General features: G+C 38.7%; 2 protein-coding genes across 2 annotated transcripts; both read right to left on the bottom strand.

Annotated features, from left to right (window-relative positions):
• Positions 1–4,555: 4,555 nt before the first annotated feature.
• On the bottom strand, positions 4,556–10,601 carry Use1 (Vesicle transport protein Use1). Its single transcript, XM_089241749.1, has 6 exons — positions 10,323–10,601; positions 8,922–8,974; positions 7,289–7,367; positions 6,515–6,665; positions 6,074–6,258; positions 4,556–4,776 (listed from the first exon to the last, which is right to left on the bottom strand). The coding sequence occupies exons 1-6, from the start codon at positions 10,434–10,436 to the stop codon at positions 4,597–4,599; spliced, it is 762 nt and encodes a 253-aa protein (XP_089097875.1). The 5' UTR covers positions 10,437–10,601; the 3' UTR covers positions 4,556–4,596.
• A 27,927-nt stretch (positions 10,602–38,528) lies between these two features.
• On the bottom strand, positions 38,529–229,036 carry LOC149078160 (small conductance calcium-activated potassium channel protein-like). Its single transcript, XM_089241748.1, has 8 exons — positions 228,391–229,036; positions 140,918–141,013; positions 112,257–112,678; positions 58,216–58,351; positions 53,172–53,282; positions 46,422–46,549; positions 44,145–44,214; positions 38,529–39,715 (listed from the first exon to the last, which is right to left on the bottom strand). The coding sequence occupies exons 1-8, from the start codon at positions 228,712–228,714 to the stop codon at positions 39,326–39,328; spliced, it is 1,677 nt and encodes a 558-aa protein (XP_089097874.1). The 5' UTR covers positions 228,715–229,036; the 3' UTR covers positions 38,529–39,325.
• Positions 229,037–257,856: the final 28,820 nt, after the last annotated feature.

Raw genomic sequence — 257,856 nt, 5'->3', positions numbered from 1 at the left:
CATATTCTATTGACAAGATTATTTCTTGTGCAACTCATGCACACACATGGGAATAAATATATTTACTATTTTGTATACACATAATAAATTCATCATGCATTTATTACGCGTTTCCAACTTCCATGATACAGGGCTCCTACTTTTCGATAAAACGTCCTAAGTTTTAATCCTGTTTCTAAGTTTTGTCCTTACACAATTTTCCTACTTTTTTTTACCAAATCTTGTCAATAAAATTTGTGTCACTCTTTTTAAATCAAAAGGGAATCATTGAATAAATAATGCAAATGTAGTAGATTGCAATTAATGCTTCTACCAAAGCAGAAGTTGCATAATATTTTTAGGGTGTGTGTGTGGGCCATTTGGTTTAATTTATTTTTCTTTTGCTCAATTTGAGGGTCCAAAAACTAGTTTTGTGTCAATGTTTTGAGTATTCTATCTGAATAGAAAAATAATTTTGTATTTACTACTTCATTGGTCTTGGATTATTCATTGTATAATTACATTCATCATTCAAAATTATGGTGCACATTTTGTGTACAGGTAAAACAAAAGTTTGTATAATAAAGCAGTTGGATACATAGACCTATTCTAGGGTTTATGATTCTGATGCTACGAAATAGCATTCAATTGTCTTTTGTATTTTTAGGACATGCAGAGGCATATAAATGATGTTTACAGAGATCTGCAAAGAGCTAGAAATGAAACCGCTTCATTTGCCAAAAACGATCTCGCTGGCATTGAACAGTAGAATATAAATAAATCCTTTTAAAAAAGATGGACAACGCATATTTACATTGGACCTTGTAATTTAAAAATTTTGCACTATGCTATTGAAAGTCACTCCCCAACCACTGGAATGCAGCTTGGCAGCCCATTGGTTAGGGAGGTAACCACTGACTGTGCAGGTCTGGGTTTGAGCATGGATGTCTACTAACAAATTCCCTGGACGGATCCTACTGACCCATTGGGAATATGTGAGGATCACATTTAAAAAAAGTCGGCTCAAAGTAGTATCATTCTTAAAAAACGTCTTCATAATTTGCAGTGCATTCAGGAAAAGAGTTGACAGACTGGATTTAAGAAGACTCCTTGAAAAAAAAAGTACTATACAGGCTGCCTGTAAGTGCTAATGCAGCCTTTATCTCATTAACCATCTGTCATAGAGATATAGTTTCAATTGAAAAAATTCTCAAAAAGCGTTCAAAAACTACCCTGCACCAGTTTTGAGAGTGAAAATACAGTGTGTAACAAAAATAAAAATCTAAATTTTTATACAGTCCCCTTGTCATCTAACTTCCAATTAGAAAGTTGTTGCCCTATAGCTCCTGAGGCCAACATAAAAAAAATTCCATGTTTCTAAGTGCAATATCCACTAAGATATTTGAATTCAAAAATCAGAGAAAGTTATGAGGGAACAGCAAAAACTAATGGTCACACACACACATCTTTCTCTCATTTACGCTGTCCTTTCCCAAACTTGGAAATTTTTTTTGTTGGCCTTGGGAGAGACAAGAAAACAACTTTCTAATTGGAAGTTAAAGGACATAGGGCAACGCATAAAAATTTAGATTTTTTTTGTTTTGCTACACGCAGTATTTTCACTCTCAAAACTCACACAGGGTAATTTGTGAACAAATTTTCAGCATTTTTTAAATTGAAACTATACTTCTACAACAAACGGTTGATGAGATAAAGGCATCTACACCTATGCATTAGCACCTACAGGACACCCTAAATATTATGAAGAGAGACAGGAAACAATTACAGTCAATCCCGGTTATAACATTCCCACTTATAACATTTTCCCGCTTGGTGCAACTTATTTTCTGGGTCTGAACTCTAGGTAATTCTCATTAAGATTTCCAGTTCAAAGTATTTTCCCACATACAATGTTTCTTTATGACAGTTTTTTGAAAAACGTTATATAAATGGGATCATCTATATTTCTAGTTGCTGGTATGCTATTTTGGCCTGAAATTGTTTGTTACCAAGTCATTTCTGTCATTTTTCTTCGGCTCAAGTCAATCACATAGGATACTGAAATAGTGTTATGATTTTTTTCAAAAAAAATTTAATCTTAAAATTTTTATAAAAATTGAAAAAGTTAAATTTTTGAGCTGTCTTTGAAACCCCCCCTACCCTACTTTATCTAATTTTTTTGAGTGTGATCACTGATATGTTGCTTAATAATTTATACATTTTTATTCTTTCTCATATTTAATGTTTAACTTTATCGTGCATATACAGTTTTTTTATAATTGGATTGCTGTTTTTTTAGAAATATATGACATCCATATTTGTTATGGGCATACTTTTTTTCAGTTACCTGATTGGGCATTTTGCCTGTTGTGGGATTTGTATCTGTATAATGAGTTTTGGTGAAAATTGAGCAAACTTTTTTATCAGGGGACCCTAGTGCCGCATTTTGATACATTAAAAATACTTAATGCAGTTATACCAAAGTTCAGCTCCCTATAATTTTTCTGCAATTTATTCCAAAAACTAGAAACAAAATCTATAAATAATATAACAGCTATCTGCATTGTATCAAGGGATTATAGGTGTGAGCCCATATTAACCAGATCTTCTAAATTTCTTTTAATCAAGAACTTTACCACATTTTAATAACATTTATTTAATACTAGGTTACTTTTACTTCAATATCATTAAAGTTAAATAAAGGAAAAATGACACTTAAATTCCTTGATTAAAAAAACAAGTGATTTGAATTATGATTTCAATCAGTGTATCCTGAAAAACTGATAAAAATTAATCTCAACAGACAATAGGCTAAGTTGTGGTCAAACTGGAAAGAAAAGCTTTTCAAATACTTCATAAGGATTCCATAGCCATTGTCAATCAGAAAAGTTCTCTGGGCAAAAAAGCTGTCATTAGCAGGGTAAAACCCCTCTTAATAGACACCCCTCAGATGCAGTCACCCCTCTTTTATGACTAAATAATTTACCCTTGTATAATAAAATCCCCCCCCCCATTAATGGTCACCCCTCTTTTACGGAAGAAGTTTTTGTTCCGCAGGTGTCTGCAAAAGAGAGGTTCTACTATAATTAGGATTCTTCTCTCAAGGGTGAGAAAATCCTCTTGATGATAAAAGTTATGATTTTATAATGGTATTCTTTGCTTCCCCCTGAAATTTGCTGCCCACAGCAACTTTCAATGTTGTGCCGCCCCTCCCCCCCCACCTCTAGTTCTAACCCTGGTTGTCTGTACAAGTTAATTTTACTAAACATTTTCCCAACAACAGCGGGTTCAATCATGGCTGTAGCAAGAGGAACCCCCCAAAATGTTAGAAAATGACTGTTTTTTTATTGAATCACATGGTTGAATCTATTGCTCTATCATTTTTGTCCCCCTCCCCAAAATTGTTGTTTCCCGTTTGTTTGTTCTTCTCTCTGAAATAAATTTCAGGCTACAGCCCCGAGTGGTTGATATCATAAAATTTTGTGGGAGTGTTCGCAGGATCGACCTTTGGGGGCGCACAAAAAGGGGAGGGGGGCAACAAAAATTTTCTTCCAGTGAAATTTTGAGTTACTGACTTTCAAAACATTTAAATTAGCAGAAAATGATTGAAATTGCAATTCCAATTGACAACAGCTATGGAAACCCCATCAAGTACTCACATAGGTAAAATGCTTCAAATTTGTTGTGGACAGACCTTTCATGTGCTGAACAAGGATTTTGTTCAATTGTACAGTGGTACCTTGACTTACGTCATTAGTCTTGGGAACGAATTATTGATGCAAGTAAAAAAAATAGAAGTTGAGGTAAATTATTCCGCTGTTAATGCTGATTCCCCCTCAGGATAAAGCAGGAAGTTAATGCATAGTTTCTTTATTCAACTTATCTATTCATATTTTCAATGCAACTTTCACAAGGGAAACACTTCCATAGTAAGAATGCAGCATCAAAAGCCTTCAAGATCTGCTCAAAGTGCGTCTAGTTGAAAAAAAAAATATTCAGGACGAAATCACATAAACGCTGGATACTATTATATACTAGGGGTTCTTAAAGTTTTTACCCTTGCACCCCAAAATCAACACGATCAGCTTTGAGACCTGACTTTGAGGCTGTTTGTTTTTTTAACTTAATGAAACCAATGACCCACATGCATTTATAACAGGACTGTAATTGGATTTGCATGACTCGTCTCTGAAGTCCTGCAAATCAAGTTTGGGTCCTGACCATAGCTCAAGAGCCCCTGGCTGTTACTGGATTCGTACGACCCATCTTGGAAATCGCTGCAAATCAAGTTTGGGTCAGGACCCATAGCTGTTAGTGAATTTGTATACAACCCATCTCTAAAGCCCTTGCAAATTACATTTTGGTTGAGACCCATAGCTCAAGAGGCTGTTCTTGGATTTGTAGGACCTTTCCCAGAAGCTCCTGCGACCCATAGGTTAAGAACCCTATTGTATACAATGTTGTGTTATTTATTAGCACAAGGAATTGAGTTGATGGTGGTGTTCATACTGAAACATTGTAACATTGCCGACACCGGTACCGAAGCTTGAAATCATGAAATACTAAATAAGTTTTTAAAAAAACATAACTGGAATTTTATTAAATTTAAAACTATCATCACCGTTTAGGAAACAACCTTATAAAAACTATCATCCACAAGAAAATCATACTTAATACTATGAGCATGATCCACATGCACCAATTGCAAGGCCTATTGGCAAAAACTTCCAAACGATCGCTCTCTACTTTCAAAGCGCTATGCCTGTGGTCTGCCATTGAAGTCGCATTCTGCAGCGCCTGAAAGGAAAAGAATGCAATTGAAAGAAGAAAATAATAACAGAGATGGTGTAAAACTGCTTTTGACATTGTCAAAGACAACATTCAAGGCGATAAAACTTTTTATAAACAATAAAATACAATATATTTTGTATCTTGTGCATGAGTTGTAAGCAATAAATGCAATGGAAAAATAAACATAGGAAAGTCTTGGTGTAAGCTCAGAAGCAGATTTATGGTTTTGCTGCCTAAGATCTATGCAAATTTTGCTGCCTTTTTTCCAGTTTAGTGTAATTTTCTACTACTCCTCCCTCAAATTTGCAGATCTGGGCTATGGCCCAGGTCCATCTTAAGAGCACCATGGGCCCTCGGGCCTTGATTCACAAGGGCTTTCGAGATGAGTCATACAAATCCACTAGCAGCTACAGGTCCTAACCCAAACTTGCTTCAGAGGCTTCCGGGAAGTGCCATACAAATCCACTAACAGCCAGGGCTCCTGAGCTATGGTTATGACTATTTTTAAAGTGTGTGTGACCAGCATATATTCCCAAGAGATCTTTATGATCTGTCCAGGGAATTTTTTAGTGTTAGTAGACATCCATGTCCGAACCGGGATTCGAACCCAGACCTGCACAGTCAGAAGCTAGCTCCCTAACCACTGGACTGCCAAGTGGCAAACTGTGACTCAAACTTTATTTTTAGAGATTCGAGATGAGTCGTACAAATTTATTAACAGCTATGGGTCCTGGCCCAAACTTGTTTAACAGGGGCTTCCGAAATGAGTCGTACAAATCCACTAACAGCCAGGTGGTCTTGAGCAATGGGTCCTGACCCAACCTTCTCTTGGGAACCCCCCCCCCCACCAGGTACGCCTATGTGGGCCCATACCTTAAGACTGCATTGACTCCTGCCCAGATACATGACTGTCTCTAAGTCACTCATGTGGTCGCTTGCATGATTTCACTTTCTTTAGGTCACTCTTTTGATTGCTGGAATGCTTTTACACTCTTTTTGGTCACTTACTGACCTGGTCCCTTACTTTCTGGGTCACCCTTTTAGTTTTCATTGACTTGTTTCTTCTTTTGGTATTATCTGCAGCAATGGGTCATGCTTGCACGCTCAACTAAGTAAGATTTTTTGGCTACTCACATGCTTGCATTCCATGTTCATTCTTTTGATTGCTCATATGCTTGCAGACATCCTTTTCATCTTGGCATTAATTGAATGTACAAACTATACTTCTGAGAGTGAGCGACCGACCAGAAAACTATCTCGGGCTGATCAACAAAATCATACAGCAAAATCTAATTTTTCATACCTCTGTATCTTTCCGTATGATGTGACCAGCCAGAATACTGTTCTGCTTGAGGCTCTGGACTAACGACACCATCTCTTCAGCCACTTTTTCCTGCATCGAGTTGTGGTATTTGAGAACAGCATCAAGGTCATCTTGCTGCACACCACTACCCTTTGACAATAACCTCTGCCTCAAATCTACACCAGCTGTGAAAATAAGTAAATAAAATGTAAATAAGCAACAACAAATCTCGTACGGTTTCATTAAACATGCTCCTGTTGGCTGTTTGTGATGTTTTATCCCAGGCCACCTGTTTGCTCGTTAGGAAATCATTATTGTTATGCATAATAGCGAGATTCTTGTTACAACTTGTAGCCTACTGGTTATAGTGGACTTCTACCGTAGATTGTCATTAACGGGACTAATACTGTTTGTCTAACTTCTGTACTACTTAGAACTTACCAGAGCTCTGCTCATCTTTAGTCCCGAGAAGTTCCTGTCTCATTTCTTGGAAGTACTTTGCTTTTGTCTGCTGATAGATTTTAGTGCTGGCATTCGTCGGTGTTCCCGGAGAAAGCAGTTGTGTTGCCATAACTTTTTCTTGAACGGTTGGCTACAACCGAATTGCAAACCAAAATTAAGTTCAGACAATTCTGATTAGCACAAAAGAAAAACAAAGGTGAAAACAACTAGATAATGGCATAACACTGCTCTAGATAACAAAAAATAAATAAAAAAAGTGATGCATTTATTTGATACACAAGGCCAGGGCCCATTCCTCATAAGTTTGGGCCCTGGGAAAATAAGAATTTTTGGGGTCCCTTATTTTTATTGCTCTTTGAATCAGAGGCATATGCAGAAGGGGGTATAGGCTTGGGCATAGAATATAGTAGACAGCCAATTTAGATGGTTCTGAAAATTTGTGGGCTCTGGGCATGCACCCTGTTCACCTATGCAAGAAACAGGTCCTGCCTAAAGGCTAGGCCTATGTCAGGCAAACACAACAAGCTTTAACATGCAGATTAAGCGGGCATAAAAGTTACACCCGGAATCAAGACAATAAATCTGTCATAACTTATTATTGCTGTAATGAAGATAACAAATAATCATCAATGGCAATTTTTTAGTCACTATGACAACCTGGAGCCTGGGATTTGTCGAACTTTGTTCAAGAATATTTATACATATCTAAAGAGTATCAACTTTTAATTTACAGATATATAAGATGATGTTTACCATTCTCGATGCTTCAATGATGCCTTTTAGAAATTCTATTCTATGAGAATAGGACAGCAAAGTGTCATTACTTGGTTGACTGAAAGATAAGACAATACCAGAAATCGATATTACGATCATGAACATCTTGTTATGTTGATGCCAAGTTTAATACACATGATTAAAATCAATGGACTGAATTCATATCTATTGATCGTGAAAAATCAAGGTTTCCCATTGCTATTCAGTTATTGCCAAATATTAACATTCCAATGACACATATTCATATACCAGTAAGCAAAAAAATGCCACAAAATATTTTAATATGATTATTACAGTGGAACTTCAGTTAGTGAGCATGATTTGTTAAAACTGCACATGCTCGATATATATAAATCACTTGTATATTGAATCAAACTTTCTCATAGGAAATAATAGAAAAGAAACTCGGATGATTCTTTCCACGATTATTCACACTAATGAAAATGACATTTATCAATAATTACTTGTTATTTGCTGGCTCAATATAATCTTTTTCTTTTTATGGACTCCTTGCTTGGGGATGACTTTCCATCATATAACATTTGAATCCCTCATAATCCTCCTTGGGAGTTGAATTTTCAGAAATCCCCTCTTAGTGAGCCTCTATATTATAAAATATAATACTGACCAAATTTCATATTTATAGCTTCAGCAGTTCGGGCTCAGATTTGATTTCCATATATACATTTTGAACATCCCCATGATTTCCTTAAAAGTTGAATTTTGAAAAATTCCTATACATATATTTAGTGAATCTCTTCATTACAATATAAAAATACTGACTAAATATCATTTATAGCTTCAGAGGTTAAGACTTGGCATGATTTTTCTACATGTTCTGCGTGGCAAATCATGTTTCTCTGGCCGGGGTTAAGTATCTTATATAACCTTTGAACCCCGTTAGGGGCCAAATTTTGGAAACCCCTTCTTACAGAGTCTTTATATGTAAAATGAAACTAATGACCAAATTTCATATTTAGGCCTATAGTTTTAGCGGTTTTGGCTCAGCAATGACTGTCTAACATAACTTTTGGACAAGGATGCATTTCGGAAAAACTCTTTATCATGAAATGAAACTACTGGCCAAATTTCATATAGCTTCAGCGGTTTCGGCTCAGCATAATTTTGCATAAAATCTTTGGACCCCCCTTATGTGCTGAATTTTGAAAAAAACCTTCTTAGTGAGTCTTTATACCACGAAATGAAACTACTGAACACATTTCAAATTTAGAGCTTCAGCGGTTGTGGCTCGGCGATGATGAATCAGCCAGGACATGTTATTTTATATATATAGATAAAATACACTAATAACTATTAATTATTCATTAAATAAATATTAAACTTTATTTGTACATTAAAAACTCTACATATTATCATTAATACAAAAAAGGCTGTTGTAAAGTTGCATTTACCAGGTGTTTACTGATAAATACCCAACCCTCTGGCCAGGCTACTATCAAAAGTGCACTAAATCAGGCCAATGATCGTCCTGATAGCCCCACATAGTACCCAAAATATTTCATCTTCTCTTCAAATTTAAAAAACAATACACAACTTCTAAATAAAGACACGAAGTGTCATTTAATAAAACAATTCAGAAGGATTAGTTTACCAGGTATTCATCTTCTTCAGTTCTGCTAATCTTTCCTCCAAATCTTTCACATACTGATTAAAAAAGGAAAGAATTGTAATGAATTTATGTGCGAGAATAATTTCATACAGCGAGCATATTGCTTCGCATTTGAATCTTACAAAGTAGAAATATCTATATCATGACCCTGTGACAGGGGGAAGATTGACAGGGCCTCGCCCTGAGATCGGCGATAATATATTTTGGTATATAGTTTGCATTTCGCTTAATGTGATCACATCAGGGCTCAAGGTTTCTGATAACACTTGCCTTTGGAAATTTTTTTTTGCATGTCGATGACCACTTTACTCGAAATTTGACAACTTTACTTGTTCTTGGCTGTGATTGACAAGTTTACTTTCCTGAGAGAATTTTTTGCGATAATTGGTTATGTCACATATGGATCTCTATTTCACGTAGGCCTATTTTTATAAAGAAAATATGGTCGTGCTGGGTATTCATCAGGATTTTGTGTATTGATACTTTTCAATAGATGGAGATAAAATTTTACACGGATAGTTTTTTTTTTTGCTGATTGGAACAGGACTAGAAATGGGTGGGGGAGGGGGCTGAACTTTTAAAAAGTTGAAAAATAAGGGCCATCCTCCCATACACTACCACAATCCTGAAAGAAACCTGTAAAAAACCAGGGCAGGAATCTATAACACTTTTGACACAGAGTAAGCCATATTTGATGTAATAGGCTATTGAGTCTCATGGGCTGCTAAGATGCACTACACGCTACACACATTTTAATTCCAAAGAGCTCGACGGGCCATGTGTTGAAGACTCCCTGACTTAGAAGTAGGCTGTTTCAACAGCAACATGGTTTATTCAGGCAAAGCGATACACTGGAACCTTCTCCCCACAACACTATAAGCACCAGTCTACCAATCATTATTAAGTACTTCATACACATTCGTCAACGGAATTTATTATGAATTGGTACATTCCAAATCATGCTGTGTGCATGTGAATGTACACCGCTTGGTCCTAACGTATTAATACTGTCCAATTTGTGCTCGTTCCATGCAATTGCTGGTACCGACCAGCCTATCAATCACTGCAATGGCCTTCCCTCTACTACTGAGAGGCTCCTCTGGGGAATTCGCACATTTAGATGGCCCTGCTGAGGGGTCCAGCTCCAGGACGTCAAGGGGGGGGGGGGGGAGGGAATGGGGGATTATTATGCCAAATCACGACTGATAGCGAGCGTGATGTGCTACCACTATTCTGTGAGTATCCACTACGAAAGAAATATATTTCTCTTTCCATGGCGCTGTGTAAAGTCTAAAAGCTTTATTTAGCATTTAAAAGCTCAACAATTTTTGTGATGTACTCATATATAAGAATTAGTATTTATATAATGAATAGACTTTTCACCTGCTCGAACCGCCAGTCGTTGGCTTCGGGAGTGTTGACTAACGATTCGCATTTGGCCACTAATCTGATGAAGTTCTTCTCTTGTCGCGATACTGGATGGCTATTCATTATCATTAATATTATAATTACTGCTATTATTAATACGAAGCTCTCCTCTCTCTGTGATTAATAAAAATTAATTAATTCTTTCATCTAACGTCTAACAAGAATCCCCAGCTGCAGTAATAAGGGAAGTGGGAAGTAGTGATTTTGTGTGATTCATATAATTGTGTTGATGTCAACAAACTATCGGCCTGCCTGGATTCCTGATGACTTTGCTACTGCGGGCTCACTAGATTATGTTTTCATACCAGCTGTTGTGATTGGTCGTCTGCCAGACGTCCTGTAGTTTTTATCTGACCATATTCAACAATAGCGCGTTTAGAGCTGCTGCTGCCATCTAAGAAATATAAAATCAACTATACATTTTGATACGTAGTCATATTTTCCCCTCAACTAGTGTTACCGACCGTCCTCCTTTTTTATTGTCATTCAAGCGTCCTCCTACGTATTAGAAAATTCGTCCTTTTGTCCTCCTTTTTACAGGTTTTTACCGAATCATTCTATTTTTTTTTCAGGGGAGTTTTTTTATTTCACAAGATATATATAGTGATACTTCGTTTTTCGTCGATAATTCGTCCGAAAATAATCAGCGAAATCCTAAACCGACGAAAACGAGGGTCCCCCGGGTGGATCCTGGCCCGTAAAAAGACTGGGGCAACAAGAGTCCTGCCTTGAGCAAATGGGGGGGGGGGGGCGCTTACAAAAAAAAATATATACACTTATTTTGCATGATAATAAATCTTTTCAAGAGGCCCCAAGAAAGTCTGCCCCGGGGCCCCGAGAAGGCACGATACGTCCCTGGGCACGACCTCCTATATAACCTAAGGTATCTAGGTGGTCGTGTTTATATGGTCGATCGTCAATTTGAGATCATATAACAGATAATTAAAATCGAAACACAACAGGCGCCGATCGGCAATCAAAATCTTAAACAAGATTATACGATGATGGCTTAGTATTCTCATAAAGAATCTGGTAATCGTCGGTTAATCGAATGATTGTCAATAATCTAAATCTATGGGGCGTGCCCCATACAGCCGAGCAGGTCGCACGGTTAAAGAACCGTTTCCTAGTTAAGAACACCGATTATGGTTTTTTTTCTGAATTGTTTCAAACTCTGCTTCATTAATTAGAAGAGGGTGCCAAAATGTTTGCTTGACACAGCTGACTAAACCTCTAGTTGTGGCCCCGGGTCTACAATGGTCTTAGGGGGGCCTTGATGTACAAATGGGTAGGGGCAAAAAAGAGAATGGAATTTCTGCCCGTGCGGGATCTATTTTCGGTGCCCCCGATGACGTTTCTCAGTTCAATAACTTTTTTTTACCTTCCAACTCAGATTTGGCACCCTTTCCTAGAGAGGTGCTCCATGTGGTTGCACAGGTCGCACGGTCTCTGTGGGGGCTGAAAGGCTTCAGCCTAGTTTCTTATAATTTATGTTTTTTTTCACACTATAAAGTCTTTATCGAGGGACCAGTGAAAAATCTGGCCTCTAAGGCCCCAACAAAGATCCCAGCCTAGCGGCCCCTGCTGCAGGACGTGGATGCGAGAAATGCATCCAGTCTTCCCTTCAGGCCAGTACGTCCTATAGATATAGTATGTAATGAGTCCCGTATATACCGAGTGACTCGAAACGTTACGCCATCTGCCAATAGCAGTTTTGTTTTTGCCTTGTAGCATTTGTGGCGAACTCACAATGTCACTAACAATTTTAAGTAAATTAGAATTAAAATTTAGTACTCTAGAATACTTTAAGACATTCATTTTTAAAAATATTGTTCGTGCTGCTATCTACTTTCAAAATCATAAATGCCTTATGTGGTGCTGACGAAGCTCAATTATAAAAAACTAAATTCTTCATTCAGCTTTACTCCTTATAAACAAAGCTTATAAACTGACCTGACAGATCAAACTTCCAGTTCAGTAATTTTTTCAAGACCCAAGGAGACATCCCAAAAGATTTCCAAACAAGCAGACGACAGGTTAAGATCGTAAAAAGTGAATTTTTCCACACTCCACTTTATAGTAATGTGCTGCCATCTAATCTCAAATTTAAAAGTGACTCATGTAGTGATGAGGAAGTTTAAAGTAAAAAAACTATATTCCTCATTCCGCTCAGTTCCTTATAAACAAAGCTCATAAATTGAACTGGACATTCAAACTGAAAGTTCGGTTATTTTATTTGAGCATAAGGAGACGTCCAAAACAAATCACCTCTTAATGAGCAGACGACAGACGGTTTGTTCGGTTCCCTGCAAGCTCAGCTCACAAACAGAACTGGAAGTTTGAATTGTCAGTTCAGTAATTTTTTCAGGACACAAGGAGACGTTCGAAATAAGTAACTTGGAGAGAAGCAGACGACAGAGATTCTCCTGCATCGAACTATATTAGTGGACGGAGCTTCCAGCCGCCGCGACTGCAGCGACATCAAATGTGAGGCGTGACTCGGCGAAAACAAAGTTCCCGCCTGGCAGTTTGCACATAGAAATGTACAGTTCGGTCTCTAAATATTGTGTTTTAAAGATTTAAAAAAAAGATAGAGAACTTATACAAAGGTGAAAAAAGATTAAATTATTTATTTCATTAATACTGGAATAATTTCTTTCATCAATTCTTGAATTTTCCTTCATCAATTCTGGATTTTCCCTCATTAATTCTGAAATTTTCCTTCATTATTTCTTGAATTTTCTTTCATTGATTCTGGAATTATTGTTTTCATCAATTCTGGATTTGTTACTTTCATTAATGATGAAATTATTTCTTTCATTAATGCTGAAATTATTTCCTTTATTAATGCTGGAATTGTCTCTTTCATTAATTTTGAATTATATCTTTTTTTATTAATTTTGGAATTATCTCTTTCCTTCATTTTGGATTTATCTTTCATTAATTTCATTATTATCTCTTTCACTAATGCTGAAATTATCTCTTACATTAATTCTAGAATATTTTTTTCCATTATGTAATTATAGAATATTTTCTTTCATTATATAATTATAGAATATTTTCTTTCATTAATTCTAGAATATTTTCTTTCATTATATAATTTTAGAATATTTTCTTTCATTATATAATTATAGAATATTTTCTTTCATTAATTCTAGAATATTTTCTTTCATTAATTCTAGAATATTTTCTTTCATTATATAATTTTAGAATATTTTCTTTCATTAATTCTAGAATATTTTCATTCATTAATTCTAGAATATTTTCTTTCATTATATAATTTTAGAATATTTTCTTTCATTATATAATTTTAGAATATTTTCTTTCATTAATTCTAGAATATTTTCTTTCATTAATTCTAGAATATTTTCTTTCATTATATAATTTTAGAATATTTTCTTTCATTATATAATTATAGAATATTTCTTTCATTAATTCTAGAATATTTTCTTTCATTATATAATTTTAGAATATTTTCTTTCATTAATTCTAGAATATTTTCTTTCATTAATTCTAGAATATTTTCTTTCATTAATTCTAGAATATTTTCTTTCATTAATTCTGGAATTATCTCTTTCATTAATTCTGGAATTATCTCTTTCATTAATTCTGGAATGATCTCTTTCATTAATCCTGGAATTATCTCTTTCATTAATGCTGGTAATCTCAGTGAATATTGCACTTACGAACATGGAAATTGTTTTTTGTCGGCATCAGGAGAGACAGGGCAAGAATTTTCCAATTCGGTATTTAAGCACACGGGGACTGTATAACAGGTTAGTTTTTTTTTCTTCATGTATACGACCCCTAAAACAAATTTTGAGGTTTTAAGTAACTACATGCCATTTGAGAACTTTTTGTGATTAAAAGTATCTCTTTCGAAAGGCGACGGTTATGTAGACATCCGCTGTGCAAACAGTTTGGAACAGCCTGAACATTTAGGACTCTGGTTCGCAAGCGTGAGAAATACTGCATATCTGGCTAAAAAGGTTGCGCAATCCCTGATATAAAGGGCTACTAGATTTTAAAACTACAAAATGAGGACGCACGCTCCAGCCTTTCCGCAACGACTCAGTTACCTCTGTTGACAACAGATGGCCTACCAGACTGGAAAAGAAAACCCCAACAAAACGCAGTGATAGCTCTCTAACTAGAAAATGCGTACCGTATTTCCTAGACCCCCTATCCCGTTTTTTCATGTAATTTTGGTCACAGGTCATTTAAGTGATTTATAAATTTGTGAAGGGTCACTCAAGTGATAAGCTATTGCAGGAGTTCTTAATGTATGGGCTGCGAATCAAACTTCGGTCGCGGGCCTTCCGAGATGGGTCGTTGAAATCCACTGACAACCAGAGATTTTTCGAATGTACTGTTTACGGTCCTAATTAATTTTAAAACATCCTAAACTATATGAATTTATGCAGTTGAATAGTAAAAGGCAATACGGAGACATTAATTTTCATGCGTGAGAAGATATAAATAAAAAGTTGAAATCAATGTTATTGCATGGATATCTAACTCAAAAGTAGGTCCGGCTAATTACTTCATATTTAATCTCCTGGGCTTCGTATATGTCTAAGCGAACTCAGTATTTCGAAAATCGAGAATTCAATACAGTTTTTAAAATTATTCATGTGACAGAAAACACCACCAAATTTCCGCATTTCTACAGTAAAATCGGTAATTTTAACACTGATTTCTATGAGGATCACCCTTTTCCTGATCCTCAAAGCGATTCTGATGATGATTATGACGTCTATTCAAAAAGCCTCATTACTGAGAGTATTGAAAATGTGGCAAACTATTATAAAGGCATAAACTATTATCCATATACACATATGCTAACAGGATTAGAGAAGTGACAAACCCTTGTAAAGGCATAAACACGTCTGAAACGCATTGCTAGGGAACCACGGTAACCAAAGTAAACGTTCCTAAAGTGATTGTTGAGGCTCAAAAACCATTGTTGCACGACAGTTTTTTTGCCCATATGGGGCATTTTCCCTGCTCTGACGAAATTTTAAAGTAGCCTATCGTCCAAGTCGGGTTCCATTTTGTATATATGCAAAATTTGGCGACGATCGATCTAAAATTGTAGATTTGTATAGAGAACATATACACACACAGACAGAAAATCAATTATATATACATATAGATTATGTAATTTTTCGCCTGTAAATAGCCATTATAACGTATTTCTCGTTCGTATTCTTCGTAAATTGAAGATTTGTATAGAGAACACACACACACACACACACACACACACACACACACACACACACACACACACACACACACACACACACACAGAAAATCAAATTTATATATATATATATATACTAGGGGGGTTTTCCCCCCCTGCCGCCTTTGGCGGCCAACCCCCCCCCCTCCCCACTTCTCTCCCGGACATATCTTGTTTATTTCGTCCCACTTCATCAGCGTGCTATGGAAAAGCGGAAAGGGACGTGTGAAAGCACCAGCCTACTGAAGAAGCGAATTTTAATGAAAATAATAATAAAGCAACAAAAAAACAAATGAGATTCATCAAGTATCCCCAGAAAACTTCCCCATGGGGGTCCCCAGATTCAATTCGCTGAATTTCAGTGGGGCCTCACACTGGATATATCTTGGGCTACCGATGTGTTGCAAATTTTACAATGTTAAACCACAAAAATCAATGAGATACATTCAGGGGCACCGAATTACAACCTGCCAACATTTCCATGAAGCCCTGACCTGCAAGCTTGTCGGACACCCCCCTGTGAGAATTTTTCATTTTTATCAATTTTACAACGAATAAAATCCAGGGCCCCACATCCAGTAGCGGGGACACAATACGCAGATTTTTAGTGGGGCCCCAGACTGGCTATATCTCGGGTTTCGGCTGTGGCAAATTCTACAACAGAAAAGAATGAGATTCATCCAGGGCCCCAAAATCAAACCTGTAAACATGGGGCCCCCCGACTTGGAAGCTTGTCGGTCATCCCCCGGTGCGAGTGCCATGAAAAATTTTCATTTGTATTCGTTTTACCAACGAATAAAATCCAGGGTCCCCAAACAATTACCCGGGACACCAATTCACATACTTTTGGTGGGGCCCCAGATTGGCTTTATCTCGGGCTTCCGCTGTTGCAAATTCTACAACAGAAAAGAATGAGATTCATCCAGGGCCCCCAAAATGAAACCTGTAAACATAGGGCCCCCGACTTGGAAGCTTGTCGGTCATCCCCCGGAGCGAGTGCCATGAAAAATTTCCATTTGTATTTCGTTTTACCAACGAATAAAATCCAGGGCCCCCAACCAATTACCCGGGACACCAATTCGCATACTTTTGGTGGGGCCCCAGACTGGCTTTATCTCGGGCTTCGGCTGTTGCAAATTCTACAACAGAAAAGAATGAGATTCATCCAGGGCAACCAAAATGAAACCTGTAAACATGGGGCCCCCGACTTGGAAGCTTGTCGGTCATCCCCCGGAGCGAGTGCCATGAAAAATTTCCATTTGTATTCGTTTTACCAACGAATAAAATCCAGGGCCCCCAACCAATTACCCGGGACACCAATTCGCATACTTTTGGTGGGGCCCCAGACTGGCTTTATCTCGGGCTTCGGCTGTTGCAAATTCTACAACAGAAAAGAATGAGATTCATCCAGGGCAACCAAAATGAAACCTGTAAACATGGGGCCCCCGACTTGGAAGCTTGTCGGTCATCCCCCGGAGCGAGTGCCATGAAAAATTTCCATTTGTATTCGTTTTACCAACGAATAAAATCCAGGGCCCCCAACCAATTACCCGGGACACCAATTCTCATACTTTTGGTGGGGCCCCAGACTGGCTTTATCTCGGGCTTCGGCTGTTGCAAATTCTACAACAGAAAAGAATGAGATTCATCCAGGGCCCCCAAGATGAAACCTGTAAACATAGGGCCCCCGACTTGGAAGCTTGTCGGTCATCCCCCTGAGCGAGTGCCATGAAAAGTTTTCATTTGTATTCGTTTTACCAACGAATAAAATCCAGGGCCCCCAAAATGAAACCTGTAAACATAGGGCCCCCGACTTGGAAGCTTGTCGGTCATCCCCCGGAGCGAGTGCTATGAAAAATTTTCATTTGTATTCGTTTTACCAACGAATAAAATCCAGGGCCCCCAAAATGAAACCTGTAAACATGGGGTCCCCGACTTGGAAGATTGTCGGTCATCCCCCGGAGCGAGTGCCATGAAAAATTTCCATTTGTATTCGTTTTACCAACGAATAAAATCCAGGGCCCCCAACCAATTACCCGGGACACCAATTCGCATACTTTTGGTGGGGCCCCAGACTGGCTTTATCTCGGGCTTCCGCTGTTGCGAATTCTACAACAGAAAAGAATGAGATTCGTCCAGGGCCCCAAAATGAAACCTGTAAACATGGGGCCCCCGACTTGGAAGCTTGTCGGTCATCCCCCGGTGCGAGTGCTATGAAAAATTTTCATTTGTATTCGTTTTACCAACAAAAAAATCCAGGGCACCCAAAATGAAACCTGTAAACATGGGCCCCGACTTGGAAGCTTGTCGGCCATCCCACGGAGCGAGTACCATGAAAAATTTTCATTTGTATTCGTTTTACCAACGAATAAAATCCAGGACCCCCCAACCAATTACCCGGGACACCAATTCACATACTTTTGGTGGGGCCCCAGACTGGATATATCTTTTGCTTCCGCTATCGAAATTTTTCAACGTTAAAGCAGCGAGAAAACAATGAGATCCATCAAGGGCCCCTGGAAATGAAAACTTTTTACTTATACGTGAAATCTTCCCCGGGTACCCCGACCCTGTGTTGGGAGCACTGCTGTTGTGTGTGTATATTATACATATATATACCTCTCGGCATGGACCTCCCCCCCCCACAAAGGAAGGGCTGACAGGGGCCACAACGATTCTTATCACTTTTTGATTTTTCACACTATAAATTAATCACAGAGGGGCCCCTGAAAAGCTGGTTTGGGGGCTCGAAATCTAAATTCCAGCCTAAGGGCTCTGCTGTAGGATGTAGGAGCCTCTTGGTACATGCACATAACATGGTCCTGATGGGTCAAATGGGTCCCGATATGTGAATATCGACCCAATATCGATATATGATATATGATATATGATATCATATCGATATATGAATATATGAATATGAATGTACGATATATGAATGTGAATATCGATATATGAATCGAACCCACTTCCGTAACAGATTTCCGTCACTCAAAAATTTCACCCACTTCCGTCACTCGGTTGCTTAGCAACAGGCCCTTTTCGAGTTTGTTTGTGATTTTATATTATAGAATAGATAGATATTATTTTCTAGGTATTTTCTAAGGTTTCGAAGTGCTGATGTAAATGCATTTGATGCGTTACTACATAGTTTCACCAATTTTGAAAAATGGACAGCCCCATGGGTCGCTCAAGTGATCTGCGAATGCGCCGCGGTAACCTGTACATGTTCCACGGTAGTCACTCATGTGACCCGTAAATGTGATCTGTAAGTGTGTCGAGGGTCACAAGTGATGACCTGCACTGTACTGTAATTTCATTTCGTCCGAAAATACGAATTTTCTCTCAAGAAACTATTTTTTTTCTAACTTTGGATGTAACGACATCTCAATACAACGTCTATTTTCCGTGGAACTAGGGGGGGGGGGTCTCCTGTTATAAGGAACGTCGACTGTACAGTGGTTTGAGAATCATTCTAAAAAAAAAAAGAAGCAAATTTACTATATTGAACTCTATTTGGCAGCATGTGCCTAGCATAGAAATTGTTGAAGTATGAGCAGCAGCAAGAACTGGAAATTTATTGACCCGGAAGGTCCAAGTGAAAACAAGAATACGGTTTCCTTCTGCTCTCCTCCCTCAAGATATATATAATATACATGTAAAAAGTCGCCAATAATTTCGATTTTCAATTTCCCAGAGAGAGAGAAATGGAATTTTATCAGAATATATCTCGTCGTCCTTGGAGCTATGGTGGAGAAACTTTCCAACAGAAGCAAAAAAATTCTTGTTAACGCATCGAGATTTCGTGACTCTCGGCTATTTATTTTAGTTTTTCTCTCAATTATTATTTTTTGTTTCTTCATAAAAAATTAAATATATTTTGAGGTCGAGGATAAACACGAGAAGAATATTTTCTAAAACTTATTTTTCGGTTGGGAGATTCATTACTCAAATCGAATCAAACGGAAAAATGGATTTTTTGTTTTTAGCTGAAGTGACTCGGATTTAACGGGGTATTTTTTCCCGTATATTTTGGCGGCCATACCAACTTCTTTAGCCAGAGAAGTGAATTTCTGTGAGGGAAAGGAAATTCATCACAAAAAGTGGAACGCTTTGTTTTTCCTTAAAACCCGTTCCGTAGAATAACTGATTGTAGGATGAAGTTCCGAGAAGCAGATAGATGGGTTGTGCGTGAGTGTGTGGTGGGGGGATGTCAATAGACATCCGTATAAGATAATAAAGATAGGTGGTGGATTTTTTTGGACGCTTTATGTCAGGCAAACACAATTTGTCACCTTTCCCTACTCCCCCGTGACGCCTCATCCTCCGGACACACGAGAGTATATTTCTCGCATCACCATAAGATCAATCTTATTTAAAATCAAATTTAAAATTTCTGAATTCAATTTTAAATAGTTAACATTAAATTTAATTGAGGGGAATCTGATCATCTCTCAAACCTAGAAGTTTCACTTCTATCGCGTGAGATTCTTACGCAGATTTTTAAGTCCCTTTTTTTTCCAGTTTTTCGTCACAAGGAGGTATTGATTTGATGTCACCAACCTGTAGAAGGGGATCCAGGACTGTGTCGGAGAAGGCGAATCCGTGGTAGGAGTATATCGTGAACAACGGACTCTGAACATTCGTGGACACGATGCGGCTGGATTCCAGTACGCAATTCATGCTGACCTCTTGACATGTGACTCCTTGCAGGGGGCGCAATGCATAAATGATATTGACTATGCTGTAGCTTTTTACCTCATATATTGTGCTATCCCTCCCCTCCACCACGTTGCTGATATCATTTTGGACTAAGCCTCGCAGGACTCAGTGATGTTATTGTAGTTTAATATATATTGTTACCTTCTTTATCATTTTCACATGATGTTGTTATCACATACATTTAAATAAATAAATTATATATATATATATATTTTTTTTTTCTTTCTTTCTCTTTTTTCTTCTCAATCTTTTCTTTTTTTCCCTGTTCCTTGCTTACTCAGACCGACTAACGACTGGGGCTTTTTGTGGCACCATCATGCTCTCCGGGGCACTGAGCTTACATCGCTAGTGCGACTTAACCTGGGGGTGTACCACCTATTGATTCTTAATGAGAATCTGATTCTTACCTACGAATTTGATCTTTAGTTAAGAATGGTCGTGCTCGGTTTTTTCAGTTCAGTGGTGGCCATCTCTACACTTGGCTTCCCGGCTTTAGAGGGCACTGCACTAAAGCGAATCACAGAATTCCTTCACAGAAACTTTTTTCAATTTCTTCCGTGTCCTTAACGTTCGTAGAGCTTCAGCTGGTGATTCGCGGCTGTGGTGAAACCACTTCACCAATAGTGCTCTATCCACCAATGGGGGAAAAAAAAATCACGATGATAAACCTCATGTGAGAACGTTAGAAAAAAAAAAAATCACAAATGAGCTAATAATCGTACACTCTGCATTTTATAGTACAATAATTTGCATATTTCTAGTGATCTGCTGTGGTGTAGCGCCCCCGAAGTCAAAAATTTGAACCAGCGTTTTTTTCTATGAAAAAAAAAAAAAAAACACTATTTCCCGAGAATAACTTTTTCGCAAACCTAATACAAATATCCATATTCTTTCACTTTCTATGAATTTTTAAACTATTTACAAATTTATGGGCCACTCTGTATGTGGAAGCTTTTGTATAGGAAAAATTCTGATTTTGATGATTTAGTTATTGCTTCAAAGTTCTCATGAACGGAAATAAATTCGCAATGGATCAACTTTATCGAACAAAATTAAGATGGGAACCAGAAAGAGAAGAATCGTTTAGAGGGAAACATTCTTTTGTGAACAACCATTTTTCTATACGAAAAATTTAAATCGACGTTTTTGTAAATGAGACACTATTTCGAACCGTTCGGGTAATTTAGGAAACGATCTACAGTCGTTAAAAAGGAATCGAATTATATTCTTCGGACTCGATTTATTGGTACACTCTTTCCTCCAGAAGCATGTGCTTCTGTAGGAGAAAGTGGGAAATAAAATGAAGGTGCTATTCATCAAACTGCTCTTGCTGCACGTGAGAAAGAGGAATCCCTGGAGTGACATGGAACATAAAGAATTGTTTCTAATAGAATTAAACTTGGGAGAAAAAGAGTGAATATTTTTCTGCATTTTTCCGCACACTTTAAATTTTCACAAATGATAAATCCATAGAAGTTTTTGTTTTTTCTTCACAAACTTTCATTTTCTCTCTCTCTCTCACACGAACAAACAAACAAAGAACCCATCTGAATAGGAAAATTGGTATAAATTTTGTGTGACTTTACACCGATCACCATCTTTAAACTAGAACCCACCTGCTGCCATCTATCAAACAAAAAATTAAAGTATTTGTTATAATTCTTCAAGTGAAATTAGTTGGTGGTTTTATACCGGTGGGAAGCATGAAAATGCATATAATATACGGTATTATATCATATACTTTTTAATTTCGTGATGGCTATTAGTGTGAATTTTGTGTCATAATAGTGGTTACTATGTTTTCATACAAACATTTTAGACAACACATAGCAAAGATTAATTGTGCAGGTTCTCCTGTCACCACTTATCAAATAAACATTATTTGTTAATAACTAATTGTTATAAATCTTCAACTAAAATTGGTTATTGGTTTTAAACTAGTGTGCAGCTTGGAGTAGCCGCAGAATTATCTGATAAGTAAATGATAATGTGGTACCGTATCATACGATTAGTAAATGGTTACCACATATTTTTTTATTTTCATGCTACATATGGGTGTAAAACTTTATGCACCATACAGTACGGGTTACTATGTTCTTATAGTTTGTCACAAAAAAAAAATTGCGGTAAACATAAATATATGGTAATCGGTATTATGATGCATAATATTTACATCGTATGCAGCATGAGAATAAACAATACATGGTGTCATACCACGTACTATTTATTTTCAAACTGCACATCAGTGTAAAACCAACAGTCAATTTCACTTGAAGAACTTATAACACATGATTTTGTCCGGATTTATTAGGTGGCAGCAGTAGTCCCAGCGCAAATACAAATACAACGCCACAACAGGCAAAATGCCCAACGAGGTGGCTGAGAAAAAGATGCCCATAAAAATATGTCATATATTTCAAAAAAAAAATATAGCAACCCAATTAAAAATGCAATTAACAAAGTTGATGCCTTTCACTCATTATGCGCATTTCACTTTTATGCAAAAATATCGGAACGGGAAAATGGATAGAATTCGAATACATTCATAATTGTTTTGGGAAACAGAATTCTTATATATTCTCAAATTAGAATTTTATTCACGTAGCATCAATGCCATGATCCCTCCCCCGAGCCTGAAGAACGGCCCTTGTGTAGTGAATTTATAGTGTAGAAAGGAAAAAAAATTATAAGAATCGTCTCGGGGCCCCAGGGCCCTTTCTCCGATGCTCCGACGATTTGTATTTGCCATTATTTTATCCACCCGTCAGCAACTTTTAGCAATAGTTAGTAAATTTGTAGAAAAACATTTTTGGCTACAATTAGAGATAATTACAGTCCGCCGTATTTTTCATCTACAAAATATGGTTTAATGTGAAAGTCTTATTTTTTTATTTTATTTTAGACGAATAAAAATGATAATATGAGACTACGTATTATCAATTTAAACAATTGAATAATTTTTTTTATCCAATTAGAATTAAGGTAAGAAGTCTGCGTGTAGACCATAACTCTCGAGAAACGCTGATTTGAAGACGTTTGTTGCTTATGGCAGTGTTCCCCAATCTTTTGGAAGTGAAACTTCTTTAGCCAGGGGGGAGTGAATTTTTGTGAGGAAAAGGATATTTATCACAAAAAGTGAAATGCTTTCTTTTTGTTCAAAACCTGTTTCGTAGAATAACTGATTGTGTGACGAAGTTCCGAGAAGCTGATGGGTTGTTTTGGTGGTGGGGAGGGGTGGTGGTCAACAGACATTCAGCCTTGTGAGAAAATCAAGTTGGGTGTGGGGTTGGTTTTGACAGTTTGTGTCGGGCAAAGACAGTTTATTACATTTCCCCCCCACCCCCGTGACGCCGCACCACCCGAATTACACGAGAGTATATATAGTATATATTCATAAAGTGTTAGGATAGTTTACAAATGGAGGAAAGTTGGGAAAAAATAGCGTTAAATGCGGATAAAACGGGTTTTCTCGCATTTAGAAAGTTTTTAAGATTTGAATATCTCAGTGAATAGTGCACTTAGAAACATGAAATTTTTTCGTTGGCATCAGTAGAGACAGAGCAACTCTTTAACTGGGTCCTGGGGCACGCGGGGACTGTATAGAAAGTTAATTTTTTTAATTTTAATAACTATACATTGAATATTGAAGGACCGGACACATCCCGCTTCCCATCTCAAGGAGATATCGAAGCGTTCCCGAAAGATGGGTGCATCCGGAATTTTATTAAATATGTATATGTATATATATATATAAATTTGTATAACAGAATAACAAGTAAAATTACAGGAGTATCAAGGAGTCCAATTAACGGAATAATTATGATTCCCCTTGCAACGTGAATGACATATCTGAGTACTACACGTTATTTGGAAACTTTTTCTACTTGGAAGTATGTCGCGAAGCCTCATCCTAACCATATCGTGGCCCGCCGCTGTGTATCAACGAAGTGATTTTTAGCAGGTGGTCAAAGAAGATCTGGGCCACGCTGGAAGCTGTGCATGTATGTGTTGTGAATCGAGCGTGGAGTCTGTTTCTGTGTATTGCTTGCTATGTGTAGTGCTGTGTCTTGAAGCCTGGATGATCATAACTCCTGATTATCATATTGACGAAATTGTTATCTGTGTGGGACGGAATGCTATATATTTTTTTCAGTTTAAAGCGTTTTTTTCATTTCCGTTGCAGTCAGCGCTTAGAAAATGGCCAAGTTTAAAACAATGAAAATGCTAATTCATTGCAAAGCTGCTGAAATGAATCTACTGATTTATGGATGTCCTCATTTTCAGACTTGAGTGCCAGGTGATTTTTTGACCTTATATAACTAAAGAAAAAAACTCATTAGGGGAACATTGAATTTCCTCATTAAAAATCTCAATAACCATTACATACGCATCTTTATAACATGGGAAATATTCACTCAAAAATCATTATCATACAAAAATTTCCATCTTTTAACGATTTAAGAAACTCAAAGTTACTAATTTTTGAAATATATTAGTTTTTGAATCACCAAAAATGAGAAAGAGGAGAGAGAGAGTTTTTTTAGTGAATATTTCATGATACCAATAATGAGTTTACCGCAAAAAATATGTCATAACCATGAATAGATATATCGCGACGCACCCATTAAAAAATGGAATAACCTTTTAATGTTAATAAACCCCATTAAATTTGAATATTTCCGTGGAAAAAAATGCCATCCATCGCGTGATGCTTCTCTGACATTAACATATAATTTTCATTACCATTAACATGAATGTTTGCACTCCACTTCATCCGGATATTATTATTGTTTTTTTTTCAATATTTCAATGAAGCCATAATGTTGAAAATATCGTGTCTGTTTTCCTGTTCCTCAAGGTCACAAACGTACATTGGAAACCGAGGAGGAAAAACCCGATAATGATTCCAGAATATCTTTTGCCATTAGAGATATTCATTTTTTTTGGATGTCGTGCGGACATTTCTATAGGATATATATATATATATCTATATCATATATAGGATATATTTTTTTTAGCTAATACAAATGGGCTTTTCTTCCTCTCCTATGCTAACTATTGATTTTATCGGAGAAGCAATCATAGTATGGTTTTCAATACCTACGCGAAATGTTGGACGGCATCACTTAGCAATGCTTGTTTGTTTTGTCTGAATGAGCTTGTGTGTATATATGGATCTTATGACAGCAATTACAACTTGGCTGTGTTTGTCTTAGTGTGGAATTGGATAGATACAGTAGCCACCGCTTATAAGAATCACGCTTAGTTCAGTTAATTTGATTCTTATATCCGGAGATTTTTTTCTTCTGTTGCTACGACTGGAGTAAGCAAGGAGGGGGGGGGTGGCCTACGTAAAGATTTTGATTTCTTTTTTTATGCACAATGACAGCATCTGTATTTGTCTCAATGTGTAATTGGCTAGATATACTTGGATATACAAGGGTATTTGTACAAGTTGTAATTGATCAGCCGGAGCAACTGGTATGCAAGGATTATTGCTGTTAGATCAGTGATTATTAAAATACGGGGTGAGGGAAAGCATATTTAGGGTTGCGAGATACAAAGAAAATTGTGACATTTCGATGGATTATTCAGCGGACTGAAATGATGAGAAAAATCGAATGCTTATTAATTCTTTAAAAAGTTTGAGTTGTAATTTTTTAAAGAATTTATAACATTTTGAAATGTCACGTGAAATTCGACCCAGTTTGAAAGAATTGAGATGACACAGAGTGATTATCGCTTATACAAAGTGTCCCGAAAGGCCTAATTCAGCCTTTATCTCATCCAATTTTCCGTCGGAGAGGTACGGTTTTAATTTAAAAAATGCTTAAAACATGTTTAACAATCTCTTTGTACCAGTTTTGAGAGTGAAAATATAGTGTGTAATATATAAAAAATCTGAATTTTTATACGAAGAAAGTTTTGCCCTGCCTCTCCTGAGGCCAACAAAGAAAAAATTCGACGTTAACTAGTGCAATATTTGCTGAGATACTTGAATTCAAATCCCGTGAAATTGAGGGAAAGAACAGCCGTAAGGAGGGGGAAAAGAGTTTTACGTTTGTTGTTAGTTCCCAACTTAGTTCCAAACAACCCAAAATCCCATTTTTAGTTTGTCTTTACGTTTTGAAATAAAACTTCTAACCAAATTTCATGACTAAAGATTCAGCGGTTATGGCTCGGCTTGATTCCTCTATGCTACCTCTGAACCCCATTGTGACTCCTTTAGGGGTCGAATTTCGAAAAACTCTTCTTAGTGAGTCCTGACGGCATAGATCAAAACTATTGATCAAATATTCATAGGTTGAATTGTTTCGGCTGGGCGACGATGAATATGCTATTTTATATATAGATTATTATGCATGAAACGAAAAAAGAGGGAGCTGCTGACATCTATCGAATGAACTTAAAACTACCTGCCATAATTTTCTCTTTGTAAGTAAAACTGGTTATTCATTTAAAACCGGTGTGTAGCATAAAAGTAACACCATATGGTTATCATACCGAAAATCGTTCGTTTTCACGCTGCATGACGGTGTAGGTTCAAATGCCATAATACCTCCTTCTCCTAACCAGATCACGTCCCGTCGCTCTGTCTCAACGAAAAGATATAAGCAGGTAATGCCATAATACCGGTTACTATGTGTTTTTATGCTTGCTGTAGAAAAAATTTCTATTTATTTCTGTGTATTGAATCTGAATATATGTAGGTATAAACTGATGGCCAACAGTATATTTGGAAGTCGAAAACCGACTACGGTTCATGGATGTTTTGATTTCATTGATTCCTAAAACCTGGATATCACACCGAGAGTTTCCTAGAAAACGCTGATATTATTTCAGAAATACATGCTATATATGGCACGTGGGTAGTATTTGAAAGTTCATTGATACTTTTCAGGTGATTTCTAGAATCCGCATATAACTTCAAGGGATTCAAATAACTTCTGTGCGTGGAGGCTCTTAGCATGTCACCAACTTTTTTCAAGGGTGTCGCGGTGAGCTGTTTACGGTGGTTATTACCGATTCAGTGCTTTGGGTATTGGCTCTCTTTTCAGACTGTTCTGGAGAGCCGCGTAGAAACATTATCATGGCAAGGAAGCTGCGATTGGCAAAAGTTTGAGAAGTGCCGAATCATTTCACAGGTTTCTCGGAACATGAAAATTATTTCAAGGGTTTCGTGAAAGCAAAAAAGGGTAGAGAAACGCTTGTTGAAACTGTGACCCGTTTTCACGATGGTGCACATTGAGTATGTACACGATGGGATGGTAGCACAGTGAGTCTTATACTGAAACTTAAGGGCGAATGTTTAAGGGTTGAGAACCGTTAAATTTTTTTCCGGACGCGACCCATCCTTAGACATCATAAAGTTTCGTTTGCGTCGTGTACTTTCTGAGACATCGTCTCCCCCTGTACAGTATTAAGGAACTTTCATTTTTTATCAGCCGATTGACCCCTTATTCTGGTATCTAAACTTTGCCAGAAACGCGATTGTGTATCCCTATTGAAACACAGGTTACAAACCATTTTAGGATAATAACCTCAATAGAGTAGAATGGGTGGGACATTAAACATTCAAACGTCATTTCCGAAGTCCCTCCCCTCCCCCTCCAACAATCGGCACATGCCATAAGGGGGCGATATAAAAGTTTGAAGTGCAAGTAATTTTAAAGACTTATCCCCATCGGAAAAAGAAACAGAAGCAATAACAAATGATAAAAACAATACGAATTGAAGTGAAATACAAAAGATGAAAGCATCAACCACCCCCAATGCAAAGAAGAACCACTTAAAACGGGATTTCATAGAAAGCTGATCCGAAAAACCGATGGAAAATTGTTCACCTAATGCTTCTCCAGTCATATGCCAAGCCCTTTACTTGAAAGGTTCTTTCTTCTTAATACAAATAGCTGCCCCCCCCCCCACTATATCCGAATGCCTGTGAAGTTTCCCACGACTAGCCTCAAGAGTAAGGATTATCATCGGATCGATGCCGCGCATCCCCTTTTTTTGACGTGGAATTCCTACGAAGGACGTCATGGAAAATATCCCCCTCTCATACTCACCACCATCTTGAACACATAACGTCAAATAATCTTCATCAACGGGTAGAAATATTTTGATGGTTGATTCTTCCAAGATGGGGACCGATAGAGGAGAGGAAATTTTCCTGGAATATCTTTTGAGTGAAATACTCGAGGGATAAAATACTTCGGAAAATATAAGAATCGAGTAGAATATTCCAGAATTCGAAAACTATGGACATGACATCCACATCAATGAGTGAGGCCCAGAAGTAGGTTTGTTGGTCGTGGTGGGGGGGGGGGGAGAGTCTCAGACAATCACCTTTGGCAGGGAGGGGGGGGGGCACTTCCATTGATTTTCCAATAAATTTATTGTCATGATGTTGGTTTTCAACTTCGTGGTACGAATACGTAGAGTCTCCCCATAGAGACTTGTCAGGTCAGCAACATTTAAAATTCACGCCTAAAGGTAAGAACACACAGTGAAAGCTGATTCGACCAATCAGCAACGACGCCGACTAGCAGAATCGGAAACCAGCGTGCACTATGTTCGTATCTTTAAACGTGAATTTTAACCGTTCGCTCACAAACGATTGGCAAGAAATTCGGATGATCTCTGTTTGACGAATCGGCGATAAATGTGATACAAGTTTTGATAACCTTGCTCTAACGTAAGGGCATGTCAGAAAAAGTAGAAAAATAATAATAATAAAAAAAACAAATGAAAGGAAAACAGTATACTTACAGATAATACTTACAGATAAGAGAGAGTGGGTATGAAGTATATTTGAAAAAATTGGTGTTTGGACGCAATATTGCGTCCTTGATCGTAAAGAGGCTAAATATGTCTCTGTGGAGAGAGACACTTTTTTTTTTTTAATGAGGGACCGGCTCTTATTTGCGATATGAAGTTGAAAATCAACTTCACAGGTTAAAAACCTCAATTTCAGGTCTTTAAAACAAATCATCAATGACGTTGACTTTCAGAATCGGAAATTAGCGTGCACTATGTTTGTACCCTAATCCCGCTTGCGTATAAACAAACCTTACATTCCTAGGTACATTATGACGAATATAGCGCATCGTGATTGGTCGCAATGAGTGAGGAACCATTACGTCACTCACAGTGAAATACTTGGCGAAATTTACATTTGGCGAAGTTGAGTAGTGTTTTTCTTTCCCCCTATCGTTTTATTTTCTCACGTGGTTGCAGGTGGTTTTTTTTCGATTCTTGTTTGAAATTTCATTGATTTCATTAATTTCGAAAAGCTATTTCAAGGGCCAAAAGCTATGCAAGGGAAAAATTATTTTTTTTCAATGGAGTTGTGTGTGCCATCATGTTTTGTGAATAAGATCGTGGAAGAGGAGATAAAACTTTCGTAATTCGAAGTAATATGAAAAATATTCGCTTAGCGAGTTATTTGGCGAAATTCAGTTTCGCCAGAAGCTCCGCTCCTCGTCACGTCTTGCTATCGTTCTCGCTCGTAGTAACCAATCACCTGCGTGCTAAAGCCTCTTGTGTTTCAAAGTTGTGTTAATTATCCTTGAGAATGTAAGGTTTGCAATTACGCGGCCGGGTTCACACTCAGTCCCTGTATGACAAGCGATACGACCGCGACATCGTTTCGCTCCAGCGCACACCTAGCCTAATACGCACAGACATGGCATTTAATCGATATGATTGGATATATGAATTTTGAAGACAGACTCTTTCCACGGTTTATAAATTTCACTGATCCGCATTAGGCCTATAACTGGTACAGTGGAAAACAGTGGAAATGAAAAAAATGTAAAACGCCTCATGTTTTTTCAGAAGACTTTTTTTCCAGATTTTATGCAGGTGATATAGTACTTTTCTTCCACCTCTCCGAGAAACCATTAACCGACGAAGGGAAATATTCTAGCCTTTTCTATGTTATTTACATACTGTACGCATATTTCTATACTACCCGAAGTTGAAAGGGAAGAAAGGCATATTTTTCAAACACCGGCTTTCTTCTGTTGTCAAAATTCGAACAGAAGCTGCCTCCGCCCACTGGCAGTTCATTTGACAGGATGTGGGGGAGGGGGAATCGAAAATATATTCGGGTGTGAAAAAAATCTTTGCCACATCTCTGGGCTCTTCATTGCCGTAATAAGCGGGTTTTAACCTTCAGAATGTATAATCCAGAGATGATCACGATCAGCGTAGTAGCCTGCTCAATCACGCTGTGATCTGGACTTTTCCCTCCTTCACATGAAGTTTTTGAAATGACGTATAGATGGCGTACATATGTACGTTCGTTTTTGTTTTTTATTATTTCTCTATTATCTAACAGATTTGCTTTTACTATATAGAGTCGGTGTGCATTGTTGAGCAATGGTAGGGTGCTTTCCAACCCCACAATCACTATTTTGTTTGTGATTGTGGGTTTCGATTCCGGATTTTGTTTGCTTCACACTTTTTTTTTCCATTTTAGACAGGTTTCCGTTTTATAAAGGTGCATATTAAAGCAGTAATCAACGAAGGGACTACGTATTGATTCTGTCAAAGACAGGTTTCCGTCTCTATTATGTCCGTCGTAGATAGGTTTCACTGCATTTGCAATGTTAGAGTGCCATCTATCTTTCACAGAAGACAACTGAAAAAAAGGGAATTTTTTTTTCCCCACTGCCTTTTTGAGAGAAGTCTTTTCCCGACTTTTCCCGCAGCCTAAGGATTAAGGAGGTGAGCTATCTCGCGATCGCCAAAATACAAAGCATCAAGTTAAGAGAGATATCCCTTAATTGTCGCTTAGAAGGTTAATAATTGCGAGAGCGCATGTGCGTCACCAGACAGGGATCTCTGGCGGGTAGTCTCTTAAGTGAATTTATAATGTGGAGAAACAAAAACTTAGAAGAATTGTCCCGGGCCCGTAGGTTGGAGCCTTGTCAGCCCCTTGTGGGGGCCATGTGAAACATGTAAATGTTACGGTAAAAGCTCGAAAATTGGTAAAACCTAGGTCTAACGGGTAATTCCTAGGTTTTAACAAAGCGAGTTAGTAAAAGCCCGAAATATGCTTGTAAACGTTTTCATTTCGGACTTTTACCAAGTCAGAGTCCGTTTTTAATGAATGAATCAATCAACCATTATGAACTTTAGTTCCTTACTCTCATTAATTATTTAATCATTGTAGTTTAATAATTATAATAACTTTATTAAGTATTGAATAAATCAACCGCCTAGAACTTCCTGAAGCTAACGAAATAATAACGAATTATCATTAAATAATTAATCGATTTAAACTTCATTGTTCGGAGAAAATTAATTAATTTAAACAGTTGCAAACCCGTTTTCAATGAACCAATTGATCATTGATGGTCATGATGATTATTGATGGTCAGAGTAGATTAATGAAGCAATGAATGATAATTAATAACTGATTAATCATCGTCAAGAGTAAATAATTTCAACAGTTGTTCAATTAGTGTCAGTTAAGCTTCATGGTAGTAAATTAATTAATTTATTACTAAATAATTATAATTATTAAACAGTAAGGAACTAATAACTTCAGGAACTAATGAGTTCATGATGGTTCATTTATTCATTAAAAACGGGCTTCGACTTGTAAATGTCTGAAATGAAAACGTTTACAAGCGTATTTCGGGCTTTTACTAACTCTTCGGGCATTTACCGTAACATAGTCATTCCAAGGATTTCCGAATGTACGGCGCATTCGTGATGTAAGCGCGTGAATAAAAAATTTTACGTATGAATGAATGCAAGCAACACAATAATCAATAAATAATCGATATCATCTTTATAGAGCAGGCGTTTATTTTTAATGGACGAAATGAAATGCATAATCTTACAATATACAGTTTTTATATATGCTTTTATGTGCACAGGGTGAATGGAAAAGTCCCTTCATCCCGTAACAACTCGCGAACCGTGGATTCTAGGGGCGTACTAGGGGCAATTGGAGAAAATATCAAAATAACTCATTCATTCAATATGTCATTAATGTTTGAAAGGGTTGTATGCTTATCAAAATAAAAAAAAAAATTGACTTCTCATTTGCCTACCCTGTCCTAAAAGACACAAATAGAAAAGGACAAGATGACCGAATGAAAGGCTAATTTTATTTAATAACTATACAATCCTTTGCAATATTCTATTTCAGATCGCTCCTCCATGTCATGAGCAAATTGCTCCTCCACGTCGTGAACAAATTGCATGTCATGACCAAATTGCTCCTCTATGTCATGAGGAAATTGCTCCTCTATGTCATGAGGAAATTGCTCCTCTATGTCATGAGGAAATTGCTCCTCCACGTCATGAGCAAATTGCTCCTCCACGTCATGAGCAAATTGCTCCTCCACGTCATGAGCAAATTGCTCCTCCACGTCATGAGCAAATTGCTCCTCCACGTCATGAGCAAATTGCTCCTCCACGTCATGAGCAAATTGCTCCTCCACGTCATGAGCAAATTGCTCCTCCACGTCATGAGCAAATTGCATGTCATGACCAAATTGCTCCTCTATGTCATGACCAAATTGTTCCTCCATGTTATGACCAAATTGTTCCTCCATGTTATGACCAAATTGCTCCTCCATGTCATGACCAAATTGCTCCTCCATGTCATGACCAAATTGCGCAATTTCTTTATACAATGTGTATGGTAACTGGTTACTTAAATAAGATATTTGAGAAGTTGAAAAAAAAATTGGACATTAATGTAGCATAATGTTAAAAGAAAAACTATAGTTTTTTTTCTATTCAAAAAATATATTTCTCTTAATGGTCATGGGGAAAAATTTCCAGATCGAAAATTTCATTATTGAAATATGTCATGGAAAATTAAACTTCTTTATACACAAATTTTAGAAAATGCTATGCCACTTTTATTAGACATTTCAGTTCCAAAAATTAAATTTCGTACAAAAAATTGTATGAAAATTAATTTTTAAAAGTTAAATATAGCGTTGCACAAATTGGACATGAATGGACGCATATTTGAGGTCTACACGTTATTTGGATACGTTTTCCCAATGCCGCCCCGACAAGACGCAGGTGGGGGCCAGGTGCGGAAATAATTGCGGGGGCTCCCTTACCGATTTTTTTTTCTTCGATTTCCTATCTGGAATTTTTTTCCTCCCCCCATGACCATGAACAGAAATAAAAATTTTTTAAAAATAGTAAAAAGTTCCATAACTGATGAAAATTCAAAATAAATAGTAGGAATAATTATTGTGAAGAACTGGAAAATTTTTCAAAAAATAAATGAAAGAAATACATTTAGAATATTGATGAAAATTTTCAGAATGAATGAAAAATAGCTTCAGAATAAACAAAAGAAATAGTTCCAGAAAGGATTAATTCTGAATTTATCAAAAAAAAAAAAAAATTCCATACATGGTGGGAATTTAGAATTTATGAGAGAAATGATTTCAGAATCGTTTCTTTCCAGATGAAAATGAAAAATTCCAGAACGATTTCTTTCCAGATAACAATGCAAAATTGTTGAACCATTTCTTTCGTGTTGAAAATGCAAAATTACAGAATCATTTCTTTCCAGATGAAAATGCAGAATCTCCGAATTATTTCCTTTCAGATAAAAATATAGAATTCCAGAATTATTTTTCCTATATGAAAACTTAAATTTTCAGAATTGATGCAAATTTAAATGAACTAAAAAAATAATTCCTGAATTAATGAAAATTCAGAATTTGTTGAAAAAACAATCCCAGATATGGTGGAATTTTAGAATTTATGATAGAAATAATTAAAGAATCATTTGTTTCCAGATGGAAATGAAAAATTCCAGAAATATTTCTATGTATATAAAAATGCAGAGAGATTTCAGAGTTATTTCTTTCTAGAAAAAAGTGCAGAGTGATCCGGAATCACTTCTATCTAGATAAAAATGCAGAATTCCAGAACTATTTCCATCTTGATGAAGATGTAAAATTCGAGAATAATTTCTATGTAGATAAGAATTGCAGAGAGATTCAAATCGAAATTCCAGAATCATTTCTTTGTAGATGAAAATGCAAAATTCCAGAATTATATATTTCTACGTATATAAAAATGCATAGAGATTTCAGAATTATTTCTTTCTAGAAGAAAGTGCAGAGTGATCCAGAATTATTTCTACCTAGACGAAAATGAAGAACTCCAGAATCACTTCCTTCTTGATGAAAATGTAAAATTCCAGAATCACTTGTATGTAGATAAAATTTCAGAGAGATTCAAAGCAAAATTCCAGAATCATTTCTTTTTAGATGAGAATGCAAAATTCCAGAATCATTTCTTTTTAGATGAGAATGCAAAATTCCAGAATCATTTCTTTTTAGATGAGAATGCAAAATTCCAGAATCATTTCTTTTTAGATGAGAATGCAAAATTCCAGAATCATTTCTTTTTAGATGAGAATGCAAAATTCCAGAATAATTTCTTTTTAGATGAGAATGCAAAATTCCAGAATCATTTCTTTTTAGATGAGAATGCAAAATTCCAGAATAATTTCTTTTTAGATGAGAATGCAAAATTCCAGAATAATTTCTTTTTAGATGAGAATGCAAAATTCCAGAATCATTTCTTTTTAGATGAGAATGCAAAATTCCAGAATCATTTCCCTTTAGATGAGAATGCAAAATTCCAGAATCATTTCCCTTTAGATGAGAATGCAAAATTCCAGAATCATTTCCCTTTAGATGAGAATGCAAAATTCCAGAATCATTTCTTTTTAGATGAGAATGCAAATCCAGAATCATTTCCCTTCAGATGAGAATACAAAATTCCAGAATCATTTCTTTTTAGATGAGAATGCAAAATTCCAGAATCATTTCCCTTCAGATGAGAATGCAAAATTCCAGAATCATTTCCCTTCAGATGAGAATGCAAAACTCCAGAATCATTTCCCTTTAGATGAGAATACAAAATTCCAGAATCATTTCTTTTTAGATGAGAATGCAAAATTCCAGAATCATTTCCCTTTAGATGAGAATGCAAAACTCCAGAATCATTTCTTTTTAGATGAAAATGCAAAATTCCAGAATCATTTCCTCTTCTAGATGAAAATTAAAATTTCCATAATTGATGAAAGAAATTATTGTTACCGTAAATGCGGGGCCCGGTAGTACCGCAACTGACGCACTCCCCTAAGAGCTGCTCTGACTTTTTCCAATTGGAAGCATGCCTCTAGGATAAACGGTTCGCTACTTACTCCAGGATGAAGGGACTTTCCTACGCATCCTGTATATATAACAAATAATTGCGGCAATATCCTGACGCATACTGAAACCAAACGTATCTCTTTATGTATCTCTATACAGCAATATATATATGTATATTTATAAAAGTTTGGCTTCACCATGCACATGAGCATCACCCGAGAGATCGAACATTTATAATACATATTATACACCACATAATATATTTTGTATATATGTACACGTATTGCGATATTTGTGAGACAATATTAGGCGGCGTTAATGTTAGAGGGGGGAAAATGTTGTTTACATGAGAACATTTATCCACATTGAAGCTTGCAGAGAATTGCGCTACACTGCCAAACGCTGGACCTCAATCCGTCGAAGGTTCTAGAAACGCTCTTTTTATTGAGACGGACGTCGCTGTTTCTTTTTTTTTTTTGAATGAAATGGCAGCTATGACGTCTACGGTTACTTTAAATTTAATTTAAAACCTAAATCGAAGAAGCTACTGGATGGACATCCCTGCTTTTGATTAAGGGGGAAGCCATGTGTGTTTTTTAAGGGTTACCGTAAACACGGGCTACTTTGGTCCATTTTTAAAAAAATTTCAAAACTCACTTTCCACTAAAAACCAAATGATGTTATTATTAATTTAAGGTCTGGTAGCCTATATTTTTATATTGATGGGATATTTTACATTGTGTATATCTAAATACATGGTACGGTAAATGTGATGAAAATGGGATTACTACACATATTAATCGGTTATTATGCATAATTACAAAGTCTGATAAATTTCTCTAAATTTATTACTTTTACCGGCGATTATGCACAATGCCCATAGATATAAGATGGTAATATTACGTCTATGAGAATAACCAAGCATCGTGCCGTTGGTAAACATGATAAATCGTACTATATGATATACTGTACATGATACTTCATACATGTATTGTATCGTTATATAGGGGGTGCGAGCATGAAATTTGTTATTATATTATATCGGAGGTGGAATCGTAAAATTTGTTATCATTACATCGGGACGACTAGACCTACATCACACATACTAAACTCATTTGTAATTTTTTTCATATTTATCAAATTCATCAATTACACCAGGGTATTATGCATAATCACAGATAAAGGCGATAAATTTCAAATATTCATCAAATTCAGAAACGACACAGGGTTAGTATGCGTAACCTCCGGTAAAAAAAAGTGGCAATTTTTTTTAGTATTTACCAACGACGCTTGGATATCATGCATATTCGCCGGTAAACATGATAAATTTATCAAACTTACCAAGGCTATTGGTAAGTCTGCATAATTCCGTAATATATATATAGTCCTATCTAGGAAAATGTACAAGATGTTGCGAAATTAATAAATTTTTGTTGAAACTCACCAATACCAGCGCCATAGGCAGCTGAAATATATGCAGCATAGTGTTATAAAAATTGAAAAATATTCATTGTTGATATCAAAATTTGTTATTAATTGGCATCATTATTGATGATGAGAGGATAAGGGAATTTGAAAGCAGTATTTGAAAATTGAAATTATTCAAAATTAGTGTCTAGGGCTTTTATCGGGAGGTGGGGAGCATTCTGACATTGGCTTAAAGCAGAACGTTTTTCTGAGAGCATTTTGACCCTCAATGGCCTTAATAAATGCTCGATTCCCCCCGACGTTCTGCTATTGTACCATTAAAATCAACAATTATATAGAAATAAAAAGAATATAAAATATTAAAAACAGCCAAAATATGTTGTCTATTTCTAAGTTTGTTTCTAATGGTGCTTTGGAGTATTTTAAAGTGATGTACTGATAGTCTTTGGACATCCAATTGCATCTAAACAGTTTTGAAGGTGGTCATAGCTGTAGTCTGCATAATTCCATAGTTAGAAAAATCGATGGCAGATGGCAGCATTACACATAACAAGCACTAAACAGAAACAAACTTTACGTTTCAACATGTATACGCACATCCCAACACGTAGCAATTCGTTAGAGATTCCGTAGAGGAATGTGTACGAGGTGCATGTGCGGTTAAGTAGTAGTCTGTATAACTTTGACTCCCAGGCTGCTGCTGGTCCTTATACTGCAGGTCTAGTCTGGAAACAAAAACTTGAAAAAGGAAAGACATCTAAAAAATAAACTTAATTATACAATGCACAATTTTTTTTAACGTGTACCTACGAAGGTTTTTAACAACTGGCTGATGCGGAGATATATTTTGGAAAGAGAGGAAATTCAACTGCCCTTGCAGGGAATGGAACTCACGTCCTTTCACTTTCGGGGTGAACGCCCCAGCCCTCTAATGTGCACCTCACAAAAAAGTTACCAAGGGTTGCAAAAGTGCTACGTACTTTGGCCCATCGAAATATTAAGCCAAAGTAGGTCGTATTTTTGAGATTACCAGAGCTTAAACTTTTAATAAATGTTTTCGAAAAAGAAAACCGAAAGAATAAACGATATGTTAATCGTACCACAGTTGAGAGCACTTAATTGTGTCGCTAATTACGCGTCTACCCAACTTGACAAAGCTGGATTGCATCCCCCCGCAGTTGAATAAAACCATCACACTGTTGCTGCCTGGTCGGCCATTCGTGAACTACCCGATACACTCAAAAGAAAAGGGTCCCAAGGCGGTGTCATCCTCCAAAAGTTTCGAAGAAAATACCATTAATTCTACTCATTTAAATAAGCACAAAAATATAAAAATATCCGGCAGAATTATGGGTAAAAAAATGAAATAAATGCAAATATTAATATTTTGAACGCCAATAGAGGCCAAGAATTAAATTAAAAATCCCGCAACCCTAAAGTCTTAGAGCAGTGGTTTTCAATCTTTTTTGAACGAGGAGTCCTTGTTTTGTATAAAAGTTTTATGGCGAACCCTGTATCATGGGCTGGAGATCCGGGGGGGGGGGTGCTTCGGGGCAAAGGTGGAGTCGACTGATCTAATGTATATATGTATATATGAATTGACATCATCATCATCGTGCCCCCAGCAAAAATGAACGTTCCCCCTATAGACTTCCAAGTCTATCTCCGCCTATGCCTTGTATATAGGTAGGTATCTTTTTTTTTTATCTATCAAATTTACTGATTTATTTTATTTTCCTCTAGTCACCGCGGAGCCCCTGGGAATGGTCTATGGGCTCCACGAAGCACCGATTGACAACCACTGTCTTAGAGCGACGTCATTCAAACAACACAAGATTATATACTGCAGTGGCTGGGAAAGAGAGGGGGAAAAAAGAGGGACAACTATAGAGTTTCTAGGAAAAGAAAGAGGTGGAGAAAAGAGGGAAAAGAAGTTCTTTTATAGACATCGCCAAGAAGCGCGAGAGATGATGAGTAGCCAACTGTTGCAATTTTTTCAGAAGCTTTAATAATTGCATTCCGCGGGTAGTATTTTGTTTTTATGTATTTCTGTGTGAGATGAATAAACTTAAATTTAATCATAATTTTTTGAGGTGACAACTTCGGACCCTTTCCTTGCTCAGTATCGCTACCTAGCAGAAATTACAGAAACTAGCTCCAAAAATGGTTTTCCTACAGTAGAGTACGGGTTTTTTTTTCCGTCTTACCGTTTTGGGCCAAAGAAGGACCCCTGGGCCAAAGTATCCCGTGTTTACAGTACCCGAATTTACTCCTTATGATATGATAGATATCGTCTAACAGCGATCGATTGTTTAAGAAGAGGTTCCAGCGAATGCGTTTAAATAATTAATGCAAAGATATATGCGCTGTTTGAAAGCTGAAATTCATTCTTTTTTCCACATTCGTCAATTGTTAGCCGATCCTGACCTCGGTACGATAGTCACGGAAGGTCCAGCAATAACAGTCAAGGTGTTCTGTGCTGCTGCCGACGCCACCGCGACGTTGGAGGTGGAAGATTGCGCGATACCACAGTTGTTAATCGGTCTTTGGCAAGTGTTGGTTGGGATGTTAATGGAAGACACGCTCGTCCATGGTGGAGAATAAGCCTTTTGCTGCAGTGGCTGGTGATATGCTGCGGCTCTTTGCGGGTGCAAACGGCAAAGCAGTTGTTCTGGTAGCGATTCCAGCTGCTCGCTCATGGCCGAGAGCCTGTCGGACATCGTGAGCAGGCGATCCTCCAGAGAGACTTGACGCTGACTCAGTTCCGTGACAACTTCATATATGCTGTTCTGAGTCTAAGATGAGAAAGATTTACGAGTAATTACAATATTGCATACTTACGAAAATTTTTTGCAGACAGTGGAATTTCAATGACTTACTAAGAAAAACAATTTGTTGCGTATATTTGATTTGAATAGAAAAAAATTGGCAAAAAGTCAATTAGGACAGTCCCTTCTGGCTTCGCTTCTCGGCCTTTTGGCTAAGATCAAAAGTGTTGTCCTTTCTGAAACACCCTGCTTCACACAACTTACAGGAAAGACTCCCTGACTTAGAAATGACATAACTTGCAAGCAGTGATAGATATGAACGAGATTCTAGACAAAATTTTGATTTTTAAATGAGACTTTTGACAATAACTTTTTGAATGAGACAACGAAACAATAGCTTGTAACAGGCAAGCTGTTAACAAGGATGTAAAGTAATATTTTTATTCACGAGACACGTGAGATTTAAGTTGTATCGAGAGAGAACACATTCTCGAGAGTTCGATTTTAACCTTCATCACGAAGGGTTGTGTGTTTCGCAGGTTAATGCAGAATAAAGGAATGTTTCATGTTCGTCGCTTCGTATACACCTCACCAATCGTCACATTGGCGCCCAACGTTTAAAATAGACGCGTGAGTGTTTTTAGCTAAGCGGACATCCTAATTAGGTACCAAGTGAGTGAAAATGGCATACTTGGCGAAATATCGAAAAGACGAACTCCGTCGCCTTGCCGAAGAGATGGGCGAACCTACCGAACCCGAGATGAAAGTGATAGAGCTGAAGAAGCTGATTACGTCCAGTAAAGAATACGATGAGGTCTTCACAAAAGGAGTGCTACAGACCCTCGTAGAAGAGAGAATTCGACAAGAAGAAGCAGAAGAAAGAATTCGACGAGAAGAAACGGAGGAGAGGATTCGACGGGAAGATGCCGAAGAGAAAGAAAGAATTCGACGAGAAGAAGCAGAAGAAAGAATTCGACGAGAAGAAACAGAGGAGAGGATTCGACGGGAAGATGCCGAAGAGAAAGAAAGAATTCGACGAGAAGAAGCAGAAGAAAGAATTCGACGAGAAGAAACAGAGGAGAGGATTCGACGGGAAGATGCCGAAGAGAGGAACCGGCGAGCAGAAATGCAGTTCGAACTCGAGAGACTGAGGATAGAATCGGAGAAGTGCCAAGCTTCCGTTCGACCGGCTGTGACAAATCGGGACTTTCAAGTGTCGGTTCCGCGTTTTGAATCATCAGATGACATTTCACTGTTCCTGGTCCTGTTCGAACGACACATGGCATTACACCAGATTCCGGAAGAATTGTGGATTACGTATCTCATCAATAGCTTACCGAAGGAGGTGGCTAGGATCTGTGCCAGGGAGCCTGACGAGAAGTTCAAGGACTATCGGTATGTCAAGGAAATGCTGTTAAAGCGATTTAAGCTACATGCGGACAGATTTCGACAGCTTTTTGTAGAGCATCGGAAGAACTCGGAGAGTTCATGGCGTGATTTTTATTTTGAGTTGAAAACGTATCTTGAAGGGTGGTTAACAGAAGTTAAGGTCACAACATTCGAGGACTTGATTAATCTAGTCATAGCTGATCAGATGAAGAAGAAGTGCCCTCCACAAGTGAAAGAACATTTCATCGATGTATGGGCCATGTTGATCTCCCCATCGGAACTAGCGGAGAAACTCGACGCGTATGAAGATGCCAGGAGTACTTTCCCAAAGAAATTCAACCAGCAGTACGATGTCGAGGGTCGTCGAAAGCAAACACCGAGGAAATATGCATGGACGTCATCAAAACCAGTGATTCGTGCAGATGAACAGACACTTCCCATGATCAGCCTGGATGAACAGCGACCTGTGAGCTGCTATGGATGTGGATATCCGGGGGTAATTAGAGTGCAGTGTCCGACCTGTAATCCCGAAATGACAGCGACAACCGCTCAGTTTGGTCAGTTGGAACTGAATCTATGCTCTTCTGTAACAAAACCCGTAGCATTGTTAAAAATTCATGTAAATGGCAAAGTGGGAACTGCCTGTGCCGACAGCGGTGCTACGCACTGTATCGCAAGTGATACTCTGCATCGTATTTTGAAAGAGCAAAACGCCAAATTCCATCAGGAAACTATCGAGATGCGTCTTGCAAACGGACAGCAATCAACGGTGAATGTGTGGACCACAACGGTATTGGTCAACATCCAATGGAAGCGACTAAGGACGAAATTTATAGTTCTTCCTGGAATCGTCGGTAACAGAACTCTTTTGGGAATCGACTTTCTAGAGAAAGCTGGTATCGTGTTGGATCTCAAGCGAAGGCAATGGTTCTTCGGGGAAAATACTCGGAAGCGATTCCACTTTGTGAACGACTCTACGATTAAAACTGTTCAACATGTAGTAGAGCATGTTAACTTGAATTCTTGCCAACTACGACAAGTTGAAGGACAGCAACGGAAACAAGTGCTGAACAGGTCGTGGAAAAAGAATGAAAATTTTTTCAGTCCAGGGGGAGGAGACACTCCCGAAGGCGAAGTTCACCATGGTGATATGGCATCGGAACCTCAGCGGTGGGATCGGTTTAGACGTCTCAGGAACCAAACAGGTCACGTCCGTGACTATCCACATCATGTTTCTGGCTATCCACGTCCTGCTGTCCATAGCGAAATCCACCGATCCGCAAGAAGCTTTCATCACCAATCGGTGCAAAGGCAACCACGAGTTACTCCGACAGGCAGGCAAGTACTAGACTTACGTTTCCGCAGGAACGAACGAGTCGAACTTTCCGGTGCCAGGCGACGCAGTCCAGGATCACCAGGATATTATCACATACTGCATCGTTGTAAAATGCCAAGCCAAACAATAACGTCTAGCCATAGCTTCCATGAGTCAAGGACCCAAACAAGTATAAGCAGTGCTAGAGAAGGGAACGATAAATGCAGGGGGAGCGGCATTAAATATTCTGATCAAAACCCTAACGCGCGTCGATCAGAAGGTCGCAGCCATGCCCAAAGAAGCCGTGAAAACAGGTTGACTCCCATGCAAAGCCTTACAAGAGGTTCTGTGAAGCAGAAGGTGGAACAAAAACGGGATGAACGCAAAAGTTATGCTGACAACGGTTCCAAACAGAGTTCTCGAAGGAAGAACTGGTCGACAAAGTTCACGCCACAACGAGATGGACCGTACCCTGTGCTAGCCCAGAGATCGCCTACGAGGTACATAGTCGCTGATCCGGCCAAATCGGGTGTCTCTGTCAGCGTATATCGTACTTCTGCTCTCACACCATGTGCGAAACCGGATGCTGTATCCGTAGTGTCATCACGAAAGAAGGGACGACCACTCAAAGTTGGAACTAACAAGAACACTGAACAACTTCCCATAACGCCTATTGCTGGTTCCTTGCCGGGACGTCCGCGAAACCAGAGGGGGAGTATGTAACAGGCAAGCTGTTAACAAGGATGTAAAGTAATATTTTTATTCACGAGACACGTGAGATTTAAGTTGTATCGAGAGAGAACACATTCTCGAGAGTTCGATTTTAACCTTCATCACGAAGGGTTGTGTGTTTCGCAGGTTAATGCAGAATAAAGGAATGTTTCATGTTCGTCGCTTCGTATACACCTCACCAATCGTCACAAGCTTTATTTTAAATATAGCAAACTATAATTTGGACAATAATAGCTTTATTAACTGAATGAGGTGCTATATATAGAGTCAACAATAACTTTTTGAATGAAATTTGATGAAACAATAGCTTCCTTTTAACGATATTTTACGCAACAATAGCTTTAATTTAGCGATGTTTTGGGCAACAGCAGCTTTATTGAACGAGACTCCAGGTAAAATAGCTTTTGAATGGGACTCTATCCAAAACAGCTTTTGGAAGGTTTCAACAACAATAACTTTTTGAACGATACTTGAGGAAACGATAGCTTTATCTTAACGATATTTTGGGCAACAACAGCTTTATCTTAACGATATTTTGGGCAACAACAGCTTTATCTTAACGATATTTTGGGCAACAACAGCTTTATCTTAACGATATTTTGGGCAACAACAGCTTTATCTTAACGATATTTTGGGCAACAACAGCTTCATTGAATGATACTATAGGCAAAATAGATTTTGAATGAGAATCTAAGCAACAATGATTTCAACAAAAATACATTTTTCGAAGATATTCTGAACGAGATTTTTAACGGTAATTTCAACATTCCCGTTGATTCAACAATCAGCACAATGACCTGAACGTAAGCATATTTTTTGGTATCGTAAAACACACCTAATTCAACAATGTTTTCCCTCCTTTAAAATAACGGGGAAGGTAGTACCGAATACGGATATACAGTAATTGACCTTTCCATCAACCACTTTACATCAATGAAATAATATTTTGATGGAAATGAAAACATTATAAGGGCTCCCATGTGACATTTCAAACCCACGAATGTTGTTTATGATACTTACCTTGGCCATGTCTGATATGGTATTAGCGTTATCGGTGAGTTTTCGTTGTTCCAGTTTAACTTTTCGCAACCTATATTGATAGAAAATCCAAGAAAAATAGAAATTACTTCACAGAAAAATATTATTGCATAATTAGGAACACACATGAATAATCATTCATTCAAATAATGATAATAATAGTGGTCATTTCTCCGGCTAACCGTTTCCTCAACCAGTAAATGCTGCAAAAATACAGCCTCCGTTTTTTTTTTTTTGCGTTTTTTGTTTTATGAGCCATTGTCTCTGGTAGATGGCCGCCATTATCTTATTTTCCGTCTCATTTCTATCTCTCCCGGGATTTCTGATTCGTCTCGTTCCGATCCAGAGGATGCCCGAGTGTGTTCCAACCCTCATCTATTAAAGGCAGAAGAATGATCATCGTAGTGGTAGCCGTAATGGGACGTTGGAAAATATTTTACTTTAATGACGGATATGAATTCGTAACGATCATGACGTAAAAAAAAAAAAAAAATTGGATTTTGAAATTAGTTTTCCCTCTGAGATATAACCTAACTTTTTTTTTCCACTGTAAAATTTCATTCAAGAATTAATGAATCAATTTCCTGTAAATTTTCTCGCCTGCAAATACTTTTGCCTCATTATTTTAAATTAAAATTTACGTACACTAAGTGCACGGGGAGCTTCCTTTAGCTGGCATAGCTTGCAAGGGAGAAAGCTACGGCAATAGAACTTGGACACCTGACTACACCCGATCAGATGCAACAAACGGTGAGAGCTACAACTATGTAACTTAGATAACAGTATTGTTTTCTAAAATGACTATACACATGATCAGAGGCAACAAAAGGTGAGAGTTACAGCTATGTAACATAGATAACGGTATTGTTGTATTGTTTTGTAAAATGACTATGCATGATCAGAGGCAACAAAAGGTGAGAGCTACAGCTATGTAACTTAGATAACGGTATTGTTTATTGACATGACTACGAATTATTTAGGTGAAGCAGAGAAAAAGAGACAGCTACGTAGTTTATATAACCGTATTGTTTTGTAAAATTTTATATGCCCGGTTTTAGGGACAGACGTAGAGATTTACTAAAAAACGGTTAATCAAGTGTAAAATATATACAGTTTGACTTAATTTTAATGATCTTTAAAAAGCAGATAAAATTTCTCTTGGCAAAGTTGAATAGCTTTCTCCTTGAATTTTATTTTCAACCTTCTTCAGTTTTGTGTGAATTTATGAATCTGAACACGTAGAATTTCAGCAGATCTCAAAAAATGGCACGAAGAAGGAATCAATTCTTTTTAGGTAGAATGTCTCGCTTTTTCCCCTATTTTTAACAATTTACTTGAGAGTTTTGTCTGGAATTGAGAATATTTTTATTACTTATAAGTTATATATTATGATAATTATGGCTATATCGTAATTAATTATAGTCATATAAATATATATATATATATCACGTATTTGTCAAACATAATTATACATGTTTTTGGTAAATTACATTTTGATTTACAGTCCCCCCATCATCTTCCGCGACTAGCGATTTTTCATCAATTTTAGCGATAGTTTGCAACTTTACTTGCCTTTAACAATTTGTTTTAGCCTTAACTTTCAACTTTGACAAATTTTTGGGCTGCAAATTGCAAATCAACTTGCTTTTGACAATTTTCTTTTCTAAATGACAACATTACATGCCTTTGACAAATTTTCCGGGTGTAATTGGCAACTTCATTTGCCTCTGACGAATTTTTCGGTTGTAAATACCTTTACTCGCCTTGACAAATATTTTGGCGAAATCCCGTATTTTTACGAAATAAATATGGTCAGCCTGGGTAATTATCCTGTTGTGTTTATTGATACTTTTCTACCGGAACAACTGGGAACCCTTGGCGGGCCGAATTCGGCCAACGGGACGGAGGTCGTGTAACTGTGCCACATAGAGGGCTAAAACAACATACTGTGATTTCCTCAGGAAAATGTATATATTAATTTTTTAAATTTTACCATAAGTCCAATATGAACTGCAGACGGAAAGACCGAAGTAAATAGTGAAAACACAAAGTAAAAAAAAAAAACAACGATAATAAATAAAGCCGAGGAGAGGAGTTGGTTATTTTTGAGTTTTTCGGGGCGGAACCGTGAGAAAACATGACACAGTTTATATATATATATATATATGCGTACACATATGGTTGTGGGAAGCTTATGCGAATGTTTGAAATTTTGCCAGCGACTGTATAAAAATTTAGTAAAAAATAAAAATATCTTACGTGTATATGGCGAAGAGGAACTTTCGCTGGTGTAGTCTAACTCTACTGGGCGAAACACGCTTCGCTAGTTTTGTGTGTTTATAGATGAGCCAGGTCTCCCTTAGCACAGTCGCTGCTGCGTTTTTCAGCTGCGAATGAAAGTATTAAAAATGAGAAAATTTAAAATTATATATATATAGTTGGAAATTTTATTTCATTTTTTTCCCCCAAAAGAACATTCGCAATTAAGAAAAGAATTCTTTGTGAAGTTTCAAAACGGCGGTGGCAAGAGAGTCTGAGAAATTACATAAATTCAGCTATTTTTCTTTCTTGGGGGGGTTCTAAAACTTTCTGTGGTATTCTTTCCTGTTCGGAAAAATATCTGAGAATTTCTTAGATTCTGTAAAAATGTTTTTGATAGTTCTGAACAAATTTCTTAAATTTGTTAAATTTTGAAGAATATTCAAATTCGGTGAATTTTGAATATTTATAGGTAAGTAAAAACAAAAAGAGAATAAAACTGATAATTTCACAAAAACGTCAGAAAAATTCTGAAGGAATCGATCGAAATTTTCAAAAATATAATTCCACACATTCGAAGGAAAAACAAATAAATTATGTTTTTTCTGAATATAAGGTGAAATTGTATGAGAAAAACTGCGATACTTTCTAAAATGTTTTGTAAATTTCTTAAGGGGATTGGTGCACGCAAATTTTGCAAAAAACATATTTTCCAATTTTTAAATACAGTGCAACTTCAGTTAACGAGCTTAATTCGTTCCGCGAACGTGCTCGTTATTCGAATCAAACGCCCCCATAGGAAATAATGGAAACATGGATAATTCGTTCCACAATTATGCATTCTCATAAAAATGACTAATAATAACGGAATTTAATCAATAATACAATGCAATATAATAATGATAATAATGATAATAAATAAATAAAAAATAAATAAATATAAATATATACATAACACAATAAAATACATATATTGAACGAGCCAATGAAATTTCAGAGATTTACCTTGACCCGCGCCTATCCTGGGCTAGAAATCAGTGAACTTCCCTCAGGGAAAGCGTCTCAACATCATGGGTCCTCAGGAAAAGTACAGGGTCGTCTTAAGAGCCCCATCGGCTTCCCCCACCTCGGATACAGTAATTTTTCTAAGGTCCCGTACTTGGGTAGAAATGCGTGTCTAGTATGCTATTCACATATTGGGTTCTCGAAAAATTTGACCAAATACCGTTATCATGAGCACTCCTTTCAAACTTGAGGACCCCGGGCCGTTCCAGGGTGGGCCAACGTATTAAGACGGCACTGACAAAGTGTTCTGGGGTCAATCGTACTTGGCTGAAGAGAAGTAATAGCTTACATATTAATTACATCCAGAAATTGCAGTACCAGATCTCATCATGTGCCCTCCCCTTATGGATATGAGAGCCCGGGCTCTGCCCATATGGGCCCGCGGATTTAGATGGTCCTGGATCCATGCTGTGCGGGATTCAGAAAGTATTAACATTTTCTCCCACCACACACATAATTCACTTGAAATCGATCACTTCTCTCTCTCTGAGGGAGGTCCATCAGTTCGTCTACTGTCAACTCCTGGCCAAGCAGAATTTATATAAAAAACAAGCGCACATACGCGCGATTACAATGCGACAGCTAGTTTCGTATAATAGTGACACTCAATTTTTTCCAGTGAGGCACGCTGACCGGACACTGCAGGGGAGAATATTACTTATACCTACAATTCCACAGTACGTGTGCGCACGAAAGCGAAAAATCATCGGCTTAGTTGGGAAAACGTGACAATAAATAAACAAAGCACAAAATTTTTGCTCGTAATGGCGAATCGTCGCTCGTTAATCGAATCAATTTTTTTTTTCAAAAATTTTTCTCGTTATGCGAATTGCTCGCTAACCGAATCGCTCGTTAACTGAAGTTCCACTGTACTGTGAAATTTTCTGCATCTGTGTTCAAGTTTTTGCTCCGCCAAACTTCTGGCAGGCATTGCATATGCTGATGTTTTTATTCTAAAATGTGTGTTTAGTTATTAAAATGTTCCTTATCTAACAAAAAACTTGTTCCTTATCTACACTCATGTCCATAAATTAAGGATAATTCAGAATCACACGGAAATCGAAATCTAAAGTAAAAATTTCACATGTAGAATTATCACACACATCTGCAAGAATGATATGAAAATTTCAGGAAGCCACCAGATGATGCCGATAGTACGTCACAATGACGAGAGTGTAAATGGGGGGTATATAAGGAATGGTGACAAAGAAGTGAAATTGTTCACAAGAGTTCTGTAAGGCGCTCAGTGCCATAAGCGAATAGTTATGACACAGAGGACGCACGTGGATGATTTTTTACGTGGTAGAATTATCGGCCGCCTGGAATGTGAGCGTACTCAGATGGAAGTATCCGAGGAACTTGGAATTGCCCACGGGTACCACAGTTTCAAGGCAAACCGTGTACAGACGTTTGGGAGATATTGGTTTATATGCTCGCAGGCCTGTCAGATGTGTTCCGCTCACGGCAACTCACTGTCGGCAGCGATTAGCCTGGAGTAGAGAACATGCAATGTGGGCATCGTCACAGTGGGCTTGTGTGATGTTTTCTGACGAGTCCAGGTTTAGCTTGCAGTCTGATTCACGTCGGACTTTCATATGGAGAACGCCAGGTACACGTTACCACCAAGACAACATCATTGAACGACACCGTTACGGTGGTGCAGCATTGCTCGTTTGGGGTGGAATTATACTGGGTTCCAGAACAGATCTGCATGTTCAAACCGGAACCATGAAAGCCCAAATTTATCGGGGCATCATTCTGGAACAACATGTACGTTTGTTTAGGGGTGCCATGGGCGCAGAATTTGTGTTTATGGATGACAACGCCCGTCCTCACCGAGCAAACATCGTAAACGAATGCCTTGAATCTGAGGATACAACCCGTATGGAATGGCCAGCATTCTCACCTGACTTGAATCCGATAGAGCATGTGTGGGACATGCTTGGCCGACGAGTTGCAGCCCGTCAACCACCTCCTACATGTGTACCGGAACTTCTGAGAGCATTGCTTGCTGAGTGGAGTGATCTTCCCCAAGATCAGATCGATAATTTGATACTCAGGATGCCCAGGCGTTGTACGGACGGTATTTCATCGCATGGGAGACATACAATGTATTAACCATCATACCAACCATGTAATAGTAAGTTTTTGTAAAGGAGATATTTTTTACAATTGCTCCAGGCAGGAAAAATCGTAGTTTTTATGAATGGTATCATACATACACCATCGTTTTTGTTCTTTATCTTTTGTTTAATAAATGGGCTTTATGAATACTAAGTAACGTTTGTTTTGTTTCTGAACCTTTATTTGCCGGAGATGGCATTATCCTTAATTTATGGACATGAGTGTAATAAAGAACATTTTTTCGAACACCACTCATTCAAATGTCTTGAAACTTTGTGTGTCTCTCTCAACAGTATGGTGTTATATACTTTAACAAGAGATTTTAGGATTTTAATTGTTGTGGTTATTTTTTTATCGAACTTTTTCAAAAATCATCAAAATTTGCCCATATTTTGTGCCATAAACATTTTCTAAATAATTTTAATAAAAAACCCTCGTGTTAAAATATGTAACACCATAGTGTTGAGAGACACACAAAGTTTCAAGACATTTGAATGAGGGGTGTTCGAAAAGATGTTCCTTACTCAACAAAAAACTTAGTTTTATTTTAGTGAAAAACATTAGCATGTGTAATGTCTGCCAGCAGTTTATATTAAAATATTTTAAGAATATTTTTAGCGCAGCCAGAACAAAAACTTGAACACCGACGCAGAAAATTTCATAGTATTTCAAAAATTGAATAATTGGAAAATATGCTTCTTTTGAAAAATTTGCGTGCATCAACCCCCTTAAGAAATAAAAGTAAATTATAAAAAAAAAAAAAAACATTTCTGAAGTCCTGTAGAGAAATTAGTGAATTTTGAAAAAATCGGTAAATATTCCAGAAAAAAATGGGAAATTTTTGTGGGGAAAGTGAGCGAAAAGTTCGTATTAATCCTAAGAAAACTTGAAAAGTTTTTTTAATATTACAGTAAATTTTGAATATCATTGAACTTTGAAAAATAAATTGGTGAATTTTAACAAACTTCTAAAGTTCAGAAATAATTTGTATATTCTGGAGAAATCGAATAAATTGCAGAAAATATTCGATGAATTCTGAAAACCTTATAAACTAAAATAAATTGTAAATTAATGAAAACCTCCCAAATTTCGGAAAAAAATTAGGTGAATTCTAAAAAAAAACTAAAAAAAAAAAAACCAATATATTTCTAATGAAATTCCTTAAATTCTGAAAATCTAGCAAATTTTTGATGAAGTTCAGTAAATTCTAAAAAATTTAGTAAATTTCTGAGGAATTCGGTTAATTCTAAATTTATAAAAATCTAGTAAATTGTTGAAAAAATCTGGTAAATTCTGAAAGCCTAGTAAAATTCTGAAAGCCTAGTAAAATTCTGAAAAAATCTGATCTAGTAAATTCTAAAAATCTAGTAAATTTTTGAAAATTCTCTGTAAATTCTAAAAACCTAGTAAATTTTTGGAAAGCCTCGGAAAATTCTAAAAATTTAGCAAATTTCTAAAAAAGATTTCAAACATGATGGATTAGATTTTTCCTGAATAAAGGGTAAATTCTAACAAATCCGTTAAAATTCAAATTGAATTAAATTTATTCATTTCATAGACAAAAAAAAAATTACATTTCCCTAAATGATTGGAGGAATTTTCAAAAAGTAACTAAAAACCTTCCTTCAATAAATTAGCGAATTTTGAAAAATTTCGAAATGTTCTGAAAAAAAACCCCATTTTGAATGGGTAAATTAAAAAAACATCAATTATTAAGCATTTCTCTATTGATATCATCGAAGCGTGTAAATAGAGCAATCGGGTATCATGATGATATACGTGGATATAAAAACTTATTGATAGTTTATAAATCCCATTTGACATTATATTAAGACGTGATAAGAAAAATTTAACAAAAAAAAAAACTGAAAAATTTTCAAAAAATAGTGAATCCTTAAAATGTGTTCAACATTCGTTCTCATTTCAAGGGAAAACGTTCTGAAAGATGCCATCCTTGATGGATAGTTTTGTAAGCTTCTTTGCGTGAAGAGAGAAGAGAGCGAGATTTTTATCATCTTCTAGTTGGCAACGGTCCCAGTCTAAACATGGTTCGAAAGAATGGATCGTGGAGATAAGGTTGTTCCAGTTTCCTCATTCTGTGCTACACGAAGATCACTTTAAGGCAATCCTATCAAAAAGTGGCTCAAATCTGCATCCCAGAAGATGGACACTGGTGTAATAGCAGGTCGTCTATTAGTAGTCATTATAAATTTCATTGTACAGACTCGCCAATTTATTACGACCACCGAAGAAGTGGGCGGCTCCGTATATCTCATGCGTTGCAGTGTGCGGCGGAAATTGCGTTCGGACACCATTCGAGAGGATCCTTTAATAACCCTCTATGCGCAAAATGTTTCACTGATTCGCATTAGAAATTTTTTAATACGTAGAAATTATTTAACCCCTACCTCCGCCCATGAAATGAAATATATTTTTCATGAAGTAGGTTTTTTTTTATTTTTAGCTGCTGCTAATGTAAGTAAATCCCCCTTATGAAGAAAATGTTAAGTCAAAGAAGTCAACCTTACAAAATCTTAAGGCTGGGGTTATTGCTGAAATAAAAACCTTAAAAAGAGAGAGGCGAGATATCTCGTCACCACCGAAATACAAAGCGTTTGGCGAGATGTCTCGTCAATGACGAAATACAATGAAAAGCGTCCGGTTTGGCGAGATGTTTGTCAACGCCGATACACTGGACAAAACATCTGATTTGACGAAATATCGAGTCAATGTCGAAATACAATGAAAAGCTTCCGGTTTGGTGAAATATCTCTCTCTTTCAACGCCGAAATACTCTACACAACTTTTTAGCTTAATAAAGGATCTTCTCTGAGGTATCTTATCAATGCCGAAATATATGGCGGCAGGTTTCGCGAGCTATTTTGTCAATGACGGAATACAAAGCGTCTAGTTTGTCGAGATACCTCGTCAATTCCGAAATACGAAGCGTCTGGTTTAGGGAGACATATCGTCAATTACGAAATACAAGGCGTCTGGTTCGGCGAGATATCTCGTCAATTCAGAAACACAAAGCGTCCGGTTTGGAGAGATATCTCGTCCATGCCGAAATACAAAACATCTGGTTTGCGGCGATATTTCGTCAGTACTGGAGAGAAGGTCGAGGTGACCAGTAATTTGCTGCTCTTTTGCCCTTGTGCCATCTATCACAAGTCTAGGCACTCCAGCGCTAAATAGTGTAGAAAAACACTATTCTCGCTCTGTTGTGACAAGAGCGTGCCACTAATTTCCTAAAACTGTCAGGCGGTCACAATGAATTGGCTACTGAGTATTTAAAAACTGCCCATGACCACACTTTTCCAAAAAAAATATATATATTTAGTGCTGTAGACAATGTATTGACCAGCCATTTGGCATCACAGTATGAAGGGGAACGCTTCACAGATAGGCAATGTTCAACTACGTTTCGTGAACCACTTCCGCAGAGTACTTGAAATTTCATCAATTTTTCATTCTGAGAAGTCTTTCAGAGTTTTTATCACTGAATGAATTGATTCGATTACTAATCTAATAGTTATTGTCATGAATTTTTGTTCAACTTACACGCTTTGAGAGTTGAGTATCCATCATGAAATTATGGACGTGTTTCTCGGCCCTTGTAAGTTCGAGTTTCCTTGCTATTACTGCCACGACGAGTGCCGTACAACCAGCGCCCTATAATAAAAAAAACAAAACGCATCATACTAGGTATTGTGAAAGATAGTAAGTGGGGCCCCTGCCCCCTACGGATGATTGCCGATAGTCCGTGGCCTAAATTTAGAAAATTCATAACAGATAAAAAATTCGAACACCAATTCATGTTACAGTATATGATATTTTGATATTTTTGAGGTACTTTAAATGACACTGCAGACAGTCAGTTCTATCAGAGAGAAACAGCTTTTATTCTGAAGGAGTCATTTTTTATGCCTACGCAACTTTTCGCTATATTATGACGTTGCACGTTGCAGGATGGACTCTCTGTACCTTAAGTGTATAATATCAGAGAAGGAGGGAATCAATCCGATCCTTAAATGAGTGGTCATGGGTTGTCGATTCCTTAAATGTGTGATTGCAAAGAGTCCCCCGTTTTCTTAAATGTATGGGTCACGGGAGTTTTCCCATCTCTCAAATGTAGAGTCACGTGAGTGTAGTTTAATGGTGCAGGCCGGTGTTAGACAGTTCAGCGGGAGACAATTCAGCGCAGTGATTGTGTTTTGTATAAATATCGATTCCCTTCCCCCTTTTTCCAGACTTGGGACTACTTCACCGCACACCAACTCCGGTCATATATCGCCATATGGCAATTTCCAACCAATGGAGCTGGGTCGAAAATGCAGGCTCCATCCATCGGCGGTTCTCCCCAGGTAAAAAACTTGCGTCTTACGTTCAATGCCCGGATCCCATGGAACCCGTCGAACCCATGGACCTTGATGATAACCTTCATAGTGGAAGACGAGCATCTTACCACTGCGCCATTCGGACCCCAGACTTAGGACTGGCATACGTACTTTCAAAACACTTTGAAATGATTTTGAAGAGCTTCTTCTCTTTCTTCAGAGCGGTTATGAATTTCGAAACATTGGGATGATGGACTTCAATAGTGTTACTGAAGGAAACACTATGTCAGCCCTCAATATTATTATTTGTCTCTGCAAAACCGTCAATAGGGGCGTCGAACTGATTCCATAGTACTATGACGAATTTTGAATATCTCCTACGATTTCTTCATGTTCGCTTTCCAATCCAGGTAATGTAACAAACATATAAATCTTCTTGATTGTCTCTGTAGTACTCTTTAGTATCCTTCGTGAACTTTTCGATATCTCTACGAGATAGGGAGCGGGGGGTATCTGGTCCTTCAATGTTCAATGTCTCTGTAGTACTCGCTATCTAGCAAATATTCAAACTCTACGTGTCTGGTTGGTACGAATGCTAAATTCAGCTAATTTTCTAATATCCAATACAAAATCACTGTCTGTCGGATACTTAACTTGCAATCAACTTGTCTGCGCTCGACGCGATAAATACTGAAGAATGGAAAAAGCAGCCGTTTGTTTGCATTGTGGAAACGCTTGCATCATAGCAGATAGAGACGCATGTTTCTATTTTATAAATTATGTTATTAATCAAATTATTATTTTTTCATTTATATCTTTATTATGATTATTTTTGAGTAAATGGACATGTGATAGCATTGAACTGTCCGCGGTGAAGTGCCGTGGCACTAAATTCCGGATAATTTCTCTCACAAGCACTTCAGATGGCAAACCATGAAGAAGCAATTTCACGGACAACACAAATTTAATCTACAGCTATGTACACTTATTCACAAGAAGTGATTTCGACCGATAAGTAAGACAACTTGCAAACACGCACGCACGCTACGCACTCACGCAAACTGCTACAAATTGTTCTTAGTTATCTCCTACTGGCGCCACTATATAACTGAAACGATATCTTCTAGAATAATCTCGAGGATTCTCGTGATATCTTTACAATTCTTTTTGGCGCTATGACATCGGCAATTCGCTAGACCTGGCAATTTCACGTCAATTTGGCGAGATTTACAGAGTGATGAATTAATGGTCATTTACAGGCGAAAAATTACATAACACATGAAAAATAATGACTATTTAGATATAATTTCCGTAACAATATTGCTATTTTTTCATTTATATATTTATTATAATCATTTTCTGGGTGATAGCACTGAACTGTCCGTGCTAAATTGTCTCGCGCTGAATTGTTGTAGATTCGTGTGGGTCTAATCACTCACTTGAAACAAAATCGGCTCGCATCCTCTTAACCATAATAATGGAGTCCTAAAAAAAAATAATAGTAAGTTTTTACGCCTTATAAAATCATTATTTCCGAAAAACAACATGTTGCCATCGTAGGAATGCAATAAATTGGAATTTCTTGCAGTGGAGTGGAATTAATTCAATTTCTCCTTCGAGTAAGTTTTCCACGTGAATTGATATTTATATGGAAAAAATTCAACTAAAACTACGAAATAAAAGTAGTTTTGAAGAAAATTTCAATATTTTAAACAAAGAAGTAGATTATGTGAAGAAACAAACAAAAATCACAAAACACAGAACATTAAATTTTTCTGCCGTTTTGGTCTCATAATGGATGGATGACTTCAGCGATTTTGATGGCTGATTGAATTTGATTTGATTCAATAAAATCCTCTTTTTAATTTGAAAAAGCCCCAATTTTTAATTTTCTTCCTCTAAGGAAGAATATTACTAGCGTATCATTTGATGCCTTGACGAATTTAAATACCACTTTTGTTTTCTCGGGAAATTCAATTTTGACATGAAATTTATATTGGAAAAATTTAATTCTGACATGAGAATATTGGGTTAAAAATGAGAGGGTTTTGATGATAGTTTTTATAACAATACTATACTACTCTGCTAACGTAAATTATTCAATTATTTTTTCCGAGTCGAGAGCATCGTTCCGTGCTCATAATCAGAAGAGCACCTACATATGAACAATTTTGACATATTCCCTGACTCAAATTAGTGGAGCTTTAAATGTTGAATGTGTTATTAAATTGAGGGATCGATAAATTAATTACTTGTGAGACATGGAAATAGACCCCCCACCCCACCACCATGGAAATATCCAGCTCTTTTGGGTGTTTAAGGTTGAAGATTTGTCTTCGCTTTACAAAGAGAACCATGCCTGCTCAGGCGCAAAACGGATGCCAACAGTATGCATCACGAAGACACTGGCCTGTGCTCATCATCATCAGAATACACTCGTATTTTTCTTATCTTACTTCTGTTACTAGTAATATCCTGCTAACGCAGATGACTGAAGATCCTCGAGTACTCGTCCACATATTCGGCATTATCACCACCATCAGAGCGCCCACGTGGAAACTTTGACGCATGCTAAGAATGAGATCAGCAGAATTCTGAACCAGGGAAGCAACTCGCATAGGAATTTTCAATTTTAGGATGAAATTTCCAGAACGAAATCCGTCATTGTATCGAGTCTACTTGGGTACTTTCATACTTAGGTACCGACTGGTTTTACTTGGCGTTATCTATGTCCAACAACAAGACTGGTCATGGCTCCCGCTCTGCCTCCACAGGTCATCTATATGTTCGAGAGGACACGAAATAGTTGGATTTCAACAAATACACCTAACTAGTTAGGAGTTTTTATGGCCCAGACTGGCCATTACACATCCCATCTCAACAAGTGATCGATTCATACGGAATGTAATAATAATAAATAAGATCGATATCTCGGGTGATGTTGGAAACAAGCGATCGATGCCAGTAAATTGCTATAAAATTACGGTGTCTTTGGAGACGGGTAAAGGGAAGACATGAACCTTTATCGTAGGTGGCACCGACGACAACATGCAGGGTCATCATCATCACGTGCGACAAGACGGGAAAAGACCATCTAACGTTTAATGAGATTTTGATGATTTTTTCCTCTCTATGGGTGCTCACACAACAGACAATGTCGTGTCGACGATCCTTGGGCTTAAACGAGTAAATCCCGTCGTGGAAAAAATCCTAGACGCTAGAGACTCCATTGATGTCGTTCACTGTTCAATTCATGATCCCGTTGGACACCTCCCGAGAAAGTACTTTTGGCAGGCCTCCAGGCAAAGAAATTTAGCAGGGCTTCTGATTTTCTAGTGAAGTTATCATTTCAGGGCCCCCCCCCCTCCAGGCTAGAGCACTGTAAATTTCAAGCTATAGAGTTGGGGGGAATCGCTCTGTAGGCTATATTTTGATGCATGTCACTAGAGTGGAACCTCCCTTAACGGACATTTTTTTTCGAATCCCGTGAGATATACCTTCTATTCATAATTGTATCCATCACGAAGAGGAGTCACCCGTTTTTTTAAATGTGTGGTCATGTAGTAGTCTTCGATTTCTGAAATGAGTGGTCACTAAGAGTCCCGTTTTCTTAAATGAGCGGTCACGGGAATCCGATTCCTTAAACGTGTGAGGGAAAACCGTTTTACCCGCATTTAACACTGTTCCCCCCCCCCCCCAAATTTCCTTAGCACTTAGAAACGTGGTATTTCTTTTGTTGGCATCAGAAGATACAGGACAACAACTTATGAAGTGGGTTTCGGGGCACACGGGGGGCTGTATAAAAAAGCTATTTTTTCTATTTTAATAGCTGTACAACCCCTTGAAGCATGAATGACATATGAGTACTACACGCTATTTGGAAACTTTTTCTAATTGGAAGTATACTTCTAGGATCAATTGTTCGGCAGTAAAATGCCATACCCCCTGTTTGCTATGCACCCTGTATTAGATTAGTTCCATGTAATGAGAGAAATTTGAGAGAAAAAACTATTGAAATACGCTAAAACCCTCTTTTAACGACACTACTCAGATGTGGTCACCCCTATTTTACTGCCAAATAAGAATTTCCTGTATGCATTTCAAATCCCTGATTAACGATCACCCCTCTTTTACGGACAAATTTTTTTGGTCCCGCCGGTGGTCGCAAAAGAGAGGTTTCACTGTATACACAATGACAGGAGGGATCCTTTTTCTATTGATTTATATCTGGGCGTTTTAAATAAGGGTGAAAGAAGTTTGTAACTCACCATCAATCCAGTGCTGACTGAAATGCCCCGGCCACAGTAGGTATTGGGAACAATATCTCCGTAGCCGACGGATAGGAACGTTATGGCAGTCAACCACATAGTGTTTAATAAGTTCGCATGCTCTGGATCGTGATACCTGAAAGAAAAAAACCATAACCATTACTAATAAACTCATAAATTTGACTTTTCAAAAAAATTTCAATGAAAAAAATTTCACGCACAGAAAAAAAAATCTGAATTTGAATTTTTTTAAAAATTACGATGTAGAAATTACAAAAACATGTTTTGTTGAAAAAAAAATCGAAATATTTTTGTTAAATAAATTGAAATCAAATTTCAAGGAAATTTGGAAAAAAAAAATAATCTATAAAAATTAAGAAAATTAAAAAAATTATGACACTTTTGAAAACGATTTCGAAAAATTTCAGAAGTTGAAACAAATTTATGAAATTCGAAAACAATTTAAAATTTTTTTTTATGAATTTTAAGAATTATTAAATTTAAAATACAGGGTGTCTCATCACCAGGTTTAAAAACTTCTAGCAGAGGTAGGGCACGGATAGACGACTAGGAATCGCCTAGCAATTGCATAGTTGGAAATGCTTCCCTGATGCGGTAGAGTAAACACAGAAGACACCAGAAAGGAAAAGACACCAAGTAAGTTTTAATATACGCGTTTCAATAATAAATGCGCGTCGCGGATGTCAAAGGTGCTCATAGTGTCATCCACGAGCTTTAATGCACCTCTCAAGCGTCTCAGGCGCATTGAATTTCGAACATTCCGGGAATGTGTAGGACCGCCCTGCAGTGCAGGCAGTAAGTTCCTCAGTTCGAGGATGATGGCGTCTATCGCTTTCCACTACCCACTATACCACTAGACATGGTCTAGGGTGCTCGTCCGGCAAGTGAGAGGACATGGGTTCGGTTTCCTGCAAGGGCAGTTGAAAATACTCTTATTCCTAAATATATCTTCGCATCAGCCAGCTGTTAAAAACCTTTGTAAGTTCCTCAGTGCTGGCAATAGGTGTGTCATACACCAATGCTATGATATGCCTCCAGTCTAGGGACTCCGGAAGAAGTAATCAGAGCATGATAGATCCGGCGATCGAGCAGGCCAATGCACCAAACTCCCGGAGCCATCTAATGCCATCCCGTATGACACGCACATAGTGCGGCGACGAAGAGGTACGGGAGTGTATGATAGAGACTAGCGACGAAATCGATTGTATTGTTTTGTAATACACTGGATATACTCAAGAAGAGAGGCGAAGAAGAGAAAGAGGACACTCAACGAGGTGCGCGACTTGAACAAACCTGCTTGTTTCCACCTCGATCTGCTGATTTTCGCTTTCTGCTTGTGATTGGCCCGTTTCTTTTTTTCTTTCCTTCTTCTGCGGAGGGATCATCATCATCATCACATCCTTACATTTCAGAACCGCTCCGGTCATTTTCTTTATCTTCCTCCTCATACTATGTGCGGACATCTCTTGCAACTCCCCCTATGCATTTTCTTTCTGGTCGCAATTCTTGTAACTCATACCTCTTCTGTCCACTGTGAGCGCATCCTAAACGCGTCAGGAAAGAATTTCCGATCCTGCATTACACGTGATTTCGGGTCGTCTGGATGCACTCTACCCATCTCAGAAGTTTGTGAACCTGGTGCTGAGACACCCTGTATTTTTTTCTTTTTTAAAAGTTAAAAAAAAATATACACAGTACACAGGTTGTCCCATCGAGAGATCACCCGAACTCTGCACAGCCAGATTCCTCGCTTGGAATACATAAAAAATGCCCGAAGAACCGTATCTGTACGACCTATAGTTTTCGAGAAAAATGCGAAAGAAAACTTCGACGTCATATCCGGTGCTACATCAAACGACGGCTTGACGTCATTCCACGGCGCGCGCACGCATGCCTCGATATGCGCGGTGGGCATTTTGATAAAGGTTCCCCCTTTTGCACTGGATATGACGTCACATACTTCTCTTTCGAAAAGTATAATGCGGAAAAAAAGGAAAATGCGAAAGAAAAGAAGGACGTCATATCCAGTGCAAAGGGGGGGGGGGGAACCTTTATTGGAAACATGAACATCGATATTTACATATGTTTACATAGGAAAATGTTCAAAATGCCCACCGCACATATCGAGGCATGCATGCGCGCGCCGTGGAATGACGTCAAGCCGTCGTTTGATGTAGCACCGGATATGACGTCAAAGTTTTCTTTCGCATTTTTCTCAAAAACTATAGGTCGTACAGGTACGGTTCTTCGGGCATTTTTTATGTATTCCAAGCGAGGAATCTGGCTGTGCAGAGTTTGGGTGATCTTGATGGGACAGCCTGTACATGAAAGCATAGTTTGGGATAAAAAATGGTTTTTTAAAGCAAAAAAATATTAGTTTTTAATACTTTATGTTTAACTACAACATTAGTTCTAACTAAAAACTAATATTTATTTAAATAAAAAATAATTATTTTAAAACTTCAGGAAAAATTTGAAAAACCCTTTAATCTTTTTTAAATAATTCGTGAAATTTTGAAACAATTTTAAATAATTCGTGAAATTTTGATACAATAATTTTAAATAACTCGTGAAATTTTGATACAATAATTTTAAATAACTCGTGAAATTGTGAAACAATTTTAAATAACTCGTGAAATTTCGAAACAATAATTTTAAATAATTCGTGAAATTTTGATACAATAATTTTAAATAACTCGTGAAATTTTGATACAATAATTTTAAATAACTCGTGAAATTGTGAAACAATTTTAAATAACTCGTGAAATTTCGAAACAATAATTTTAAATAATTCGTGAAATTTTGAAACAATAATTTTAAATAACTCGTGAAATTGTGAAACAATTTTAAATAACTCGTGAAATTTCGAAACAATAATTTTAAATAATTCGTGAAATTTTGATACAATAATTTTAAATAACTCGTGAAATTTTGATACAATAATTTTAAATAACTCGTGAAATTGTGAAACAATTTTAAATAACTCGTGAAATTTCGAAACAATAATTTTAAATAACTCGTGAAATTTTGAAACAATAATTTTAAATAACTCGTGAAATTTTGAAACAATAATTTTAAATAACTCGTGAAATTTTGAAACAATAATTTTAAATAACTCGTGAAATTTTGAAACAATTTTAAATAACTCGTGAAATTTCGAAACAATAATTTTAAATAATTCGTGAAATTTTGATACAATAATTTTAAATAACTCGTGAAATTTTGATACAATAATTTTAAATAACTCGTGAAATTTTGATACAATAATTTTAAATAACTCGTGAAATTTTGATACAATAATTTTAAATAACTCGTGAAATTGTGAAACAATTTTAAATAACTCGTGAAATTTCGAAACAATAATTTTAAATAACTCGTGAAATTTCGAAACAATAATTTTAAATAACTCGTGAAATTTTGAAACAATAATTTTAAATAACTCGTGAAATTTTGAAACAATAATTTTAAATAACTCGTGAAATTTTGAAACAATAATTTTAAATAACTCGTGAAATTTTGAAACAATAATTTTAAATAACTCGTGAAATTTTGAAACAATTTTAAATAACTCGTGAAATTTTGAAACAATTTTAAATAACTCGTGAAATTTTGAAACAATTTTAAATAACTCGTGAAATTTTGATACAATAATTTTAAATAACTCGTGAAATTGTGAAACAATTTTAAATAACTCGTGAAATTTCGAAACAATAATTTTAAATAATTCGTGAAATTTTGATACAATAATTTTAAATAACTCGTGAAATTTTGATACAATAATTTTAAATAACTCGTGAAATTGTGAAACAATTTTAAATAACTCGTGAAATTTCGAAACAATAATTTTAAATAATTCGTGAAATTTTGAAACAATAATTTTAAATAACTCGTGAAATTTTGAAACAATAATTTTAAATAACTCGTGAAATTTTGAAACAATAATTTTAAATAACTCGTGAAATTTTGAAACAATAATTTTAAATAACTCGTGAAATTTCGAAACAATAATTTTAAATAATTCGTGAAATTTTGATACAATAATTTTAAATAACTCGTGAAATTTTGATACAATAATTTTAAATAACTCGTGAAATTGTGAAACAATTTTAAATAACTCGTGAAATTTCGAAACAATAATTTTAAATAATTCGTGAAATTTCGAAACAATAATTTTAAATAACTCGTGAAATTTTGAAACAATAATTTTAAATAACTCGTGAAATTTTGAAACAATTTTAAATAACTCGTGAAATTTTGAAACAATTTTAAATAACTCGTGAAATTTCGAAACAATAATTTTAAATAATTCGTGAAATTTCGAAACAATAATTTTAAATAATTCGTGAAATTTTGAAACAATAATTTTAAATAACTCGTGAAATTTTGAAACAATAATTTTAAATAACTCGTGAAATTTTGAAACAATAATTTTAAATAACTCGTGAAATTTTGAAACAATAATTTTAAATAATTCGTGAAATTTCGAAACAACAATTTTAAATAACTCGTGAAATTTTGAAACAATAATTTTAAATAACTCGTGAAATTTTGAAACAATAATTTTAAATAATTCGTGAAATTTCGAAACAACAATTTTAAATAACTCGTGAAATTTTGAAACAATAATTTTAAATAATTCGTGAAATTTTGAAACAATTTTAAATAACTCGTGAAATTTTGAAACAATAATTTTAAATAACTCGTGAAATTTTGAAACAATAATTTTAAATAACGTAAAAATTGTTTCAAAAATTTTGGAAATTAAAAAACAATGTAAATTCGATCAAATTTGCTAAAGTTGAGAATTTTTTCAAAACATCACACACACTTTTATTCATAATGCAAGAGTTCAAAACATTCATGTTTTATCATCCTTGATATAAATGCATGATCAGAGTTCCTGAAACGGTTAACAACTCCATGAATGGTGATCAATGATTGTCGTTGATCTGTTACGACTTGACATGTCATCCGAGTGGAAACGGTGCGATAGGCACCGGATTTGTCCGGGATCGAATCATCATACCGCAGCTATTCGTGCCGTAATATTCTCCTGCGTTATCGGGATTTTGCTAGAATTTCCTAACGGCAAGGGCTGAATTGTATGCAATCGGTCTGGCAGCTATAATCAGCTGACACAGTTGATTGTGCCGACTGTGAACTAACTCTACCCGTTCTTTGTAATCTCTGCCTGCCTCGCGTATTCACGCATTGTAAGCAAGAATACATTCATGTCTAAACATTTAGAGTTTGTCCGTCTGGATCGGTGTTCGGTCTGAACTTTCTGCAAAGGAGAAGGTCTGTCTGAGGTTTGGGGCGAGGGACTGATCCAGGGAGAGGGGGCGGTAGAGCTGTGGGTTGGGTGGTCTTTACTAGGCGCTGTGCCTGGTGCGAAAATAATAAATAATGTCAGAGCTTCTGAACGATTTCAGGAAGTGGGGGGGGGGGGGTCTGCCCTTTCTTTCCTACAAACAATTTTGGGTCCCTTGAACCCAGTCCTCCTCTTAACCAGATCGTGGCCCTGTCTCAATGGTGAGATTTTAGCAGGTAGTCGATGGCACCTGGGCCGTGCTGGAAGATATGCGTGTATGTTATTGATGTTGTGAACCTAACGTGGAGTTTGTGTCTGCGTAATGCTTGTTATGTGTTGTGCTGCCATCTGCCTGCAAATTTCCTGACTATGAGTGAAGTGTAATGATTGAGCCGTTGTAGGCCTGTTGTTTCTGTGGCGAGACTTTTTAACGGGGAGATCGGCTTGCCCTGCGCCTCGAAATTGTGAGCTACAGAAAACCCAACATCAGCCGACCACCACTGTGGAACTGGTGAGGTTAGAACCCTTTAGGCACCGTCCGGTGATACAAAAGTCAGTTAATATTTGAAAGTTAAATAATTCACAGAATTATGTACGTAGAGAGATAAAAATTGACAGGCATGCTACTTCACCAAACACCAACTCTGGCCATATCGCTATTTTACAATTTACTGCCATTAGTGAGATGGGTTGGAAGTGAAGGCGCTGTCTGTCGGTGGTTGCCTCGAGTTCGTTAGGGATGACAGGCAAGCTGGCAACGACACTGGGTTATATTGAAACCCTAAAAAAATAATTACGAAAATGACCAACAGATGGCTCTCCACCGGTTAAAAAAAGTGAGATTTAGCATTAAAGTGCATCAGTTAGCTAAAATTAATTAATGTATTAGAGATAAAAAATCTGTCCAGTGTCATCTGTTGGCCATATTCAATCAAAAATTTTAGTGGCAACACTCAACACAAATAAAATAATTATTAAAAAAAACTTTTTTTTAACCACTTCACACACAAGGTTTCGACAAGAAATTTGCATTATCTCTATTTAACGAATAGGCGATAAATATGGTAACCTCATCCTAATCTACGCACACGTTAGAAAAAGGAAATGAGGGAAAGAAAAAAAATATGTATAAAGGAAAAAGTACAGGGTCTGTAAATAAAGTTCCCCTTTGAAATGGCCATAAAAGGAAAACTACTGAACAAAATGTTATCAAACTTGGTAACAGTTTACAGGAGATCACGGGATTCAATTTTCTGCAAAAAAAGTTCAAAAACTCACCACCAGTGGAGAATGGCGCTTGGATTGTATGGATATAGACATCGTCGACTCGTAACAATGAGAGCTCCGACGATGAGGCTAAATTTTATAGCTAAAAAATGATGTGTAAAGCGCATTTGCATAATTCTAATTTGCATTCCTCCTGCCGTAAGCCAAGTAACATTGCGATTTTGCATAACCCCACAAAGTTTCGTTTTAGAAACGATTAAAACGTTTTAAACCGATCTTCATGTCTTATTTCGTTTAACAATATTGCATGCAGCGCCATTCCCCACTGGTGGGGGGTTTTGGAACTACTTTTTTGCGGCAAAATGAATTCCATTACCTCCTGCAGATTATTACCAACTTTGATAATATTTTGCACAATAATTATCCTTTTATGGCCATTTCAAAGTGGAATTTTAATTATAATGACCCTGTATAATAGATAATACAGGTAAGAGAGTTTTTTTTAGAATTCTCTTTTCACCTTTACCCTACGTGTTCTCTTTCACTCTTACACATGTACAACATGAGAAAGATACATCGTAAAGAAAGGAGGGAAAGAAAAGGCAACTTCCGTAGATAATAGGGTTGCTGTAAAGCTTCGCGAAGAAAACACAGATAACTTGTTCGAACTTACTCCACTGGTGTTTGGACGTAATGTTACATCCCTGATCGTAAATAGGTTAATCTTTACTTTCATTCTATCCAGCACTCATGTAACAAATTACATGGCACGAAATACTATACAGACTATTATGCGAGGATCCGGGTTCGAACCCCACAGTGGTGGTCGGCTGAAGTTGGTTTTCTGTGGTTCCCAACTTAAAGGCGCAAATGCGAGCCGATCTCCCCGTTAAAAAGTCTCGCCACAGAGAGCAACAGTCCTACAACGAAAAATCATTCAATCATAACACTTCACTCATAGTTTGAAAAACTGGTGGCAGATGGCAGCACTACACATAACAAGCATTACAGAAAAACAAAAAAAACTTCACGTCAGGTTTCACTACACGCACATTCCCGCATGTACCGATTCGTTGGGGGTTCCGCGGGGGGTTGTGGGCGGGGTGCATGTGTGGTGTAGCAGTAGTAGGTAGGGTAAAAAAGGGTTCGGGGATCCATGATGTTCTTAAGTCAGCCGCCTAGTTGGTGCCCGAGTGGCATGGTGGTAAGATACTCGTCTACCATCGTGAAGGTTGTTGTCTGGGTCCCGGGTTCGAACCCAAGGGAGGATATAGATAAGATATTTTCCCTAACGAACTCGAGGCGACCACCGATAGACAGCGCCTTCACTTCCAACCCGTCTCACTAATGGCAGTAAATTGCAATATAGCGATATGGCCAGAGTTGGTGTTTGGTGAAGTAGCCACCTAGTTGGGCAATTTGCCTGTTGTGGCGTTGTATTTGTATTTAACATGTTCCGCGTCCGTCACTAAATGTGTGGGTGTAGAAATTTTGTAGTGAATAAAAAAATCTTTGAAACTTTCTCTTTCGAAATCTTCAAGCCGTTTGTCTCTATCTTTGATAGCTTCTTTTTATAACATTTTCTTTTTCAAAACAGGCCAAGACTTCTGCAGCGACCTCAAAAGTCCTTGCTGATTCCTCCTACTAAAATGCAACTTGAAACATTTCAAAATAGCAATGTATATATATTTTTTGGGAACGTCAATCTCGCCCTACTGATCTACATGTGATAAATTGACCACTACACTCTGAGAAAAATCGCGGACCAAACAAATCCCACATCCTGTACGAAAAATTTGCGGATCTAGCAAAATGAAAGTTTTTTATCCCCCGCGAAATTTCCGTTTCAATGCATTGATACCCGGATATAGGAACAACGTAACAAAATTCTTGAAAGGTTTCCGAAAGTGGAGGGGAAAACAAAAACAAAACAAAACCAAATACTACATTCCGAGAACAAATGGGAGAAAACAACGGCTTCGACCGTGAGAAAAAAATGCCCACCGGCCAATGTCCATTCCGTCCCAGAAGCGATATCGATAGCTTTCCTCCGCCAATTGTTTCACCAATGTTATTTTATTCCCTAGAAAATTGCACCATTAAACCTTTAACCCGTGGTAATGGGAGAAATCTTTCTCCTTCTCGGCTTCTTATACGAGAAAAGGGTCATTATTATTAGTGGTACTAGTAAGCCGCTGATACATTAGGCTTCGTTACAAGGTATGAGTATTTCATTAGTTTCTTTTCTGAGAGCTGTTACTTCCAGATACGGTTTCCCCACTTTCTATTTTAGGAAACAGTCTTAGTTCGTTGGGATATCCATTGTTTGCGGGGGAAAAAAAGACTGTAAGAGTTTCTGTATCGGTGATGGGGGGTCATAATGTTGCCATTAGTCACTGGTTTGAAAATACAGAGTTACTAAACCAGTGACTAATGGCAACACTACTAAAGTCATTGGTTTGGGAATCGAAGGAGTTACTCGGTGATAGGATGGCTACATGACCCACATTATAAGGGACTTTCCGGTATTTTTGGCCATTCCGAATTATAAAAATGCCAAATTTTTTCCGTATTTTCAAAAAAAGCTTAGTCTACTTGAAATTTATTTTTTTTAATGAAATCATAAAGATCAAAGACTATTTCAGAATTTTTTTTAGATAAAAATGACTATACAGGGTGCATAGCAAACGAGGGAAGGGGTGGCATTTTACCGGAAAACCGTTGAATCTAGAGGCATACTTCCTGTTAGAAAAGTTTCCAAATAACGTGTAGTGCTCAGATATGCCATACATGTTTCAAAGGGTTGTACAGTTATTAAAATAAAATAAAAATAATAACTTTTTATACAGTCCCCGTGTGTAAGATAGAAGATGAGATGGTATGGGCCAGCCCCCAATCGCTTCTAAAATATACCTTTATCCTAATATGTGTACATTCATCCTTAACGAAACCCCGGAACTTTTCTCCAACTCCAAACCCCCATCTCGTCTGTAATCGCCACAAAATTTGTTAATCGCGACAGTACCCAATTGTAATGGGAAAATACGTTGTAAAAAGTTTGTATGTTTGTTATTTTTTGTCTTTTTTGACTCGAAGTGTTCTGGACTCTGTCCCGCACCTCCTAGAGATAGAAGATCTCCGCACGGGCTGCCACGAACGTCATTCAGACTACCTAGCAAGTTTGTCACATTTTGAAACACAGCATCCCATTTCGTTTCTTCTTATTTTGACGTAGAATCTTCCTGATTGGCTCACAAATACCGCATGGTGATTGGATGTGGGACATAGAAATCACCAATTCTGAGCCCATAATTTCTTTTCCTCACATCGATGATCTGGCACGAGCAGGAAGTTTTTCCCCTGAATATTCTTAGGGAAAATGGACTTCTTACTGACGTCACAAGTAGCATGCGAAGGCATTCTACCTCTAGGAGGTGCTGCTCTGCCACGAAGCTGGGCTGGAAGAGATCTCGGCAATGGGATAAGTCCAATGGCAAAGTTCTGGCGTCCATTTATTCAGTCCCCGTGTGCCCCAAAACCCAATGAAAACGTTGTTGCTCTGTCTTACCTACAATTATCTATTACACTTTTTTTCCTGTCATCTTTTCTAACGGGGGGTTTGGTCAGGACGAAGTTACCGGATTTATCGTCGAATAGAGATAATCAAAATTTGTTGCCGAAAAGCTTGTACGTGAAATGGTTAATACACTCTGATCTAAAGTAGCGCTTCCTTTCCTGCAACGTATCCTACTTTTGGAAACTTTTGGCGATATTTGGCTTATGCAATATTTTTATCGTATATACTCTATATATTTTGGATTCCTATTTCTCTTACTTTTCTTCAGGAAATATGGTCATCCCAGAGGTAGCAAATAGAAACGTTTTCTAGTCTGGCGTATCTCACCAATCTGGTCGACTAAGCTGCCTGTAAAGGAAATCGGACTTGTCCATCTTCTAGCAATGAACAGCGTTTCCACTTGATGAGATGTCTCGGCAGTCGTTGAAGAAAAAAAACCTGGATAGTGTACTATGATTGGATGACGTATCTCACCAATCTGTTCAACCTAAGGTGCCTGTAAAGGAAACCGGACTTGTCCATCTTCGATTAATGAACAGCTTTTCCGCTTGCAGGGATGTCTCGGCAGTTGTTGAAAAAAAAAAAAATAGCTGGATAGTGAACAATGACTGGCTATAATGATTATACTGACGTCACACGTTTGCTTAAAGATAGCGGATGAGTCAGTCTAATGTTTACAGAAGCTCTAGTTCAACCAGTTTTCCTTTCAATTTCAACGATACCCAAACGTCGTGCAACCACATATTGTGAGGAAAAATCATGTTGAACGTTTAATAGTGATAGAATGCCAAGAGTTTGCCAAAACTAGGGTACCTTCAAGGTGCTTCGATAATTTTCTGTGATTCCCAACTTCGAGGCGCGAATGCGAGCCGATCTCCCCGTTAAAAAGTCTCGTCGCAGAGGGCAACAGGCCAACAACCTTACAATTATTCATTCATTACACTTAACTCACTACGAGTAGAGAAAAACTCATAGTTTAAAAAATTGATTGCAGATGGCAGCACTAAGCATAACTAGCATTACCCAGAAACAAACTTCACGGAAGGTTCCCTATACATACCTACACACACACATTTCAACATGTATCGATTCGTAAGAAGTTCCGCAGAGGAATATGGACGAGGTGCATGTGTGGTTCAGTAGTAGTAGGTGCTTCGATATAGGACGGGTACACAGAAAAAGTATTCAAAACTCAACGTTTCCGCAAACGTGAAAAGTTTGGAAATACATGCATACGTTCCGCCTACGTGATTGTTGGTGCCGCATCCGATTTTTAGAGTAAAATTGCTCAAACGTCCCAATTGATGCCCGAGTCTAACAATTTCCTATTCGATTTTTTTATTGCAATTTTTCTTTCTTGTTCGTTGCTACAGTTAAAGGAAGTCGCTAAATTGAATATAGCAAGAGAAAATGCTGCCAGTTCAATACATCAAATGCGGAAATGGAATGGTCTAGAATAGAATAAGTTTTCCCCCACCATAAGGTTTCGACCCATGTGCGCATATACTACTACTTGGCCGTACAGGCACTTTTATGGAATTTCTAACGAATCAGCACGTGCAGGAATGTGTGTTCTGAGCGTGTGTGTGTGGCCCCCAACGTATTTATGTTGTCGAGTTGCGCTTGTTTCGTGTTCATGCTGCCACATCTTTTCCATTTGCCGAAGTAAAAATGGAAATGCTTGAATTTTCATGTTGTGTGAGTATCGTGTTGTTGGTGTGCCTGCTCATGCGCATATACAGGTAGATCAAAAACCGAAATTTCATTCCAGAAGGGTAGGGTGCTGGTGGGCGGCCCAGATGACTGGATGTTTGCAGGTTTTACTTCATCTGTCAGTATTCAGCAACTGCCGCTGTGCGGTCATGTAGGCATCGTGCTGGAGGTTGAGGTTAATTTTCTGTGGTTTTCCAACTTCGAGGAGAGAATGCGAGCAGGCCCTCATTTGAAGAAGTCTCCCCACAGAGAGCAGACAGACCTTCAACATGATACTCATATAACATGATAATTCAAGTATTGACCATCTTCACTTCAAGACTGGAAGACAGATAATAGCATCAGCAACGCGAAACAAGCATTCTGACAGCATAAATACGGTAGGGCTACGCATATAACATTCACATACGGCATGTACCGATTCATTAGAAATTCTGGAGAGGAATGTGTGCGAGGTGCACGCGCGGCTAAGTAGTAGTACTCAGCAAATCAAAGCTGTGCTCAGTAGCACAATGAGTGAGAAAGAAAGACATCAGTTGCGCAACGCGTTATTATAAACATTCCTGCCTAAGAAAAGGCTTAAAACCATCTGAAATTATGAGGAGGCTTTTACGCACAGTTTAGAAAAGGAACTTTCTCCATAACTCAAATGTGTGATTTGCATAAAAATTTTTCAGCTACTTTTGAGGTCGAAAATTAGCCCTCACTACGAACGAGCATCACTGCAGTGAACACATTCGTGCTCCTCACGAAGTTATTGAAATACATAGAGCAGCATGAAGATACCAGAGCATCAACAGTTGGTATAATATTAGCTATGGGAGAGCTTAATCCATGATTGAAGATAGCATGTGTGTGTGTAAGTGTGCACCAGCATTTCCCAGGGAAGAGGTGCTCTATCTCTAGAAGGCGCTGCCTACTTCACCAAACACCAACTCTGGCCATATCGCTATATTGCAATTTACTGCCATTAATGAGATCGGTTGGAAATGAAGGTGCTGTCTATTGGTGGTCACCACAAGTTCGTTAGGGAATTAGTTATCTATATAGGTTATCTATAGGTTATCTATATACTTCCCCGGATCGAACCTGGGACCTAACGGCAACCTTCACGGTGGTAGATGAGCATCTCACCACCCCGCCACTCGGACGTTAAATCACCAACTGAAAAGATAAAGGCGGTTCACTGGTCAGCTCTGGAACACCCTCCCTACAGTCCGGATCACTCAGCGGCTACCACTTGTTTGAGTCGCTTGAAGAGGCATTTTCAGGTCAGCGATTTGACGATGATGTGGGAGTGGAGGAGTTTCTGCGCAACTGCTAGCAAACCTATCCCCCTCTCTTTCTTCGTGGAATGGATCAATAAACTGCAAATTCATTGGGGGAAAACCCGTATTTCAAAATCTGGAGATAATGTAAAAAAGTAATGTGTTGTGCGTTTTTGTGTCTTTTAACTACTTTGAAAAATTGTTTCCTAATACAGTCGACACTGCTTATCACATTCCCGTTTAGAACGTTTTTGAGCTTATTACGACTTATTTTCTTGGTCCTAACTCTAATTCTTATTAAGATTTCCCGTTTAAAGCGTTTTTCCGCTTACAAAATTTTTTAAGACGGCATTTTGAAAAACATTATAACCTGGAATCTACTGCAATTACGATTTTCCCTTGAATTATTCAAGTTAACAACTCACCAAAAATTCGTCTCCCATAATTTTAATCTTTGGAATAACGTGACCTCAAAGTAGCACCTGTATTCAAATACAAATACAACGCAACAACAGGCAAAATGCCCAACGAGGTGGCGGAGAAAAAGATGCCCATAAAAATATGTATGTCATATACGTATTTCAAAAATACAGCAACCCAATTAAAAATGCAATTGCAAACAATATATACACATGATAAAATATTATACAACGCCCATACAGAATACTTGTGGTTGTCTTATTCTAAGTATGGATAGCTTCTCGATTTACCCCAACATGTTGATCGTATTTCTTTTTAAACGTCAATTGTGTTACAATTTACTACCTCCGGTGGTAAGCTAGGGGTGTTCAAGGTCATCTTAAGAACATTATGGAGCCCCACGGCAAAAGTGATTTTTCCGAGGCTCCCTGCACCTGAGTACAACAAGAGCAAAACGACCATGACTTCCCATAGAGAATATAGGCTTTTTTTTTTTCAAACCGAGCACAACTCAGGTCTATTGCCATAGGCATTTTACTACCTAGTGAGTTGTGCCGGAAGTGTAAGTGCGTGTAACTAACAGTCTGAGTGCGTATCTAGTGTTGTGTATGATTTTTCAGTGCTGCCATCTATATCTCAGAAGTGAAGTGAGTGATGTGTAGTGACTGAATATTTGTACTGTTTGTAGGACTGTTGCTCTCTGTGGCGAGACTTTTTAACGGGGAGATCGGCTCGCATTTGCGCCTCGAAGTTGGGAACCACAAGAGAATATAGGCTGGCTACCCACTACTACTAAACCAGACACACACATGCACCTCGTCCATATTCCTCAGAAAACAAACCTCAGCCGACCACCACTGCGGCGACAGTGGGGGGTTTGAACCCGGATCCTCGCGATGCGAGTCCGTCACCAAGACCATTCGACCACCACAGCTGCCACTGGCCACCTACTACCTGACTACAAATGCCTGTTTGCAAATTTACATGCATAATTCCAAAAATTTTACCCAGATCTCACCATCACGAGACCTTCCCTGTCTCTGTACTTAAAGAGCCCAGGCTATTCACGAGTGGGCCCGTGCGTTAAAACGAAACTGCCGGCTATAGTATTTCCTGTACCGAGATATACATTTCCTTTTAACTTCTAAAATAGAAAATTAATTCTCTGAAAAAACAATTTTTTTGCAAAATACGAACAAATATCAGAATTTTTAGAACAGAAATATAGAAAAGAGTTAGGGGTGGGGGGGGGGGGCCCACCGTTCGACTCATTGAGATCAAAGAAAGTATTTGCTCAGACGAGTGTACTTACAGCACTTTTTATAACCCTAAAATATAAAATTACTTTCCGTCGACAATGTTTATACGTTGCTCAAAAGAAGTAATCGCAAGAAAAATTTGGGGGAAAAAATTGCGATATGAGAGAGAGAGAGATCGTCTTTTTCCCTAAAACCCCCTAAAATAAATTCTCTAAAGGTTCGTGTAAAGCTTCAATGAAAACCCAGTAACTGTACAAAAACTAACAAAAGCCGTGTAATAATATCACAATTGCGTTTCTTTTCTTCAGCAATAAATAAATATTTGCTGACTCGAAAAGAAAAATTTAATGTTTTCCTTTCGGTGAAAATTTTGAGGGAAAAAACGAGGACGAAATTTATTTAGTTTTTTTAGAGAATACGGAAATAATACTATTATTTTTGAAATTTATTTGTATTTTTTGTGGAAATATTTGTATAGTTTATTAATCAAGTTATTGTTATATTTATTTAAGATTTCAGAAACTCGTGTGTGTGTTTTATAGCATACATGCTCAACCCCTGAGGCCTTCGGAGTCATCCGATGTGGCCCGTGGCCTCAGAGCTAATTTTGTAAGAGTGAACTAAGGTGCAGTTTTGCAGACCACTTGAGTGACGATCCGCGACACATTTAACGATCACTTGAGTGACGATCCGTGACACATTTAACGATCACTTGAGTGACACACCACCAGACCAATCTCGACCCCGCCGTTCTGTTTCCCCATTGGGAGATATAAGCTGGTTTGCAACAAGGGCATTGGTTAAGGTGGAAAAACACTAGCCGTAACCGACGAGGAGAAATCGAACCACCGTACACAAAATGGTGGAAATACGTAAGGCAGGTGCACAACCTTGAGTAACCCGCAGCAAAATTCCACAGCGTTTAAGCGGCCAGTGGTGCAGTTTCACATCGCCTAAATCACCCGCGGCACATTTCCAGATCACCTGAGTGACCCGCGGCATAGTTCCAGATGAGCAGCCCGCGACAAAGTTCTGACGTTCATTAATTCAGCAGCCTGCGACATGTTTTCAAACCAATGAAGTGTTGTCCTGCACGGGCAGGGGCGGATCTAGAGCTCGCTGGTGGAAGAGGTGATTTTAAAAATCACAAAAAAAAAAAAGAAAAATAATCTAAGTATGGGGTGACCATATGTCCCGTTTTTCTGGTTTTTTTCCATCGCGACTTTTTTTGGGGGGGGGGGGGTGTTAAAGCCCGTGCGTATCCATGTATTTGTGATTCGCCGTAGGGAGGCGCTTTGGGAGAGAGTAGGGGGATCGACCTCTCCGGGGAGGGTCGGTCTTTTCTTCTCTCTCTCTTACAGCGCGCTCCTCAATAAGTTTAAGTTTGGGTTCTCTACTTGAGAGACACGCACGTACTTTACGGGGCCTCCGTTCGCCCATCTTAATGATTGTTTCTAAGCTGTTTTTAAGCAATTAAATTAGTTATTATTGTTACTCCATAGTGTTGCGAACTTATGTGACTCGATTCTCTGTCTCTGGTGAGAACTAGTTAGCTACTGAAAACAAACATACAGTCCACGAAAAAACATTGGTCCGTCGGAGCACCGGAGGTAGTGGAAAGACGTCATATTAACCACTATGGAGCGCATCACCGTCCTAAATAGGAAAAGAGGGACTATCAAGGCGAAAGTCTCACGTCTTGAAACACAGCTAACTGATGATGCTGAACTGATGGACATCGTTCAAATTCGCAACAAATTGAGCAGTGTCGTTGAAATCGCGGCTGACACCAGAAATCTACGAAACGACTTCTTTGAAGTGCTCAAGGACGAGGATATAGAAAAAGAGGAAGAAGAACTCCTTTGTCTTGAGGACAGGATAGAAGGAATCAAGGTTCGACTAGATAGACTTCTCTTAGATGAAGTGAGCATAGGCTCAGAAACAGAATCATCTGGGAAGGCTCAAGGCAGGCGAGGGCTACAAATGAAACTCCCTGAGCTGCAGTTAGCCAAATTTGCTGGTTCATTCGAAGAGTGGAACACATTCAAGTGCCACTTTACTGCGGTCATCGGCAACAACGGTGGACTTTCGGATGGACAGAAACTGCTTTACCTACGATCATCGCTAGAAGGAGAGGCAAAACATGTGGAAACGCCAGATGATACCTACTCATCACTGATGAAGGCCTTGGAAATGAGATATGAAAACAAGCGATTCATAGTGAACAGCCACATCAATGCCATTATATGTTTCCAGAGGCTAGAAAGAGAATCCTCGAGGGATCTCAGAAAGCTAGTGGATGAACTTTGCAAACATCTTAGAGCACTGAAGCACGTCGGATTGGGGACCGACAAGCTCTCAGAGTCGCTTCTGATAAACATCGTGCTTCAAAGGGTTGACAAGGAAACAAGAAAGAGTTACGAAATGTCCTTATCTTCCAATGAAGTGCCTGAGTGGAAGGACTTTCTAGAATTTCTCCAAAAACGTTGCGCTGTGCTAGAGAACATCGAAAGATCAAACGTCGATTCTTCTTCGGTAAGAGTGAAAGCACCAAAATATGCCGGAGGAGTAAAAAATTTGGTGTTGGAGACAAAAGAGCGCGAATCTTGCCCAGTTTGCTCCGGAAAGCATGCAATTTACAAATGCCGGAAATTTCTGAACATGCCAACGGGGGAACGCTTTCATTTAGTGAGAGGGAAAGGTCTATGTTTCAATTGCCTCTCGAATTCACATCGCATAGCCGGTTGCCAAGCAAGAAGTTGCAGCCGGTGTGACAGAAAACATCACACCCTTCTCCATAGGCAAGAAGTAAGCGACAATACGTCAAAAGGGAAAAAAGAAAGTGAAAGAGGTCGGGAGGAGAAACAGGACAGCGAAGAGAAAAAGATGACCCCTTCAGCTGAGCTCGACCCTCCAAGTTCAACATCGGGGTGTTTTGTTTCGGATAGCTCCAAGCAAACGCTATTGTCCACGGTGGTGATAAGCATCATGGATATCAACGGGGAAAGGAGACCCTGCAGAGCACTTCTCGATTCTGCTTCACAATCGAATTTTATTACCATCTCATGTGCAAGATCGCTGGGGCTGAAAGAAGAAAGAACACATATATCTGTGTCCGGGTTGAACGGAGCAACAAACATCATCAGCAGAAAAATACGAGCTACGATTGTTAACGAGGAGAGAACCATTGCTAAGGAGATGGAGCTTCTCTTGGTTCCAAAGATCACTGGTTTAACTCCAATGAAGCCCGTCAACGTTGCCTCCCTCCGTCTTCCAAACCACATCAAGTATGCGGATGCCAATTTTCACTCTCCTGGCAAGATTGATGTATTGCTCGGAGCGGAAAACTTCTTCCAATGGCTAAGGGAGGGAAGAATAAATTTAAATTCCGGGCTTTTACTTCAAGAGACGGTTTTCGGCTGGATCGCCACTGGCAGAGTCCCACAAGATGGGAATCATATTTCTACGTGTCACTTACTGACAGAATCCTTAGAGGAAAACTTAAAGAAATTCTGGGAAATAGAAGAGGTAAATGACCTCTCCCCTCGCCTTAGTCCCGAAGCCATCCAATGCGAGGAAGATTTCTTGCATTTCTGCGCCCGCAACGACGATGGTGGAAGCATTGTCAAGATGCCGCTGAAGGTAGACCAGCATCCACATCTTGGCCATTCAAAGATGACAGTAGAGAGAAGTCTAGACTCCCGTTGGAGACGCTTGGAAAAAGTTCCAAATCTAAAAAGATTACAATCGGAGCTGATAGAACTACCCCAGTGTGCACAAATGAACTTGCGCAAGTGGTGTATGAATGTGAAAGACTTGATGCCGGCATCATCAAAACCCACTGCCCAGGTTTATCCAGTGCCAGATGGAGCCGCGTCTACTGTGAAGACCTTGGGACTCTGTTGGAACACCACCGAGGACTACTTCTCATTCAAGGTAACCCCTAAATCTTCTCAGTACACAAGGCGGGCTGTATTATCAGGAATAGCTACTATAATTGACCCACTTGGCCTTATCGGCCCGGTCGTTGCTAAGGGAAAAATATTCATGCAAAAACTATGGCTACTTAAACTTGATTGGAATGAGCATTTGCCTCGCCCCCATGCTAGAGAGTGGCATAAATTCGTTTCGAAGTTGCACGAAATAGAGACCTCTCGAATTTCCAGATTCGTTGGCATAAATCCTGAAAATACGGTTGAGTGGCATGGGATCGCAGATGCATCTCAAAACGCTTATGGCGCAGCTGTTTACATCAGATGCATTTCTCGTTCAGGTGACATAACCGTCAGGCTGTTGTGTAGTAAGTCTAGGGTTGCACCCCTGAAATCGCTTACAATACCAAGATTAGAGCTATGCGCAGCACTGCGATTGTCCCAATTGATTCGTAAATCTACAGTAGCATTACGAACGTCCTTCGGAAGAGTTATGTTGTGGTCAGATTCCACTATTGCTTTGGCCTGGATCGGCACTTCCGCACACCAGCTGAAGAACTTCGTTGCGAATCGAGTATCCAGCATACAGGAGCTGACCAAGGAATATCATTGGGGTCATGTCTCTTCGTCTCAGAATCCTGCAGATCTTGTATCTCGAGGCACCAGCCCTAAAGAATTGCTTGATAATTCACTGTGGTGGAATGGACCCGAATTTTTGATGCAATACATTGATGTTCCTCTCCAAGATTGTGAAGACACTGTTACAGATGCTTCGTACTTGAAGGAACTAAAACCGATTACGGGCACCACACTGACCATTGTCAACAAGGAAAAATTGTTAGACAGTGACCAATTGGAATTACTTGCGTACATATTGCAAACAATTTATTTACTCTATTGTGTACTTCACATTGATTCGTATTTACCTTTAACCCTTTACCGATTCTTGAAGGATACTGGGAGGTTCGTGAAAATAACCTATTTTTGCTTTCTGAAATGGACTCGTCCAAACTTTCACCTCTCACCTAATCCCCCGTCCTTCCTTCCATTCAGTTCCTATTCATGCCGGCCACAGCGTTGCTGTTCATTTTTTCGTTTCAAGGTACCCTGTGGAGACAAATTGTAAACTGAAATCACCCTTCTTCATAGAGCATTTTTCTTTTATGTAAAGGAGTAGGCACCCAACTCTTTTTTTCTTCATGAAAGACATGTATATATGCATACGAGTTAATTTTATCCCTGTACGCGTATACGGGTCCAGCTGAAGGTCCGGTTAGTTATTTATTCGTGAGCGGCGGTATATCGCCCTTTCTCTTCAAGATATTCTCGCCAACTTTGCCAACTATTTTTTCCTTTTCTCGATTTTTTTTATTTTGTAGAAGTGAACTATTAATATATGAATTTTTAATTCAAAAGACATCTTCAAAAATTAGAAAAGACAAGTGCTTCCAGATATAAACTTTCGTGTACCTCGATATGAAAACAAATAAGCTTTACCAAAAAAAATTCAGGCCCCATTCCAATTTTACGTTAGTATCAGGAGGGGGGAGGGGGTGTATTCGTTGATTTTTGATTACGAGAAGGGCGACAGTACGAAGCTTGTAAAAACATGAAATTGGGTTCAGGCTGGTGTCATTTTTTTGTGTGGAGTGTCTGTGCTATGCCGACTTTTGACAAAGACAGAGGAGTACAAATATTGGCAAAATTCTGCCGACAAAAGAGGAATCTAATTTATTTTTGGTTCTGTCAGAGAAATTACGAATAACTGACGTTCTCCCCAGGGCCGCAACGAGATGCGTGGTCACCTAGGGCAAGTGCGCATTTTGGCACCCCTTTGTAATGTTGAAGGTAAAGTTTGAGAATGAAATTTGCGCCCCCTCTGGTCCAGCGCGCGGGGCACGAGATCCGCCTGCTCCCTCCCAAGTTACAGCTCTGGTTCGCCTCCTCCATTAGAAAAGAAAAAGTGAAGATGTAACGAAATATTTTCGCACACTTGTTGCTGGTGATACGTTGAAACTTACAGGCGTACAACTAGGAACATGATCGCAACGTATTGGAGGTGAGGGGATAAACTTAATTTTTCCGCTTTCAAAGTTGCAAAAAGTGCTTATGCACAGTATATCTCCTTGAAAAACTTCGCCCTGCTACTGTGCCTCTAGTTCCAGCCATATTGAACTTCCTCCAACTCTTCTTATGATTGGGGGGGGGGGTGATATGGAAGGGCATTATGTTTACCCATGCATACAAAAGCGACATGATATTCACAAATATACGGATAACCCTTCAATCGTAATTCAACTTCCCTCCTCCCAACTGTGGCCCTCTAGCATTTTCAGTGTATCTCCGTCATAGGCGTCTGCAGAATTTTCTCGAGGGGGTAGGGGTTTAAAATTTTTTCCTTCTAGGGGGGAGGTTACGTTTTTTCCTGCAAAATAACACTATAATCTCGGTTTGAGGGGAGGGATTAGAACCTCAATATCCCCCCCCCCCCCGTACGCCAATGATCTTTGTCCACGCTTATGCTTGTGATAAAAAGTAATCAGAGAGGGAATCCCCTTCTTATTGGTTAACATAGCATATAAAAGGTATTTAGTTTCGATATAGCATTTTTTTTACCGAAATAATTTTTTTCTAATTTTTGGTTGACTTGGAGGAGGGAATACGGACCCTCTATGCACCTCCCTGCTTACGCCTCTGCTTATGACGATATATTATCCACTATCCTATCTCCTTATAGCTATGATATACGTGTACTTGTGGTCTCTTGTTCGTGACTATATACTCGCTGTCGGAACTTTCAATTGGAGAATCGGAATCACCTGAATCCTCATCAAACAAAATACGACGAATTTCTTCATACACGAGACTTTCTTTAGGCATTTTCCAAATCGAAAGTGATGCTTCAAATCGATAATTGATAACTTAAACATAGGAATGATAAATATTTAAAATTCTCAAGAGTAAGGAAAAAGGTCAACCTATTCACGTTTGGATAGAAATGGAATGTGAGTTTTGAAGAAAAATATCTATTAGTAAAACCAACGTTGACCTTTGGATAAGATCGTATCTGTGGGGAAGAAAGGGGCTAGCCATTTTCTGAATGCACTACCTAGAAGCGATAGAAAACTCGATTTGGGAGCCATACGAAAACTTTACAATCAATTTTGTTGTATGTATTCACGTACTAATCCGGTGCCAGTGTACTTTATTTGGAACACTCCCATAAAAACAGCCCACTTATAAGGTATTATCTGCTTCGTAAGAAAAAGAGAGGTAAAATCACTATGTGGAAGTGTCCCTTTTGCGAAAATGAGTTTTTCAAACTTGACAATGAAAGGACATAAATCCCCTGAACAAATTACAGCCGTGCCTTTTTTGCTCACGTTGACTGTCTTCTTATCAATAATCCTAACCCCAGTTGGTAGTAACCGCAGATGTTTATCAAAACGCTAGATCCGTAGAAAATGAGGAAGTCTCGTGCTCAGATACTACTACAATCGGGCAACAATCAGAGGCGTATTTACTGTTTTGCCTCCCTTCTTCCATTCTATTCTAATATTCTTGACCACTTATTCCTAGAATTCACCACCCTGGGAAATACCCGTCTTGGACTCCCGCTCCTGTGAAAACGCCTGTGTCTGTAAATCAGTAAATCACGCTTTGGGCCACTCGCATGCTGGCATACTGCTTTGGTCATTCACGTGCTCACACAATCTCTACGTTCCCCCCTTTTGGTCACTCACAAGATAGCACGCTCTATGCCACGATTTTGATCGCTCACTGACCTGGCATAGCCGCTCTTTAGGTTACGTTTTGGTCATCCACATGCTTGCACCCCATCAAGGTCACGATTTTGATCGCTCATTAACCAGGTCCCTCGCTCTGTAGTTCTTTGCTTGGTCATTAACACGCTTGCAACAATTCTAGGTCACGCTTTTGATCGCTCACCGACCTGGGGTCACTCGCTTTCTCTTTTGGTCATCCACGTACTTGCACCCGCTCTAAGTCAGGATTTCACAATTCCCAGGCACCAGGTCACTATGACGAATATAGAAATTTGGCGTTGGTGATTAAAATATTATATGTTTGATTGCTAAATTGAAGTGTTAGGATAACAAAGTTTTTGGTAATTATGTCAGTGTGTCTACCAACATGGAGAAGGGTTGCTGAGTCCTAGATAAGCTGAAAAAAGCATTATTTTCAAAATAAAGCCATTATTTTAAAAAAAATGCTTGGCTCCTATGAAATTTGGTTGGTGCTTAAATTATTTTTTGATTTGTCAAGCCCTGCTCTAGGTCACTCACTCTCTAGGCAGAAACTGATTTATGATTTTGCCACTCTTTTCACATTCTACTAATTTTCTCGGCCACTCATTCCTCAAACCTGCCGCCCTTTGCTATAGCTCGCTAGGCTCACCCTGTAACAATGTGTTTCCCCCCCCCCCACATTCTTTATTTAGGTGGGTTCTTTTATCATTGCACGGCCATTTTATGCACGAAAATGGGCATAATTGAGCCTGTGCAGTCTGGTGCCAAATCCTAAAGGCAGCCGTCCCAGAAGGAAGTCAAATCGTATTGCTACAGGTTTGTGTACTAACCTCTCAACTAACAATCAAAAACCTTAGTAATACGCTAAAGAAATAAAACAACACTTGCAAAATTGTGCACAAAATGAAATATACTACTTGGTATTATACTACTATCACGGGCTCAGTTCGTGTGCATGTTAATGTCCCTTTGCAACATGCCCTTATGTTTTTTTACACAAAAAAACGTACCGTAATGTTTTTGCTTTTTACAAATTTTTCTTCATTGCTTTTACAGTTCTAGTAAATAATATCGGTCGGCGATTAGTCATGTTTATCCAAACATAGAGGGTTTTCTTTGTGTGAACTGAAAATATGCGTATTGATGACCAGGGCCGCAACTAGGGGGGGGGGGGGGACAGGCGGACATGGTGCCCCGGAGGAGTGGGCGCTAATTTTTGCGGCTTGATTTTCCAACTCCCAGAATCACAACAAAGTGTTTTTATACATTTTTGTCACTTAAATTGCCACCCCCTCAAATTTTCCGTCCGGGGCAGCTGTCCCTCCCTAACGCATGATCCAAATATATAACCATTAGAGAAAGAAAGTAACAGAACTTGCGAAGCATATGGCCGTTAGGAAGGTTGTGAACGTTTTCAAGCAGGACCGTTCCCAGTTTCATAGTAAAAATTCATTTCAGCTTATGTAGAGAATCTTTTCATGTTTTTCATTCGATACGAGGGGGCATCATCCCCATAACAATAATTGTTACAATAGTACATTAAAATTCATTTTCACTTCTAAAAATCTTATTAGGAGTAAAATACTTCTCCGAATTTTGGGTAAAGGAAAGTTCTTTTCATGAGAGTATCGCCATAATTGTAATAAAAAAGAATAAAACATTTTATGAAAATTTCAGAAGATGGAAGCTTTCAGAAGTTCAGTACGGATAACATTACACAAATGACACCGAACTTTCGGAAATCTAGCAATGTTCCAATTAATAAATTGCCAGGATTTTGTTCAGATAAAACACCTGTTATGACAGGCTCAATAAATTGTGTTGGTACGCAACTAATAAAACAAAATTATTTGATGCTGCGTGTCCTTTTTTTTTGCACATAAGCTGGCTCTAATTGTAAGTCAAGTTCCAGGAAAACGCAACAATTGCAGAAATACAAGATACCATAAATTCTAAATATCTAAATAATATAATCTATTATAAGCAATAAAATTTAACACATCTTGATAATTTTAAAATTATTTTCCCAAAATTATTTCGCCAACGTCGTGGGTAACAACATGATAGTGTAACCTCTCGTTTTGTTGTATTGTTGCAAACAACAGTCAGCTTTATCGAAGTGGAGCTTCCGGAATCCAACTGATGGGGCGTATACGCTTGTCTTTCTCGTTCCCGCCTCTGACGACAGCTGTCAATCATCCCTCCCTGCCCTTTCACAAAACTGTCTTATATACCCATACCCCCCATCTCGGCCGGCTACGAGCGGTTTGGCTGTTTGCATGTAGAGCCGTCTACGGCCGGATTGGTTTTTATAGAGTTAAATTGCACATGTCATATGTTTACATAATTTGAATTCATCTGCAACTTATGTCGTTTGTAAATCGTTAGTATGTATGGAGTGCAAATCATTAGTATGTATAGAGTGCAAATCATTATGTTAGTATTTTAGTATGATAAATCATTAGTTTGTTTAGTAGGATAAATCGTTAGTATGTTGTACAATTCAAGTGTAGAGTAATGTGATACGTAATTTGAATGTGTTGAAATATAAATATTTCAAGGCCGGGCGGTATGTTAAAGCCCGTGCGTATCCATGTATTTGTGATTCGCCGTAGGGAGGCGCTTTGGGAGAGAGTAGGGGGATCGACCTCTCCGGGGAGGGTCGGTCTTTTCTTCTCTCTCTCTTACAGCGCGCTCCTCAATAAGTTTAAGTTTGGGTTCTCTACTTGAGAGACACGCACGTACTTTACGGGGCCTCCGTTCGCCCATCTTAATGATTGTTTCTAAGCTGTTTTTAAGCAATTAAATTAGTTATTATTGTTACTCCATAGTGTTGCGAACTTATGTGACTCGATTCTCTGTCTCTGGTGAGAACTAGTTAGCTACTGAAAACAAACATACAGTCCACGAAAAAACAGGGGGGATGATCGGGGTGATCACTTCCCCGCCGCATAGATCCGCCCCTGTGCAAAGGCCGTCTTAAGAATATCATTTGCCTTCGAGTCAAGTGATTTTCCAGAGGCGTACGTGCTTACTCTCGAAAACTTCCAGATCTAATTTTTGTGAGGCTCCTCTCTTCCTTTGAGGTCCCCAGGGCAAGCCCGGGTGGGCCCCATGCGTTAAGACTACTGGGTGTGCACTCTTCTAAAGGTTGAGCATCCTTGTTTTATATGAAATACATGTATTTATTATAATATAGGGCAACAAGTTTCAAAAACGCTAAACACCAATATTTAATTTTTGAGGAAAAATTTCACTGATAATTTCACATCAGATAAAAACATTTGCTCGAGACTAATTTTACATGAACATCGAATTGTAGGTTTTATTAATTATTAATTAGGAAAAAAACATAATACTTTTTTTATAGGTATTTTTTTTCTATCTTGTTTCCTTTCCGATACGAGATGAAAACTTATTGAAATCATCACCAGAGGAGCGTTCGGAACCTATGGGCATCTCATTGGCCGAAATCTATGGGGGTACGCGTAATGGGGAGTGCATGTGGATATTTTTAAGGCCACGCTCATAGTGAGGCGACCAAGAAGTACGATAATGTAGAATAGAGATCAGCGGGGAAAGCAGTTTTATTGTTTTGTCATGCACTGCACATACTCAAGGAGAAAGACAATTCTACACGAGGTGCGCGACTTCAACAAACAAGTTTGTTTTCGCTTCTAACATCTATCTGCTGATTGGTCCCTTCTCTGTTTCTCCATTTTTCTCCCCTCTCTCTTTAAAAAAAGAGCAATTGCGGAGGGCTATGCTCCACCTCCTGAATGTGTGCGGACATCTCTTTCTCCACCCCCTACGCGATTTTTCCTTCTTAGTCGAAATTCTCGTACCCCGTATGTGTCTTAGTCCTCTTCATTCCCTTCCTTCACTGTCAGTCCTCTTCGTCCCAGTATGTGCGCAGCCTAGTAGATCAGCAGAGTAATATGCAGACTTCAGCTCAGGAATACAGCATGCAGAGTTTGAGAACCCTGCGATAGGATCTGTGTATATTTTGTAAATATAGGCGTGTATATTTTGAGAGTTCAGGGAAGAGGAGTGCAGATTTCGGAAGCTAAGCATGGGCGGAGATATGGGGACATTGCCCAACACCTCATAAAGAGGAAGGCCTCCACACGAAGCTCGTGGCGTTACTGGAGAAGGCCATTCTCCCTATAACCATTGGATGCACTATAAAAAAGTATAAAAGCGCATGCGTCGGCCTCCTATATCCAATGGCTACTACTATTACTGCACCACACATGCACCTCGTCCATATTCCTCTGCGGAATTTCTAGCGAATTGGTACATGTACCATAGCGGCTATTTCCAATGGCTATAGGAGGAATGGAATCCTTCAGTGAAGCCACGAGCTTCGTGCGGAGGCCTTCTTCTATAGGTGGAGTTGCATTGCCCCACGGGCCAGCGTTAAATTTCTAGTCAACTGATCTAATGTATATGTATATATGAAGTGACATCATCATAGTCGTGCCCCCCCCCCCATCAGACTTTCAAGTCTATCTCCGTCTATAAAGCTCAGAGAAGGAGTACGCAGATGTTAGCTCAAGGATAGCGCGCGTGTAAATTTTTCTCCTAGCGAAAACATACTCAGATTTTGCCTGGGGGAAGAAGCTTGTGGATTCTCGATCAGGGATGGATTAAGCAGATTTTGGCTCATGGTAGGAGCGTGAAGACATTGGTAATTTAATGTAACCTCATGGGGATTTCGGCTCTACAGAGGCTCGTGAAGATTTTTGGAACTCAAGGTAGGAACATGCAGTTTTTCAAGTTCGGGAAAGAAGCGCATAGATTTCAAATACTCAGGAAGAACATTTGCAGATTTTGAGGGGGCTCATTGCAGGAACGTGCAGCTTTTCATGTTCCGGGAAGAATCGCGTAGACATCGGAAGCTCAGGGAGAGAATTTACAGATTTCAGGAGCCCAGATTCCGGAAGCCTCTACTGAAAAAAAGTTCCCTTACTTCTCCTAATTCGTTCCTATAAGACGACATTCATGTGATTCATGAAAAAAAAAAATCCAGAATAAGAATATGAAGTATAAAAACTTTAAATGTATGAAGAAATTAATAATATGCTGAAACTAACTTTCACAATTTCAAATTCATCTTCTCATTTTCGCATGGTAGATATTATTTTTCAAAAAAGAGTGAAAAAACAGCATTGACACTCCATTTCACTCCATGGATTAAGAAAAGCTCAGACACTCACTCAAGAACTTTTCTACCAATATTTAAAAAAGAACGAATTTCAAATCATTTGCTTTTGAACATAGTTAAGCCGAAATTTATGGAATTTTTCTTCCTTTTCTTATTCTAAAAAAAGGTTCGAAAACATTTTTAGAATAATTTCGAGCTCAAAATTCTCCGATGCTTATAAATGAAAAGTTTTTGCGACATCTCCACAAATAAAAGAATCTTCTAACCAGAAGGCAAAAGTGTGAATTTCTTGGTAACTTTTGTTAAAATTTTTTTTAAGGAGTCAGAAAAAGAAAATTCACCATGTAATTTCGATAAGAGGAGGGAAAGATAAAAAAGAAAAGAGGAATTGGATTCGAGAAAGTCAATCTCAAAATGGCGGATTTCGACAATTTCGAAATTCACCATTTTGAGATATGCGATGAGAAAAAGCTGGGAAAGGAATAAAAGTTGAAGACTTTTCTAGTTATTTCTTCCCAAGAAATCGGAAGAGTGTCACAATTCGAGATGAAAGAAATTTCTTGCAGTTTGAGCCGTAAATAAATAATAAAAAAAATCCAAAATCCTTAATTAAAATTTTTTTTCACGTATTTGAAATTTTATTGCCAAATATTTTTTAATAACTAAAATATTCCGCATATTTGATATTTAAATTTTTTTTCACGCGCAAATGCTTCTTTCAATTAAAGATTGAAAGTTCGAGAATTTATGAGTTTCATAAATCACTAAATTCATTTTTGAAATTCTTGATATCGAGTAATATTTTATAAAACTTCCACTTTACTTTGAATTTCGGTTTTCTTTAATTCGATGGATTTTCTGAAATTTTTTTCTGATCTTGAAACGCATAGTTTTGCATCTGCTCAAAGGGTGTTTTAAACTTCTATTACTGCAGAGCTTTTAGTTTGAAGGAAAAAAAAAGTCAGAATCACCTTTGAACAAACGTTGAGATCACATTTTTGAATTTGCTAGCAGATGCCCTAATTAACGGCAACAACTGTTTGCAGGGCATGTGTGGCTGTGATTTCGCTAATTTGTTAAAATGTTTTGTTTGCATTTCTATTCTTTGATCTAAAAAAGCTCGCAACAAGATTTTTTTTTCTCCTTACGACGTACTGCAGCTTGAATCACAAAGAAGGTTGTTATATAAAGGGGGAACTTCGGTTAATGAGAATAATTCGCGTGATCCTAAATTATTCATTCACGCAAAAATGACTGATTAAAAAGCGTCATTCAATCAATAATGCAATAAAATAATAATACATATAGAAATGTCCTCTCCACTTGTTAATACAAGATTACACAAGTTAATACACAATGAAACACTGGTTATTGATGGAGATGAAGATTACAAGGAAGAAAATTCGTCTCTGCCCCCACGGGGACTCGAACCAGCACCTCCTAGAGATAGAAGGCCTCTGCACTGTTTGCCATAAACGTCATTCAGACTACCTAGCACGTTTGCCACATTTTGAAACACAGCATCCTATTTCGTTTCTTTTTATTTTGGCGTTGAATCTTCCCGATTGGCTCACAAATACTGCATAGTGATTGGATGTGGGGGGCATAGAAATCGCCAATTCCGAACCCGATCATTTCTTTTCCTCACAACGATGATACTGGCATGAGCAGGGAATGTTTTTCCCCTGAATATATTCTGAGGGAAAATGGACAATTTACTGACCTCACAAGCAGAGTGCGGAGGCCTTCTACCTCTAGGAGATGCTGCTCGAACCCCGGTCTCTCGTTTGCTGACGAGTGCTCTACCTTCTAAGCTATGGAAGCTTATAGAATATCTCAACCTTGGAGCACACATATATATAGGGGCGCGGTAGCCCGGTCGATAAGATGCTCGCCTAAAGTACCAAAGGATGTTTAGAGGTGTCGCGAGTTCGATACCCAGTTCGTCCTTGTCAGAAAACTTTCCTGACACAGGGGTACAACAAAAAACGGTGACTTGACCGCAGCAAAAATTGCTACCGCAGGGAGTTCCCCCATCGAGGGGTTAGCGCACCAACCTCTCGATGAGTATGAAAAACAAGCCTGCCGTTCGGAATCGGCAATAAATTGTAGGTCCCGGTCTAATTAGCCCTCGTGTGCAGGAAATGACCGTGGTGCGACAAAAATGATCAAATGATCATATATATATATATATATATATATATATATATATATGCTGAAAGGCTCTGTACATAGACGGCAGCAGCAATTAAATAACAGCTCGTGAATCACATAGGCCAACAGATGGCCACATAGCTTATATGGTACTCCTCCGGTAAGTGAGAGACCGGGGTTCGAGTCCCCGTGGTGGAAAGACGAATTTTCTTCCTTGTAATCTTCATCTCTCTCCATAAATAACGAGTCTTTCAATAAATCTTGTGAAATAATAATATAATAAATATATAATACAATAAAATATATACAGGGTGATTCACAAAACTCAACGTACAAACTTTCAGGGGAGGTAGTAAACATAAAAACCTAACAGAATCGCATAGGAATGTATGACCGGAAACCCCAACCTGATCAGCTGGAGGATAAACGAAGATCCAGAAATGACACGCCAATAATGGGGTGGAAAAATGTTTCATTTAGCGGTGCTTTATAGACACGCGGGGGGTCTACGCGTTAAGGTTTGAGAGTAGGCCGTTGACTCTGTCATTGACCTTGTCAAAAAAATCTCCGTGGCAGCTGCAAATATCCGCGAAATTCCGGGTAGCCTTGAAAGGGTTCAACGATCAATGCGTTGCCGTTGTGAAGCGTGCATAACTGTGGATGGTAATGACTTTGAGCACTCGTTGTGGAACTTAACGTGCACACGAACTGTCCTCGTGTAAAGTATCGCTAAATAAAGTGGTTTTCCCACCCATTATTGGCTTGTCGTTTCTGCATTTCCGTTTATCCTCCAGCTTTTCAGGTCGGGGTTTCCGGTCATGCATTCCTATGTGATTCGGTTTTGTGTGTGTTATTGTGTTTTCTACTTTTCCTAAAAGTTTGTACGTTGAGGTTTGAATCACCCTGTATAATATAATAACGCAAACGAACACACAATTACGATGATGTTTACAAATTAAATCACTCTAAACGACGAGAGAGAGGAGGACTATCGTTTAAGACAGAGGTCTTCAACATTTTTCTAGTCACGAGCACTGCCTATAACCATCATCAAAAGAAGAGCACCCGTACAGCAAGTTTGAGATGAAAAATCAGGATGATTTTCACTCTCGAATGCAATTTGTACAAGGTGTTTAATGAGAACCTTGGTTAAGTGCTCGCGAGCACGAAATCGGACGCGGGCGTAGAGCACTACGGGTGCATCAGAGAGCACTGTGATGTTCGCGAGCAACAGGTTGAAGATGCCTGGTTTAAGACGATTCACGGACCCTGTTGTTTGGAAAATTATCCTTTTCGTCTGACTTTTGGAAACGAACCTATCCAATGACATTTGCTTTTGCCTCGTTCTAAGGATTTCTCGGAAATGAGGAAATTGCATCGTCGTTGACAGATTCATTGCTCGCTTTGCTACAGCTTTGTTTGATTGGTTATTTTCTACAAAATTTTGCACGATTCCCACATTCTATACATCTCTTTAATCTCATTTGAAGTGAGAAACTCCTCTTAGTTTCCCTCTCCCTCAGACGAGATACCGCCCATAAACTCTTGCTGCTGCGTGCAAAGGAGATCCATCGGTTCATCTACGGTCAGCGCTCCGGGCCATGTTCTACCACTGTAGTGCCAGACATGAAAGTTTTTACACCACTGTAGTGCCAGGCTCTGCCCCATGGGGGATATAAGCGCATTACCCCGAGCGGTTGGGATGTTCTACCACTGGTTCTTGAATGCATCCTCATGCACCTCAAGTCCCATGGTCTTCCCCAACGGTTGGTCCTCTGTTTATGTGCGAGATAGCCCAGCACCTCCTAGAGATAGAAGCCCTCTGCACTGTTTGCCATAAACGTCATTCAGACAACCTAGCAAGTTTGCCACATTTTGAAACACAGCATCCTATTTCCGTTTCTACTTATTTTGGCGGAGAATCTTCTTGATTGGCTCACAAATACTGCATATCGATTGGATTTGGGGCAGAGAAATCGCCAATTCTGAACCCGATCATTTCTTTTCCTCACAACCATGATACTGTGGAACGAGCAGGGAATTCAGGCACCCCTGAATATTCTGAGGGAAAATGGACTACTTACTGACGATCTGCAACGAGGAAACTACAACAAGTCTTGGGCAATCTGATAAATAATAAAGAAACTATTTTGATAATAACTGGGAGCAGTGAACAATCCACTAGTGATTCGGAAGTAGAATCTGAAACAGATGCAGATTCAATATAGAGGGGCGCACTTAGGCTGCTAAACCATAATATTTAAGTAATACACCCTGTGTAATTTATGGATGTTTTTGAACATACACTTTCATAGTATGATGGTGGTTTTGTAACCTTGAATATTTGTATGAGCTCATTATGACATTTGTTTAGAATATAAGTGAAGTACATAGTAATGTTTATGTGTATCTGCAGTTATATAGGGGGAGAAATTTATATTATGTAAATAGCGTATATTTTATAAATATATTATGTAAATATGTGTCGGTAATTCAAATGTGATCCTGACACCCAGCACTGTAAACGGAGGCTGTGTTTGATTATTCCCGCCGCACTTTTATAGTATGATAGCAATTTTGTAACCTTGAATATATATTTGTATGAGCTCATGGTGATATTTGCACCCAATACTGCCTTCATAGTAATGTTTATGGGCATTCCCAATAGTATAAAAAGGGAAGTTTTTGTAATGTAAATAATATGTATACGCGTGTAAATTCAAATGTGAATGTCCAGCACTGTCAACGGAGGCTCTGTGTGATTATTCCCGTCGCAGTGCAGGATCTGTGTGTTTTCTGTGTGTGAATTTTGTATATTCTGTAAAAGGAAAGGGAAACAGGACTGCTCGGCGCTGTGGACGGAGGCTTTGTTTCTTCGTTTCCCGTCACAGTCGAGGCGCTGTATATATATATATAAAATGTGTATTTAGACCATTCTAAAATCTCTCCCACTTCAACATGCCAGCTTCTTCTTCTTTCTTGCCCACAAGTCTTTTCCAAACTTCTTTCGAAATCCGAGGCTGCGGTTTCCGGCCCTTATGTGCCACTGGGCGCACGTGCGATGTTTCTCCCTAGACATTGGATTCAGTCACCCATTTTTGTCAAATGGCTTGTACGTTGCATCGAGTTTATGGCTGGCGAGTTTATGGTTCGATACTTGCGAGCAAGAGGCAAGGGGAGCCACCACTATAAATCTTTGCTAACTTTTCCGACACAACTCTGCCTCTTTTGAGGTAACGGAAGTAAGGTGCTTGTGAGCGGTTCTATCTATCTATCTATTTAATGAAGTAACAGGCAGACTGCGGGGCCTTCTATCTCTAGGAGGTGCTGGCTAGAACCCTCAAAGTCACGCTCAATGATGCAATCAGCCCGTTTTCTTTCTCCCCAAGCAGAATTTAAAAAAATTCAAGCGCACATTCGCGTGGTGGCAATGCTAGGGTGCTACCATAGTGCACGCTGGTTTCCGAGTCTGCATATCCGTGCCGTAATGGATTGGTTAAAAACTTGAATTGCAGGTTTTTTAACCAATCTGTAACGGCGCGGACTTGCAAAATCGAAAACTAGCATGTGGCATGTTCGCACCCTTACATCTAGTTTCGTATCGTAAATAGTAGCGCTCGCATGTATGTTCATTTTCGAGTGAGGCACGCTGACCGGAGGCTGTAGAGGACACTGTTATCTACAATTCCACAGTGCGTGTGTGGACGAGAGTGAAAAACCATCAAAGTGAAAATAAATAAACAAAGTGAAATTTTTTGATCGTTAACCGAAGTTCCATAGTATTTGGAAACTAATCCCACCGTTGCTACAGTGGTGGTTTTCTGATATTTGTTTTCTGTGGTTCCCAACTTCGAGGCGCGAATGCCAGCCGATCTCCCAGTTAAAAAGTCTCCCCACATAGAGCAACGAGCCTACAAACGGTACCAATAATCGATCATTGCACTTCACTTGTGAAATATAGATGGCGGCAGTGAAAAATCAGACATGGCATTAGATACGCATTCAGACTGTTACGTACACAAATACACTTCCCGCACAACTCACTAGGTCAGGAGTTTTCAAACGTTTCCCACCGGCGGCACCCCTTTCTCCCTAATCAACCTTTATACGCGGCTCCCCTGAGCATTGAAACAAAGAATTTCTTCGGAAAAACCATTGTCCAGGCCCCTACTCCGCGACGCCCCCCCCCGGACAAAGGATGGAGGTGCACCGGGGAGCCCAGTTTGAGAACCCCTGCACTTGGTAGTAAATTGCGCATGTGACGAAGACCATACGAATAAATGCAAAACACATCAAATGAAGTAAAGGCACATATATTATTAAACATTTTATAATAAAAAAATTAACTTTAGCATAAAGTGTACTATATTTTACCTACACGAATAGTTTGGCAATTTATAAATATTAACAAATTAGGTATATTTGAATGTAGTTTGCGCAATAGTTTTTTTTACGAAAAGGGATTTGTTTTAGATACAGAAAAAAAATTGTTTGAAAACATTTTCATTGATAGAGAGCGCAGATTTAAATATGCAAATCAGAGTCCTATAAAATGCAGGGTGTATGATTAACAGCACATTTCTAAATTTTCCTGTTACTGGCACTCAAATAAGGTTTTCAGTGTGATGCCGGCGTTGGTGGGTTATTGGTGAAGTTGTTTTAACTTAGCCGCGATTATATCCGGCTGAAGCATTACGAACGTGTCAGAGACCGAAGAAAATTTCAGGTACAATCATTACTACCGGACTATGTGCAGCGCATAGTCCATTGAGTGATGCGTGGCACAGTTCCAGAGCACTTAAGCGGCCCGGACACATTTCCACATTACTTGGATCTGCGAAAAATGTAGAGATCACTAAAGTGGCTCTGTAGGGCACTTATCAATAGGGGGGCGAAGGTGTCACTTCAAGTGCCCACAAACTATTGAAAGGTTGTTCTCGTTTTTGGCGCACCGAATACATTATTTCATATTTTCATAAATCAATTTAAATTGGATAATAATAATACAGTTATTATAAACTCTATAATTGAAACCGTAGACGGATTAGTTCAGCAACTTCTAGAGATAGAAGGCCTCCTGCTTATGACGTCAGTAAGTACAGAGTCATCAGGGGAAAAAATTCCCTGCTCGTGCCAGTATCATCGTTGTGAGGAAAAGAAATGATCGGGCTCAGAATTGGCGATTTCTCTGCCCCAAATCCAATCGCTATGCGGTATTTGTGAGCCAATCAGGAAGATTCTACGCCAAAATAAGAAGAAACGAAATAGGATGCCGTGTTTCAAAATGTGGCAAACTTGCTAGATAGTTTGAACGACGTTTATGGCAAACAGTGCAGAGGACTTCTATCTCTAGGAGGTGCTGTGTGATCGCATAAAGTGTCGTGCACTGTACTAAAAAAACAAAAAACAACGAATCCTTCGCTTGCGCTTTGAGAGACGACTTAAATTTTTGAAGCGGTAAAAATTGAATAAAAAACCTCGTATTTTATTCCCGCATGAATTATCATAAGTGAATAAATACGATACTTACGAATTCATGGGACACCCTGTATAATGATTGTAAGTTCAATATTTCTCTCTCCGTTGGACCTAATTGCTCCTGAGGAAAAATCTGAATAAATTGATGAGGGTCACGTGTCGCACCGGCGGTACCAGAGCTTGTAAAACGCGCGTGGGTACAAGAATTTTGAACACAGTGCGGAACGAAGGCCATCGCATTACATCATTGACACAATATCGCTTTCATGAACACGAGATCCCGAAACGCTGTCACTGCTAATTACATTTTATTAGCTCTACGTTATATATAAATCCCCGTTCAGCAGCTTGTCCGGCTCTCTAGAAAACATGGCCGTACACATATATATAAGTATTTCAGAACATGTGTTTATATTTCGCGTAATGCATTAAAGCTACTCCGGATCTCACATAATTACGTGGCACCGAGCCAGGTTGTAGATTTGTGGTCTCGGTTGGAAATGTTCTCACCCCACCCCTCCGCCCGCGGTAGTAAATTATCGAGTTTGTCATCACCTTCGAGTTTTATACGACTTCGTTAATATTAGATCGAACTCGGTCAACTCGACTGGAACTGACCGAATGGTTAATGGAGTCCTTGTTACTGTGATGACATCAGTGGTGGAAGCCATTGATGTCTCATTGGTTTCTCTGAATGATGCTTATTTTGGCTGATTTGATTCTCATTGGTTCTCCGATAAGAAAAGTCTCGATAACACTGTATAACAAGTTTTTCTATTCCTGAACAGAAGTTGTGAATTCTGTGTTTAGCAGAGGTTTGAAGACGCACTATGAAAAGTTCAATAACATTAAAATGCTAGAGAAGGAAATCAGATTTTCTATAAACTGATCCGATAAGCAGAGTGACGCGTTATCCGGGTGACCTGCTAACGACGATAATCGGAAAGAAAAGTGACATTCCTCTGTGGGGAATCAAACCACTACAGAGGACAGACATTTTCTTTCCCAACAACACTGGTGTTCCTTTGGGCTGAATGTGATGCGCCTCCTAACTCAGCAGCAGCTCGTAACGAAATTAGTCTCCAGATGGCGACATAGAAAGAAACGAAGAACCTCTCCGCTGATTTTTACGCGATAAATCGCGTAAAGAGAATCTGTCAGTGCGGAAGAAAAAAATCATCGCTGAATCATCATAACCGGTTTGTAGAAAACGCTGGCTGCGTCGATAAAAAATACGCGTAAATAGAGTAATATAATTTCCCGCGTAGAAATTTCTTATTTGGAAGTTTCTACTTTGGAGAACCTTTCGCCATCCCCGCTCATTGACGCTATCCCCTATGGCAGGCATCTTCAACCCGTTGCTCGCGAGCACCACGGTGCTCCCTGAAGCACCCAGAGTGCTCGATGCTCGTGTCCGATTTCGTGCTCGCCAGCACTCTTGATCAAGTTTATAATTAAACACCTTGTACAAATTTCATTCAAGGACTGAAATCGCCCTGATTTCATGCATTCGTATGTCAAACTTGCCGTTACGGTGCTCTAATTTTTATGATGGGCACAAACAGTGCTCGCGAGTACAAAAAAGACTGAAGACCCTCTGCCCTAGGGTCTCGCGACGCACGGTTTGCGCAGAGCTTATACAGGGGATGTACCACCTTCTGATTCTTAATAAGAATCCGCTTCTTAACTATGGATTTGATCTTTAGTTAAGAATCGAGAGAGAACTTTGCTACCACATTCCTAACTAAGAATCGTTTTTGTTCCATAGTTAAGAATCGAGTTAAGAACCAAGGCTACCCACTTCTTAGCTTGATTCTTAGTAAACATTTTTTTTCTTCTATGCGAGATAACTTAAATTCTTTCTTTAATAGAAGTTTTCTATGATTCATATTTTAAAAAATGGAAAAAAAAAATTAACAATGCATTTTTATTTCAAAATAAGGAATTTTTAAGTTATCGAAAAGTTATCTGAAGGTTGTGTGGGAGAGTTGAAAACAGTGTTAGAGTCTATATACAGCACATATATGTTGATAATAGTGATAAAATATCGGATTATTTCAATAAAGTTTGATAAATTTTGCTACATTTATCACATTTACCAGTGATTATGCATAATTCTCAAATTTTCAATCCATAAATATCATGATCGATGAGTCGTAAACACAATTTTTTTTCATATTATGGGAACCTGTAGATTTGAAATTTTTTATTAGTTTAAAACTTGAGAGAAAATTGAATTTCGCCCACAAAATATGTGAGATAAAGCTTCAATCGGCCGAAATATAATTGTACATAAATTAAAAATCATTATTAACCTGCTGCTGCGTTTGTTTTTTTCACATACTTCGGTGTACGTGAAAAAGCCAACATTACAGAAGCGATAACCATTTCTAATATTGGTCTGATCACTATATATTATTTTTATTTGGCCACGAAGCAGCTATGCAATACATGTACAGTACCACGTTCATTTCGCCATGACAATTAATTTAAAGAAACATGAAGCATATTATAAAAATTATTGTTAGTCTTGTAATGCTAGCTTCACTTACATACATAATGTAAACACAACGATGATTCATTTATCGCATTGACCATGGTTTGACAATTATGCATAATGACCTACAAATGTGATAGATTCGCGGTATATGAGCAAAATTTATCAAACTTACCGAAATACAAATACAAATACAACGCCACAACAGGCAAAATGCCCAACGAGGTGGCTGATAAAAAGATGCCCATAAAAATATGGATGTCATATGTTTCAAAAATACAGCAACCCAATTAAAAATGCAATTAACACAAATTACAAACAATGTATACACATGATAAAATATTATACAATGCCCATAAAGAATACTTATGGTTGTCTTATTCTAAGAATGGATAGCTTCTCGATTTACCCCAACATGTTTATCGTATTTCTTTTTAAATGTGTCAATTGTGTTACAGTTTACTACCTCCGGGGGTAAGCTATTCCATTTATTAACAACCCTATTAGGGGAAAATTCCCTGCGACACCATAACCTTGCATTGTCCCTCACCAATAGATACTGGTGTCCCCTTGTAAAAGCAGTCGATTGGCGGTGTACTAAAAGTTCATGGTCCATCCTATCCATCCCATTGAAAATTTTGAACACTTCGATCATATCTCCTCGACACCTGCACAAATGGCCGGTGATTATTTATATAATAACCGGAGCTCTTTATCACTTTCACCATAACATATATAGCATAGCCCCTCTTCATAGAGGGTGGCAGGGATCCATCCCAGTGAACGTGGGATGAATCTTTGATTCGAATCATATCGGATGATTAAGTATGGATATGTTTGTTTTTTACTGTAACATGTTAAAAAAATATTGTCATTTCTTCAAAACCGTATTCACATTTGCTGAAATAATCTTTTCCTCCTTATCTTGTCAACAACAAGCTGTTGTTAATTTTTAGCTGGGCGCTGATTGGTCAATGGCGAAATTCCCCAAAAGGGAAATTTATCCGCCTGTCTATCGTCACGTGCCCTTAAGAATAACTTTTAACAATCACACCGTGGTTGCATTCGGAGCTCGATTCTTAAGAACCGATTCTTACGCATGGATGATTGGTTATTAAGAATCAGAAGGTGGTACACCCCCAGGACTCATCAATACGGAGAAGTTTAGTTCATGCGCCCACAAACAAGCGGAAGGTTTTTTTTCCCTCGCATGGCACACTCAGTAAAGATGCCCTTAAGAATATTTCTTATTTTTATAAAGGGTGGTTGATGACGCAAGTACCATTCAACCCACCCCCGTCATCAAAAGTCCTCAAACCCGAACCCCCCTTCCTATCGATGCTGATGCACTACTTGAATGAGACCCCCAAGTATTACGTCATCATCGATGGGAGGAAGGGGTTTCTGATTTGCTGACTTTTGATGACAAGGGGGGAGGGGGTTTGGATAATGCTTACGTCATCAACTACCCTTTATGAAAATATGAAATATTTTTAATAGAATCTTACTCGGTGCGCCAAAAACGAGAAAAACCTTTCGATAGTTTGTGGACACTTGGAGTAACTCCCCCCCCCCCCCCCCCATTGGCAAGTGCCCTACAGAGCCGCTTTAGTGATCTCTAAATGTTTCGCGAATCCAAGTGATCTGGAATTGTGTCCGAGCCGCTTAAGGGCTCTGGAACTGTGCCACGCATCACTCAAGTGATCCGTAATTATATGCCGCGGATCACTTAAATAAACTGAGAATGTGCCGCGGGTAACTTGAGTGATGTAGAATCGTACTGGGGGCCAGTTAAGTGCTCTAAAACTACGTCACATGTCACTCGAGGGATCTCTAAATGTGTCACGGATCGCTTGAGTGTTCTGGAACTGTGTCCCGGGTCATTTAAGTGATCTGCAAATGTACCACGGGTCGCTTAAATGGTCTGGAATTGTACCACGGGATACTTAAGCGATCTGTAGATGTGCCGCTTAGTTAATTTTTTTACAAAATTAGGTTTGAAGAAGGCAGGCCGCTTCAGATAATTCCCGGAGCCATATTTGGTCAGCGGGCCAAGGGCCTTTATGCGATTTATCCTTATATGGCTTAGAGGGTGGGGAGCAATAAATTTGTTAAAGTTAAATTTTGAGTTCATAGACATAAATTAACAGAAATTGATTATAATAACATATAAAGGTATTTTCTTCCAAAATTTTGATTGAAAAATAATTTTTTTGCATTAAAAAATAAATCTTTGATCGTCGGGGGGAGGGGAGGGGAGGGGGGGGGGCACGAGGCCCCTCTATGCCCCCCCCCCCCATGTACGTCTCTGATCCTACCAATACGCGTTAGGATTCAGAGGAGCAGAGCTGATGACGAAATTTTGCTGACAAGGGGGGGGGGGGGTCAAAAATGGCTAAAAATTTGCTTACGTAATACTTGAACGGCCCCTATGTAGGGATATTTCTCATTTTAATCATAGAGAACCACACTCTCCTTCCTTCTCTTTCACATAATCATCTGTTGCTTACTTTTTCATATACGTGATGCGCCATGACTTTCGTGTACACTGATGGCACCCAGACATTAAAACGGCTGCTGTGGTTGGTGGTCGAGTGGTCATAATGACGGACTCGCATCGCGGGGATCCGGGTTCGAACCCCACCGTCACCGCAGTGGTGGTCGGCTGAAGTTGGTTTCCTGTGGTTCCCAACTTCGAGGCGCAAATGCGAGCCGATCTCTCCATTAAAAAGTCTCGCCACAGAGAGCAACACGCCTACAACGATAAATTATTCAATCATTACACTTCACTCACAGTTAGAAAAACTGGTGGCAGATGGCAGCACGACACATAACAAGCATTACACAGAAACAAACTTCACGTCAGGTTTCACTACACGTACACACACATTCCCGCATGTACCAATTCGTTAGAGGTTCCGCAGAGGAATATGGATGAGGTGCATGTGTGGTTTAGTAGTAGTAGTAGACATTAAAACATAAATGAAGATATCATTCCATTTTTTCCCACGCTTCTATTAACCAATCAAATTAGAGTTTTTTTTTTTTCATAACGCGTAGAAGTAACTCTCAGTTACACTCACTTTCTTTGCGACCATTTTGTGTTAGGGTTCGGGTATAGCTAGTTCCCTGAGGTGCTCGTTATTCTTCAGCAAAGGGACCCGTTTAAAACATCGAAAATGTAGTACAGAATTAACAGGGCTTTGACCGTCCCTTGGCAGCAAGGGAGCCAGTGGAGATGAGCTGTACCTTGGTAAGTCCCGTTTATTTTTGTGTGTGGCATTTAACACTCCACATTACGATAATCTATTCTTTTATACTTGTTAATTAATTCATTCAGTTGCGCAAAGACGCAATTGAATCTAATGTTTAATTGTAGTTTGATTCAGTGATTCTAAATACATTCGGAATAAGAAATGAAATAGAATCTATATTGAGAAATGATCTTAAGTTTTACTTTGATCGGAAACTTTACGAGGCCACTCATTTTGAAACAGAAGAAATATGGAAACATTCCTATATAACGCTATCACAGATTTTATTTATTTCTTCCGTTCACTGTATATTGGTCAATATTCCTCTTCATAGAAGAACAACAACCCTTCTTCTTCCGCAACAGTTCATTCAGTAAGCTGATTGATTCCCTGGAACCGATTTCATGGGATGATTTTTGGAGCGCACTGTACTACTTAGTTTTTGAATTTGTTGTAACGGGATTTTTCTTTTCGTAATATCGGAATTCGCAATATACATGGTTCCTATGTAAGCTCATTGCAACGATCAAAAAATGTTTTCGAATCAACGGTATTCGACTGTATTTAGTTGGGAGACTTTTTTTCAAATGGTAGAGACCGACTCGCATTCGCGCCGAACTGTTGAAAACTGTTGAGAATTACTACGCATGGGTGAGATGCAGCGCTACCTTTCGACGAAATTTTAAACTAAATCAAAAATACAGTATGCGTCAATGAATGTGTATGTCTCTGAATAAAAAAAATTATTAGCGGATTCTACCGCTAAAAGCGTTCCCGTTATCCACCATGCAAGCTGAACAGTCATTTTCCGGTCACCCTGCCCATAATTTTGCGTCCCATAAATTCGTAAATAGTTTGAAAATTCACAAAAAGGAAAGGAATTCAAAAAAAAAAATTGAATGCGGTTTGCGAAAAAGTTTTTCCCACGAAAGAGAAAAAAAATTTTTTTGGAAAAAAAAAATTCAGTTCCAAATTTTGTCGATAGATGGCATTGTATGAAAAAAATCACAGAGTTGTGGACCCGAGCCTTTCTTCAATCTTTTTGTTATCCCAGCAATTCGTGGCTGAGAAAACAACTTTACCAACAGTGCTTTATCCACCAATGTCAAACATCACAATGGAAACCTTATGTATGAGCCAACTAGGACCAGGCTTGGTCACTTTTAGCGGCCCAGAACGAGAACCGTTTTGCGTCCCTCTCTAATACTTTATTTACATGCATGCTCCCTTCGGGGAACCCCGTATGGCGAACTATGTTTGTCGGGCCGGGGGTTAGTATCTCTTACATGCATGCGGCTCACCCCCACGAGAGATATAATAGGTATTAGGCCCAGAGCTATTAACTCATTTTCTGCACTGTACATTCGACGAAAATACATTTATGAAGCCCTCCCTCTAAAAGACTTGAAATTCAGGTCCGTCAAAGAACCTTTATGAGGAGTTTGCAAGTTATGGACATAGGACCTATGGGAAAGACTGACAGGGTCTTAGGTATTGGTCTCACATTTTTCAAATACTTAGAACGGCAACTTTTCTTGAAAATCAATAGAAGGAACCAGCTAAAAATCTTAGTCTGGGGTCCTATCGAAGATTGAAGGACCCATTCAAGGATAATGTGTGGGGCACTGATACGTTTACTGATTTGGCCACTGATACAGTCACTCATGCGGTAACTCTACCACTCACTCGGTCACTCTATCCCTCACTCGGTCACTCTATCCCTCACTCTGTCACTCATACCAGCATTTCCACCATGGGTCATAACCCTTGGGGTAACCAGCTTATATCCTCCATCGGGACAGAGTAGGTGGCCATGGTTGGCTTTATGGTTTGGTCACTCATACAGTCACTCTACCACTCACTTTGTCACTCATACAGTCACTCTACCACTCACTTGGTCACTCATTCCTACGGCCAGTCTTCCACTCCTTTGGCCTGAGGGCAAACGACGGGGGCGAAATGTCGATGGTGAATTTTCCGGATCCTTCTGATCACAACATTCGGATCCAGACAAAATAAAAAGGAGAAAAAATTCCTGAAAATTTTTCTCCGGAGAAAATGCTTTTATCTGAAGATACGCTCTCTGTCAAAATGAACGAGGGGAAGAAGAAGAAGAAGATGGCTGGAGGGAGGGAGAAAGAAAAATGGCTGGTGAAATATGATTTCCCAAAAGATGGCCGCAAGGTTCGGTTTTTCTTTGTAATAGATTTGCTCCTCTCTTGTGTATTCAGTATTGTGAGAAGTGACAGTCGAATTCTGGAGAAATTTCTCATTTTTTTCTCTCGAATTGTCTGCAGAATGGTGGCGTCTGGAACGGACTGGGAAAAGGGTTGGGTGATTTCGTACACGATTCCAGGGCCGCAGTTGTATATGCTTGGTTAGCCGGTGGCAAGCACGCATTTCGACGCGCTGCCTTGTATGTTGAAGGAGAGATTGAAGCTTCCAAGCTCAATCCATGGCCCGCGGAACAAATATTACCCTCGAAGTGATCTGATATGGCTTGTGCCATTATTCAAATGGCTCGCGGCGCATTTCTTGGTCATTAAAGCTGTCAACGGCACATATCCACATAACTCAAGTGACCCCAAACATATTTCCAAATCACATGAATGATCCGTGGCACACCTCCTGTTCCCTTAAGTGTTTCGTGGTATATTTGAAAACCACTTGAGCGGCTCGTGACACACATTTACAGTTAACTTAAGTTGCTCCGTGGCACACATTTACAGTTAACTTAAGTGGCTCCGTGGCACATTTACAGTTAACTTAAGTGGCTCCGTGGCACATTTACAGATCACTCAAGCGGCGCTCTTTCAAATCACCTGAGTGACTCGCGGAACATTTCCAGGTGACTCAAGGGGCCCGCGGCATACTCTCAGATGAAATCATTACATTGAAACACAATCGCAATCACCTGAGTGACTCGCGACTCATTCCAAATCACTTAGGCCGTCCGCGACCCCCTTTGCAGGTCATTTAAATTGTCCGCGACCCATTTCCAGATAAATCAAGCTGCCCACTGCACACTTCCATATCACCCGAGTGGCCCGCAACGGGTAGGGAGAGATCCCCACTTTTATATCAGAGGCGAATGTTGAGAAGTGGGGGCGGGGGTCATAGCGGGGTCCGTTTCCCCCAACCTCCAAGGCAAGAGAAATTGAAAATATTATTAAATATTTTTTTGTGAAAAATTAAATTATCGAAGGAAAACAGATGCATATGCTATTTTAACCAATATTTGTTTTTTTGAGGTTGGCAACTCAAAAAAAGACTCCTTGTTCTCCCAACCCCGCAAACCCATTATACCCTCTCCAAAGATCGATTCTGTGTACTCACTCGAAGAGTATTTACGCTTGTTGAGCGTATGAAGCGATACGAATCTGCGCATTTTAGTTTTGCACACCTAGGAATACGACGCTTCCGGGGCGCATTTCAAGGAGCGCGCAAGCTTTCCACGCATTCCTAGAATTACTCAAACCTTGCAGCATAACTAGGGCATCTTTTATGCATGGCAAGGTCTCGTTAATTAAAATTCCGGACACACCCGTCTTTCAAGAACGCCTCGATATATCACGGAGATGGGAAGTGGGGTGTTTTCAGTCCTTCTTTCTCAATGTTCAATGTGCATGCGAAGAGGTGCGAGCATTTTCTGTAGTACGTGAAGCATAACAGGTTAGGAACCATTACCACAAGGGACTTCAGGTAAGAGAATCACATGTGGAAAGCTTATGGATCGGCCCACCAAGAGGAATTATACTCAACAACAAAATCCTCCCTCAGTCAACACTTATATTCTTTGTAAACATCTTCATATAATCTGGAATGTACGTAGGGCCTGCAATAGGCTGTTTCCACAGCTCTCGCAGTTGGTGCCCATTTTTGTATGTACCGATTTTGAATTCATTAAACAGTCCTGGAAGGCCGCGGTCCGCGTCGAGAGGTGAGCAGAGGGATACCCACTGGGTTGCCCTGATGGAATGGTCTGGGGAATCAGATGCCTGGAGGGGCGTTGCCCATGCAGGTGTCTGAGGCTCCGGAGTGTGACGGAAGCCTTCTTCCGCTTCAACCCACCCCCTCGGCAGTAAGTCATCCTTTGACAGGCCTGGGTTGAAGTCGGATGTACCATGTAGAAAGCTTAACATATTGACATAATGAGGCTTTTCGGAACACGTGATATCGCCCCCCCCCTTTGAGGGACACACAAACTGTATCTAAGGCAACCAATATGGCGACTTCCTGCGCGACTCATGAAAGAAACAAATCTAGATTTAAAGAAATGAATCTTTTTTCTTCTTTTTGATGGGTGCTAGATTTCCTTGAAGTTCAAGTTATCGATCTGCGTGTAATTTCTTCAACGTAATTTATAGGCTCATAATCAATTTTAAAACTTCCTGAACTATATGGATTGATGCAGTTGGATATTAAAAGACAACATGAAGATATTAATTTTCATTTTTGTGCAGGAGAAGATATACAGTAAAACCTCTGTTTTGCGGACACCGACGGGGCAAAAAATTCGTCCGTAAAAGAAGTGCGACCGTTAATCAGGGGTTTGAAATACATACTTTTATTACACAACTGGAAATTATTATTTAACCGCATCTGGGGGGTATCCGTTAAGAAGGGTTTTACTGTAAATAAAAAGTTGAAATCAATGTTATTGCATGAATATCAAACTCAAAAATAGGTCAAGCTAATTAATTTATGTTTATGAAGAGAAAGGCCTCAAACCATTATTAATAGAACTTTAGCAGCTTTTCCCTAAGCTTCAAAAACCAGCAAACTTTTCACCCTTCCTTCTCTATTTATGGAGAGAAGGAAGGTTTTGTCTGAACAAAAACTTTTTCACAGAGTTTTCCCAATTTGAAAATTTGGAAGTTCCTCCCGCCAAGAAACTCCCCAGGGAGTCACGCCTCACAGTTCGACAATTACTAGAGAGCATGGAATTTTGTAAGCAATTCATCTCTGGAGCTCGTGCAGTAATTTACACCGCTCATTATACATCCTGTTTTTTTTTTTTGCTACTGTAATGCCAAGTATTATAGACCTTGCGAAAATTTCGCCAGTCTTGGAATCTCTGCAGCATTGATATATGAATGGCTCCGCCGGAGCTTATTTATTCAAGGAAATCCTTTAACTAAACCTAATAACTCTGAAACCTGAGGCAGTAGAAGCTACTTGTTAATCAATTATTTACTAATGTAACCACTCGCTTTCAGTGGAAAAAGGCAGCGAGCTTGGTTCTGCTTTGCTAGAAGACATAAAGATAATAGAAATGTTGCTCTAGGGCTAAGTTCATAAATTCATTATCTTTACGTCCGGGCGGTGGGAGAGAAGAAAAAGGTGTGTGTACCCTGCGGTAAAATTATGAATTCCAAGACTAGGACTTACAGCGAATTCAGATTACGAGTCATTTGACCTCAGTTACGGTTTTTTTTTTTTCTTTTCACTCTTGTAAAGAACTCATTAAGATACTTCACTGCTTTTACAGAATTTTTTGGATTCAGGGATATACAACCTGGAAATGCTATTTAAATTTCATAATATCTCGTATGTAGAGTGCCCCATAAATTCTTAAATAGCTTAAAAGTTGATAAAAATTGAAGGAATCAGTGTATTTAAAGCAGTTTCCGCAAAGTGTTTTTTATACAGAAAAATAGTTCAAATTTTTGTTGGTAGAGGACGCTGCGCAAAAGCAAATCACTGTAAATATTCAAACCAGAGTTCTAAAAAAAAACGCAGGGTTGTACGATTAACAGGTCATTTCTCTGAATTTTTCTGTTACTGACGCTTACACGAGGTTTTAACCCGGGAGCACGCGTTCTACAGAGAAGAACACATTGGCAGATGTGCAAGAGCATCGGCAGTGAATGGTTTTTGCTTGTGATATAGTCAAATCCCGTTATAACGAACTCCAAGAGACCGGAGAAATCACTCCGTTATAACGAAATTTCGTAATAAAGGAATTCCTTGTTTTCAGCATTGTTCCAATATAAACATACCTGGGGGGGGGGGGGATAAGAAAATCTTAAACCGAGATTTCCGCTATAGCGGTATTCGTTAAAATGGGATTCGACTGAATTTTCTGCTGACACTGGCCTCTTATCAGAAGTTGTTGAGTTATTCCTACTAACACAGGACTTCTTAACCTTTTTCAGCTGTGACCCAAAATCACCAAAAATATCAGCATCGCGACGTATAGGACTTTTTTCCCCCCTTCTAAATTAGTGAAATCAGTGACGCAATAAATGCATTTACAACAGGACTGTAAACCCCCTTTGTATGGGAAGTGAAAAAAACCCGGTTTCCTTCACTACGCAGTAGGGAAAAATAGCGAAGAATTATGGGAAAGGGGGCATATTCACCGTAAAAATCCTCATAGAGAAGGTTTAGAAATTTCCCCTTTTTTCCCCTACGAGGGAAAAAAGTCGTCAAGTAGCTATCACAACTCCCGATGCTACAGCAATATCGCACATGTAAACGGGGTTTAAATGGATTTCTACGACATATCTGGAAAGCACCGCGAATCAAGTTTGGGTCGGAACAAATAGCACTAAAATTTCTGGTTGTATTTGCTCAATTCGTCTAGGAAGCTCAGCGAATAAGGTTTTGATCCTGACGCATAGCTCAAGAATCCCTGGCTGTTAATCAAGTTTGGGATGTGATCCAAAGTTCCAGCGATCAAAGTTTGGGCGTGACTAATAGGTGAAAAACCCTCTGTAAAAAAATATCATGATGAGATATAATTATGTAAGCATTTCAGTTGTATTATCTCCATTAAACGACACCCATATTTCGCAACGCATTAAGAATTTATTGTGTTAATTCTGAGTTTGACCATATTGGGCAGTTTTGAAATGATTTCGAACAAGAATTGAGGCCCAGATTAACGGTTTTTGAGTATAGCAACACAACTCACATTAGTGCTATGATTGGCCGCTTATGTCTGCATCTGTTTGACATCGAGAAAAGTAAGGCAAGAACAAATCCTTCGGTGCACCATTACTTTCGCACTGGGTTGGAAATCTCCTGTGAAACGTGAACTGAGAGAAAGGCGAGTTCGGTTAATTAGTAAGTTAGCTAGCTTACTTCTCAATGGTTATTTGGTTGCTCTCATGCTTATCAAACGAGATCAGTTCAAGCTGCATCACCTTGTGGCGCTGCGATCGTCACGAGAAAGCGCGCGCGTCCGTGGAGAAAGAAAAGAATTATTGCTCCTTCTTCCGGCGCTCGACAAGGTTGTAACACCTCTGTGTGAATAAATTTCTCTTTATCTATTTTGTCGTTTTGTGAACCACAGTTTGGTGACCCGGCATCGAACGATAACGATGTCCAATCCATCGGAGCAACCAACGATGCCCAATTCATCAGAGCAACCACCTGCAATGTTCCGTTTTGGGCCAAACAACCTCATCTATGGTTCAAGCAATTGGATTCTCAGTTCCTGGCGAGTGGAATTACCTCCGATGCCACTAAATACCACACAGCCGTTGCAGCCATGGATACGAGTGTTTTGGCACATGTGAGTGACCTCATCATGAATCCACCGGCGGCAAACATGTACGACGCACTAAAAAGACGCCTCCAAGCTGAATTTGCTGAACCAGATGAGCGACGCTTACAACGTTTGATGTATGAAGTCGAGCTGGGCGATCGTCGACCTTCGGCGTTACTCCGAGAAATGCGGGATCTGTCCAGTGGCCGTCTCAGCGATGAAATACTTCGAAGTCTATGGATACAACGGTTACCATATCAAGTTCAAGCAATCCTCTCCACAAGTTCAGAAACGTTGGAAAAGTTATCGGAGATGGCAGACAAGATCATCAGCGTCAGCGGCAAAGCAGAAGTACAGAATATTTCACCAAATCTCGATCACCCACAACAACTTGACGTGCAGCAGCTGACTGAAAAAATAGAGACATTGACATTGCAAGTTGACGCGCTACGTCGATCTCGAGAACAACGTGGAAACCCTCAACGTCCTCCCAATCGAAACCGCCACGAAGGTGCAAAATCCATGAGGTTTCGAAACGATCTCTGCTGGTATCACCGTGAATTCGGACCCAACGCCCGTAAGTGTGTGCAACCATGTAGTTTCTATTCGGGAAACGACCAAACCGACAACTAATGGCGACGAGGGAGTCGGTTTCATTCAGCAGTCGCCTTTTCATCGCAGACCCACTAAGCAAGCTTTCGTTTCTCATCGACACTGGTGCGGATATTTCCGTAATACCCCCTTCTGCAGCTGATAGAAACAAACCACAGTCACTACTCACGCTTACCGCGGCAAACGGTTCTACAATAAAAACATACGGAAAGAAAATGATAAAACTAAGTCTCGGATTAGCAAAAACTTTTTCATGGGTGTTTACCATTGCTGATGTATCCCGACCAATAATCGGCGCCGATTTTCTGAAAAGATTCCGACTCACGGTGGATTTGGGAAACCGAGTTTTGGTCAACAACGGGGGTGAACGGTCTACAACCGGAACAACTGTTTCTCCAACTGTTTCCCCTGCAGTAACTGTGACATGTGGACATGAGATTTTCCACAATCTATTACAAGAATATAAAGAGCTCATGGAAGAAACATCAAGTCCAGTGCAAGCAACACACGAAACGGTGCATCACATCGAAACTACAGGAGTACCGGTTTACGCGAGAGCCCGTCGATTAGGCCCGGAGATGCTGCGAGCTGCCAAAGCTGAGTTCGATAAAATGATTACCATGGGTATATGTCGCCCTTCAAATAGTCAGTGGTCCAGTCCCCTCCACATGGTGAAAAAATCCGACGGTTCGTGGAGATGCTGTGGCGATTATAGAGCTCTCAACGCGAAGACGGTTCCTGACAGATATAGCATTCGGAATATTATGGATTTCACTATGGATCTGCACGGTAAATGCATCTTCTCTACCATAGACTTGAAACGCGCTTATCATCAAATACAATTGTCTGCTTCCGATGTACCAAAAACTGCTATTGTCACCCCTTTCGGACTCTTTGAATTTAACGTCCTCAGTTTCGGGTTGCGAAACGCTGCGCAAACGTTTCAGCGCTATATAGACGAAATATTGCGAGGACTTCCATTCTGTTTCCCTTATCTAGACGACGTGTTAATTGCATCTTCAAACCTTGAAGAGCACGTCGGTCATGTGCGTGAGGTCTTGAAACGTCTGTGTACACACGGATTAAAAATAAATATCGACAAATGCGTGTTCGCATGCAGCTCAATCAAGTTTCTAGGACATTTAGTCAACTCTCAGGGCATTAAACCGCTACCAGCCAAAGTCGATACCATTGACTCTTACCCAAGACCCAAAAACAAGGCAGAACTTCGCCGATTTGTCGGTATGGTTAATTTTTACCGTCGCTTTTTACCGAAAGCGGCTGCGATACAATTGCCACTGCATCTAGTACTTCGAAATTGTACGCGTCATGACAAAACACTTATTACCTGGACACCAGAGCTCATTAAAGCTTTCGATGACACAAAACTCGCTGTTAGAGAAGCAGTTCTTTTGACACATCCGAGGCCCTATTCCCCAATTGCACTCGTGACAGATGCCAGCAACATAGCTATCGGCTCAGTGGTACAACAACGAGTCAATGATAGCTGGCAGCCGCTCGGGTTTTTTTCCCGCAAACTGAGTGATACTGAAAAGCGATACAGTGCTTATGACCGCGAACTTTTGGCAATTTTCGCATCGATCATTCACTTCCGATATTTACTGGAAGGTAAACCTTTCACGGTTTTCACAGATCATAGGCCGTTAGTGTTCGTTTTCAATCAGAAAGCCGACAAGCTTTCTCCTCGACAAATTAATCAATTAAATCTAATTTCTCAGTTTACAACTGATATTCGTCATATCGAGGGAAAAAGCAATGTGGTAGCGGATGCTCTCTCGCGAGCAGGAGTTGACCTACTTTTTCCTTCTTCCATGAATTACGACCTCATCGCTGAAGCACAGAAGAATGACCTTGAACTGAAGCAGTTGCTTGACGGAAATATACCATCTTCACTCGCTCTTCAACAGCTCTCTTCCCCATCTGGAAAAACACAACTTTTTTTCGATACCTCGACATCTAAACCACGGCCTTATATTCCTAAACAATACCGTTGGGAAGTGTTCAAAATTATTCATCAACCTGCGCATCCGGGTGTTAAATCCACTGTTAAAATGATCATCGACAGATATGTATGGCCGAACATGAAGAAAGACATCCGACATTGGGCTCAAGCGTGCATCGCCTGTCAGAGGTCAAAAATTCATCGTCATACCAGCCCTCATATTGGACAGTTCGTATCTCCATCTCGACGATTTAGTCACGTGCACATCGACATAGTGGGCCCGCTTCCATTATCAGAAGGTTATCGCTACTGCCTCACTTGCGTAGATCGCTTTTCAAGATGGCCCGAAGCCATTCCTATAGCAGATATTACTGCTGAGACTGTTGCTAAGGCTTTCATACATACTTGGGTTGCACGGTTTGGAGTACCAGAAGTGATCGTTACTGATCAAGGTCGACAATTTCAGAGTGATCTATTCCGATCTCTCGGCAAACTACTGGGGATCAAACAAAATCGTACCACTCCATACCATCCGGAAGCGAATGGTGCCGTTGAAAGGTGGCATCGCGTCCTTAAAGCAGCGATCAAGTGCCATTCATCAACAGATTGGGTGGCAGTATTGCCAATCGTCCTTCTAGGACTAAGAGCGGCATACAAGCCGGAACTGGAATGCTCCACATCTGAACTGGTATATGGTGAACCTATCAAACTCCCTGGCGAGTTCTTCTCAGCTTCCACCACAGACGTCAATGAAAAACAGTTGCTCACTGAATTACGACAACACTTTTCGAAAATTCGACCTGTCCCAGCGTCTCACCATAATAAATCCAAAACATTCATCCATAAAGAACTTGATCATTCCACTCATGTTTTCCTTCGCAATGACGCTGTCAAGAAGCCATTGCAGTGCCCATATGATGGCCCCTATGAAGTGGTCGCAAGGCGCAATAACACTATCACCATCAAATGCAAAGGAAGAAACGTATGTGTGAACATTGCACGAGTGAAACCAGCGCACATTGCCACTAACAGTGACAGTACAAACAGTGAACCCATTGTGACCCGTTACGGCAGAGTAAGTCGTCCCCCGAATCGTCTCATTGTATAAGTGCATTCATAATCCCGTCCTTATATGTGTATATATATTTTTTTCTTTCTTTTGTTGTCAATAATTAGTTCGTGCGATCCGCACTGGAGGGGGGGGGGGGGGTACTGTGGCGCTGCGATCGTCACGAGAAAGCGCGCGCGTCCGTGGAGAAAGAAAAGAATTATTGCTTCTTCTTCCGGCGCTCGACAAGGTTGTAACACCTCTGTGTGAATAAATTTCTCTTTATCTATTTTGTCGTTTTGTGAACCACAACCTATTGAGAATATCAATCGTTGATCTTATGCAGGGGCTAGACTAATTGCCTAAATCAGGGGTCTTCCACCTCAGATGTGGCCCTCAGAGCTTTTTTGCTGTGGCCTGTCGACCATTTTTGGAAAATAGCTACTTTACATAGCAAAAAGATTAATTAAAAAAACACACACACACACACAAAGGGGCCACCAACATCTGTACTGTTGTATTTAGAAATGTAAGGTGTTTTCCAGACTCGATAGTAATGCTGTGTATTTGAAGCATTTAAAAGGGCTGTCGTAAACTTAGGAGGAGTTATAGGGTCTTTTACACCTCCTCTAAGATCATCCCGAATTCGGGAGACCCTGAGTCAAGACAGTATTTGAAGTATATGATTTCATATAAGGTACATCGTCGAGAGGCTAAATTCGGCATCCAAAAGGTATACGCGATTATAGTAATTTACAGAATTGCTAAAAACAACCTCAATGAAAGAAGTAATTTTAGAATTATTGAAATTTTTCTTTTTGAAGTTATTGAAAAAATAATTTCATAAATGACTAAAATTTGTAATTAATGAAAAAATAGTTACAGAATTACGGAAAGAAATAATTTCAGAACTACTGATAGAAATAATTTCAGAATTGTTAAAAGTAATAATTTATGAAAAAATAAAGAAATGATTTGATAATTGAAAGAAATGATTTGATAATTGAAAGAAATGATTTGATAATTGAAAGAAATGATTTGATAATTGAAAGAAATGATTTGATAATTGAAAGAAATGATTTGATAATTGAAAGAAATGATTTGATAATTGAAAGAAATGATTTGATAATTGAAAGAAATGATTTGATAATTGAAAGAAATGATTTGATAATTGAAAGAAATGATTTGATAATTGAAAGAAATGATTTGATAATTGAAAGAAATGATTTGATAATTGAAAGAAATGATTTGATAATTGAAAGAAATGATTTGATAATTGAAAGAAATGATTTGATAATTGAAAGAAATGATTTGATAATTGAAAGAAATGATTTGATAATTGAAAGAAATGATTTCATAGTTAATGAAAATTTATAATTAATGAAAAAATAATTTTAGAATTATCGGGACAAATTTCAGATTTAATAAAAGAAGTAAAGTAGTAATGAAAGTAGTTTAATTAATTAATGAAGTCATTTAAAAATGAATAAAAATTTAAAGTTAATGAAAGAAATAAGTTCAGAGTAAATAAAAGTGTTCAATAAATTTGGAGGTGGGGGGGGGGGGGAGAACCCTGTTTAATAACCGAGAATATATACTACGGAGCATGACTTGGTGGCCCGCGGGCTGCTTGGAAAGTTTAATTTGGCCCTCAGTCTCCGACAGGTTGAAGACCCCTGGTCTAAATTGTCTAAAGAGAATGGGCGGTATTCATATCTGACATGGTTGTGGGGGTAAAACTCATTTTTCGAAACTGTACCGGCAGCAAACACCCGCAACCGAAACTAGACTCACTGCCGATACACATAGGGGAAGCAACAGTAATTGACTAGGTAGTTATACGAGATGATCACTGGTGATAAGGTAAAGAACACTTACCTCTCACACAATCTTAGCGTCCAGCTTGCGATAATCCAAAGGGAGACCATAAACACCAACAACACAGTCCCCGGACATATGGTCATAAGAGTCTTGAGCACGAACCTCGTGTTGAAGTCGATTCTGTTCAGCGCCCCGATGGACCTCGACGAGGCGTCCGTGAAAAGTTTGCTTCTCAGAAGCATAACCCTACATATAAGATACAGCCGGAAGAACATCGGCAGCGACAACATGACGTCTACGGGAACTTGTCGAGCCGCGATCCTGTTTGCGTGATTTGGAAGCTTCGTGACCCACATGAAGTAGAATTCTCCCGGCGGTGGATGGATTGAACACACTAAGACTTCCAGGAGAATATTCGAGATCCGGTGCCAAGTCATCGCTATGCGCCAGTCTTCGGCTCCCGTGTCGATCATGAACAACTGCAATAATGAAAAATTGTAAGAAAAACATCATACGTGTTGTGCAAAGAAAAGTAAGCATTTCTACAACAGTGCTCTACAGGGTGGTTAATAGACAACACCATAATGAAACTTATTCACATTTGAAACCATGACCGCTAACGTCAATTCACAGTCACAGCTCGTGGCAAGAATCGCCATCACCTCTGCTGATATCCGTGGGCTTCAAGGTGATATTCGCGAAACACCAACGTATACGAAAACGTTGTTCAGTCTGAAATCGATCATGGCAGGCCTCGCCATCACCGCTGCTGATATTCGCGAACCCCAAGGTATACGAAACAGTTGGTACGTCTGAAATCCATCGTGGCAGGAATCGCCATCGGCGGAGATACGGGGGGCGTGGCCCCCCCCCCCGACAGACCAGACACGACCCAGGCTCTGTCCCTCCCGGGATATAAGCCTTTTACCCGTGCGGGTTGGGTCGCACTGGGGCGTCCCCCCCCCCCCCAGCGTCAAAAGTGGAATGGGCAGATCTAATGTATATGTGTATATATGAATTGACATCAACATCATCATCGTACCCCCCCCCCCCACCCCCCAGACTTCCTAGTCTATCTCCGCCTATGGCCATCGTAGATTATTTATTTCGTATACAAATCTGTTGAAGGCCAAAAGGCTCTGACTTCACAAGGTGCACAATACAAACAATCAATGAAATTGCAAAGAAAAATTAGGGATATCAGAGTAAAAGCAATAAATTAATCAGACACAAACATATGTAGGGGGAAAATGCATAAAATATGACACTAATAAAATATCCCCGAATACATGACAAACAATAAAATATACATGTATAATACAAATAAAATTCAATACACGATAAAATAAACATTAAAAAAATGAAAATACATTGCATGTAATTTCAAATTAAAATAATATCACTCGTGAGGAAAAGCAGCAATATCGGCAAAAATAATAAAACGATTACACTCAAGAAACGCAAACAAAACAAGGGAGAAAATATATAAGTTTTAATTTGTATGATGGATGTCTTCTCAGTGATGGTCTGGCAATGATTTCAAAGAATGGAGATGACTGACCCGTATAGACTGAGTTGTGTACAAGTTTGAAGCCCAGCTTCAAGTCGGCCTCCAGGTGACGCCGTTCCAATGAGTGGACCTCAAACTTCTCAGTCTTTATTCATATGGACGGTGTCGCAGAGCTGCTTGGTGAATGATTTCTGGAGCTTTCCGATGAATTATATGTCTCACTTTGTACGGACACCATATTTGAGAACAATATTCCAGGACAGGTCGTATAAAAACTGTAAATCAATGCATCAGTGTACTAGTGTCACATTTTTGATAGGCCTTTCGTAGATCATAAGAATCGCGTCTCGCTTTACACACTATATTTGAATACCGTAGCTCGAAATTTCCGGTGTTGCAAATGATGATTCCCAAGTCGGTGTAGGAAGTGGATTTCTGGAGCTCTTCACCAGCCATCATATAGCTTGAATTCATTCGGTGTTCCCCCATGTGCATAACACCAATTTTTTAACTGATATTGGAAGACGATTGACTACAGTCCAGTTATACAGACATTGGCAGGTGAAATTTAGTTCTGTGTGTTCAGACGTGGGGGAAAAACAGTTTATCATCAGCAAATTCTACTAGTGGAATTGGATGAATGTGAAAAAGTAATATCATGCGTATCACGCATGATATTAGTTGACCCAATACCGAGCCCTGCACCACCCCACTGCACACGCACTTTTTCCCAGAAAGACAATCTTACACATGAACCTGAGAAAGTTCTTGAGTGTAGATATGACTATACAGTATACGACAAACTTTTTTTGGCACACCCAAGTTAAAAAGCTTTCTGATCAGGAGAGGACGGTCTATTTTATCGAATGCTTTGTGTAAATCGATGAGCAAAATATCAATTTCGGTTTTTTCTTCCTGGGCGTTCGTCCATATACAGGGTATCCCATCAAGACCACCCAAACCCTGCATAGCCAGATTCTTCGCTTGGAATATATAAAAAATGCCCAAAGAACTGCACCTGTACGACCCATAGTTTTCGAGTAAAATGCGAAAGAAAAGTGTGACGTCATATTCGGTGCAAGAAAAGAAAAACTTTATTGAAAAGATGAACATTGGTATTTGCATATGTTTACATAGGAAGATGTTCAAAATGTCCACCGCACATAACGAGACATGCATGCGCATGATGTGGAATGACGCCAAGCCGTCATTCAATAAAGCACCGGACATGACGTCATAATTTTCTTTCGAATTTTTCTCGTAAGCTATGGGTAATACAGGTGCAGTTCTTTGGGCATTTATTATATGTATTCCAAGTGAGGAATCTGGCTGTGCAGAGTTTGGGTGGTCTTGAAGGGACACCGTGTATATTATAATGATATAATACTTGTTGAGTTAATAGTGGTCGACCATGAATAAAACCAAAATGAATTAGGATGTACATACCCTGGATTTGATAGCAAATGTAAGAGGTCTTTGAATCAGACATCGTTCGAATATCTTAGAAGAAATATTACAGATTCCGATATTCGTGAACCTCAAGGCATACGAAATGATCGTAGCGTCCGAAACCGATCATATCAAGAATCGCAATCACCGCTGCTAATATTCACTAACTTTTAGGTGCACAGAACAGTTGTTGCTTCTGAAAGCGATCGTGGCAAGAATTGCCATTCCCGCTGCTGTGTACGAAAAACTTGTTGGTTCTCATACCGAGGTTGTGGAAAGAACCATCACCGCAGCTGCTGATATCCACTCAATGCATCGTCTTTGTTTACACTTTCATCACTGCTGGCAGGAGCGACGGCTATCTCAAAACAATAAGAACCTGGTACAACACAGCTTAAAAATCAAAATACACTAGAAGATCTGGTAAACAGCTCCTCCTATTATCTTCATGTGAAGCTTTCTGCTCATTACGCTGTTCTATATGTTCATCCAGTTATTCCCTGGGGTTTTGAATTACCTCACATATTACATAATTTTCCGGTTTTCGGGGACCAAATGGATCTATACACAGTCCAGCTAAGGTTAATGAATGTCTCGACCGTAATTATCATCCTATCCTTTTCGTTCATTTCCTATAGGATTGGTTAATCCTTTGCCCCCAACCATCCGAGAGTCTATTTCAGAAGCAGTAATTGGCTGATAAGAAGAACTAAACTCATTATGTTCCGACAAAAAGGACGGCCTCCGTCTAATCAGTTTGTCCACTAAAGTCAGGTTGATTGGTAGCGACTGCTTGGGAATAAAAAAGTAAAAGACAATCCTCATCGATCATGGAATGAGACATCATTTTCTAGTTGGAATTCTTCTCTCTGCATCAGTCGACGATGCCCATTATCATTCCTCTGGTCTTTATCGAGACCGTGTCTAGACTACGCTTATGTAGAGATGCCGGATTCTTGATGCATCCATCAACATGTAGACTATTTTCTCTAAATTTATCGGCTGTCAGGAATTCCGGCAATATAACAATGTCTCGGGTAGTAGAATGCCAATAATTAACGTCGTATTAAAGCAGAATCATTGGATGTCAAATCAGATTTTTATTCTGTAATATATCGGTAAAGATGTATCATATGAATATGTCTATGCCATATATCAGTTCGGAAATTTTCTTAATCAATATATTATGGCCGGAGTAAGGCCTTATCTACGACCTACAGTCGTTTCGCAATATACTAATAATTGATAAATGATGGTATATGAGCCTGAATCGGGTCTTAAATCATTGCCGTTTGAAACAGATGTCGTTAGTATGTGCTGCCGTGTTTTTGAATGATTATCTCATCATTGCCGAATGCATCAGAAGAAAAATATAGCTGGTATCGAGCGGTTTCGTGGGCCAAACGGTGTAAATGATTCTATCTGGACAAGCAAGATGGTGACTTCTCATGTCACAAGTATTAAAACTAAGAAAATAAATCCCGTAAAAAATTCCATGCTTCTATTGACACCACTTATCCCGTTTGACCTTGGGTTACTCGAAATTAGGTGACATTGTAAGACATTAGGGGTAAAAGACTTGAAGACTTGAAAAATCCTTGTGAGACATTAGGATTAAAAACTCAAGGAGGTCAATTAAGGGTCCTTGTGAGCTATTGAAAGTAAAAGACAGGGAGATGAAGAGAACCTTGTGAGACATTCGGGTAAGGAATGTCTCTCTCAAAACTCAGGGACATTACGAGTCTTTGTGAGACATTACAGTAAGAAAATCGGGGATATTGTAAGACATTGAAACATTAAGGAACCTTGTATGGCATTGGAGTAGTTAGAGAGATTAAATAGTTATTGGGGAAGTTAGGGACATTAAGACAGTAGGGTAAGTGACTTAAGGACATATTGGAGGTCCTTGTAAAACATTGAGTCAATACCTCAACGAAAAGAACTTCGAGTAAAAGATTTATGGGTAAGGAAATCGGGTAAAATTTTCTTTTTAAGTTTTATGAGATTTGAAAAAATATTGGTAACCAACCTTTCATGCTTCATATAAGGTCCACCCTCCTCCATCTTTGAGCAAGAAAAAAAATAGTTTTGCCTCTGAATGTGACGTCTAGTCGTTAGAAAGCAGTATAGGAAACAGTGATCTACTATAGAGTAATTTATACAAAAATTGCCACGTTTTCAACACAAATAAATTCAATTGGTCGAATGGTCGACGCGTTTCGGCTCTTCAATGGAGAGCCGTCATCAGGACCTCGTGGTCAGAATTCACACGAATGAGTCGTGGAGGGGTGATGTTTACGTCTGGTCGTCCGAAGAGTTCGCCTTTGTACTTGCTGCGTCCGAGTGGTCTTTGGATGCGAATTGGGGTGCCGTCTGTTGCAAAGTGTTGAAAGTTTTTTCACGACTGAGGTTAATAAAGCCTGTCCAAGCTGACGAAATGGGTGGTGTGTTTCTTCCATCATTAACGAGGAAATTCTGGCATGTTCTGATGAAGTATCTCTCGAGAAAATTCAATTCAGAATTGGGTGTTGCTTTTTTAAAAACAAACGCTTTATCAAAATCAAAATAATGTGAATGTTGCCAACAGTGTTGGGCAATAGCCGAATTATCCGTCCGTCCCTTCTCAACATGCTTTCGGTGTTCGAGAACTCGAATATTTAGATTTCTTCTAGTTTGGCCAATATATCCATTTTCGCAATTCTTGCATGGGATGAAGTAGATACCAGATTCTTTGGAGGGTGAGATAGGATCTTTCAGATGGGAAAAGGTGAGTATATTTGTTGGCTGGAATATTGTATGGAAGTCAAATTTCTTGAAGATAGAAGAGATCATGAAACTTGAAAAATCGAATGGAAGAACAACGGTATTAGAAAACTGTTTTGAGTCAGCTGGGAGCAGGTTCGTGGTGCATGTCTGGGTCATTTTTCTGAGGATCTTGTCGATGATAAAAGGTGAAAAACCCCGATTAGAATTCTTCACTTTGCAACAGATGGCTCCCCAATTCGCATCCAAAGACCATCCGGACGCCGCAAATACAAAGGCGAACTCTTCGGACGACCAGACGCGTAAACATCACCCCTCCACGACTCATTCGCGTGAATTCTGACCACGAGGTCCTGATGACGGCTCTCCATTGAAGAGCCGAAACGCGTCGACCATTCGACCAATTTAATTTATTTGTCTTGAAAACGTGGCAATTTTTGTATAAATTAAAACCAGGCAAAGTTTCTCATTTTTGTGATAATATAGAGTAATTCTTACGTCACACTTGCTCTCAAGGATGGGGGTTTATGAGCCAGTCAGGAGTTTGAACCCCCGATAGATGCTTAAGAGGAGTGCATTCCGCTGTAAATACAAACTGTCTCTGTAACCCCGGAAATGCGTATGGAGCATGATAAATGCGTCGGAAGCTTCAGTAGCCCCTCGTAGTGTACTGCCATAACTAATGTTTTTTTTTTTCCATTTTTTATTACTATCTTATTCTTATTTTTCTGCCATTGCCTTTTCGTGACCTCTGAATGGCCCATCACAACCTCTTTCCCTGGATGAACGCGTAACACAAGTTGGCAACCATTGTCTTAGTGTGAGACATTTGATTAAGATTTTAGAGCAAAATTCTCATGTGAGGTATTGTCTTGAAGTGAAGAAAAATAAGATCATGTGCTGATGTGAATATTAATGAATAAGATCTTGCTTTGAGAAGGGAAAAACAATAAATCAGATCTTGCTTTGAGAAGGGAAAAACAATAAATCAGATCTTGTTTTGAAGTTATGAATAGGGATAAAGATCTTGCTTTGAAGTTAAGAATAGGGATAAAGATCTTGTTTTGGGTGAAGAATAGGGGAATAAGATCTTGCTTTGAATTGAAGAATAGCGGATAAGATCTTGTTTCAAAGTGCTAATGAATGAGATCTTGCTTTTTAAGTAAATGCTAATGAATAAGATTATGTTTTGAAGTAAATGCTGACGAATAAGATCTTGTTTTGAAGTAAATGCTAATGCAAAAGATCTTGGTTGAAGTAAAGAATAATGAATAAGATGTTGTTTAAAGTTAATTGGATAGGGGTCGAGATAGAAACTCTGATATCATATAATGGTGTATCATTTACTGTGGCTAAGTTATCTTGCATTTACATAAAAACGTGTCAAAATCGCATTTAGTCGAGAAAAATGAAGAAGCCATTTGGAGCAAACTCTTCACGGACAGAAGCTAGCTCAGAGTCATATATGTAAATAGGTATGATTGATGTAAAATCATTAAAAACCACGGAGAGTCCTTCTGCCAGTTTCCGGGTTCTAGCGCCATTAAATTTATGAAGTATGGCACGTATTCGGAAAAAAGAGAAGCGCTCCATTAATTTAATGGGACATCCACGGGGAGTAGAAAGATTAACATAAAAAAGAGTAATTAATGGGAGGGTGAATGGGAAATGTTCAGCTTAAGTTTCAGAAATTAATTTTCTTATATTGAGATGAATTTTTGTAATTAGGGTTCCCCCATAAACATCCAAAGAAAATTCATACATCATCGAGATGTATCGATTTCATGTTATTGCTACGTCATGCGCTGGAATCATTAGGATCGATGGACGTTTACTTTAGAAAAGATTACATACATCCAACCATAAACAAGATACAACAAAAGTCCACGACACATTTTAAAAACTGATAAAAATTCAACAGTATGTTTTTGCACTAAAATTTTACTCCCAGACCACGTAGTCGGGAATGCGGGTTAGTTAATGATAATCACAACAGTACTGACGGGGAATTACCCACCTCTGACTTGGATGGCTTCTCGATTGACAACAAACCACCGGGCAAATTAAAATGTGTGTTAATAAATGCCAGGAGCTTGGGTAACAAGAAAGATTTTTTAGAAACTATGATAGTTGTGGAGGACTTGGATCTTATAGCCATTACAGAATCTTGGGCAAACGATGGGGATAAATCTTTCTTACACATCTCCGGATACGATACTTTTTTGAGAAATAGATCTGATAGGAAAGGGGGTGGAGTGTTGATATACGTGAAATCATGTTTGAAGGCTAGAGAGTGTAACGTGCAGAGAAGTGATATTGAAACCATATGGGTTGAACTTGACAACAAAAGACGTCATAAGCTTATTGTTGGGGTTTGTTACAATCCACCGAATAGGGATCAAAACTATATCGCCAAAATGCATGATGAAATTTCCTACATGTGTAAGCGAAAGAGGGTTCTCATACTAGGGGATTTCAATTACCCGGGTATTGATTGGGAGAACCTTTCATCTGGAAATCAGTATGAAAGAGACTTTCTTAAGTTGGTGCTCGAAAATTTTTTGTATCAGCATGTATCAGAATCCACTAGGGGTACTGCTATTTTGGATTTAGTTCTTACTAGTTCTGAGGATCTTGTTGAACATGTTTCGGTGGGGGAAGAGTTTTCTTCCAGTGATCATCGTATCGTCAGATTTCACTGTAACTTTTCCTCGGGTAAGGTTGATAACAAAAGATTGGTTCCTTGTTTTCGGAGAACTAACTTTGATGTTTTGCGAAGAAGGTTAGCGGAAGTTTTCAAAGACCGGTTGGAATCAGTAGGGGTGGTAAGTCAATGGGAAGAATTTAGTACGAAGCTGTCCTCTGTTTTGCACGACGTCATACCCTTTGTTCGAAAAAAGCGTGTTTGTACATCACACCCTCTATGGTTCACGGATAGCGTGCGGAACCTTTATCTTGAAAAGAAAAGAGCATTCAGAGAGTATAAAAGTGGACGAGGTGACCTATCATTGTTTACTGATAAAAGAAGACTGTTGAAGAAAGCGATAAGGGATAGTAAAAGGCAAGTTGAATCTAGGTTGGCAGATAACATTGGCTCTGACCCAAAATCATTTTTTCGATACGTCAATAATGGATGTAAGGGGACAGTTGGCCCCCTCTCGATAGGAGGCTCAAAAGTAGAGAGCAATGTAGGCATGTGTAGTGCTTTCAATGACTTTTTCGCGTCGGTTTTTAATGGAGATAATGATATTCGATATACGGGTGTTGCATGGGGTAATAAAACGCTCAACGATATTCAAGTGGAAGACGTGGAGGTCCTAAATCTTCTAAGAAATGTATGTGCAAGCAAAGCACCAGGACCAGATGATATCTATCCCAGGGTTCTCAGGGAAGGTGCTAATGAATTGTTGGGGCCAGTCGCACAGATATACAGGAGTAGTGTTGCTGAGGGTATCGTCCCGAGAGATTGGAAACTGGCTAACGTTGTTCCGATATTTAAGAAGGGTAGTAGAGAAGTGGTGTCTAATTATCGTCCAGTGAGTTTGACGAGCTCCCTCTCGAAAATTTTGGAAATTATCATCAAAAGGCAGTTTGTGAAGTGGATAGACGAGAATAATGTATTGTCGGATAATCAGCATGGGTTCAGGAAGGGGAAGTCATGTGTAACTAACCTCCTTTGCTTCTATGATTACGTGACTAAGGCTTTGGGTAAGAGCAAAAATGTCGACGTTGTTTACCTTGATTTCCAGAAGGCATTCGATCGGGTCCAACATGGCAAACTCTTGAAGCGTTTACACGAGATTGGAATAGGGGGCAACTTGCTGAATTGGATAGAATCGTGGTTAAGAGATAGGTCGCAACGAGTTATGGTGAACGGGGAATTCTCTGGTTGGACAGACGTCACAAGTGGAGTTCCTCAGGGAAGTGTCCTTGGCCCCATACTTTTTTCACTTTTTATCGACAAACTCGATCAGGGTATCGATGGAATTACTAGCAAATTCGCAGATGATGTGAAGCTAATGGGGGTAATCGGAAATGAAAGCGATAGGGAGTTGCTCCAGACCAACTTAAACAAGATTGCAGCATGGGCAAATGAATGGAGCATGACGTTTAGCGTAGATAAGTGCATGGTCGCTCATTTTGGTTCGAACAACCCACGGTTCTCTTACGAGTTGAATGGTGTCACTATCCCGGATGCAACTAGAGTCACCGATTTGGGAATTCTCATTGACGAGCGACTTAAGTTTTCTGAACATTGTTCAGCGGTTGTCAAAAAATCGAATAGAATGCTTGGTCTCATTTTCAAAAAGGTCTCTTCGCGTTCTCCTAAAGTCATTCTTCCGCTTTTTCGAGGCTTAGTTCGTCCTGGACTGGAGTATGCTGTAAGGTTTTGGAGACCATACCTACAGAGGGACATAGACTTGGTTGAAGGGGTGCAGAGAAGAGCTACGCGTGTCCTTATTGGCACACAGGGCTTGAGTTATGAAGAAAGACTTCATTTTTTGAATATGTTTACATTGGATGAACGCAGGTGTCGAGGAGATATGATCGAAGTGTTCAAAATTTTCAATGGGATGGATAGGATGGACCATGAACTTTTAGTACACCGCCAATCGACTGCTTTTACAAGGGGACACCAGTATCGATTGGTGAGGGACAATGCAAGGTTATGGTGTCGCAGGGAATTTTTCTCCAATAGGGTTGTTAATAAATGGAATAGCTTACCCCCGGAGGTAGTAAATTGTAACACAATTGACACGTTTAAAAAGAAATACGATAAACATGTTGGGATAAATCGAGAAGCTATCCATTCTTAGAATAAGACAACCATAAGTATTCTTTATGGGCATTGTATAATATTTTATCATGTGTATATATTGTTTGTAATTTGTGTTAATTGCATTTTTAATTGGGTTGCTGTATTTTTGAAACGTATGACAACCATATTTTTATGGGCATCTTTTTATCAGCCACCTCGTTGGGCATTTTGCCTGTTGTGGCGTTGTATTTGTATTTGTATTTGTATAAAATACTTATGATGGCGTAGGGATATTTTTTTCCTCAAAATTAAAAAAAAAAAGTTAAAAATGACATTTACAGATGGCGCTGTATCAAGAAAAACCTGGTAAATGGAAATTGGTTGTTAAAGTGATTCAAATGTCCTGTAATATCAATTAAGAATGCTAGATATGTCGCTCGCACCTTGTCATCATGAGATGAAACATCTTAATATTTCATTTCTAGGGACAGATTTATGTATACTGACCTGTACCAAATGGTCACAAAATATGAACAGGTTATATTTGCTGATATTACTTCCAACTGGTCTCTCACATTATCACCTATTGCTGTTATTCTCTCGACCACGATACGTTTCGGTATAAAAAAAATATTATGAAATTCTCGCAGATATTTAAGACAGACATTTTCTCTTCAGCATTTATCATCCATTTCTCTACCAAGGAATCGTGGTCGCTATAAAAAGCTTGGAATTCTCCGCGAGTATGTAGTTAATTTCCTTATATGTAGCAACTCCCCTTGCAGATTCGTCCGGGGATTCGCCTCCGGAAGGCGTCGATAAACGAGACTCTACTGTATATATTTTCTTGAATATGAGCTTTCATTGAATCCATAACTAGGAGAGCACGTGGCTTAAAAATGCTGCCCTTTCTTTTATGCCATACGTACACTATCTTGCCACGAAATCATTCTTTCCTCACTCATCCGCACTTTTAGATTGCACTGAACTTCTTATCCTTTCGGTATTGTTTTTCATTTGAATATATAACCACAGTTGGTCTCGAAAGTCTTTCTGATTGGGTGGGATATAGAGCAGCGGCAAATAAAAAATCTTTGTCAATCGACTGATTGCGCCATCTATTTCCGGCTGATAGCATCATTTTCTGCAGATTGTCCACAGCGGTAAATAATCCGCAATTTTTAATGTTTAACTACTTTTTTTTATCAGATAATCCGTGGATTATACGAAGGAAAATATGATAAATTGTTTTTTTTGAAGCAATAAAACTAATGAATAAATATTTTTCATTGATTTGGACAATCCGTTTAAATATAACCGCTACTGACTCTCCTGTTCAGAACTAAACGACTGAGTGGGATTTTAATTTGATTTATTGGTGGAGAGAAGCCGAAGAAGGAGAAAGTTTAGACGCAACATATAATGGATTTTACTAGATCAAATCATTCATTGGCAAGTGATTTTTCTATTGACCGAATGACGAATCTGTATCCAATTCTCTCCAGAAATTCCGATCAGAAAAAAATTCTTGGGAAACAAAATTTGTTCGAATTCATTGCAGCAGCAGTTCTTTGACGCACGTCACCCATAATACGAGGTACCTATACAAATTGACAAGGACGATTGCAAACACGAGGCTTGTCAGGTTAGTTAGATCGCACTTCATGTCCGATAACGTCTTCTAACACCTAGTGGAAAAACCCGATGGATACGGTAAGGATAAAAACAACGTCAGTCAGAAATTCGTAGGAGTCGCAACTGAAGACAGGTCTGCCGTTATCAGACGCGGGGCCCGGTACGAAAATAAATAATAAATATAATAAAAATAATTTTAGGGCTCCTTGTGGCCCCGATTTTACATTTCTTTTTGTGGTGGGGAGGAGAATTGGCACTCCAGAGAGATTCACGCATTTTCACAGAATATACAGGATTGCTGAAAAATATCTATTCATCAATGAAAATTCAGAATTCCCCAGAGGTGATAGAAATTAAGAATTAATGAGGAATATAATTCCAGAATTTATGAAAATTCCATCGTCAGATCTGTTGAAGCTCAGACACCTTGTTTACTACAATGTTATGATAACGCAATGATAAGTATTTTAACGCACTTTTTTTATGGCAATATTGGTCGATTTCTTTATAATCATAATTTTCAAAATGTGTCCAGAACTTTCCACCGACTCTGTATATTTATTATAGAACGACCCTCTTCCGACTCGACAATGACGTTGCACTGAGAATGACATTGGGAATATCACACTATATTTGAAAATAAACTTCCTTCTACCTAGATTTAGGTAAGATTTCACGGCGACATCGCAGCTCAGGGCAGTGATTCTCAACCTGTGGAGCGCGACGTTGAGAGGTATCGATTCCTTAATAAATATGTTTGAAACTCGCCAGAGATAAGACCATACGTAACTCTTTTTCCTTAAATAATGAAATCCATATCATTAAACTGTAAAACAAAGATGTACATTTTTGCGAAGTTTTAAATGGTGTTGGGCCATCCCTTTTCCAAGCCGGTTCACGATCAATATTATTTTCCAATGAGCGTGCCACTCTACGAATTTCAACACGAAGACCATACGTTAAGGTTTTTAACAGCTGGGTGATGCGAAGATATATTCGCATCAGCCAGCTGTTAAAACCTTTGTACGGATAGCGGAGAGTGATCATTCTCGGATTAGACCATACGTACCGTTTTCACGGTACATGAGCTTCTCTCCGTTCCTGCAAAATATTGCTCGGCGGTCCTGTCATTTTAGTAAAAAAATTAAGTTTCCTCACTCTTTTGAGTTTTAAATTGTTTTTATTTTTGAGTCATAAATTCGATTATCGCAATGCAGATTGTGTATGTACGTATGTTCGTCTTAGATACAACATGTTGGGCATCGGTATCGGAACCTACGGATTTTCGGTGCTCGGGGGCGTCCCTCCGAATAAACTTTGTAAGAGAGCTTAGCTCCCCACTCCTCCCAAAAAATAATCTCGCACTAGAGCGATTCGTAAGGGATTCGGCCGGGTAAGCGTTCTAAAACTGTGCCACATGTCACTCAAGGGATCTGTAAATGTGCCACGGATCGCTAAAGTGTTCTGGAACTGTGTCGCGATTCACTTAAGTGATCTGTGAATGTGCCACGGGCCTACTTGAGCGATATCAAAATGTGCCGCGGGCCACTTAAATGCACTGTAATTGTGTCACGGGTCACTTAAGATATTTGTAAATGTGCCGCGCAGTTGATATTTACAAAATTAGGTTTGAGCTGGTGGGCCACATCAGATAACCCCGATGGCCTCATTTGGTCCGCGGGCCATTGAGCTTACCATATATATGGCATAGAGGATAGGTCACACTGAATTTCTTAAAAAGAAATTTTGAGTTCTTAGCATTCCAATAGAATAACATTGAAATTAACAGAAATCGATTATAATATATAAAGGTTTTTTTTTCGAAATTTTGCGTTAAAAAATAAATTTTTTATCTTCGGGGGCGGGGGGCGCACGAGACCTCCTATCCTCCGCTTACGTCTCTGATCCCACCAATATGCGTTAGGAGGTGGGGGCAGAGCTGACGAAAATTTGCTGATAAGGGGTTCAGAGTTTTTATGATTTCTGCTGACAGGGGTGGGGGGGGGGTTCAAAAATGGCTAAAAATTTGCTGACGTAATACTTAACGGCCCCAAAGCGTTCGCGTGACACTCCTGATACCACGGCTTGCCACTTGTGGTGCGCGTGCCACGGGTGGGCCCCCCCCCCCCCCGGGTTAACATTCATTCAGAGGAAAATGTCTATTCGTACTAGGAATAGATAAGAAAATCCCAGAAATTCGTTTTCGGTCCATGTGTTTTATAGCTCCTCTCATTAGACGTTAAAACTTTTCAGGTTTCTCGTAAAGGCTACTTGAGCACGTTATCGGCATGAAGTGATAATCTTCAGAATTTTCTCGAAAGCAACCACTTCTTCCATCAGTGAAATACAGTCTCCCGGAGGATTCTCGTCTGTGCTGTTTGCCCTTCGCACGAGACATCACTTTCGCTGTGTATTTGCTTCTCTCGAGACCTTGTCTTCATTTCCCTAATGAACCGGCCATCGATTCGCTTCCTCTTAAACTCCAGGAATCTTTGGAAACGGAGGCTGTTTTAAAAGTAGCTTGCCGGAAAGTACATTAAACCTGATTAAGATAAGTCTCGAATGGTGTGCGACGAGCGTGTCTCGAGTATATCCTTCCTCGTACTGCAACTTATATACTCACGTATAAATATAGTAATAGTTAAACACACACACAGAGCTAGATTTACTCCGGTTTCCGATAAGTGGACGAATACTCGAGTTTCACCTTATTGACCATAGAGAATATACTTGAGAATATTTTGGAAACCGAATTTAGATGTTGAACATTCATGGGGAATATTGTAATATCTAGAAGGACTCACGTGAAATTCACTACCACGCAATTCACTGACAACAGTTCGTTACCAGTGACCGAGCGATTGAGTAAGTGAGGGAAAGTGGGAGCGAGTTGGATTTGTGGGAATGAGCTAGTGGATTAGTTGGTGAGAGAGAGTGTGAGATAGTTACCATATGAGTGACTAGATCATTCATTTGCTCACTCGCTCATTTCCTCTCCTGTTCACTCACAAGCTCATTTCCTCACCTGCTCACTCACAAGCTTATTTCCTCACCTGCTCACTCACAAGCTTATTTCCTCACCTGCTCACTCACAAGCTAATTTTCTTATATGTAACGCTAATTTGCTCATCTTCTCACTCACTCATTTGCTTACTCACTTAGCCATTTGCTCATCTTCTCACTCACTCATTTGCTTACTCACTTGGTCATTTGCTCAGCTATCCAGTCACTCACTCGATCATTTGCTCATTTTCTCATTCAATTAGCTACTCACCTGCTTTCTCATTAATTCTCTCACTTACTGCGTCGTTTCCTCACCAGATCACTCGCTCAATAATTTGTTCACCTGCTCGTGTATTTAGTGTTTTTTTTCTCACTTTCTCACTCATTAATTCCCTCACCCACTTGCTTATTTTCTCACCTGCTCACTTACTGAATCATTCGCTAACCTGCTCACTTACTGAATCATTCGCTAACCTTCTCACTTGCTCATTCCCCTACTCACTTGCTTCCTCACTCACTGGATCGTTTTCTCACATTCTCACTCCTTAATTCCCTCACCCACTCTCGCTTATTTTCTCACCTGCTCACTTGCTTCCTCACTGATTCTCTCACTCACTGGGTCGTTTTCTCACCTGCTCATTCATTAATACCCTCATCCACTCGCTTATTTTCTCACCTGCTCACTTACTCAATCATTCGCTCATCTTCTCACTAACTCGTTCCTTTCTCACGTGCTCATTCACTACTCACTTGCTAGCTACCTAACTCTCTTACTCACTCGCTCATTTGTTCACCTGCCCAATCTGTAACTCCCTGACTAACTTGATCGATCACTCATTTGCTCACACATTGGCTCACTTATCTGCTCGTAAACTCTCTCACTATGTCAATTTTTCTATGAATTGTTTGTCGGTGAAATTTCCTAGCGGCGAATTGCGTGGCGGTAAAATAATTTCGGTGAATTTTTTGCCGTTGAATTGTCATGTCGGTGTATTTCGTGGAGGTGAAATGTTATCGGTGAATTGCGTTGAGGTGAAATGTCGGTGAACTGCGGGGTGGTGTAATGTTGTCGGTGAAATTTCCAAGCGATGAATTTCGTTATGGTGAAATGTTATCAGTGAATTACGTAGTGGTGAAATGCTGTCAGTGAATTGCGCGACAGTGAAATGTTGTCGGTGAATTTTCCGGCGATGAATTTTTTCACACACGAGAGAGATGTGGGTGAGAATACGAACCCTGTCGATGATTCGTGTGATTGTTTGAATTCCCCTCCCCTCCTCCTTATAATTTACCATCGTAATGCACTTTGTGAAGAATGGTTCGAATGGCTGAATCACTCGATGGTTGAAAGTAGTAGTAATAGTAGTAGAGTTAAGTTATTATATTAAATGTCAAAAAAAGTTGCAAGCAGTGTACACATTCTAAGTAAACTTTATGAAATTATCATCTCATTAAATATAATTTCACAAATTTAAGCATTAATTTTATTCGAAGCCCATTGATTTGTCAAGACAAGATAAAAAATTTAAAGAATTTTCCCCCACCAGGTGACATTTTGGTTAGCATTATCGTATAGCGCATGCGCGATTTAGTATACTTAGACACTTCTTCCATGGTTCTATCTTCATACATTCAGAAGTTATGACCACTTGAAAATCTTGTATACAGTGACACGAGCAGCCTCTTACCGTCATTTTCAACCTCTAAGAATCATTTTGGGATGCCCGGGAGCGGAACCCCCGATCAACATTTGAGAGAAATGTGATGAACATTAAAAATTTCACATAATCTTGAATAACTCCTGAAATATGGTAAATTGAATCATGGAATCAGTGTAGTGGTATAGCAATACGAGTATGCCCTAAATGATGAGAACGTTTAGAACGCTACCTGGTGGAAAATTTAAGAACTTTTTTTGTGTCAGCTTGAGAACCGAGCAAGATAGACAAAAATTTCAATAACCAAAGCTGTAGAAAATCATTTAGTTAATGAAATTAACCTTGTTTGGGAATTATATACAGCCTGCCCCACAAAAATTCGTAAATAATTTAAAAACTCATAAAAATTGAAGGAATTGCTATATTTGAATTCGGTTTACGAAAAAAGTCAGTCACTAAGAGTTTTTTTTCCTTGGTACGAAATAAAAATTTAGTTCAGATTTTTGTCGATATGAGGCGTTGCAAACGAATCGAAATATTCAAATCCGTGCTATAAAGTACAGGCTTTACGACTAATATCCAGCCCATTTCTGAATTTTTCTGTTACTGGCTCTTGCATGCGTTTTTATTATTATTATTGTTGTGATTTAACTAATGGTTAGGTTGCTGATGAAGTTGTTTTACTTCAGGCATGAATCACCGGCTGAAGCTTTACGAACGTTTCGGACACAGAAAAAATTGAAGAAAGGTTTAGGTCTACGATTCCATGATTTGCTTTCTTGCAGTGACAAATTTCAGATTTTATCAAAGAAGTAATTGGTCAAAAATAATTAATTAAATATTTAGTTAATTAATGAAAGGAAGTTATTGGAAAATAAATAAAAATTCAAATTCGACGAAAGCAATAAATTTAGAGATAAAAATTTGGGGAACCCTGTTTAATAATAGAGAGTACCACGGTATGGCTTAGCGGTCCGCTGGCTTTGTGGATAGTTCAATTTGGCCCGCAATGTCTGAAATAATGAAGACCCCTGACTTGAGGTAACCGCGACACACATACAAATAAGTTCTGTTCCAGAGCACTCAAGTGGCCCGTTGTGAAGTTCAAGATCACTCAAGCTACACGCGGCACAGTTTCAAATCATATAAGTTACACGTGGCATAACTCCAAATCACTCATGTGGCCCTCGGCATTGTTTCAGATCGGCGAATTTTCCGTCACCATAGATGGCAATATTCGGTGAATTTTCCTAGCGGTGAACTTTCCGTAAATCCTTGTGCCCTGGACGCAGACCAATAAATTAGACCACAGTTTCCCAAACTTTACATTCCATCTCCCCCCTTCATCAGCAATTTTTTCCTCTCATCGCCCCCCAACTCAAGTGAACCCATAGGATCCCATGTTGAGTCTGTAGCTTCTATCGCCTCCCCGGACCATTCCATCGCCCACCAGGGGGAGATATTGCCCACTTTGGGAAACACTGCATTAGACGAATGCGCGAAAGTAATGGTGGCTCAAGAATAATCAAACAGAGCCAACAAAAATCCAGGGGAAATGACCCTTTGTCCAAAGTAATAAGGCATACAGACAATCCAGACTGAAAACGGGAAATCATTTTGAGCTAACGAACATGGAAAAAAAAAATGAATTCATTCCTGAACGGATTCTAGTATGAAGCAAAAAAAGTTGAACGGATTCAGAACGTAATAATCAAGATGGCTGACGCTTTAAAAATCGAGTTCTCGCTTCCTATATATATATGTGTTCTCCTTGGTTCTTTGAAGATCGAGCTCCGCCATTTTCCTATTTTTCTTGATGTTCACAAAAAGAAGACGATGAATCGAGAGAAGTTTTTCCTCCAGAGAGATAAGAACAAGAAGGAAACTCCTTCGTTGATCTGTTCTACCAAGAAATAAAAAGTCAATTTAAAGTACTTTCTGAATTCCTGCTTTAAACAAGAAAAGAATCTTCTTTTCTCCTTCTTTTTTGTCCGCCATATTGGAATTTCTTTAGAAGAATCACGTTTTTCGAGTCGTTAGAAATTTCTTCCACGATGTGTAATTGGAATCTCCTCTAGAGAAATGAACTGAAAATTTATCTCGATGTGGCTGGTTAATGGTCGTTTTATATATGAAGAATGGTCTAGGTCAGAACTTGTACCGATGGTTAGGTTCATCAGGGCTATGTATTAGGGGCTGTGTCTCGTGAGGCTCTGGCGTCGGTACCAGCTGACTGACGTCACTGCTCTGACGTAAAAGCCGGTGCAGGGGCGGCTTAAGCGAGGGTGCACCCGGGTGGCAGGTTGTAAGGGGCAGCAGCGTAGACTTTAGTTAAGACTCCAAAATTTTTAAAATTTTCACACGGTGAAAACGCATATAGGACATCACGCTTTTGAGTCATACCTCGAAAACGGAGATGTTGAATGAATAAAAATAGACAGGGCCTAAGACCGTAATACCAAAAACAAGAATATAAGCTATCAGGGGCGGCTCGAGACAAAATCTCTATTTGGGAGTCTCGAATTTTTGTGCCTCCTGTCTATTCCCCCATAGCCCTATATCCTGCGTCAGGGGCCCCAGATTGGAATCTTTCGCGGGGCCCAAGCCAGATTTTAAATGCGGGGAACCCTTCTACAATTAATTTATAGTGGGGGAAAAAATAATGGAGTCCAGGGCCCCCGGGCTCTGGAGCTCTGTCAGCCCTAACTCTTGTGGATCATGCATCTCCCTAATAACTTATCCCAACAATTCCTAGCAAAAACTTTTTTCTTTTCAAAAAAAAATTTTTCTTTTTGCCCTTTCATCTCGGATTTGGCACCTCTCCAGAACGGACAGAAATAATTTTCTTTCACCTATTCACCATGTGAAGTTAGCACCCTTCTATTGGCGCCGCGTGCGGCCGTAATGGGTCGCATCGCCCAAGAGCCGTCTTGCAGGCTTACTCTATAAAAAGGGCAGGTGTGTATTTTGGTTCCCCCTCACCTAGTATATTTTCCAGAATGGTTCGGAAGCGAAGGAAAACTTCGCTATCACTTGTCCGGTCCCTGGAGTACCAGAAACACATTTGAAATAAATTTCGTAATAAAAAATAACCTCGTTATACGTCATCTTTACAGGATAAGTGATGATGCTATGCTATCCAAATTAAACGCGATTTTAAGGATTAAATTACCTGTTATCTGGCATTATTAAAACTGATAACATAATTCTAGATCAAAAAACAGAAAAATCTACTTAAAAAGCCGGACGCATGGTCACGACCCTTTTTCTCGGTAAACACAATCGGCTCTCTCCTGAAAAAGAAAATGTAGGTTCATCTAGAGGTCCTCTTGACTAAAGCCCTGCTAGCCTTCCATCAGGGTCACCTTTCGGGGCGGCATATGAGGCTCCGCACCCGGGCGAAGGGTAAGCTTGAGCCGCCCCTACTGTGACGTGACGTGGGACCACATATTAATGCTTGTGATATAAAATTCCACCTATGAGTCTTCTGTAGTTTTTCTGTTCACATTGTGCTGCCCTGACGTGGTAAAGTCTGTGGGGGATGTAGTCTGATGTATCACTCAAAAATCCGTGCACTCTACTCTGACGTGACGTGGGACCAACTAAAAATGTGTGCGATATAAATTCCACCTATAAGTAAGTCTTCTGTAGGTATGTTCACACTGTACTGAATGGCCCCCACACCCTGTAGTGGGGCCCCTAGGCTGGGAGCTTTTGCGGGCCCCTCGGTCAGGCTTTTAACGGGCCCCTTCTGCAGTTAATTTATAGCGTGAGAAAGTAAAGAAATGATGATAACCGTCCCGGACCCCAGGGCTAGAGCCCTGTCAGCCCCCTCCCCCTATGTGGGGGGGGGCATGCTGTGCTGACGTGACGTGGGAATGTGTCGCGTTATGAAATCTAACGTAACACGCCTTATTATGTATGACAGGAAAAAGACCAATTCTTTCAGATTTTCGTCAGTCGTGTGATGGCGCCATATTTGTTTTTCTCGTTCTTTATGTTTCGTTCGCGTGTTGATCAATTTTGTTTTTTGTTCGTGTTTTTTGATTCATTTGGGGTTTTTTTTTCGTGTTTGCTTTTATTTTGTTTTCTGTTGGAGTTTCGACGATGAAAGGGGAACTAATCGAACACGCTCGGTCAAATTCTCTGCTATGTGACCCCATCGACACTGTCTATAGCAGAAAGTCTTCACGCGAAGTTCGTGACGTCACTAAAGTCATCCATTTCACCTTTAGCCATTGGATATTGCAGTGCGACGTATGCGAAATTTTTACCTTTTTTTCTGCAGTATATCCAATGACTATAGGTGAAATAGACGACTTCAGCCCGCGTCGATTAGATACTGGCCTAAAGTACCAAAGCATGTTTAGAGATGTCGCCAGTTGGATACCCGGTTCGTCCTTGTCAGAAACTTTCCTGACACTGGAGTACAACAGAAACGGTGACATAACCGCAGAAAAAAAAATTGCTACCGCAGGAAGTCCCACTCCGAGGGGTTAGCGCACCAACCCTTCGATGAGCATAAAGACAGGCCTGCCATTCGGAATCGGCAATAAGTTGTAGGTCCCGGTAGTGGTAGGCCCCTCGTGTGCGGAAAATGACCGTGGTGCGACAAAAATGTTCAAAAAACTATTAACACCCTGCCACTACTCACGTCTAATATCGTGTGGGACCTCCTCTGGCTATGATGACAGCGGATATTCTTCTAGGCACGGAGCTCTACAAGATTTAAGAGCTTGAAAAGTTGCTGAAACCGTTGTGGAGGACTATCAGCCCCATGCTAACGGAATGGCAGCTCTTAATTGCCCTAGATTAGACGATGGTGTTTCGAAGCTTTTTCGTTACCTCGCCTCACAAATACTCAATTAGGTTGAGATCAGGTTACTAGGGGGGCATTGAAGGAAATTGAAATTCTGAATCATGTTCCTCAAACCAATCTGAGATAATTCCAGCCCCGTGGAAGAAAGAGTGCATTGTTCTGCTGGAAATATAGCCATCATCATCAGGAAACATTATGGCGATGAACGGGCCCATGCGATCAGCGGCGATGTGGAGGTAGGTGCTGGCATGATGTTTCCAATGATGTTTCCAATGGAAATAAGGGACCAAGAGTACATCAATAATGCTTCCCAGACCGTGATTCCACCGACACCCGCTTGAACAGTTGTCATGCTGGATGCCATGTGCTGCTTGCGCCATCCATACACGGATCCTGCCATCAACGTCATAAAGAAGAAGTCTTGACTCGTCAGACCAAACAAATCTGCTTCCACTCATCAAGTGTCCAATCTCGGCGTTCTCCAGCTCACAAAAGCCAAGAAGGCTAGCGGCTTCGGAGAAACTAGAACTGCCCCTTCTGGACCTTTTGCGATCAGCGGCGATGTGGAGGTAGGTGCTGGCATGATGTTTCCAATGATGTTTCCAATGGAAATAAGGGACCAAGAGTACATCAATAATGCTTCCCAGACCGTGATTCCACCGACACCCGCTTGAACAGTTGTCATGCTGGATGCCATGTGCTGCTTGCGCCATCCATACACGGATCCTGCCATCAACGTCATAAAGAAGAAGTCTTGACTCGTCAGACCAAACAAATCTGCTTCCACTCATCAAGTGTCCAATCTCGGCGTTCTCCAGCTCACAAAAGCCAAGAAGGCTAGCGGCTTCGGAGAAACTAGAACTGCCCCTTCTGGACCTTTTAGAGCGCATACTACATTTGTATTTTGGACATGAGGTTGGGCTGGATTTTTATTCACACAAACACACTCATGCTTTACACATACATGTACAAACTTGTCTTTCTCTTTCACAATGCCTCAGAAAGACTATTTGTAAGTCGTCAGACAGCCTCGTCTGGCTGGGAAACGACGAAATAAATTAAATTCTGTTCTGTAATTATTCGTGAAAATCACGATTCACCTAATAAAACAGTGATGCTAGGCCGGTAGAAGGGTTTCGAACATAGTTTTCCAAACTTTTTTGTTCCATCGCCCCTTTCTTCAGAAATTTTTCTCTCTCATCGCCCCTCCAACTTAAACAAGCCCATAGAATCCAATGGTATAACCGTTGCTTCCACCCCCCCCCCCCGGACTATTCCATCGCCCTCTTTGGGAAACACTGGTTTTGAATAATGCAGGGTGATTCATACGTATATCACCTCTTACAGTTTGCTCCATGAATTTAGAATCACCCTATATAATGTGGTAGGCCAGCATTTCTCAAACTATGATCCACAGGCAGACTTGATAATTCGATTCTAACTGAATGAAATAATATTCAATTGATAATTGCTAAATAAAAATCCGTATCTGCAAAAATGGGTAAAGGTTGGGGAAATAAACGGCTGCTACAAATCGCGGTAAACAAAAAATATGTTTGACGAAAAAAGAAATGGAAATAAGTAGATAACCATATTTCATTCAGAAAAATAAGGTTGAACGGGATCTTAATACAAATACAACGCCACTACAGGCAAAATGTCCAAAGAGGTGGCTGAATCGGTAAAATACGGGACGTCGACAACAGTCATACAAAACGTTGCCATAATTCAGCGAAATCCCCGATTGTAGTTAAAGTCACTGAAAAATTGAAGGGGAAGAAAAAGTTGAACTTGATTCAAATACGTATGATGAATATATTTGTAGAATTTATAGTCATAACTATATCATAATAATTATGAAAACACTGTTTATTCACGATTTCAGTAAACAGTGCAAATCTAAATACGAATCGTTGAAAAAACTTGACAAATGTATAAAACAATTCGTATGCCTCTGCACGCTGCTCGTGACGTCACGCAAGCAGTCCATCCTCACTGAGAATATTTAGGAAAAAAATATTTCGCTGCATGTGCTAAGTATCATCATTATGTGGAAAAGAAATGATCGGGAACAGATTTTGGCGATTTCTGTGCCTCACATCGAATCTCCGTGAGGTATTTGCGAGCGAAAACCCGGAAGATTACGAAATAATAAGAAACGAAATAGGTTTAAAATGTGGCAAACTTTCTAGGGCTACTCTCATGACGTTCAGGTGAACTCAACAACCCGTGCGGAGGCCTTCTATCTCTAGGACAGATATCTTCAAGCTGTTGCTCGCGAGCACCCAATGTGCTCGACGTCCATGTCCGATTTTGTGCTCGCGAGCACTTGATCAACGTTCCAATTGAACACCTTGAATTAATTGCATTCGAGGATTGAAATCATCCAGATTTTTCATACATTCGGATGTCAAACTTGTCGTAAGGGTGCTCTTCTTTTGATGATGATGGGTACAGGCAGTGCTCGAGGCTGGAAAAAAGGTTGAAGAACTCTGCTCTAGGAGGTGCTGGTACTTCCGGTAAGTACCTAGTATAGAGTGTATTTCTAGGAGCTCTATCTATGATAATGTTCTTGTAATGTGAATCATTCGTATTTCTTTCAGTGTTCAATCACGGGGTGTTTTATCTTAATTGACAGTTATACTCTATTGACACAAATGGGAGGAAGGGGCAAGAATATATCGGATGTAACGCGACTGATTTTAGGATGAATCGGGAAAGGACGAAAAAGGTACTTAGCCAACGAGACGCACGGTAATCGCGATGCATAAACGTTCCCGAGACGTTTAGAAATCTTCAAAAAACAAACTAGACAGACGTCTAGGATGACTACAGTCAGTCATTATTTTGCGTTAAATGGGGATATTACATCCCTACTTAACGTACTTACTCTAACGTGGATACTTACATCTCTTAAACTTTCCGTAAGCTAATTGAGATAAGGAGAGGAATTTCTTGGATGGCATCAATTGTCTTGTGCCATTAGGGGGAAAACGGCGAGACACCGTTTGCGACACGAAAGACTCGGAGAAGTTTTAGAGGTAATGCACGAAAAGGGCTAGTCATTGGTCATTTTTAATTTCGAAATGTTTAGTTGAGTCGTTTTCTTCCAGCTAGAATCTGAGCATAATCTTTTGCGTACGTACTTTTCCCGAAGGATGTACTAAAACTCTTTGAATAGTACTGATATGAACGGTTTTGGATTAGTTCTTGACTCTAATGGGTGTTTCTGAAATGCATGTGCAAACTTCCAGGAGAGATAAGATGCACAAAGACAAATCGGAATCATATGCAATTCAGGATTGTAAATGCCTTCATTCATTGTTGTTGATGGCAGCACTCTTCTAGGCGCGAATGCGAGCCGATCTCCCTCCGTTAAAATGTCCCTTCATAGAGAGTGACAGACGTGCAAAAACGGTACAGATTTTCACAATTTACTAGGGCTACGATTTCTATGACTGTATAATTTTATGCATTTTGCATATTCCGCTATTTCTACGCGATAGAGCATTTTTTTCATAATTTTCAGCAAATTTTAGGGTATTTTTTCATGATCTTCAGAATTTAAGGCATGTTATCATATTTTGGAGAATTATTTTGCATATTTTAGCATAACAATGAAGACGGGTTCCCCCCCCTCTCCTAAGCACCCAGAGTATTTTGTGACCCACAGAGCACCCAGAGTATTTTTAACAACATTCTAATCACTCCCAACCCCCAGACTTCATTTAGGAAATCCCCTATACAATAACATCCCGATCAGTGTTCACCAATACGCATCTAGATGCATGCACGAAAAGCCAATTTTACTCTTTCAAATTTTGGGTAATTTTTTCTGAATAGAGTTATTTATTTGTTTTCCATTAAAAACAATACCCCTTCTTTATACAAAACTACCCCCTTAAAATTTTGGGGAGGAGGGAAATCAATCTTCAAAATTATTTTTTCGGATAACATTGAGACCCCCGACTTACGTCACCATGCACTTCCGTCGTCTCACCCTAAAAAGTTTATGGTATTATCTCTGCGAGAAAACGAAATGAAGAGTTTAATTCATAAATCTAATTTAGACTTTAATTTGCTCTCTAAAACCATACCTCCTGCTATATGCGAGATCGTTCTACATGCGAGTAAATAGAGTAAGCTGTTGGTTGGGCATCAGAACCGACTACTACTACTTAACCGTATAATACACACGCCTATACGTGTTGCGTGTGGCCCTAACGATTTATGTTGTCAGATTTATGCTTGTTTCGTGTTATACTGGTGCTCCCACATTTTGAAATAAAAATAGCAAATGATTGAACTCTCATGTTATGTAAGTATCGTGTATAAATTTGCCTGTTCTCTGCGGAATTAGAAACTAACTTCAGTTACCATCGTCACTACTACTACTACTTAACCGTACACGTAAGGGCCTCACACGGGGGGCGGGAACTGAAGTCTGGCAACAACTGATAGGGGGACACCGTATCCAGCGGATCAGCACCTACATTTCTACAGAGCTCCTCACACGAGGATATTGGCATATTGGCGACGAAATATCCTAAGCAACGGAGTCACTTGGCGACTCGTATGCTAGTCGAACTCTAATTCGGCAACCGTCTAGTATTTCTTCACATTTTCGTCGGTCCAGATTGTAGGAGAGGTGCCCGACGCTGAATTTTGTATAACAAGATAAACAGTTATATCATCATCAACAACAACCATTTTCAATCCACTGCTGGATGAAGGTCTCTAAATTTTTCCATTCTGCTCTGTCTGATGCTTTAGCCATCCAGTTGACTCCAGCCACTTTCCTGATCTCGTCAATCCATCTTGCATGGGGACGTCTTCTCGGACGTTTGACACCACGGAGGTACCAATCTAGAATACTTTTGATCCATCTGTTGCCCCGTCTTCTTGTAATATGGTCCAGCCCATTTCCATTTTTAACGTTTAATTCTTTCCATATGTAACTTTTATTTTCTACATAAATGTCTGATGCAAACCTAACCCAAAACACCTATATTTTTCTCTCTCCGTACGGCAGCAGCATAGTCAGCTCTTTAAAGGAAATAAAGCACCTTCATGTTAAAATTCCCTCTAAATATTGGATATTTACAACGTGAATTTCACTTACCTTAATTAAGGATTATTAGCAGTCAGTCATCAGGGCTGATCACAGGCAATAAGCTGATTTATTAATTCCAGTTAAGTCTCTTCTCTAATTCCATATAATACAAGGAATCCGATTCCCGTTGGCCGTATCGAATAGTGTACGATGAATGTTATTTTCGATGTACGGATATACCCATAGTTTTCGTCTATATTTATCCTTTTTTCTGCGGAAATAATAGTGTAGGATGTGATAATTATTTATAATTATAATACAATATCAACTTCATCGCTGATAAGAACGCTAAAAATTTGTTTTTTTTTCCTCTTATCCCGGTTCATGATCTACAGCAGAGGTCTTCAACCTTTTTCTAGTCACGAGCACTGCCTTTAATCCATCGTCGAAAGAAGAGCACCCTTACAGCAAGTTTGACATACGAATGTATGAAATCAGGAGGATTTCAATCCTTGAATGCAATGTGTACAAGGTGTGTAATTGGAATTGTTGATCAACACGGAATCGGATGCGAGCATCGATCACTCTGGATGGTTCAGGGAACACCGTGGTACTCGCGGGCAACGGGTTGAAGATGCCTGATGTACAGAGAGATAAGGAGGTGAACTGAATACTGTGGCATTTTTACTCATTTTCCCGGGTTTTGAAATAATTTCTTTTTAGTAGCGCCGTGTGAGGGAGAATGGGCAACTCGACTCGTTCAAATCAACTCAACTCTGAAGTTGGGGCTACTCGCGAGTTCAATCCGAATATTCCCGTGTGAGGAGGCCCTAACTCGTACTCATTCCTCTGCGAAATTTGTAATGAGTTGGTCACATGCGCGAGCGTGTTGTGTGTGTATACACGTGGTCCTAACGCATTTATGCTGTCGTAATTATTGCTTCAGCCCGTATGTCGCCGTTGTTTCCGAACCCCTGTGCGGCTCAGCCGACCACCATTGTGCTGCAAGAGATCCGGAACATTCGCCTCTGACATATGCCCCCCCCCCCCGACGTTTCGTCCGCAGTACATTTCGTCCCTGAGAATTCGCCCTCTGAAATTTCGCCTGCCCTAATAGTGAGTGGCGAAGTGAGAGGGTAAGAGACCAAGCAGGTGGCTGAGTGACCATATAAGTGACCAAGTGAGTGAGTGGGTGCGTGACTGAATGAGTGACCAATAGATGGGGTGAGGGACCGTGTGAGTCAACAAGTGGGTGAAGTGCATTATCGTATGAGTGAACAAGTGCGTGTGGTGTGTTACCGTGTGAGAGACCAAGTGAGTGAAGTCACTCATACAGTGACTCACTTACTCATACGGACATTCCATCGGTTACTCATACGATTACTCACTCGGTCACTCATACGATTACTCAATCGGTCACTCATACGATTACTCACTCGGTAACTCATACGATTACTCACTCGGTCACTCATACATTAACTCACAAACTCATACAGTAACTCACAAACTCACTTGGTCACTTATATGGCCACTCACTCACCCATATAGTCACTCACACTCATTTACTCATACGGTCCCTCAAAAACTCACTTGGCCACTCACTCGATCACTCATATGGTCACTCACTTGATATATGGTCATTCACTAACCCTTATAGTCACTCACACTCACTTGGTTATGCACTCGGTCACCCATACTCGGTCATCAGGGCAGGGTAAATGCCGGGGGGGGGGCGAAATTCTTGGATCCCTCCAGCAATGGGGGTCCGAACCTCGATCCTCTCGATGCGATATCCACACGACAGCACAGCGGCGAAGAATCAATCATCTTGCCAGCCTGTTGTCCCGAATCTGTGCACCTTACCGATCAGAGCCAGGACAGTTAGATGCGACCCAATGGTGACCCAATCAAATCATATGCACATCCTTAGATCTGCCCCGTAGAGCTCAGAATCAGTTGGGAAGTACAGAGCGAGTATCACGGCAGAGATATTGATCCTGTACATGTATGTGCGAAACCTGTGAGTAATCCAATTACTACTATGGGAATATATCCTAATGTACACTCACCTGAACTTCAAGAGCATGATACGTGAGCACCAGAGCCAGTAGTAACGCTGTCGACACGGATATGACCGTCTTTAGAGCCACTGAGTATACGGAAGCCTGAAAAGTAATTGTTTTTAGTAATTATTGGTGAGATTAAATACATTATTGGCTGGAATAATGAGAAGAGATTCACAATTTGCAAAGAAGACATAATTTACATAAATACTAATTGAATCGTTAGTTTAAAGAAGTGAATGAACACATAATTTTTCAATTAACCACTTCGCTCTAGAGCAGTGTTTCCCAAAGTGGGCAATACCACCCCCCCCCTGGGGGCGATGGAAGTTTCCAGGGGTGGGGCGGTAGAAGCTTTAGGTTTAGTATAGGGTCCTATGGGTTGGATTGATTTGGGGACAATGAGGAGAAATTTTTTTTTTTCAAGAGGGCTCGAGATAGTTTCCCAAATTTTTTGCTCCATGTTCTAGAGCAGTGATTTCCAACGTGGGCGTTAACGGCCCCTTGGGGACGATGGGAATTTTCAGGGGGCGGTAGAAGCTACGGATATAACATAGAATCCTATGGGTTAGATTGCGTTGGGGGCGATGGGAAAATAAGTTCTGAAGAATTGGGCGATGGGACAAAAATTCCCATCGCCCCCAACGCAATCCAACCAATAGGATCCTATGTTATACCCGTAGCTTCTACCGCCCCCTGGAACATTCCATCGCCCCCCAGGGGGCGTTAACGCCCACATTGGGAATCACTGCTCTAGAGGTACACACATATATGAACCTCAGTTTTAACGGTTTTGAATGGGTTTTTCAATGATTCTTTTTTAAAGTTGAGACCTGAGGTATATGCATACCTAAGGCAGGCATTACACTATCAAAGTTTTATAGAACTTGAAAATGCAACCAATAAGCGTATCGGTTACATTCGAGAAAATGTAACCACAATGGCTTATTGGTTGTTTTATTCAAGTTTTGTAAAAGATCTTTTATCAAACTTTTATAGTGCAATGACAGCCTAACTGAAATGGTCCAAGTGAAGATATCGAACAAAACTGATTGATTAAATAAATCAATTAATTAACTATTTTTCTTTTTAAAGGGCATTTTGACACAAACAAACACATATCGATTAAAATGAAAAACAAAAATTTCAATAGTCAGTTTTGGCTCAAGTGCGAAGATGTTCTGTAAGTTGATCTTTATACGGAAAGCAAATTATGCATAAATTTGTCAAATTAGTAATGAACGATATCGCATCTATGTTTGCATGTCATTAGTAAGCCGACTCGTTATCGGTTACATTCTAACAAATGCAACCGATAAGGGGACATTCAAGTATTACGTAAGCAGACTTTAAGCCATTTTTGACCCCCTTGTCAGCAAAATTTCGTCAGCAGCTTAGAATATTTCATATCTTCAAAAAGGGAGGTTGATGACGTAAGCAACCTTCAAACCCCTCCCCCCTTGTCATCAAAAGTCAGCAAATCCGAAACCCCCTCGATGTTGACGTAATACTTGAATGACCCCCAACCTGATTGGTTGTATTTTTCAAGTTTTATAAATGAACGTTTATGAAAAGTTTATGGTGTAATCCTGGCGTAAGACAAAGAAAAAAAAATATGGATGGTCGTGTTAAGGAAGACCACCTTTGAATGGAATTAATCATTGCATATAGGAAATTAACACTGCTCACTATGCTCAAACTTCAAGGCGTAGCAGTTGTCCGATTGAGCTAAAATTTTGCACAGACAATTTTGTAGATTGAAACAAGATGGGGGGAAGGGAAAGGGAGCTAAACTTTTGAAAAGTTGAAAAATAAGGGCTACCGTACTGACCATATGGCCGGTTTTCATTATTTTTTATTTTATTTTTTACATTGAGAAAACAAATGTTCCCCCCGGGGAACCCCCTTATGGCGAATATGATTTACCGGGTAGGGGCGACTTTACATGACCTGTATTTGGCAACTTTACTTATCTTTCGCAATTATTTTGATCGTAATTGACAGCTTTACTTGCTTATGAAAAAAAAAAAAAAATCGTTGTAACTGGCAACATAACATATACATTAGACAATTTTTTTTTGATGTAATTGGCAAATTGACTTGCCATTGGCAATTTTTTGGACTGTTAATGACCACTTTTCTTGCCTTTGACAACCTCATTTGTTTTTGGCAGCTTCTGGCGACATTACTTGTTTTTAGCTGTAACTGACAAGTTTACTTTCCCGAGAGAATAATTGGTGATATCACAGATGGATCTCGATTTCCCGTACTTGTTATGAAAGAAATGTGGCCATACACTAAATATTTATCGGGCTTTGTGTAGTGACACTTTTCTATCGGAACATCTTTCGCTGGCCGGATAGAACCCTCTTGGCAGGCCGCATTTGTCCCGCGAGCCAAAAGATTGTGCACCCGTACCTTAATGGGATTAAATTTGCATATTATTAGAAAAAAAAAACTATGCAGCGCTACGTATCGATAGAAATTTTAACTAAATTTTTTCTTTAGCGAATAACAAATCCGACCCTGACGAGTCCAAGAGAACAAACCGAACCTCATCAAAAATTTTTAAACTTTTTTTAAAAAATTTTTTAAAGTCCGTCCAAGTTTATGGGAACAGTCTATATTTATTTTAATTAATTTTTAATGAGAATAAAACCATTAAATTAAATATTAAATCTCAAGCAATAAAGAAAGCTACACGAGTATGGCGGGCAAACCAACTTGTCCGCGTTTAAACTGACGTGTTTGGAAAATGTCTCTGACGCGGATAGTCGTTCTGAATATTTACGTTATATATATTACTTGTGTAATATGTTACGTTATATATATTACTCGTATTTTGTTTGTCGTAAGAGTCTTTACTCGCTCCGATTTATGTCTCGTCAAAAACTCACCTCCATTAGAATCGTTTGTGGCCATTAAGGATATTGCTTTTTCGTCCTCCTTTTATCCCTTGAGAAATATTTATTCGTTATTTATGTAACTTTTTCTCTCTTTTGATTGCCCAAAACAGTGATATCTCCAGAGTTTTTTGACAAAAAGTAACCATTATGCGGTAATAGAGGCGTAATTATGCGATTTGTTTGTAAATGCGATTTTTTTTTTCAATATTTATGTTTAAAATCTGAGATTCAGAAAAAAAAATACTTCATTAATTTTATATTGTTTAGGTTTATTTTAAAATTCTATATTAGATGTGCACAATATTCGCCCCGCGGACCAAATCTGTTGTAATTTTATATATAAGCCGTCACGTGCGCAGCTCATTGTAAGTATAACGGTTTATCTCATTATAACGGTAATTATAACGGCAGATCTCATTCGTACGTCTGTATGAGGATGCACCATGTGCTATTCTCAGGTGCCACGGGACGCTATATCATAAGTAGGAATAACCTGCAAATGATTAAAGAATGCTGTTGTTGTAAGCCGCTAAATGCGGAGCCAATAGTCGGCAAGGTCTGTTAGATCGCCAATATTACGTCAACGCACCATGTGTTATTCGAAGGAACCCCCATGGGACGCTTTTTAATTCGTGGATATGAACCTAGTGATACAACTGTTGCGTAAGTCGCCGTTATGCGCAGTCATTTAATTATTGGCATATAATATAGGTTCAATTGTTTAGACCGTAGCCTGAATCGCCCATTGGCATAATACATAAATAAGTGCGGTTGTCAAGTATACGATAGCCGTTTGGCGCCGCCCTCATGCAAGCAGTAAGCGTTTTGGTTCAACATTGTACCCAGTTGGCGTCACTTTTAGCTAAGCAGTGCAGCGTACAAGCTCTATACACTACAAGCTCTACACAGTCACTGTAGGCGCAGCTTTCAGTTAAGCCGTGCAGTGTACAAGCTTTACACGGTCACAGTAGGCGCAGCATTCAGCTAAGCCGTGCAGCGTACAAGCTCTACACGGTAGCATGTACGCAGCGCTTTTAGCTAAACAGCGTATTCTACACGATACTACAATATCTACTCGGTAGCCTGTAGGCGCAGCTATATATCTAGTCTTAAAGAGCCAAATCCAGTCCACCAAGGGGGTTGGTTTCATCTGGCTGGCGAAAGGTGTTCTGATAGAAAAGAATCAACACATTCCATAGGAAATCAGTAGCCATGCGAGGCATCGTATGGTGAGTAAAATGCGAGTAAAGTTGCAAACTGTAGATAAAAAAATTGTCAAAAGCAAGTAAAATTTCCAGTTACAGCATAAGAAGCATGAGCTGCGATGAGAGACTTGATTTCTTGAATATGTTTACATTGGAAGAACGCGAATGCCGGAGGGCGGACATGATCGAAGTGTTCAAAATTTTCAACGGGAGGATAGGATGAACCATGAATTATTATGTCTAATTGTCCGAATTTCGGACATTGGCTGAGCCAATATATAACGAAATTCGTCAATTCGCGAAATGGCCGGCCCCGTCACGAATTGGCCAATTTCGGGCTTTGACAATAACATATATACTTTACTGCCAAAGCCACTTCGTGAAGTAGCCAGCCCAGTTGACCAGACCAATGTACGAAACTCGGGCTTTCGCCGGGCTTTAACAAGCCCCTGTATATCGATCCCTATGATTCGGGGTCATCGCCGCGTTGACGTATTATTTGTGTGATAATTATGAACATTTATAATTAGCCATAGCTAACCATAGTTATTATAGTTAGCTATGGCTACCCTAACAATCAAAGAGAAATCTGAACATCGATATCTTAGTAATATGTATATATACTAAATATATAGGAATGTGTAGGGATCGACACATGGGGGTCTTCCAAAGCCCGCCGAAAGCCCGAATTTTAGACATTGACTTTGTCAACTTCGCTAAGTGGCCAACTTCGGGCTTTGGCAGTAACATGTGTATATATTCTTTGTTTTTTTATAGCAACTTTTTTTTTTCAGCCACCTCGTTGGGCATTTTACCTGTTGTGACCTAGTATAAAAAATTGTCAGTAAAGTTGTCAATTATAGCCAAATAAATTCTTAAAAATTTGTGAAGTTGCCTACTATCACTGAGTTGGAGTACAAATAAGCTCCAGAAAACGCTCCAGATCGTATCAACTTCAGTGCACTTGAGTTACATTTTGAGTCATTCAACGGTCCTTTTCTAACGAGTAGTGGATCCCAAGGTCTCGAGAACTCATAAAATATCTAAATAATCTTGAGATTACCCCTCAAATGTCAGAATACTCCTGAAAGAGTACTCCAAAAATAGTGGATAATTAACGGGACAAATCCAGCGTGTTCTTACATGGATTAACATGGATGAAGAGATTTTTTGAATTATTATCGTTCTCCACATTTTATTTTGCATTAATGACACCCAATTATGTGTGCATGAAAAATTATAAGCTTCACATTTTCATTTCATTTCATACCGTGCACCGCCCAGGCTCTATCGGCCATTGTCAATTTTAGCCATTGCCTCGGATGAGGGGGCTGGGCGGTGTCGGGGGCTTCATTATGCATATAAATTACATGAATATATAACCACATTGTTTAAAAAAAATGGTATATACAGATTTAAATATTTCTATTATACAATTTATTACTATGAGTGCTTATGACGTCTTTGTAGCTGTATTGAGCTTGAACCTTTGTTGTTCTCTGCGGCCAAGCACCAGGTCCGGGACACGCCTTCCCTCGTTGGCTTGTTAGCTCGGGTGAGCTCTCCGTCGTGGCCAGGCCAGGTCCGGGACCACGTCCTCCCTCGTTGGCTTGTTAGCTCGGGTGAGCTCTCCGTCGTGGCTAGGCCAGGTCCTGGACCACGCCTTCCCTCGTTGGCTTGTTAGCTCGGGTGAGCTCTCCGTCGTGGCCAGGCCAGGTCCTGGACCACGCCTTCCCTCGTTGGCTCCACGTCTTCCCTACTTGGCTTGTTGGTTCCGGTGGCGCTCTTTCAGATATTTTAAGCATACCGCGGAAATTTCTATGTTTTCCACGTGACCTCTGGTACATTTACAGAGAACTTGAGTAAACGAAATCTTAGTATCAAAGTACTTGAGTGACCCGTAGCACATTTAATGATAAATTAAGTGACCGACGGCACAGTTCCAAAGCATTTGAGTGACCGCGGCACAGTTCCAAAGCAGTTGAGTGACAGTGGCACAGTTCCAAAGCATTTGAGTGACCGCGGCACAGTTCCAAAGCAGTTGAGTGACAGTGGCACAGTACCAAATCACTCAAGCCGCCCGCGGCACATTTACAGGTCATTTAAGTCACCCACGGCAGAGTTCGGAAGTATTTGAGTGACCCTCCGCACATGTAGAGATCCCTTTAGTGACTCGCATCCTTAAATGACCGTTGGTGCTCTTTCAAATCATTCAAGCGTATCGCGTCACATGACTTCCAAGTGACTCGTGATACATTTACAGAGCGCTTGAGTGAAGTGTTCCAAAGTATTTGAGTGATCCGCGGCACATTCAGAAATCACGTTGGTGATCCGCGGTGCAGTGCCAAATCACTCAAGCTGCTCACGGCAAATTTCCAGAACATTTACGTGAGCCGAAGTGCTGTTCCAGAACAGTTAATTAAGTGGCCCGCGACACGTTTTCAAAACAATTTCATGCCCGCACTCTCGTAAAGGGTGAAAACACCCCTTCAAATATTTCATCTAAGACGCATGAATGGACATCCGGTCACTACCATTATCATTAATCTCAATGCATTTCTACAATAATTCTAATATACGTAAGGGCCGACTATATAAGAGCCATAAAATAAGATTTATGTAGGACTTAGAGTGCCAGAGCAGATGCGTGTGTCCGTCCGCCGGTATGCCCGTAGCGACTGATGACGACGACGGTTCCCATTAAACCAGTGATGGATTCCAAGATACTACGTGCATGTGACAGGAGTGATTCACGGCAATTGCATCATCATATTTACGCCGACACTAATCATAATCGCTGTCCTCTTAAAAGGTATGAATTGCCACCATTTGTATTATTAATCTCAATACTGACAGAATTGTCTCATCTAAATTGCGTTTAATCTCTGAACCCATTCCAAGGTACAGGATGTATCAAAACTAATGTCACAAACTATAAAGTGGGATAGCAAATGTCTTGGAAAACGTTTTTCGTGATAGAATTCGTGGTCGGATGTGAAGCGTTGAGGGGGGAAATACAGTAATGAGATATTCAAGACACTGGTTTTTTGTTTAAATGGACGATGCCCTTGCGATTGCCCTATAACAGAGGTGTTTAACCTTTTTTTTTAAGTCGCGAGCACTGCCTGCAAAAGAAGAGGACCCTTACGGCAAGTTTAACATATGAATGCATGAAATCAGGATGATTTCAATCCTTGAATGCAATTTGTACAAGGTGGGTTGGGACGTTGAGTGATCGCGAGCACGAAATCGGGCACGAGCATCGAGCGTTCTGGGTACTTCAGGAAGCACCGTGGTGCTCGCGAGCAACGGGTTGAATCAACACCAGTTATAGAAGATCTTCTATAGGTGGTGCTTACTGAATATGCCTGCCTACAGCATACATGCTCAACCCATGGCTCTCGAAGTCATATGATGAGTCGCTGACCTCGAACCTAATTTTGTAAAAATTTACCTAAGTGGCACAGTGTTTCCCAGGTCACTTAAGTGTCACCACTACTACTAAACCATACATGTACCTCGTCCATATTCCTCTGCGGAACCTCTAACGAATGTTGAATGTGTGTGTAGTGAAACCTGACGTGCAATATGTTTCTGTGTAATATAATGCTTGTCACGTGTAGTGCTGCCATCTGCCACCAGTTTTTTCTAACTATGATTGAAGTGTAATGATTGAATAATTGTATCGTTGTGTAGGCCTGTTGCTCTCTGTCACTAAAGTTTCCAATGGGGAGATCGGCTTGCATTTTCGCCTCGAAGTTGGGAACCAACTTAAGTGTCATCGCGGGACATTACCAGTCACTTGAGAGACCAGCGACATAGTTCCAGAACATTTAAGTCACCCGCGCACATTTTCAGTTTGTGTCCTGCGGTAATGTTTACAGATCACTTGAGCGACCGGTGGAGCTCTTTGAGTTCATTTAACCGCACAGCGGTGAATTTCTGTGTGTTTCGAGTGACATGTGGTATATTTACAGAGCAATTTGAACCGCGGCGCAGTTCCGAAGTACTTGAGTGACCGCGGCACATTTAGAAATCACTCCAGTGACCCGTGACACATTTAGGGATCACGTCATATTAACTGATATCGGACCGAAAAGATACGTTATATGTCATATCCAGCGACATCAAACCGAAGGATACGTGATATCAAGTGATATCGAACCAAAGGGGTACGTCATATTGAGTGATATCGGACGGAAGGATAACTCATGCGAGCGATATCAGGCAAAAGAAGCAAATGGTATCAGATCAAAGGATACACCATATCGAGCGACATCAGACCAAAGGAAGCATTACATCAAGTGATGCTGGAATGAAGAATACCTGTTATCAGCTGATATCGGACTGTCATATGTATCAAGGGTACGTCATATGTCATATCGAGTGACATCAGACCAAACGATACATCGTATCAATCAATATTGGACTGCGGGAACGTCATACCGAAGGATACCTCTCATCAAGCTATATCAGACCTAAAGATAAGCCATATCATTTGATATCGGACAGAAGGGTACGTGATACGTTATATCAAGCGACATCGGGCCAAAGCGTTATCGCACACACATACATCATATATACAGTCGAATCCCGTTTTAACGAATACCGTTTTATAGCAAAATTCTCGTTTTAACGAACACTTTTCTAATCCTTCAGCTAAGTTTAGATAAGAACAATGCCCAAAACATGGAATTCCTTTATAACGAAATTTCAGTTTAACGAAGTGATTTCTCCGGTCTCTTGGAGTTCGTTATAACGGGATTCGACTGTACAATATATCAATCTATTGTATATCGGACCTAAGGAAGCGTCATCTCGAGCGGTATTGGACCGAAATGCGTCTAAAATATTCTTCCTACAAGAGTTCTTTGCTTTCATAATTCAACCAAACATTATAGGACGAAAAATGCTCTTTTACCATCATGTTTTCTGTCACCTCGAACACACAAAAAGGCATGAAAGCTCATTTTCAAGGAGCAAAATCATTTCATCACGATCGATGATCCAAATAAAAACGTGAATTTTCAATCTAAATACAAGATTTAAAAAAAACCAGTCGTTAATCTTTATTAATGGCATCATGAATATTAATGAAGTGAATAAATTGCCTATAATTAACGAGTTTTCATATCTTCCGCTGATTAAACTTGTCACAAAAACCGAAAAAAAGTACTGAAAAATTAAATTTTTTGGCAAAATCCGAAAGAAATTGATGCTATCTAACTTGAAAGTCTCAAGTACAGAATGTTCTAGAAAAGATATCCGAATTTTATTATCTATCTTTAAATAATTTAAATAATGGGAAGAGAACAGACCATTTTCTCGAATAGTTTTTAATTGCACGAGAACCAATCAACAACAGCTGTTACATTGCCGCTGAAGAATTAATTGAGTCTTTGTAATCACTCGACTCTCAGAAAAAAATCGGATTGTTTTCATGAATATGGCGTCATTCCTGTATTTCCTCCTTTAATAATCGAATTATGCCTGATTGTAGAGCAATTGAATTCAATACTTTCTCGTTAAAAGCAAATATAATTAATGAAACGGTTTCCTCTTATAACGTAATTGGACACGAAAATACATTGAATGTTCCGAAAGGGAGGAAAATTAATTTCGTACATTGTTATATGTACTGCATACCGCAAGTGTGATGCGCATACGTTGAGTCACATGCTTTCTGTGCTTATATTCGCAAGTATGGAGTCCTTACAAAATTAAGGACATAAAAAAAGCTCCTCGAACAGTCCGAGAAATCCTTTACCAAACGAATAGCTGGCATGAGCGGCTGGTCTTATTGCGAGAGGCAGTGCCGTCTTAAGGCACGGCCCGGGGGGCCTCAAGAGAACAGGGGGGGGGGGTCTCACAAAAATCAGATCTAGTTGAAATTTTCGAGAATTTGCCAAGTAGGGCCTCAGAAAAATGACTTGGCTGGGGGGGGGGGCATGATGCTCTTAAGACGGTCCTGGCGAGAGGCTTCAATTTCTGGGTTTGCACTGACTGGAATGGCGTAGAATCACTGCAGATCTGAAGATGTGCTACAAACTAGTCCACCAAATGGTTTATCTATGGACGAGGTTCATGTCTGGTTTAATATCAGTGGTACTATTGAACCAGACATGAACCTCGTTCATATTCCTTACCTTAGCTGAGGAACTTCTAACGAATTGGTACATGTTGGAGTGTGTGTGTGTGAGCTTGTAGTTAACTTTGCGTGAAATTTGTTTTGGTGTTTGTTACGTACAGAGCTGCTAATGGTTAGATCCTGGTAATCCTGATCATTGATAATTTTTGTCGCACCACGGTCATTTTCTGCACACGAGGGCTAATTAGACCGGGACCTACAATTTATTGCCGATTCCGAACGGCGGGCTTGTTTTTTTATACTTATCGACAGGTTGGTGCGCTAACCCCTCGATGGGGGACTCCCTGCGGTAGCAATTTTTTGCTGTGGTCAAGTCGCCGTTTTTTGTTGTACCCTGTGTCAGGAAAGTTTTCTGACAAGGACAAACCGGGTATCGAACTCGCGACACCTCCGAACATCCTTTGGTACTTTAGGCGAGTATCTTATCGACCGGGCTACCGCGCCCCGATCCTGGTGATCCATCCCCAAATATCATAGTTTCTTCAATGCTGTAGCTTCTTGGTTTGTTCAGTGTGTAATAACACAACCACAGCATAACCAATATCATAGTCTTTCTTTCTTTGTTTACTATGATCGATATCATAGCCTTCCCTTGTTTGTGATGACCGATGTCATAACCACTCCTTATTTGTCATGCCAATATCATAACCTCTTCTTGTTTCGTACGACTGTTGTATGACCGACATTCTCTAAGATGTATATTCTCCGTCTCTTAGCTGCAATAAGACATCCATTATTCCTTCAACAGAAATAAATAAGTAAAAAATCCAATGCATGGTTCAATTATCGATCGATTATCTGGTTTTCTGTGCCATCTCAAACTTTTACTTTTTTCCCCCTTATAATACTTTCATTCAGAAGGTATGAGACTATGAAGCAATTGATGATATAAAAAAAAATCAAACTATATCGTACTGGAAGATATGTCATATCAAGCGATATAAATCCGAGGAATGTGTCACATGTCATATCGAGCGATATCGGACCCAACGATCTTCGTATCGAGTGATATTCACCTAAATCCGTCCAGATAATTCTCTCTATAAGACTCCTTTACTATTATGGTTCAACCAAGCATTTCATGACAAAAAAAAATGTACCATCATGAAGAATTCCAACATGTTTTCTGCACGCCGTTTGTTGTATCAATTTTGAAATACCGTGGAATCTCCCAATATAGACCGGAAAGGTATTTATTCTTCAAACTCAGCGCAGAAAAAAACAAAAGTTCAGGCAACTCTGGTTATAGAGGCTTTAGAATCTCATTTCAGTGTTTGATAAAATGCTATTCCTGTCTCTCCATGTGAGTTTTGTGTTTTTCTCCGTCTCCTTCGTGCAGTACGTCATCTATTGTTCCTTCAACAAAAAGAAATAAGTAAAAAATACAATGCTTGATGCCATTATCGACAGATTATCTGGTCCCATTTCAAACTTTTACTGATTTTTCCCCCTTTATAATGGGAAGGTATGAGACGATATATCAACTAAAGATATAAAAAAGAATCAAATGATATATATCAGACCGAAGAATACGTCATATCGAGTGATATCAGACCGAAGGACACGTCATATCGAGTGATATCAGACCGAAGGATACGTCATATCGAGTGATATCAGACCGAAGGATACGTCATATCGAGTGATAGACCGAAGGATACGTCGTATCGAGCGATATTTGACCAAAGGATACGTCGTATCGAGCGATATTTGACCAAAGGATACGTCGTATCGAGCGATATTTGACCAAAGGATACGTCGTATCGAGCGATATTTGACCAAAGGATACGCCATACCGAGCGTTATCGGATCCAAGGATACGCCATAGCGAGCATTTTCGGGTCGAATGATACGTCATACCGAGCGTTATCGGATCCAAGGATACGCCATAGCGAGCATTTTCGGGTCGAATGATACGTCATACCGAGCGTTATCGGATCCAAGGAAACATAATATCGAGCGATATTCCCGAAATCCATCGAGAAAATATTTCCCATTCTTCTTTACTAATATGATTCGAACAAGCATTTTATTGCGAAAGAATATGCTCCTTTTCCATCACGTTTTCTGTACGCCGTTTGTTACATCAATTTTGAAACATCCTGACAGCTCCCAATATGGTCCGAAAAGGCATTTATTCTTGAAACGCGGCCCACGACAAAAAAAAAAAAACCAAAAAAAAGTTCTTACAGGCCCTGGTTATACAGGCTTTGTGGAATCTCTTCTCAGTGTTTGATAAAGTGTTACTCTTATTTTTCCATGAATTCCGTGTTTTTCCTCTGTATCTCTTCGGTGCAATACGACATCCATTATTCCTTCAACAAAAATAAGTAAAAATAATACAATGCATGTGACGCCATTATCGATCGATTATCTGGTTCTTCTGTCCCATCTCAACCTTTTACTGTTTTTCTCCCTTATAATACTTCCATTTCGAAGGTATGAGACGATATATCGACTCGAGATAAGATATAAAAAAGGGATAGAAACCATGATATTAAAGTTAATATCGAACGGAGTCGGACCATAAAAATGGATGCAATCAGTCCTTCCTTTCCCTTTGACTAATGTATTTTTCTGCTGGTCACAGATGCACTGTATGAACGAGAAAAGTTAGATTTAGAAAAAGACAGAAGAACGTATTTTTTACGATATTGTTCTTTTTATGGGAAAACTTAATTACTTTTTCCTTTCATTAGCTTCTAATCCATATGTTTATGTTCGGAAGTTTTATGCCAGTATCGATGTTTTGACAGTATATCGGACAAAAATCATTTTTTGATTTGATTTTTAATTGTAGGAAGGGGGGGGGCGGCGGCTAAGAAATAATACATGAGATCGTTAAATAGTTCAAAACTCCTAAGATTTGAAGGAATCGGTATATTTTTGAATGTAGTTTGCGGAAAAAGTTATTCTCTCACGAAAGGGGTTTTTTTGGTATAGAAAAAAAAAAAATTACTTCGAATTTTATCGGTAGAGGACGCTGCACAAAAGAAAATAGGTGGAAATATGCGCATCGAAGTCCTATAAAATGCAGGGTATAGATCAGTGATTCCCAACGTGGGCGTTAACGGCCCCTTGGGGGCGATGGAAAGTTCCAGAGGTGCGGTTAAAGCTATGGGTATAACATAGGATCCTATGGGTTAGATTGCGTTGGGGGGCGATGGGAGGAAAAAAGGTTGGGAAACTATGGTATAGATCAGTGATTCGCAACGTGGGCGTTAACGCCCCCTTGGGGGATGGAATGGATCTATAGGCCCATAGGATCTATGGGTTAGATTGCGTTGGGGGCGATAGGGACAAAAGACTCTGAACAATGGGCGAGATGGGACAAAAAAGGTTGGGAAACTGATCTATAGTATAGTTTCCCAACCTTTTCTGTCCCATCGCCCCCTTCTTCAGAATTTTTTTCTCTCCCATTGCCCCCCAACTCAATCTAACCCATAGGATCCTATGTTATACCCGTAGCTTCTACCGGAACATTCAATCCCCCAAGGGGGCGTTAACGCCCACGTTGGGAATCACTGATCTATACCATAGTTTCCCAACCTTTTTTCTCCCATCGCCCCCCCCCCAACGCAATCTAACCCATAGGATCCTATGTTATTAGTTTTAACCGCCGCCCCCCTGGAACTTTTCATCGCCCCCAAGGGGGCATTAACGCCCACGTTGGGAATCACTAGTATAGATTAACCGCTCATTTGTATGAATTTTCCTGTTGCTGGTGCTCACGTAACGGAAGATAGGGGAGATGGAAGAAAGGACCAATCACTCCTGCCCGATTGGTTTACGACGCCATCTATCGACAAAAAGTGTGCGTGTGTGATTTTAAAATTATAAAATCCCCTTCGCGAGAATAACTTTTTTGCAAAATCGCATTAAAATGTAACAATTCCTATTTATTTACGAGTTTACGAGACACCCTGCATATTTGTTATGAAGCAATATACAAAAAAGATGCGTAAGTTTCGACGCATTTCTCTCAATAGGTACGCACATATACCACGTATTTCCAGGAAGTACGCAAATCTCCTTCGCATTCCGGAATAGAAAGGCAACGAATACCCTCTACGCATTTCTAAGAAGACTCAATGCACGTTCTTCACAAATTTTTTGGGGTATGCAAGCCTCTCATTGCATAAGAGGCTGACTGTTTGAAATACATTGTATTCAAGGGGTACGCACGTGTCTTCAATGAAATCTGGGGGAGGGGGTTCGCAAGCCTCTGCGCATTTCGAAACGAAGAATACACGATTTCTACGCATTTCTATCAATAGTACGCATTTCACGCCTCCTTTGAGTTTCTAGGGATATGCGAGCCTTTTACGCATTTCTAAGGAGGGATACGCAAGCCTCCTGCGCCTTTTGAACAAGGGGGAACCCATGACTTCTTTGTGTAGCGACCTCTACTTGAACTTTCACCGATTGCGGAAAAATTATGACGTCGCACTTCGCAATTTTCTGATGCGAATATTTTGTTACCTAGCAACGCAAGTTGCGATAAAAAATCGAATGTTTTTCTTCGCAGTCGGCAAGTAACCATTGTCATGTGATGTCTTTCTTTTTTATGTGTCCGTACCAAATTAAACATGTATTATATAAAACCTTCTGATTGTTATTATATTTAATAATGGAGCTCAACAACCGGTCCTACAGATAGGTGCCTACACACCGGTGCCGTGCATCGGTCCCTAAACGGGGTGCCCAAATATGCATTTCTAGCAACACGAATTGCACGCTTCTTTCGAATTTCTTGGAACACGCAAGCCACTTACGCATTTCAAGGAGTACGCATGGCTTCAAACTTCATGCGCCCCTGCATTCTGGATTCGGGTGGGTCTCCGGGCTGAAATCCTTTCTTTGGTGAGACTTAGACCAGAATTTTTCATGGGAAGTTTCCTGGGACTTGCATTTACTTCACAGGAGAAGTAAATTCAAGTTCCAGAACTGGAGCCCCACTTTCTCTAAGGGTACGTAAGCAATCACCTACAGAAGTCTTGAAACAATGCGAGAAATCGCGCCTGTGGGCAACATTTCTTCTTGTGCAAGCAATCGAAACTATGAGATTCCTCAGTTATTTTCAATAGTCTTACGTCCCGAATAAAAAAAAACTTATATTCTGAGCTACGCCACTGAAAAAAAAATGGCTTCGGCTACAGTGTAAAAACTCCATTCGAGACGCAAGAAGACTTCGCTATATACAAAAATGTTTCTTCTGGAAGAAGAGAAGAAAAACGTGCACCCCGGATTTATGACTTCAGAGACTATGAGTCTGCGTAGGTTTCAAGAGTTAGCAACTGTTTCACCGGCTCCTTACTCTACTGCTTTTTTAACCAGAGTTGTGATTAATGGCCCAACGAAATAAATATTTCACCAGTGAGAAGCATTCGGTGAATAACATCACACCCCCCCTCCTTTTTTCGTCCTAGATAAAGGAAAAGGAGGGGAAACAGACCATATAAATTTTCAGGTAACGGGTTAGCGCAGGCGAATGGAGGTGTATACTAGTTTATGGTTCCCAAGCACTGGACTTTGTTATTGTATTCAATCGATCGCTGGCCTCAAGGTCAATTCAAGTCAGTTATAGCGTGTGCCAGCTGGAGTTTTATGAACTTTTCGTCCTAAAACTCCCTGTCAGACCAATATAATAACAAGAGTACCACGAATGCATTGCGGATTCCATTTGGAGGTTTGCTTTAGACATTGGGATAGCTTTAGCAAGAAAAAAAAAAATAAACCAGGACCTGTTCTGAGGCTATATATTCCCTTACATGGGGGGAAATAACTAGCGGGTTTCCGACTTGTGTAATGGATCACGTTAAAGCTGATGAAGCGTTTGAGGTTTCTTGTTGTAAACTAGTGGTTCTCAAACTTTTGTCACTCACGGCTTCCTTTGCCTTCTGCGGTTGATCCGCGGCTTCCCAGAATACTTCTGTAGATATTTTCCCTTATAAAAGAACCACTTTAAAGATAAATAAGTACACTTCGAGAAACATTGCTCATGGCCCCCACATCCTGTAGCGGGGCCCCTAGGCTGGGATCTTTTGCGGGCCCCTCGGTCAGACTTTTAACGGGCCCCTTCTGCAGTTAATTTGTAGCATGAAAAAGTAAAAATATGATGATAACCATCCCGGGCCCCAGGGCTAGAGCCCTGTAAGGCCCCCCCCCCCTATGTGGGGGCCATGACACTGCTGTAAACAAATAGGCAAAGCGCAAATTGAGCCGCGTGCAGCGTTCGCGACACGAAGCAGGGCAGCACTCTATTTTGCGGCCAACGAAAATCAGAAGGACAGCACAAATTGACACACGAGGTGACACTACGCTAAGCGCTTGTACGCGTGCACTCGTTGGCGCTGCTGTTGAGGCGCAGATTTTCCTGTCCCGCGCGCACGATTCTTCGTATTCGGTAGGGGTTTTTAAAAATTAAACGGCCATTTTGATATGTCTTCGTTTGCCGATGCACTCTTCGCGAACTCCAACTCTTCCACTAAAAAAACGAATAACACCACGTTGCTTTTGTTTACTCGTAAACATTTCGCAGACGAAAAACAACCTATTGTCTCTTTTACGATACTGTCGGCCAACCGCCAGCACGTATCACGTGATTCCACGCGACTAGGCAAGTCCATTCCGCAGAAGGGGTTGCCTTCCTTACCTCCCGCTCTACCTCTACACAAAGTTTCTCCACACTCATACAATAACCAAACCAAATTACAACAGCTGTTCCGTTCGTATTTGATTCGCCTTTATATTTAAAATTCCAGGACTGCCTATCCAATGAGCCGCTTGTTTCATTTTTCTATGTATCACAGTTTCTAAGTTATGTCATTTTAAAGTTGGGAAGTCTTTTCTGAACCCCACCTAAGTTAAACTTTTGGTGAACGAATGCAAAACAACCATGTCAACAATCATCTAAATCGTTTAATTGATTGCAGCTTCATGTTTTCTTCAAACCCGAGATCATTTCTTTGAATTGGTTCAAAACTCGAACAGTTTCGAATACTTCGGTTATTCTTCACGCATCGAAAACGGCTAAAAAAACAAAGGCTCGTCACCGAATCACGGAAACTTGTCAAACGGAAACTGTTTCCAATGAATTTCTCATGATTGGTTTGAAACGAAAAAAAATTACGGAGAAAAGGATTACTCTCCGTCCATTTCCACGGTGAACCATTTAACATTCTCGAAGAAACAGTGGCGTAATAAAGAGCTCCAGACATCATTCTGTCAGGTTCCCTTTTAACTAAAGCTCCCCCCCCCCCCAAGTCTTTTTACTTCTTTTATTTTTCTTGCAATTACTTTTATCCTTTTTTGGAATATTGCCAAATGAGCTTCTTCTTTATATATATATAGTTTCCAATCGAAATTCGCGAACCAGGATTTTCATTCCCGTTACGCCACTGTTGAATCGGCACGTACGGAAACTCTATTTTCTTAATGTGCGTGTGCGATTCTCTGAATATATTTTTCGATGGATCTGAATATCGAAGACATGTGCGGAAAAGAAATGGTGTCATGTCCGAACAAAGTGTATTGATGAATCGCTTCGATCACGTAATTGTGGTATGACCGTGCTTGTCATGCGTGCGTGAATAATAAATCGGGAAGGAAAAAAAATAAAATGATTCTCGTAATAAAGTTACACATGTTCCGATGATGGAATCGATTCCGTACAAATTTTTGGTAACGGACTATGGTTTTAGGAAATTGGTACCTGTCACGTTAAGTGAGAAAAAAAAAAAAATCATTTAGGAAGAAGAACTTCATTAGAATCACTATATCATATCACCGAATTTATTTATTTTTAACAGTGAAAATTTCAGAAATAAGTTTTCAGAGAACAGTTCTCTTATCCAAAAAAATTGTATACCGATGAAGATAGATAGGTCAATATAAAAATTCCCTTGTCAAAAGTCTTCACTGTGATCTTCCTTATATAGAAGCTTTTACTGAAAACTCACCTGAAAACACTTACTTGTTATCGTCTTCACTCTAAACTTCCGACGCTTACACTTTCAACTTTTTTATTGACTCGTAACTTCCTTATCTCTACGCTTACACTTCATTCTTTCTAATCTGGACGCTCTTTCACTCTAAACCTCTTTATCTAGACTCTTATACTCCGATTTATTTCGTTCATCCATAATTTCCTTATCTGGAAGCTTACACTCCAGTCTTTCTCATCTAGACGCTTTCAGTCTACACTTCTTTATCTAGGCGCTTATACTCAGATTTATTTTGTTCATCCACGATCTTCTTATACTGAAACTTCGCTCCAATGTTTCTCTTATCTAGACGCTTTCACTCTAAACCTCTTTATCTAGACGCTTTCACTCTAAACCTCTTTATCTAGACGCTTTCACTCTAAACCTCTTTATCTAGACGCTTTCACTCTAAACCTCTTTATCTAGACGCTTTCACTCTAAACCTCTTTATCTAGACGCTTTCACTCTAAACCTCTTTATCTAGACGCTTTCACTCTAAACCTCTTTATCTAGACGCTTTCACTCTAAACCTCTTTATCTAGACGCTTTCACTCTAAACCTCTTTATCTAGACGCTTATACTCCGATTATTTTGTTCATCCATAATTTCCTTATCTGGAAGCTTACACCCCAGTCTTTCTTATCTAGACCCTTTCACTCTACACTTTTTTTTATCTAGGCGCTTGTATTCCGATTTATTTTGTTCATCCACGATCTTCTTATATGGAAGCTTCGCTCCAATCTTTCTTATTTAGACGCTTTCACTCTAAACTTCTTTATACACTTGCTTGCATTCCAATCTTCATGTTTAGACCCCGTTTAGCTTTGAACCTTCTTATCTAGACTTATACTTTTCTTACATTCCAATCTTGTTATCTAGATGCTTTCACTACAAACTTTCTAAACAAGACGCTTTCACTTCGAATGCCCTTATGTGAACGCTTGGGCTCCAAATTTTTTAATCCAGACGCTTTCACTCCAAAAAACTAGAAGCCTATACTCCAGACTTCCTCATCTGGCCACTTTCGCTCCAAACATTTTTATTGAGATGCATTCACTCTTTTCTTTCTTATCTTTATGCATCAACTACAAACTTCTTATCCGGGCGATTTCACCGCAGATTTTCTTATCTTTTAACGCTTGACGCTTTTACTCCAAACTTCTTCATCTGGACACTTACAATCCGGTCTTTTTTGTTTAGGCGTTATAACTGAAAATTTCTTCATCCAGATGCTCTTTCATTCTAATCTCTTTTATCCAGACGCTTTCATTCAGAACTTCTACCTATATAAAAGCTTTTCATGCAGAAGTTTTCACTCTAAACTTCTATATCTCAACAAATCGTAATTAAATCTTCTTTATAAAGAAAATTTTATTTCAAAAAGTTTTACCTGGGAACTTTACTATAAACTTCTTTGATGGATAATTTTTATTCAAAAATTTTTTCAAGACGATTTTACTCAGAAATTGTTTACCCAGATGTTTATTCGAAACTTGTCTATCCTGAAGCTCTTATTCCAACTTTTCCGTACATAACTGATTTTACTCTAAACGTCTTCATCCGGACTCGTTTACTTCGAGCTTCGTTATCAGTATAATTTTAATCAGAACTGCTTTATCTGCAAGGTATAACTCCGAAATTCCTTACTTACAAATTTTTTCTCTAAATTTAGTCATCTACAGTTTCAAGTACAATGAGTACAATGTTCATCTATTCACCGGAAAAACTAGAAGTTTTTCATCTTTTTTTTTTCTCTCTCTAAATACTGTATGATCTTTCTTATCTGAAAGATTTCGATATTCAACCACTAAAGATACGACTAAGCAATATTGGTGGTGAGAGTCTTGAAAAGTTCAAATTATACGAGTTATCAATGTTTCGAATATTCACGATTTGTAGGAATGTGAGAATATAAATCGAAGTTGGGGCATGATTATAACGCTAAGAACCACTACTCAAAAATTTCTCTTATAAATATTTCTTCATTAATGAATAATTCAAGAGTGCCATGACCACCAAAGAAGTCGATTTTTCAAAAATGGTTTCAAAAAATATTTCATTTCGTGCCAATTTATTCTTTGAAAATAAAAAGGAAGCAATAAATTATAGTGTAACTGTATGCAAGAGAAAACACTTCAAACGCGATTTTCTCAGATTGCAGTTTTTGAGTTCATTCGTAAGATAAAAAAAAAAAAAACTTCACCAAAAGTTCTGCAATTTTACAGAAGTGTGTATTCAACAAGTATTAGTGATATAGATCTTGAACTTGAATATATGACTATTCATTAGAATTTGAGGAATTTTTAAAGTGAAAAATATAAATAAATGTTAAGTTTTTCACACGCACACACAGAAAAATATGAGTTCAGTATTTTTTTACAAATCCTCCCCATTGTTCAATGGCGAATTCAGAAAAGGTCATTTTACCAACATTTAGTCGAATAAACATTCTGAATAAAGATTCAAAACTGAAATCTGAGAAAACCGCGTCTGAACCGATTTCTCTTGCATACAATTATAATTCTTGTATTATATGGCTTTTTCAAGTTCAATAAATGGTTAGGTTCCTCGGAGGTGCCGAGTCCCCAGGGACAATGTACTAACATCACCGTGATAGAGCCTGGACGTCTCTCGGTCCCTATCGCTATCACATCACCAGCGCCCGTATGTCGCAGTGGCATGACGCTCGTCTTCCACTGTGAAGGCTACCGTCAAGGTCCACGGGTTCGAATCCGGACAAGGAACATCAGAAACAATTTTTTCACCTACCGAGCATGGAGCGACTACCGATAGATGGCGCTTTCATTCCCCACCCATTCGTTCCACTGGTTGGAAATTGCCGTATGGCGATATATAACCGGAGTTGGTGTGCCGTTAAGAGTAGTATCACCATCATTCGATTTACACTGTAATTCATTACTGCTTTCTTTACTTTTGAAAGGACCAACTGACACGAAATTATTTGCAATTGAATGAAATATTTTTAAAGTCATTTTTGAAAAATCGACTTCTAGGGCCCTGACGTAACCCCCCTTAAGTAACTCATAAGTTAATTTCGTAAAATTAATTAATTCATAATTTCTTGCCCATATTTCCAAACTATAAAATAAGCAATCCTACATGTCTTTAAGGCTTCAGTAGAAAATGATTTGATGCCCTAGACCTAGACATCTTCATTCGAAAAGGCAAGTACTCCTCAGATATTCTTATCAATAAATATTTACACATTCCACACACTTTCTTCCTCACCTAGGAAACACCTCTATCAAAGAGATATTCCTCTCTCTCCCTCTAAATTTCTTTACAAAGAAATCTTCAATCAAGACTTTGTTATACAAACGTTTACAAATAAAAAATCGTTGTAATCCATAATTCTATAAGAATTTCGAAGGTAAGTACACACCAGACATATAAGGTAGAAAGATGAATGAGTTCTCGATGAAGAATAAAAGCAAGAAAAAATACTTAAAAAAATAACATGATCAGATCCCAAAGTAAAGACACACAGGATGGGATCAGGCAAGAAAATAAATAAATCACCAATGGCGGCGAACACGAGAAAGAATAGAGAGGACATCGATTGAACTTTTAGTATTTTTTCGATATCAATACTACTTTGTTATCTCGTCTCAGATGTGGTGGAAGAACTGCTCTTTCTTTCGCTTTCCTTAATAATATTTTTTATCTCTATATATTTCAAAGAGATAGAAACCGTTTCTTTGATTTTTTTTCCCCGTAACTTTCTCTTCTTCCTTTATCTTATTCTTTGGAAAGTCACTTCAAATACTTATTACGATTATTATCCATTAAAAAATAACTCAAAGGATAGAGGAAAAAAAACCGCTTCCTTGACGGCCGTGACTTCCTCAATTATTTTTACGTCTGCAGACATGTTTTCTTCATTACTTTCTTGGCTTCCTTTTGTGTTAAAAAAACACTGTAAAAATTTCTACCAAGTAAGCTTCGATTCGGACACCGCAAAAACCGCTAAATTTTACTGACAGAAAGCAACGAAGGATACCACATAGCGAATTCATTCATCCTGAAATGACTTGTGAACAGATGGAGAGAGAGAGAGTTACGGTTATGGAACTTAGATAGCAATTGTAATAAAGTGAGTACGTCTGATGAGATATGCAATAAAAAGAAATTGTAGGTAAATGATTAAGGTAAGTGAACACACCACACGTGTGAGATAGTAAGATAAATGAGATTAATGGAGGATAAAAGCAGGGGAAGAAATCCTAAAAAATAACATGATCAGATCCCAAAGTAAAGACAGGGGACCAGGTAAGAAAATAAATCACTGATGTCTGCGAACAAGAGAAAAAATACACATCGATTCAACTTTTAGTATTCTTTCGATATCAATACCACGTTATCTCGTCTCAGGTAAGGTGGAACACCTGATCTCTCTTTCGCTCTCTTCAGTAGTTCTTTTTCTCTATAGAGTATATATATTTCAAGAGATAGAAAACGTTTCTTTGATTTTCTTTGTAACTGTCTCTTCTTCTTTTATCTTATTCTTTGGAAAGTCACTTCAAATACTTGTTACGATTATTATCAAGTAAAAAGAATTCAAAGGATTGAAAAAAAATGTTTCTTGACGGCTGTGACTTTCTCAATTATTTTCACGTCTGTAGATACCGTTTTCATTATTTCCTTGCCTCCCTTTTACGTCAAAAAATACTGTAAATTTTGAACTGAAGATCTTAAGTTTCTTTTGAACGGAACTCATTATTTAGAGCAGATTTCGTTTAGCGGACCAGTAGGTTCTCGTATTCACTGGTCCGTAGGAACCCAGGGACTTTCATTTTTCAATTCTAACGCTGCATGTTGTGGAAGTTAATGAAACTTTCTTTATCGGCACGATCGGTGATTAGGCCGGTATATCATTTTTACAGATTGCGACTGATAAAGAAAAAAGTCGTATCAACGAGGTTCCATATCGTACCTCCCCATAACGGACGCTCCCCGTTAGCGGACAAAATCTGTGGTCCCATGGGTGTCCGTCATCAAGAAGACTTATCTCCTTCCAGATGTGGTAGAAAAGAACTGCTCTCTTTAATAGTTGTTTTTCTCTGTAAATATGTACAGTATATTTCAAAATATTGAAATTGTTTTTCTTTGATTTTTTTCTACCGTAACTGTAAAATACTTGTCACGATTATTGTCCAGTAAAATGAATTCAAAGGATGAAAAAAAAAAATCACTTTTTTGACGGCTGTGACTTCCTTCATTATTTTTCACGCCTGCAGATATTTCTTTTTTCATTATTTTCTTGCCTCCCCTTTATGACAAAAAATAATGTGAAAATTTCGAAACAAATAAGCTTCAATTGGAACGCTGCAAAGTAAAAGGGGCATTGCAAATCCTTCTAGACTGAATCTACTTTCAAACATAGAGACAGAGATTGTTACGGTTATGTAATTTAGATAGCAACGTGCAGTGAAGCGGGTACGTCCGATCGGATACGCGATGAAAAATTAGGCAAAAATCCAAATACGCGTATCGGTACGCACAAATCGGTTTGGAATGCAACCAGTGAAACTTCTCACATGCTGGTATTCACATTCATTCTGACCAAAGCGTTCGACATGTACGCGAATGCACTTTTTTTCCCCATCAGTAACCAAGATCAAAGATACGGTTACAACCAACCAGCATCTCCTAGAACCTAGAGGTAGAAAGGCCTCCGTACTGGTTGCTAAATTCGTCTGTGACGTCATGAGAGTAGTCCCCAGAACTACCTAACATGCTTGCCACGTTTTGAATGACAGCATTCTGTTTTGCCGCTGTGGTGGTCGAGTGGTCATAGTGACGGACTCGCATCGTGGAGATCCGGGTTCGAGCCCCACCATCGCCACAGTGGTTGTCGGCTGAAGTTGGTTTTCTGTGGTTCCCAACTTCGAGGCGCAAATGCGAGCCGATCTCCACGTTAAAAAGTCTCGCCATAGAGAGCAACAGGCCTATAAACAGTATAAATATTCAGTCACTTCTGAGATATAGATGGCAGCACTGAAACATCATACACAACACTAGATACGCACTCAGACTGTTAGGTACACACATAATTCCGGCACAACTCACTAGGTAGTAAATTGCCTATGGCAATAGACCTGAGTTGTGCTCGGTTTGAAAAAAAAACAAAACATTCTGTTTTGTTTATTCTCGTATCTTGGCGTAGAATCTCGGGTTGGCTCGCAAGTACAGCACGGTGATTGGATGTGGGGAAGGTGCTATCTGCATGAGGTGCTGAACCAATCCACAAGTGGGGGTGCCTGATCAGCGTGACCATTATTTTATCGTTTTCCTTTGTTATTTGTGTTTACCCTTGGTTTCTTCTTTACTGTGTTGGTGGTAGAATTTTATTCAACAAAACGAAAACAAATACATTTTAAAAGGAAAAGGGCTCATAGTCCGAATATTTACAGCTTTAGCAGCGTCATCTGTTAGCTTTTAGTAGTATCAAACATGTTTTGATTTTCGGAAATTACTGTATGTTGACTATTTAGATGAAATTATTAAATATATTGTTTTTGTTTAATTTTTAAACATAATATTAAAATTTGTTGAAAGTGTACTATAATTCAATTTTTCATTACAATAATAAATAATATATAAAATTTTCTTATTAACATTTAGCGTGATATTCCCCTTTTATTTAAAACATTATAGTACTTTGAGACCCCACGGATCAGTCTGTAGAACCACGTTCCGCCCGTACCTTCCCGTAAAATTCAAAATGTATTGTTTTTTTTTATAATTTGCATATCGCAAAAAAATTAAGTAATAAATTACAATTTCACAGCACAGAATGTGTTTGTCTTCCATGCAATAAATACTGTAATCATGCATGCCACTAACAAGGTACGCACGGAACACAGGTTAGAAGAACTTTACCCGAGTGTATATTGCATGGGTGGCCACAGCGTTTCTGAAAGAAGTGCCACTTCTCAAACTCCAACACGCGGGACATATGCCCGTTTTTAAGGAATAGCCACCCTTCTATCCACCCTTGCTCAGGCCCGGCAGAACGATAGCGTGACACCTCCTGTACAATATTGGAACTGACGCATATATCTACACATCAGCCACAAAACGAAAAACACTAGTCGCATGTGTCTAAACCAGAGGTGCACAACCTTTTCAGTCCGCGGGCCAGTAGCTTATATATTTGGGGTGACCATAATACCCGTACAGTATGGGACATTTTTTAATTGATATAAATTCATTTACTTAATTTAATTGAAATAAGTAGTAATTATGATTTCAGGAAACCTCATGTTCCATGTGGCAACACCCTTACCATTTCGCCGGTTTGGCGCAGTGGTAAGATGCTTTTCTACCACCGTGAAGGTTGCCGTCAGTATCACGGTCCCGCGTTCAAACCCGAGGAAGTATATAGATAGAGGGTATTTTCCCTTGAATGAACCTGAGGCCACCACCGATAAACAACGCCTTCGTTTTCGACCCATCTCATCAACGGTAGTAAGCTGCAATATAGCGATATGGCTAGGTTTGGTAGTGAAGTAGCAGCTCCCTTACCAGACGTGGGACCCGATTGTTTTTTTTTTCTTTGTGAGAAAGGGAAACCAAAAATTCAGAATAAATGCAAGAAATAATTTCTAGAAGTTTCTAATAGATTTCAGAGAGAACTGGGGTGAAAACTTAAAATAACTAAAAGAAATGGTTCGAGAATCGATGAAAATTCAGAACAGACGGAAGAAATAATTATAGAACTGATGAAAATTTTTTTCAGAATGAATGAAAGAAATACTTTTTAAAATTGATAAAAATTCAGGATAAAAAGGAAAGAAATAATTCCAGAATTGATGAAAGTTCAGAATTTATTTTAAGAAAGCAATCCCAGATATGGTGGAAATTTACAGAAATACAAGATCAAAACAGGTAAAATCCCCAAACGTGGAGGTGGCTGAGAAAAAGATGCCCATAACAAATATGGATGCCAAATATTTCTAAAATACAGCAACCCTCCCCTAATTAAAAAATTCAATTATGAAAAACTAAATATACATGATAAAATGTGATACAATGCCCATAAAAGTATATTCATGGTTGTCTAAGTATTTAGATAGCTCCTCGATTTACCCCAAAATATTAATCGCATTTCTTTTCATTGTGTTAGAATTTACTACACCATACTGACAGTATCGTGTAGTAAATCGTGTACACTGTCGTAACATGAAAATTCAAGCATTTCCATCTTTACTTCAGAAAATGTAAGGAAGATGGCAGCATATGAACACGGAACAAGCGTAACTCGGCAATATAAATACGTTACGGCCACACATACACCCGGAACACACATTCCGGCATGTGCCGATTCGTTAGAAATTCCGTAGAGGAATGTGTACACGAGGTGCATGTATGGTTAAGTAGTAGTAGTAGTAGTGTTAGAATTTACTACCCCCCCCCAGGGGGGGTAAGCTATTCTATTTATTTACAACCCTTTAGGGAAAAACTCCCTGCAACGCCACAATCTGGAGTTGTCTCTTAACAATCGATACTGGTGTCCCCTTCCCGGAACAGTCGACTGACGGTGTATTAATAATTCTTGATGCTTACCATCCATCCAGTTTAAAATTATGAACACGTCAACCATATTTCCCCGACACCTGCGTACATCCAATGCAAATATATTCAAAAAATGAAGTCTCTCTTCATAACTCGTGTTTGTAGTCCTTTGCGTGGGTCGGAGGTCTGGCCCGTGGTCTTAGTGGCTAGCGGGACTTTTTCTTTTTTCCAGCATGACCCAGCCGCAAGGTAGCCTGCTTATATCCCATAAGGGACAGAGCGGGGAGGGGCCATGTTTGGTGTTTGCATAACTCAAGCCAACAAGGACACGCATAGCTCTTCTCTGCTGCATCCCTTCAACCAATTCCATGCCCCTCTGTAGCTATGGTTTCCAAAACCTTACAGTATGCTCCAGTCCAGGACGAACTAAGGAACAGCCGAAGAATGACTCTTTAGGACTTTCTTGAAAATAAAACCGAGCATTCTTTTCAATTTTTTGAACTACCGCTGAACGATGTTCAAAACACCTAAGCCGCTCGTCAATAATAATACCCAAATCGGTGATCCTAGTTACATCCGAGATACAGTTGAATCCCGTTATATCGAACTCCAAGAGACCAGAGAAATCACTTCGTTATAATGAAATTTCGTTATAAAAGAATTCCAGGCTTTTACATTGTTCTTAAATAAATTTATTTGGGGGGGGATTAGAAAAGGGTTCGATAAAACGAGAATAAAACGAGATTTTTGCTATAACGGTATTCGTTTAAACGGGATTTGACTGTATCCAAACCGTAAGTGAAACGTGGGTTGAACCAAAATGCGCGGCCATGCACTTGACAATGCTAAAGGTGATGCTCTATTCATTAGCTCATGCTGCAATGATTTTCCAAGTTCGTTTGGAGCATCTGCCTATAGTTTTGATTCGCGACTATCCCCATTGGTTCCACGCCATCTGCGAATTCGCTAATGATTTCGTCAATACCCTGATCCAGTTTATCGATAAAAAGTGGGAAAAGTATGAACTCAGGGACACTTCCTTGAGGGACTCCACTTATGACACCGTTGTGATCTATCTCCCAACCACGTTTTTATCCTGTTCAACATGTTTGCTCCCGATCCTAATCTAGCATAGTAAGTTCTTTACCCACCGAGCCTGATGCGACCACCGATAGATGGCGACATCATTTCCGATTCAACTTGATCGGTAACAAATTGCTGTAGGGAGATATTGACAGGAGTTGGAGTGTGGCAAAGTAGCAGTAGTGGACAATGGATAAGACGGGGGAAGGGGAGGGGGCGCGAGAAAAGAATTTGTTCCAAAGGGGGGCTATACGCTAAAAAAATGAAGAAATACTGATATAGCCTAGTACTATTATTCCTCGAAGAAACAAATTCTTTCCTTGACCGATAAATCATTACTTCATAGCGTCTATATGGATTCTGAAAATATATTCTTCCACATTTGAATCAATACCGGGACTTGGTATAGATCCACGATCCTCTACTATGAAATATGGAGATCTTCGAGGGCTATTCCTCAATGTGCTTTGAGAAATGCTCAGGTGTGTTTCTGAATCATTTTTTTTTTTTGTGTGAATCTTTTTCTGTTTTACTTCTTTCCTCATATTTTCATGTGTCAAAATATATTTTTGGTTTTTGTGGGAGTCTTTTCATATATATTGGTATTTTTGTCTCGATTTACGGAGTCTGAAGTTTTGTCATTCCGGAAAGGAAGAGATGGAGATATGATTCTTTATGGTTTTTACGTATGAGGTACTTTCCGGTTGGTTGAATGATATTGGTTACCACAATTCCAATCGTAGACTGTCGAAAATTATGCCTATAATGTTATATTGCTAAAATCTATGCCTATAACCTCATATTGTCAAAATAAATTTTTGTACTTACACATTGTCAAAATTTGGTTTATTCCTTCTGACGTTGTCAAAATTTTTCATTCACTCTCACGCAGTCAAAATTTGTTTTATCCACTCTGGCATGGTCAAAATCCAGTTTTTTAATCTCACATTGTCAAAAATGCATTTTTGTAATCTCACATTGTCAAAAAGGAATTTTTGTAATCTCACATTGTCAAAAAGGAATTTTTGTAATCTCACATTGTCAAAAAGGAATTTTTGAAAACTCACATTGTCAAAAAGGAATTTTTGTAATCTCACATTGCCAAAACGTATTCTTGTAATCTCATGCTGTCATAATTTATGATTTTAGTCTTACATTGTCAAAATTAATTTTTAATGCACTTTGCATTATTCATTTTTAACGCACTTTGCATAATTCATTTTTAACGTACATTGTCAAAATTCAGTTTTAAAACGTACATTGTCAAAATTCAGTTTTAAAACCCACATTTTCAAAAATTGTGTTTTTAACCTGACATAGTCAAAATGTATATTGGCATAGTCAATGTATGCTTCTCAAATGTCAAAACTCATTTTTTAAAATATCAAATTGTTAGATATTAGAGTCACCCTCGCTGAAATTTGTCCTTTTTTATCACGGTTTTTGTACCTCATATTGTTCAAACCCTGTCTAATAGTGTTACAATTCATGCTTATAAGCTCGGATTGTCAAAACATTTGTACTTCTAATCCCCCATTGTATAGAAATGCATGTTTCTAATCTGACATTTTATAAAACTTATATAATATCCGCCTGTGTAACCACATGTCCTTAAAATCAATTTTTGTACCTTCACATTGTCGAAATTTATTTTTGAAATCTCACACTATAAAAATGACTATGTGAAGTCTCAAGCTGTTATATTTAATGTGTGTGATCTTATATTTAATTCGTGAAGTCGAAATATATTTTTTGTGGGTGTCTTTTCATGTTTTGTCTCGATTTATGGACGGAGTCTGAAGTTCTGTCATTCGGAAAGGAAGAGATGGAGATATGATTCTTTATGGTTTTTCCGTTGAGGAACGTGTATAAGATAATGTCTGGTTGGTTGGATGTGATTGGTTTCCAGGCAGTCGAGCGTCTGGACTTTTTACGATGAATTCAGTAGATAATATTACGATTTTTTTCATATTTATTTCTCCCGGAATAACTGAACATAGAGAGCTAAATTTAGTACGGCTTCGTTATTATATGGTTCGTTTTTATTTATTGGTTCATAACGTCGGTACAATTTATGTTCATGCTCTGGTTATTTTTGGAAGTTTTCTACCACATTATTGAAATTTTGAAAAACTCTGAGTGGTCTTTCGTAGTTGAGAGCTTGACGTAGCTTGTACCGGTTATCTCTCTCGTGTTGTTCGAAATTGTTCCAGTTATTTTAATTTTTTTACGTCCGAGTGGTGTGGTGGTAAGATGCTCGTCTTCCACCATGAAGGTTATCGTCAACCACCGATAGATGACACTTTCATTTCTCACTCAACTCCATCGGTTAGAAGTTGCCACGAAACTCTTTGAATCTTCTATTTTTTTAAACGCTTCGTATCTTCCTATTGTTCAAATTCTTTGAAGAGGAAAGACTTGGAATTTTTTTTTATGATTACTTTAAAAAGTATGAATGCACGCAACATATTATACACCTAGACTGACCATATTTCCTCTATAAAAATACGGGAAATCGTCGATTTATCGACAAAAGAGTTGTCAAAGATACGCAAAGTTTCCATTGTCACTGAAATCACTGAAAAATCTCCAAATGTTGCACAAGAAGCACTGCTGCTAATCGCATGAAAATGCGATACAGTCGAATCCCGTTATAACGAACTCCAAGAGACCGGAGAAATCACTTTGCTATAACGAAATTTCGTTATAAAGGAATTCCAACTTTATGCATAAAGGAATGTTCATATGTTAGCTTATCTGGGGGATTAGAAACGTGTTCGTTAAAACGAGATTTTCGCTATATCGGTATTTGTTAAAATGTGATTAGACTGTACATATATCATAATGTCTCCTCTACACGATATCATAATGTCTTATAATAATTCGTTCGGGGCTTTACTTATTTAACCAGAGTGGTGCAGTGGTAAGACGCTCGTCTACCATCATGAAGATTTCTGTCCAGTCCGTGGGTACGATTCTGGGGAAGCAATTTTACTAATTGTATGGGAATGGGGAGGATCAAGTTGCAATTTTTTAGCATTTTGCGGATCCGGTTTAAACTGAAATTCAAAAATTCTAACTTCTTTTTGTAGTTTCATATAGAATAATGTTTAACTATTTAACATAATACACAGTGCCATCCAGTGGCATGCTTCATATCATACAGCATGTAAGAATTATTTTAAAAGATTATATGAATATGAAGAATTTTTTTATTCTCTGTGAAAGAACAAGTGCGATTGTTCGTTAAATAATAATTTACTAAATGTATATATATATGATATAAGTAAGCGTAATATGAGTATTCACGTGACTTTTAATTTAACTTAAAAAAAATTAAAATATATATAACTTTTTCTTGAGTTCAAATGGGCTTCTTGTAAGTAATAGAATATTGTAAGTTTCTCTTTCGAAGTAAGAAAACTTACCATTCCAAGCCAAATAGAATGAACTGAGCTTTGGAGGCAAAACACCCGTGAAAGTTACTGTATTAAAAAAAAGAGAGAATAAATTATTCATGTCAGTCCAATATTGGACCACATACCGTCTATCGCATACTCTGCTATTCACGATGTATCAATTTGTCTTAGCAATTGGATGTTAAGATGATATTCATTTAAGAATCTCGTCATTGAAACGATTTAAATTCTATATTTTTACATTAGAGGCATGTACTATGTTTTGCAGCATTCCATAAATCTCATCTTATCAATGGATTTTTCGAATATTTAAACTCGAGGAATCCATTGATCAGAAATGTTAGTGGTTTTTCAGCCAATGCCATACGTACCGTGAAATCATGAACGCTTCCAACGATAGAAAAACAAAAAAAGAGTTCCAGACAAAGAACTGAAACTCCATTCGAGTCTAATGGATTTCTTAGAAAATAATAAGATACACACAATAAACTTCTACGGAATTCAGCAACCAGAGAAGATGTGGTCCCACGTCAAAGATAAGGTAAAAACTTATTTTTGGTCTCATCGGAAGGAAGAAACATGTGCCTCATCGGAGGAGAAAAAAAATCTGTTTTGAGCATCACCGGAAGAAAAAAAGTACCTCATTGGAGGGAAAAACCTGCTTTGGACCTCAACGGAAGGAAAAATACACCTGTCTCACTACCAAACAGATAGTGTCCAAGTTATCTGGAAAAAAAGGGGAAAAATTGTGTGTGTTTTGGGCCTCCGGGAAGGAAAACTCGTTTTGTGTCTCATTACACGGAGCAACCCCGTTTACATGTGCAATAAAATATCCCGGGAAGTTCCCGGTAACAGGGATTTTCACTGCAACCCGTTTACATGCCATTTAGTTTATGCCGGTATTTCCCCCTTCTTTTCGGAAGTCGTCACTGATCGCGTAGGTTGAACGGGTGGTTGGCTCAAGAGGGCCGGCGAATGATTTAACAGCAATTTTCCCGGCACAAAGAATTATGGGAGAGGAGGTCGAAGTCACCCACTATTATTCCGCAACAAAGATGGGACTCATTTGACGGATCTCCGTCCCACCTTTTTTCCCCATAAGGAAAAAAAAAGTTGCCATGCAGGTAATAATCATCAAAGCTACCCCCCACCCTCCCCAATCTTGCACATGTAAACGGGACTAGCGTTACAAAAAAAAAAGACACCTGGAATTTTCGAGCTGATTTTGATTATATTTTGTTTGCTGGTTTCACATAGGAAAACTGTTTTCCTCTATCAGCTCCAGTTTTTGAGATTCAGCGTAGCTGAATTATGGAATATTTTAACATTGAGTGGTAGATTCGTAGTAGTAGTTTTAGTATTTAGTAATTTAGTTTATAGCAGTTTTTGTGTGGATTCGTTTTCTTCCTTGTGTTGTCCTTCGTGTGTTGTCTGACTTTCGTAAAGCATGATCGTGGGACAATCCGGATCTAAATAAAGTTTCAAGTGACTTTTTAATCTCTTCCAGGATTCTCATTTCGCAAATCACGAACAACTACATAACTTGTGAAATTCTTTGTTTTGAGGGCTGATGAAAAGAAAAAAGAATGGCATCTCTCCAGTCGAAGAAGTTGTGATAATCGTCCTGATGTATTTTGCTACACACGTGGTGAGTACACCCAAAAAAAGAACGGAAAAGCCATTTCTGATTTTGTTAAAAGAGCTTACCTTGGGTTTTTTGGCGTTAGGCTTTGTGACCAAGATAAAGTTTGGGCTCCACACATAGTTTGTAAAACTTGCCGCTGTGGTGGTCGAGTGGTCATAGTGACGGACTCGCATCGCGGGGACCCGGGTTCGAACCCCACCGTCACCACAAAGGTGGTCGGCTGAAGTTGATTTTCTGTGGTTCCCAACTTCGAGGCGAAAATGCGAACCGATCTCCCCGTTAAAAAGTCTCGTCACAGAGAGCAACAGTCCTACAAACAGTACAAATATTTAGTCACTACACATCACTCCACTTCTGAGATATAGATGGCAGCACTGAAAAATCATACACAACACCAAACACGTACTCAAACTGTTAGGTACGCACACTTACACTTCCGGCACAACTCACTAGGTAAATTGCCTATGGCGATAGACCTGAGTTGTGCTCGGTTTAAAAAAAAAAAGTTTGTAAAACTTGTATAGAACATCTACGACAGTGGACTGATTGGAAGAGAAGGTGTCTAAAATTTGGTGTCCCAATGATTTGGAGGGAAACCCATAAACCACTTTGATGGCTGTTATTTTGCATTATGAATATTACTGGCATAAACAGAAATAACCACATTAAGTGGGCATATCCTGATTTAACCTCTGCAAGACGGCGCCTATTTTGCACTCGGACAATACTCCTATTCCATAGTTCCATCAGCTTCCAGAGATCTCTGAAGATGAATTTCATCTTTCTGATGTCCCTTGTGATACGGACCGAGTGAGCAGTAGTAATTATGAGGGAGCATTATCAAGTCCTCAACGTTTCAATCAAAATGAGTTGAGTATCCTTATAAGAAATCTGCGTCTAAATTACTTGCTTCTAGATTAAATGATAAGAATCTACTTGATAGTAGAAAAAAATTACATTCCATCGTACTAGAGAAAAAGATTTTTTACCTTTCTTCTCTTATGAAAACGATCTTGTGTTTTGCCAAGATGTTAGAGGACTTCTAATAAAAATGGGTCTTCCTGAATGTTTCTCAATAATGATCGGTGATTGTTTATTGACAGCCAGCTCTAAGCGAAGTTTGAAGTGTGCACTTTTACACAACGACAACAAATAAGGGTCAATAGTACTCACTGAACCAAAATGAAAGAGGAATACGATACTATCACTTTGGTCATGAAAAAGAAGATTAAGTTTTACAAACATCAATGTGTAATTTGTGTGGACTTGAAAATGGTGAACTTTCTCCTTGGTCAGCAAGGGGGGGCTACACGAAATATTATTGCTTCTTGTGCCAAATTGAATAGCAGAGTCAAACAATACCAGTGGATAAGGAAAGAGTAGCCTACGAGAGAGAACAGGGGGTGTTCGAAAAAGAAATGTTGTTCGTGAACCTTTAGCTAGACGAGACAGAATCATCTTGCCTCCGCTGCATATAAAACTAGGGTAAATGAAATAGTTCATGAAAGCACCTGGTCAGGACAGCCCTTGCTTTGCATGCACAGGACAAAAAGTTGCATGGAATAAGTACAAAAAACTTAAAGCTGATGGTCCTCAAATCAGACATCTCATAAATCATCCTCATTTCATAGATTTCATGAATGAGACAGCGTGAATCTCATTTGTCCTTTTGTAATATGAGCATAAAGGTCCATTAACTGTACAGCCACTTAGACCGTTCCCCCGAAAATCTAGGCGATACTGGTGAGGAACAAGGTGAACGATTTCACCAACACATAAAAAAATGGAGGACCGAACCTAGAGCATATGGGATACTCATATGATGGTAGATTACTGTTTGAATCTGCAAAGATACCATGTAAACAGAGTTCGCTCAAGAACTTCAAACAAAAGAAGCTTTCGGAGTGGAAAAGAATAACTTTCCCTTTTGTTTTTATCCGATTCTTTTCATTTCTGATTTTCAATTAAGCTATTGTTGATTAAGATCATTGTAGAGTGTTGCTGTGTTTTTTTCAATCAATTCAAATGATAAACTAATGTCATATGCGAAAACTAATGTCATATTCGTTTTCAGCAAGTGAAATACACATAAAGTCAGTTAAAAAACCTCGACACCAAAATCAGTGTTGCGTAGTGTTATAGCAGAAGAACGGTTTTCGGGTCACACTCCCAAAGTATTAACTCATGAAAAATATAAGCTGAAGAAGATACAATTAAAGCCATACAATCCGGTACCAACTGAGAATTGGCGTCGCAAACACGCTTGAAATTTACCCGCAAATATATTCAAAAATGGAGTGAAGTAAGTAAATTAGAAGCATATTTATATACTATTTGTGTGCGGTAACAAATAAACCTTCTAAAACACAATACTCGAAGAATCCATTGATCAGAATCAGGACTTTTAGCGGTTTTTCAGCCAGTGCCATCTGTACCGTGAAATCATGAACGACACCAACGGCAAAAAAAAGAAAGAAAAAGATCTCGAGACAAAGACAGAGACTCCATTTATTCAAGTCTAATGGACTACCAAGAAAATGGCGAGACACACACACACACACTAGAAACTTCTAAGGAATTCAGCAACCAGATGGTGTCCAAAGTTATCCGAAAGAAAAGAATAAGTATATAACTGAAGAAATCTCAGAAGCAAAAGAAGAATCCCGTGTAATCCTTTAGATGGAACATCGTAAATCAAAGGTACAGAAAAGAAACAAACTTCTTTTTCCGTCACTAAGTACTTTGGTGTGAAGGCAAATGCTCAACAAAGTGTCCAAGGATCGTATGTCACGTCCCTGCTACTATTGGCTATCGACATTGGAGCTATAGTGGGAAGTCACATAAATGATATAAAGACCTATAACGATTGTTAAGGATATTCTATTCCTGTTTATTTTTTAAGAATATTTATTTTTTTATCTTTGTTCATGTTACTGCCAAAACCCGAAATTGGCCAGTTCGTGAATTGGCCAATTTCGTTGTAAAATTACCCGAACAATGTCCAAAATTTCGGGCTTTGGCACGTCTGTTCGCGAAGTGGCCGGGTGATCCCTTGCCAAAGTCTGATGACAAAAGACATGATACGGGGTCATCACCAAGTTGGCGTATTTTTTCGTGATAAATATGTCCACGTTGGCTATGGCAACCCATCAAACTGCAGTCAAGATGCAGAAAAATTTATATGTTTATATCATAGTTTCCCAACCTTTTTTGTCCCATCGCCCCCTTCTTCAGAAATTTTTTTTCTCCCATCGCCCCCCCCCCAACGCAATCAACCCATAGGACCCTATGTTATACCCGTAGCTTCTACCGCCCCCTAGAAATTTCCATCGCCCCCAAGGGGACGTTAACGCCCACGTTGGGAATCACTGGTCTATATTATGATTTTTCTAGTTTTTCGCTCAAATTTCTCTTTTTTTTCTCTCTTTCGTCATATGGAATTAATCCAATACCGCTGCTATATATATAGTCACGTATCGCATGTTGGCGATAAGAAAACGAACTTAAGGCTTACCAAACCTTCTTACATCAGAACATCGTACTTTGGCGGAGGATCTCTGGACACTTCGTGAATTGTCCGGCCAAAGCCCGAATCATTGCTGAAAATAAGACTTTGCCCAAAACTTTCGGTCAATTCGGCAAGAGGCCAGCCACTTCAAGAAAGTGAATTGTGGCATTAGGTTACACGTGGGAAAAATCTTAGCGTGTACTATCACTCCTCTCATTATCGCGATAGAGTTCTGGTACACCTTGTACAGGGTGATTATAAATAAACTGATACTACTCAGACGTATGTAGCGCCCATTGTGATGAAGGTATTTTGATGAAATTCGATATATAGGGTATATGGGTCATGTGGAACAAGAAAGATTCGCTAAAAAACGTTGTTCAATTTTGGACCAACAGGTGAAAAAGTGACGCTTCTCTATCTCAGATATACTTTTACCCGTGGACGTGTAGCTAGTTTTCCACCACAATGGGCGCTACATAGGTCTGAGCGGTGTCAGTATAATTCAATTGTATAATTAACTTCAATTAATGCTCAGCTTAATTATACTGACACTACTCCGACCTATGCAGCACCCGTTCATTGAAACTGGGTATATATTGTTACGAAAATTATGCAAATAGTCATTATTTACCACCTTGTGTCATCTTTCATCTGTAAAAAAAAGCATTAACGCATTTCTCTGTAAATCTCGTAAAACTGACGACAAACTTGGCACGTTTGGCGACAGCTCCGATAAATTGGTGAAGTCCTGACGCCAAAGGAAAGGGCGTACTCCCGAAATATGATAGAGCTTCTCGACGCTTTTTTCCTAACTGTATAAGAGCGCCGCCAGAGCAGAACTACGGGCAGTTTTATCGCGTTTTTGAAGACGAGATCTCTTGTCTATTAAACAAATCCGCTTTCACGAGGCTCTGTGTGTTAAGCGTGTTTCACCATAACCTCTGCTGGTAAATACGTGTAAATAGCTGTTTTGTGAAATAAATCTGTGTTGTCCTGCAAAGTGCTTCGTGCTTTGTCACCTCGAGTGTTTGTTAGAGAGATTATCCGGAACGATACGTTATTTGGTCTATGGCGGGGGGAATATATCTGCGATAAAAAGCGCCACCTGGTGATCACAAATTGAACTATTTTTTATAGAATCTTTCTTTTCTCCCCTATGTTCATATACCCTATATACCAAGTTTTATCAAAATACCTCCATCAGAATGAGAGCTACATACGCCTGAGTAGTTCTGAGTAGTGTCAGTTTATTTATAACCACCTTGTATATATCGAAGCAGGGACCTTCCTTATAATATTCCCCTTATAAATAAAGTTCAGCAATCATGTAAAGAGAGTGAAAGAGAGGAAACGAACCACTTACACCCACACAAGTAATATCACTTACTACACAAGAACCGTAAGAGGTTTCAATTCCCTTGATGAATTCCTATCATCAGCAGGAAGCGCTCGATTTAGAAGTCGGTTATCGATCTCTCTCTCTCTCTGGCGATCTTTCTCTCTTTCTCTTGTTGTTGTTGATGACAGAAGTACGTGCTGATGATGTACCGATCTCTGCGTGCATTCTGAAGTTCCATTTGCTTCGTGGTAGAGAGGGAGAGAGAGAGAAAGGAATTGCCGAAAATCCTCGATATTACTCTTTGTTTGTACGTGACTAGTTTGCTGTACGCGTACAGTTGGTGAATACTTTCCCGGTGATGTTTGGTGAATGGGGATCCAATACCAATAGACTAAGGTTAACAGATGAAAAACCTTAAAAGAATAGAAATGTCTTGCACACAGGGAAAAAACAAACATTTGGGATTCATGAACAGACAAAGAAAGAGGATTAGGTAAAATTCAGGAATCCTGGGAAACGAATTTTTCCTCTCTGTTCTCAAGAGGATTACAAATTATAGGAGTTTTATGCATTATTCATGACTTGTGGGTTTCTTAAATAGCCTCGAAGCCTCTCTCTCTTTGGAGTCCTGCAAAGGCCAATTTCATTTACAACTTTCGATTGCCTAACGAATGGAAAATTTTGTTTTCTTTATTCCTTTTTTATATTTTGGATCATTTGATTAGGCTTTGGGTTGGTAAAGGGAGAGTCTTGACGTTCTCCCTGTTTTGTAGGTTCGAAACCATCTGTAGGATTTTTCAGACGTCTTTTCATGATTTTGAAGCATTCCATTATTATGAATTCGCTGAATCTGCTTAAGAAGGATGGCAAGGAAATGGATGTAGGTCGGGTTAATAATAAGATGGTATCTTGTTGGAAAATATTTGAAAATTTATTAGTTCCAGTTCATATATGCCGTTGCTGACTATGATACTATACGACGATATTATATTTTCCCACAAAGTAGAGAAATTAGTGTTCGTGGATTATACACGCAGGATAATACGGCAATCACGTTCTAATCCGGATACCCTCTTTTTAATCCAAATCTAAATGAAATAATGGGTACTAATAGTATGAAAACTGCATTAAAAATTCCCTATATATAGGTTGTATGCCAGTGGTTCTTGGTTCACGGTTTTATTAATTAATGAAAATATTACGGTAGAAGTCGTGGGCCAGACCAAAGTCTTTGAGGGCCACGTATGTCTACCTGTTACATTGACAATGGCGCCTAAAACGCGACGTTTACCCGTAAAATGAGACAAGGTGATCCAAAATGCGACGGCTACTCGTTACATTGACACATTACCAAAAACGTGTAAGTTGCACGTTGACAAGGGGAGCGAGACAACACATCGACTAAACGTTACATTGACAAAGGGAGCCTGAAACATGTTGGCCACCAGTCACATTGACAAGGTGAACCTAAAATCCGTCGGCTACTTTGACAAGAATAGACTAATACACATCGTTTACCCGTTAAATAAGACAAGGGGAATCCATAAAGCGCCGGCTATTTATTACATTATCAAGGAGAGCAAAAATGCGTTGGCAACCCGTTGCATTGAAAAAGGGAACATAAAACCTATCCTGAGAAAAAGAGCTAAAACGCGTCGGCTAACCTTTACATTGGCACGATGAGTATAAAACGCGTCGATTACCCGTTACATTGACAAGGGGAGTTTAAAACCAGTTGGTTACCCGTTACATTGACAAGGGGAGTTTAAAACCAGTTGGTTACCCGTTACATTGACAAGGGGAGTTTAAAACCAGTTGGTTACCCGTTACATTGACAAGGGGAGTTTAAAACCAGTTGGTTACCCGTTACGTTGACAGAGGAGCCAAATAAGAGAAGTGTAGGGGAGTTAAGGTTTTGAGAACGTGGCGTACGCTTCCTGTTTTTCCACTCCACTTTCCATACTACTCTAATCTCTCTCTTTCAAATCATCTCTTCAGGCCTAGTTTCACGGAAAACGACCAGTCTTGTTATTTAGCTGGACAGCTCTACCAATTGAGAAAATTCTACCTATACCTATAAATCTCTTCTCGGCACCACTCTTGAGAGAAAGCACGATTTTGTTTTCAAATAAAATTTCCTGATCTTCCATCAGTGTGTAGATAATTTTCATAGAATTACCCCACGGAATAGCCAAGATTGAGAATATTTTTCCTTTTCTCCATTCATCGTTCAGCTTTTCAAGATAGTATGTGACGATTGTGTAAATGTGTACACATAGGGTATATTTATCAATATTTTTTCTGATGATGCTGTCTCAGAGTTCCACAACTCTGAGAAACTGATGTCAACGGAAAGAGAAGGAGAACCGAGCGAGGGGTTGTCCTCCGATTTGTCTGCGCAGATTCTTCTCTAGAGAAAAATAAACGTCGTCGCGTGGATATACTAATAACAATAAGAGAAATCGTACCACTGTTATTGCTGTTTCACGGTTTGTTTCTCATTGTTTTTATCTTTTCCTTTGCGGAAGGAGAAACAATCAGCTTCTGAGATCTTTGCTCTCCCGATATTGTTGCTGACAAACAGTGATTGCTTCACTCCGAGACCGTCCACCATTTTTAGTTTTTTTTACCAGCGAATCTCTTGTGCTTTCATGTCGTTTTCCTTCGTGTTTGGAAAATATTTTGTATTCCGCCTTTTTTCTTAGATCTTGTGTTTAGTTTGGTGTTGAGTACCTGGTACTTTAAACCAGCCGTGAAACGATTGCGTTTGAAAGACCACTGATTGAAGTTAAAATGAGTCTCGGCAACGGCGTTTCGTCTTGGAAATTCAATTCCCGATTTTCTGGAAAATATTGTTTTTATTGTGAAGCGAATTTCCGGATGAGAGTGAATATCCTCAGTTCCGTTGTTGCATTAGAATTTAAGAGTCTGGCAACACTTTTGCATAGATGCAGACGTCATTTTCAATCACGAAGACACAAGATCGAGTGACTCAATGCCACTCAATGGGGGGCTAGAAAGCTAGAGTTATACCACGGATGTATACAATCAGATGCACCCAGGATTCATCACTTGTGCGTTACCTATCTTTCTGAGAGAGTGGATGCGTTCGGATATCCACACCCCCAACAACTCATGCAAGAAAATATTAACCCTTTATGGTTCACCCTATGAAAACGCAGCTTTCGAAATCATTGGTGATCCGAGACCACTGTTAAACAATCGGACCACCGATGAAAAAAAAATCGTGGTGGCCCGCAGGACCAGTAGCGGAAAACTTCGTGCGCCCCTCCGCGCGGTGATACATTGATCGTGGGAGAATCACCGATCCGCATTGGTTTTTTATGACTTTTTGCACCCCCCCCCCCCGGTGGTATATCACTCTTGTAAATGCTAATATATCTGGGAAAAAATTATTATTTAGAACAGATTTCGTTTAGCAGACCAGTCATAATGTCTTCCGACCAGTAGGTTCTTGTATTCACTAGTTCGTGGGACCAGTGACTTTCATTTTTCAATTCTAACCTATTAGCATAATTTTCGTAACAATATATACCCAGTTTCAATGAACGGGTGCTGCATAGGTCGGAGTAGTGTCAGTATAATTAAGCTGAGCATTAATTGAAGTTAATTATACAATTGAATTATACTGACACCGCTCAGACCTATGTAGCGCCCATTGTGGTGGAAAACTAGCTACACGTCCACGGGCAAAAGTATATTTGAGATAGAGAAGCGTAACTTTTTCACCTGTTGGTCCAAAATTGAACAAAGTTTTTTCAACGAATCTTTCTTGTTCCCCATGGCCCATATACCCTATATATCGAATTTCATCAAAATACCTTCATCACAATGGGCGCTACATACGTCTGAGTAGTATCAGTTTATTTATAATCACCCTGTACAAGGTGTACCAGAACTCTATCGCGATAATGAGAGGAGTGATAGTACACGCTAAGTTCTATTTTCAGAAAATATACGGATATAAATGGGTGCTGTTGGAGTCATTTTTTAATGAAAACATTTTTAATTGAAACCATTTCAATTGTTTTATTGGAAACCGTTTTCAATTGAAACAATGCATCAGCATAGCAATTTAATTAATAGCAGTGGATTGTTTTTAATCATCTAAAATGAATAATTAAGGGTAAAATATACAGTTTTCCTTGATTTTGATGTTATTTATTAGCAGATAAAACCGTGCGCAGCAAAGTTGAATAGTCTTCACCTTGAATTTTACTTCAGATTTCCTCAATTTTGTGAAATATTATAAATCTCTCTGCATGTAAAATTTCAGCAGCTCTGAAAGAACGACAATAACAAAGAAACACCACTTTTTATATAAAAAAGTATTGCATTTATACAGCCGTATTTTGTATTGAAATGACAGTAAAATTTAAAATATGACTTTCTGTAATATAAAAAAAAAAACAAAATTGCAAAAAATAGGTATAGTGGGTTTTTCGGACCATATGTGTGTATTTGCTATTTATATTCAAATATACACGAGACCATAGAGGGTTAACGATACCCAGCAATGTGTTACCTCCAAGACAGACAGTGAAATAACACAGGGGCTGTTCAAGTATTACGTCAGCAATTTTTCAGTCATTTTTGACCCGCCCCCGTCAGCTAAATTTCGTCATCTTTGTCCCCCCCCCCCTACCTCCTATCACATATTGATGGTATCAGAGACTGTACACGGGGAGGGGGACATAGGAGGGCTCCTGCCCCCTCCCTCCCCCAAACGATAAAAAAAATCATTATTTTTCAATGCAAAAAATATTTTTTTAAATCAAATTTGCGAAAGGAAATACCTTTTCATGTTATTATAATCAATTTCTGTTAATTTCAATGCTATTCGAAGGCTAAGAACTCAAAATGTCCTTTTAAGAAATTCATTGATTCATTGTGACCCACCCTTTAAGCCATATAATGATAAATCCTTGGTGGGTGGACCGAATGTGGCCCGGAGGGTTTTCTGATATGGCATGCCCCCTCAAACCTAATTTTGTAAAAATGAACTAAGCGGCACATTTACAGGTCGCTCAGGTGACCCGTGGCATAATTCCAGAGTATTTAGGCGGCCCGTGGCACATTTTCAGATCACACAAGTAGGCCTGTCTCACATTCACAGATCATTTAAGTGACCCGTGACACAGTTCCAGAGCACTTAAGCGATCCGTGGCATATTTAAGAACAACACATTAGGCACCATTGAGTGAGAGTTGGCACCGTTTTATAGCACTTAAGCGACCCCCAGTGCGGCTCTACATCACACAAGTTACCCCCGGCACATTCCCAGATTACGTAAGTGATCCGAGGCATAATTACGGTAACTTGAGTGATGCGTGGCACAGTTCCAGAGCACTTAAGCTGCCCAGAAACATTTCCACAGCATTTAAGCAGCCCGGGCACATTTGCTGAGTACTTGAAGGATCCGTGAAACCTTTAGAGATCACTAAAGTGGCTCTCTAGGAGACATCAATTGGGAAATTATTAGTTCAGGTGCCCACAAACCACATTTCAAGATGCCATTAAGAATATTTAATATTTTTATAAAGTAAGGGTGGTTGATGACGTATAAGCATCATCCAAACCATCTCGCCCCCCCTTGTCATCAAAAGTCAGCAAATATCGGGAAACCCCCCATCGATGCTGACGTAATACTTTAATGACCCCACATGCATAAATACACGTCAATCCCCCCCCAGTCTTGAAAACTCGCAAAATTCTACCTTTGCCTCACACGGGAATTTTACAGGAAAGCATGCACACTCTAATTATCCAGGGTTGGCTGATTTAAACCACGGTTGAATTTGCGAATTGTTAGCATGGACCGTTACACATCAAATTAGTATTCAAAAAGATATCCCAGTATCTCAGAGACGTGATGTAGGTAGACACTGTACAGGTACGAAATGATAACCACGAACATTTTTTAGGAAAAGTAATATTGTAAATATTCCCAAAAAAAAAAAAAACACAACGTTTTATGGTATCAATTCCCGAATGAAGATGGCGCTATAATGGGAAAGAAACTGTATTTATCCCGTTTTTGCAGATTTTAAATGACTTAATAAAGATTTAAATTTTGATATTAAATAACTTTTTAAATATCAAAAGCTAGAAAATAGAGAAACAAGAGTATATCACTATATTTATCTATATATATACAGTAAAACCTCGTTAACCCGGCATTGCCATATGCTTAGAAGTCACCATAAAAGCCTTATGTACCAAAACGGAACAGTTCAAGTAATGAAAGTTACGCTGGGGAAGTTCATTTGCCGACTAAAGTTTTTGAAACATCAGAGATTGTTCGAGCTGGACCTGATTTCTGCATGGGCCTCACTAATTAATGACTTTAAATTTTAACAAATTATCTTTGTTGAAAGACCAGACACTTTTCCCAAAGTTAAGGTCTGCTTATGTGTGCTTTTCCCTACCCAGGGCTCCCCCCCCAAGCCCCTCAAAGTGGACCCCGTGTTCGAGATTACCTTGTAGTAGTTAGTATGTGAGAGAGTACCACGATAAATTTTACCAAGGGTGTTGTTACCTTGTGTTTTTTCATGAACTACTGATAAAGAATTAAAACACTGAAATTAAATTTCATGTGTATGTAAAATTAATGTGCAGTAGTTCTGTTCTGTAGAAAAGCTGACTATTCTAACAGTTGCTCTGATTGGTCTAAAATAAAAATTACTAGAATAAATGAAAAAGTGTATACCAGTATATTTTAACATATATTTTTAATCAGTGATGACATAATCTCAAGAAATAAGAGCTCTAAAACTGCAAAAATTTCAATTCTTTTCTTCTGCAATCTACAAATTTTATTAATATTGCAATTTTAATGAATGTTATATTTAAATTTATACGATTTTTCACTATATTACACATTGACGCACTTCGCTTAAGTCGTCACTCCGCTTAAGCCGTCATAATTTTTTTGACAACATGAGGTGATGACTTATTGAGGTTTTTTTACTGTATATATATAAATATTAATTTATATATACGTATAATCTCTATCAAAATTTAAATAAATGAGTAACAAAAATTTTTTTAGAGAAAAAGTACTTAATTAAACTTATAATAGATGGCACTAATGTGACTATCACATGAAAACCGAAACTAATCAGAATATAATTAGGGTTACCAGGTTTGAAAACTAAAAAAAAAAAGGAGGACGCTTGCGTACGCACCCTTAGTGATATCACGTATCACAATTTTTCCAATAATTTTTCAAATTTTTCATATAATAATTTTTCCCAACTCTAAAAAAACCACTAAATAAGCAGAAACAGAAAAAAAATTCTGGAAATTTCGACGGCTATTGGTGGATGCGTGTGAGGAAAAAACACGAAAACACTCATATATCAATGAAAAAATATATATCAAAGTGCAGAAAAGAAAAATTTCCGCGGAAAAGAAAGAAAAATAATTCCGGAAACTTGAAAAGGAGGAAAAAAGGAATGAATTTTTCGAAACGTAGGAGGACGCTTGAAATGACATCAAAAAATAGGACCACAACCGTCCTCCTCGGTTGGTAACCCTAAATATAATGATTTCTTTAGAAAGACAATGTAAAAATTTCACTGAAACTATGGCATCCAGCTTCTCATTCACAGATGGCAGCATTTCTCGAACACGAAAAAACGCATGATAGTATAATAATGACCACCAGATATTCCCATGCACACAAGGACTGGTGACCGAAGCACCAGTCCAACTCTTTTATAACGAACACGGATATTACGAATTTTCACTTATATAACGAAGTTTTTTTCATGTTTTTTGAGAATTTTGAAGTGCTTATCTGTGTTATTTTGATTGCTCACGACTACAGCTCGGAAGTTCAGTCAAAATGCTTTTTTTTTGCCTATTTTCAAACTTTTTTTGATAAAAATGCCTTTTTTCGAAATCTGCGTGCCATACATGTGTGCATATTTTAAAACAGTTTTAAGTTTATTAGTGAATTTCAGAGGCCATAATCTGTAAAACTTGGATATATTGGGTATTGAGAACTTCAAAAGAATTGGTATTTTTAAAATTTGAAGAATGTGAAGCCAGTGGGCTTCATGTGTCTCGCTCAGGCATCGGACTGCCGTTATATAGCGGGCCGATTATTGTCCCAAGAAGTCATCAGGTGATGTCATGGCTCACACAAGGTTGAGTAGGAGCAGACAGGGCACGGGCCGATGTTGTTTTGATTTTTTTTGCACCATTAATACACTGCAAAACAATCTTGGCTATTTGTTAAACATACATATATAGTACTCGATTAAATTGACAAGAGTCACCCTTAGGGGTGTGTGACAGATGCGACCACACAGGGCCCCGTGCTGGAAGGAATCCCGCATATGTGTTAATATGGAAAAAAAAATATTATTACAAAAATAGAACAAGGTAGGCATGTTTCAACTATAGAAATGATAATGATTTTTCCAAATAATACAACAAATAAACGAGAATTATTTGCAACTCGAGGGAGCCCCACGGATCATTTTCTCTACCGACTCCGCGTTTGGTAATATGGGCCCAGGAATCGGCCTAATCCTGAGGGTCTAGTAACGTTCTATTTTGGACTTGAAATCCATTTAATTTGGATTATAATGCAGTTATTATAAACTGTTATTAAAACAATAGGCAGATTAAGTGCAACCGATTTTTCAGCTAGTTTTTGGACCCTCATATCTTTGTTTTTAGTTATTTTTTCCTTGCTTCTAAAAACTATAAATGCCTTGTTCTATTTTAGACATTTTCAATGACTTTTTACCCACAACAAAAGAAGAATTGAAAAGAAAATTTTCAGATGACCACCTCCAGCAAGAGATTCAGAGAAGAAGCTCATATTGATGTGGAAGCAGCTCTTTTCAAAGCTTTCCAAGAAGTGAGACGGAAAAATGTTCCAGTGACAGGCCCCCTTGCTGAAAGAAAAAGCGTTACATTTTGTATGCATCATTGTCTGAAATGATTTTAACGCGAATGGTTACATTTCTAAGATTTAAAAATCGCCATGGTATCGCATTTAAAATAATTTCCGCCTAAAGTGCTCCGGTTGACAGTGAAGCTGTTGAAAAATGGTTAAAAACCAGTAAAGGGCTTATTTACTGTCGCATTCTTGAGGATGTGTATAATGCATATGAGACTGGGATATTTTATCAGTTGATTCCTCCGAAAACTGACTTTCAAGGAAGAAGAATGCAGAAGTGGTAAAAGTTCCGAACTTCATCTATCTGCTATGGTATGTACGAACATGGATGGCAGTGATAAATGAAAGATTCTCGTCATAAGAAAATTGAAATAAATATTATTATTTAAAGATATAATAATATTATTAATATTAATAATATTTAATAATGAATAGAATCATGTAAATTATTTGGTAGGTCATTTTAGTCCTAATTAAAGACTAAAACACCCCCCAATAAAAAACAATATTTTTGAAACAATTAAGTTACTTCAAAACAAATTATCTAATCTAGTATTTTAGAGTACCCCGCTGGATATGAAGCAATGATTCAAAACGTGGCCGTTAATGCCCCCTTGGGGGAGATGGAAAGTTTCAGGGGGTCGGTAGAAGCTACGGGTATGACATAGGATCCTATGGGTAAGATTGCGTTGGGGGCTGAACGCAGAAAAAAATTTCTGAAGAAGGGGGCGATAGGACAAAAAAGTTTGGGAAACTGTGATGTAAAGGGTTAAATAAATCAGTTAAAATCAGAAAGAAAAACACAACACCTATAATAGATGGCGCTACTGTTATTATCACTTGTAAACCGAAACTAAGCCAAATATAACGATTTCTTCAGCAAGAAATAAATCTGAAAAAAAAAAAAAATCACTAACAGATACATTTTCTTCCTATCCGAATGTTTCCTTTCAACATCATATTAAATTATTCAGCTTCTGATTGACAGACAGAAGCAATTTTCGAACACAAAATATGCATTTAACATACTACTGGATTTCTTTAAACATTCCTATACACAAATTGCCGATGTTACTCAAAATAGCACCTGTTAGTGTGCTAAGAATTTTGGTAGACACTGTACTAGTTCACAATTATAAACACGCAAGGTTCAAAAAGTTTCTGCAATTAGTTCCTGCATAAAAAATGTTCTAGAAAACGTTACGGCATTCATGAATGTAGATGGCAGTTCAATATGAACAAAACTCCCTAAACCCCGTTTTTGTTACCTCTAAATGAAGTTTATTTTTTGAAAATAGCATATGCACATATATCAAAATTTAAGTAAATAAAATATAAAAATTAGAGAAGAAACAATTCATATGGGCTACGATAGGTGACACTAGTATAACTATAGCTAGGAAACCGAAACTAAGCCGAATATAATGGTTTGTTTAGCCAGAAATAAATCTGAAAGAACAAAATCACCAAAAGTTACTTTTTCCATATCCGAATGTTAAAAGTTTGCACACCCGGTGATCTAAGCTGAAGTAAATAAAATAAAACTTAGTTGCAAAACAGTTCCCAACACCCACAATAGATGGCGCTGTTGTAATCACGCAACTCATTAAATCATAGGGCTTAAGATTCTGAATGTCATCTTGATTCATCTTGAGAATCTTTTATTATATATACTACTTAACCGAACATGCACCAAGAATCTTTTACTATAGAATCAGTATGGAAATTCTAATTAATAAATAAAGCAAAAATTAGAGAGAAAACACTTCATAAGACCTATGATAGATGGCGCTGGTGAAATTTTCTCTTTGAAATCGAAACTAAGTATAGTATAATGATTTCGTTGCCTACGAATGCATGATGAAAAAAAAAATCACTGGAACTGATACATTTTCCATATCCGAATGTTCACTTTCAACATTTCACTCAATTTTTTTAGCTTCTCATATGAAAAATGTGTAACCAGAGGTTCCGTAGACGTATGCAAATGACCCACGGAGTAAGTAAATTTTATGGTAATTACCAGCGGTAATGAGTTTCCTCCGAAACCCGAACGAAATGACGCGTTTTAAATTCAGAATGAAAAATAAGGAGACCAAATTACAGAAGGAAAGGAGAGCCATGTCACTAGTCCTGCTTGGTCTGCTAATAACCGCCTAACGTTACAAATTGTGCAGCGAGTGTTCGAGAGTATCTGAGCGCGCATTTATTCTCATTTAAATTAAGTGAAACTGACATCACACCCGCTACAAAACTGGAAAAAAGAAGACAAAAACACAGTGTAAATAATCAGATTCCTAACGAAGGAAATATTCCGAGGGCTTTTGCTGTCTTTCGAGCAACATTAGCGTGGCGCAAGGAGTGATTATTAATACAGCGAGCATTACATGGAGATGTTAATTTGTTTGGAGTGATATTTATCCAGAAGTGAAGATTTAAACCAACGCCGGAAAACGTCTTTAATGTGTTAAATCATCATTACGATGTTGAACACAGATGCGTTATTTTAAAGAACACGTGGAATCATTGATCGTGTTTGCTTTAGTTCAGGATGAAAATAAATCATGATTGCTGCTCAGTTATCCAATGAGAATTGAACTTTAATCGCTGAACCAGGCCTGGCTCTTCCTTACATTTTTGCCGTGGTTCGAGACCTCTCGAATCTTTGTCATGACTCAAAACCTCACGCATTTACATCATGATACGAAGTTACACGCCTCTACGTTATTATCCAAGACTGCATGCATCTACGTCATAATCCAATATATCACACATCTACATAATAATCCTAGACCTCTCACATCTTTCCCATGATTTAAGACCTTTCGAATCTTTGTCACGATCCAAGACCTCTCGAATCTTCGTGATGATTCAAAAAATGAGGTCTTGCAAAAACGTCATGAACACACGTTCTATCTACGTCATAATCTAAGACGTCATGACTCTACGTCATGATCCCACTATAGCCACTGGACAAATCCAGACCTACTCTCATCACGTTGGAACTCTCTCTGACGTTGGAAACCAGTGTTTTAGCGGCGTGACATCGTGAAGGGCAGCGAGTCCGGACACGACGAAAGAATTCGGAAAGACCCCATAACCAAAATGGGTATAGTAGGAGAATTCTTCCATAAAATATCATTTTCCATTCAAAATTCATAAACACAGGACATATCTAAATGAAAACTTGGCACATTGGCAAAAGTTAGCATTATATAATAGCCAATATTCTTCCGAAAGCATTCCGACCTCTATGTTATTTTCCAGGGCCCATGATTCTTTCATAACTCACGCCGACATATGGGCAATAAAGTAACATAACACGGCCCGAACATGATAGCATTCTTCTTTCTCTTAAAAATAAATAAATAATAATACGGAGCCAGAATGGATCCACACATTAGTAGCCGATCTATGTAGTTGATCGTAAATCTTCAAAGCCGGATCCAGGAAAAAAAGGAAAACTGATGGGAAACACAAACAGGAAAATGTTTCTCTCAACTGCTCAAGCACCGGAAGAAAACGAGAAGATTGTTCCAGAAAAAAAAATATATCATCACGATCCCTTACAATAACATCATGTGTCATCACGTCTTCAGATACACATAGTAAAAAAAAAATAAAGGCATCAAGGAAATATGAAATCGTATCCTAAAAGAATAGGAAAAAAATTGGAAAATTCTTCAAAAAACGGTCATGATGCTACCGTTTTTTCCCCTGCGTTTTCCTGGAAAACGAAACCACTCTATTTAATTGCTTGGAATCAATAAAACTTAATTATAAGTGCGTTTGTTTAGTGGAAAAATTATCGTTCGAAACGTTCGGAAAAATGAAAAATTACCGCATTGTATTTGCATTAATTATAAATGCTCATTTGCTTATACAAGCTGCCCAAAATTAAAATTGTTTGCACAGAGGATACCTCTGCAATACTTAACTTCAGAAACATAATTTCTGTTACAAATTCTTTAAATGTCGTGCGGTTACTCATATCATCAGATGCACATTGCAAAGACAAAGTCAATGATATCACTTCAGTTTTAATATCTGTATCCCGTCTGGGTATCAGGACCACTGTTCTGATTCGTAACAATTTTTTTCCGTTATATCTCAAAAAACTAAGCAAACGCAAGTCAAAAGCAAGTAAGATGCACATTCCAAAGACAAATTCAATGATATCACTTTGGTTTCAATATCACTTCCCGTCTCGACACCAGGCTCCACTGCACTGATTCGTATCAAAATGTTTTCCGGCATTGGTGCCGTTTGTTAGCTATTCCAAGGACAAATACAAATACAACGCCACAACAGGCAAAATGCCCAACGAGGTGGCAAAAGCCGATGATAATGACATAATTTCATCATGTCAGTATCCACCACGTGATTCAAGCCACAAAAAAGGTACTGGCGTCAAAACTTGCGGCCGTGTCTATCTCACAGCCTACCCCAATTTTTTTTTAAATTTACTTTGGGATTTTGTATTCCGGCGAAAATATGGTCTTCCTTTTCTCGCCAAAAAACACGAAACCTTTGGAAACACACATACAAAAAAATTGTTTTTGTTTCAATCAGCTTGCGATACTTGGGATTTTTCAAGTAGACTGAACTGTATTTCAAAAGCGGATCAACTAGAGCCTTGTAAACGGATTATACAGTGTACTACGCAGGCTCTAACAACAGTCCGATACAGAGTTCGCCACTACAACAATAGAAGCGCGACTAATTCAATAAAAACAACGGGAATCGAATGGGAGTTGTATTAATAAAAAAAACACAACCATCGTGCAGTTTATTCTCTGTTGTACTTTTCTTTGGTTTTAGGTATAAAAAATAAGAGTTTTCTCGCGACACTAAACGAATTTATATCCGCCATTCGCCGACAAACTCGTCAACAGAAGGAGAAGCTCTATTCTCCCGAAACACGACATGATAATGTAATAAGACGGTGTCTAGCGAGCAAAATATACAATACTATATAAAAGAGAATATAATAAATGTACACAAAAATTGGCGGAAGACACGATTCACTTGCCTTCAACGAGGACGTTGGTGTCTTTCAGGTGATGACGTGCATTAAGTACTTTACGTAATTTATTGAGTGCTTAATAATCACAGAACTCTCCCTGTAGAAAAAGAAATGCGTTGATAAAAATAATTAATTTTCCATGGTTTTTTTCCCCCCATGTTGCAGTTGCTTTATTTTCTTGGAAAGGAGGATTAATTATTCCACTTCACGTCCAAGAAACTCGAGGTGGAGTAAATTCATCAAAGGATTTTCTTTGAATAAGAACATTTCGTTTTCTCCAGAGGTGTGAGGCAATCTTTGCTTTACTGATTAAATATGGAAGTCAAACTAATTATGAAGAGGCGTCATTTTCAATGGCGTGAGGGGCGCAATGAATACCATTGAATATGCCGACACTTTCAAGCAAAAAATGGAGAGATAGAGAGAGAAGAGAGTCTAGAACTAGATCATAGTTCCCCAACCTTTCTTGTCCCATCGCCCCCTTCTTCAGAAATTTTTTCTCCCATCGTCCCCCACCACAATCTAACCCATAGGATCCTATGTTGTACCCATAGCTTCTAACGCCCCATCGGGGGAGTTAACGCCCCCGTTGGGAATCACTGTACTAGATCATACATGCCGAACCTCCATTACCGCGGGCCAAAAATGCGGCCTTCGGCAACTTAATGTGGTCGCGGGCAACATAAAATAGTCATCTTATGTTGCCCGCGAACTTATACCTAATTTTGTAAAAATTAACTAAGCGGCACATTTCGAGACCACTCAAGTGGCCCTCGGCATATTTTAAGATCACTTAAGTGTGAAACGCAGTATATTTATTTACTAATTGGGGGCTTAAGTGATTCTCCTCGCGGCTCAGATTCAGAGCATTAAAGCGGCCTCGGCACGTTTTCAGATCATTCAAGTGATCCGATGCACAGTTCCACATCTCATAAGTGGCCACAACGATGCATTCACAGATTACTTGAGTGGTCCGTGGCACATTCCCAGATCATTTAAGTGACCCACGGTAAATTCCCAGATCTCTCAAATCATCCACGGTACAGTTACATAACAAAAGTGAAACATACTAAAGTGAATCGCGGCACATTTTCAGATCACCTGTGTGGCGGTCCAAGGCAAATTTTCAGATGAATCAAGTGGCCCGCAATACGTTCCCAAACCACTGAAGCGGCCCGCAACTCGTTCCCAAACCAATTAAGTAGCCTGCATTCTCCAAAAGGTTGAACATCTTTGGTCGTTTCTCAACCTTTTTTGTCTCCCATCTCGCCCCCTTCAGAAATTTTTTTCTCTAATTGCCCCCTAACGCAATCTAACCCATAAGATGATATGTTATACCCGTAGCTTCTACCGCCCCCTGGAACATTCCATCCCCCCCCCCCCAGGGAAGCGTTAACGCCTACGTTGAGAATAACTAGTCTAGACCAGTGGTTTTCAACCTTTAGAAGCCAGCAGCTGTTTCATTTTTTTTGTGAAAAAATGTGGTTTTTTTTGGCTCGGTCATACACACTCAGCTATTGGGAAATAAATCAGGAAGAATGAAACAGTGAATCACTGATGGCCAGGTTTGAGTGATGGCGGGCCGTGGCCCAGTGGTTGAGAAACAAACACTGCTCTAATCCGTGGTTTCGGAAATATGATATTCACGAGAAATAATGAGAAAAAAACTAGAACACGTGTTATATAGGTTACAGTAAATGTGATAAATCCGGCTATTAACATTATCCTACATAACAACCGGTTATTATGCATACTTACCAATCGTCTTAGTAAGTTTGATAAATTTATAATTTTTACCGGCGAATATGCGTAATACCCAAGCGTCGTTGATAAATTTGATAAATACTAAAAAAATTATCACTTTTACTGGCGATTATGCATAATAACCAAGTAACGTTTATAAAATTGATAAATACTTGAAACCTATCCTGTGAATGTCACCTTTTTCTGTGAATATGCATAATACCCTAGTGCAATGGGTGAATTTTATAAATATGAAAAAAAATTAATAAACATTAAAAAAATTCCAAATGAGTCTAGTATGTGGCGTGAATATAGTCGGACTCCGATTCAATGATAACAAATTTTACGATCGTACCCCGACATAATGATACAATACACGCATGAATTATCATGTATAGTATATCATCTACTAAGATTAGCCAATGACGCGACGTTTGGGTATTATGCATAGTCGCCGGTAAAAGTAATAATTTTTAGTACTTATTAAATTTACCAACGAGGCTTGCGTACTAGCCTATGTATAATCGTCTTTAAGAGTGATAAAAGTTCGGGAAATTTATCAAACTTACCCAAATACTTGGTAACTATGCATAATAACAGCATTTATCACATTTACCGTAACATTATTATTATTTTTTTGATTTTTCGGTCTTACTCAGAATCAAAATGATAGACCAAAAAGTTTACGTGATATTCATATCATTTTTTCATAATTTAGTAGATAAAGTGGTTGAGTAATAGGTGGTCACAAAAGTAAATAGATTCACGTCTCACGCAATCATTCTTCGTATATAAGTCTATAAATGACAGTTGGTTTGAATCGAGATCATAATGATTTTCGAACTAAAATAGGCTGATGAGATATGAGATGAGATCCGCAGTCACAGTATTACCAGGCCGCTGTGGTGGTAGAGTAGGTCACAGTGACGGACTCTCATCGCGAGACCCGACCGCTTATAAACAATCCTTACATTCCTAGCTACATTATAAAAATTTAGCGCAACTTAATTGGCCGAAACGAGTGGTCTCGTAGTGAAATTTTTCTGGTGACGTTATATAATGTACATGAATTTTACACCCGAAGTTGAAGCAATGGTTAGAGTATTGGACGCACGTATTGAAGGTTATGTGTTCGATTCCCTTTTTATCCTATCCGCGAAATTTTTTTTCCATCTTCGTGATCATTTATTCATTCACTGAAAAATGCTTTCATTTTTCGATAATGAACTTCGAAATTCCGTTTCGCCGAAAGCTCCGTCCCTCGTGTCGTTTTGTTATCTTTCTGGCTCGTAATAACCAATCACCGACGTGATAATGCTTCTTGTGTTACTAAGAAAGTAAGGATAGTAATTACGTGCCCCGACCGTCGCCACAGTGGTGGTAGACTGAAGCTGATTTTTGCGGTTCCCAACTTCGAGGTGTGAATGCGAGCCGATCCCCCCCCCACCCCACCCCCGTAAAAAAGTCTGGCCACCGAGAGCAACAGGCCTACAATGGTACAAATATTCAATCACACTTCAATTCTAAATTACAGATGGCGGCACTTGAAAAACTCCATGACTGCCGTAACTAGTCATTCCTGTACCCTGTGGAAGAATTGCATTTTGCATTTAGCCCCATTCTGGGGGCCCCCTTCAAGTGGGCCCTGTGCGGCTGCACCTGTTGTACCTGCCTAGTTACGGCACTGTATATACGCACTCAGACTGTTAGGTACACGCACTCACACGTCACAACTTACTTGGTAGTAAATTGCCCGAGGCGACATGAGTTGTGCTCGGTTCGAAAGAAAGCGAAGAAAGCAACTATAGCTCTTGTTATTCTCGTTGTCGCATCAAATTTATTCGAGCCGTAAAACAATCAATAACTTAAAAATAAATTATGTGATAAGAAACCGGCCTGGTTTTTATGGCGAATTTTATTACCGCTATGAATCGCACATAATGTCTATCCACAGTGAATTATCGGCCAAAATAGAGGCGGATGGAAATTTCGGTTTTCTACCAAACGATAAAAAAAATCTCGCCCTTTAATTACTACCGTAATTATCTTTTCGTTAATTAAGTTTGAATCGGACCCATGAAATCCGTTTTTACAGCCTTTGGGAAGATATACGGGGGGGGGGGTTATTCTTTAAGTGAGGACAGTTGGGAAATATCTTTTTGGAGCGTGGTATCTCGTACTTTTGCACATGCGCAGTATCTAACAGCATCCCTTCAGTAAAAACAGTAGTATGAAATTGTGATTCAAGTCTGAGTTTTCGTGCCGTGTCCCGGGGAAGGGAAATGAGTTCGAGCAGCTATCACTTATGACGCTTTTAGGTCGCATGGGCATCGTGATTTGGCTTGAATCCCACGGGCGGCACGGTGGTGGTCGGCTGAAGTGGGGTTTTCTGTGGTTCCCAGCTTCGAGGGGTGTATGCGAGCCAATGTCTCCGTTGAAAAGTCTTGTCAAACGAAGCAACAGACCTACCAAAAGTTACAAATAGGCTACTCAATCGTTAAATTTCACTCACAGTTAACACACACACACACACATATATATATATATATATATATATATATATATATATGAATTCTGTGTCGGAAGTGAAATGAGAGAAGTGATGTATAATCATCGGATAGGGGTGAAAAGGCCATGGAGTCGAAGATATGCAGGTGGTGGACTGTTGGACAAGAGAGTATGTCGAACGCTCTGGTTTAGGCGTCTGTGTAAATAAATATGATTATGAATTATTCTCGTTGGTTCTAGTGTATACTTAAATCGCGGTATGTCTAGGAGGTTAAGCGAAGCAGATTCTCCGTCTGCATCCAAGACCTCATTCAATTAAGAGAATCACAGAGACTACATTACTCAGAGAGAAAATCACAGAGACTACATTACTCTGAGAGAGAATCACAGAGACTACATTACTCTGAGAGAGAATCACAGAGACTACATTACTCTGAGAGAGAATCACAGAGACTACATTACTCTGAGAGAGAATCACAGAGACTACATTACTCTGAGAGAGAATCACAGAGACTACATTACTCTGAGAGGGAATCACAAAAGGCTCTTTCCGTTGAGAGGGAATCAAAAAAGCCATCATTCGATTGAAAGAATCGAAAGACTCGCTCCATTGAGAGAATCAAAAGGCTCATTCCATTGAAAGAATCAAACGACTCATTCCATTGAAAGAATCAAACGACTCATTCCATTGAAAGAATCAAAGAGACCCCATTCCATTGAAAGAGAATCTAAAAAAAATCTCATTCCATAGAGAGAATCAAAAGGTCTCATACCTCATTCCATTGAGAGAATCAAAAAGGTCTCATACCTCATTCCATTGAGAGAATCACAAGGCCTTTTTCCGCTGAGAGTTTCAAAAAAGACCTTATTCCACTGAGAGAATCAAAGAAACCCCTTTCCGTTGAGAGAATGAAAGAGATCTTTCCATCAAGAGAGAGATTCAAACCTCGGATCCGTTTGGAGAATCAAAAAATACCTCATTCCATTGGAAGAATTATTGGAGGACTCGTCGTTCTCCTTCTTGGAGCGGCAAAACCAACCAGTTTTTTTTTTTGTTCAAAGTGACGTCTAATCGTTAAAAAAATGCAGGATAGGGAACACAGCAATTGGCTGTAGTGATAATACTGACTTCCCACTTCACTGATAGATGGCAGATTAGTCAGCCTGGGGGGTTTCAAGGAACTCGTGAGCAAGCTACTACAGGCTCATCATTCATAGGTAATGTAAGCAATTTACGGGTTAATGAGGCGAAATTTGCCGACGAAAGGGTTAAAATAATGTTAAACGCTCTCGAAAAATCGCCTTCGTGTTACTTTCATGCAAAAGTTAAACAATATTTTATACACGATTAATAAGTATTTTTTCGACATCACATCATGCCCGATAATGATAAATTTTCCAAAACTGATAATTAATATCAGAATTTTTCGGTTGCAGTTATTAGATCAAAATGTGTTTAGTCTATGTAATGAAATCAGGATCTGGCATTCCGACTGTGGCAAATGTGTCAAAATGCGAGAACGTTTCCGCGTTAGTATCACGGCATGTGCAACGCACGCATTCATACACGTAACGTTAATTCATTACGGCAATCGGATTTGCGGAAATGGATCACGTATTCACAGTTCTACAATTTTGAAGTAATTTTGAATTTACAAGTAATTTATAATTTTCCCTAATTTTCAAACACGATAGTATATACTCAGTTTGAGGTATAATATAATTGGTTCTGAAATACATTAGCAAATAACTTTTCTTGTAAATATTAATATTAGTTAAAATTTATTTCTAATGATTTTGAAGAGTCCTAAATAAATTTTGTTTTTAAATTTTAGGCTAAGCAAGATTTAACTGCATTGAATCTAAAATACAGATTAACACATTATAAAAGGTTCATTAAAAAAACCAAATATATTCTCAACGAAACGCGTATTTTTGGCCATCAGCATTTTCATTTTTTGGCTTATTACGACACTTATTGTACAATGGTTGGAAACCACTGAATTAACCACTTTTTGGACGGATAAATCTGTCTAAGAAGTGGTTCACTAACTATAGTCGCGGTGATTAGTGGTTCTCTAACTATGAGTCGCGGTGCTCTGTTAAGCTGTGACGACACTGAGCGAATTTGTCATTCCGATTATAGTAAAGTTTACCAGCTGTTACCCGTGACTTCACTCCCGTTGTAATCTGAAAACTCCCCCGATAGGTTGAAAATGCTGAAAAATCTTTTTGTAGTGAGCCTCTACTTTATACCCGTACATTACATAAAAAGAAGGTGCTATTCGAAGTGCGTCTCTGATACGTGCCTTCAACACTTTTGGTGAACCGATTCTCGAGCACGCATCGCAGTGTGGAACCCTTATTTGATTGGTATCATCGAACTAATTAAAAAAACCAAAAAAGCATTTGACGAAGTGCTTGCCTAGTCTCCGGGACCTATCTTAACCTGAACGACTGCAACTCCTGGGCAATGATCTCTAGAATGGCGTAGACTGATCAACGACTCGAGACTGCTGTATGAAATTGTCTATGGTCTAACCTATGCATCGGCTCTTTCATCGAACATGAAGTTCGTGAACTCTTGCACCAGATGCCATCAGCTGTGCATACGTATTCCATTTGCGAGAAGGAACTGGTTACACTATTCATTTTCCTGTCGGGCTGGCAGAGAGCTTGGAGCGGACTTTCATTCGATCTCGTTTGTACACCGAGGTATGCGTTTTTTTGCAAACTACCACCAAGCTTTGACATTTGAAGTTTTTTGAACAGATACCCATTTTAATTCGCCCCCCCCCCCATGCACAAATGACATTATTTGGTTTTTCTTTTGATTTTTATCGTGCTTTTTTTCCCTTCTTTGGGGCCGTTCAAGTATTACGTCAGCAAATTTTTAGCCATTTTTGACCTACTTCCTCTCCTTGTCAGCAAAATTTCGTCAGCACTGTCCGCTACCTCGAAACGCATATTGGTGGGATCAGAAACATACACGGGGGGGGGCTCCTCCCAGAAGACGAATTTTTTTTCAATGTAAACCTTCGACCCGCGGACCAAATGTAACCTTGAAGGTTATCGGATGTGGCTTGCCCCCTTAAACCCAATTTTGTAAAAATGAACTAAGCGGCACATTTTTACAGATCGCTTAAATGACCCGTGGCACAATTCCAGAGCATTTAAGTGGCCCGTGGCACATTTTCAGACCGCTGAAGTAGGCCCGTGGTTCAAAGATCACTGAAGCAACCCGCGACACAGTTCCAGAACACTTAAACGATCCGTGGCATATTTACAGATTCCTTGAGTGACATGTGGCACAATTCCAGAGCATTTAAGTGGCCCGTGGCACATTTTCAGACCGCTGAAGTAGGCCCGTGGTTCAAAGATCACTGAAGCAACCCGCGACACAGTTCCAGAACACTTAAACGATCCGTGGCATATTTACAGATTCCTTGAGTGACATGTGGCACAATTTTAAAGCACTAAAGTGGCCTCCCAGTGCTGTTCTACATCACTCAAGTGACCCGCGGAACATTCCCAGATTATTTAAGTGATCTGTGGAATAATTACGGATCACTCGAGTGATGCGTTTTGCACAGTTTCAGAGCACTTAAGCAGCACGGACACATTTCCAGAGCACTTAAGCAGCCTGGACACATTTCCTGAGCACTTGAAGGATGCGCGCAACATTTAAAATCGCTAAAGTGGCTCTGTAAGGGATAGTCTGTAGGGAGAATGTTGGTTCAGGTGCCCAATAACTATCGAAAGTTTTTTTTTTCGTTTTTGGCGCATCGAGTAAGATGACATTAAGAATATTTAATATTTTTCATAAAGGGTGGTTGATGATGTAAGCATCACCCAACCCCCCCCCCCCCCCTTGTCATCAAAAGTCAGCAAATGGAAACCTCCCCCTCTATCAATGCTGACGTAATACTTGAATGACATCTTCCCTGCAATGTAAGTGTAATCAGGTTTTGTGGATTTAAATAAGTAAATAAAATAAAACTATTTTGATCAAATATTTCACATATTAATAGCTTCAGTGGTTTAGGCTCGGCGATGATGAATCAGTCAGTCAGTCATCACCATTGTCATCAGAGAATATATAGTTTTGAAGAGTAATTTCACTCCTCAACGAAATTTGGAGGAGCGAAATTCAATCTCTATGCGTGAATCACGCATCTAGATGCATACTGCCGAACACTGGTCAGGACATGTTATTATATATGAACGCACGCATTGATTTCTAACTTGAAATTCGACTTAACCATTGCAAATGTAACAGTCCAATGTCCATACTTTTGATTTTGCTTTCTTATTCTTTTGACCATTTGTGGGGCAGCTGCTCTACTAAGGAAGGTACCGGAATGAGATTCGAATGGATGGAAGGAAGGGGGTTGGATTGGAATATAACTAGGGTAAGCTTAGTGGCGACATCACGGACGGTGGCACTTACGTAAAACTTTGCTCACTTTCCTTGACCCTTGTCTTTGTACAGCTTGTGCTAATTAGGACTCCCGTCGCTGCATTTAGACACGCAGAAACTCAGCGTATGCCCTCAGGGGCGGAGCGTTGATTAATTATGTTATTAGTGTTTAATGTTTGATTATGTGTTTTAATGTGTGTGTTTCTGCTATATAACCCGCTAACTATTTCAACTACTACTAAACGGCACATACACCTCGCAAATATTACTTAACAGAACCGAATTGCTTGCTACACGTCGGAATGTGCCGGTTATTTGCTGTGTATCTAACGTGGAGTTTCTTTCCGAGGAACGTTCTCTCTCTCTCTCTCTCTCGTTATGTGCGCAAATAGAATCGCAGCCTTTAGATGTGAGCTATATGTGTTTATTAATTTAATAATTTTTTAATGCTTATGAGGAATTTGTGTGTTTTGAATACTTTTCAATTAGATATAATCCTACTTGTGTGGATTATATTTCAGTTTTTTTATGGATCAAACAAAAAGGCTTAAGCCACTCGAAAACCAACATTTTTTCTCTTAACTGTTCATCAGATTTCTTATAAACTCATATGAAAAATATCTTAAATAAATGCATTCACGACATTCACTTAATTTGATCGTTTTTGTCGCATCACGGTCATTTCCTGCAGATTAGATTTATTGCCCATTCTGAAAGGCAGCCATTTTTTTATATTCACTGAGGAGTTGGTGAGCTAACCCTTCAATGTGGAACTCCATGCGAGCAATATTTTTCTGTGGTCGTGTCGCCGTTTCTGTTGTACCCTTGTGTCAGGAAAGCTTCTGACAAGGACGAACCGGGTATCGAACTCATGACACCTCTAAACATTCTGTGGTACTTTAGGCCAGTGGTGCGCGAACTTTTTGAAGCGCGATCCCGTCTGATCAAAAAAAAATAATTATTTCGGTGACCCCTATATAGACTGACCATATGCCATGGTTTTCCAGGAAATCCCACATTTTTGCCAGTAAACGTGCTGTTATCGGAAGGCTTGTTTCGATTTTGATTAGTTACTCGATAGAAAATAACTTCCATAGAGTAACCATTCAAACGTCATTTCTCGCGTTCCTTCCTTTAAAGGACATTCGTGGTTCTGGCATGACGGAGTCGATATATTTCTTGTTGTACAAGTAGAACTTGATAAAATTGCATTGTATCTTTGATACATTGTAATTAGCTCCTACTGCATAAAGACACTCTTTAGTTTTGACATATTTTCAAATAAAAATGAATTTCTTATTCGGAAATTTTTATTTTAGAGAATCTCTCGCGACCTCACCTAGTTCACTGACGCGAACCCCCGTGTGGTCGCGACCCACGGTTAGCGCACCACTGCTTCAGGCGAGTACCTTGAGTTGACTCAATGAAAATGGACAAATATATATATACCGTATATACTCGTGTATAAGCCGAGTTTTTTTGTGGAAAATTCGTTCCTCAAGTGGGGGGGTCGGCTTATACTCGGGTCAGTTTTTGATGAGAAAATATCGAACCCCGCATTATTGATATGGGATATGTTCAAACCCCACAGAACTGATAATGTCAAAGGTAAGGCAAAGAAATCGAAAACATCATTGGTTTTGATTTCAGGTGGGCTAAGGTCGTTTGCACAGCCATTAGATGTGAGCATCAACAAGCCTCTCAAAGACTATTTGAGGAATTTGTGGATTGAATGGATGACTTCCGATGATCAAGAAACTTTGAAGAAACCTGACAGTGGCCTAGTGTGTCGATGGGTGCATGAGGCGTGGAATTCTGTTTCCGCTGATCCTTCAAAAAGTGTTGCATCAGCAATGCGATGGACGGAACTGAAGATGATATCCTCTTTGAAAATGACAATAGCAATGACAGCCCAGACGAGGATAAAAACGAAGATGCCGCACCCTGTGAGTATCTGCTGAATTACGATGAGTTTGGAGATTCAGAACAAACGTCTTAAAAAGTTTAAATCATTTTCTGCTATAAATTTCCGCAAGCTATTCATTTTCTATGAAAATATAAGAATTTTTTTTCTCTAAAACACACGGGTTTTCAATTTATTGCGATTTTGGTGGTCCTGAAGTGGGGGGTCGGCTTATACACGAGTATTTTTTTAATTTTTTCCTCATGTTTCTGCTCAACATGTTGATCATGAAAAAAAACAAAGACAGAGGAAAGACATTTGTGAGGAAGATTTCCGAAACTCTTTCAACGAAACAGGTTACGAGCTTTATTTCCGCCATTCCGAATCGGTTTATTTTTTTACGATTTTCCGGCCGTCGTATCGGTTTTAAAACAAATAAACAAATCAGTAAAAACAGTAAGACATACTTTGAAAGGAAACAAAAATTCTCATATTCCGCGGAATCGAACTTCCGACGATGGTTTCTTTTCTTCGAAGAAATTCCCGAAATTCCAATTTTTGTTCTCTCTCTCCCAATATATAACATTCTGAGCTTGTGGGGAAAAAGAATTTAATATTTTAGAAATATTTTTGTTTTAAAATCTTTTTTTCCTCCCAAGAAGACAGTTTTACGACTGGTAGGAAGTGATGTTACGCCGGAAATTCTGGAATATACTTAAGGAAAAAACATTTTTTTCTCACCTCTTTTTACTATCTACTAATGTTTTATCACCTTCACTGCTTATAATGTGAAAAACTGGATACATGTGTTTCTCACCATAAGTGATAAAGCATATTCCTTATCCAATTTTTTTTCTCAGCGAGTAACGTTGCATTACTCAACTTTCTTTTGGAAATTTTCTCGATATTATTTCAAAAAGAAGTGATAACAATAAAACAGAAACAGGAAGGTAGGATGCTGCTCTCTTTTTTTGAAAATTTCCAGTGTTCCCGGGACGGCTGACTTCAGCATTACGTGCTTCGATAACGCTTTATGTGACAAGGAATCTCGTATCTTCTATTATAAGCCCTAAGATAAACGTGGTAGGAAATTTTGTTCCCTTCCCGTATCCTTTTATATCAGCAACGAAGATATATGCGTATGAAATTTAGGCTTATATTTTAAGCTTCGTCCGTCATTGAGGAAATCTCCGCGACTTTCTCGAAATTTCCGAGGAAATGGAAGATATTGTTTCCTCGCTGAAAGAAATAAGACGTGACAGAACTTTTATGTCTTGGAATTGTGAGATTGCTTCTCGGATTTTTCCACTGTTATTACGAACGAGTGACGGTTTTATAGCACTCTGTAGTCTCGTGGGAGTACTAGTTCCTACCAACCGTGTAAAGACCTGTTAGTAGAATTTCATGGCGACTGCTTTCCTATTACGTAAAGGATTTTGATAAGTACTGCCAATAAGAGTTCTTGCCGGGTTTTTTTTAAAATCAATTTTGCTGATCAGACTGAAAAATTGCAGCTAAATAGAATAATAGTGGGTCAACGAAATTGACGGGGAAAGGTCGTGACTGTCCAAGAAAAGAATTTCAGATTATATCACATGCTTGAGCTGACCGTATTGAAATTAAAAAAAAAACTGCTACTGCTTAACCGAACATGCACCTCGTACACATTCGTCTACGGAATTTCTAACGAATCGGCACAAGCCGGAATGTGTGTTCTGGGTGTATGCTTGGCCCCTAAGGTATTTATGTTGTCGAGCTGCGCTTGTTTCGTGTTCATGCTGCCATCTGACTTCCATTTTCTGAAGTAAAGATGGAAATGCTTGGATTTTCATGTTTTGTCAGTATCGTGTTGTAGGCCTGCCTGTTCTCTGCGGAGAGACTTTTTCAAATGGAAGACTGGCTCACATTCGTGCTTCGAAGCTGGAAAACCGCAGAATACCAACTTCAGCCGGCCACCACTGTGTCGTGCCGTTAACGGGGTCCGAACCTGGAACTCCAGGACGCGTCCAGCACGATGCCCACACGACCGCACAGCGGGTACAAAACTGCTGCAGCTGCCCGTTAATGGCCAAGCACAGTTACATTAGAAGCACAAATTAGAAATGATATTGGTATGGCGATTCGATGAGAAAACTGAAAGGAAAACAATATTTTATCAGTGTGTGTGTTGAGACAAATTTCTTTCACTTACCGTATTTGAGTGCGTTGTTTTACTAGTTAATCAGTTGAACACACATTGCGTAATTACTTGAACAGCGTAATGCATTGTTTTGCTAACGATCAGTTGAACGCATTTATGACTGGTGGTCATTGGAAAATGAAGTTTTCTCCCCTAATTCAATAGATGGACGTATAAGAATGACGGATGACATTTTTAACGATCAGTTAAATGCATATTTTCGCTAATTATCATTGTGCGTATTGTTTTAATAATGACTAGCTGAACGAATTGTTTCGCTAATGATCAGGTGACGCGTTGTTTTGCTAACGATCAGTTGAACGCATTCTTTTGTTTTGGCTAATTATCAGTTGAGCAAATTGCTTTGTTATTTGATCAACGAAATGCGTTGTTTCGCTAACGATTAGTTGAACGTATTTTTCGGCTAGTAATTAGTTATACATATTGTTTTGGCAATTACCAGCTGAGTACGCATTGTTTCGCTAACGATCAGTAAAACGCATTGTATTGCTAACAATCAGTTGAACGTATTTTTCGGCTGAATATCTGTTGAACATATCGTTTGGATTATGGAAAGCTCGAAGAATCATTCCTCTAATTGATCAGTAGAACGCATTGGTTTGCTAATTGAACAGCTGATCTGATTGTTTTGCTAACGATTATTTAAATGATTTTTTTTTGGCTAGTTGTAAGTTGAACATATATTGTTTTGCTAATTGAGCAGCTGAATTCATCGTTTTCCTAATGATCATGATGTTGAACATCGATTTTTTGATAAAATCAATTTTTTTTTTATCCGTAATGGGATTAGGTCTGACAAAGCCAATGAGCCCACCAGAGATGTTTACTGGCTCCCAGACACATAGAATACTTTAAATTGGATTGCCAGCAAAATTGAATGGTTCGATCTGCTGACAATCCTGATTTTGACGCGGGTCAATCGGAAGATGTTAACGGAGTATCTCATAGTCGATTGCTTTTGTATCGATCGCATGAGATATTTTTTAAATGGGTTGCTGAAGTAAAGTTTTCTCGTTGTCCAGAAAAACGTAAGCAGTATCGCTCCCACGACTTTTATCGATTTCTAATGAATGTCTTGAGTGAGAATGGAGGCTGGCCAAAACTTTCAGGAACAAAGTTTTGGGTAATTTGATTCCAGGCCAAGATGGCGCAAGACTTGTACGAGCCGGATAAACTAGCAGGGATAACACACTGATTAGGCAATGGCACTCATTCGGAAAACAAGTTGACTTCAACCTCTAATAAGTCATGAACACAGTTTAAGCACATCATCTCAGAGAGAGAGAGAGAGAGAGAGAGAGAAGGAGGAAACTTTCTATCTGCTCCAAGTTAGGGCTCCTAGAAACCCCCAGGCTGACTGATCCACCATCACATTGAGCGAAGTGTGACGGCGGTATTATCACTATAGCTAGTCGCTATTCTGTCACTAAGATGTCACTTGGAGCGGCAAAACCGCAATGTCGCCCTCCTTTTTAGGCGTCTTACTCTAAGCGAGGATTTTTGTCCTGCAGTCACTCGGGACATTCTATTCATAGTGTTTTCTCGCTGCTAGCCAAACACAGTGACGTCACAAATTCAATACCCCACAATAAGCTTGAAGTAAACATTTTCAGATACGTCATATGATGGTTTGTCTAGTTTTCGTCTCGTAGCCAGTCACTCGATCTTATGATAAGAGACAAATGGCGAATAGTATTCACCTCACAATGTACGGACCGAATCCTTGAACTAAGGAAAAATTTAAGATTTTATTTGACAAATTCTCTTTGGAGATTCCGAACCCGATGAATAATTCATATTGCACACGCACTCGCAATTACCATATCAGTCTCCATGATGGAAGAAGAGCAAAGAAAAACTATATGCCGAACACGAAGGGAAAAAAATAAGTACCTTATTTGAAAGAAAATGCCGAGGAATTTATTTATTTCTCCGAAATATTTCACGCGAAATTGCTGGGAATATTTCCCGGAGGATTTAAGGGTTTTCCGAAGCGGATGGAGAAATGAAGAAATGAATGAGTAGTTTTTATGGATTCGAATTCGATATGTACATACATGTGCTCGATATGAAATACGTATATACAATGGGACGTAAAAAAGAAGTAACATAATTTTTCTAGTCATATAATGATTCGCCTTTACGGATGGTAGTTTCCGGTAATGTCGGATTCGATGCTTTCCAAATATATATGGAAAGTTGAAAAAGAGCGAGAATGATTATATTAACGAACTACGTCATCTTGTATGGAGTGTTCAGCTAGTTGTTCAGTTCGAGTCCAGTTGAAGGGCTTTTTTTCCCACTCGACTGGTACGCACTTAGCCTGTCTACACTTCTTGGAAAACGGTTTGGAACCCGTTTGTTAACGTAGCTTTTGAAATCACGCCCGCGTCATCTAGAACCGTCGTCGAGGAGAAAAAAGCATAATGCTGGAGCTATAGTATAACGTCTCTTTCAAAATCACCTGCATGTCCTCTGGAACAAGTCATCATGGTAATTCAGAATTACCTCCGCGTCCCCTGAAACCTGCCCATCGACATCGCTAACAAAATTAGCTCCGTATACTCTGAAAACTGTCTTTTGACATTGTTTTTAAGGTCACCTCCGTGTCACCCGGAACCTGTATTTCTACATCACTTTTAAAATCACCTCTATGTACTCTGGAACCGATCTTTTAACATTATTTTCAAAATCACCTCCGCGATCTATGGAACCTGTCCACCGACATCACTTTCAAAATTAACGCCGTACCCTCTGGAACCTGTCTTCCGACATCATTTTCAATATCACCTCCGTATCCTCTGGAACTTGTATTTCGAATCTTCATTGATGAAAAAAAGACGTGCTGAAGAATACACCCGTCTCTCGACCTCACTTTCGAAAAATCACCTTCGCGTCCTTATGTTTCAATATCATTTTCATAATCATCCCTACGTCTTTCAGAATCGTCGTTTAATGATGTGGGAAACATGCTGAGATATTACTCGTCTTCCGATATTCCTTCTGACCAAGGGCGTAGCGGAAGGGGGGGGGGCTTGGGGGTCTGATCCCCTCCGGGAATGTGAGAAAATGAGCGAAAAAAAGGGGAAAAATGGCCAAATATAATGTTCTATCACTTTGGTCTCCCCCGAACGAAATTTCTGGCTACGCCCCTGTTTCTGACCGCCGATGATACCCTTTAAAACCAGCTCCTACCACAGAGGTATTTACTTCATAAGTCAACGCTGCAATCCTGGCAATATGCAAATTACGAGGCGAGACCCCCCCCCCCGAAGTCAGAAGAGGGCAGATAGGAGATAAGATATCACTATTTATTTTCCCCCAAACACGTCTCGCGACTAGATGCATATTCTAATTTCTTGAGACGAATTTGGAGCACTGGCGAGTGCTCTAGCCACGATTGGCGATATCATTACACAAGTGAAGAACCTCCTGAAATCGTCTTACTCGAGCTACTTAGAGTCAAGCTACCGGAGACAGACCGTGGAGGATGTATCCGACAGATTTCTCTCTTGTGCCCTCCTCTGGGTGTGACCCACCATTACCAAAGATTCGCTAGCATAGCAGTACGTTATTAAGGTATAATGTGTGCTCGCAACAATCGTTAAATCTTAATAACGCTGGCAAATTTTAACTCAACACGGAAGATTTATCACCACCACATCTTAGCAGCGAAATATAAACTATTTTCACTAAATATTGCTGAGAGGATAGATTTGAGAGCATCCAATATACATATCTTTTTCTCTACTGGAAGGTTGGTAAGTCAGGAAGGAGGCTACGTTGTTGGTGTGATCGATATCTTTTCCGCTCCAAAAAAATCTGTCGGAATCCTGCAGAAGAGTCACTCATCAGAGCGTTTTGACGTGTGGGGAAAAATTATTAATTATTTTTTAAATTACTTTTTTTTAAGGGAATTTCCACAATACTGTACACCGAAGTAGAATAATAATAATAATAATATCTCCAGACTCGAGTGGGTTTTTGTGCAGAAATAATATTCGGTCTATCGCTGGAAATGACCGAATATTTTCGAACGACGTTAAACGGGATCTGGAACGTAGGAGGAGATTGAACGTTTTCCGGAGAAAACGCTCAGAATCTTGCCATATAACGGGTCATCAATTATACGACCGACTCATCCCACAAGGGTCATCTTACGATATATATATATATATAGTCGTATAATCCCTATGATATATAACGAAAGGATTTTTTTCTGACTAAACAGAACTATCATACGTCGATACAGTTGTTTCGTGAAATAAGAGAGGAAATGTACAAGAAATATCGAGCTTTTTCACGAAATTGAATGAAATTTTACATCAGATTTCGGCGTATGAAACAATCTGTTCTTTCATGAAAATTGTTTGTTCGGGTTCTGTTCTTCGGGGGCACAATAATTTTTTTCGCGATAAACGCACAAAGATATTACCAGTTACATCTATTTTCAGATCAGATTGAGAATTGTTTTCAAAATGAATCATGAATGAAAATCAATCACTTACGATTGAAATTATTGGCTTAAAATATCGATATGAATTTTGATTTAATTGAAATTGAAGTTTTAAAATAATGTCTGAATTGAAAATACTCAGAAATACTATGTATTTACTACGAGAAAATCCTTAAAAATTTATTTAATTTTTAAAAATTCTTAGAAATTTATGGAACTCGAAAATCTTTAGAACTTTAGCTATATTCTTGAAAATTCTCTGAAATTTACCAGATTCTCCGAAATTCTCAAAAATATATGTAATTCCTGATAATTTAGAATTTTGTCTAATTCTTGAATATCCTTAGAAATTCGTTGAATTCGTAAAATTCCTTAGAAATTCGTCAAATTTTTGAAAGTCTTTAAAAATTTATCTGATTTTGAAAACTGAGATATCTAGTTTTTTCTTGAAAACTCTCATAGAGAGAGAGAGAGAGTGAGAGAGAGAGATAATAAACTCTGGAGAGTCATTATATAGAAATTTATATAGTTTGAAAATCCTCAGAACTTTATGTAATTATCGAAAATCCTCAGAAATTTATACAATTCCTGAAAATCCAGAAATTTATCCAAATCTCGAATCCCTTAGAAATCTGTTGAATTCTCCAAAATCCCTAGAAACTTATGTAATTCTTGGAAAATCCCCGAAATATATTCACGTATTTTTGGACCCGAGTTTCGATTGCGTAAATTAACTATTCATTGCGGAGATAAAAATTACCGTAAATTGCCATTCGTTCGTCGTAAAATGCCCATAGCCATTTAATTGCCCGGACGCGAATGCATAATCCATTGGAAACGATTCCCGCATGAAATCTCTCTTTAGAACGAAATCACCGGCTACTATTCAGTGCGTAGTTCTCGCAGAGAAGCGAAATTCCTTGAAATATTAATGAATTAATGCTCACGAGGTGGCTGATTACGAATCGATTAACCGAATAAAAGAAGAGGATTAGCGGTTTTTTATGGTTTTTACGCCCGAAATACTCATGTATAATCGACAAATGCGTGCAGAAATAATAAGCATGAGGTGATGCTTTTCTTTGGTAAAAATAAATTGGGATATACGTATCGGTCTGGGATATTTTTGTTCTCTAATGGCGTTTTCTTTCGATGGTTTCTTTCGCTCATCAGTGAATGCAATATTCTTTGATCAATCTTGAGAGCGTTTTTAATTTTATTAATGGTTGGAAAAATGGCCGTGAAATGATCCCTTGAGAGAATTTTCGAGTAATATTGAATAGCGTATTAAAGTAATGGCCCGAGTAAATGGCTATTTTGAAAAACCCTCACTGCACGTTGTTGTCTGATGAGTGAAGTTATTGGTTAGCGATAAAATTGACTGATGGATAGACTTTTTGGACGGAAGAAACGTCTCTTTATAGAGTTATGTTTTTCAAAAGGTGGTCCACAGGCCCATGCACCATAAACACGCAATGTAGACGATACAAATGCATTGGTGACACTAAAAGCGCGAAGTGGGAAATGAGAAAACGAAATACAGACAGTGAAAGAAAGGAAATGTACACAGTAAAAATACAATGTAGACAATGAAAACACAACGTAGCCCAGTGTCTCCCAGCCTTTTTTGTCCCATCGCCCCCTTCTTCAGAAATGTTTTTCTCCCATTGTCCCCCCCCCCACCCCAAGGCAAGCTAACGCATAGGATCCTATGTTATACCAATAGCTTTTACCACCCCACTGGACCATTCCATCGCCCCCCCCCCAGGGGGCGTTAATGCCCAGGTTGGGAAACGCAATAAAAACACAACGTATAAAATAAAAACACAATGTAGACAATAGAAACTCAATGCAGCTAGTAAAATCTCAATGTAGAAAGTAAAACTAAATGAAAACACAATGTTAGACAATAAAAACGGAATGTAGGCAATAAAAAAACTAAATGTAGACAAAAAAAGTCATTTCTTGAAAATTCTCAAAAATTTAGTAGATTCTAAAAAAATTAGCAGAAATTTATCAGATTCTAGAAAATTCTCAGAAATTTATCAGATTCTAGAAAATTCTCAGAAATTTATCAGATTCTAGAAAATTCTCATAAATTTATCAATTCTTTGAAATTCTCAGAAATTTATCGATTCTTTGAAATTCTCAGAAATTTATCGATTCTTTGAAATTCTCAGAAATTTATCGATTCTTTGAAATTCTCAGAAATTTATCGATTCTTTGAAATTCTCAGAAATTTATCGATTCTTTGAAATTCTTAGAAATTTATGTAACTGCAAAATTCTCAGAATTTCACCTTTCATCAAATTCTAATAATTCTTGAAAATTATCAGAATTTTATTTTCAATTCTTGAAAATTTTTATAAAGTGTCCTTAAAAAAATCTTCCGCCGTCTGAGGAAAAATCCGTCCTCAGAGTTTATCCAATTGGAAATTTATCGAATTCTTGAAATATTTTTAGGTATTTATCAAATTTTTGAGATAAGTATACAGTCAAACCTCATTAGTGCGTCACCCGGTTAGCACGTCACTCCGCTTACCGGATCACTTTTTTGAAGTCCCTATTATCTTCAGGCAGGGAATGGCACAGCTATGGCTTACTCCGTTTAATGAGTCACTCCGCATATCAAGTCATATTTTCGCTCTCCCAAGAGTGACTCATTAACGAGGTTCGACTGTATAGACTGATGTTTTTTCACAAGATGGTCCGTGAGTCCGTGCACCCAAGGATAGAATCCATTTAAAGCAGAAATACAGTCAAACCTCGTTAATTAGTCACTCTTGGGAGAGCAAAAATATGATTTGATAAGAGGAGTGACTCGTTAAACGGAGTAAGCCATAGCTGTGCAAATTCCTGTACGAGGATAATAGGGACTTCCAAAAAGTGATCCGGTAAGCGGAGTGACGTGTTAACCGGGTGACGCACTAACGAGGTTTGACTGTATATTTATTATAGAAACGCAATGTAGAAAATGAAAAAACGCAATGTAGACAATGAAAAAACCGCGATGTAGACAATGAAAAAACGCAATGTAAACAATGAAAAGAGATATGTACAGTAAAAACACAATGCGTAGACGATGAAAACGTAGCGTAGCCGTAGACAACATAAAAACAAAATGTAGCCAATTAAAACAAAATTTAGCCAATTGAAACAAAATGTAGATGATAAAAAAACGCAATTTAGATAAAAACACAATGCAGACAGTAAAAGCACAATGTAGACGATGAAAAAAAAAAAGAAATGTCGACAATGAAAACGCAATGTAGGCAATAAAAAAACGGCATGTGTAGACCAGAAATAATTTCCTAGAAAATTCTAAGAAATTTATCAGATTCTAGAAAGTCCTTGAAAATTTACCAAATGTTTGCAAATTCTTCGAAATTTTTTTAACTCTGAAATAGTCTTAGAGATTTATGTGAAGGCAAAATTCTTGGAATTCTATTTAATTCTTGAAAATCCCCAGAATTTCAACGAATTCTTGAAAAATCTTTAGGAAATATGAATAAATCCGCCATCTGAAGAAAAATCCGTCCTCAGAAATTTATCAAATTCTTGAACATTTTTAGAAATTTATCAAATTTTCGGTCTTAAATTACGTTTTTTTACTTTTTCGATGGGGTTTTTTCTCTATCAGGGAATGCATTGTATTTTTGATCAATCTTGAGTATATTTCTTAATTTTATTAATAGTTAAAAATTACCGTGAAATGATTCCTCGAGATATTTTTCGAGTTAATATTGAATAGCATATTACATTAATGGCCGAAGTAAATGACTACTTTGGAAAACATGCGCTGCAAGTTGTTAACTCTGATGAGTAAAATTATTGGTTAGCGATAAAATTGACTGATGGATGGATTTTCTGCAGGGAAAAATCGCCTGTTCATAGATTCATAGAGTAATGCTTTTCAGAAGGTGGTCCGCGTGTCTATGGGCCCTAGGATACAATTAAAGCAGGATTATTATTATTTACCAACTGGATGTGGAGGGCCTTGCATCACTCTTACTCCACATGGCAAAAAAGGGGGAAATAAAAAAGTAATTAATAGTACCATCATGAAGGAACAATTGAGAAATTTGTTTAAAAAAATCCCTGGCCAAAGTCCGATGACAAAAGACATATTAGAGACCATCGTCAAGTTGGCGTATTTTTTCATGATAATTATGTCCACGTTAGTTATGGCAACTGATCAAACCGCAATCATTATGCGGTAACTATTTTTTTTTCTCAAAAATTTGGCAGAAAAACTATATGTTTATACAATTATTTTTATACTTTTTTCCCTGAAGTTTAATTTTTTTTCCCTCTCGTCACATGGAGCTAATCCAATATAGCTGCTACAGGGTGAACAGCGAATAAGCCCTTATTTCAAAATTAAATATCTCTACAATAAAGATCAATAGAATTATGCGGTAAACGGTACGTTTATTAGCAGAACTGTAAGAATGTTGTACAGAAATTTCGAAAATTTAGTTTTTTTTTTAATTCTTTAAAATTGGAGATTTTGGGGTTCCGAAAATCCTCATTTGTGTGAAGAGAAACCACTGCATTCGCCTAAAGTTACTGCATGGGCTGCGGTATGCGCCAGAGGCATTATCGGCCCCTTCTTCGTGCGACAAACGATTACTACTGAACGTTACGTTACAATTTTGGAACAATTTGTCAGCACACATGGCGCATACCGCAGCCCATGCAGTAACTTTAGGCGAATGCAGTGGTTTCTCTTCACACAAATGAGGATTTTCGGAACCCCAAAATCTCCAGTTTTTTTTTTTTTTTTTTAATTTTAAAAAATTTAAAAAAAAACTAAATTTTCGAAATTTCTGTACAACATTCTTACAGTTTTGCTAATAAACGTACCGTTTACCGCATAATTCTATTGATCTTTGTTGTAGAGATATTAAATTTTGAAATAAGGGCTTATTCGCTGATCACCCTGTATATATATATAGACATGCGTACCACGTTGGCGATTAACAAAAACGGATTTGGCTCCTACCGGGCCGTCTTGTATCAGCGCATCGAGCTTCGACCGGGGATCTCCGGCCACTTCGTGAAATGACCGGGCAGTCCGAATCTTTGCTGCAATTCGGACTTTGGCCGCACTTCGGTCTTTAGCATTAACATATATATTCGACATCCATATTTTTATGGGTAATTTATTTTTCACCCACCTCGTCGAGCATAATATTGTGGCTTTTGTATTCGTATAAAATAAATATATAAATTGAGATTCTTCATCATGTTTTTTAACATGAATTTCTCTCAACACAAATTATGTTATCATGTAATTTATTAAATCAGAGAGAGTTAAAGCATAAAATTTGCATTTAAAATTGCGGTTTTTCTAGGAATATACTCCGATTTTTTTTTTTATCACAAGAATATTATATTTGTTTTTCAAGTTCCAAGTCCGTATCCAAGGTCCATGATGTGGTATATCTATCTCAAAGGAGATGGAGGAGAGTGAGAGAGAGAGCATAAAGAGACGTTAGGTGGCGCAATTCCATTCAGGAAGCTGCCTTGCTTCCCTAAGTATTGATCTTGGCTGTTTTCGGTAGTGTGTACCCTCTTTAATTCAAGATCAAACAGAATGCGCTGTTTAGGATAAGGTTGGGAATCATCGCATATATAACGCGGGAAAACTGACCCGAAGCTTTCCTAACAAGAGGTCAAATCGAGTACAAAACCATAGCGATGAGCACTCAATGAATGAATAAGTTTCAATGAATCGAAATACTACAGTATTTCAAACAAATTGAGAGTGAAATTGAAATTTTAGGTTGAAAATGTTTCAATTCATAGCTTCTAAAATTAGATTCTGAATTTATTATCATGTACGATATTTTTATGGTGAATAAAAGATAGGATGTTTCACCGAAAGTGTGGCTGGAAAAGGATACAATTTTCTAAATTTTAAAATTAAAACATAGTTATCGGTAAAGAGAGAAGAAATTTAGCTTCGATATTCCCGTTGAATATTATTAATTCATTAAAAAATATAAAAGTGGGAAGTTTTAAGCACTTCCTAGCCAAAAGGTGTTAATTAGTTAAATTTCCACCGGTCTTTATTGTGCTTAAAATAGCAATTTACTCCATAAAATTATAGAAGGAAAAAATTGGGAAATTCTCGATTTTTGGAACTTTTTGACTCTTTTCGACACGAAGAGTTTTTGAGGACGTAGAAGAATGGCGAAAATTTTAAATTTTAACTGAATAAAGAAAACTTTGTTTAGTGAATTTGTATCCAAATGTTACGGAGGTGAATTTCTTTGCATGTAATGAAAACAACTTGAAATTTTACAAATTTAACATTTTGTTTTTAATTGGGAACGAGTGTATACTAAAGGAGTCATTAGTTCAGTTCTTACATTTGCTTAGCAACGTCTACCAATCGTAATTTTGCAGAACTAACTCTAGGTTTTAGAACTAACTAGAGGTTCTGCGAAATATAGCAATGTTGTAGAGGGCGTGGATATTATTTCAAGAATTACCTAGAACATGGATTTCATATGGAGTTCTATAGACCATGCATATTTTGAGTGATTCCAAGAAAATATGTTACTTCAAGGGCTTCAAAGAACGTTGGTATTGTTTCAAAGAGTTCACAAAACGTTGATATAGGGCAACCATATGCGTTAATATTGTCTCAAGGACTTGAACGTTGATTTTGTTTCAAGGGCATGAACGTTGATTGTTTTGAAGGCCACTATATAGTCAAAGGACTTGAACGTTGATACTGGCTCAAGGTCTTGAACGTTGATATTGTTTCAAGGGTCCCATAGAACGTTCATGTTATTTCAAAAGCTTCATAGAATGTTTTTATTGTTTCCAAGGGTTCCATAGAACATTGATGTCGTTTCAACAGAACGTTGACATTGTTTCTCCTTAGAACGTGGGTATTATTTAAAGAGTTCCATCTAGTTTCAAGGCCTCCGTAGAACGTTGATATTGTTTTTAGGGCAACCCCATATGCGTTCATATTGTCTCAAGGGCAACCATACGTTGATGTTGTCTCAAAGGCAACTATATACGTTGATGTTGTCTCAAAGGCAACTATATACGTTGATATTGTCTCAAGGACTTGAACGTTGGTATTGTCTCAAGGACTTGAACGTTGGTATTGCCTGAATGCCTCTTGAACGTTGATATTGTTTCAAGGGCATGAACGTTGATTGTTTTAAGGGCAACTATATAGTCTCAAGAACTTGAACGTTGATATTGTATCAAGAACTTATACGTTGATATTGTCTCAAGGACTGGACGTTGATATTGTCCCAATAACTTGAACGTTGATATTGTCTCAAACCCTTGACCGTTGATATTGTTTCAAGGGCCCCTTGGAACGTTGATATTGTTTCAAGGGCCGCATAGGACGTTGAAATTGTTTCAGTAGCTTGAAAGAACGTTGATATTGTTTCAGGAGGGGTGGGGACACTTTCCTCTTGGCTTACAACACACACGAATATTACTTCAAAGATTAATTTAGAAAATAAGATTTCTTCGAAGAATTTTCTAAACATGGGAATTATTTTGAAAATTCCTGAAGGGTGGGGAAGTTGAGATAAACTTGTGTACTATATTATCAACGCAACTTAAACACATTAATTAAACTAGAACATCTCAGAAAAATTCTTAATTATGATGCCCGGAATGAAACCACTCGACATCTAAAAAAATTATCTATAATTTTCTGACCAAATATATCTCACCCAAACAACTTGGATTCGAACGAAATGCATCAGTATAAACGTATCAGTTGGAATACGCAGCTTTCGAACACGCAACGTGCCAATGAAATCGATCTCCTGCCCTAATATTGGAAATGTGAATCGAAAAAGGAATACGAATCCGTTAAAACAATAGTTAGGCTCCAAAAACGCGGCATTTACCGATCCAAACGGAATATTCTAATGTTTCTCTTCCACTCATAAAGTAGATGAAAATTCCGTTCACGTTTCGGAATTTTGTCGCGAAGATAAATGGAAATTCTTCCATTGAAATGTATTCATGTGAATGTTTAATGTTGTGATTTTCTCCAAAATTCGACAGCTTGTCGTAATCACCACTCGATTTCAAGAGCCGACTGTCGGAATTTCGCTACGGAACTCACAACGATGTTATTTTGTTCACTTTACTTTGTCGATAGTTTTCGGTTCGCAAACGAGTTGTTATAATACAGTGTTGTACGTATGCATTATTAAAGGAGCACTGGAACCCTTTTCCTCGTTACACAGTGGTTTTCAGGAGAACATATACAGCGATAACTATAATTAAATTTCAGAAAATGAGGATCGAGGAGCAGTCATTAAAATATAGCGTCGATTTTTTGGAAGCAAATGGCTTGCGAAGGCTAATGGCAGCACGAGTGAGAACACGAAACAAGCAAAACTTTACGATTTATACGGGGAACTGGCTATATGAAGAGAGAATCAATGAATTTGCCTTTCCTTAAAAACATCAATATCTCTTCATACAGTCAATTTTCGTTTTTATTGTATTAACAAGGAGCGCTGTGGTGGTTGGCTGAAGTTGGTTTTCAGTGGTTCCCAGTTTCGAAGCGCCGAATGCGAGCCGATTTCCCTGTTAAAAAGTCTCACCACAGAGAGAGCAACAATTTCCTTTCCTTTCCTATCTTCACTCATTACACTTCACTTCTGAAATATGTGGGGCATCACTGAAAAATCAGAATTAACACTAGATAATCACTCAGACTGTTAGGTACACGCACTTACACTTGAGGTACAACCGTACTAGGTAGTAAATTGCCTATGGCGGTAGACATGAATTGTGCTCGGTTTGAAAGAATTAATGTACGTATCTATATTAATTAAGTATTAGTGTAATTAATGTAAGTATTAATGTAAGTATTAATGTAAGTACTTAATGTAAGTACTTAATGTAAGTATTAATGTAAGTATTAATGTAAGTACTTAATGTAAGTACTTAATGTAAGTATGAATGTAAGTACTTAATGTAAGTATTAATGTAAGTACTTAATGTAAGTATTAATGTAAGTACTTAATGTAAGTATTAATGTAAGTATTAATGTAAGTACTTAATGTAAGTATGTAAATTAATCAAGTATTAGCAAGGAAAACGACATCTATATCTACACATAAGTTGCCATCTGGTGGCCTTGATGCCATTTGAAAGCTATCAGCAGAATGTTGCCGTCGTCCATCGAACGGATCCATTCAGCATATTATATATATATGCTGAAAGGTAGCGCACTCGTCCGACATACGAGAGACCGGGGGTTCGAGTTCCCATGAGAGCAGAGATAAACTTTCCTTTCCTGTACATCATTGATTTCTTTTCATACAGTCAGTTTCCCCGTATATATCGAGTTAACAAGGAAGTGGACGTATTTCTTTCATGCGCAAAATTTTCGTAACATAAATACGTTAGGGCCACGCATATATACACACACAACACATTCCGGCATGTACCGATCCGTAATAAATTCCGCAAAAGAAATGGATGCGTGATTAAGTAGTAGCAAAGTAGAAGTGAATGAATACAAGTTTCGAACAAAGACAACGGTAATGGTAGGACAATTGCTAAGTGTGTGACCGCAGAAAACCAACTTTTATGTGCGAATGCGGGAGCCGATCGTTAACAAGTCTCGCCACAGAGAGCAACAGGCCTACAACGGTAATATCGCCAACCATTATATTCCACTCATAGTTAGAAAAATTGATGGCAGATGACAGCACTATACACACATAACAAGTATTACACGGAAAAAAAACTTCACGTTAGGCTCATAACGCGTGCACGTACATTCCGGCATGTACCAATCCGTTTGAAATGCCGTAGAGGAATGTGAACGAGGCGCACAGATTCAGTAGTAGTTGTAGTAGTAGTAATAGTGTGTTGATTGGCTGGAGTCAGTCACGTGGCTAGCTGCTCTGCGGTCATGTTTCCATAATGACGGAATAGCATTGCCAAGACCCACTTTTGAACCCGATAGGCGGATAAAGTTGGTTTTCGGCTGTTTTCCAAATTAGACACCTGAATGCGAACCAATATGTCCGTTAAAAAAGTCTCGCCACAGAGAGCATCAGACCTACAATTGTACAAATATTCAGCTATTACATGCTACTCATAGTTTTTGAAAATACAGTAAAACATGTGTATAACGATTCTGCAGGGACCTGGAAAAAAAACATTGTTTTGACATGTTATCGTTGTAGACAGTTTGAGCGTTTGCGCTATTTCCTATTGGATGGCTGAAGTTGGTTTTCTGTGGTTCCCAACTTCAAGGCGCAACTGCGAGCCGATCTCCCCGTTAAAAAGTCTCGCCACAGAGAGCAACAGTCCTACAACGATAAATCATTCAATCATAACACTTCACTCATAGTTTGAAAAACTGGTGGCAGATGGCAGCACTACACATAACAAGCATTACAGAGAAACAACAAAAACTTCACGTCAGGTTTCACTACACGTACACGCACATTCCCGCATGTACCGATTCGTTGTGGGTTCCGCGGGGGGTTGTGGGCGGGGTGCATGTGTGGTGTAGCAGTAGTAGGTAGGGCTCGTAGGTAGGGTAAAAAAGGGCTCGGGGATCCATGATGTTCTTAAGTCAGCCACCTCGTTGGGCAATTTGCCTGTTGTGGTGTTGTATTTGTATTGTATTGTATTATGAGAATTCCACCGGGACCAAAGAAATGATCGTTATAGGCAAGTTTATCGTTATAGACCAGTGATTCCCAACGTGGGCGTTAATGTCCCCTGGGGGGCGATGGAATGTTCCAGGGGGGCGGTAGAAGCTACGGGTATAGCATAGGATTCTATCGGTTAGATTGCGTTAGGGGGCAATGGGAGAAAAAAATTTCTGAAGAAGGGGGCGATGGGACAAAAAAGGTTGGGAAACTATGTTATAGACAGTATCGTTATACACAGGTTTCACAGTAGACAGGAGCCCTAAAAATTTACCAAGGACACTAGATCCCATTCAGACTGTTAGGTACACATGCGCACTTCTGGCACAATTCATTCCCAAGTAAATTGCACATGGCGATTGATCAGAGATGTGCTCAGTTTGACTAAATGGAACCTTTTTGATGATTGACTTTTGATCATGTTCATTTAGCGGCCAAACACCATTCAGTCTCAAGGCTGATGATTGACTGACGATGATTTGCTGAAAATGACAAATGCTTGTACTTTCATGTTACATATAAATCTCGTGTTGCGGATAGAATTTTTTAAACGGGAATCGGCTCGAATCCGGGCCTCGGAATTGTAAAACTGCAGAAAACAAACATCAGCCAGCCAGCCACCGGGCTCGAACCCGGATCCTTACGATAAGCGGCTGGAATTCGCCAACTTTCTTTCTTTTAAACCAAGCACAACTCAAGTCTATCGCCATCTATGGGAAATTTACTACCTAGTGAGTTGTGCCGGAAGTGTAAGTATGTGTACCTGATAGTTTGAGTGCGTATTTAGTCAGCGCCTCCTAGAGATAGAAGGCCTCTGCACTGTTTGCCATAAACGTCATTCAGACTACCTAGCAAGTTTGCCAAATTTTGAAACACAGCATCTTATTTCGTTTCTTCTTATTCTGGCGTAGAATCTTCCTGATTGGCTCACAAATACCGCATAGTGATTGGATGTGAGGCATAGAATTCGCCAATTCCGAACCCGATCATTTCTTTTCCTCACAACGATGATACTGGCAAGAGCAGGGAATTTTTTCCCCCTGAATATTCTGAGGGAAAATGGACTACTTACTGACGTCACAAGCAGACTGCGGAGGCCTTCTATCTCTAGGAGGTGCTGATTTAGTGCTGTGTCTGATCTGATTTTACAGCACTTCTTCTTCTTCAAACCGAGGACAACTCAGGTCTATCGCCATAGGCAATTTACTACCTAGTGAGTTGTACCGGAAGTGTAAGTGTGTGTACCTAATAGTCTGAGTGCGTATCTAGTGTTGTGTGTGATTTTTCAGTGCTGCCATCTATATCTCAGAAGTGAAGTGAGTGATGTGTAGTGACTGAATATTTGTACTGTTTGTAGGACTGTTGCTCTCTGTGGCGAGACTTTTTAACGGGGAGATCGGATCGCATTTGCGCCTCGAAGTTGGGAACCACAGAAAACCAACTTCAGTCGACCACATTTTACAGTACTGCCATCCATATTTCAGAAGTGAAGTGAGTGAAGTGCAATGAATGAATTACATTTGTACGGTTTGTAGGTCAGCTGTTCTCTTTGGGGAGACTTTTTAACTGTGAGATCGGCTCGCATTCGCGCCTCGAAGTTAGGAACCACAGAAAACCAACTTCAGCCGCCCACATTTTACAGTACTGCCATCTATATTTCAGAAGTGAAGTGTAATGAATGATTTACATTTGTACAGTTTGTAGGTCAGCTGCTCCCTTTGGCGGGACTTTTTAACTGTGAGATCGGCTCGAAGTTGGGAACCGCAGAAAACCAACTTCAGCCGGCCACCGCTATGGCGACGGTGGGGGTCCGAAACCGGGACCACTCGACCACACAGCGGCAAAAAATTGTCTAACTGCATAACCTGTTCTCGCCCCCCCCCCAAAAAAAAATAATTTGTCCATGCAGTGTATATTACAAAAGAACACAATTTCTCTTTAAAATAAACGGTCTTAAATGAAAAATAATTCCTCTTTTTCGGAATTTAAAAAAAAACACCAAAAAAGTCTTCAAGGCAAGAAAAACTAATCAATTATATATAAGTATTAGTATATAATTAATAATTAATCAAACGATTCTGACTGTAAACTAATTATCAAACGAGTGAATATAAATTGATTATACTTAAAACAGGGACGAAAAACACAACGTAATTGCAATAATAATAATAATAAAAACACGATGGAAATTCATCTCGTACAACAACGAAAAAAATGGCGGACAAATTTTACTTCCATGGAATTCTCACTGTCTAGTAATTACATTGATTCTAGAAGACGTTTCTCACAGCGTCGGAAAATTAGTTTTTCCAGACTAATTATTTCACTAATTAACTACTTTTTAAAAGAAAAATCCTCGTTAATGAATGAACGAAGCACCCAAATTAAGAGGCGTGTATCTACGTAATGTTCTGGTGGACGAATCACGGCTGTAGAGATTGATTAGCATAATCAGGCTTCTTGTCCATCAAAGATGCTCTTATGGTATAAGGATGGTTTTTTACTAATTCTAGAATATTCTGAACCGGTAATTTTCAAAAAGCTGTCCGTGGACCTAAAAATCAGAAGCGGGGTGGGTTGGGGTGGGCTCCTCCATGGCCCTCCTCACAAGGGTCGGGCTGATATAGGGCTTGGGACGATTTCCATAATTTTTTGTTTCTTCACGCTGCAGAAAGGAGCTCCGTGGAAAGTCTGATCTGGGGGCCCCGACGAAGTTTCCAGCCTGGGGCCCCTTTTCCATGATGTGGGGGCCATCGGGTTCGCTGGGTGTGCTTCAGAAAGAAGCGGACGTTACAGGTAAAACCTAAACATAAGACACGCTTCACCCATATTCACTCTCTATATCAGGGGTGGCCAACTTCTAAGTATTCGAGGGCAGAAGCGTACGTATGATTTTGCCGCTTGTGGGCTACACGAATTTCGCCGTCCTTTTAAATTTTGTGGCAACTCATTCCTCGAATTTTAACACACTTATCCCCACCCCCTGTATATACGGCCGTGCTTCTAAATCACTCTTTTGATCAATCACATGCTTGCACACGCTTTAGATCCCTTTTTTGGTCTCTTACTGATCTGGTCCTTCACTCTCTAGGCTACGTTTTTGGTCATTCACATGCTCTCACACTCTCAAGGTCACTCTTTTGGTCATCACCAACTACGTACGTGCTCACACATTCTCTAGGTTACTCTTTTGGCCGCTCACTGACCTGGTTCTTTGCACTCTATGTCACTCCCATGCTCACACACTCTCCCAGTCACTCTTTTGATCAGTCACATGCTTCCGCACGCTCTAGGTCATTTTCGGCCACTCACTGAGGCTGCTCACCTGGTTCTTTGCTCTATAGAACACTCCCATACTCATACAATCTCTAGGTCACGCTTCTACTCACACGCTCTCTAGGTCACTCTCATACAAACACAATCTCGAGGCAACTGTTTTGATCAATCACATATTTGCACACGTTCTATGTCACTCTTTTGATCAATCACATGCTTGCACACGCTCTAGGTTACTCTATTCGTCGCTCACTCTCACCCGGTTCTTCACTCTCGAAGTTACTTGAGAGTATGTGTAAGCATTTTGAGATAACGAAAGAGTGTGCGAGCACGTGAGCGACCAACTCTCTAAGCCACTCGCTTTCTGGGCAGAAGCGGACATATGATAGTCTATGAAAATTTTACAGCCCTTCTTCCACTGTAGTAATTTTCTTGGCAACTCAATCCTCAAATTTGCAATCTATCAGAACTTGCCTCCTTGGGATATGGCCCGCTTAGCCCCTTCCCTGTAAATACGCCGCTGTTCGAGGGCAAATATAAGGGTCAGCTGCAGCGTCCAGGGCCGAACAAGGGGCAACACTCCGTCTTATAGGCGACACAAGCAAAATGACCCAGAAAACTCGCAGATTATAGTAATATGGTATAATAAATACAGGCAGTCGTAAAAATTTTGACTTCTACTTCTTCATAAATTGAGCCATCTCAATATTTTACCTGGTTGCATTCCCAACTAGAGGTAATACATTAATATAATTGCAGTTTCTTCCCCAAATTACTACATGCATAGTTTGTGTTTTACGGACGAAACATTTATTTCCACATTTTTGTGCAATAACTTTTTTACCTTATCCCTGATTTAGCAACCCTTGCCAAAAGGGTCGAATAGACGCTCGAGGAATTAATTCAAGCGCCAGTAGACTTCGAGACTTTTATAGCGTGCCAAAAGCCTCTCGCTTGTATAGTCTTGACCATCCCGAATGGGTAAACGTGTGATGGTACCAAGATAAGATGGAATAGCTTAGAACCACAGAAAGACTACCTGTAAACGTGAAAGGATGAACATTATGGCTAAGGGCCCCCTGTACGTCCATACGATTACATGGAACCAGATTTGCGATACAGGAATTCTTGTTAAGTGAGTTACTTTTTTTAAACAGAATATATATCAGTATTCTGGTAAGAAAAAAGTGTCAGCCTTAAACATATTATTTAAACAACCTGTTATGTCGAAATTTACAGATTAATGCTTCTCGGTATTCGATAAAAATACGCTAAAACCCTCTGTTTTGCGGACACCGGCGGGACAAAAGAATTCGAGATAGATGTGACCGTTATAATCAGGAGTTTGAAATACATACTTTTATTATACAAGGGGGAAATTATTATTGAGCCGTAGAAGAGAGGTGACCGCATCTGATGGGGTGTCCGTGAAGAGGGGGGATTTACAGTAATCATCCTTTCCGAGGGTGCAACTTCCTCAGTCGAATGTAAAATCTAAACCAGACCATCAAATTTGACACATTTGTGCTCTTTGGGATTATTAGTGTCAGCTGAAGTTTGGTGGTGCCATTGTGAGTCGGTATCCAGTTTGAAAAAGTTTCGTCAAAGTGAGCCGAACACAAAATATGCAAAACTACAAAAACGGAAGATGATGTCACGCGTCACTCTCCGCTTTACTACGAAAGTTCGACTCGTGGAGGCTGAACAGGACCGTGAAACGCAGCTGACCGTTCGCTTTTGTGAGCGTTGGCCCGAGTTAGGTCCGACATCCATGTACGATTCCATTCAGCTCACACGAGCTCTAAGGAAAGATTGAGATTCCTTGCCTCTGTAGTCTGTCTAGTGGTCGAGGGCACTGTACCTGTTTTTCGCGGGCCCCATTCGTGGCCTGCAGGCGAGGTGCGTCTGTGCACCTGCCCATGTCCCCCCCCCCCATACCTATATATTTAATGTCATTTTATGTACAGTGAATGGGGGAATTGTGAGCGCAAGGGGAGGGGGGAATTGTGGAAGGAGTCCTGCTGTTGGTTGGCTCGGTTTGGGACTGTCCGGCTTGCTGCGGGTGGTTTGTCAGTCTCGGATGTCGGATTTTCCACCATGGCCCACGTCTACTGAGACGAACCAGCTTATATTCCCTAGGGGGACAAAGCGGGGCCCACGGTTGGTCTGGGGGTCGAGGGCGCTCACCCGGCAAGTGGCAGGACGTAACTTCGATTAGCACATCCAAGAGATAGAAGGCATCCGCACGGGTTGCCAAGTTCTTCTCTAACGTCATTACGACTACTTAGCAAGTTTTCCGTATTTTCAACCATAGCATCCTACTTCGTTTCTTCTTATTTTGGCCTAGAATCTTCCTGGTTGGCTCACAAATACCGCATGGTGATTGGATGCGAGGCATAAAAATCGCCAATTCTGAGCCCGTTCATTTCTTTTCCTCACAGCGATGGTACTGGCAAGAGCAGGAAATTTTTTTTCCCGGAATATTCTGAAAGAAAATTGACTACTTGCTGACGTCACGAGAGCAGCGTGAGGAGGCCTTCTATCTCTAAAAGGTGCTCGTTCGATTTCCCGCAAAGCCAGTTAAATTTTCTTTCCTGGAGTTATCTTCACATCGAACAGCTGTCGAAACCTTCATTCAAACACACTGGTCATCAACAGGCAACTTGCCTAACAAGGTAGTGGTAAAAAAAATGCTTAAAGAGAGAACTTCAAGAGTAATTTTTGTTATCGAAAAAGGTGCGACTATAAAAATAGTACAGTGCAGTATAGTGCGACTATAAAAATTACTATCATTTACTATAGAAATAATGAATACGAATGGTCTGTTGATCAGGAAGTCTGCCGAAACTAATAGTCCAAATAATTATCAGAAAATCAATTAAGTACACTGCATTTTTACCTAGTTGGAATCAGTACAAAATCTCCTTGCGGTTCAGCTGTTGGCCACTGCTGGTCTATGTTGTATCTATCTTTACCAGACGAGAAAATAAGAGCAAGGCCAGGAGCGTCTTGATAATTTTGGGGTCCCCCAAATTGGAGCCCTCTTCAGCACCGATACCATATGCAGTATTTTGTAGGGGTAGGGAGAGAATTGTCTTCCAAAAATTCGTAAATTATTATAGAATTTCCCGGAATGTACTGGAAAATATTCATAGAAAAAAAAAATACAAACTCACAATTGAATGTAAATTTACAGAATAATTAATGAAAGAGATAATTCTAAACCTAATGGAAATTGGAACGTAATGAAAGAAATAATTCTAGCTCTCGCGCCGTGTGTGTAAACTCAGAATTACTGAAAGAAAAAAATTCCAGAATCGACCGAAATTCAGAATAAATGAAAGAAAATATTCTGAAATTAATGAAAGAAATGATCCCGGAATTAATGAAAGAAAAAAATCCAAAATTATTCAAAAAGAAGTGATTCCAGAATCGATGAAAGAAATGATTCCAGAATTAATCAGGGAAAAAATTCCAAAATTAATGAAGGAAAAAATTCTAAAATTAATGAAAGAAATTATTCTAGAATTGATAAAAAGAGAAATGATAACAGAATTAATGAAAGAAAAAATTCCAGAATTGACGAAAATTCTGAAGTAATGAAAGAAATAATTTAAGAAGGCGAAAATATGTAATATTTTGGGGCCCCCTGTTTTATTCGGGGCTGTATGTCCTTTCGGTCCACAACTAGAAACAAAAATGCACTTATCAAGGAAACAGATATTTTCTGGATATTCCGCTTCACCTCAGCGTAATATTTGTTTCCTTCGATATCTTGGGCTGAGAAAAAAGTCCGTCTATCTCAAAAATACACTTCTATCCTTGGGCCGCGGTCATCCACCCTCTCACTTGTAAACTCACGCAGTCTCTCACTACTTTCGTTGATCACTCATACGGTCGCGAACACGTATCTGCTCACTCACCCACTGAATTGTCCACTCATATCGTCACTCACACTTTGAATGATAACTCATGCGGTCACCCACTCCCTCACTTGTTCACTCATACACTCACTCACTCTTTCAATCGGTCACTCATTACGTCCACGAACACTCATCTGTTCACTCATTCACTGACTTGTAAACTCATACGGTCAACTCACCCTTCAATTGGTCACTCACGCACTCACTTGGTCACTCATATGGGACACTCATGCGGCCATCAACTTGATCACTCATACAGTAACTCAACTGGTCACTCAGCCACTCCGTCCCTCACACATCAGGACGGGCGAAATGTCTGACGCTAAATGTCCATAAGCAATATTTCACTCGATAGCTCTAATTCTCCATAGCTCTCCGTGCCCCCCCTCGACAAATGTCACGTGGCTCCCTTTTCATCTGATTTTTACCCGTGAATGTCCCAGGTCCTCAAGGGTGTCATATGCCCCCCCCCCCCAGATTGAGAACCACTGATCTAACCTATCACAGCCACAATGAGCTCGACGGTGTTTTCAATACCGAACGTAAAACATTCATAAGCATGTGTTTAAATGACAAAAAATTGCAATAAACGGAAATATACAAGTATAATTTTGCACAATTTAACTCTTACCTTTCCGTAAACTCCAGCGGCAGAAAGCTCCGTTTCGATGACCATGACTATGATGCCAAACAGAGCCATAACCAGAGCATAGTCACTGACCCTTCGCCTCTTCTCGAACAAGGCTTTCCTACGGCCCAGCCTGTACCCCACGCTGGGCCGATGGGCACTCGAAACATTACCTGTCGAGCCGGGTGTTATCCCGCCGAATGTCCTGCGGCGGCCAGCGTCGTGCTGACCACCACCGAGACTGCCGCACCTGCCGTCGCCCGGGGCGGCGAGCAGGGTCCCGCCGCATCCTTGGTTCTCCTTGAAGCGCCGCACAGCGCCGTGCATCCGAAGGGGCAAGCTCGGTGGCGGGCCCGCCGTCCCGGGGACCCCGGAACCACCGAGCGTTGCCCCCACGAAACCTGCTGTGACCCCAACACTGGCCGTGGTTGAAAGATTCTAGGGTTTCTCTCTCTTTCTTTATTATGACTCTCTTCTCCTTTTCCTACGGCTCCCACTTAAAACTCTATGTTTCAAGTCAAGTTTGTGTTTAGGTTTGTCTTTTTACGTATTTTAGATCTGGAGGCCATGATCACGAGCACCATGAGCACGCACTGGGATCTAGAGGATCTCTCTGCTCTCGACCGCTCTCGCTCTAATCTCTACCACACGCAGGAGATCTCTCCTCCAAAGCGGAAGCGGCTGTGGAAACGGAGCCAACGGCAGCGCCAACAAAATCGCCAACAGGATATAAACGGAAGCGAAATAAATTAGCCGTTTTAACATGGAATTTGGGTTTTTATTCTCCTTAGAAAATTGTATCTTTGGACGGATACCATTCATTAAATTCTAAATAATATCAAAAAATACCCCAAAAATTGCAAAATTCTGTAAAACTCCTTTTAACGGACACCCTCCCCGGATGCGGCCACCCTTCTTTTACCGCCAAATAACAGTTTTCTCGTGTATAATAAAATCCCGCTTTTTCCAAAACCCTGATTAAAGGTTACCCCCTCTTTTACGGACAAATTTTTTTTGTCCCATCGGTGTCCGCAAAAGAGAGGTTTTACGTACAATTGAAAATATCACCCCCCCCCCCAAAAAAAAGTACTTAAAAATATTCACAGTAGCAAATTATATATAACAGATACCCAAAAAAATTTCAAAAATACCATAAAAGAAAAAGCATTTGAAAAATATTCGATATTGCAACAAGAAAATTAAAAAAATGCTTAACATATATTCAAAATTACAAATCATATGTCTAAAAATATTCAAAATTGCAAAATTGCAAAATGTACAGTATTTAAAAAATAGTCAAAATTGCAAAATGTACAGTATTTAAAAAATAGTCAAAATTGTAAAATGTGCAGTATTTAAATAATAGTCAAAATTGCAAAATTGTAAAATGTACAGTATTTAAAAAATAGTCAAAATTGCAAAATTGCAAAATGCACAGTATTTCAAAAATAGTCAAAATTGCAAAATTGCAAAATGTACAGTATTTCAAAAATAGTCAAAATTGCAAAATTGTAAAATGTACAGTATTTAAAAAAGTAATCGAAATTGATAAATCTATTTGGAATATAATCAAAATGGCAAAATAAACAGTATTTAAAAAGTAATCAAAATTGAAAAAATACATTTGAAATGTATTCAAAATTGAAAAAAATACAATATTTAAGAAAGAAATAATCGACATTCCAAAATTATACAGTATTTGAAAGAAGTAATCAAAATTGAAAAATATACTTGAAATATATCCAAAATCGCAAAATTGACAAAAATTAAAAAAAAAAGTAATGAAAATTGCAAAATACACTGTATTTAGAAAATAGTCAAAAGTGCAAAATAAATTACTGATAAGAACGACATTTAATCAATAATACAATGCAATAACAATAATATATAATACAATAATATATAACACATAAAAATACATATAAAATACAATACAAAATATATACATACAATATAAAATACATATATTGGACGAGCCAATGAATTTTCAGAAATATTGACCTTGGCCCGCGCTTATCCTAGGCTAGAAATAATTGAACTTCCCTATTGCGGGGAGGGCGTCTCAACATCATGGGTCCTCAGGAAAAGTGCAGGGTCGTCTCAAGAGCCCCATCGGCTCTCCCCCCCCCCCCGGATACAGTAATTTTTCTAAGACCCCGTACTTGGATAAATATGCCTGTCTCTAGTATGTTATTCACATATTGAAGTTCTCGAAAATTTTGCCCAAATGTCGTTATCATGAACACCCCGGCCCCCGGGCCGTTCCAGGGTGGGCCCACGTATTAAGACGGCATTGAAATAGTGTTCAGGGGTCACCCGTACTTGGCTGGAGAGAAGTAATAGCTTACATATTAATTACATCCAGGAATTGCAGTACCATATCTCATCATATGCCCTCCCCCCTAAGGATATGAGGGCCCGAGCCCTGCCCATTTGGGGCCGCGAATTTAGATGGCCCTGGTTCCATGCTGTGCTGGATTCAGAATATATTAACATTTTCTCCCACCACACACATAATTCACTTGAAATCTATCGCCTCTCTCCCTGAGGGCCCCTGTTGAGCACTTATCGTAGTTCCCCTTCATCTGATTTTCACTTCTGCTTCCCCCCCCCCCCCAACCCAACCCAGAATATCCCAGAGACGCTAGAGGGCCATATGGCCAGGGCCGCAAGTAGAGGGGAGCAGGCAGGTCTCATGCCCCGGACTCGAGGGGGCACAAATTTTATTCTGAAACCTCTCCTTCAACATTACAAGGGGGCGTTAAAATGCTCTCTTGCCCCGTGTGACCAAGCAGCATCTAGTTGCGGCCCTGCATATGGCACCATGTTAAGAAACTGCGATCATCTAACACATAGTTTCCCGATTTTAACTTACTCTAAACAACGAGAGAGAAGAGGAGTATCTCGTGTTGGACGATTTACGGACTCACTGTTGTTTGCAATCTTATTCTTTTTGTGTGATTTTAAAAAGAGCGTATATCCAATATGCCACTTGCTTTTTGCCTCCTTTTTGGGATTTCTCGGAGATGGGAAATCGTATTGTCGTTAGACAGACTTGATTGCTTTACTGTGTTTCTATTTCATTGGTACTTTTCTACAGATTTTCACGGATTCCCACATTTGACACATCTCTCTAATCACATTTGAAAAGTGAGGGACTTCTCACAGTACGTGTGTGCACGAAAGCAAAAAATCATCAGCTTATTCATGAAAACATGACAATAAATAAACAAAGCGCAAAATTTTTGCTCGTAATGCGAATCATCACTCATTAATCGAGTCAATTTTTTTTTCAAAAGTTTTTTCTCGTTATGCGAATTGCTCGCTAACCGAACCGCTCGTTAACCGAAGTTCCACTGTATATATATATTTCGAAAATATTCAGAATTGCCAAAAAGCCAACAACATCGCCAAGGACACCGCCAACATCAAAGAAAACGGAAGCAAAAGAAATATCCGTTTTTTCCTATGAATTTGGGGGTTTTTTTTTTTTTCCTTAGAAAATTGTAGCTTTGGTCGGGATCATGACAGATACCATTAATTAAATTTTGTTTTATCTTTCTCGGTTGCTCTCGATAATGGTCATTTTTAAGGCAGTAAAGTGACGAAAAAATATGAAAATATTAAAAAAGAACCGAATGTGCTGAAATGTCGGGAAAAAACTATCATAAATTTTTATTGAAAAAAACCATTCAAAAAAGATGCCTAAAATATTTTAAAGAGCAAATATATCTCAGTTAAAAATTAGATAAATTCGTCCGAAATATATTTAGAAAATATTCCACATTGCAAAGTATATCTATAAAATATTCAAAATTGCAAAATACTGTACATCGAAGCTAGTCAAAATTAAATACAAGGTGTTTCAAAAAGAATCACCCGATTTGAAACGCGTATATTACGAAAAATATTGAACCTAGACACTTAAGATTAACTTTATATTACATGGCTAATCATAAAGTTTTTTTTGCAAACCAAATTAAAGGTGCTCAATATGTCCACCTTGGGATGCACTGCATATGTCTATATGGTAGTCAAATTCGTCCCAAACGTTTGCGAACATGTTTGCATCCACTGCTGCTGTTATCTTCAGTTTGGCTAATGTAGCTGGAATGGGAGGCACATAAACGTAGTCTTTTATAAACCCCCACAAGAAGAAACCGCGCACTATGAAGTCCGGCGATCTTGGGGGTCAGTGATGTTTAACTGAATCGTCAGGTCAGTGCGTGAAACTCGAGATTTTCCCTCTTTCGACCTATACATTATTCGATCAAACCCGAATTATTCGATTAAAAGCTGAATAGTTATGATTTTTTTTAAATTTATTTATGATTCTCTTTGAAACACCCTGTATAATTTCAAATAAGAAAAAATTTCAAAAAATATCCAAAAAATATCCAAAAAATTTCAAAAAATATCCAAAAAATTTCAAAAATATCCAGAAAATTTCAAAAAATATTAAAAAAAACATTAAAAAGTTATTTTTTAAATATTCCAAAGTGCAAAATTTATTTGCCAAAAATATCCAAAAAACATTCAAAATTGCAAAATACCTTATCGTTTTAAGAATAATCACAATTTTTTTAGAATTCAAAATTTTAGAATATGATTTAAAAATATTCAGAATTTTAGAATATCCAAAATAAGATGTTAAAAAATATCCAAAAAATATATTTGAATGTAAAAAATTTCGCAAATGTCCTGAATGTTCCAAAATTTCTAAATTAAATAGTATTTGAAATTACAAACAAAGAAGAAGAATTGTAAAATTGAAATACATGAAAAAAATCTTGAATCAATGAACAGCCATAAATAAAAATATCCCAAAATTAAAAAACACACACATATATACAAAAATCCAAAATGAAAGAATATTAATAAATATATATATTGTAAAAACAAGGGCACATACAAAAATATTTCTTAAAGAACAAAAAGAAATTCAAAATTGAAGAACATCGGAAAAGTTTATTAAAAAATTAAGGAATATCTCCAAGAAAATGGCGAAAAGAAAACAATAAATACACTGTTTATTGAAATAAAAATGAAATATATTTATATACTAAGATCTATAATATCAAGAACTATTAGAATATAAATGAATAAATATTCAAATAAATTACGAAATATCGTATATTACGAGTACAGTAGAACCTCGATTAACCGGACTAAAGGGGAGGGGGAAGGTAAAGACGGATAATCGAAAGACACAGTTGATCCGCCGAAAGTAAAAAAAAAGTGATTCAAAAATAACAAAATTCGAAGTATTTATTTATTTTACTTGTTTAAAATGACTATTCTCTGTGTATACAGGGTGTCCTGTAAGTGCTAATGGTAAAGGTATGATTCCTATTTAAAAAAATGCTCAAAAGAGATTCAAAAATTAAACTTAACCAATTTTAAGAGTGAAAATACGTATCAGAAAATATAAAAAAAAATCTACATTTCTATACGGGCCCTTTATTCTCTAACTTCCAATTGGAAATTGGCTGCCCTGTATCTCTTGAGGCCATCAGAAAAAATTCTATGTTTCTAAGTGCAATATTCGCTAAGTTATTTGAATTCAAAAATCGGAGAAAATTTGTGATAGAACAAAACACGCCCCTTTCCCTCATTTATATGTCCTTCCATAATTTTCCGATTTTTGAATCCAAATATTTCAGCGAATATTGCACTTAGAAACTTGGAGTTTTTTTTTTCTTTTGACCTCAGGAGAAACAGCGCAACAACTTTCTGACTGGAATTTAGAGAACGGGAGGGACAGTATAAAAATTTAGATTTTTTTTTATTTTGTTACACACTGTATTTTCACTCTCAAAACTAATGCAGGGTAATTTTTGAACACATTTTGAGCATTTTTTAAATTGAAACTACACCTCTACGACGGACGGTTGATAAGATAAAGGCCTCATGAGCATTTACAGGACAGCCTGAATATTCATATTCAGAAATCTCACAAAAAATTACACTTATCGTGTGATAGCCACACTACTAATATGATGTGTATCATTGTTAGCAGACGCAACTCATTGCAACAAAAAATTTAATAAATTAGCGACGAATACATCATTATTTTATACATTAATAAAATTATCAAACACATATTATCAAATAGAAATCAAACAAAATTTTTAATTAACGATAATTACAAAGAAAAAAAATAATTATGGAAATATAACTAAAAATGTTTAATTATTTAGAATAACGGCAATGAATACAATAATATTTAATTATCTCATCAACGGCATATTATGTAAAAGTAAAAAATATATATATTTTAGGTATATTTTCATTAATAATGTAATAATGAGCATAACAAATAATTGACATTATTGCGTTAAAACATTTGAAGTAACAATAATAATTTGTTAGTAGCCGCGTATATTTCTCAGGTATCCTGGTATTTTTGATCCTGCAAAACGGAAAAATTCCTGGTCCATTAAAAGATGCATTAAACTGTATGGACGTCATTAACATGTAATTAAGTGACGGAAATCGATGTTGCAGCAGAAGAAAAAAAAAAGTCCCAAACATAATCAGTATTTCTGATAATAACATTAGAAAATGTCGTAACATTAACGGCAGCTGTGATAAAAAATAATTACTAATTAATGCAGAATTTCTTTTTTTTTTAAATATAGTATCGATATTCGTTCATGGAAGCCACCTAGGGATATTTATGATAATGTTGTGACCGAATCAGTGACTTACTCGGTTTTAGAGCCAAAGACTTTAGTTATTAACTCGATTTTTTTTTATACTCTGATATCGATTTTGAATATTTAAAAGCAAATATTTGGTTTTGTCGATTTTTATTTTAAAGTTTCGAACAAGCGCAAAAAATGTCCCAAATATAAAAACTAATTTATGTTGAAAATGTTTTAAAAATGCACTGAGGGGCCAAAAAAACTGGTACACCTGCCTGATATCGTGTAGGGGCCCCGCGAGCCCGCAGAAGTGCCGCAACACGACGTGGCATGGACTCGACTAATGTCTGAAGTAGTGCTGGAGGTAATTGACACCACGAATCCTGTCCATAAATCCGTAGGAGTAAGAGGGGGGTGGAGATCTCTTCTGAACAGCACGTTGCAAGGCATCCCAGATATGTACAATAATGTTCATGTCTGGGGATTTAGGTGGCCAGCGGAAGTGTGTAAAGTCAGAAGAGTGTTCCTGGAGCCACTTTGTAGCAATTCTGGACGTGTGGGGTGTCGCATGGTTCTGCTGAAATTGTCCAAGCCCGTCGGAATGCACAATGGACATGAATGGGTACAGGTGATCAGACAGGATGCTTACGTACCTGTCACCTGTCAGAGCCGTATCTAGATGTAACAGGGGTCCCATATCACGCCAACTGCACACGCCCCATACCATCACAGAGCCTCCACCAGCTTGAACAGTCCCCTGTTGACATGTAGGGTCTATGGATTCATGAGGTTGGCTCCATACCCGTACACGTCCATCAGCTCGAAGCAATTTGAATCGAGACTCGTCAGACCAGGTAACGTGTGTTTCCAGTCCAATGTCGGTGTTGTCGGGCCCAGGCGAGGCGTAAAGCTTTGTGTCGTGCAGTCATCAAGGGTACACGAGTGGGCCTTCGGCTCCGAAAGCCCATATCGATGATGTTGAATGGTTCGCACGCTGACACTTGTTGATGGCCCAGCATTGAAATCTGCAGCAATTTGCGGAAGGGTTGCACGTCTGTCACATTTAATGATTCTCGTCAGTCCCGTTCTTGCATGATCTTTTTCCGGCCGCAGCGATGTCGTAGATATAATTTTTCACCGGATTCCCGATATTCACGGTACACTCGTGAAATGGTCGTACGTGAAAATCCAAATCTCATCGCTACCTCGGAGATGCTATGTCCCATCTCTCGTGCGCCGACTATAACACTACGTTCAAACCCACTTAAATCTCGATAACTTGTCATTGTAGCAGCAGTAACCGATCTAACAACTATGCCAGACACTTGTTGTGTTATATAGGCGTTGCCGACCACAGCGCCGTACTCTGATTGGTTCCATATCTCTTTATTTGCATACGCATGCCTGTACCAGTTTTTTTTGGCTCTTCAGTTTATATAAAAAAAAATTAAACGAATATCTAATAAGGTTTAAAATCAAAGAACGATCAAAAACATTTTAAATTAGATTTTTTTTTTAATAAACAAATCACAAATGCCACAGACATATAGAAACATACACATAGGTACAAACATAAAAACACATAAATACAAACACTTTGTGACCCCTAGGGACTTAATAAGTCCTTCCAGCAGGTCTAAAGGGGGGTTATAATCACATACGTTTCACACAACAGCTTTTATTAAAGATTAGACATGCTATATTGTATTTCTATTAATATACTTACGGTATACGTTAAAATGTTAGATTTCTCATTTTGAGAGTCATAATCCCGGTTATATAATTAAATTACGTATTATGAATACAGTTAGTTCATTACATGTATCTGTCTATACTTATATGCACAATCACAACCATATACATCCATTCATCATTTTACAGTTTCATTTTCTCTTTTCGTACACAGAGCACAAAACTATTTTCATATCTGATTACAGCGTATTTGGTAAAATCATTTCATAATCATTATTTTTAGCAAAGCCAAATATTATATGATTTATGTTTTTTCTATTGCTAATTTGATTTTCAGTATAAAATAAGTTAAAAACTTTAAGAGCTATGTAGGAAAAGCTCTTATACAGTGTTTTATTAGGCTTCGGCACCTGATATACTCTATTGCAGCGGTTCTCAACCGGTGCTCCGCGGAGCCCTTGGGGCTCCTTGTGCACTGTCCAGGGCCTCTAGGAAAGTAAAAAAACCATTAAAATTTAAAAAAATAATTACAAGTATTTTTAAATAGTAAAAATAAATCAGTAACTTTAATGAATTATTAAAAATGGTCCTACAGGGCTCAGCAATAGAATTTTTCTACTGAAAAGGGCTCCGCAAGTCAAAAACATGTTGAGAACCGCTGCTCTATTGTATCTACCTGTGGTTCTATTTCGATTTTTTGTTAAATATTTTTCATTTATTTGTAAAAATTTTATCGTTCTATGTACGTAGTTTTGTCTTAGAGCTATAGTGTGGCACTGTATTTTCGTACTATCTGTTATTATTTGAGACCTTATTCTATCATGCATGCTATCTAATTTCCGGATAATATCATAGTATGCTCCACCCCGAACACAAATTGCATAATTAATGATTGAATAAATCCATGCATAAAATAAGCCTTTCAAAAAAAATTTTCATCGATTAATTTTATATATGATTATTGCATATTTTCTGATTTTTTTGATTAAAATATCACAGTGCGAGTTCCATTTGAGGTCATGTTGTATTGTTATACCCAGATAATTATACTCGTGAACTTTTTCTATTTCTTGGCAATAGCAATCACCATTATCTTGGCAGAGACAATGATTATGTATTTTTAGGTGTATGCTTTCATTGAGATCCATGTTTCTTGTTTTCATATAGATGTATTTCGTTTTTTGTATGTTAAGTTTTAGTTTATGTTTCATTAGCCAGATGTTAATATGTTAGGTCATCTTCTACCTTTTTTATTAAATCTAATGTATTTGTATCTTCTACGTTAAGCACTGTGTCATCAGCAAAGGTTATCAACTTTCCATTTAATTTTAGATTGCATAAATCATTTATATATATCAAAAATAGTATTGGGCCCAGTACAGATCCTTGCGGTACTCCTTTCGTCACCTCTCGAAAGGAATTAATTTCTTTCTGAATCACAACTGATTGTTGTCTTTTATTATAGTATGACTCAAACCATTTAAGCATGTTTCCTCTGACTCCTATTGAGAATAGTTTACGTGTTAATATTTCCAGATCAACGAAGTCAAATGCTCTTTTTAAATCTAGGGACACAGTTATGAAATACATATTATTATTGAAGCCACTGTTTAGATAGTTACTTAGATCTGATATTGCCGTTTCTGTGTTTTTATTTTTTTGGCATCCATATTGATGGGGAAAGAAGAAGTTTTGTCTATTTAGGAAATTTAGAAGTCATTTTTTAACACATTTTTCAATTATTTTTGAAAAAAAACTGGAAGTATACTTATTAGTCTGTAATTTATCAGATCATTTCTATCTCCTGCTTTATATATAGGATGGACGAAAGAGTGTTTTAATTCATGATAAAAGATACCATTTAAAATAGAATGATCAATTAGTTTTTTAAATGTATTTAGGTGGTATTTTGAAATTATTTTCATCATTTTAGGGGACAGTCCATCACAGCCACTTGCTTTATTTTCCTTTAGGTCTCTTATTACTTGTTCCAGTTCTTCTTGATCTATCTCAGTACAATACATAGAGTTGGTAGAAGATTTACGATTAGACATTTTAAAATTTTCATTAGAGAATATTAATAGAATTCGCGTTCCAAAAATCAAGATTATCCAAAATTAATTAAAAAATTGGAAAATAACAAAAATTTATTTTGCCTATTTTAAAGTTGAAAAATATCCAAAAAAAATCAAACAAGTTGAAAAAAAATTAAAATGTAACATAATATATGAAAAAATATCAGAATATTAAAAAGATATTGAAAGAATAGAATATTCAAAAGATATTGAAAGAATAGAATATTCAAAAGATATTGAAAGAATAGAATATTCAAAAAATATCAGAATATCAAAGAATTTCTAGTATAAATAGCCCTTGATAATACAAAAGAAAATAGTTTCAAAATTGAAGAACATGAAAAATATCTTAAATCCAAAAACTCTTATAGACCCCAAAATGGAAAAAAATATTTATAAAAGAATCCAAAAAACTAAAGAATATTAAAAAAATATCCTGAAAATTGAAGCGTATCCATCAACATTTTTCAAATGGAGAACAAAGAAATTCCAAAACTAAATAACTTCGAAAAAATGGGAATACGTGAGGATCATGTTATTATTATTATTATTATTGTTATTATAGTCTATTAAAAATTAAGGAATATATCTAAGAAAATATATCGAAAAGTATTTGTAAGGTTCAGGAGAAAAGAGGTGGAAGAAGGCTCGAGATAGAAAAGGGATTGGGAAGTTGGAAAAAATGGGCGTAGTGTGGAAGATTGTACCTGAGAGACATGACGTTTTTGTTGGGGAGGTTGGATAATAAAATGGAATAAAATGCTTGTTTTCCTTTGGGAGTCCAGAACCCAGTTATTTCGTCCTGAAATCGCAGTAGAAGTACAACCGAGGACCTACGACCGATAAGAAGAATACGGGGATGTTTACTGGCGCAGTCAACAGGATCGTCGCTTCAACGTCTCAAGAATGTGAGATTAATTAGAAGAAGGATAGTGTCCTAGCCACGGTGGAACCACCCCGGTTCGTATACCAGGGTAACAGCAGCGTCGAGCTCCCTCGCCGGTTTTTTTTCCCGTGAAGTCAACCCGACTACGCTACTGAGAGGGGCAATCCTGCCTAGGGAAGAGGAGCAAGTATTATGCGGTGGTATCGAGACGATAGCTGAAGATGGCGCGTTTGGCAAAAGGGAACAAGGAAGATCTGGAGACCATGGTCGCCAACTTGGGGGTAGACGTCTGACCGGAGTTCAACTTAATACAATTAAGTGTCATACAGAGGAAAGTGAAATGTACAACGAAGCGACATGCAGAGAGATTCTGAAAGCGATCATAGGCAATAGGAAAGATAGAGAAGAGATGGTGGGGCGGCGTAGAGGAAAAGAAGATCCAACATGAACTCGAAAGAGTGAGGATCGAGACAGGCGCCAGAAGAGAGGAGTATAATCAGGCTGGGCGCGGCAGAACTCCTAGTAGGGATTTCCAGAACATGATGCAAAAATTCAGGATGGAAGAAGACATAAGTCTGTACCTGGTACTGTTCGAGCGGCAAGCTCGTCGCATGGCCCCGGTACGGGAAGATTGGTTAACTGAGTTCTTGGGAAAATACCAGAGAGCAGCAGTCACTTATGCGTGTGGAGCAGAAGGCTCTATATAGCAAGGTTTTGTCCTACAAGAGGTCAGCAAGAGCCATTGAGCAGGGCCCGGGTGAACTCTTTCCAGGCAGAAGAAAGGGGACACTATTAAAGAAACCACAGTCCGAACAGCACGTATCACGGTGTCGGCAACTGGTGCTGTTCCGAACATTGACACACCGCAGACCGTGAGTTTGAAATGTGGCCAGATGACAATAAGAGACGTAGTCGATTCCGGATCCCAGATCTCAATCGTTAGATCGGATTTGTTTAAAATCGACGACAATGAAGGCGAGGGGAGAATAAGGATCAAGTCCGCATTTGGTGAAAGCGAGATAGCCCAGCACCTCCTAGAGATAGAATGCCTCCGCAGTCTGCTTGTGACGTCAGTAAGTAGTCCATTTTCCCTCAGAATATTGAGGAAAAAATTCCCTGATCGTGTCAGTATCATCGTTGTGAGGAAAATAAATGATCGGGCTCAGAATTGGTGACTTCTATGTCCGACACCTAATCACTATGCGGTTTTTGTGAGCCAATCAGGAAAAATCTACGCCAAAAACAGGATGCTGTGTTTCAAAATGTGGCAAACTTGCAAGGTAGTCTGAATGATGTTTATGGAAAACAGTGCAGAGGCCTTCTATCTCTAGGAGGTGCTGGATAGCCCCCTCTGAAAATATGCATGATGAAGATCAGCGACGGCAAACACGGGAACGTGCCGATTACTTGCGCTGTGACGAGTCGTTTGGTAAGTGAAATGTTAATAGGTCCGACGGCATACGACGCACTCCTCGGAAATTCACAAGTTCCAAGTCCGATCAATGAACCAAGCGGAAGGGCGATGTGTGTACCTCATCTGCCGATTCCGGTGCCGATCCGGAACGGAAGGGCAAGTCCAACGACAGCAATAACAGCGATTTTGACATACCTAACGAAGAACTTGAAGAGATCAGGATCTTCTCATAGGATCTTCTGTTCGAGGTTTAAATCTCCAGGTCATTTATTTACCTGCTTCACAGATTTCAATTTCCCAGATCATGAAAGACCAGTTTCCAACTTCGCTTTTCCTCAAGTGATTTACAGTTGCTTCGAAATTTCCCAGATCATGAAACGATCTTCTTTTCATAATTGATTTCCCCACGACAGACTGCTATTTCCAGCCTTAAAAAAAGCTGAGCAAAAATTCAGTGAATCGTTAGGCCGTGAACATAGTGCGGCGACCAAGAATTACGTGAGTGCACAATAGAGACTAGCGACGAAAATAATTGTACTGTTTCATTCTACACCACCGAGACTATAAAAAGCGAGACAAAAGAGAGAAAGAGGCCACTCAACGAGGTGCGCGATATGAACAAACCTGTTTGTTTTCCACCTCGATCTGCTTATTTTTGCTACCTGCTGATTGGTCCGGTTCTCCAGCTTTTTTTTCTTTTCCTCTTCTGCGGACGGACCATCATCATAATCACCACATCCTCACATTTCAGGTTCCCTCCGGCCATCTTCTCTGTCATCTTTCACTATGTGCGGACGTCTCATTCTCCACCTTATGAATTTTTTTTTTCTTCCCAATCGCAACTCTTGCAACTCGCACCTCTTCGCTCCACCACGGGCGTAACCTTAGACTTCTTTTAAAAGACGAATGTTAGGCAAATAGAAAACCCCAAAACCACTGGGTACACTATATTCAGAGCACTGATTTCTCAGGCATGATCGGTGAGGAACATCTGATAAAAATTGAGTTGTATCCTTAATAAACATATTTTCCAGGATATTTTCCAGGATATTAAGCAGGAAGTCTCATTTGAAGAGAAGTGAATACTCTTCAATATAATATATATAGTATAGATACGGAAAAATAACGTTATAAAAGCATTTCCCGGAAATATATTTCCTATTTCTAGGAAGTTCCTGATTGCTTTTTGATGGCTTCTAACACTTTTCAGCATTTCCTAATACATAAATCATAAGATTATTTCCGAAGAGACCCAATGGAAAAAATTTATAGACCCATTATTTTTGCCCACACTTAATCCCAATTTTTTATCATCTCAGTGGATTTCAGTGCGGAATCAGCAAATTCACTCAGTTTGAATTTCCATGCATTCTCCCCAAATTTCTTAGATTTCTGTACAAGAACTCGGTAAGCTCTTCGAGTAGGCGGACTTCATTGATAATTTGGCAATAATTTGAACCAATTGTGTTCAAACTTAAACCCATTCTCAGACCCTAGTGCTTCAAATGCGTGGGTTGCTTTTTTTCCTCAATGTATAATTTTTTTCTTTTGACCTTAGCGAGTTAAGCCGCGACTTTAAGGATTGTATAAGTTTTGAGTTAGAATTATGGTAAATATGAACATTTTGGGGCTTTTATCAGAGGGCAGCACTCAAAGTTGAACTTTCAGCAAAGGTTTTGAGATCACTACCAGGAGAAAATGCCTCCGGAAAAAGTGATTTATTACATAAAATTCAGTAATAAAATTTTGAAAAAAAATTTGTATGTGAAGATGAATGTACCCTGCATAATCTTGGCTGAAACAAATTGAACAAAATGAATTATTTCTTCACAAAAAATTATTTGAAAATTTGAAAAAAAAATTTAAGATTTGCTGACATTTATTGTGAATTTTTGAGTATCAAAAGTGCACGCACGCACGCACAAACATTTTGAAAATTCCTAAAAATGAATGATCAGGTCTGAAAGGGTTATGAGAGTGCTGGTCGCTTCACTGATGTCGCGGGCAACTAAATAAAGTGACCTGTAAAAGCAACGTTGGCTGCTTGAGTGATCGGTAAATGTGCCGCGGGTCATTTAAATGACCCGCGGAGGTAGTGTACCGCAATTTTAATTTTCTTAGATGGTTTTAAATGTCTTTAATGATTTTTTTTTGAAGACCTGATGATTTTAACTTTGTTAACTAACTCAATGATTAACTCAAATGGTGCTATTATAGATATAGATCCAAATATTAATTAATTAATTACTTTTCTTTCTAAAAGACATCTTTACATACGGGGCCGTTCACGTATTACATCAGCAGTTTTTCAGTCATTTTTGATCCCTCCCCCTCCCTCCTTTGTCAGCAAAATTCCGTCATCTCTGCCCCCAACCCCCTATCACATATTGGTGGGATCAAAGACCGTACCTTCCCCCCTCCCCCCACCAAAAATCAAAAATAATTTTTTTTAATGCAAAAAAAATTTTTTAACAAAAATCAAAATTTCGAAAGAAAATACCTTTATATGTTATTACAACCAATTGCTGTTAATTTCAATGCTATTCGAAGGTTAAGAACTCAAAATTTATTTTTATTGTGGCCCACCCTCTAGGCCATATATAGTGAATCCTTGACCCACGGACCAAATGTGGCCTCGAGGGGGTTATCTAATGTGGCCTGTCCCCCCCCCCCCAAAACCTAATTTTGTAAAAATGAACTAAGCTGCACATTTACAGATTACTTAAGTGACCCATGACACAATTCCAGAGCATTTAGGCGGTCCGTGGCACATTCATAGATCCCTCTAGAGACAGTACAGTTTTAGAGCACTTAGCGGCCTCCAGTGCTCTACATCACTGAAGTTACTCTCCCGGCACATTCCCACAGATTACTTAAGTGATCAACTTGAATGATGCGTGGCACAGTTCGAAAGTACTTAAGTGGCACAAACACATTTATAGATGACTTGAAGTATCCACGAAATATTTAGAGATCACTGAAGTGGTTCTCTAGGGGGGGGGAATCAATAGGGAGATTGTTAGTTCAGGTGCCCACAAACCACAGTTCAGGATGCCATTAAGAATATTCCATATTTTTATAAAGGGTAGTTGATGACGTGAGCATCATCCAACTCTCCCTCCCCCCTTGTTATCGAAAGTCAATATCAACGTAATACTTGAATGACCCCAAAATAAACACAAATGAATTACAAAAAAATTCTGATTGGTCAGTTTTTGATCAGGTTTGAACAGGTTAAGTAATCTGTAAATGTTTCATGGTGGTCTAAGTGATTTTTAATGATCTAAAACAGGATCTGCCGCAGGTCACTTAAGAAATCTGTAAATGTTCCATTGGCCACTCAAGTAGTCTTTAAATGTGCCGAAGCCACTTGAAAGTTGATGTGTATTAACGGTTGACCTTGAAGCGCAATATTCGATTAAGCGGGGGTCGGTGCATATAGGAGAAATTTTGGTGCCAGAGATTTTATCCGTTTAAGCGGATCATTTGTGTTTAAGTGGATCACGACCGCCATCGTTTATCCGTTATACGATTAAGCGGAGCCGACTGCTATGATGGTACCCGTAAATCAGAGGTCCGTGGACTCGTGGGGTCCTTGGAGAGATTTCAGAGGGTCCGTGAAAATATTCAACTCGTTGTTTTTACATCGCTATATACTGAATATTATTTTGTAAAGAGGGCCCGTGGCCTACATTTTATTAAGTCCTGCATTTTTATTTTTAAGAACTCTTGTCACAAACACCATAAGTGATTTTAAGAGCATTGCGGGGGACAGTGAATGCGAAGAAGTCGGAGATATAGTCCTTAATCCTGAAATCCCGAACTCCTGAACAACAAAAGCTCCTGAAATCGACAAACTCTCGCCAAATCGTCATGATAAAATCATTAACTTACAAAACAACCTTCGACTTTCTGACGATGCTCGGAACGGGATTTCTTTTTTTTGTTCGCAAGTCGAGGAGTAGCTGTAACTTCATTCAAACCCAGCCGGTTTGTGAACGTACCAGACGGAGAATATAAAATAGGTGGAAGAAATATAAATAATGGTTAATGTTTGATTGAAAGGTTCTTTCGTCCATTGAATTTTGGACCATGGAACCCACCCAAGTTCAAGGCCGATAAAGAAAAAAAAAGAGGACTTTATCTCAGAATTTCTCTTCGGCCAGACTTGGATCAAGATTTTTCTCCATTTTAGGTAAACTGAATGGTTCTTTTCCCCCATCTTCTTCTCCTGTACAGAATTTCTTCCTGTATAGGAGAATTTCTCAGATATTCCATTCATCAACGTTGCCTGAAACAGCTGACACATGCGATGCCCTTTGGACATCAAACTGCAATTTCTCTCCTTTTTTTTTTACCCCGTTTTCTTCACTCGATCCGGGATTTTTTCTTTTTGTTTTGGCCGGGAGAAAAATATATTCACGTTTATATTAATTTTCTTCTCCCCGGAGCTGACCGTCTGGGCCTGAGGTTGTTTCTTACGCCCCGCTGAACAATCTGATTTTCCAAACAATGGCTCGAAAGGGATTACTTTTTTTTGACGAAAGCAAGGATTTTATTTTCCAAATTTTTCCCAAGTTCTGTTTCAGTCTAGTGTTGCCAATGATATTCTGAAGTATGAATTAGTGATGGCTACTCCCGTCTTCGACGATTGTGGCGCTGTTGTCATAAATTTATTGTAAATAATGTGTCTGTATTGAACTAATCATTCCGCCAAACCGTAAAAGCTATATAAAAGAACTCAGCGAATGAACCACGGATATCACTTCAAGAACTATGGATATTATTTCGAGAATCAGGGATATTACTTCGAGAACCATGGACGTTAATGCAAGAACTATGAACGTTAATGCAAGAACAGTGAACATTAATGCAAGAACAGTGAACATTAATGCAAGAACTATGAACGTTAATGCAAGAACAGTGAACATTAATGCAAGAACAGTGAACATTAATGCAAGAACAGTGAACATTAATGCAAGAACCGTGAACGTTAAAGCAAGAACCATGGACATTATTTCGAGAACCATGGACATTATTTCGAGAACCATGGACATTATTTCGAGAACCATGGACATTATTTCGAGGACCATTGACATTATTTCGGGGACCATTGACATTATTTCGAGGACCATTGACATTATTTCGGGGACCATTGACATTATTTCGAGAACCATGGACATTAATGTATGAACCATGGACATTAATATATATGAACCATGGACATTAATATATATGAACCATGGACATTAATATATATGAACCATGGACATTAATATATATGAACCATGGACATTAATATATATGAACCATGGACATTAATATATATGAACCATGGACATTAATATATATGAACCATGGACATTAATATATATGAACCATGGACATTAATATATATGAACCATGGACATTAATGCAAGAACCATGGACATTAATGCAAGAACCATGGACATTAATGCAAGAACCATGGACATTAATGCAAGAACCATGGACATTAATGCAAGAACCATGGACATTAATGCAAGAACCATGATCATTATTCCGAGGATCATGAACATTAGTTCAAGAAACATAGACATTACTTCAAAGACAATGGATATCATTTCAAGAACAATCAATATCATTTCAAGAACAATCAATATCATTTCAAGAACAATCAATATCATTTCAAGAACAATCAATATCATTTCAAGAACAATCAATATCATTTCAAGAACAATCAATATCATTTCAAGAACAATCAATATCATTTCAAGAACAATCAATATCATTTCAAGAACAACGGATATCAATTCTAGAACCATGAATATTACATCTGAAAACCATGAATATTACATCTGAAAACCATGAATATTACATCTGAAAACCATGAATATTACATCTGAAAACCATGAATATTACATCTGAAAACCATGAATATTACATCTAAAAACCATGAATATTACATCTGAAAACCATGGACATTAATTCAAGAACCATGGATATCCGTTCAATAACCATGAAAATAACTTCAAGAACCATAGATATTACTAAGAATATGGATATTGCTTCAAGGGTTCCCTACAACTTGAATATTGCTTTAAGGGTTCCCCACAATATGGATATCGCTTCAAGCGTTCTTTACGATATAGATTTTGCTTCAAGGGCTCCCTACAATTTGGAAATTATTCAAACACTTCTCTAGAATAGTTCAGTATTTCTCAAACTGGAGCCACACGACCTCCTAAGTTGGTCCTGAGATATTCTAGGAGAACCACGAGTGAGAAGATGAGTAAAAGGGGGAACCATGGCATGTAAGCTACACCACGGTTGGAGCATAAGTTTCTCTTAATTCTGCAAATTTATAGTTCCATTTATCGGAATCATGTCCCGTATTTCCATGAATTTCTCTGGAAGCGATAAAATAAATAATCCTTTACTCAACACACGGTTCGAGGATGGAGGATCCAAAGAAACAATTTGTATTTTGGTTAAAAGGAAAGAAAGAGAGAGTTTTCATCCGTGAAACTCGGCAAAGATGGAGTCTTATAAACGACGTCTCATTACTCGGGAACCTACACATTCTACGTGACTGGATTTCTCAAAAATGCTAAAGTTTCATTTGCATTTCACTTTTTGGCTAGGGTCCAAGTTCTAACAACATAAAACCCAAGCGATAATAATAATTCTGATGGGAGAAATCTCGAAGAAGAAGGTACTACTTTCAACTAATATGTACGGTTAGCTGAGCCCCTTTTTTCTGCCGGGACTAGAACGGTATGAGAAAATTCAGCGTTTCGTAAACATTTGTTTACGGCCGTTAGAATTTTTGAAACCCTGTAAACCGGAGGACATTTTTCGCGCTTTCCCGATTTCAAGGAATTATTGCGTTGTTTTATTAGGGAAATATTTTCACGGGATGTTAAATAAAATGCATTTATATCATAAATTTTCAGAAGGTTTCTGGGAGAGAAAGTTATTGAGACAATATATTTCTGGTGAGACAGGTGTTAACAGCGTTTGTGGGTTCCAAGGAAATGTGATGCAGTCCGCAGTGGGCTTCAAACTTTCAGACGCGTTGCGGGTCAAATTAACACTTTCAATGAAGTCCGAAGAGTAAGAGCGCAAATGTGCCACCACCACCACCACCAACATCGATATAGGCCTAGCAGCGTCTAGCAAGGGATTGGCGTCAGGGCCGTCTTAAGAGTATCATGGGCCCTCGGGCCAAGTCATTTTTGCGAGGCCCTACCAGGCAAATTTTTGAGAATTTCAACGAGATCTCATTTTTGTGAGTCCCCCTTCTTTGCTTGAGGCCTCTGGGACGGTACCTGGGTTGGCCCATGCGCTAAGACGGCAGTGATTGGCGTACCCTTTCGAAGATGCTAGGTGTTTCCCGAACAGTTGCAGCAGCAACTGAAGGAGGTCCTCGCCATAGTTTTCCCGCCAACACTTTTCATTTCTGACTCCACATTGCTGTACAGAAAATGTCGGGGTGTGTCCGGTCCTTCAATGTTCAATGTACAAAAAATGCTTCTTTATGTGTATTTTATCGTCCCTTACAGTTTGGCCCATGAGTTCAGGGGAACACCCTTTATACTGAGAGGCTCAGAGGGAGGAATCTTTAACCCTTCGGATTGTCTGGCTTTCTTGATAAGTTCAAAGGAGTCATGTGCGAACGAAAGACTTTTGATTACTACTAAACATAAGACTTTTTGATTACTACTAAACATTTGTGTGTATCAGAAGGATAAATTATGCTGCCTTTGAACATTTATGAATATTGAGTTCGAATTCTATTCGTTTTCCCTTAGCTATAAGTTTTCTACGGAAAAGAAATGCCTATAAATATTGCTTGAAATAGTTTAATCAGCTAAAATAGCTTGAATTAGTTTTGTGTTAGGATTTGCACTGCCATCTATCAAATGAAAGCATAACTATCTGTTATAATCCTTAAAATAAAATGTGTTAAAATAAAAAGTGTTGGTTTCTAAACTGATCAGTAGCGTAGAAATAAACAAAATATAGCATGAAACTAATTCATTTTTTATGCTGCATATCGGTGTGAACTTAATGTGCCAAAATACCAGTTACTATGTTAAAATTTACACATAAATTTACACCAGTATGCAAAATAAAAAATAAAAATTTATAATATCATATATTGTGCATTATCACGCTGTACATCGGTTTAAAATGGTGTAAACCGCACATTTATATATCATTTGGTAAATTTTTTCATTAATTTTTAACATATGCTCAAGTCGTCTCTCCTGTACAACTCAGATTACGACCTTGCTTTACAATTTTTTTCACATTTATGTAAGGGCTGTTACGACCACTGAAGTCGATTTTTTTAAAATGATTTTTAAAAAAAAATATTTCGTTCAATTGTAAATCAAATGCAAAAAATTTCGTTCCAATCGGTTAATTAGTTCTTTTAAAATAAAAGAAAGAATTGCAGTAGAAAGAATTATAATGCAAATAAATTATAATGTGTATTTGAGTGATGTGTAACATTGCAGTTTCTGACATCTTCTATTATGATTAAGAAAGAAAACAATTGCATAAAAAATTCTGAAATTTTGCGGAAATGTTCATATGACAGGTATTAGTAAAATGAATCCCCGATTCTGCAATTAATCAATGAGAAATATTTAACGGCTTTGCTTACAAGGTATTGGAGAGAAATTCGTATGATTTCTATTTGACGAATGGGCGATAAATATGGTAACCTTGTCTTAACCTAACCGCACGTTAGAGAAGGGGAAAGAAGTTAAAGGAGGAAAAAAGGAGAAGAAAAGGAAGGGAAAAAAACCAAATGAAAGATGGAGATTATAATTGATAAGTACAGATAAACGAGAGAGAGAAAGAGAGAGATAAATAAGTATTCTTTATGGGCATTGTATAATATTTTATCATGTGTATATATTGTTTATAATTTGTGTTAATTTCATTTTTAATTGGGTTGCTGTATTTTTGAAACATATGACATCCATATTTTTATGGGCATCTTTTTATCAGCCACCTCGTTGGGCATTTTGCCTGTTGTGGCGTTGTATTTGTATTTGTATAAGGTAGAGAGTAGGTATGCGAAGTAGATTTCTCTTTTCACCCTCACCCAACCAGTTCTCTTTTGCTCTCATATGCATATAGTAGAAGGATACGTCATATGTAGGGCGAAAATGTCACTAATAATTGTATAGAAATAAAAGGAAGGTAAAAATATATAGCAACTTCGTAGGGTTATATCAAAACCTGACGGTGATAAAAGACGAAAGAAAACAGAGAGAGCTTTTGTTTTACTTTATTCCAAAGCCGTTTGGACGCAATATTGCGTCCTTGATCGTACAGGGGTTAAAAAAATGTTGAATTCAGTTTCTTGTTTCTTTCCAACTTGAGAGAATCGTGTTCAAAGCGGCTTTTACTGTTTAAATTTACACTATGCAGTGATACCTCTCTGCTAACGAATGCCTCGGCTTACGAATTTTTCGGCTGACCAAGATTTCATCGGCCTTTTTCTGCCTCGGCTAACGAAGATTTTCGTTGATATGAACGCACGCGCCCATATGGAATATTCGCGTCGTGAGCTGAATTTTCGCACTGATCACCATCAGAGAATTACTCGAGCTCGATTAACTCATGTCCACTTCAAAATCTTTTCCCGCGTGTACCTCCACTTCTCTTTCTAAAAGATTTTGAATCATTTCATGTAAACGGGGAAGATTCGGCTAATAGAAAATGCATTTTAAGAAAAAGAACCTTTATTTTCAGAGCACGCGTTCTTTCAGACAAGACTAAGTATTAAACTACAAACAGCTTAGATATTCAAAGATCTAAGCGATTATCTCTTACACATCACACATAGACATGGTCCCCACGAGGTCAGTGCTCACAGATCTCTATCCCTGGGGCCCGGATTGATTTTTATAACTTTTTGATTTATCACACTATAAACTAACCATAGAGAGGGCCCGTGAAAAATCAGGTTTGTTTGGGGGGGGGGGTGCCAACGATCCTAGCCTTGGTGCTCTGATGCAGATGTGGGGGCCATGCACATAAATATAACTATAAATGGACATAATATAATCTTAAGTATATGATGTACATGTATCACATAGAAACTGACCAAATCACTAATGGACGAAGACATCTACTAACTCGGCTAGGGGGTTATTTCAGTAGACTAAATCTTGTGTTGGTAGTGTGCATAGGAAAACGAACTTCAATGTCTCGTCTTCCTCTCATTTATCGAATTTTGAAGCTGTTCATTTTAGTCTTCTGTCAGTTTTTGCCTTTTTTTAAAGCGCTATTTGGTGTTTTGAAAAATAAACTTATCTTTGCATTTTGGCAGTATCTGGAACGACTTAAACGATTTTTCATAGAAAACAGTTTGAAATTGTGTTTCGACTAGCGAAGATTTTACCTAACGAACGTGATTCTGGAAAGAATTATATTCGTTAGCCGAGGTATCACTGAATTCATTACTTTCTTTCTTTTATTTTGAAAAAAAAGACAAATTGACACGAAATTTTTTGAATTGGATTTGCAATTGGATGAAATATTTTTTGAAAAATCGACTTCAGCGTCGTGATACTCCTCAAATTTTTTCTCCACTTTTGGTATTCTCGGGAGTATCAATTCAATGACGATTCAACTCGTAACGAAGATGTAATCAAATATAAGGGATTCCTCTGATGGCAGCATTAATCAAACCGTTAATTAACCCTACAAATGATCTCATTGTATCTAGAGAAGGAGCGGAGCTCGAAATCGCGAAATACCGTGGGAAATTTATTTCTTAAGAGATTTTTCCTCCTCCGATTCGCACAATTCTCCTCAGATCTTTGTCTCGGTGGTGAAAAATCGAGGAAATTTCCTCCCGAAGTTAGAATCTGATACCAGGTGATGCTGATAGTTATAATTAAGTTGCCAGTAATCAGAGATGTTCGGGAAGGGATCAGCGACGTGTCCGGGAATACCAAGCATGTGATGGGTGTGACGGGATGAAACTGAGTGAAAAATACAGGGTGGTCCAGAAGTCCTGACCCGTTTCGAAAAAATAAATAAAATAAAAAAAAAGCTCTTATAAAGATATATAGAGAAATAACCTACAGATTTTGAAATAGAAGGTTTCAAAGGCTTTTTTTACTTGCTATAAAATTTCGACATGCGAAAATTTAGTGACATTGAGGATGTCAAGCATATATAGCATTTCTTGCCATTGTTGCAATTTGTAACATGGGTATTATTGTTGGGAAGAAGACGTCCTATCTCTCGATTGGACGCGAGCACCCTCTGTACGTTACGTGTTTTGTACGGAGATGTCAGCCTCAGATGTTTTGATTACGAAAGCTTGCTCTCGAAGAAGAAGTAAACGAGACGCGACCAGACGTGGTGGATGACGTTATAAACGGTGTCGTTTTCTATCAAGTGAAATGAATGTCACTTTTTGTTTCTCTTATATTTATCCTTCATTATCCAATTAAATGTGAATGTTATTGATGTTTTTATGACGGGTCACTTCAGTGACCTTTAAGCCACTTACAGTCCGTTTCAAGTTAACTTTGCAGTAAAGGGGAAGCTATGAGAGAACCGCATCACATGTTGCTATGACAACGAATACCTTTCAACCAATGTGTCGATGCGCGGTCAGAAGTATGGCTAATTCTTCCCAATATCTCACTGACAAAAATTTTTTTTTACGTATAATGATAACCAATATTTTTCTAATTTAAAAATTTTAAACGAATAAAGGAATACGATATTTTTTCAGTATTTTGTTTTCAATCATTCAAAAATTGAAATATTCTGCATAAATAGTCATCGTAAGCCTCCGATATATGGGAACTATATTTTCCGGCGAAGGAATACACTCTCTACCTTTCTCTGCACTGCAAAGTTACCCTGAAACGGACTATAGCATCATCTAGAAGTATGCCGCGGATCACTCAAGCAGTGATGCAATTTCAAACGAAACTATATTTCGTAGCCCAAGTCAGTATCCATTTTGCCCCCCTCCCACCTCAGTATTTTGAACGGGAATAACTCTGAACTCGATGTCCATCCTGGTACAGAGCCCGAGGCACCAAATCCTCTCGCGGCCCCTAGTTACAGCCCTGCACTCGAGTGACGACTTGGATGTGTGCCACCAGCCACATAAGTAATCTGAAAATTACCACGAGTCACTAAACTGAACTGGATGTGTGCCGCGGGTAGCTGAAGTGATCTGGATATCTGCTGCTGGCAGCTTAAATGATATGAAAATGTACCGTGAGGCACTGGACTAATTTGGAAATGTTCTCTGGGTCACTTAAGTGCAACCTTTTGAGAGCCGATTGAGTGGTGTGGTTATTTGGTCACATTTATCCCGAGGAGGATAAATGTGGCTTTCTATTCCATCTTCTAGAGATAGAAGGCCTCCGAACGCTGCTCGTGACGTCAGCAAGTAGTCCATTTTCTTCCAGAATTTTCAGGGAAAAAAATTCCTTGCCAGTATCATCGTTATGCGGAAAAGAAACGATCGGGCTCAGAATTGGTGATTTCTATGCCCGACATCCAATCACCATGCGGTATTTGTGAGCCAACCAGGAAGATTCTACGCCAAAATAAGAAGAAACGAAATTGGATGGAGTGGCTCAAAATGTGGCAAAATGTGGTAGTCTTAATGACCTTACAGATGAACTTGGCAACCCATACGGAGGCCTTCTATCTCTAGGAAGTACTGTTGTGGGAGCCACTTCATCAATTTAAAAACTTGTCGCGGGACACTTAATTGAGAGATCTGGGACAGCACCGCATGTTATTAAACTGATCTGTAAATGTGCGGGTCAATTGAGAGATCTAAAAATGTGCCTTTGGTTGCTTGGGTAATCTAATATTGTGCCGCAGGACACTGAAGTGATCTGGAACTCTGCCGAGGTACATGCAAGTGATCTAAAAATTTGACGCAGGCCGCTTGATCTGGAATGTTTCATGGTTATCTCTGTAAATATGCTACGTGTCGTGAAAAGTGATTTGGGAATGTACCGGGGTAATTTATAAATATGCCACGGGTCACTTAAGTGCCCTGGAACTGTGCTGTTTAGTTCATTTTTACAAAATTGTCTTTTTGAGGAAGTCCAAGGGTCATGGGTTGAGAATGTATAGTGTATAGCAAGTAAAGAATTTTACAATTTTCCCGCAAGCCTCAGAATAGCCATCGCATGAGAGCAAATAAAAGATTTTTAAAAGTTTTATTTCCCAGAAAATTCCACAAATTCCATAGGAAAGAACCATAACAGTATATTCCCTGCCCCAATTTTTTTTTTCACTTTTTATTTCATAAATTTATGCTTGAAAGTTTCTGAAAGTTACTAAAACATTTCTTTTCTGAGTAAAGCCCAAGAAGCCATTATCGCTTCCTTCAACATATTTTACTTATTTTCTCAAGAAGAACCAGCCGTATATAGATAGAATCGATTCTCCGAAGAGGAATTCTAAGACCAGCCATTTATCATCCGATGGGACTTTAAGAGGTGTGAGAGTTTTATGTTTTGCTGTTAAGTACTGTGTGCTAGTGTTGAATGACGTTGTATTTGATGTACTGTAGTTCTTTTAATTTAACAAAGTTGAAGTCAATTTATCTAACCCTTTCAGCTGCAATCCCGAGATATCTCGTCAAATGTGATCTGCTTTATTGCTTACAGTCGCCCCGAAATATCTCGTCGAACGTGATTAGCTTTATTTTAGCTGCCCCGAAATGTCTCGTCGAACTTGATACGCTTTATTTCAGCCACCCCAAAATATCTCGTCCAACTTGATTTGCTTTATTACAGTCGCCCGAGATATCTCGTCAAACCTGATAAGCTTTATTTCAGCCCTCACCAAAATATCTCGTCAAACTTGATAAGCTTTATTTCAGCTTCTCCGAAATATCTCGTCTTCTAAAAACGTGTTTGAGTGGTTTTTAGAGGAAAACATGTTTTCCACCCCCCCCCCCTTCCGCCCTCCAATCAATCAACTGCCAGTGGACAGAGTCAGCTCTTGCTCAAAGTTAGATAAGAGAAAGAGCAAGAAAAAAAGAGAAAGAAATATGCGCTCAGTATATAAATAATACAAAAATAACCCCCCCCCCAAAAAAAAAGTATCTCTCTTCCTAGAAAGCCATCCGCGTCATGGCAGGTGTTTTTGTATCATAGTGAGGGAAATAAAAGCGATGGGTAGACATTTTGCTTGTTGGGGGAGAAAGCAATTATCAGCTCCACAATATGAAAAAAATAATTCTTCTTGAAAATAGGTGGCAATTTGTGAAGGTTTAGCAATTTCAAATGTTTCAGTTACAATATGGATCAGGAAAATTTTATAAACGGGTTAAACGAAAATCGAAATTTAAAAATATATGACATAACAGATGAAACTCACAGAAACGTCTTTGAAAAAAATTATCAAAATCTGCCGAAAAATCTAAATTAGGTATATACACTGCTCAAAACAATTAGGGGAGCAAGCAAAAAAGTGAAGAAAACCGTGCGAGACAGCCACGTATTGGCATACAATGGATAGTACACGCGTATAAATGCGCAATACAGAAAAAAGACGTAAGAAAATTTGGAATTAAGCTTTAATTCTTTGAAAATATGGAAAAAACATGAAAAGATGATTTAGGGCAACAATTTGGTTACATGTAAACGATAAAAAAAAGTACTGTTTAGACATGATGCATGAGTTTTAATAGGGCGTGTGGTCTCTTCGAACAGCTAAGACTGCTGCACACCTGTTTGCCATGGATGCGATGAGGTTATCGATCAGACTTTGGGGAATACTGTTCCACTCCTCAAGTAGTGCAATCTGCAAGTCTCGGACAGTAACAGGCGGCCTTGGTCGCGCAGCAATGCGTCGTCCGAGCATGTTTGGGACATGCTCGATTGGATTCAGGTCAGGAGAGCACGCTGGCCATTCCATACGCTGTATTGTTTCAGCTTCAAGCATGTTCTCCACCAGACGAGCTCTATGCGGTCGGGCATTATCATCCTGGAAAACAAAGGAATCTCCAATGGCTCCAGCGTAAGGGATGACATGAGGTCGCAGTATCTCGTCTGCATACCTTCGGGCCGTCAAAGTGCCATTCCGAATGATATGCAGGTCCGTACGTCCGCCTATGCTGATTCCACCCCCATACCATCCAACCAGCTCGTCTGTATTATGACCTTTCACGAACGAATGCGGGGTTATTTCGAGTGCCCCTGTTCCTCCATACCATAACACGTCGAGTGTCACACTCCAGACTGAATCGGGACTCGTCTGTAAACAGCACTTGGCTCCAATCATGTTGCTCCCAATCTCGATGTTCAGCAGCCCATCTTCTTCGGGCCGCACGGTGGCGTGGGGTCAACGGAATGCAGACCATTGGCCTACGTGCATAGAGCCCTCCCTCATGAAGCCGATTACGTACTGTTTGGCTGGACACCCTTCGTTCTGTTGCCAAGAGAAACCGTCTTTGCAGCTGCGTAGCATTCTATGCTCTGTTTCGACGGGCTGTTAACCGTATATACCGGTCATCAGTTGCTGTAGTGGCGCGTGGCCGACCTTGCCCTGGTCGACGTCTAACATTTCCTGTTTGTTGGAATCGATTCCACAGCCTTGCAACAACACTTCTGGCGACTCCAACAGCGTCCGCGACACTACTTTGTGTTTGCCCGGATTCCAGTCTGCCTATAACACGCCATGCCATGGATTCCGGTAAATCACGTTGTTGAGACATCCTCAAGTCACCTTGTCTCAAAAAAAAAAATACTGCGCAATCGAATTTCACAGTTACGGCAGTAAAACAGACGTTTCTGCAACATCCCGATTTCTGCCCTTATCTCCTTTTTCTGGTTTTTGACGTCATGAACTTTGATTTGCATATGAAGTTTTCTTCTTCCGTCTCCTGCTAGGCTTTAAATTATGGATGATTCATTTTTTGTTACTTATCGGTATACATCTTTGCGTAATTTTGTTACAACCATGTGCTCCCCTAATTGTTTTGAGCAGTGTACATAAATATAAAAAAAAACTTTTTGTTTTTTTTAATTAGGAAAGAATTTCAAGGAATATAACTTTATATCGTGGGAAAGTATATGATTTTTTTTAAAAATAGATCAGATCTCTAAAAAAAATTTTTGAAAACACAACCGATATATAGAGAGATAAAATATCGAAGATCTCTAGGTATATCGAACTTGAGAAGATTATATCTGAAAAAAAAGTTTTCAAAAACAAAAATGGATCTAAAAATAAAACCGAAAATAAAACCCATAAAATATAAGAATTATTCATCCAAAAAAATCTGAAAAAAGAGGAAAAATTAGATCTTAAAATAACTTTTACATACCAGAAAACATTAAGATTAGAATATAAACTTGAATTTCGAATAATATAAAAGAATGGAAATTAAAATCTACAACTTCTACGAAAATGCAGTTTGAAAAATAACATGAAGATTAATTGCACGTAAAACATCTAAATCTAATATGTATATGTACAAGTTATATTAGTGAAAAAAAGTATATTTAAAAGAGATCGGAGTAAATTTTCAAAATATAATTTATACGTTATGAAACTAATCTTAATTCTTGATTTCAAAAATTCAACTAAGACTCATTGACAATAGGGAGAAAAAACGAGACATTTTATATTATGCGCAATTTATAAAAAAGATGGGACGGCCAAAATTACGGGAATGTACCGTAAAATACAGGACATGGTATAACTCTATTTCTCATATACACGTTTCTGACCGGCGAGTGGCCGCAT

Source organism: Pholcus phalangioides, unplaced genomic scaffold (genome assembly GCF_987345545.1).
Source record: "Pholcus phalangioides strain wild (caught in Gottingen) unplaced genomic scaffold, Ppha-v1.0 ptg000014l_1, whole genome shotgun sequence".
Lineage (NCBI taxonomy): Eukaryota > Metazoa > Arthropoda > Arachnida > Araneae > Pholcidae > Pholcus > Pholcus phalangioides.
The sequence above is the reverse complement of the archived record's forward strand: the minus strand, read 5'-3'. Positions and strand labels throughout refer to the sequence as shown.

Excerpts from the sequence above, each read along its gene's own strand:
- Use1 (XM_089241749.1), bottom strand. The coding sequence starts at position 10,436 with ATGATAATGAATAGCCATCCAGTATCGCGACAAGAGAAGAACTTCATC. Across the intron at positions 7,368-8,921 it reads CTGAAGAAGATGAATACCTG|TCAACCAAGTAATGACACTT; the intron begins GTAAACTAATCC and ends CTTATCTTTCAG. Across the intron at positions 6,666-7,288 it reads TCATTGAAGCATCGAGAATG|CCAACCGTTCAAGAAAAAGT; the intron begins GTAAACATCATC and ends ATTCGGTTGTAG.
- LOC149078160 (XM_089241748.1), bottom strand. The coding sequence starts at position 228,714 with ATGCACGGCGCTGTGCGGCGCTTCAAGGAGAACCAAGGATGCGGCGGG. Across the intron at positions 58,352-112,256 it reads ACGCTAAGATTGTGTGAGAG|GTATCACGATCCAGAGCATG; the intron begins GTAAGTGTTCTT and ends TTTTTCTTTCAG. Across the intron at positions 39,716-44,144 it reads CCATATCAGACATGGCCAAG|ACTCAGAACAGCATATATGA; the intron begins GTAAGTATCATA and ends TTCTCATCTTAG.